Here is a 288,358-nt window from a genome sequence, read left to right on the forward strand (position 1 = left end):
GAACTGAGGCAAAGAGAAGAACAAAGACAACACCCATCTTTTAACCTGAACCACCAGGTTGCTGACTGAGCACCAGCTCTTCTCTCTTGGAAGCAATAAACATTTACTGGAGGATCTGTGGTTCCAATAGGCTTAATATCAGGCTATGATTGTAATTTGGCATCAGTGACTCTTGATGAAAACCAACAGAATGTCTTGGCTTAAGGAAGTGTAATGGGGACAGAGGGGAGAGCTGAGCAAAGAAAACCATGAAAGCCTTAAAACATATTGATATTTTTTCTCTCCTTTATAAAAATGGAGACTCTGGGGCAGAGTGAGGCTAAGAAACTTGTTCTAGGTCACACAGCCGGTAAGTAGTAAAGCTAAGATTTGAAGATTTGAACCCAGAGCCCATGCTCTTAACCACTGCACTATTTAACCAGTGTCCTGGTAGAGGATACTGAGTTGTTCCAATTTGAAAGGCTGTTTTTCACTGTTACCAATAATATTGCTAGGAATGTCTCTATGCTAGTTTCTTTGCACCCTTGAGCAAGCATTTCTGAAGATGAGTTCCAGAGAGCAGATGAGGTGGTCTTAGGGTCCCTCACATTCTGTGGCATCTCTTGACCCCCATCCTGGTGACTCTCCATGCTTAGATCAGTGCCTGAAAGTCTTTCCTTCTACAAAGGAGCCGGGACTTCTCCCCAGTGGTTGAACTGGCCCCGGAAGGTGGCTGAGTACCTTACAGAAGGTGGGGGATGGGCGGGATGAGTCTTCTGAACCCCCAAATACAGCCAGATCAATGCTGCCCACCCCCAAAGCCCAGCACACTATCTCATCGTCAGCTACAGCCAAGGCGCAAAGGGGCTCCTGAAAAATGTATCATTTCTTTTCTGTTCATCCATGTGGTGCCTCTGACATTTCTCTGGGCTGGAGATTTGTTGGCTGAGATAATCCCGGGCTCCCTTCCAGTCCCAGGGTGGACAACAGCCGTCCATCCTAATTAGGGTCTGGTTGAGAGGACTGCTTCCAAGACACAGCAGCAAGAAGAAGGACTTGTCCTGTTTCCTTTTTGCGAGGTGGCGGTCTGGGGATTGTAAACCATGAACGTCTTTGCCCTTCCCTCCATGGAGTGGTCATGCCTCCCTGAATCGTCACTTGGAAGTATCGAAAGCTCAGAGGATCCAGTCTATGAGTGTATTGGCCAATCAGAGGCCTAATTGTTACCACATTTTCAAATCGATTACAAAAATCCTTATGTTTGGGTGACACTTGGAGACATTAGGCTTCTGTCACCAGGAGGTTAAGAAAGGGAGGAAAGCGTGGATGCTGAGACCTTTGGTCAAGGAGGCGTGGCAGCCATGGACACTGTCCAAGTGTTACTGGCTTAATTCAATCCAGACAAACTGTGGTGAGCCTCTCTGGGTACAGGGCTTTCCCAGGCCCTGGGGGACACCCAGGTAAGTATGACCTTTACCTTGAGGACCGAATTATCCAGCTCAGGGTCCTACCAGCACCAGCCATCCATCTACGGCCTCTTGATTCTGCAGCATTCCAGTGACATCTGAGAACAAAAGGATGCTTGCTGACATGCAGTGCGCTGTGCCCCTTTTCCTGGGGTGCCCACGAGCCTGGCCTGCAAGGGCAGGGGAGCTTCTGTGACTCAGCGAAGCAGGAGTCTCTCGGGAGAGCAGGACAGCACTGCTCGGTTCTCATCTGGACTTTGCCCTGGGCAATTTTACAACCTCGGCCAAGACATTTTCCCACTTGGGCCTCAGCCTCTCTGACCCTAGAAGTGTGGATCACAGCATCACCAAGGCCCGTCTCCCTCTCTATAACAGCCTGGGGTTCAGTATCTGAGAGATGACAGTGTGAAACATCAGTCTCGTCATGAAAAACCTTGCCCAGGTCAGAAAAGCAGAGCGAATGTATCCTGAGGACGTACCGCTTTTCGCAGCACAGGTGAGGGAGGTCCACCTGTGCAGGCAGGTAAGTCCTGGACTCTGAGAACACACTCCAAAGTCTGAGCCCACAGTTAACAAAGGTCATTTCCAGAGTGAGGAATCCAGGTGCATTCCTGGATCTGGGTGTGCTTTTCCCAGGACTGCCTCCACTCCAGGGAAGGTGAACCACAAGAGCCATCGTTTACTCCCTGGGGACAGGAGTAAGGACAGAGAGAGAACATAACTTCCTGTGTGCATACCCACATGACTTTATCAAGGATCACTACCCCTGGCATCTCACAGGTTCACATGTCCTCAAGCAGGTGGTGAGGATGTAGAGGGATGCCTCATACATAGTTGGGGCACTTCAGCCACTTAGAGAGAAGAGGCTTTGTGGGCCTGGCTTACTCTACTTGAAGAGCCTCTTCTGGAGAATCCGACACATCACCATTTGAATTCTTCTCCCTTTGCCTCCCCATCACTCTGAATTTTCTCAGTTAGAAGGGACAGAAATTCAACTCAAGCAAGACTGAGCAAACAAAAAAAAAAGTTTGTCTCATGAAAATTAAAAGTTCAAATACAGCTTGCTTCAGGTATGGCTGGATCCAGGAGCTCCAGCTGTATCTCCTGAGTCCTCATCTCTCTGATCTCAGCTTCCCCCTTCATGGCTTCACGCTCAGGCCAACTCTCCATGTGGTGGCACCTGTACAGCAAGCCATCCCATAGGGATGATGGTTACTCATCCCCATTATGGCAGGAAAAGCCCCCAAACTGAGTCTGATTTGGCCTGGCTTGGTCCCCTGGTGAACTCTGAATGAATCAGGGAGATGGAACCCAGATCTGGCCTGTGGACTGTGTGGTTTAATATTCACCTACAGAGAGAGGTGGGTTCTTGCTCCAGGGTCTCCACTAGGCATTCCAGACTATGACATTTATAGTGTCCTTTCCTCAGGTGTGAGAGGATGGTGGGGTGGAGGGAGGGAATGGAGAATTCCCAGACATCTTGGTTCTTATCCAGACTTGGTTGTTTCTAGACAGTTCTCTTCTTTCTTTACTTTGCCAAGTGATCTTAATTACATGAATAATATCCTTGTAATTTTTAAAATTCAAAAGTAGCACCTCCCTCCCCACCCACTTCTCAACTTGTCACCCCAGGCCACTATCATTTTCAGTGTCACATGTATCCTCTAAAAGTATACAGAAATACACACACACAAAGAAAAATAAAGAGAGGGAGGCAGAGAGTAACAGGGTGATCTCTTAGATAATGGGACCATTAGATAATGGGATAGCCTCTCTGAGGAGGTTACATCTGCAGAGAATGAAATAAGAGAACGAGCTATACAAATATCTGAGGGAAGAGAAGTCCTGGCAGAGAGATGAACATGTGCAAAGGCCCTGAGGCAGGAGCATTTTCAATGTGTTTGAAGAACAGCAAGTAGGCCAGTGGGGCTGGAGCTGAGTGAGTGAGGCAGGGGAGTGATAGGAGTTGGAGTTGAAGAGAGAATGGGTGGTCAGATCACATAGAGCCTTGTAGGCCTTGGTGAAGACTCTGGCCTCTATTCTAAGCAAGAGTGGAAGTCAATGCAGGATTTTTTCACGATAAAATATGATTATCTGACTTAATGTATTAAAAGGACCACTGGCTGTCAAGTGGAACACACAGGGTGAAGGTCTAGGGTGGATGCCAGAAGACCAATTAGAAGACTCGTAACAGTCCAGGCAAGAGATGACAGCTGTTCGCACAGATTTAAGTCAAGACCCTGGGTCTACTGACTCCAGCTTCATTATTCTCACTCCCAACCTCCCTCCCTTGACTTACCCAAAAAGTTCCTGCCATCACATAAACTATTTATCTATATATTAAAGACATCATCACATTAGTTCTCTATCACTCACAGTCCTCCTGGATCCCCCAAGTCCAGAATTGGTCTGGAGGTAGCCTTGTGTGTATCAGCTACCTGGGCGAAGCAGGTCTCTTGGACAGAAGTCTCTGGACTGGCAAATTAGGTCTTAATCATCATAATGTCTAGCAAATGCCAAATCTCAGTAAACAGTGGTTGTTTGGACCCAGTCCTTGGGAATACTGAGTTAATTCAGCATTTCCAAAAGTAGGTGCCCTGTGGTGACACTGGAGTACACAAGGTAATTTTACATGCCATGTCCATAAGCATTATGTATTTTTAAGGAATGCACTTATTTCAATGTATATTAGGAAAAAACAGAAAACATGGACATGAGCTCCATGATTTCACAGCCATAACTGCATGGGCTGAGGTTTAATTTAAAAGAAGTCAATTTAAAGAAGAATATTAAATAGTAGTACAGGCAGTGCACTGAGATGGCCCAGAACAACAATCTTGCCGTGGAGTGGGAATGGGTGCTGCTCGGGAGCCACTGAGCTGCTGGCAGCCTGGTGTCTGGGCACTGGAGTTCAAGTCCCATCTCCACCCCATTAAAGTCCCAGAGAGAGGTGTCAGGGTGACCTCACCCCAGCCCAGTGAAGTAAGAAGATTAGGTCATGGAAAGAAATTGGGTCTGTTTTTCTCCACACATCCCCAAGCTAACACTGGAGAAAACAATTTAGTTGGATGGCCTGGCTTCACTTAAAATATTTCAAACTGGCTTCTTTTGCCCTTCATGGCGATGTCTTCCAGGTGCTTACCTCCCTTCTGGGCTGTCTGTCTGCGGCAGGGAGGGGCTGCAGAAAGGGTTTAGATCATATGTTTTTGTGTAAAAGAGGCTGGTTTATAAAGCCTCTTCATTAACAGCTGTTTTAATGAAGCAGGTCCCCAAGGGGAGGCTTAACACAGTGTTACTTATGCATAGATGCTGCTGTCGTTTAAAAGGACTGCTAAAATTGTACTTTAACACCGCGTTGACATCAATCTTCCACTGGCCTATTTGGACAGGGATGAGTGCATCTAACAAGTCAGTGTGCAGAGAAGCTTACAGGCAAAAGTACCCAACAGCTAATTGCCTCTGAAATGAGTAGGATGGAAACATAAGCACCCAAGACCCTGGTTGTACGTCTGGTAAAAATAAGAAACGGTTCTGCAGGCTGCTTGCTTTTTGCCAACACGGCATTTGGAGCTGCTGACTGGAGCAGGTGAATTATTCACCAGGTGGCGGCTTCCCCTGCACTCGGGAGATGGGTCTAACAGGTGGATGGGCAGCCAGCTTTTGCTCTTTTTGCTTCTGCGGTAGTCTCTGGAGACCCACAGAGGACAAGTTCTCCGCACAAACTACTTCATCATTACTTGTGAACAGCAGGCAAAAGGTTGATTCTGCCTGAGGTGCCCCGGATTCTGCATTCAACAAATATTCATTGAGCACCTACTATGTGCCAGGCACTGTACTTGACCGAGTCACTAAGGGCTTTTAGTGGAGAGAGAGATAACATGGACTGAAATCCCCCCTGGCTGCAGGGTGGTCCCTGGGAGATAGAGGGGTAGAGTGGACATGATAAGGCAGGTCCGGTGGTTGCCAGGACTCCTGCCCCCTCCAATAAGTAGCTAACATTTAGCTCACTTTTACGGAGCCCTGTCCCCCACGGTAGGTGAGGCGTGGCTCTAAGTCATCTACCTATATGAATCACTTTATTTAACGCTCACAACCCAAGAGGTGCACAGCATTACTTACTTCATTTTATAGGCAAGGGAACTGAGGCACATAGATATTAAGTAATTTAATCTAGTGAGTAAATGGCACGGTCAGAATTTGAACCATAGTTCATTGAATTTCACAGTCTATTTTAATCACTCTGCCATCTTGCCTCTTCTCCAAGGAAATGCAATGGCTAAAAAACACATGCTGAGCGCTGAAATTCAATAATCAGGACCCTGGCAGGATTTCGCCAGTCCTGTATGGCGGAAAAGAGACAGGAGCTGGCTGCTAAGCAACCCACTTGTTGTCAATGAGCAACTCCTGGGAGCTGGGTCAATGTTATCATGTGATCAAGATCTGACCAACCAGAGCACCCCATTCTCCAGACTCTGGCGACTGGCTTTGGATGTGACCCAAGTTGCTCCAGATACAGATAGCCTGGGACTTTTCAGTGATGTTGGGAAAGAGGTGCTCTCCATCTTCTGGGGTAGCTAAGCTAGGAGGATATCAGCCCAGAGCTGCTGGGGATCATCCCTGATGCTTCCAGGGGAAGGCCTGCCTTAGCATAAAGCCACTATGGAGATAAAAAGAGTCCAGACGACACTGTCAGTATCGGGATTAAGCTGAGCTTTATATAACCCAATAAATTCCCATTGTGCTTAAGCCATTTTAAGTTGGTTTTTCCATCACTTGTAACCAGAAGTGTCATGACACATATTGTAGGGAAAACATTAGTGCTCCCACTGGACAGGTGATAAAACTAAGGCTGCAAGCAGAAGACAAGAAAAGGGAAGGAACTGATGGTTATTATATGCTACTTTCAATCCACTCTCTCGTTGCTTTATTTAACGTTATTAAGCTGGGCTGCAAACCCCAGTGTGACAGTAACTCACAGTGAGGTATTGCAAGTCACATCCTCCAAGCCTCAGTTCTCCATCTATGCAATAACTGAGCTGGGTTCTATCAGTTTGTTCCCAAGGACGTTCCTTGTGGTGTCAGTACCATGTAAAGCTCTGCTATAGAAAGGTTCCAAGGTCAATGGGTCAGGGCAAAACTGCGCCCTCTAGCTTCCTCTTTAGAATGTTAGCATGTTAAAGGCTCTGAAGAGACCTGCAGCCAAGACACATGTATGGTTAATGTAGCATTTCCAAAATGTATGAGTTTGGTTCTGAATTCATCATGGATGTTAAAAACATGAATAAAGAAAAAAAAGATATCCAATACGTAATATCCTGTTGTCTTGACATGTCAAAAACTGTCATAAGGATTGAAATTTTTGATTCACTTTGGAAAAGCTCATTTCAATTCTCTCAAAGGCTGAATAAGTGGGAAGTCATTAAGCTGCAGCATGTGAGCCACAGGTTAGACAAAGAGAAAAACTGTCCTATAGAGCAAGTAGTCAACCTAGACATGGAGTAGTAAGCCCTGGATGGGGAGATGTCCATCTGTGATAGTCCAAGGACTATCCCTTGAAACAGAAGGCACAAAACAAACTTAGAGGGGCTTCCCTGGTGGCGCAGTGGTTGAGAGTCCGCCTGCCGATGCAGGGGACACGGGTTCGTGCCCTGGTCCGGGAGGACCCCACATGCTGCGGAGCGGCTGGGCCCGTGAGCCATGGCCGCTGAGCCTGCACGTCCGGAGCCTGTGCTCCACAACGGGAGAGGCCACAGCAGTGAGAGGCCCGCGTACCGCAAAAACAAACAAACAAACAAACAAACAAACAAAAAAAAAACTTAGAAAATTCTTCTTCTGACAACATAGTGCAGAGCACAGAGGGGCGACCTACAGAAGCTCATATCATGGGGACACCCCCCATTTCTGTCCATTCCAGTTATCTGAGGTTTCTCAGTATTATTACCCTGAGGGATTAACCCCAGCTGGGCTGGGGGTGGAGGGGGCAATACTCCCAGGGGCAAACTTTCCTCTGACCCTTGCTCTGTCTCCACTGTGTATGAAGTTGAGCTCTCCTCTGCTGGCTTACCTGTGCCTGCATCTCCAGACAGACCTCATACCAGCGGCTGCAACAGTCTCTGTCCCAGGCTGGGTCCTAGCAGGAAACAGACGGCAAATCTCAAGAGGGAGACTGAGCAGGGTGAGGGAGGCAGTGTTGACAAGGTGACTGCAGGTTAACGGAACCAAGAAGGGATGGTGAGGGCCCCGAGGATTAGCATCAGAAGGAAACTATTACCTCCCCAGGCCTGAAGGCGGAAGCTGATCTGAAGCCTAGGGAGGGTTGTGGTTGCAGGAGAGGGGAGCCTGACATGAGCAAAGGAAGGAAGAGAAACTCAGCCTTTGCCAACCTCTGCACTGCAAGTCCTTTCCCAGATATACTGGGGGGAGGGGGCAGAAGTTTTTAATTTTTATGAAGTCCAATTTATCTTTATTTGTAATTGTTATTGCTATGTATGTCCTGTCTAAGAAATATTTGCTTTCCTCAATATCTCCAAGATTTCCACCTCTGTTTTCTTCTAGAGTTTTAGCTCTTATGTTTAAGTCTATGATCCATTTGAAGTTAATTTTTATATGGTATGAGTTAGTGGCTGAAGTTCATTTTTCCCCATATAAATATTCATTTATTTCTGAACCATTTGTCAAAAAGACTTTCTTTTCCACACTGAATTACCCGGGCACCCCTGTTGAACACCAATTGAATATATATGAGTGGTGTATTTGTGGAGTGTCTCTTCTGTTCCACTGATCTCTACATCTTTCCTTACACCAATACCACCCTATCTTGATTACTTGATTACTTTCAAGTAAGTCTTGAAATCAGGTAGTGTAAGTCCCCGAACTTATATTCAATTTTTTAATTTTTTAAATTTTTTTACTATTCCAGGTCCTTTGTGTTTTCATTTAAACCTTATAATCAGCTCATCAATTTCTCAAAATGCCTCCTGGAATTTCAGTTGGTATTCCATTAAATCTATAAATCAGTTTGGGGAGCATTGCCATCTTAATGATAATATTCAGTCTGCTAATCCAGGAACTAGGTATATCCTTCCATTTATTTCAGTGTTTAATTTGTTTGTAGTTTTTAGAATGCAGGTCTTGTGTATATTCGGTTAAATATATCCCAAGGTATTTTAACATTTTCTGATGCTATTGCAAATTGCATTTTAAAATTTCATTTTCCAACTGTTCATTGCTAGTATACAGAATTTAAATTGATTTTTTCTATTGATCTTCTACCCTGTGATCTTTCTAAATTCGCTTATTACTTCTTGTCAGTTATTTTGCTGACTCTTTAGGACAAATGTCTGTTATCCAGCCTTGGTCCCCTCCTTGGAAGTAACCTCTGTGATCTGTTAAATGCATCTTTCTAGATCATTTTTCATATATTTTTCCCATATAAATACGGGCCCACAAAAAGGACATAATATTTTATCTTATTTCATGCAAATGGTATCAAACTGTGTTATCATTCTTCAACTTGTTTCACTCTTCAACTCGCTTTCACTCAACACCATGTCTTTTTTTTTTTCAATTTTTTCAATTTTTGTTTTAACATCTTTATTGGAGTATAATTGCTTTACAATGTTGTGTTAGTTTCTGCTGTATAACAAAGTGAATCAGCTATACGGATACATATATCCCCATATCCCCTCCCTCTTGCTTCTCCCTCCCACCCTCCCTATCCCACCCCTCTAGGTGGTCACAAAGCACTGAGCTGATCTCCCTGCGCTATGCGGCTGCTTCCCACTAGCTAGCTATTTTACATCTGAACACCATGTCTTGAAGATGTTTCCATGACAGTAATAAAGATCTAAAAATTCTGTTCAATCTCTGTATTCTGTAGTTTGGAGAAAATCATATTTACTTAGCTGTTCTTCTGCTGAGGGACATTTAGGTCAACTGCAATTTTTGCTGCAATGAGCATCCTCAGACATAGCTCCATGTCCACGTGGGTGAAATTTTCCCAAGGACAAACTGTGACTGAGGGCGGACTAGCTAGGTCATGGGATACACACACCTGACGTTTTCAGAGATGAAGATCTCCCTCTGCCTGGGGCTCCTGGTGAGACTCAGGCCTGCAGGGCATCATGTTGAGTCCAAGAGGGAGGGGATGAAGAATCGGCCCCGCTGGGGAGAGGAAGGATGTGGTGTGCATGGGGAGTATGGTGCTCATGAGTACATGTGTGCATGGGGGACACAGATTACGGTATGCATGTATGCATGGAGGTGCATGTACGTATGGTGTGTATGGGTATATGTATGCATGCGAACACATACGTATGGTGCACATGGTATGTGTGCGTGTGCTGATTTGCAGGAGTCACGTGCAAGCTTGCAGCCTGGGCTTGCTATGTTTGTGCACATATGAACATGCATCTCCATGTGTATGCTGCCAAGGCTGGTATTGGTTCAGGTGTGGTAAGTGCAGGTGCATGCAGGTAGGTGCTTGCAGGCGGCGCAAGTGCGGAAGTGAATGTGTGGACCTGTACGTGGGACTGTGATTGTGACTGATGTCTGTAAAGTGCCCACTGTTTGCCAGACATTCTTCGAAGTACTTTCCATGTATTGACTCACGTGATCCTCCCAACAGCTTTATCTGAGATAGGTTCTTAGTTTTAAGAAACCGAGGCACAGAGGGGTTAAATCGCTGAGCCAAGTCACACAGTTTGGTGCTGGGATCTGGAGCCGATAGCCTGGCCCCAGAATCAGTGATTCAACTCCTTATATGTGAGGGTGTATGTACACAGTAGGGCGCTATGCATACAACTGTTACAGGCAGTGTGTCCACGTGTGTGTATGAGACGGTGGGAAAATGCTTTGTGTGTGTGCGCACACATGCATGGCTCCATGGATGTGTGCATACATGGGAGTATACATGTGTGCAAACACATGCATGTACTGTAGACAGGCTTTGTACAAGGGTGGATATGTGCTCACACGTGTGTATCCACAGCGTCCCTGTGGGCGTGTGCTCAGGCAGGCACGCTCATTTGGGAACAAGGCGTGGATTTGCACCCAGGCGTGATGGAGGGATCTCGGGGCGCTGGAGGAGCTCTGAGGGAAGCCGACATCCTCCCTTCCCTCCCCCGCTACCCCCCTCCCCACACTCCTTGCCCTGCAGCTTCTCCTCCTCTTCCCACTGTGTCCCTGCGGGTCTTCTCAGCTGGGGAGGAGAAAGGCAGCCTGACGGTGAGTCTGCATTAGATGCTGCTCATTTGTGTTCTCCAAGCTGGGGGTAGAGCACTGGTGGGGTGTCAGCAGCCCCTGGGGAGGAGGGCGGGCTTCCTGGGGGTGCTCATATGCCACAGGTTGCATTTCAGGGCGTGCACAGGAGGCTTGCCCTCATGAGACAAGGGGTGCGGTTCTGGAGAGAGGCCTCCACCCAAGACCCTGTGCCTCCTGGGAACGTCACAGGTGTCATGGATGGAAAAGAATGAGGATGCCACTCCCCCAGGCACCACTGCATGTGAAATCCTAAGCTGAAAACCCTCCTCTGGATGGTTGGAGCATCTTGACCTTGGCTGAGGCATGTCCCACCTCTCAGACTCACTCTCCTGCTCTGAGATAAGGAACCTCAGTGACACCCATGATTTCTGTGTCTATGTGTCCATCCCTGTCCACCTCTGATTCCCCTCTGTGGACCAGGCCTCCCTCACACTGAGCCACTGTGTGAACTGGGCAGGGCTGACCCCAAACCCCAACACTGGGGTAGGCGTGTGACCTAGGAGTGGCCAAGCAGACCCATCCAGCCTCTTGGACACTCGGATTGGCTGTGGGATGGACGTGTGACCCAAAATGGGCCAATGAGGGCCTACCCTGGGGCTTTTGCTGGATCTGGTGGGAAGAGACTCTCTCTGTGCGATGGGGCTGCTGGGCTGGTGGGACAGAAGATGGGAGCTGCTGACAGTCACCTTGGTCACTCCATGGAGACAACCTGCTTGAGAGTGAAGCCAACCCAGAGGAAAGCAGAGCCCAGACACGGAGAGAGACTGAGTCATGACTGAATTGTTGGAGTCCCTGAATCCAGCTGGGTCAGAAGCCCAATACACCTGACTTTACCTGAGACAGTAAATTTTCTTTTCATTTAAGCCCATTTGGATCGAGTTCTGCCACTGGCAACCAGAAGAATCCCAACTGCCAGAACCCAGAGTTTGCTCTGGGGACATCTAAGTGGTGGGTCCGAGCAGACCCTCAGAAGGGGGCACTTCAGGAAGGCTGTGTCCTGGGTGTCTGGGACCAGGCATGAGGATGGGGCAGTGCTGAGTTCTCTCCCCCACCCCAGGATGGCCCCCATTGTCCCCTGAGCACCCAGCTCACAGCCCTCTGTCCATGGACCACACAGTTGACTCCACCAGGCCCAGTCGGGTGGCTCTGGACAAAGAGAGTCAGAGGAGGCTTCCTGGAGAGCAGAATCTGAGTGGGATGAGGGAGGAGATGTACACGGGACACGTGCCCACTTGAAAAACGGATGGCTGCCCCATCTGACACTGCCACCGTCCTCTGTCCTGCTTTCTTTTCTCCACAGCTCTGCGGTCATGATTACATGTAATCAATAAATAAAGCATGTAATTAACACATGATTACATGTAACTAATAAATACATGTAACTAGTAAATTACATGACCAGCTCTGCAGTCATGATTACACGTTTTGTCTCTTCCCCCAAACTAGGCTGGAAGTTCCATGAGGGCAGGGATCTCGGTCCACGGTCTTCACTGCACAGCCCTGGCACATAGTGGGAGCTTTATAGAAATATGTTCACAGGAGGAATGAACTCTCCCTTCTGGGCACAGCATCCCAACTGTCCTTTGGGGAATCTCTGTGCTGCACTCTTGGCTCACGAGCTATGAGGGAGGGAGCCCCATACCCACTGCATGCGGGTCCATGACCCAGGCCTGGCAATTGGCATATCCAGGACCGCTGGCTACACCTGGGCAGGTGGTACCCGCACAAGGGGCTGAAATCCCGCCTCCCCCCCCCCCACCAAGCCGGTGTCCTGGCACAGGGCTGCTTCTCCCAGGAGAAAAGAGCACATTTCCTGACACCAAGGCACCTCAAGGGGTAGCCCTGGCCATGAGGTAATCCTACCACCTTGACCCCAGTGTTTGGGTCAGAGATGGGCATGTGACCTGGTTTCTCCAATCAGATGAATCCTGAGAACTCCGCAGGTGCCACTGTTACTGGCAGAGTCCAGTAAAGATTCCTGAGAAATAAAAATCTGTAGCAACAAAATAAAATCTAACCTTTTTCTTTTCCTGTGTGCTTCGTCTGGTTTTGCTTGTTTACAGGGTGCTGCATGCAGAGGGCTCGCGCCCGGCCCTTCAGACCAGAGCTGCTGGTGGGAAACGGCTGTGCAGGAACCTCAGCCCCGGACGGTGCACAGAAGCGCTGCCCGTGACACGCAGTCCAAGATGGCGGCGGGAGGCCGTGTGCAGACGCGCTCTGCAGAGCCCTGCGATCTGGAGCGTGAACAACACAGCTGCGCCTGCGCCCGCCCTGGGCAAACTCTGCCCCTCCCCGCTCCACTGAGGAAACCCTATAAGGCAGGCCCGCCCACGGCCTATGGGAGGTTGCGGGAGAGCGTGTGCTCTGCAGCGGGAGCTAGCACCTCTCCATTCTTGGATCAAAGAATAGAGCTTTCGGGCTTCCCTGGTGGCGCAGTGGTTGAGAGTCCGCCTGCCGATGCAGAGCACACGGGTTCGTGCCCTGGTCCGGGAGGATCCCACGTGCCGCGGAGCGGCTGGGCCCGTGAGCCATGGCCGCTGAGCCTGCGCGTCCGGAGCCTGTGCTCCGCAACGGGAGAGGCCACAACAGTGAGAGGCCCGCGTACCGCACACACACACAAAAAAAAGAATAAAGCTCTCCTTTGCTTGTGAACTGAACTCTGTCTCCTTCTGTCGGCGCAAACAACACGGGGCAGGAGGACCCTTGTTCGGAATGGACCCAGGAGGGTGGAAGGAAGAGAACATCTTCCTTCTAGGGTTGCTGCACTGGTGGGGGCTTCTTCACCCAGCGAGGGAAGAGGAAGGGCGAAACTGACTAGAGCCCTTGGATCCAGCGCTACCTGAGGCCAGAACTCTCCTCGGGCCTTTTCAGTTCTATGAGCCCAATCATCCATTCCCTTTTTGCTCACATCTGTTGGCACTGGATTTTATATCACTGACATCTGCTGGAAACCTTTCTATCTGACCCAGGAGGTGGGGCAATGATACCCTGCAGGGCAGGTGTGTGGTTAAATGAGACCCTGTCCTTGAAAAGCACTTTGTCTGTTTTAAGCACTTCATATGTAAGAAGGGCAGCTGGAGGCGCCAGCAGACATTGACCTCATCCCCACCATCCCTCCTCTCCCCCCAGGTTGCTCTCTTCAGGAGTCCAGACCCTTCCCCAGGGCAGCCACTACTTCCTCCTCCAAAGAGAATTTCAGGTACTCACAGCTCGTCTCTTTTGGCCGAGTAATTTTCTTTTTTCCCATTTTGTCATCTGGAAAGATGGCAAACTGAAGCACTTAATTTTCCTCCTCCAAACCCATTAATATGAAAGTGCACAGAACTGAAGTACGACAGCAAAGACAAGTCATTTATATCAATTAGCAAAAATAAACATGAGCTTTGTGCAAACTCGGAATAAAGAACAACCTTAGAAGCATGAAGCCCAGCAGGGAAGCCCAGGAATTAAGATCCCTGGAAACTCTTGGAGGAAGTGGGGATTTGAGGGTGCTATTAAAATTACATCTCATCCCCTTTCCATCCCACGAGGTCCCGAGGTGAATATTTCCAGGAATCAAGAGAATTTCCAGGCAAAGCCACGCCTCACTGTTCCCAAATTTCAGCTCAGCCAAGCTGGAATGCTGAATCTATCTCCAAAGCATGTCCTCTGTCCACCCACGTTTCTTCATGGCCACTGCCTCCCTGGGTTGAGCCCCATCATCCATCATGGCCTTCCTGTATATATTTTTTTCTTCCTGGATAATTATAACAGCCTCCTCCCTGGTTTCCTGGCTTCCACCCAGCTCCCTTTAATCCAAACCCCCAGTCAATCAACACATATTGCAGTCAGGGTGAGGTTTAGAAATCTAAATTAAATCATGTCACCCTCTGCTCTGAAACCTTCAATGGCTCCCCATTGCTCTTAGAATAAAATCTAAACTCCAGATCCTGGCCTCCAAGGCCCTGCATGGTCTGACCATCTCTCAGACTCATCTCCCTCCAGTCTCCCCTGGCTCAGTCCACTGCAGCCACACCGACCTCTTTATTGTTCTTTCAACTCACTAAGCTCAATCCTACCCCAGGCCCTTTGCACCTGCTGTTTACCCACATCTTTTCCTGTTGGCCCTTTCTTATTGTGCATATCTCAGCTCAAATGTGACTCCCCCACCCCACCCCCTGAAGGCTAATGTCACTGGATTTTTTTCACATTCATTCAGTCCACAAAAATCTGTTGAACAGCTTTTGTGCGCCAGCCACATTCTAGGCCCTGGGGATACAGCAATAAACAAGACAGATAAAAACCCTGCCTGGTGGAGCTACATTCTGGTCTGGGGAATGGGGTGGATAAGAAAACCAGCAAGTGCTCCAAAATAATTTATCGAAGGGTGAATCCTCTGAGTCCTGAGCAGATGGAAAGCCCCTTGGGTTGACTGGAGAGGAGCCTGGGATAAACGCCAAATTCCAGAAACGCAGATCAAAGACAGGGGCGACAGACTGCCTACAGGGAACTGAATCGCCCAGCAGAAAGTGACAGGTGTCACCAGACCTTCCTCTGAATTCTAAGAGGGCAAACAAGTGTTAATGAAACGTTTGATGTCTGCTCCAGCTCATGTGCAAGCTGTAGGTCAAATTTATGGGCCAGAGAGAGCTGTATTTTAAAGTGTTGTGTGTATGTGTTTTATTACATAAAATAACTTTGTGTAATCAATATGTTTTATTAAATCCCAGTTCATATGTTCATTGTTTTAACTATTGATGGAGATGGAGGTACAGCATGGGGTCTCTGCACCCGGAGAATTCAGCAGAGCCCGGGGCACAGGGGGTGCTCCGTGGGGGGCAGAGGGATGGTCTGCTGGGTAGCCAAATAGCAACGAAGTCTTCTGATTTAATGAGCACATACTACATGCCAGGTACCATGTCAGCGTTCACATGTGCGATTTCATTGACTTCTCAGGACGACCCCATTCTGCCGAGTCTCATTATTATTTCCATTTTACAAATAAGGGAACAGAAGAACAGAGAAGTCTAGCACTTTTCACAAGGTGACACAGTTCTTAAGCAGCAGAGTTCGGACTTAAACCCAGGTCCACATGACTTATCTAAAGCTAGGGTGATCAACTTGTCCCAGTTTGCCCAGAACTGTCCCATCTTGAAAACTGAAAGTCCCACATCCTGGAAACCCCTTGAGCCCCAGAAAACCTAGGACTGTTGTCACCCAAAACAATGCCCATACTTTGAACCACAAAGTTAAACTGCCTTTTTTGGGAAAGCATACAAGGGGGGTAGAAAGGGTTTCCCAGGAGGTATAAACACATGAATAGGGACAAGGATCTCAGAAAGGGATGGGAATACTTGAGGAATGGGAAGTAGCCATATTTCGTTGGAATTTTTTCATTTTTCATTTTGAAATAATTATAGATTCACAGGAAGCTGCAAATAATATTACATTGAGCCCTGTGTACCCTTCCCCCATCTTCCCCCGTGGTGACATTTTATATAGTTGTAATTCTATAGCAGAGCCAGGAAATTGACCTTGAAACACAACTGTTAACTAGACTACAAACCTTATGCAGTTTCATCACTATTTATGTTCACTCATGTGTGTGTGTGTGTGCATGCATGTGCATATAGTCCTATGCAATTTTATTGCACATATAGGTTCATGTAAGCACGAGAGCCATCAAGGTATAGGACGGTCACTTCATGACAAAGGAAATCCCTTCTGCTGCCCCTTTATATTCACACCCTCTCCACTCAAAACCCCACTCCTATCTCTATCATCTGGCAACCACTAATCTATTCTGTCTCTATAGTTTTGTCATTTCAAGAGTGCCGTGCAATGGAATCTCACAGTTTGTAACCTTTAACAATTGTCTTTTTCATTCAGTACAATGCCCCTGAGATCCATCGGGGCAGTGGCACACATCAATAATTCACTCCGTTTTACGGTTCAGTTGTATTCCATGTTCCATGACATGGATCTGCTAGAGTTTGTTTAAACATTCACCTATGGAGGACATCTGGGTGGTTTCTTTCTCGTTTGATTTTTTTAAGCTCTGTCAGAGGTAAAGGAAGATGGGCCTGGCTGTGAGGAGCTGGGGTGCCAAGATGGAAAGTTGGGGCTTGATCCTGTCAACCTGTGCAGTCAGAGCAGAGTCTAAATGAAGGGGCAGCTGGGGTGTGAGGAGCTATTTGTCAGGAAGTATGTTGTTACTCAGTTACAAGTCACAGAAACCCAAAGCAAAAGGGGTAGATTTTTGGCTCATGGAACTGAAGAGTCCAAGAATTGTACTGCTTCAGGCATGGCTGGATCCAGGGGTTCCAACGATACCATCAGACCTGGTCTTCCTCCTCTTCTCTCTCTTCTTCCTCTTCCTTCTCCTATTCCTTCTTGTTTTTCTTCTTCTTCTCTTCCTCCCTCTCCCTCTTTTTCACTCTCTCTCTCACTCCTTTTGGCTCTACCTTCCTTTCTATTAACTTTATTCCCCACAAGCCCTCTGTGAGTAGCGCCACAGGAAGCCCCCAGCCTCCCTCATACCCTCTCAGTACCCTCAAGGAAACGGAGTGCCTCTTTCCAACTGGTTCCAGGAGCTCCACCTCCTGAGCTAATCACTGAGGCTGCGGGAATGCAGTACTCTGACTGGCTAGACCACCTTGGTCACATGCCCTCCCCTGGAGCCAGTGTAGAATCAGCCTGAGAGTGTGGAGGGGAGATTCTCCAAAGGAAACCCGGGTCACTGTCTCCAGAACACAAAGGAGGGATGGATGCTTGACGGGCACCTACATCAGGTGACCACTGCTGAAGGATTGCTCTGCCAGCATGTTTGGGATGGGCCGCAAATGAAGAGTCAGCTATGCCATAGGCCAGTGGAGAGATGAACAAGGCAGAGTGGGAACAGTGCCTAGAGCTCATGATGCTCCTGAAAGCCCATAAAAATATTCTGATTTCTTTGAAAACCATGAAGAAAAAAATGAATATAATCCATCCTGGAAGATATTCATCTTTATACTAACATAGTCATAAAACATCATTTTTATTCATTTATTTTAGGAAGAAGGGGCCCATGAAGAGTAACAGAGTAGGACTAAGTGTTTGCTTGGACATGGTGGACAAAGGGAGGCAATTAGGAAATATGACCAAATTTTGACCCTGGTATCTAAAGGAATGGTTGGTCATCTTAAAGAAGTTGAGTGAAGAGCTAAGTCTCAGTTGACTTAGTTGGAAGTACTAATGCAGGGCTAAAGTTATAGACTTTGGGGTTTGGATCCTGAATCTGTGACCAATTGGCAGAGCAGCCTTGGGCAAGACCCCTTACCTCTCTGAGCCTCCTGTCACCCATCTGTAAAATGGGCCCAAGAATTTTCTTCTCTGGGTTGTCATGGAGGTTAAATGAGATACTTATATGCTTAGCAAAGGATTCAGCATATAGTAGGTGCCTAGTAAATGGAGTTGGAATCTGAGTTTGTGGAAACCTAGGATTAGAATTTGAGAGACCAGAAATGAGGTGACACTTGAAGCTGTGAGCAAAGAGGAGCTGCCCAAGAGAGCAGGTGGAGGGAGGAGAGGGGGAGGCAGAATCCTGGGACACGCTGATGTTAGGGGCGGGAGGAGGGAGAAAGCGAGAGAGGAAGGAGGAAAATCCTGACATCAGGATCTTGGAAGCTAGGAGAGTAATGGGCATTAGGAAGTTGGAGGTCATTACCAGGGTTGGATCCTGCAAAACAGTCCAAAATAAGTGATGGGGAAAGAATTTGGGAAGAAATGGATATCTGTGGTATTGTCTGAACAGTTTCTAAGCCCCCTCCTTTTAATTAATTAGTCATTCATTCAACCAACAAATACTCACTGGGCTCATTCCATTGTGTATTGGTCTCAAGGTCACCCACTTAGGGAATTCCTGCTGCAGGGTGGTTCTGGAACATGCCTGATTTTCACCTGTTCTAAGTCTATTTCTCAGCCATCTCTGATCATCTGAACAACTTTTTTGCATCCAGTAAATTCCCATTTTTGCCTCAGTTAGCTGAATTCAGTTTCTGTTACTGGAAAACAAGGAAAACAACTGGATAGCTCATCTCCCACAGCTGGTCCATGTATTTTGGAGGAGATGACTCCCACACCCTATGTAAGGATGGGCATGTGACCTAAGCCTGGCCAAGCAGAGCAGACAATCCTTTAGCCAGAGTGAGTGATTCTCACTATAGTCTAGTGAGAGTCAGTCTGGGATATCGCTGGAACTCTCACAAAGGAGGAAGTATCTTTCCACTGGGGCTGCTGAGCTGGTGGGCTAGCACGCTACAGTTAATGGGGACCATCTCTATCACTGGGAGGGAAGAGCCTTCCAGGGAATGAAGGATGAGAGATGGAGACAAATACTTTATAGTCACATTCAAGCTCCTGGATCCAGCCCCTCCTGAAACCCCTGGACTTGCCCATGGCTGGGCCAGTAATTTGCCATTTTAGCTTAAGTCAGTTTGAATTGGCTTATATCCTTTCAATCAAAAACCCTTCTGTCTACTACAGAGACTACAACACTCTTCACAGACAAATGGCTTCACAGACAAATGTTATAACTAAATGTGAGAACAGAGCACACAGTAGGTCCTCCAGATTTCTTGCTCACCTCCCACATGAGACTCACATATGAGTTTGCCAGTAAGAAGAAAATGGGTGGGAGGGGCTGCAGGCTATTTTTTCAAATCAACAACATTCCAAGGTCAACAACAGGAATTTGATACCTCCCTGCTTGCTAAACTCACACACCTTCCCATATCAGCTTTTTATCACAGTCTTGTGCCACCCAGTTATTCCAAAATAGACATCCTAATTTCTAAAAAGACAAGCAAAGCTAGTGTTAATGAAATGTGTAATGCCTGTTATAGCTCATATGTTAGTTTTACATCAAATTTATGGACCTAGAGAGGTACATTTATAATGTATGATGTGTACATTTTTATTACGTTGGAGGACCCACATATAATCAACATGAACTCCTGATTTATGACTATCTTTATAAAACTTGAAAGATAATTTCATTACTTTTCAATATTTACAGAGCTTCAAAGTTGTAGTTTTGCCTTTAAGGCTCATACCTGTGGGACAGGAATGTCACTAGGGTGGGGACAGAGTCCCTTTCTTCCTTGTGTCCCCAGCACCCAGCCCAGCCCCAGCCCCGGGGTGCACACACACTGTCTCCACGTGGCACATCCAGTGAGGGGTCTGGAGGCCACATCCCCCCAACCCCAAGACTGAGAGGTGGCGCCACCCCACCCCCGGCCGCTGTCTGGGGCCCAACAGCTGCCAGGTATTTCCTCAGCCCCAGGCATGTGTCTGCCCAGACTCCACAATCCCTGACCCTTGGGGGCTCAAGTGTCAGTTGTGCCTGATCAGAGAGGGAGGTGGGGGATGGCAGAGTGAGAAAGAGAAGACGGGCAGAAAATCCTCGGAGGCCCTGGACAAGGCCCCCCTTCGGTAGGTGTTGGGGCCCGTGGTGCCCCGTGACAGGCCCCACCACCAACTCAATTACATTTACCGAATGCCCGATGTGCAGGGGTCACAACTGGGCATCCCAGGGGCAAATCCAGCCTGCAGGTGTGCGAGGGGTAGAGGGTGTTCAACACTCAGACAACAGGTAAATCAAGATGGACAGCAGTCCTAAATAAGTGGCACTGCCCAGCGGGTGCCCACCGTGTTAGGTACCTGCTCTGCCTTATGCCCTGTGGTCCTGCCCTCATTTGCCTGCAGATTCTGGGACATTCTAGCTGTAACTGATGAGGCCCTTGTCAGAGCCACTATCAGAGACCTGTGTCCACCCACCTGCCAGGGCATCCAGGAAGCCAGGTCCCCAGTGTCCCTGCCTGTCACAGCCCTTGCCCTAAGTGCCCAGTTCTGGGCAGCAGTCCCCTGCCGGGAAGCTTCAGCTGACAGAGTATTGATCAGAGGTCGATGAGAGCCTTGAACTGCCCGGGCTTCCTGCTAGACCTCTGTGACACTCTGCTCCAGGAGACCATCCTCTCAGGGCCAGGGGAGCATTCTGGAGGCTTCTGTAGGAGGCAGGTGGGCACAGGAAGAGGACCCCAGGGGAGTCAAGACCTGGGATTCTGCCCTGCCACCATCTGGGCCCCAAAGGTTGGCATTCTTACTTTTCAATCTTTATTATAAGTAATTAATAGGAGCAGCAATTTACTCTCTGTGCTTTACGAATGCTTGGAGTCCAGGGACAGGAACTCGCAGGGCCTGGATCTCCTGCTGCTGGAGCAGGAATTTAAGGCTTTTTTCCCCACTGCTGTATTCACACAGGGCTTAGAAACAGCACCTGGCACTTAGTAGGAGGTCAGCAGACAATAATGGAATAAATGAAGGGAGGAAAATGAATACAGAGGGACCAGGATATGGATGGCACTTTGGGTAACACTCCTATGGAGCCTATTACGTGCAGGCACCTCTCTGAGGGCTCTACATCTTATTCATTCATTCACTATCCATTCATTCATTCATTATTTCACCCAAACAAGTCTCTACTGAGCACCTATTACATCCCAGCAATTATTATTGGTTCTAGAGCTAAAACAATGAGCAAAATAGACAAAAATCCCTTTACATTGGTGGCGGACGCCAGACAAAGAGCAAGAGAGAGAGAAGCACAACACACGGTGTGTCCGATGGGGGTCAGGGCCGTGGAGAGAACTGAGGGGGGGAGGGTCAAAGAAGTATCAAGGGGCAGGTTTGGGACTTTAAATGGGGTGGCCAGGAACAGTCTCACTCAGAAGTGGTTTTTGAATCAAGACCTCAAGGAGGCTGTTGGCTCCTTCCCACAACCCTAGGAGGGAGAGACCACAGTCATCCTTATTTTCCACGTGAGGAAAGTGAGGCTCAGAGGGGGTCAGTGACTACCCCACAGCCACACAGCCGCTGAGGGACAGAGCCGGTTCCGGCCCCTGCAGACTGGCTGTGCTCTGCTCCTCCGCTGTCTCCCTCAGACCCTCGGGGTGCTCCAGGCCTGGGGGTGTCCTGGGCTGCATCTCCCCCCTCCCCCAGCTCTGGGGCACTGCAGCAGCTGCCAGGAAGGAGCGGAGGACCCCGCACGCTTCCCCCCAGGGCTCTTCTCCCTCCATCCCCCCAGTTTTCTAACAAGCAGGGAGGAAAGATGTTGGAGAACACAGCTAGAATTCATTTCAATACGAATTCTGGAACCTCATTTTCAGCAGATAATGAAATTACTTTTCAATTACAAACAGAATATGTGTGCATTCCCCTGAGTGGGCTCAGGCGGGTGTGGAGGGGAGAGAAATGAAGACAGCTAAGCAGGAAGGGGCCAGGCTGGCATTTCTCGCCCACTTTCCCGCACGTCAGAATCAACACGGGCCGCCCTGCTGGGGCCCAGCGAGAATGGTCCCTTCCTCCGTCATGTCTGAAGGTCGTGAGCGTGTCCAGGTGCCCCTCCTGCCCGGTCACCAGTCAGACCCCTCAGATCTTCCCTCGGGCTCTGCTCCACGTGGGCAGCACATCCGCCCCGCAGCCCGCCCCCTCCTAAGGCCTGCAGCAGCTCCAGAGGGAGCACCGCCGAGTTTCAGCCAAAACGGAAAAGCAATCACTCTGAGGTCAGCGCTGTCAGATGGGCTCAGGCTCCGGCCCAGAGGGGCGTCCGCAGTGAGGGAGCGGGTCCCCCTGGCCCAGGGGCGTCTGAAGCCAGTGGAGAGCCCGCCCCAGTGTGCAGATCCTGGCTCCGTGGCTGCCCGCTGGGAAGGGTTGAGCAGCCCCTGCATCAGAGCAGCCTGGCCCTGGGCGGGGAGGGGACATCTGAGAGGAGCTAGCCCAGAACCACCTGGGAGGGACGGGCACAGATGGTGACAGCGACCCCAAGTGGCCCTGCCCCTCAGAGCCACCCTCGGCCCTGAAAGCGCCTTCTGTCGGCTTCCTGCTCATCCTCGACCCTCCGCCCTTGTGGCGGGACCCGGGGTCCCAGCACAATGTGCTCCACGAGCAGATGGCGGCCCCCAGTCCCCGTGTCATATCCCGCTTGCCTTTCACATGAAAATGGGGGGAGATGCCAGACAGATGTCCACCAAGCTGGCCTGGCCGGGCAGTGGGGACCCGAGGCCGCGTCCACACCAGGTGTCTGGAGTGGCCCCTGGACAGACGGCCTCTGGTCGGTGCTTCTCCCGCCCGTGGCCTCGCTCCCTCCCAGCCCTGTCCATCCTCTACCCAGAAAAATCACACCTGTTTCCTCCCCTCCCCCAACCCCAGCCCCGCCTCTGAGGCCACAGGATGGGATCACCCAGTGGGCTGGACTGGCTGGGGCCCGGTGAGTGTGGGCAGGGCCTCCCATTTTGAGGGGATACCCAGTGCCCACGACATAGTGAAGAGCAGAGCGGGCATCTCTGCTGGAGCAGAAGCAGCCCCCAAGGAGGGACTCCCACCTGAGCCCATCACAAGCCCCTCCTCTGCTCCCTCACAAGACCCCGGGGCAGTGGAGAAGGGGGTCACCCTACTGTTCATTCGTTCATTCCATCATTCATTCATTCAACAAGTGCTATGGGGGTTCCCCAACCAGAAGGTGAGGATGGCAACAGCCCCCACTGAAGGGCAGTTGGAGGATTAACCCGAAGGTGCTGGGAGCCCCTGGCGGGGCCTGGCTCAGAGGGCGCCGTCGCTAGTGTGTCCTCTCAGGCCCAAGCTCTCCTGGAAGCCGATGGTGATTGGATTCCCCTATCTATCTTCTCTAGCTTGTCACTCCCTGAAATTACCTCATTTATTTGCTTGTTCTCTACTTTCCCACCAGAATGAGCCCCCTGAGAGCAGGGGCCTTGTCTGTTGTGTCTAGTGTTGGATTTCCAGGCTCTAGAACAGCAAGTCCTGGCACACAGTGAGGCTACAAGGGTATTTGTTGAAGGAATGATTAAGTAAATGAATGAATGAAGGGCTTTATACAAGCTTGGCCTTGCTCCTGACCTGGACTCAGCACACACCCTTCTCCCTCCCCCTCACTTACCCCTGCCTCAGGACCACCCAGGAACACCTGCTTTTCCTGCTCCTGGAACACTCTTCCCCAGATATATTCATGCCCCACTCCTTACCTCCTTCAGGTGTCTGTTTAACTGCCATCATCTCAGGCCCTCTCTGACCACCTTGCCTAAAATTGCAAAGGACCCCCAACTTCTGGCATTTCCTACCCTCCCACCCCCACCTCGGCTTTCTTTTCTCCACAGCACTTAGCACCTTCTAATGTAATAATAACTTCTCTACTTTGTTTATTGCTTCTCACTCTCCATGAGCACATCAGCTCCAAGAAGGAGGGGATTTTTGTCTGTTTTATTGGCTGTTCTATCCCATGCTCTCTGAACACAGTTCACGGTCAGTAAAAACTTGCCACATGAATGAGTGAACTGGAGGCCAAAGGAGCTGGGGTAAGTAGGCTGGGGTAAACAGAGAGGACTTCCTGGAAGAGGGGACTTTAGTTGGGACTGATGGGATTAGGAAAGGCATAAAGTTGGTGGGAGAAAATTCCAGGCTGCATAAAGGATTCAAAACCAAACGAAGTTTCCCCAGGGTCTGGAGCTGGGATATCACAGGTACAGACTTCCTTTTTGTCCCCCCTCAGATGCTTAGATCTTATGCTGTCTGACAACAGTTCTTTGAAAATTTATTCAGTGTTTTATTCATCCTTGAATTCTTTAAAGCCGCAAATCAAACAGTCACTGGGTGCTTTGCTCACCAAGTTCCAGGCTCCTGTGTTGCAAATAACTGTGCTCTTTTGCATACCAAGCAGACCTTTCTCTGTCCCCGGAAAATGAACTTCTCCTGTTCTAATTGCATCCACAGTGAGGCAGAGCAATCATCTTCTCTCCCCAATTTGCATTATGCAAAACCTTAATCTCAAGTTTCTAAAAGTACTGTGAATGATTCACGGCCTTCTGACTCCAGGAAATGCATGGCTTAATCTGCCAGTCCATATAAATTAGATTTATTGGGGGAAAATAAAGGAGCCTTGACACTGTAAACTATTGGGGAATAATCATCCCTGAGTGTGGATGCCCTATAAATCTGCTTCTTAGGGGAAAAAATGGGGCAGCTGACCACAGACATATCGCTGGACTTACGGCCTTCGTTCAGTTATAAAATTGAAAAGGGCAGTGGACTTCTGTCTCAGGCAAACTCCTGTGCTGTCTGGGGCGGGCCTGGTCCTCTGTGAACTGGGGGCAATCTGGCCTAAGAAAGGCCCCTGGAAGGTAAGACAGGAAAGGGGGATGCTCAGGGTTGTAGCAAGAGCACAGTATGAGAGATACGGCTTTGTAGACCAGCTGTGCACGTTCATTGCTTTGTGACATCAGGCAGGTGACTTAACCCCTCTGGGCTTGAGTTTCCTCACCTGCCACTGGGGACAACAAAACCTACCAAAACAGGTGGTGGAAGGTTAAATGCAGTTCTGAATGGAATCGTTGTTGGGCACTTTCTCTGTGTCAGGCCCTGGTCTATCCTCTGGGGAAGCAGGAGACACAAGGATGGACAAGGTCCCTGACCTCAGGGTGCTTGGAGAGAAGAGACAAGGGAAGAAGACTGCTGCCTGGGGAAGCACAGACAGTGATAAGGTCTGGGAAGTGAGTGCAACAGGGCCTGTGACAGTGAGCGTGGGTGAGAACAGCCCTCTGTTCTGGCCCAGGTCGTCAGAGCCTACTAGAGCCGCAAATCCATGCAGATCTGGTCTCCAGCATCTGCCAGCTATGAGTGTGCTGGGTTCTGTTCCTGGGTGTCAGGACTGAATGCTACCAAATATGTTCATTAACAGATAGATTATTATCGTTACTATTTTCATTTTACATTTTACAGATGAGGAAACTGAGACCTACTGTGGAATCTATAACCATCAAGACATTCCTATTTGATACATACCTATCTTCCATCTCTAAATTCATTTGCCTGGACGACTGAGGAAAGGAATGCCTTGCTCCTTTCACCAGTTCTTTACTGTCTCAGCTGAGAACCCTCCCTTCTATGTGTTACTCTGGGATACTGGGGTTGTCTCTGCAAACCATGTTTCGGCTTTGTTAGGGCTCCAGCAGGGAGGGCTAGAGGAAGACCTGGAGACTGGACAGGAAGAAAGGATGTGCTCTTTCCTGTCTGCTTCCTGTCCCTGTTTTGTTGCTTCTTCCTGTTTGTTTTATTGTCCTTGTTAATATCACCTTAGCGCCCTCAGGCATACCAGCACCAACCAGCCAGAGCTAGATGATTCTGAGCCCCACAGTTCTAGTTCTACAAGGTCCCTCTTCCAAGCTCTGTTTTACTCATTACAGCTCTTCCTTTGGTTCCCCAGCCCTAAAGCAGTAGCCGATTCCTGCAGTTGCCACCTCTGTGACACCTTAGTGTAAGGGTGGCAAGTTTTTTTAAGAGCCATATAGTAAATACTTTACATACCACAGACAATATGTGGGTGTGGCCGTGTGCCAATAAAACTTTATTTACAAAGGCAGACTGCTCACCCGTGACCAGTGGTTTGCTGATCCCTGCCTCTCTTTGCATTGTAACCCTTCAACACCTGGTTAACAATTATACAAATATACTATTTTTATTGTTCTTAAAGTAACTGGCATGGTTTCTGTCTTCTGACTGGACTCTTCCTCCTACAGATACTGGAACCAAGATTAGGGTTCATAATTGGCTTACTAAATAAGGCATTCAATGTGCTTGCTACTTTCTGCCCATTGAGTCCAAACAGCAGAATGCCAACAATGTAGTGGAGCAGTGTGATGTTTGGTACAATGAAAAGAATCTCTGGGGCTTCCCTGGTGGCGCAGTGGTTGAGAGTCCACCTGCCGATGCAGGGGACAGGGGTTCGTGCCCCGGTCCGGGAAGATCCCACATGCCGCAGAGCGGCTGGGCCCGTGAGCCATGGCCGCTGAGCCTGCGCGTCCGGAGCCTGTGCTCCGCAACGGGAGAGGCCACAACGGTGAGAGGCCCGCATATCTCAAAAAATAAATAAATAAATAATCTCTGAAGACAATACTGTGGCAAAAAGCAGGAGAGCTGCCATAGATGAGGGACAAGATTTTGAATGTGTACTGCTGGCTCTGAGCAATAAAAGCAAACTGCTTCTTAGGTCCTGGCAAACTGGTCTAGAAAAAGTAGAGCATCTGCCAGGTCAATAGCTGCATAGGAGGTGTCAGGGGGGTTGTTGATCTACTCAGACAAAGATAATATGTCTGCAACAGCAGCGGCAACTGAAGTCACCACCTGACTAGGTTTATGGTAATCCACAGTCATTCTCCAAGGACCATCTGCCCCTGCGCAGGCCAAACAGGCAAGTGAAATGGAGACGTGATTGGATTCCCCGCCCCTGCATCTTTCAAGTCTTTGAGGGTGGCATTAATCTCTGCAATTTACCCCCAAATGCTGGTTAGGAAGCAAGTTACCAAAGGGTTTCACTTGGGTCTTATTACTGTCATGGGCTTTACTCCATGAGTCCTTCTAGTTGCCAAGAAGCTCGGGAAATGGCATAGGGTGGATCTGCAGACCTACTGGGGTCACTGGGATTTGAACGTGGGTCAAAATTCAATTTATTACCTGATCTCTCAAAAGAAATTAGACAAGAGGTCATGACTCTCCACTGTAGTAGTTTCTGGCCACCAGATCTTTTTCTATTATATAGTTCAAGTTATATTTTGATTCACTGCCCATCTATTTCATTTCTAAGGACACCACGATGAGTAAGCCGTGAAAAGATTTCCTGAGACATTCTGATTACCACTTCTTTTCTTCTGGAAAATATGGTAAGTGTGCCCATCTTGTGTCTGGGGGACAAATGCTATCACTTGTCCTCATCCTTACATCTCCCATCTGGCATCTCCCTCTGGCATCTCCACCATTACATCCGGCCTACTGAGAACAGACACAGGGAGACTCTCAAGGATACAGGCACCCCCCTGCTGCTGTACTCCTTAATGCCTTAGTGAACGGAGTGTCCGCCAGACCCTTGGGGGCGTACAGTGGGCTGGGGGAACGGTTGTGCATGTCATTCACGATGAAGTCCCTCCAGCATCCTTGTATCCCCAAGCCTTTGCATTTCTTCCTTTACGTCATGCAAGGAACATTGTCATCCCAACCCCGTTAAATGACAGCCACCATTGAAACCAAGGTTCGTCGCCACCAAAATAAACAGAGGCAATTTTCAGCTTCATGAGCTAACCATTAAATTTAGAATCCCTAAGTGTATCCATATCAAAAATTTCCCTTGACCCAATGTTATTAGCTGTCCTCCGTAGTCTAACAGTCTTATAATTCGTAGACATACTCCCCAGGTTTCTGCCAGTGCGAATCAGCCAATCTTGTAATCACTTTGGTGTGTATGCTGTTTCCTCCCAGGCAGGACTTTGTACTTGTCCCTCTGGAACATGCTGACCTCTGACCCTAGTTTAGGAGCAACAAGGGTAGTTGCGGGTGGGGCTTGATGGGAGTAGGTAGTTGCTTGCAAGAAAACCTTGTAACAACCTTGTAGGGAGACCTGCGAAGGAGGCTGCTTCTACTTAGTTCTACCTGCTTCTATTTGGTCCCTGTTCCTTCTTTTCAATGTTTGTGTGATTTCCAGTGCTCGCTACAAGGGCAGGCACTTGGTAGGTACACAATAAATATTGTTTGGATGGATTAATAACATTTTGTGTGTGTGTGTGTGGTACGCGGGCCTCTCACTGTTGTGGCCGCTCCCGTTGCGGAGCACAGGCTCCGGATGCGCAGGCTCAGCGGCCATGGCTCACGGGCCCAGCCGCTCCGCGGCATGTGGGATCTTCCTGGACCAGGGCACGAACCCGCGTACCCTGCATCGGCAGGCGGACTCTTAACCACTGCGCCACCAGGGAAGCCCGGATTAATAACATTTTAAGGTAAGAGTCAAGCATTTGAAATTCTATTTTATTTTTAATTTGTAACAAAGCAACTACCAAAACTTAGCCTTTTCCTCTAGTTAAACCTCCTTTAAACAGAACCCCCAACTGTCCAGCTCCTCAGAAGTCCTCTCTCTGACTAATGAGAAGCCCCTATAGGGCAGGCTCAGACCTGGTGCCTCCCAAACTTTCACAACTGGGAACATCATTCTTGGCACCTAATAGATCCTCAGTAATGGCTGAGTGAATGAATGTGGGGGATTGCTTCCAGAGGCCTCTTCCAGAACCATCCATGTCTGCTGGGTATTGGTCACACCTTTGCTGCCCTGTCTTCTTTGGGTCATACTCAAAGAGATGCACTAATCTTTCATTTCAACCAGCAAGTTCTCTCCTAGGTGTAAACTGTTGCAGTTCTATGATCAACAGCTGGCAGGCCATGAGCGTGATGGGTTTCCACTGTCGGGTCTCAGGGCTTAACACAAACCCAGACCTGCCTCAGTGGCCCTTTTGGCGTCCTGAAGCCTCTCCATGGCACTCCCTCCCAGACATGTACTGTGACTCGGGCAGCTAAGGGGCTGCACATGGGTGCTAAGGTCTGACATCATGGGTGCCAAGCCAACAGCTACTCCCAGCCTCCAATCTCAACCCAACTCTGACGTGGTTCAGGTACCAGGAAGCCACGAGTTTCAGAACGCAGACTCCCCTCCCAGCCCCAGGATGTGAATCTTGATGGATTCAAGCCAGTGGTTCTCAATCCCATCAGACCCAATGACCTCGCCAAAGAAGAAATGTACTTAATGACCTTTCTACCTCCTTGAAATGAAGGTCATAAATAATTAACCTACAACATCACAAGTACTTAAAAACCAATTATAATGCTCTAAGTGGATTATAAAAAAGAAATAAAAGGAAAATAATTTGTAATAAAATAAATCATACTTCAGTATGCAAATGAACAGACACACAAAAACACATGATGAAGAGTTAGATCCTTGCCGACATCTGGAGAATAAGTTTGGATGTAAGAGAAGTTAAGATCAGAAGTCACCCCACAACAGAAGGGCGGGAAAATGAAAGAGATACGAGAATATAAGTAGCATATTCTGTATATATTAAAATCTTGCAAAAATATTTTGTTTGGATATAAAGTTGACACAGGTTCTAGGCTGATTGAAGTGGCTCCTCACACAGGTGAACGACCAGTCTGTCCTGTGTAGACTGTCCTACACATTGTAGGACATCCAGCATTCCTAGCCCCACCCTCCTAAATGCCAGCAATGTCACCAATCATTGAGACCAGCCAAAACACCCCCCTATTTCTAACCCGTCTTCGGGGGGTTACCTTTCTGGTAGAAAACCACTGGCCAATCGTGCTCAGTCCGTTTCTTTTGCCAGCAGCTGGTCTAGGAATAAACACAGGATGCAAGTTTGGCTGAATTTACCTGAGAAGAAACCTTCTGAGGGTTTCTGGGACAGGTGTGCTGAGTCTTATAAAGAAGTAGTAAGAGGAAACACATTCTTCTTCTCTTTCTGCCTCTGGACACTGTCGCATGAGGTTGTGATATGTGGAGCTGTGGAACCTTTCTGCAATGATCAGCGGGAAAGCCTGAGAATCTAGCCAACATAAGGAAGACAGCACAGCCGGAAGATGGAAAGAACCTGGGTACTTGAGACATGGCCTCTGAGCCAGCCAAACCCAGAGCTACCTGGAATGCCCCCTGGATTCCTTGGTTTATGATGTAATAAATTGTCCTTATTATTTAGCTACTTGTTTGGGAGTTCTCTGTTCCTTGAAGCCAAAAATATCCCATCTGTGATAGGTAGGGCCACTTCTGCTCATTACCATAATCCCTTCTGTTTGGTGAGCAAAGATTGTAATTTACAAAGCACCAGAATTACATTCCTATCACTCTGTGAGGTGTGGCTTATGATCCCCATTTACAGGTAGGAATGTTGAGGCCAAGGAAGTCAGACACACAGGCAGAGGCTGAGCTGGGATTTGCTCTGGTCCTGTGCTGAGTCCCACTACAGAGCTCCTCCCACCCCACACTGCATCCAGGGGGCTTCCTCAGTCCTGTGATTTGATGTGTCTTCCAGGCCTCCATGCCCTAAATATCCACAGCCCCTCATCGTCATCACTTTACATTCTCATTAGTGGGGAAGCTTCCCTGGATTAAAAGCCCGAGTCTCTAGACAGTCCTCATTAAAATGTGCACATTTCATCTTGAAAGAACTAATACATATTTATTAGCACAAATGAGTTCTTCATTAGTTCTCAGATGTGGCAATCTTTGAAAGAAACAGGACATGGGACAGGTAAGTTTTGAGCTGAATCTACTTATGGTATCAGGGTGAGTTTTCATTCATTCATTCATTCCTACACTCACTCAGTGAAAATTTATTAAGTGCATCCTATGTCCCGGAGTCCCAGCCTTGGGCCAGCCACCGTCCCGCCCTCACAGAGCGGGCCTTCAAGTGGGAGATGGTCAATAGTCATGTGAGTAGGGTCACAGATTTAATCAACCCCGCGTACAGTGTGACAGAACAGGAAGAGACTCCACAGGAGACGGGCTTCCTTAGACAAGGTGGTCAGGGAGACCCCAGCTGGAGGAGCTAAGACCCACCTAATGGGAAGGCCCCTCTCCCATGTCAAGGTGGGCCTCTGAGAATGGCCCCTGTGCCCAGGGAGCCTGGCCTGAGGAATGAACAGGTGATGCCAGGCAGAGGGGGAAGCCGGATATAAAGGGTGACACAGGAGGCCAGAGCTGAGCCCCCATCTACACTTCCACGAGGGGCTTGACATTTGGGAGCACCGAGGGGTCAGGAAGGAGCACCAGAGCAACCCAGAGCCAGGCTGAACTGTCTTTGCTCTGGAATTTTCTGCACCCAAGCTGGCATCTCCAGTGTGCAGAGTGGAGCTGGAGATTCACTGTCCAAAGTGAGGAGGAATAAGAAACATCGACACGGGGCTCCTTTACCATGTCTGCTCTCGGGACTCTTGTGTTTGTTTAATCGGGCCTCTGAAAGCCAGGGGCACTGATGAGAGGCAGGGCCTGTGCAAGCTCGGAAGGCTTGTGAAAGTCTCAACACACACCGCCATATGCACACACACACACACACCCATATGTACATGTACACACACACACACACACACACAGCCGTGAGTGAGGCTGTTTATTAACTGCCGTCATGAAGACAGAAGCTCTTGCTGCAGCAAACACTTCTCTTGGGGACTGACGTGTAGACAGAGCATGATTCCTGCAGAATCAAACAAATCCTGTTTTTACCTCCTCACAAGGTTAGTTTTTCGACATTAAAGGGATTATCCAGGAGGGCAGACCTGAGGGAGAATTAGCTACAGGCCATGCTGTTCTCCACTGAGGCGTCTGTTGTAGAACCTGCGTCACGAATGAGGAGAAGGATGCGGAGCCCCTGATGCGCTCCTCTGCTCACCCCGATGGACCAGGACTGCACCATCTGCCCCGATGGAGCTGGACCGCACCACCTGCCGCTGGTCGTGCTCTTGGAGGAAGTTACCGAGTTCTCGTTCCCAGGGAATCTGGAAGACAGTGGTGCTGTCCCCGCTCCGGGCACACACAGGGCTGCACTTCCTGGTTCTGGCCAGTAAGCTGTGAGCAGTGATCACGTCACTCACAGGCGGGGGCGCTTAACTGGCAGGGTGAGACTCCTCCCCCAAACTTGTCTTCCTCCCACCAAGGCAGTGGTGATGCTGGAGAGGGCAGCTGCCCCTTCACCCTGGGTCACGAGGTGGAGATTGTGCACGGTCCCAGCCGCCCCTCTGGGGACCTGCAGTTTGAGCAAGAAATCAGCCTTGATGGTTCAGGCCTTCTAGCTCGGGAGGCTGTTTGTTATGCGGCATAACCCAGCCCACCTGACTGGGCATCGGGTGTCCAGACGGATCCACCCCCCAAGAGGAGAACTGTCACCATTTGCTGAGCCCTCCACATGGTGCAGACACTGTGCTCGGTCATATAATGGATATAATATGTATGACAAATATTGGCGGGGTAATTAGTCTTCTCCATTTTACAAAGGAGGAAATAACAGTAACAGCCCACATCCACTGAACAGTGACGACGTGGTAGGGACTTGCTACGCACTTTAACAGAACTTCTTCAAGCCTCACAATAGGCCTGGGAGGGAAGTGCTTTTATTTATTCCCATTTTACAGAGGAGGAAACTGAGGCTCAGAATGGTCATGCATGTACCCAGGACCACAGAGCCAGTAAGTAGCAGAGCTGGAATCCGAACCAAGGCCCATCTGACTCCTCATTTCTGGTTCCTGCTGAAGTCACCCTGGGGCACTGGAGGTGACCTGACGTCTAGGACAGGCTGTAGGGTGCAGATGCCCAGGGGCTGTGTGTTCTACACCCTCTGCCACATCCAACCCTGAGGGTGCCCACCAGGAGCAGCACAGGCTTGAATCTTGCAGCTCCTGGCGACTGGACGGAGGTGACACCCGTGGGCAGGGGGCAGTGTGGTCAGCACAACCCTTCACCCACTCTGCGTTCAGCCAAGCAGTGTTCCTCCACTAATCTCCACGCCTCTTGGTCTGGAATGGACCCCTCCTTGGAGCTAACCTCATTGATTCCTCTTAATTAGCTCCTCAAAGGGAATCATGGGTTATTTTGGGAGCAGTAACCTCACAAATCTTTCCCTGGAGCATTCAGCTGGAAAATGCAGATAGACACACCTCTTTGTCAAATAAATGAATGCAGGTCGTCCCCAGGGCCCAAGCCTATCCCAGGCTCTGGGCTTCACTTTCACAAAAGGCGTGAATCTTAGACTTTTGGAGTTGCCTCCAAATGAGGCTGCGTCTTGAGTCAAAGAGAAACAAACTGTGGGCTGTGTGGCCGAATAACCATCGCAGCAACCTGAGCAGTTCCTGTGACCCAGCGCTGCTGAGGCTTTACCTGTGCTCACTCAGCCAAGCCCCAAACCAGCCCCGTGAGGAACATGCTGCTGTGAGCCCATGCTACAGATGGGGAGACTGAGGCACAGAAAGTCAAGTCACTTACCCAGGAATTTGTACCCAGGAATTTGAACCCAGGAAGTCCAGCCGCAGAGCTCAAGCGCTAAATCACCTACATCTTCACCTGTCTCGCCGTCTTCACCTGTCCCTCCATCCCCGTCCTCATGCCTGAGCGCACCTGGAATTGGTGTGGTTGTTTTTAATCAATGTAGTTCTTACTCTGTGAGCAGCACCACGAAATGTGTTCATTTGTCCATCTCAACATTTCAGACGGCCCATGGTTTTCACAGCCCTGTTTTGCCATTTCTTCATTTTTTATATACCAGGAGGCCCCCAGGAGAGACCCACCCTGAGGCTCCCCTCTCTGATGGACCCTGCGCTCAGCAGCAGCATCTCTCACTCCACGAGCGGCGGGCAGGCCTGGGGATTGGGAGCAAGATTCTGGGACCAGACACCATGCTCTCAAACTTCGGCTCTGATGCTCCGGAATGTTGTGAGGCTGAGCGAACCCTCCGGCCCCCCACCTCCTCCATCACCTCCGCCTGCACAACAGGAAGCTGGTGACCACAGTGCCCCTTCCTTGGGAGGAATCAAGGAAGTGACATGCACATGTGAGCACCAAGCCCAGCACACAGTAGGTGTTCAAATAACACCGCATATCACATCGACTCTCCGGTCCCAGACAGGCACGGGGATCCCACTCCTTTATTAATCGGGAGGAGAGAGGCTAGATTTCCTCTGATGCCCAGCAGGCAGGGTCAGACATTCTGGGCCGCTGCCACTGAGTCAGACCCAGTTGGAACAGAGAAGCGGTTTGTGGATGAGGGAGGCACCGTGGCCTGGGCCCCTTTTTACAGCTGAGGCTCTGCACACAGGACCCTGGTCTGGCTTGGGCCCTGCCAGGACACAGACTTGGCAGCCCTTCCCACAGCCCCCCAGGTGACAGAAGCCAGGACCCCTGCCAGCTCCCTGACAGCGGGTGGCATGATGGATGGATGGATGGAGGGGCAGCCCTGCCACCCGCACCTGAGCTCCCCCACCCCCGGCTCCAGGCGGGCTGGTCCCCAGGAGCCTGTAGCTCCATCGTCCTCCGGTGTCAGCCACACACCATGGAAACAAATCCCACCTGCCACGGTCACCCCGCGTTCTTTTCCTAAGGGCTGTTTGGGCCAAAAGCCAAGAAAGAGAGCGGCAAGTCTGTGCAGGCCCCCAGGGCTGGCCCTCCTCCAGCCTGTTGGCCTGCAGTGCTCCTGTCCCTGGAACAGCCCATCCCCCGCCCTGTCATGGTGTCTGAAAGACCCCCACTTGTCACTCCCACAGTCCAGGGGGGCTCTGGTGAAGCACAGATAGGGAACTGGGGGCAGTTCCCCGTTACCCATGGGCCCCCGTGCACTGTGATGTCCATGTCCCTCAGCAGGGCCAGAGAGAGGGGGACAGAGGATGGATAGGCTTTGATTGGAGAGAGGGTGACATGGCCAAAAGGATCTGGAAAGATCTGGAGGCCAAACCCAGGTCAGCAGGGATGGACCCCATGGTGGGGATTCTGGGGCAGCTCTGTCCTGGGAACCTGGGCCTGGAAACTGCTGGACGGCAAACAGCAGGGAGGACAGGGCGCGGCCCTCCCCACACGCTGGGCAGAGGCTGAGGCCTGCCCAGGAGGGGACTGACTTGTGGGACCAGGCCCCTCACTGGGGCCCCTCGGGACTTCTGGGCAGGAAGAGAGAAGGGCCGACCACTGCCGCAGGGATTCAGGGAGCGGAGCCTCCGACCTCCCCAACCCTTTCGCCCCAGGACCTGCCCCTAGGCCACACCCCAACTGGAACCCTGGGCTCAAATCCTAGCCGCTGTCCCTGTGAGAGGATTTTAGCGGCAATAACAGGAGATGAAACTGGTGAAGGTGCTGACACTTCCTCACCTCCGTCAAGGAGAATCTGGAACAGGAGGGCCACGGCTGGCAGGAGCTCTGCTGAGTCATCGGGGTCCCCGCCCAGGCTCCCCATTCAGCTCGGGGGAGGGAGCTGAGGGGATTCCTGGGGAAGAGCATTCCCAGCACAGGGAGCAGCTTATGCAAAGGCCCTGAGACAGCTGCCTGGTGATTTCAGTGAGGCCAGAGTGGCTGGAACAGAGCGAGTGAGGGGGAGAGAAGCAGGGCAGGAGGACAGGGAGGGGGTGGGACAGGGGTGGAGTGGGGTCTTGTAGGGGATGGGGGGTTGGGCTCTCACTCAGAGTGAGATGGGAAGTCCCTGGAGGGTCTGAGTGAGGAGGGACATGGCCTGACTTAGATTTGACAGGATCCCTCTGGCTGCAGCGGGGGTGATGGGTGAGCGTGGCAGCAGGGATACCAGTGAGGAGACTGGAGTATTCTAGGCAAAAATGATAGTTTAGATCAGAGTGGTAGCAGTAGATGTGCACAGAAGTATCCAAGTGTCCAAAATCCAAAGCAGAAAGGCACAGGGCACAGAGATAAAAGGAATGTTCCTCACGAGCCATCTCTTTCCAGGGAGAAAAGACCTTCCCAGACTCCCCCAGAGCACAATGCTTACATCTCATTGGTCAGACGTGGGTTAACATCCACCAATCCCAGCAAAGGGGCGGGATCCTATAATTGGCTTGTATCCTCATGCAAGACCACCTTCATAATTTGTGGGGTCCAATGCAAAATAAAAATGTAGAGCCCCTGGGACTTCCCTGGTGGTGCAGTGGTTAAGAATCCGCCTGCCAACGCAGGGGACACAGGTTCAATCCCTGGTCCAGGAAGATCCCAACATGCCATGGAGCAACTAAGCCCATGCACCACAACTACTGAGCCTGCGCTCTAGAGCCTGCAAGCCACAACTACTGAGCCCGAATGCCACAACTACTGAAGCCTACATGCCTAGAGCCCGTGCTCCGCAACGAGAAGCCACTGCGATGAGAAGCCCGCGCACCGCAACGAAGAGTAGCCCCCGCTCGCCACAACTAGAGAAAGCCCGCACACAGCAACAAAGACCCAACGCAGCCAAAAAATTAATTAATTTTAAAAATGTAGAGCCGCTTGTTCAAAAATTATTACGAATTTGAAGACTGTGACAGCAGAGCCTTAGGTCAATCACAGGCTCTTCTAAGCACAGATCCCTGTGGAACTGCCTAGGTCACACACCAGTGAAGGCAGCCCTGACCCCATGATTCACCCCCTGGGCTGAGCATGGGCGCCCCCCCGCCCCGAGACAGACTGCAGGAGGGAGGGCAGTGGGGAGGTGGCGCCCGTGTTGGCTGCAACCTCAGCAGCATGAGATCGGGTACATGAGTTACTGTGCCCGGCTTTGCGGGTCCCTAGAATGGGGTAATGGCCCAGGGGGCTGCTGGGAAGACGTGAGCGACACATATCAAGTGTTTAGAACAGTGTCACTTATTATTTTCGTTACTTCTAGGGACGAGGTCTGCCTCGTTCCCAGCCTATTGGTGTCACTCAGTTGTAACCCCAGGACTCCAGGAGAATTTCTCTTCCCCACCCCACCACCAGCCTGAGTGCCTGCAACTTCCCAATCAGTCACGTACGTCATCTCCAGAAGAGCCTTGAAGTCCCTGTTTTGAAGTTCATCAGAGAGGTGGCCGCAGAGAATAGACAGATATATAATTATATGTCACCATAATGATACATATTTCATAAAACACAATAGGAGAAGCATAACATTTAATAGAAATGAAATGTTATAATACCACTTTCACCCTGGAGAGTATTCTCGGCTTACTTTGTTTTTTTCCGGTATGCAGGCCTCTCACTGCTGTGGCCTCGCCCGTTGCGGAGCACAGGCTCCGGAAGCGCAGGCTCAGCGGCCATGGCTCATGGGCCCAGCCGCTCCGCGGCATGTGGGATCTTCCCGGACCGGGGCACGAACCCGCATCCCCTGCATCGGCAGGCGGACTCTCAACCACTGCACCACCAGGGAAGCCCTTGGCTTACTTTTGAAAGCACTCAAATGGACAGGCCTGGTAGGCGGGGAGCTATGACTGCTCTGTTTTCATATGAGAAAACTGCTTATCCTTTGCTCAAAACCCCCCATGCCTTCCCAATTCTAGACGTGAACTCCAAAACCACCAGCCACCTATGTGCTCTGGTCCCTGCCTGCTCTGTCATATCCTCCTCACCAGCCTCCCTGCTCCAGTGGCCTTCTCACTCCTCCTCCAACTCACCAGGAGAATTCCCACCTCCGGGCCTTTACACCTGCTGTTTCTTCTGCCTGGAACAAGCTATCTGCTCCTTAACGTCTCCATTCATGGGTCTGCCCCCAGAGAGGCCTTCCCTGACCATCTATTAAAATAGCTCCCACATCTGCCCCCGTCCTTCCTCTTGCCTGATTTACCTTATTGGCATTTATGCCATCTGACGTATTACACACCCATGTGTCCATGGGCTTTTTTGTCTGTCTCCTTCCAGCAGAAAATAAACTCCACAAACTCTTCACTGATGTGACTGTGGGCCTAGAACAGTGCCTGGCACTCAGTAGGCCCTCAATAAATATTTTTTAATGATGCCGATGAGGGTAAGAGGTGAGCCCAAATGAGCTGCTGTACCAGACCTAGAATGACATCCAGGCAAACCTCGGAGATACTGTGGGTTGGGTTCCAGACCGTCGCAATAATGTGAGTCACGTGAATTTTTGGTTTCCCAGTGCATATAACAGTTGTATTTACCCTATATTGCAGTCTCTTAAGTGCAATAGCATTATGTCTAAAAAAAAACAATGCATGGGCCTTAATTTAAAAATACTCTATTGATAAAAAGTGCTAACCATCATCTGACAATGCAGGGTTGCCACAAACCTTCCATTTGTAAAAAACGCAGTTATCTGCGAAGCGCAATAAAGCAAAGCTCGATAAAATGAAGCAAGCCTGTATAGGTTTCTGCAAACACATTCCGGACACAGTGGGTGTCCTCAGCCCACAGTGGGTGTCCTCAGCCCAAGCGGCTCTATATAATCAGCTGTGCCCTCCTGCCAAATTAGACCCAGCACTCTGACTCAGACCCAGCTTGATGGAGGAATATTCTCGTGGGGACACTCAGATCCATCTTGCTCTCCTGCAAGGGCCTTGAGGCCCCGGTCAGGGTGGCAGCTCAGCTGTCAATCACCAGTGAGGGAAACAGAGCAGAAAGACTTCAAGGAAGGTGGGTGAGGGCCCGAACTGTTGCAGCCAGTAGAGACATAATCATGGACTTTCCAAAACCTGAAGATAAAACTAGCACCAACACCTCTCGTGGGTGGGGCGGGGGGGGGGGGTGGCGGTATATTGGTCGGAATCCTCCCTCGTGCGCTGATTCACTCCACCAAGGTCAGCAGGGATTGACTGAGCCCCTACTATGCGCCAGCTGCTGTGCTAGGAGCTGCGATACGGCTGGGAGCAAGGCAGGCTGGGCCCCTGCCCTGACGGAACCTGCAGTCTGGTTGGAATAGACGGACAAGACATGGGGTTAAAAATACAAAAGTAAACTAAAGACTGGGATCTGTGCCATGGCAGAAGGCAACAGCGTGCTGTGTTAGGGAGTCAATAAGTGATGCTATTTTTACTCAGTAAGGAAGGCTCCTCAGAGGAGGTGGTTCCAACTGAGACCTGAATTGCAGGAAGGAGGCAGTCATGGGAGAGTCAGGTGGGAAGAGGGTTCCAGGCAGAAAATACAGCAAGGGCAAAACTCCTGCGGTGGAACAAGTAACGAGACCAGAGAGCTTGAGGAACAGAAACAAGGCCCTGGCAGATAACAGCCAGACCAGTGAGGCAGCAAGGCAGAGGGGTAAGGCTGGGAAGTCAGCGCTGTCTGCTGGCTGTTTGGCGGGCCCAGGAGGCCTTGGTGGTGTTGAAACAGCTGGGGCATTGGAGTCAGTCACTCTCGGTTCAAACCCCAAGGCTACATGACTTCAAGCAGGTCACTTACACTCTTGGTCTCTGTTTTCTCATCTGTAAAATGGGACTAATAATTGTCTTCTTCTCACAGTCACCATGAGAACTGGTGAGGTTTAGTGATCAGAATCCTTGTCCGTGGGGCTGAGCTGTTCTCCCAGCCACGGCCACTCATTCACTGATTCATTCCCCTAAGGCCAACATGTACTGCTTGAGCACCTACAAGAAGTACTGACCGGGCACTGTGCTAACACGCCCGGCACAGCAGCAGGTTCACAATAGGTGCTCACGGCACAGCTGCTGTCAGTGTCTGTGCCCCTTCCCACTCTGCCAGGCCTCAAGTGGGTTTCCTCTCCCTCCGCCTTGGTGACAGGCACATCATTTGGGACACCTGGTGGGGGCAGCCCAGAGCCCGCATGGCTCTCTTAATATGATTGAAATCATAACAAGCATCTTTTCCGACCACAACTCTATGAGATTAGAAATCAATTACAGGGGAAAAAACATATAAAACAGAAACACATGGAGGCTAAACGATATGTTACTAAATAACCAAGAGATCACTGAAGAAATCTAAGAGGAAATCAAAAAATACCTAGAGACAAATGACAATGAAAGCACGACGATCCAAAACCTATGGGGTGCAGCAAAAGTAGTTCTAAGAGGGAAGTTTATAGCAATACAATCCTACCTCAATAAACAACAAACATCTCAAATGAACAATCTAACCTTACACCTAAAGGAACTAGAGAAAGGAGAACAAACATAACCCAAAGTTAGTAGAAGGAAAGAAATCATAAAGATCAGAGCAGAAATAAATAGAAACAAAGAAAACAGTAGCAAAGATCAATAAAACTAAAGGCTGGTTCTTTGAGAAGATAAACAAAATTGATAAACCTTTAGCCAGACTCATCAGGAAAAAGAAGGAGAGGACTCAAACCAATAAAATTAGAAATGAAAAAGGAGAAGCTACAATGGACACCGCAGAACAAAGCATCCTAAGAGACTACTACAAGCAACTCTGTGTCATTAAATGGACAACCTGAAGGAAATGGACAAATTCTTAGATAGGTACAACCTTGCAAGACTGAACCAAGAAGAAATAGAAAACATGAACAGACCAATCACAAGTAATGAAATTGAAACTGTGATTAAAAATCTTCCAACAAACAAAAGTCCAGGACCAGATGGCTTCACAGGTGAATTCTATCAAACATTTAGAGAAGAGCTAACACCTATCCTTCTCAAACTCTTCCAAAAAATTGCGGAGGAGGGAACACTCCAAAAGTCATTCTACGAGGCCACCAGCACCCTGATACCAAAACCAGACAAAGATACTATAAAAAAAGAAAATTACAGACCAATATCACTGATGAATATAGATGCAAAAATCCTCAACAGAATACTAGCAAACAGAATCCAACAACACATTAAAAGGATCATACACCATAATCAAGTGGGATTTATCCCAGGGATGCAAGGATTCTTCAATATACGCAAATCAATCAATGTGATACACCATATTAACAAACTGAAGAAGAAAAACCATATGATCATCTCAATAGATGCAGAAAAAGCTTTTGACAAAATTCAACATCCATTTATGATAAAAACTCTCCAGAAAGTGGGCATAGAGGGAAACTACCTCAACATAATAAAGGCCATATACGACAAACCCACAGCAAACATCATTCTCAATGGTGAAAAACTGAAAGCATTTCCTCCAAGATCAGGAACAAGACAAGGATGTCCACTCTCACCACTATTACTCAACATAGTTTTGGAAGTCCTAGCCACAGCAATCAGAGAAGAAAAAGAAATAAAAGGAATACAAATTGGAAAAGAAGTAAAACTGTCACTGTTTGCAGATGACATGATACTATACATAGAGAAACCTAAAGATGCCACCAGAAAACTACTAGAGCTAATCAATGAATGTGGTAAAGTTGCAGGATACAAAATTAATGCACAGAAATCTTTTGCATTCCTATACACTAACAACAAAAGATCAGAAAGAGAAATTAAGGAAACACTCCCATATACCACTACAACAAAAGGAATAAAATACCTAGGAATAAACCTACCTAAGGAGGTAAAAGACCTGTACTCAGAAAACTATAAGACAATGCTGAAAGAAATCAAAGATGACACAAACAGATGGAGAGATATACCATGCTCTTGGACTGGAAGAATCAATATTGTGAAAATGACTATACTACCCAAAGCAACCTATAGATTCAATGCAATCCCTATCAAACTACCAACGGCATTTTTTACAGAACTAGAACAAAAAATCTTAAAATTTGTATGGAGACACAAAAGACTCCGAATAGCCAAAGCAATCTTGAGGGAAAAAAAGGGAGCTAGACTAATCAGACTCTCTGACTTCAGACTATACTACAAAGCTACAGTAATCAAGACAATATGGTACTGGCACAAAAACAGAAATATAGATCAAAGGAACAGGATAGAAAGCCCAGAGACAAACCCACGCACCTATGGTCAACTAATCTATGACAATGGAGGCAAGGATATACAATGGAGAAAAGACAGTCTCTTCAATAAGTGGTGCTGGGAAAACTGGACAGCTACATGTAAAAGAATGAAATTAGAACACCCCCTAACATCACACACAAAAATAATAAAACTCTTAGAGGAAAACATAGGAAGAACACTCTTTGACATAAATCACAGCAAAATCTTTTTTGGAAATAAAAGGAAAAATAAATAAATTGGATCTAATGAAACTTAAATGCTTTTGCACAGCAAAGGAAACTATAAACAAGACGAAAAGACAACCCTCAGAATGGGAGAAAATATTTGCAAATGAATCAACGGACAAAGAATCTCCAAAATATATAAACAGCTCATGCAGTTCAATATTAAAAAAAAAACAACCCAATCCAAAAATGGGCAGAAGACCTAAATAGACATTTCTCCAAAGAAGACATACAGATGGCCAAGAAGCACATGAAAAGCTGCTCAACATCACTAATTATTAGAGAAATGCAAATCAAAACTACAATGAGGTATCACCTCCCACCAGTTAGAATGGGCATCATCAGAAAATCTATAAACAATAAATGCTGGAGAGGGTGTGGAGAAAAGGGAACCCTCTTGCACTGTTTGTGGGAATGTAAATTGATACAGCCACTATGGAGAACAGTATGGAGGTTCCTTAAAAAACTAAAAATAGAATCACCATATGACCCAGCAATCCCATTACTGGGCATATACCCAGAGAAAACCATAATTCAAAAAGACACATGCACCCCAGTGTTCATGGCAGCACTATTTACAATAGCCGGGACATGGAAGCAACCTCAATGCCCATCGACAGACGAATGGATAAAGAAGATGTGGTACATATATACAATGGAATATTACTCAGCCATAAAAAGGAAAGGAATTGAGTCATTTGTAGAGACATGGATGGAGCTAGAGACTGTCATACAGAGTGAAGTCAGTCAGAAAGAGAAAAACAAATATCGCGTATTAACGCATATATGTGGAAACTAGAAAAATGGTACAGATGAACCGGTTTGCAGGGCAGAAATAGAGACACAGATGTAGAGAACAAACGTAGGGACACCAAGGGGGGAAAGTGGGGGGGGGGGTGAGGTGGGATGAAGTGGGAGATTGGGATTGACATATTTACACTAATATGTATAAAATAGGTAACTAATAAGAACCTGCTGTATTAAAAAATACAATAAAATAAAATTCAAAAGAAAACACGTGAGATTCTGAACATTGCTATTGGTCCTTCAGAGAAGTCTAGGACAGGCTGGCTAGAAGACCAGAAGTCCTTTTTGAGGAACTGTATGTCCTCTCATCATAGGTGGGAGAACTGAGGCACAGAGAAGGACAGGGCCCTGCTCAAGGTCACATAGCTGATCAGGGGACTCTAACTTGGGCCCTGCTGTCCTCTCCTCCTCCCAACCCTCCAGGGATGTTACTAGTGCCCAGAGAGGGGCAGCTTTTTGCTAGGCTTTCTGATTCACCTCCCCTCAAAGCCCCGAAACCCTGGGGACTTAAAACCGAAGCCCCTGCAGTTGCCCTCAGAGGTTGGTCCAAAGCGCCACCTGGTGGTCAGCGATTCCAGGCCGGTCAGGGCTCACGGCAGTGGAGGGGTGGACATTAGTAACTGCAGGTTCCTGGTCACAGCCCTCATGAGCACTTTACTTTACAGTTTACAAGGGTCTTTCACATCCTTCTCATACGTCCAGTTGCAAGGGAAGAAAGAAGGGAGAGAAGGAAAAGCACACAAGGGAAGAGAATATAAAAACAGAGAGCAGCTCACAGACATATGTTACAGGACAAAGAAAAAAAAAACTAAAAAGTTAGGAAGGAAAGAAAATGGAGAGGAAAGAGATAAAAATAAGAAAGAGAAATTTTAAAAAATGTTTAATAGACAAAAATAAAATACCCATACCAAGTTAGGCCAAGCCCAGCCCATAAGGGCAGGGGCCGGTACCCATCATCTAAACAGTCCCAGCCCCTGCCTCCAGGCTGCCTCTATCCCAAATGTGGGCACCCAGGAACAAGTGCTTGGGTTGGAAGTCAGGTAGGCAGGACTCGGCTGGACTCAAACCCAGGTAACCGCAAGCTCTGGGCACTACACGGTCCCTAGCGCCATCTGCTGGAAAGATAGGGCATGGCATATATCCCCTGAAAGTTAAATTTGGGTGTGAACGTCTCCATTTCTCAGAGAAGGAAACTGAGGCTCTAAGAGAGATGGTGACTTCCCGCAAGTACAGCAGCCTGCCAGGTCAGGGGGCAGGCGAGGGTATCTGACTTCAAAGGTCTCAGCCCAGGCCTTCCCAGTTGTCAACAATCCAGCCCGGTCCCGGAACAAAGCCAGGTGCAGAGCATGTGGTTGGAGGCATGTGCCTTGGCCGCACACAGCTGGGGTGTGGGTTCCTGGCTCTAACAGTTATGAGCCTTCTTTCTTTTATTTAGCCATGGTTCACGGATGCCTGGTACTGGGCCAGACACTGGGACACAGCAGACAGGACTGATGTGACTCCTTCTCTCAGGGTGCTTCACTGATGGAAGAGGAAGATGGTAAATATATAAACAGTTAAATTTAGATAAAATCACAAAGTGGCCAGAACACTCCATCCCACCTTTGGTTTCCTGAGTGGCCCCTAACACAACCTACACCAAAGGACATTATCCGAGTCAGCTCTGAGGCTCAAAGGGAGCAGAGAACCAGGGTTCGATCTCATTAGCTGCGGGGACTCACCCACCTCTCGATGCTCCATTGGTCAGCACTGCAGCTCCTGGTCACCAGCTCCTCTCTTAGCCAACATCGCCATGGCAACTCCAGAGGTGAAGATCTGAATGGTCAAGAGGCCAGCGCTGGCAGGGCCATCCTGTAGCCGAGCAGGTGAGGTAAAGGAGTGTGTTGGGCCAGGTGGGGGATGGAAAGCTGGCACATTGCCCAAAGGCAGTGGCCACTCCTCAGCTCCAGTGGATATGTGACCAGGCAGGACACATGGTACCCCAAGGGCCGCTGGGACCAGAGCTTCTGAATTTTCAAGACAAACCCCAAATCAGAATCTGGAAGTAAAAGCTGCTGGTTCTTAAGTATGAGTGTCTAGTTCAAAATTATAAAAAACACCGTATCAGGAAAACAAAAACAAAACCCACGTCAATTTCCAAGTTTCAGTCCACTGGCTGCCAGTTTGAGACCTCTTGTCTCTTACAAAACACCCCCCCTGCTGTAAGCAGCCCTTCATACTCCACTTTGTACTGAGAGAAAGGCCTTCCAGAGAAAGAAACAGCCCTGGGCTTCCACTCTGTTTGCTGATGCAGCTCTGTTGTCTAAGAAGGAATGTGACTCGCTCAAGGTCTCAGAGACCCCACTTCTCAGCTCCTAAACCAAAGCTGCCCCTGTCCATCACCGCAGGAGAACTCACTTTTCTCATTGCAGGCCCTCAGGGTGCAGAACAGGCAGACATTCCTGCTTCCTGTAAAAGTATCTGCCTGGAGGAAGGCATCAAATCCTCCCTGTATTTGACCCCCAAATACAGATCGAGCTGATGGCTGTCCCCTTAGAGTGATTTTCCCTGTATCCAAACACTGGCTTCAGACAATTCAAAAAATCAGTCCATCACTGTGCCTGAAATCCCACCAGGATTCACTCTCATCGATTATAGTATTGAGTCTTTTGAAACCTGTAATTGAAAGACACAAGGCTCTCTCTCTCTGGGAGGATCCCAGTCTGGGCCTGGAGAGAATGAGCTCTGGGACAGGTAGTTTAGAAGGAAAAGAGATTAAAAGAGAAGGGGCTCTCTTCCAAAATGGCAGGACTTAGGGGAGCCCCAAGTGTGGCCATGATAGTGGGGGGCCTTCAAGAGGAAGGCACCCGAAAGAAGCCTTTCATAGAGGTCAGTGTTTTCCAAAGCATGGGAAAGGAGGGAAAGAAACGAAGGAGGGAAGAGGTCAGGATGAAGGGGTGGGGAGGAAAGGAGGGAGGGAGACGGAGAAAGGCATGGGGCAGGCCTGGCAAAACAGGTCTGCAGGCCAATTCGGCCCGGGAATGAGGCAGATGGACTCAGGCAGCTTCATAAACATGGCTCGGGCTTGGGCCGGTGATAAGGCGCTCTCAGCATGGGACCGAGATCGCAGGTCCCGGTGTGCAGGAACAGCATCTGTGCTGGTGTCTGTTCTGATTGGTCCGTTTGCGGCCAGCGTGGATTCTGATTGGCCAGGAACCAACCCAACCACGTGTTGAGTACTTGGAACTCCACTCCGGCGGATTCCAGACCAAACGACCAAACGGGCCTTGCAAATTGGGGCGGAGGATGGCGCGTCCCTCAGACCCACCCTAATCCGCAGGCACACGTGAGACAGAGAGTCCTAGCATGGGTGAGGGAATGCCTGGAAGAACAGTCACATTTTTCCACCATCACAGTGAAATAGGAACTGAGAATCCAAAATAAAGGTGAAATACATAAAAAGACGGTAATTTTCCTGGCACACCTGAATGGCAGAGCCGCGGTACAATCTCGGGTATTCCTCGCCAGTCCCCTGCGAGGGAATATATATACTCTGCCATTTTAGAGAAGGAAACTGAGGTTCAGAGTGGTAACTCACTGAGCAGGGATCGCTGCCTCAAGGGCCCTGACGGTATTGAAGCGATCGTCCTCCGTGCCATCTTCAAAGCTGTTGCTCACTCCGCCTGTGATGCTGGCCGGCCTAGCCACGTCCACGCCACCAGGGTTGGCCCCAAAGGAACTCGCCACAGATCAGGATCTTTGTATTATAAACCGACTTTTAATAATAATAATAAAAAATCTATCATGAATTGAATGAGAAGATCTGTACATTTCAAAGTAAACCAGTGCACGATGCCCTTGCCCTCGGGGGCCCCTCTCCGTTTCTGCCATGGGGTCCTCGTTTGTATCTGTGCCGTCTCTGTCCTGCAACAAGCCCATCTCTTGCAATCTGGTGCAGGGTGGCAAGAGAGGGAAGGCGGCCCCTGGGGGTGCACGGGGCCAAGATGCTGATGGGTCTTCAAGCCTCCAGGGCAGCGGGAAACCCACACCTGATTTCACCCATCAGCCAAGGCTGTAAAGACGCCTCCCTTCTGTCCCAGCTGTGACATTTCCCTGCTGGCAACAGAACCTAGAGGGGACAAACTGCTGGGGGGACAGAGGGGGGATCCTGTGTGGGTCCTTGTGCCCAGGTGGGCAGGGTAGCTTCCTGTCTCTCTAGCTGGCTGAGAAGTCCCAAATGCCCTGCTCTGAGTTAACATCAAAAAATAAATTACAGAAGGTACCACTCAGTGTTTCCTGGCAGCCCTTCTACCTGCAGAGGACAGACACCAGTGTGGGACTGCCTCTCCAATGGATGGTTCAACCCCCTCCAGCCCCCAGGCCTGGCCCAGCCACCTCTCAAACCCTTGTAGCCAGTTGTTCAAAGAACAAAGTAATTCACCCTGATACAGACCAACTGCTGGAGAACCGAGGGTGGGTGGGAAAAGGAACCCTAGTCGATACCTGTAAGCCATATCTTAAGACCCTAATATTAAAAAGATGAAATACTGACATCTTTTGAATTTTCAATAATTTAGTTTTTCTTTTTTTTTTAGTAGAACTGGGAAAAGTTGTCAATACTACCTTATGCTGGTCCCCTGTTAGACAATATAGCTTTCTTTGAAATTTAAAATGTCAAATATATAATCACGCAACCTGGGGGAAAAAAAATCTCAGCGATACCAACGACAACATAAAAACCTCAAAATAAACCATAGAGAGTTCACGCCATATAAATAAAGTCAGAGCAAATCTCGTGCCCAGGGCTGATGGCTCCAGTTCCAATGGCACTGATGGCGGAAGCCGGTGTGGCTTTCGACCGTCCTCTTGGTAACAGGCGCTGTGCCCTGTCCCTCTGTCTTTACGGCAGAGGCCCGGCTTCTCCGAGTCCATCGGGCAGATTAGTACAGGGTTAGGGGGGAATCTGGAAGCTAAGGTGAGGAAGAAGAGCAGACACATGTGGTCGCCTGGAATGTGGACGTAGAAGGAAACCAGAGGTTTCCAAAGTGCAGGTTGAGCCATCCCGAGGGAGCTGGGGCCGCGGGCCTCCAGCTGCAGTGCCCGTGACTTCTCCCCTGTGTTCTGGGGACCTGCAGGCCGGAGCCCAGGCCCTGGCTGCACCCATCAGTTCTGTGGGTCCCCAGCACCCCTCGGGCTTCTGGCAGAAGTGTGAAGAACATGCCAGCCCAGGGCCGATCCACCATCTCATCCAGGAGTGGGGGCACTGCTTATCCTCCCAGGAGGTGATGGAGGAGGCCGGACAGATCTTCAAGCAGGCAGGAGAGGAGGTCTCGGGCCAGCTCTGGAGAAGGCCACACGGCCCCCTGTGTCCTCCCAAATCCCAGCTCCAGAGGACGCAGCCAAGCACCAGGCACCTCAGTGTCTAGAGGTCTCCGTCCACCGGCGGCTGGCAGAGGCGGTAGAGCCTGGTGGATGGAGGTGAAGAGGATGAGGACAAGCCAGGCAGGTCAAGGCCTATTATTATTATTGCAACATGTGATCTATGTGAGCGTGTAATCCATGCCCAGAAAACAAAACTCAACAGGTGTAAAAAAGGTGCAGAGTGAAAAATTGATGCCACCCACTTTCCCCTAGTGGTACAGTCCCCGCCCCACAGGAGCCTTGCTCCCTCCAGACTGGCAAGGGGTTTACAAAAACAGACACATATATGTGCGCATGTTTATGTTAAGATCCTTGTGTGGGTGGGTGTGCATTTTTCCACGCTAATGGTGGCAAAGTAGACCCAGTACTCTGCCACTGGAGTCTTATACTCAATATATCTTGGGGGCCTCTCCCTGCAGCACGTGGGGAGCTACCTTGGTTTTCTTTCTGCATTGGGAGGATTCTGAGCTCTACCCTCAAGTAAGAAGGAGCCACTAATGGGTTTCAAGCAGGGGAGACGGTAGATCTGCTGTGGGGAGAATGATGGCAGGGGGACCAGACAGGAGGCTGCTGTGGTGACCCAGACAAGACAGGGAAGCAAGGTGGCACAGTGGTCAGGAGTGTGGCCTCTGGGCCTAGAATGCCTGGGTTCAGAAGCGCAACTCTGTGGTTCTGTGTGCTAGCTGTGTGACCTTGGACAAGATACTTAACCTCTCTGGGCCTCAGTGTCCCCACCTATCAATGGGGGATAGTAATAGTACCTTGCTCACAGAGTTGTTGTTTGGAGCAAATAAGTTAATATAGGTAAAGATACTAGAGTGGTGCCTGGAGCGGGGGAAGCGACATATAAAAGTATTTAAAAGTAATGAGGGGAGGGACCTCCCTGACAGTCCAGTGGTTAAGAGTCCATGCTTCCACTGCAAGGGGCACGGGTTTGGTCAGGGAACTAAAATCCCGCATGCCAAACGGTGAGGCCAAAAAATAAAAATTACAAATAAAAAAGTAAAAGTAATGAGGGGAATTCCCTCGCAGTCCAGTGGTTAGGACTCCGCACTTCCACTGCTGAGGGCCCGGGTTCAATCCATGGCCGGGGAACTAAGATCCCACAAGCCATGCCACGTGGCCTAAAAATAAAAATAATAATAATAATAATGAGGGCTAAGAGAGTGCATACAAAAACTAGTGAAACATATATAAGATCTGTATGAGTTCTTGTATTGCTCCAACACCGTTTCCTGGTCTTGACAATGCCCTGTGGTTACATGAGACATTATTCTTGGCGGGGGGAGCTGAGTGAAGGACCACATGGAAACTCCCTGTACAATTTTTGCAACTTCCTGTGAGTCAAACTATTTCAAAATTAAAAAGTTATTTAAAAATTGTGGGCCTGGGGCTTCCCTGGTGGCACAGTGGTTGGGAGTCTGCCTGCCGATGCAGGGGACGTGGGTTCGTGCCCCGGTCCGGGAGGATCCCACGTGCCGCGGAGCGGCTGGGCCCGTGAGCCATGGCCACTGAGCCTGCGCATCCAGAGCCTGTGCTCCGCAACGGGAGAGGCCACAGCAGTGAGAGGCCCGTGTACCGCAAAAAAAAAACAAACAAAAATTGTGGGCCTATGTCAACAGCAAAGCAGGGCAGTGTGGATGGAGAGGGAGGACGCACAGTAACGAGTTATTCCTGGGAAAGGGGCTGCACACAGTACCACGAGAAGGTCTGACATCAATGTGGAGATGATGGGCCGTGAGGACAGGATGAGGTAGGTGGGCTGAGGGCTCTGAGGGCAGCAGGGCGGCAGAGAAGGGCGGTGGGTGAGCCGGTGGGGGGCACACAAATTACTGCCCCATGGCTCACTGTGGGGGCCCTGCCTCACTTTCCCAGCCAAAGTGGGAGCTCTGGGAGGTAACAGACTGAGTCGTATTTGTTGTTTCCCAAATGGGGTCCCGTAAATGAGAGGGGAAGCCCCATCTGAACACCAGCGGGTCTGTCTGGGGTGAAGCCCAGCCCAAGTCCTGGCCTTCACAGAAGGGAGGAGAGGAAAGGAGACGGGGAGGGACAGCCACTCACCGCGGTGCACCCTGGGGCATCTGGTCCTTGACTCGGAGGTTTTTGGCCAGAATCTCCACCCTGGGGCCCTGGGAAGAAAGAACGGTGAGGCCCTGGGCTGCCTCCGCACGGAGTCCAGGGCGCTTGAGGAAGCATGTGGGTGTGGGTGGGCGTAATGGGAGCTGAAATCCTCAGCCCTCTAGATGGGGAGACGGGCAACAGCCCAGTCCCCAGATGGCCCCTCATCCCACCCGGGCTGTGAGTCCACCTCTCCCTGTGTCCACCGGGCTCGGATCTGGGTGCCCTGCACGCAGCCTGGTGGGGCCCCGGGGGATGGGTCCCCTCACCTGCTTCCGCATGATGTCCGTGGCCTGCATGATGCACTTGGGCAGCAGCCCGTGGCTCCGCGCCAGGATGGCTGCCTGCTCCAGGGAGAGGCTCAGGGTGCTCCTGCAGGGGGGCGGCAACAGGGGCGGCAGGTGAGACGGGGGCGACTGCCTTCCCCCCCATGGCCCCCAAGGCCCCAATCAGAGCAGCAGGGACAGAGGACAGAAGTGGGAAAGTGTCCAGATCTGCCCCAACCAAGAGGCACGATCATTCCTGCTTATGTTGAATGGATGCTCCAGCAGAACCAGGCTGCAGAGACACTCAGTCACACCAACCAGGGTGAGAGAACCGGGAAGCTCAGCAGCCCTCCAAGGACCACCTCCTCCCGAGGTCCCATTTCACAGCAGACAAACTGAGGCTCGGTGGGGGGCGGGGGCAGCCACGGCCTCGTCTGGGCTCAACAGGCAGCGGCAGAATCGGGATTCAAACCTGGCCTTCGTCCTCCCATCCCGGGCCCCCAAACCGCCCAGAGGCCCGCCCCCGCTCAGGGCTCGCACACCTCTGCATGCCCGTGCCGCACATGGTCATCTGGCAGGCCCCCAGGCGGTAGCAGAGCTCGGAGGAGATGGGGATGAGGCCGGCGCCCAAGCTCCCAGCGGCACCGGGCTTGGGGTAGACGAAGGACTTCATGAGGCGGCAGAGCTCGTCCAGGGCATTGATGGGGCGGATCAGCTGCGAGGCACACACACCCGGACGGTCGGAGGAGGCCCCAACCTGTCCTTCCTCCCCGTCATCACCTCCAATCCAGCTCCGTTAGAGCAGCTGTCCTCTCGGCTCACCTCCTATGCTCACGATATATTTCAGGCCTAACCCTCCCATCTAATTCTCTTCACCTGCCCAGGTGCGCCCACGACCAAGCCTCAGCGAACACCCACTCCTGTCCTCTCCAAATAGCAGCACCTCCCCAGGACCAGTCTTCCCTTCTGCTCTGCCCCACCTCCCCTTTCCTGCGTCGCCTGTGCAGACACAGAACACCGGCCAGTGCTTCCTGTGTCGGCTCAGGACTCTGCCGGCCAGACTATCATACAAACTCCCAAAGGGCTGTGCCCAGCCCTTCTCTTGGAGCCCAGCCTCGCGGTCCGAGGCCAGGAGCCCCCAAACCACTGTCAAAATCAAGACCTGACAGGGACTTCCCTGGTGGCCCAGGGGTAAAGAATCTGCCTTCCATTGCAGGGGACGCGGGTTCGATCCCTGGTTGGGGAACTAAGATCCCACACACCGCAGGGCAACTCAGCCTGCGCGCCACGACTACTGAGCTCGCACGCCTCAACTGGAGCCTGCGTGCCGCAAACTACAGAGCCCACGCGCTCTGGAGCCCGCACCACAACAAGAGAAGAGAAAACCCGCGTGCCACAACTAGAGAGAAGCCCGCGCGCCGCAACAAGCGCTGCAACGAAGATCCCGTGTGCCGCAGCGAAGAGCCAGTGCAGCCAAATAAATAAATTAATTAATTAAAAAAAAAAAAAGAAATCGAGGCCTGATAGAGCCTGGGCAGAGGGGGAAAGGCCTGCAGCATGCGGCGGGGGGCGCACAGCCCCCCGCAAGGCCGAGTGCAACACGCAGGAATGTGGCCCAGACAGCCAGGTATTCCCACTGCTAAAGATAAACTAGAAGCCTCCGTTTTGCGAGAAATCTTTTGACTTTTAAATGCTGGCAACAAATTGGAAACACACAAAAAGAGCACTGCATGGCCGCATCTGGTGTGAGGCTCCAGCCTCAGAGAGATGCTGCGATGAACAAGGGAGATGCAAGAGGCACAGGTGAGTGGGTGCCAGTGAGAACTCATCATCTAAGGAGCTCTGAAGCAGGTGGGGAAGATGTCAGGACTTCTCGAATGGGGAAGGAGTTATCACAGAAGACTTCCTGGAGGAGGGACGGCAGAGGCCTCTGGGGCATCTCGGCCAGGATTCTGGCTGGGGTGTGACCCTGGGCCCTGTCTGACCGCACGAACCCCCAGCCCTGCCCAAGCTCCACGGCAGGTGAGGGGAAGGAGGGCACACCTGGTCTATCTTCACCGCTGTGGTGCTGGCGTCCGTGGGCAGGTTAGACCGTTCCAGGTAAAATGCCCTGAGAGAGAAAGACGGGGGTGAGGGTAGGGCCGCCACGCCCACCGTCCTCCCAGCCCCTGCCCCACTGCAGCTGCAGCCTCTTTGCCCTCCAACAACTGGAGGAAACAAATCATTAAGAGCGGCTGGCACAGCTCTCCACACCCACAGTCACCTGTTCCTCCAACAGCCCTGGGGGAAGCAGGAAGGGGCCTCCCGGGCACTCCTCAAATGCCACCTCCCCCCGACTGGCCGTCAGAATCAGCACCGACACACCACTCTCTCTCCCATCCTGCTGTCTCTCTCCTCTGAGCACCCTCATCACTTGACACGTCACACTGCTCTGTTTACTGGGTTATTGCTTATCTCCCCTTCTAGAACAGCGCTCGGCCAGCTTTTTTTGTAAAGGGCCAAAGGGTAAATATTTTAGGCTGTGTAGACCAGCCTCTATGAAGATGCTACTCAGCTCTGCTGTTGCAACACAAAAGCAGCCAGAGACGATACACACTTGGATGAACGTGGCTGTGTGCTAATAAAACTTTACTGACAAAACAGGGGGTGGGCCGGACCACAGCAGCTCTAGAATCTACCCTCCATGAAGAACAGGCTTTGTTTGGTCGCTGTTGACTCCTAAGCGAGCACCCAGAACAGAACCTGGCCTATGGAAGGCCTTGAGTGACAGGTGCGGAATGAAAGAGAGATGAGCGAACGATTACAGCGGCAATTTTTAAAATATTCAGCGAGCGGCACAGAACAGATTGATGGCATCGAATGATCCAGAGAGATGCCGGTTATAATAATACAGGTAGATGTTTTCCCTGAACAGACATATGAAAGCATCGTTCTCCCATTTCCAAATACTAAAGCCCTTACCACACCCTGAAACCCCGGTCTGCGAATTCTCAGCCCCCCTTCTTCGCGGAGGGAGAAGGTGAGGCAGAAGTAGGAACGGGCTGGGATGGGGGCAGCAGTAGTGGGAGCTGCCTCCTTGGGCCCCAGGCTTCCTCCTGGCGGATGTGACCCCTACTCTTTCTTCTCTCTGGGGGTCTCCCCTGAGCAGGGCCGAGGCTCTGGAGTCACGTCCCTCACTCACAGGCTCAAGAATCCCAGGGCCCCTGTCCCAGCTCCCCCCCCATGCAGAATGAAACAGGCATCTCCCCCCAGATGGAAGGACCTGCTTTGAAGCCAAGCCGACCCAGTCTAGCTGCGTGACTTGGGCAAGCTGGGTGTGCTCTCTGGACATCAGTTTCCTCAGAATGGCTGAGTTAGAATGGCTGCCAGTGACTGCTGTGAGAATCTGATGAGCTCGTGTAGGCAGAGAGCCTGGCGCACAGTAGATGCTCAAGAAAGGGCACTGCCCGCCCCCGCACTGGGGGCCCGTCTGGTGCCTTACACGCTGATGCTCACTCCCCGTGACAGTGTTCAGAATCCTGCCCCCATCATGTAGCCCATGCAGATACCTGAGTTTGCGGTAATACTGCTGAACCTTCTCCAGGGACCGGGCATTGATCTCCTGCTGCAAATCGTCCACCGTCTGGCTGCCTGGAGGAGGCGGTGCCTCCATGTTCTCCAGAGCTGTGAAGGAAGAAGAGCAAGGGCAGGTGCTTGGCTCCCGGTGTGCACGGCCATCCCCAGTGGGCCCCACTCAGCCCGTCCCCGCGGCTCACCTTTCGTGAAGAGCACGGTGTGCAGCCTTAGACTGGCCCCGCTCTCCAGGCGGGAGGGCAGCTTGGAGAAGTGATAGCTATCCAGGTAGAAGATAACCTTCAGTGCCTGCCGGCTGCCCTCGATGTGGTAGAAGACGTTGGTGTCTGGTGGGGGACGTGGTGGGGCAGAGGGCTCACCATCAAGGCCAGAGGGGCCCCACCCCACCTCCGCGAGGGCAGCTACAGACCTCCTTCAGATCGCCACTGTGATGTCCCAGGACCTCCCTGTCTGCCCACCCCAGAGCCGCGGCTTCAGACCTTCCTGCCCTCCCACAGTCTCGGGGCACCTCAGATAGCCCCGTCCCCCTACCACTCAGAGGAGCAGCCTCTGACCTCCCTTTTCACCTCCCTTGACAGGTCCCAGTTTCTACTGCTTAACTCTTACACCTGACATTGATTCTGCCCAGCTGCGGAGTTGTCCCTGTTTATCTTCAGAGCCTCACCAATGCTCCTTCTACCCCTCACCTGGTAGCCCAGGGCCTCTAACTGGCAAAAGCTACCCTCAAACAGCACCTGCATCTTATTTATACCCATAGCAAAGAGCTTGTGGCAGGGGTGGCACTAACACCCCATCCTGCACCCATAGCAGACATCACTAATTGATGGATAATTCTCCCTGAGCCCAAGCTGGCCTACAGACAGGCAGCCACTGCCAACCAATTCCAATTGGTACCTGAAATGAAACCCATTGTGCTTCTAGACTCTAGTTTACACATTCTCAACAGGGTGATATCACCTCCAAGGAGGTAAAAATTGGTTTTGGGGGCAAAGGCAAAAAAAAAAACCACTTACTCTTTTTATATGTAAATCACATATATACATATAGTACATAAACAGATATATAGTATATCCATGATATAAAAGTTTCATGGGGGTGTGGGCGATTAGGAAAAAATTGTCTAAACAAGCTCCTTAGGGAGGTGATAATAAAAAACAACAACAAAAAAAGCAGCGGTTCTCAAACTAGCATGCTTCAAAATCACCGGGAGGGCTTGCTGACACACATTTCTGGGCTCTGCTTCCAGTTTGGGATTCAGCAGGTCTGGGATGGGGCCTGAGAATTAGGCTAACAAGCTTCCAGGTGCCGCTGGTCCAGGGATCACACTCAGAGAACCATGGCTCTAGAACCGAGCGCAGTGATTCTCAGTCCTGGCTATACATCAAAGTCACCTGGAAAGTTTATCTTGAATCCCAATGCCCAGGATCCACCCCACAGGCTGAATCCAAATCACCAGGGCTGGGACTGGGACTGAGGCATCAGTGTCTGAAAAGCTCCCTGGGCGATCCCAGTGCAGCCAGGGCTGAGACCCACTGGACCACAATGTGAGCTCCAGGAGGGCAGAAACCATGGCTGTATATCTCTCCACTGTGGCCCAGAACCTAAAACTGAGCCTGACACGTATCATGTGCTCGAAATTATGGGTATGTGGATAGAAGGATGAGTGTGTGGGTGGATGGGTGATGGATGGATGGATGGATGGATAAATGGATGGGTGGATGGATGAGTAGATGAATGAGTGGATGAGTGGGTAGGCGAGTGGAAAGATGGGTGGGAGGGAGGGAGAAAGAAAGGAAAGAAGAAAATTATGGTGTAAGTTCTTAGAAAATCTTAACACGTCTTCATCCCACCGAAGGTTATCTCTAGGAGTTTTAATAAGAACTGGGTACTGGCTGTTTTTCCCTCTTAAGCGCTCTTGGAGACGGCTGGGTTTATAAAAAAAAGAGACCCTCTCCTTCCCTGTATGTTGGGAGCATGAGGTTTGAAAGCACTGGGTCCTGGGTCAACTTTAGGCAGCTGGCCTGGTGGCAGGGGGAGGGACAGGGTGACCCCAGAGCGGTCCCTTCCACCCCAGAACCCTGACTCTCACGGTGGGGGTGGGAGGAATCACTCACTGGCCACGTAGTTCTCGTCCAGCTGCTTGAAGGAGAAGGTGACATTGTCCAGCTCCGACAGGGTCACCCAGATGTCCTCCAACATGGTCCGTTCCTCTTTCTGCAAGAGCAAGACAGAGTGGAGGAGTCACAGGTGCCACCCCTGCCCCAGGTTTCACTTCAAGATGCTGTGATTCAACTCTAGTCGACACACCAGGCTGTGGCGCTACCAGGCATGAGGTCTTGCGCAGGTCTCTCTGGGGCTGGACGTGAGATCATGTTTGCTCCAGGCCTGTCCTCCACCTCCCAGGTCAGAGCCCATCTCTGCTCTAACATGCGGGGTGGTCCTCTTACCCGGGTCAACCCACCAATCCCACTGAACCATTCCAACGCAGCACCCAGCTCAGAGCCTGCATATCCTGGCAACTGCTAAATTAACACACTGGGTCCCGGTGACCTCATCAGAGAAGAACGTGAGGGCTGGGTGCTCAGTTCCAGAAACCAATGACAGGGTGTCTCCCACCAGGCAGGCACCCGTCTGCAACATCGGCCAGCAGAGGGCGCACCACGCCACTCTTTCCCAAACCGCCGCAGCTGTGGCTTCCTGTCCGGCCTAGGAAAATGTCTAGGAGGCTCAGGGCTGCAAGGTGTGGGGAGCTCAGGCCTGGGCACACGGGTGGAGGGGCAAACAGCACAGAGCAAGTGCTGCTGCCGGCTGGATTTCTGGGGGGGCATCGGCTCTGGGTACCAGTACCCTGAAATGCTGAGTCATTGGCTCTGCCTCCTCCCGGAGCTGGTAGCGGGACCCACCCTGATTCTGAGCCCTGCGAGTGGATGGACAGGGCACTCAGAGATAAAAGAGATGTGGAGAAGGCAGGGCAGTCTGGGGGAACCAGGTCTAGAGTCAGACTCCCAGGTTCACACAGGTTCCCTGGGCCTCAGTGTCCTCATCCTTAAAAAGTGGGTGGTAAAGGACCTGCCTGGGGGCTACTGCAAGAACTAAACAAGGTGTTATTTGCATCAACAAAGTTCACCTGAATTACCACAAAAGCCTGCTCACTGGTCTCCCAGTTTCTGCCCTTGCCCCTCTACACTCTTCCCCACCCCGCAGCCTGGGTGATCCTTTAAGTATCAAAGTCAGATCCGGTCCCTCCTCTTCTCAAAACCCTCCCCTGACTGCCACCCACTCAGAGTAACAGCCAAAGTCCTACAACAGCATGCAAGACCCCGAACAGTCAGACCCCAGTTAATTCTCAGGACTCACCTCCCCCACCTTCCCCGGGCTCACGCACTCTATTCCAGCCGCACTGGGTACCTCGTTATATCTCAAACACTGCGTGCATCCTCCTGACTCAGGACCTTTGCACCTGCTGTTCTCTCTGCCTGGAGGGCTCCTCCCCAGTGTCCTCATGGCTCACCCTCTCCCCTCCTTCGGTTCTTAGGTCAGATGTCACCTCTCACTGAGGCCCTCAGTGGCTGCCTTATCAAAACTTTCAACTGCCACCACCCCAGACATTCCCCTTAGCCCTTAACATTATAAATGAGGGTTTCTCAACTGCAGCACTACTGACACTTGGGGCCAGATAATTCTCTGCTGGGGGGTGGGGACGGGGTGAGCATTCTGTGTGTTGTAGGTTTAGCAGCCTCCCTGGCCTCTACACACCACATGCCAGTAGTACTTCCTCTTCCCTCAGCTGTGACAACCAAAAATGTCTCCAGAGATTGCCAAGTGTACCCTGGGGGCAAAACTGCCCTGGTGAGAACCACTGGTCTGTACCATCCCTGGTCCTTAGTTGTTTATGTCTATCTCCCCAAAATCAGGGTATAAGGTCCCTGAGTAAACGAACTCTCTGTTTTGTCCACTGCTGGGTCCCCAGTGCCTGTAACAGTGACACATAGTAGGTGCTCGATAAACAGCCGCTGAATGAATGAACGGGGTGGGCGACAGCCTGAGCAAGACCTCCCCCGCCCCCCACTCACCGCGGCCGGCGAGAGCAGGGACTGGCAGTGCAGGAGGACGCCAGTGGCCGCCACCTGCTCCAGCCACTTGCGGCTGGCGTCCCGGCTGCTCTCCTCGTACTCGCCGTTGTTGTTGTAGCGGTAGCTCAGGGCCGCCAGCAGCTGCTCGGAGAAGGTGCACACGGCGGCCACCAGTGCCTGGCAGAAGATGCTGTCCCTCCGCAGCTGCAGCTCCGTATCTGTGGGCAGAGGGGATGGGGAGGGGGCTCCTGTGCCATCAGCAGGCCTGTACCCCACAACCTGGGGGCCGGGACTAGCCTCCACTCCCCGACACGACCACCCATCCGGGGCCAACTGACAGACAGAATTCATTCATCCCAGGCACCAAAGGCAACTCCACAAAACTCAACTCTCCAAAAGCCAAGCCAATCCGTGGAAAAACTCAGCCCTCTCAATGACCCATCTCCCTACGTAAAACAACAGAACAACTTGTGATTTTCCAAAGGCTTTCCCCAAACCCTTACCCTCTGCTGTTCATTTATTAGGAAATTTCCCAGCATTCATTGAGAGTGATGATGCCAGCTCCATGTTTTAAGAAATGCAGTTTACCATTTTCTCTATTTTTGAGAAGTATGCCTTCTTCTTATCATCCCCCACCACCACTTCCTTGTCCCCTGCTTGTGATGTGATTTACAGAACTGGCCAATTTTGGGAAATCAGTCATTCAGGGTCCTAATATCCTGGAAGGGATTTTTTCCTTTTCTTTTGGCTGTGCCACGCAGCTTTCGGGATCTTAGTTCCCTGACCAGGGATCGAACCCGGGCCCCAGCAGTGAAAGCACCGAGTCCTAACCACCGGACCACCAGGGAATTCCCTGGAAGGGATTATTTTTGTTTGTTTGTTTTTGTTTTTGTTTTTGTTTTTTGCTGTACGCGGGCCTCTCACTGCTACAGCCTCTCCCGTTGCGGAGCACAGGCTCCGGACGCGCAGGCTCAGCGGCCATGGCTCACGGGCCCAGCCACTCCGCGGCATGTGGGATCTTCCTGGACCAGGGCACGAACCCGTGTCCCCTGCATCAGCAGGTGGACTCTCAACCACTTGCGCCACCAGGGAAGCCCTGGAAGGGATTATTTTTGATGACTGGCTCTAGCTAACGGGTTTTCAGTGACCAATTTTGACCCAGATCCTATTCTAGCTGCCCCTTGGCTGAGAATTTCTGGAAGGAAGGGAGGGACAGAGAACACCTCCAAGATTCCCCTAGGCCCCCGTCAGCCCCTCCTCCACCCCACTGTCTTCGGGGTAGGAAGCCCCAGGCTGGGGCTGAGGGCTCTACCGGCAAAGAGCCTCCCTAATTGTCGGTGCTCTATCCTGTGTCCTCGTCAAGATCAGCCCAGGCCTGGGAAGTGGCAAGAGACAGTGCTCCTGGCTCCAGGGCCCTGAGACTTGTCCCCCGGACACAAGAGGAAGAAGTGAGGTCTGAGTAGTTCTTGGAGGGGCTAGAGGCCATGGTGTTACCTCCCCTTGTGCAGACCCCGATGACCAAGGGAAAGTCAACCTTGGCCGGCAGAAGAGGCCTTCCCCGGGGTGCGGTCATGGGCACTGGCTGCCAGGGGGGGCCTCTCCCGGATGCACCTGGGTGTGTGCAAATCACAGACAGCTGCCCCTTCGAAGCCCTCACCTGTGCATTTCAGCAAGGCCAGGAGCAGCTGGTTCTTTCCATCTGGAAGGAGAAGGAGATGGGCTGAGAGGGGTTAGCAGAAGCAGCAAGCCGAGCCAGGCCTCCCCACAGCCCACGTGCCTGCCCCTTCTCGCAGTGAAGCTCTGGGCACACAGAGCTGCGCTCAACAAGCTTCGACTGAATGTTGAGCAGATTCCAGAAACGCTTGGACGTGCAGGGGATGAAACCCCAACTTTTAGCTGCACCCCAACTGTCTATACAGAGACTCAAACCAGCCCCTCCAACTAATGGGCCAGAGCCCCCAGCCCACACCTTGTACCTGTGCGTGGGCACACCCTGACACACGCGTGTATGTACATGTGGGAGCACACTCAGACCACGTACACTCACACGTGTACTCAGGTACTTATTCACATCGTCCTACACAGCCAAGCCCTGCCCACGTGTAGACAAAGCCCAGACCTTCCAGACACAGGCCTAACACCCTGGTCTCTTTCCGTCAAATAAAGGCTCTTGGGCCCAGAAGGGGCTTAAAAGAAAAATCTGAAAGGACCCTGGATTTGCCCTCTTGTGATACATTCTGTCCTGGGGAGGCACTAAGATGCAGGGCAGGGTGTGGTAATAACACCAGCAAATGCTTACTGAGGGCTTACTGTGTGCCAGGCCCTGCACTAAGTGCCTTGTTTGTACTGACGCGTTTATCCTTCACAACAATACTATGAACCCATTTTACACATGAAGAGACTGGAGCACAGAGAAGTCAAGGAATTTGCTAAGGTCGCACAGCCAATAAGTGGGAGAGCTGGGGTTCGAGCACTGGCCATCTGGCTCCGGAGTCCATGCTCTTCACCAGTCACAGTTTTGGAAGACAGGACAGCTCAGGGCCAACACAGACTTCCAAGTCAGAGGGTGCTGTTCCTGGGGTCATGACCCTAGGGACAAGCACCTCCTGCTGTCCTGGTCAGATGTCTCCCTGGCCTGGGATCCTTCTAACCCAGGAGTCCCAGGCTCAAATGCTGCCAAGGGCCAGGCAGGTAATATAAGGTGCATGAAGCAGACCCCAGGCCACAGGGCATGGTGGGATCCATGTGGACTGGAAGGCACCCCTCCCCCACCTAAAGAGGGTGGCCACCACTCATCTCCAGCCAAGTGGGGTCTCGGATTATAAATGCTGGCAGCAGATTCACATTTTTTAATGCTGTAGCATCAAAAATTACCTGGCGGCCCAAGTCTGATCAGGACCCACCCACCCCCCAACTTGTAACCTGGTTAATAAACAAAAGGAACTGAACTACATCCACAATTTTGGAAGCTGAGAAGGAACAAGTTCAGCCTTCTTAGCCTCCTGACTCTGCAAGGAAGCCCCAGGCACCCGAAATCAGCGGTTCCTTGATCAAGTGTGTACTGTCCCAGGGCCTTGCCCAGGGCAGGACACAGCTGAGAAAGGGACACTCTCTCTTCCTGTCCTCTCCCTGGGCCTGGAGAGACATGGGGCACGGAGATGGACCCATTCCTGATCCTTCCACGTTGCACATCAAGAACCAAAGGCCACAAAACCTCCACATCACAGCCTTCCCTGCCCAACTGACCTTCCACGTATCTCTGAATGTTGTCCACCAGGGTCTTGATGGAATTGGGGAGGTTCCAGGGGTCCTCCTGGATGCTGATCTGGATCAAGCTGCGGCCACGAATTGTACACTCCTCTTTCTGTTTGAACTCTGGGGCAGAAAGTGACATGAGGGCAGGAAAGGGACAATTAGATAGCTTTGGAAAATGGGGGCACAAAGGCCTCTGTACCATCACTAGATTCCAAAGCTCAGAATCTTAGGTCAAGGATGCTGGCAGGACTCTAGGGCACTATCTGGTCCATGGAAGGCAAACACATGGTAAGTGTGCTACGAATTCATAGTATCACACTCATGGCAGACGCTGCTGATCAATCTCAGCACTCCTTTCCGCTCGTCTGAGGCTGCGACTCCTCACAGGTGCAACAAATCCAATGCAGACATCACAAATCAATCAGGGCATGCTTGTCTCCTAAGCCTGGATGTAGTCACGGAAGGATTCTCGGGGACTACCTCCTCACAGCCACAACCAATCGAGCTGGCACGTGAGTTGTAACCTAGCGTAACCTTTTCCCTACACAGAGGAGGAAGTCCAGGCACAGAGTGGAAAAGTGACTTGCCTCAAGTCACACAGCAGGGTAGTGAGAGAAAAGGGACTTGAACCTGGCCCCAGACAAGCAAACACAGGTCCCCGCTCCTTTGGCCTCTTCCCTGCTACAAAGTCCCAGGTTTCTGAGATGTGTGGTTTTGTTTCCTCTGAGTTTGACATTTCTTCTTTCTAAGGTCCATCCCAGGGAGAGATGATCCTGAGACAGCAGGAGGGAGAGCTGAGCTAGGGCACCCCAACTTCTCACCACTTCTGACCCTCACTTAGGAGCAACTGCCTGTTTCTTTTCCCGTCTCCTGAACTCTACTGGAAGCTCCTTGAGGTCAGAGGCAGTGTCACCTTCATCTAATGGGCCCCAGGGCCCAGCACAAGGCCTGACACAAGCTGGTTCTTGGAAAGTATTTACTGGATGTATGAATGCATGGATGCATGAAGTAGACAGACGGGTGGATGAGTGGGTAGGTGGATGGGTGGATGGATGGATGGATAGATGAATGGATGGATGGATGATGGATGGACGGATGGATGGACAGATAAATAGGTGGGTGGATGGGTAAATGGGAGGAGAAGTAAATAGAGGGACATAAAAGTCAATCTTTTTCTCTCAATCGTTTCAAGAAGAAGGTCTCAGTTTGGTGCTGGTAAGTCCTTAACACTTCTTTAACTCACTAATCCCCCTCAGGAATAAAGAACAAAGAGCTCTGGGCAGGCAACAGTGCCTAACTACAGTACAATGACATTTTTTGTTGCTGTTTCCATTGGATTTATCATTATTTTATGACATTTTATACTGGTTTTCCATTTACAGGGAGTTAAATAAGGTCCTTTCAAAATTGAATTTTTTAAAGGGAGACAGTTTGATCTATCAATAATATGGGCAGCAAATGAATATGGTTTAAAAAATGTAAAGATGTTGGCAGATTCTGTGAATATGTCTAAAACGATGAAGGGGCTGTGGGGGTGTCTGAGGTTTGGCAAATCGTGCTCCAGTCCTTCCCCTCATGTTATAAACAGGCAGACGGAGGCCCAGAAAGGCTCAGGGACCAGCCCAGCGGTCCACACACTTTTTCTGTAAAGAGTCAGATAGGAACTGATTTAGGCTTTGCAGGGTATACAGTCTCTGTCACATGTTCTTTCTTTCATTCCGTTTTAACAATCCATTATAAATGAAGTCATTCTGAGCTCACAGTCTGTACAAAAACAGGCCATGGGCTGGATCTGCTGACTGCCCCTGGACTGACCCACGGCCATTCAACAGGTGAGGGGCAAAGCTGAGAACGTGGCCCAGGTGGCCTGACGCCTGTCCAGCACACGTCACCCATTGCAGCCCGTCTCCCCGACGGATGCTGGATGTCATCCCTCACCCTGCCTGGGGACTCTTCTCTGCTCACCTTGTAAGCTGTGGTCCATGGGGAAATGCCTGGTCTCTTCAAAAGCTCTGCTCATGACTGGCCCCTTGAGGAGTGCATGGATGGAGTCCACCTGGGTGGCGGGAAGCTCTGGGTTAGTTTGGCCCACAGGGCCCTCCAAGTTGCAGGGACTCATTACTCATAGCCCCTGCCCCAGCTCCTGGCTTATGGGTTCTTACCAGGGGTGATGGGAAGAACTCAAGGTCAGGCCGGAGTTGGGACAAAGGTCCTACCTGGTTAAAGAGGTGCTCCAGGCAGCCATGAAGCTTGTCCTGCTTGTCTGACGGGATCCTCATGTCACAGGGCAGCTCGTCCCCTTGCAGAAGGAAGAAACCACAGCCATCAACTATTACTGCCCCATCTCACACCTTCCCAGCCTCTTTCTCAAGAAAGCAATGTAGCTACAGAGCTCCAAAACCCACAGTGGACTTGGAGTCTGATAGACCCAGGTCCTGGCTGTGTGACACTGCACAAATCACTTGACCTCTCTGCACCTCGGTTTCTTCATCTGCAAAATGGGCAACAGGAACTAAAACATTACACAATTGTAAGTCAATGTTGTTAGTTTTCACTCTGCAGACGAGGAGACAGAAAGTCAGATATAAGGAACCGGATCCCAGTCTCCTGATTCATCCCCCAGCCATTTCATTTAAATCCGCTGCCACATGTAAGTGCCTTCCTAAAACCTCCCCAGGGATAGTTTTTGCAGCTGAATATCTTATGTGATGAAATATTTACCTAAAGTTCAGAAATATCTCTGATTTTACGTGAGCTTCTTTTTCTTCTGTTAAACTGAAGTATAATTAAAATTAAAATTTTTATGCACAGATACTACCTCTGGAAGGACACATAGGGCAGTAGTGACAGCGGGAGCTTGGGAACCGGGAGGCCGGGTAACAAGGGTGGGAGGGAGGTTTGTCACTACCCACCCTCTCATGCCTTTTGAATTATGAACCATGTGGATGTCTGTCTTATTCACAAAATAAAATTTTTAAAGGCTGAAATCAATAAAACTAAAATAAAAACAAATTTCAGTCTTTCAGTAAAAATTCCAAGTAACATAGAATCTAATTTATAAAATCTTATTTATGTCTGTCTGTCCCTCCAGCCGTCCACCCACATTTCTCCACATCTGTGCAGAAATACATGTTCACCAGCAATCCCCAAATATAATCAATAGTCATTTCTGGGGGAGAAGTTGAGATACTGACTTATTTCCATGTACTTCTTTTGAACTTCCCTGTGTCATCTGAATTTTTGGTTTGAGCATGTGTCATTCACGGAAACCATCAGGTCGCCCTATTTTAGTAACGTTGGAGCCCTCACCACAACATGTAACTGCATCGTGTATGTTTTTATTTGTCCCGTGTCCGTGGCGTTCACGGAGAACGTGAGGGCCGGGATCTTTGTCTTTTCATTCACTGCCGTGGTCCCAGCACATTAACTGGTGCGCAATAAATGTTTGCTAAAGGACTGAAGGAAAACCACTACCACACCATGCAAAGTAATAGAAGACAATATAACACGGAGCAAAGCATAACAAAATAAAAATAAACAAAACAGAATCGCGCTGGGGGACCGCTCTCCTGGAGCACGAGCCTCTGCACTCACCAGACCCCATCTCGTCGCTGCCCAGGTAGGAGCTGTTACTTCTCACGCTGGTGTAAGACAGGACAGAGTCCCGATTACTGTCACATTCACTGCAAAGCAGCACAGACGAAGGCATGAGTCACCCTCCCACTCACAGCCTCTGGTCCCAGCACCCGGAACCCACTTTCTGGAGTGTAGACAAAACCCTTGGGTGGACGACTGGCCCAGAGGAGGCACCGTGGGCCAACCGCCAGAGCCATAGACGGGCAGGGCTGTCCTGGTGCGTTTTCTAGGTCTGATGCTGGGGAAACATTTCCAGGCCTCAGTACAGAAGTGGTAGGTGGATAATGAATCATTTTCGTTTGGGTGTAACTCCTGTCACTGTCTTCGGGGGACAGCCTTGTCCCTGGACACACCTGCATTCGCCACACTTGGCCACATGGTTCCATATTTTGTCTCCCCAGCCTGGCTAGAAACCTCCTAAGAACAAAGACTGTGTTTGCTTGGCTTGTATCCCAGGAACTCAGAAGGCATGGGGAATTAAAAACCACAACCCTGAAATTCTTTCCTTCACCTTTCTGACAATTAAAGGAAAAATCGGAGGACCCAAAAATGTCAGAATGGAAACCCAGAGAGATGGAGAGATCTTGGTCTGTGGACAAGAGGCTCCAAGAACACACGGTACCCAGTCAGCCAGACCATTTCGTAATACAGACACCAAGAAACACCGACCAATCTGGTCCCTTGAAGACTGAAAGGATATAAAAGCTGGAAGGATGGGGACCAAAGCCTTTCTTGCCAAATTCTATCAGTTCTGTATTTTGCCCACGAACAACTGAAGTGCCCCTCCAAGATTCTACTTTAACCACAATGGTCAGATGTTATGTAACCTTTCACTGGAGGCTAAGGTGCTTGTTTATCTGTGGTAAGGGATTCCATTCACTCGCTCTACGGTTTATTACAGGAAAGTGGGGTTTCAGTCTATTTAACCCCTAATTCAAACTTCACTGATCTTGTTAATAATTAACTTAACCAGGAGAAAACAATTCAGATCCTCTGAGTCAGCAGGGGAAAAAATGGTCTTACTCCCTGGATCAAGTAAAAATAGTGTTTGTTGCAGAAACCAGAGAGGTCTTAACGTTGATTTTAAAACACACTGCAGATCTTGACCTTTCCTTGGACCACATTCCATCAACGTGCGCAGACTGTAACCAAGGCAGAAAGGATGGGTGGTGTCCACCGGGGCAGGGGAGCCGAAGGGGGCATCTGGGGCGTGCTGTGGGGCGCAGCCTAACCCCCCAGGACCACATAGCTAGGCGACAGTGCCCCATCCCACTGCTTCCTGGGAAATGTCCTCTGATTCTGACTTTCCCACGGCGGGGGCCTCAACTGTGCCACTGGCCGTTCACAGCAAACCCCACGAGAGCACCGCTTGCCCTCACCTGTAGGAGTCCCGGTAGCTCATGGTGTCATGACCCGAGTCCTCCTGATCGTCCTCTGACACCTTGAAGCACACTTTCTTGCTGCCCCCGTGATCGGCCCTGTCCATCTCGCTCTCTTCGCTGACCAGTTGGGGGGATGAGGTCTCCTCGGCCGAGGGTGGATCGCAGGACCCACCCGAGGTGGGCTCCGTGATGGTGGACAGCAGCCTGCAGGAGCAAAGACTTTGAACTTAAAGGCAGAGGCCCGTGGCTCCACTTGCCTCCATGGAGGCCCCAGGCAAGGCTCTGACCTCAGGCCTCACTTTTTTTTTTTTTTTTTTTTTTGGTACGCGGGCCTCTCACTGTCGTGGCCTCTCCCATGGCGGAGCACAGGCTCCTGACGTGCAGGCTCAGTGGCCATGGTTCACGGGCCGCTCCGTGGCATGTGGTATCTTCCCGGACTGGGGCATGAACCCGTGTCCCCTGCATCAGCAGGCGGATTCTCAACCACTGCGCCACCAGGGAAGCTCAGGCCTCACCTTTGATCCTAAGTAGAGGGAACCATCAAATGCTCTGTGTCCCTTCCCTGAAAATCCCACCAGCAGGACTTCCCTGGTGGTGCAGTGGTTAAGAATCCGCCTGCCAATGCAGGGGACATGGGTTCGATCCCTGGTCCGGGAAAATCCCACATGCCGCGGAGCAACTAAGCCTGTGCGCCACAACTACGGAGCCTGCGTTCTAGAGCCTGCGAGCCACAACCACTGAGCCCTTATGACACGACTACTGAAGCCCGCGCGCCTAGAGCCCGTGCTCTGTAACAAGAGAAGCCACCGCAATGAGAAGCCTGCACATTGCAACGAAGAGTAGCCCCCGCTGCCCACAACTAGAGAAAGCCCGCGCAGCAACGAAGACCCAACGCAGCCATAAATAAATAAATAAATAAATAAAAAGAAAATCCCACCAGCAACTCTGCAGATGTGAATACGTTGTCCCTCCTGTAGGGGGCGTGACATATGGATACTCCTTATTTCACAGCCAAGCTACACACAGGCTCCAGAGAAAAGAAGGCAACTGGGAAACGTGGTCTATAAGGGCCGTATGGTCTCAGTTACAGCCATACACTCATCTCTGCTGCTGTACTGTGACAGCACCATAGACAACATGCAAAGGAATGGGCACGGCTGTGCTCCAGTAAGCCTTTATTTTTTAAAAAAAGCAGTGGGCTGGATTTGGCCCACAGGCCGTAGTGTGTCAATCCCTGGCATAGAGTATAATTGTTAAGACTATAGGTTTTTAAGACAGACAGACCCCAGGTTCAAATCCCAGTGCTATCATTTCCTAGTCCAGAGGCCTAAAGCTAATTATTAAACCTTTCTGAGACTCAGCTTCCTCATCTGGGGTAATATCACTATCTATGCCCTCATCTGCTGTAAAGATTAAGGGGGTTAAAATAGGTAAAGTGCTCAGAAGAGTGTCTGGTGCCTTGTAAGTGACCAGTAAACCCTGGCTGATATAATCCTACTACACCTCAATGAGGTCAGTATTATGATTAGCCCCATTTTAACAGGTGAGACCATCGAGGCTCAGAGAGGTTAAGTGACTTGCCTAAGGTCACACAGCTAATAAGTGGCAGGGCCAGGATCAAACCCAGGCCTCCTGCCTCCAGACCCTACATTATTTTTCCTATTCTGATTGACAATTTCTATCATACACAAAAGGAGAGGGACCAGTATGATAGACCCCAGGTAACCAGCTGCCAGCTTCAACGGTGGCAACTCAGGATCCACTTTTCTTTCCTCCATCTTTCCTGTTGCTTTTTCTTTTTCTGGAGTGGTTAAAACAAACCTAAGATATCATATAATTTCCCCTATAAACACTTCCATATGTGTCTCTAGCACATAAGGATTTATTTTTAAAGCAACGGTTCTCAACTGAGGGTGCTTTCTGTCCCCCACTCCCCCACTCCAGGAAACAGTTAGCAATTTAGCAAGTTCCCTCAGGCGCAAACATTTAGCAACGTCCAGAGACATTTTTAGTTGTCACAACTGAAGCAGGGCAGGGAGGGGTGGGCTAGCTACTGGCATCCAAGGAGTAGAGGCCAGGAATGCCACTAAGTATCCCACAACAAAGAATTATCGGGCCCAAAATGTCAACCGTACTGAGGCTGAGAAACACTGCTGTAAACATAACCAGTCACTATTACCACACCTAACAAAATCAATCATTCCATAATACCATCTAGTTCCCAGACCACGGAATCCCTGATGCTCCCCAAAGTGTCTTCTCACAGATGGTATGTTAGAAACAGAACCCGAACCAGGTCCAGACACTGTATTCGGTTGATGTGTCTCTCAAGTCTCTTCCCTAACAGTTCCTCCTCCCCCGCCTCCCTGTACCTGCTTCCCCTCCAATCATTTATTTGTTAAAGAAACTGGGTCATTTGTCATCTAGAATCACCCACCCTCTGAATTTAGCCAACTGCGTCCCTGAGGTGGCATTTCATCCTCCCTTAAAACCCAGTCCTGTAGCTGAGTAGTGAGACCTAGAACTTTGATCAGAGAACGGTGCGACTTGTGCTGGCAAGAACGCTTTGTAGGTGATGCGGTGCATGTGTCCTGCTGCTTCGCACCAAAAGGGACATCACGTCTAGCCGTCTCTCTTTCTGCAACATTAAAATGATAAAGTTCCCCCCAAACCTCTCAACAAATAGTTTTAGCCTCTACTGATGATGCTGCCTACATCCATCCTTTCATTGGATCAGTGGTTCTCAATCAGGGGTGACTTTGCCCCCCAGAGGGCATTTGACAATGTCTGAAGACATTTGTGATTGTCACAACTGGGGAAGGGGGTGCTACTGGTATCTAGTGGGTAGAAGGCAGGGATACCACTAATAGCCTATAATGTACAGGACAGCTCCCAACTCCGAAGAATGATCCTACCCGAAATGTTGATGCCGCTGATGTTGAGAAATCCTGACCCTGACACTCGGGCCATTCTCTCCTGGGCCCAGGGCTCACCTGTTGATCTGGGTAACATATTGCTTCATCTCCTTCAGGGCCACATCCAGTCTGGTAAAGAGCTGCAGGTAGGCATCCTGGATCTCACGGTCCTCCTGCTTGAGTAGGAAGCTCAAACCCCGGTGCTCCTGGCCAAGGGTTCCACTGGCTGACCCAAAGCTGCTGTCATTGGGACCCTGGCTTTGGGGGTCCCCATCCGCAGCAGGTAGGCACTTCCAGGATGGGGCAGCCATGGTGGTGATGCAGTGTTGGGTGTAGGACATGGGGTTCAGGTGACCTAGAGTGGAGGGAGGGAGAGTTCACTTGGAAACAGCCCCCAGACACCCACAAGCCCCTTAGACAGAGGTATACAAATTCATTTTAAGGATCCCAATGAATGAGAAATATTTCTCTTTTAAATATTCTTTTAATACATTGAATTACTTCAATAAGCAAGTTTCGGTTTGGTGCTAATATACTTTTAACTACTGTGATCTTTTTCCTGCCTGGAATGTAGACATGATGGCTGGTCCTCCAGCAGCCGTTCTATATACCATGAGGCATCCTTCAGGATAAAAGCAACATCTAGAGATGGTGGCACAGAAAGATAGAAGGAGCCTGGATCCCTGATGACCGTGGAGCTATCAATCCAGCTCTGGACTGCTGGCCTTCAGACATGCTTCTGTTTAAGTATCTGTAGTGTGAGGTCGGGACACAGTTTTTGACAGACACACACAGTTACCTTGCTCTGGGTCAAGGCCGATGAGGGAGGGTTTGCGACCAAAGCGGATGCTGAAGGACCTGCCAACCGAGGGAGTAGTCTTGGGGTAGGACACTTCCATGAGGTTGACGTGGCAATTGGTGGGGCAAAAGTCCAGGCCACACAGCGGATGGGGTTCCAGGGGTGCTTGTTTGAAGGGCGGGCTGACCCTGCTCTTTAGCTGAGCTGCAAACTGAGAAAGGTGGGGGACGTGGAGTCGTGATACAGGGGTCTGGAAATTCTGACCCACCACCAGTACCCACTTTATCCTGGCCTAGGTCAGACAATCCAAAATTGGACAATATGTCAATAGTTCCAAATGGCAAAGTAAATTCCCCTGCAGTGCCTTTTACTGGACCCAGATTTCAGGGAAGGCCTGGAGAAACGTGAGGCCTCCAAGTACCTACCCACGTTCATTTCTCCATTTTACCTGCACCTGAGCTGTCCTTGAGGAACATCTCTCCCTGACCCACAGTCCGTGAGGTTCAGGTAAGGCTACCTCTCCATCCTTGCAGAGACTGGTACAGGCCTAGGCAAGGGACCCAAGCAAGGTCAACAAAAGCCCTCTTCGAGTTCCTTTTCTACTGGGGTTGCTAAGGCTAGAGCCATTGGGGGCCATGTTGTCACCACATGAAAAGGAACTGCCTGAGAGCAAAGCCAAGACAGAAAAATAAAGTCAAGAGAAAGAGAGAGGTCCTGTTCTTGTCACAGTGTGATGTTTGAGTGCCTGGATACAACCATGCCTGAAGCTCACCTCTGGATGCTTCAGTAATATAAACCAATAAATTCTCCTGTTTATTTAAGCTAAATTGGGTTGGGTTTTGACTTTTACAACCAAAATACCCCAAGTTGAGACCCTGTAGGGTGCAGGCACCTCCTGGTACAAGGCGATCCTCTGGCCGATGCTCTCCAGCTTGGTGTCACAGATGTTGCGGAACTCATAGTGGGACATGGTCCTTATGTTGTTGCTCAGGGCCATAAGCCGCCCACAGTTCTGCACAAAGACACTGTCATCGGTGGCAAAGGCCTCAAGGATCTGCAGAAATATTAACAGCTACTGAGCACTCGCTGTGCACCTGGGAGGGTCTTAATGGGTTTATCTGGGGTGACTACTATATGCCTCATAATACGTGTGTGAGGTCAGCTCTATTACTGGCCCATTTAGCAGATGAGTAAACTGAGGCTAAGAGATAACAAGTCAGTCTCCTAAGCCCCACAGCTACCGAGTGGAGGGGGAGGAACTAGGATGCAGATCTCCAGGCTAACTCTGAGGACATGGGAATCACGCTGCCCCACCTCCCAGGGCAGGGCAGCACCCAGCAAGACCTTGGCAGTGAGGCCGAAGCAGCCACGGGGCTCCACGATCTTCTCCAGCACGTGACACTTGATGCCCGCTGTGCTCACGTACTCGTACACCACGCCATGCTCCAGGTGCACGTTGTCCACCGTCAGGCTGACCACGGGGCTGTCCTCGTGCAGGCTCAGCTGGGGACCCAGGGACAGCAGGGGGAAGGCTGGAAGCCAGAGGGACAGGCAACCCTGAGGAGGGGGCACCACCCCACACCAAGCCAGCCTCCTGACCCAGCACCGCAGATAGCTTGTGTTGGACGGATGGGGGGACTAAAGTGCTGCAGCTCTGTTCATTTTTGCCAGCCCGCTATCGTTCACCTCTTGTTCTAGAAGATTGTCCTTCTAGGAATCTACCCTTGAGCCCCTTTCTCAGTCTATGTGGCTCAGCAAAGGGCTCCCCCCCAACCACACCCTCCCCCAGAGGCAAAGGCCTGGCCAATCAGCATGTTTGATTTCCTCTATTCATAGTGATTGGTTCAGGAGTGAGCACGTGACCCAAGCTGAGTCAACGAGAGTAAAGTCTGGCACTTCTGTTGGATCTGCAAAGAGAAGGAGACATTCTCTTTTTCAACTGGATCCCAAGTTACTAGAGCCACCAGGTGGGAAAAACAGCATGTAAGAGGGAAACCAACACAGAGGGAGCAGAGCTGAGGACTGGAGAAAAAGCAAGAGCCTCCTCACTATATAAAGTGCTGGATTGAGCCAGACCTGAAGCTTGCTGACCCTACTCAGACATTTTAGTTTGCTGAGCCAATGTTTTTATGTAGCTCAGTTTCAGTCCTGATTAATATGGGCCCAGAGAGGCTGTGACTCCTCAGAGCCACACAGCTAGGCAGTGATGTATCTAAGGAGAAAGTAGACACTTTATTGGCGTGAACTGCTTTCCTCCCCACCTGCTCCAAAGAGGACCTCTCAACACACAGCCCATCACTCTTTCTCCCCTCACCCTCATACTGTGTCACCACTTGTCAGGTTTTTTGTTCTTTTGTTCACTGTCTGGCTCCCCTCACATCTGTGTCCTGAGGGCAGGGACCCTGTCTGCCTTGCTCACTCGTGTCTCCCAGCTCCTAGAACAGAACCTGGCACATAGTAGGTGCTTCTACTTGTTGAACAGAAGAGTAGAAACCACCAACTCCTCTCAGCGTGGTTTACGGTCATCATCAGGGGTCGCCCACATGTTGGGGAAGGAGGCCCACAGCCCATTCCTCTCAGAGGGGCACAAACTGAGCTCACACCTGCCAGCTGGCCTCTCCCCCCTCCCCATCAGCCTGTCCCCTTTAGGACCCCTCTGCCAGGCTGTGGGTGTTTCAGCAGTGCGGGACAGCTCCCCAGCCAACCCCATAAACCCTGGTTCTTTTCTGACCCCAAAGTCCCCAGCCAGGAGCCCAGAGCTGTTGGACACAGAGGCACCCAAGCCCCTGGTCTACCCATGGCATCTGCCCCCACCCCCAGCCCAGCAGAAGTACGGGGCAGAGTCCAGAGAAGCAACCGGAGAGGAGGGGCTATTATTCAAACTACAAGTATTCACTCAGCGCCTACTATGCGCCAGGCACAGTTCAAGGCTCGGAGCATACAGCAAGGAATAAAACAAACAAAATCCCTGCCCTCGGGGAGCTTACGCTAGTGGGGAAAACAGAGAAAAGCAATAAATAATTGTATGATATATGTCAACTAATACACATGGTGAAGAAAAATAAAACAGGATAAGGAGACACTGAGGGACAGAAAGGGCTTATTTAATTACAGCACTCAAGGTGGCCTCTCTGAGGAGGTGACATTTGAGCAGAGAGTTGAGTGAGGCGAGGAGCATGGGTAAGAAGTACTCAGGGGGAGAGCATTCCAGGCGGAGGGAACTGCAAGTGCAAAGGCCCTGGGGCAGGAGTCCATTTGGTATTTAAGAACAAGAGGCTGGAGTGGATGGAGCAGCGAGGGCAAGTGGGAAAGTGATGAGAGGTGAGGCTGGGAAGCAAGGCTGGGCCTGGAAGACCATGACAAGGACTTGGTCTTTGCCCTGCATAGGGTGGAAGCCACTGGAAGGTTCTGTTCTATTTTTTGAGACTAGCCTACAGGAGGAGAGGTAAGGCAGGGCAGGGAGGAGAGTGAGCAGGCCATTACAATAGTCCTGGTGAGAAATGATGGTGGCTCGGACCAGGCAGCGATGGAGGTGGTGATTCTGGTTGCAAGGGGAAGGTACAGGCAATGAGCCTGGATGCTGGAAGCAAGGTGGCAGGATACAGGAGAAAGAACAGTCAGGGAGAACTCTGAGTTTGGGGCCTGAGAATCTGGAAGGATGGAGAGGGGACCCTGAGGGGAGGAACAAGCTTCAGAGGAAGGTCAGGAGTTCAATTTTGGCCATGATGCCTGTTAGACATCCGGGGATGTCAGGTAGAATGACAGGTGTGGGGGTCCAGGGCTGAGGCTGGGCAGAGAGAAAAACATGGGAGCCCGTGGTGGACAGAATAACAGCCCCTGGGGCTTCCCTGGTGGCGCAGTGGTTAAGAATCTGCCTGCCAATGCAGGGGACATGGGTTCGAGCCCTGGCCCAGGAAGATCCCACATGCTGTGGAGCAACTAAGTCCGTGTACCACAACTACTGAGCCTGCACTCTAGAGTCCACGAGCCACAACTACTGAAGCCCGCGTGCCTAGAGCCCACGCTCCGCAACAAGAGAAGCCACCGCAATGAGAAGCCCGCTCACTGCGACAAAGAGTAGCCCCCACTCGCCGCAACTAGAGAAAGCCCGCGCGCAGCAATGAAGACCCAACGCAGCCAAAAATAAAATAAATAAATTTATAAAACAAAACAAAATACTAGAAGAAAAAGAATAACAACCCCTAAAAAAATACCCACATCCCATCCCTGGGCCCTGTGCGTACGCTACGTTACCCGGCGAGGAGGAATTGGGGCTGCAGCTGGAAGTAGGGCTGCTAGTCAGCTGACTTTACAGTAAGATTATTCCAGATGATCCAGGTGAAGCCAGTGTGATCACAGGGTTCTTAAATGGGGAAGATGGAGCCAGGAGGGTTAGAATTAGGGAGATGGCAGTGTGAGAAGGACGCAGGCCAACACTGCTGGCTCTGAAGATGAAGGAAGGGGGCCACGAGCCAAGCTTCTAGAACCTGAAACAGGCAAGTGAATGGATTCTCCCATAGAGCCACAGAAAGGAAGCAGCCCTGCTGACACCCTGATTATAGCCTGGTGAGTCTCACTTCGGACTCCTGACCTCCAGAACTGTAACATAATAAATGTGTGCTGTTTGGTTTTTTGGTTTTTTTTTTTGCAGTACGTGGGCCTCTCACTGTTGTGGCCTCTCCCGCTGCGGAGCACAGGCTCCGGACGCGCCGGCTCCGCGGCATGTGGGATCTTCCCGGACCGGGGCACGAACCCGTGTCCCCTGCATCGGCAGGCGGACTCGCAACCACTGCACCACCAGGGAAGCCCCCAGTGTGTGCTGTTTTATACCACCAGGTTTGCGGTACTTTGTTACAGTAGCAGTCAGAGACTAACACAGAACCCATGGCGTTGAGATGGACTGGATGGGATCGGGAAGACTGTGCACACAGAGGACCCAGTCCCTGCTGGCACCTCCGTCACACGGCCCACCTGTCCTGTTACCTGAGTTGGACTGGTCTTCCTCTCGGGCCCCCTCGCCACTAGGGTCCTCGCTGGGGGCCTCCCGGGCCTCCTGGGCATCCTCGTGGGTGTGGTAGACCCACTGGTACAGGCCCTGTGCAGGGAGCAGAGTAAGAGGGGCGGCCACGACGCCAGGAGCCCAGGGAGGAAGGGAAGGGGCCAAGGTGCACACCGTTCCCTAATTCCAAAGCTCAGGCTTTTAGCCTGTCGGCAACACCACCTTTCAGAGAGCCCTCCCAGACTTCACTCTGGAACCTTCCTGAGGGACCTGCAGTCACACTCAGCCATCACTGTCTATAGTCTGTGCTCCACACAGAAGCCAGGGAAGGAGGAGCCATAGGAAATGTAAGTCAGCTCCACGGGAGCAGGAACCTTGTCTCTCCCGTGGCCCCAGGGCCTCGAAACATGCCAGGCACACAGCAGGTGCTCAATAAACACTTATTAAATGAACCAATGAATTAGGATCACCCTCCACAGAACTCTGGTCCCCAACCCAAGTAGAACATCAATTTTTTACCACTGACGTGATTATTTGCCCAAAGTGCCCACGTGGTAAGAAAAGAGGGTCTTATCACACCCGTTTCACAGCTGTGAAAACCAAGGCCATGAGGTTTAGGAAGCAGAGAGGTCCTAGAGCCCAAGCCCAGCTCAGCCCTGCCAGGTAGGCAGCCCCACCCCACCTCACCCCACCCAAAACGCTGTGGTGCCTTCAGGCTTTTCCCCAGAGAAGGGAACGTGGTCCTCACCCCCACGCCAATGAGCAGGGCTTCCCCGATCCCCTTAGCTGCCGGGTGGCTCACCAGGGCCTCTTCTCGGTGGCTCCGGAAAGCCTGAAAGTGCTCCAGGACCTCTGGGGCTCCATCGTTCATCACGTTGTTGCCATTAACCTTCAGGATGCACTGGCCGGCACAGAGGCCTGCGGCCACGGCCTCAGAGCCTAAGGGGGACAAGAGTGCTCGAGGCTGGATGCCAGGCGAAGAGAGCCCGGGGCAGTGCCAGGCAAGGGCAAGTAGCCAGATGAACCTGTCCCCCGCCCCACCCACCACCCCAACTCCCCCAAACGCCATCTCCATCCCCCGCACCCTGCAGCCACTCTCCACCCCATGCCAGTGGGCAGGACAGGGACTGGCATTCCCATTTTGCAGAAGAAGAGACTGAGGTTCAGAGAAGTAGCAGCTAGCCCAAGGTCACGCAGCAAGGGAGGATGGACTTGAATCCAGAAACGTTTCACTCTAGAGCTTCATCTCCTTTAAAGTCCCACTACAACCCCTGATACTGGGGCCGGGATCAGCCCCGTTTTGCAGACAGGGAGACAGAGCCTCGGAGAGGCAAAGTGACTCTCTCAAGGTCACGTGCCTAGGATAAGGCAGGTTTCGAACCCAGGTCTACCAGACTCTAAGGGCATGTTTTCTCAGCTACACCACAATTCCCAAATGGCAGGGCTTGGACCCCAGGGTTTTGTGTGGTTAATATGAAGGGTCTAGAAATGCAAGTGAATGTCAAGCTTTGTAAACGGGAAAAAATCAGGCCCGCGTGGTGTGATGGGGACAAGTACAGGCCTGGACCCCAGGAGCCCGGGTTCAAATTCTGGCTCTGTCATTGACCAACTGCGGGACCTCAGGCAAGTTCCATAACCTCTCTGTGCCTTGGCTGCCTCATCTGTAAAATGAAGACACTAATAATATCTACTCATAGGGTTCTTGAGAGATTCGGTGAGTTGAAACATGTTAAACATTTAGCCCCGTACCTGGCTCTTAGTAAGGACTCAAGAAATGTCAGCTGTCTTACTATTTTTGCCTAGTTTGCCTATAAACACCTATTCTGCTCTAAGGCAGGGTTTCTCACCTCAACACTACTGACATTCTGGGCTGCATACTTCTCTGCTGTGGGGAGCTGTCCTGGGCACTGTAGGATGTTCAGCACCATCCCTGGTCTCTACCCATGAGATGCCAGTAGCACCCACACCCCAAGGTATAACAACCAAAGATGTCTCCAGACATTGTCAGATGCCTCTGGAGAGTGAAACTGCCCCCAGGTGAGAACCACTGCTTTAGGGATAAATAAAATTAAAACCTACTTGAAGATATTAACAAATTCTCTGTAGCTTTCTATCGTGACATGCATTTTCGATCAATACATATTAAAAGTACAACTATGACCACAAGAGTGGGCAATGAATGTTTAAACTTTAAAAACGGGGCCCTCAGATGCAAAGAGGGCTGGGAATCCCGTATCTCAGGTCAATCTGGTTTCATCTCCTGGACAGAGTAACCTCTTAAACAGCACACAAGGAGAAGGCAATAAGAAATCAGAGGTCTCAAACTGCTGGCCTATGGCCTGGATCTATCTGGCCACAGAAGTGTGGCCAAATTCCTATTTCTGGTTTCTTTAAAAAAAACCAAATATGGCAGGAGGAGGTCCACATTCCTGCCTGGCAATAATGAGCTTCAGCTGAAGAAAAACTGCCCCTTTTCGAGTGAACATGTATTTTTCTCACTTTGCCATAGTCCTCGCCACTCCCTAGTGCCTTCATTTTAGTTGCCCATTTGTAACTGCCTGACCCCCCTCCACAAGCGTTTGCAAGCCTTGGCTTCAGGCAAAGAAGGTAAGTGCTAATGGTACACTAAGAAGCACAGGCCTGGAGGTAACGGTTTGGGGGCCTCTGAACTCCTTCCACACACACACGAACCCATCTCCCAAAGCTCCCCTCTCCACCTCTTAGGCTCCCGCTCACCTCTCCCCACAGCATAGACGTACGGTGGGGCAGCTCCACGGATCTGGAAGCACAGAACCTCTGGACGATCGGGGACTTTGATGATCCTGCACCAAGCAAAAGCAGCCATAAGGTAAAGCAGTACCGCTCCCGACAGCCCAGGGGGTCACCCCGGGAGCCCCTGCCCCCCAGGCTTTTGGGAAATCAAACCCCAAATAGCAGTAGCACCACGCTGTCCAAATGTATAGAGAAACCTCGTCTACCAAAGCCCACGGCAGCAGGATCTTTGATTGATCAGAACCAGCTGGCCCATCCTTGGAGACTCAGTCCATGCACAGAAATTCCCACTCACCCTCCTACCCCTTCTCCACCATTCTCTTGGTGAGAGGAGGCCTCGTGGCAGCCAGACCAGCACCTTGGCCAGTGAACATTTTATTCGATAATCACAGATTTGGGAGAGTGACAAGTGACCCAGCACATCTTGGCGCTGACTCTAGAAAAATGCCCACGTGTCCCCCAGAGAGCATGATTTGAAAGCCCAGGTGTTGGCCATTCTGCGGTGGGTCACCAGGGCAGAGTGGGCAACACCTTCCCAGGGTCATACAGCAGGTGTCATTAATCCAGGGGCTCCCCTACCAAGGGCGTGCCCCCTACATTGGGCCTTGGATCGTCCCCACCTGCCAGATAAGGCCGTCTTGAGAGCCTGTTCTCAAACACCAGGTATTTCTGGAACTTGCACCAGGAACGTTCCACCTTGGTGATTTCTGCCACTTCTACATACCAACCAAACTATCAATCATTTTCCCTAAACTGACAGGTCTTTTTACTGAAATAATCCTATTTAAAACTTTCCATCACTCTCATCAATAGAAAACCGGGAGCATCTGCCTTAAATAGAAGGGAGAAGTGAAAACCAAATCCACAGGTTATAAAACAGAAAATGCTTGTCCCTGTACCTATATCTGGTACCCGACCACTTCTCTCCACCCCACCATTGCCACGCGGGGCTGGGCCACCAGCCTCCTTACCACTCCCCCTGCTTCTACCCCTGCCCCTGACAATCTCTTCTCCACCTGCAGCCAGAGAGATTCGGCCAGAACCTACATCAGATCATGCCGCCCCTCTGCTCAGAACCTTCCAGTAGCTCCATGGTCCTTACCGTGGGCACAGGCCCTATAGGGCCTGGCTGACCTCATTATCCACCCCTCTTTCTCATTCACTCTCTTCCAGCCCCATCAGCTTCCTCATTGTTCTTCAAACACACCAGCCACAGTTCCACCCCAGGGCCTTTGCACTCGCTGTTTCCTCTGCCTGGAACCCTCCTCCTCCAGAAGTCCCCTTGACTCGCTCCCTTACCTCCTTCAGGTCTTCACCTCAGTTCTCAGGGGCATCTCCCTGACCACCACCCCTCCACACAGCCCATCTCCTGTCCCAGCTTTATATATTGGTCCACGCTCACTACTACCTGAGCTACCTGGCTCAGTATGTCTCTTACTTTTCTGCTTTGTTTTTTGTCTGTCTCCTGCTCTACCCTCCAAACAGACTGAGATCTACGAGGGTAGAAATGAATCCATCCAGACGGGGCTGCATCCTCAGAGCCTGACACACCAGTGGGCACACAGCAGGCACTCAAACATCTGTCGACTGAACAAAGGCAGCAGCACTGTGTCACGTGCCCACAGAAGGAGCCCGAAGCACGGGGAATCGGGACGGCTCGGGCCCCCAGCAACACCTCTAGGACTCGGGCAACTCCTCAACCTGAGAGGAAGGTCACCAGACACCCCACCCGGGGGGGACACTCACTCTTTGGCCTTGGTGGCTACCAGGAGACGCAGCGGGTGGCGGGAACAGAAGGACTGGCTGAGGATGGACTCCACCTCTGCGAAGGGCCGCAGGAACACCAGGTCCTCGTTGACGGAGAAGATCTTCCTCCCCACCTGCAGGCCGGCCATCTGGGCGGGGGTGGGGCGGGAGACAAGCACACCAGGTAACTGGTCCCTCCCCTCCCTTCTCCTCCTCACTAAGGAGCCTTGAATGCATTCAGGCAGCACAGAGCCGGCACCAGGCACCAAGCACAACCAGCGGGAGCCCCCCCAGGGCAGCCCCGCTCCCCTCTGTGGTAAGCAGTTAGGGCGCTGGGGAGACCCTTTCTGGCCAACGAGCTATGGAGGGAGGCCTACAGGGGGCGCTAACGGGAAAGACGCTTTTCCCCTGAGGAGGAGCTGTCAGTGCTTCCCGCCCAGCCGTGTGAGGACACAAGGCATGGACCTGGGGCAGCCACCTTGTGACCACGAGGGCTTGGCCAGGAAAGTCAAAGAGACATCGACCCCGAACCAAGACACAACCACCTCCTTCTCACTGCTTATGTTATTAGAAAAATGAAGCCCCGCGGTTCCTGCCACTGAGGCCAGCATGTGGCTACTTGCAGCCGTACACATTGCTAATCGCTACGAGGAAGCAACCAGAGCACCTGGACAAAGCGGCAGGTGCCTCTCTCCCACCCACCTGCACACCCCCTGGGAACAGCTGAGAGGACCCGGGGCTGAATCCTTGGCTGTCCTGCTCCAGACCTTGTATCCATGTCACAGCAACCCCGGATATTTGTTCCATAATCGGAGCGGATTCAGACCCTCGGGTCGTTTTCATGCACCACCCCGTACGGCCAGCAGGGGGAGCTGGTGGCACATGCTGGGAGGGCAGCCCCAAGCCGTGGGTTCTGCAGACAAGACTGCCCCACCCTCGGTTTCCCCACCAGGGCAATGAACAAGGAGGGACCACTGACATCCCAGGGCTTTCTGAGCCGGCCTGCCTCAAGAAACGAGGAGAGATGCCCCACTTTCCCATCCGCACCCAGCCCGAGCCAGGGCGGCCCCTCTGAGCGGCCTCACCTCTGCCAGCGAGCCCCTCTGGACTGACTTCACCACCACGGCCTTGTTCTTCTCCTCGATGTCGAAGCCATAGTCGTCCTCCTGGGGCAGGATCTGAGGGTCCGAGGCAGGAGAGATGGTGAGGCAGGGAGGGGGTCCTGGAGCCAACCCCACCTTGGCACCCATGGTGAGAACCGTGATCCTGCCAGCTCTTCGTGCCCCAGATCTACTCAGGGTACAGACTGGGGGGTGGGGTGCGGCAGGATGGTGCCAGGACGCAGAAGATGCTCAATACGTATCTGTCATGTGAAGACCCGCCACTGGGCTCATGCTTCAGCCTGCTGCTGACCACACGTATTAGTTTACTTTTCATTGCCTGTCTCCCCTTCCTCTCCCCAACCTGAGGACAGAGCCTCCTTATTTATGCACCACTGTCTCCCCATCTGCTGGCATACAGTAGGTGCTCAATAACAACTTACTGACTTAATGAATAAAATGGATCCAAAGGTATCCGGCCACCAAGAACGTGGGGACAGGAAGGGGGTTTAGGGAGGAGCCGTCCCTCCCCATCACAGGATGACAGGCAGGTTGGTGGGTTCGGGGGGGGGGGTCAGTGGTGGTGGGGATACAGGGAAATGCATTTATTCGTTCAATAAATATGTGCTGAGCTGCTGCCTGTTATATGGGCCAGGTACTTTACTGTTCCAGAAACAGCACTGAACAAGACAGACGGTTCCTGCCCTCGTGCAGCTGACTATCTACTGGGGGAGACAGACTACAAACAAAGAACTATAGAATGTGGTGCAGGGAGTGCATGTAGTTTGAATTAACAAATGACTTAAAGGGACAGGAAGTGGTGTGGCAGCGCGGCCAGAGAAGGTGATATCTGAGCTGAGACCTGAATAAAGTGAGGAACAGAAGTTTATAAAGGGTGGAGAAAAGTGCTTCAGGCGGAGGGCACAGCATGTGCAAAGGCCCTGAGTCAGGCTCCAAGGTACTGGAGGATAAGAAAGAAGATCAGGGTGGCTGGAGTGGCTGGGGTGGGTGGGATGAAGAAGGGGAGAGCACAGGAGATGAAGCTGGAGAGGCATGACGAGTCTTGAAGGCCATGGTGAGAGACTGGATTTATCCTAAGTGTGATTGGGAGTACTGGAGGGCTTTGTTGTGCAATAAATGGGAATTGGAACAGCAGCCCCCATAAGTACTATAGGAAGGAAGTTAATGGAGCTGCCTTCCCATCAGGTGGACTTCGGCCTCAACTCTGGCAATGACAAGAGACCTAACCTCTCCAAGCCTCTCTCCCAGTTGCCTGCTGTGGGCCAGGCCTTAAGATGGAGGCCGCTGCTCACCAGTGGGAGAGAAACAGGATTTGGTGGGCTAGGCTAGTAAAACATCTGAACAGGCTGGTAAATATTCTACCTTAACTGCAAGGCTATTTACAGCAACTGAACAAGGACAGGGTGACAGCCCAGAAGACACAAGATTTTCGTGTGCAGGAGGAGTCCTGCAGGACTCAGGAGGCCATCCTCCCTGCACAAGGCTAGGCTGGGGTGTGGGGCAGACAAGGGGAGATGGGAAGCAAAAGAAAAGGAGCCCAGCGAGCCCAATCTCATCTGTCAAGAGGGTAGTCTGTCCAGTAAAGCAACCTGGCCTCTGGGCAGCGTTGCCAGCCACCACCTAGAATCCCCCATACTCTTGGGTACTCCAAGTTGACCTCAACTTCTCCAGCCATAACCTGAAGTTTGCCCAGTTCCCGGGCCTGCAGGCGGGTCTGGGAAGGAAGATGCAGCGGCACAGCTCTGCTCCTACCAGCAGGCGCTTGGCCAGAATGTTCTCCACCAGCTTGAAGTCGCTGCGAAGCTGTTTGTTCTTGCTGCTGGTTCCCTCCATCTCCTCGTCTGCGTGGAAACGGAAGTACTGGGACTCATCCTTGAACTCACTCTTCTCCAGCACTGTGAACCCACAGACATGCAAGTGCAAGGTCAGGCTCACATGGGAAGCTTTCAGGAGCATCTGCCAACTGGCAGCCACGGGCCGGAATCAGCCCCTGGACAAGTTTGGTTTGGCTCTATTAAGTAAAATCCTGTGCCAATGCCAACACATTAGGGTATTCAACATAGAAGCCTGGCTCTCTGACTTCCCTTGAAAAAGCTGAACTCGCCCCACTGCTATAAAGGCATAGTACAAAGCCATGGTAACAAAACCTGTGTGGAACCACAGCAGAAGCAGATTAAAAGCCAGTGGAAGAGAACAGCAATCACATGAGAGGACGCTGTGCTTATGGGAACTCAGCATGTGATGGACGCTGAACGATCACTGGAGTATCCCACAGATGGTACAGGGAAAACTGACTCACGGGGAAAAAAAAATAAAACCGGAGCCCTGCCTCATACCATATATAACAATAAACTCCTTTTGGATTAAAGACCTACACAGGCACAGAACAGCTAAAGCTCACCAAACAAGATGCAGGAGAGCATCTCTGTCCTAGAGCAGAAAAGGAGTTCATATACGAGACCCCCCAAAAAGCACTATGATAAAATTAAGGACTTCTTCCATTCAGTAGGAAGGCCATAGGCAGGCCGCAGATTCAAAACTAATTGTACTGTCTAAAACCAACAAAGAATAAATACCTAGAATATATAGGAAACTCCAACAAATCAACCAGAGAAAGCTGGGAAACTCATCGATAAAAGGGCAAAGGATATGAATGGGCAACTAACATATGGGAAAATCTAAATGGGCGGCAATTGTATGAAAAGGAACTCACCCTCACTGACAATCAGAAAGAGACCACAGTGAAACCCTTTAGACCAGGGACTAACACACTCAGTCCCTGTGGGCCAAATGTGGCCCACTCCTGCTTTTTAGAAACAGTTTTATTGGGACACAGCCACACCCATTTATTGACATATCGTCTGGGGGATGCTTTGGGGCCACAATGACAGAATTAAATAATTGCAAGAGACTGGATGGTCCACAAAACCTAAAATATTTACTATCTGGGCCTTTACAGAAAAAGTCTCCTGACCTCTGTTCTAAGACAAGTCGCAGGAAAATGAATAAAAAGAACCAGTAACAATCAGCATGTGATGTGGTCCCTGTGGATTACAATTTAACTAAATACCTTCTCGTGCAGGGCACGCCGGGGATACAGGCTTAAGTTCACTTACTCCGCAGACAAAGAAGGACCTGCTGCACCCTTTTTAAAGACAGGAAGACTGAAGCCCAGAGGAGCTAAATAAACTGCCCAAGGTCACAGAGCCCAGGCTCCTCCTCTTCACCATACTGCCCAGCCTGGCCTGATAGATGGGGGCGAGGACAAATTAAATAAAGGGGAGAAATCGAGGCAGTCGTCTGAAGTCAGCAAGCCCCTGAAAGAAGAACAAGCAGCTGCCTTAGCTTCGCGACGTCCCCGCCATCCCCGAAGACCTTTGGTGACATGGAAAGCATCAGGAGCCCTTCCTTCCTGTCTCCTTCCTTTCCCAGGACAGCTCGCTGTTTGTGAGCACCGTTCTCAGGCCACCTCTATCACCTCCTTGGAGACAACAGACACACAAATTGCTGCTCTCCCCAGAGCTGGGAGCCAGGCCCCAGGAGGCCGGCTGGCTTCCCCTCCACTGTAAACACGAGGCTAAAAGACTCAGGGAGTGGGAAGAGGAAGCACCGTGTTGTGTCTCGTGTCTCGGCTGAAATATGTGGGGAAACATCTGGAATCCCGGAGTCCGGGAGCTCAGCCAGGTGAGAGCCAACCACTCCCAACTTCCAGTCGAGGCCACTGGCCAGGCTTCATGAGACGGGCACAGATCCACGTTCAAATCCCTGCCCGGCCCCTCCCAACTTCACGGCCGTTTAGCCTCTCTGAGCCTCAGGTTCCTCATCTGTGGGGATAATAACAGCACCAACTTCCCGGGGTGGCTGCGAGGATTAAATGGGGAGCCTCAGTTTCCCTGTATGTGCCCAAGGCACTGGACCGCTGGCCTCTGGGTCCCTCCCCGGGGACACCTCAGAGCCCTGGGAGCTTGGGTCGGACACCACGGGAGGCGCCACACGGGCCCTGCCCCACGCCCCACCCTGCACCCTAGCCTGCGTTCTGCAGCGGCCACAACCCTCGGATCTGGCCCTTTCCTCTTTCAGCCTATTTTTGAGTTCGTGGCAGGAACAAGGGAGCAAGGACCGCGCCCTGCAATTTCTCTCCCTGAGCGACCCTGAGGGTGTTGCTGTTGCCTGGGATCACCCCCTCCACAACGTCCTCAGCTAGCCGCCTTCCCAAAATAGCAGCTGGGGTGGACCCCTAATTACTCTCACCCACAAATGAGAGGCTCTGCCCAGCTGACGGGAGTGGGGGGGAAATGGAGCTGCGAGGGCCCCCGCAGGGAACAGAGCGGCTTTCGGGAATGACCGAGGCTGCCGGGCTCCCGACCTGCCCCAGAGTGAGTCCCAACCCCACAGAGCCGTGGCCACGCTGAGCTCAGATGGGAAGGGAAAGATGGGGAAACTGAGGCCGGGGAGGAGCAGGGCTTTGCCGGCAGTCCGCCGAGTCAGGCCCAAAACCGGGCCTGCCAGCTACGAGGCAGGGGGCAAATCCGATGACCTGTCACCCCAGGGGCGCCTCTCTCTCCCTGCTGAAGGGAGAGTAAATCCAGCAGCTAGACCAGGGGTAGAAAACTTGTTTTGCTAAATGAAGTTTTACTGGCTCAGAGCCACACCCACTTGTTTACACATCCCCCTGCAGCTGCTTTTAGGCTACAGGGGCAGAGCTGGGCTGTGACAGAGACCGTGTGGCCTCCAAGGACGAAGATATTTACTGTCTGACCCTCTGCAGACAGAGTCTGCCAACCCCTGAGCTGGAGCACAGAGCAGACGCTGGGAGGAGGAATGGCCAGAAGCCCTTCCCGAGTCTCAGGCCCCCGCTGCCACCACGTGCATCCAAGCAGCGTGGTCCCTCCTCTGGACTATGACAGCCGCCTCCTCCCTGGCCTCCCTGCTTCCGCCCCACCCTCACAGACACTCTCCGCGGGCAGCCAGAGGGGACCTGCAGAAGCCCAGCCAGGCACGTCCTTCCCCCGCTCAGAAGCCTCCGGGACGCCTAGCTCACTAGAGTAAGAGCCCAAGTCCTCCTCACACACTCACAAGAGTCCAGAAAATGTACTTATTTACTGTCGTGTGATTCGCACACGCGCACACACGCGTACGGGCACACGAGGGCGAGACTTGCATCCATCGTGCTCACCCCGGTCCCCAGAGCCTAGCACAGTGCCTGCACGCAGGAGGCGGCCTCTGGAAGACAGCAGGATGAGCAAAGACGGAGGGGAGGTGTGGAATCAGCCTCGCAGGGACAGAGCAGCTCCAGGGAGAAAAGCGAATCTGAGCTGGTCCAGGGGGTGAGGAAAGAGAGGAGCCATCCTAGCAGGTGGCCAGGTGACCTCGCTGGGGAGGCACGAATTGAGCAGAAACACTGAAGAAGTGAGGGGGTGAGGCAGGGAGGGAGGGACACCCGGGCGAGAGAAACTGCAAGTGACAAGGCCCTGGGGAGTGTTCTGGAAACAGGAGAAAGGCTCCTCAGTGGAGGTTCAAAGTCCACTCGTCCCAAAAGGGTGGGAGCCTCAGGGCTCCCCAAGGGCCACAAGGACAGGCCACAGAGCTCAGTGGTTGACATGTGTCCTGCGACGCCAGCCTGCCTGGGTTCAAATCCCAGCCCCTCCTTGTCAGGTGACCTTGAGCAAGTGTCCCAGCTGCCTGAGCTTCCATTCCTCGTTTACAGACGGGGATGACATTCATACCAACATCAAAGGATCGATCGCCCCAAGGACGAAACTTATTACTACATGGAGAATTCTTAGGAGGAGGCTGGGCATGCAGAGTATCACTTCTGTGTTAACTGAAAATGGTGTCAATGGAACCATTTTCTCCCTCCCTCTCCCCAGCTTCCTGGCCCAGGACCATCTCAGACCGTCCGCCTCTCTCCCTCTTAGGTGCTTCTCCCTGTGTGGGGAGGAGTGAGGCATCTGAGGGGCAAGGCCCCGCCTGGCCTCCTTTCTCTCATGCTCACAACCTGCCCGTCCTCTGTCCCCACGGACCCTTCTCCTCTCCTCTCCTCTCCTCTCCGGATGCCCGTGGGCCAGGTCCACGTCGTCCACCCTCACTGCCTACCCTGGGAGGCCACATCCCATGAGGGAGGAAGGGCTTAGGAAGCCCATGGATTTGACCTCACATCCGGTCTGTGTTTTGCAGACAATCTTTACCAGCCGCCTTGGTCCCCACTGGCCACCTGAAGTGATGTCCCCATCAGTGAAGAACGGGGCGGGTGGGGTGGGGAAGGGCAGCACAGACCCACTCGGCATCCAGCCCGGGCTCACCCACGGGCACGCTGGGCAGCCGCCAGCCCACCACTTGCTCTCTCTGGGCCTCAGTTTCCCCCCGCCATAAAATGCACCAGGGACCAGGGTCCCTGCCAGCTCTTCTGTTCCAGGACAGGACCCCCACCCCACCCCAGGGAGGCTGGGCTGAAGGGGAAGGGGCAGATTACCGTGGTGCATGAAGCCATTGTTACACAGGCCCACACCAAGCGCCACCGCCTCCTCGCGTGTCTGGCAATCGCCCTGGAACAGAACAAGAAGCAGAGGGTGTTAGGTGGACCCGCTGAGCCAAGGGGCTGAGCCAGGCTGGGAAAAAGCCCACCACCACCGGGAACGGAGACTCCACAAGGGCAGGGATGTGTGTCTGTCTTGTTTACTGTGGTATCCCCCAACCATGTCTGTGACTGTTATTAATAAACACCAAACAAGAGAAGTATTTAATTGCATGTTAATTATTTACATGTGAGAAATGCATGGTGTGCCATAAACACCACAAACGAGAAATGGCGATTTTATGTGGCAGACACTGCTGGCTGCCCAGCAACAACCCTCCCCGGCCCTATCCCGCCCTAGTACTGAAACCCTCACTCTTACAGACAGCAATTCATCTACCTAGACAACCACAGATCCCAGCCTCCATTACAGCTAGAGGTGGCCAATGAGATATGAGCAGAAACCACTGATAGGGAGCTCTGGCAAAACACTCTTTGTCCCCAGTCCTTCCTTTCTCTTCCTCCTGCCTGGAACAAAGGTGCGATGGCTGGAGCTCCTGCAGTCACCCTAGAGCACAATGTGACCTCAAAAATAGAAACATACTAAGGATGGCAGAGCAAAAAGAAAGAGCAGGCGTGGTCTTCAAAGATATCATGAGATTGTACTAGCAGCTCTGGACCACCAACCTCCGGGCTTCTCTCATACCGAAGAAAAATAAACCCCTAATTTGTTTCAGCCTCTGTAGTTGGCTCTCTGATACTAGAAATCAAGTTCAACTCCTAACTGACCTGGCTCCTCCCTGAGCAGAGGAACCCAAGGTCAGGGAACAGCTGGTGCCGATTCTCCCCGAGAGTGTGCCCTGGAGACGGTGCCCCTCCGCGCCTGCTCCCGAGAAGCTGGGAGTCTCCTGGTGCCAGTTCCTCCTAGGACCTGGCTCCTGGGTCTCCCTCTGACTCTGTGGGTGCTCTGTGGACTTCTCAATAAGTCACCTTCCCTTTTTTACTTTCCTTAAGTTAGCCAGATACTGTTTCTGTTTCTTGCAACCCAAATCATCTCAGTATATCCAGGCAAAGTATGTGAGCTGTGTGTGTACGTAGGGGAAGTGACAGGCCAAGGAAACAGCACGGACAGAGGTCCAGAGGTGGACAAAGCTTAGAGTACAGAAAATAACATGGCCGGCGAAAGCAGGGTGAGTGAGAAGGTCAGCTCTAAGGAAAAGGCCTTTGATCTACTGTGTTCCCTGCTGAATCCTAAGTGCTTAGAACAGAGCCTGGCATGCAGTAGGTGCTCAGTACATACTTGCTGATTGAATAAAGACATTGTCAGCAGGGACTAACTCATGCATTAGTCTGTAGCCAGGTCAATGAGCTTCGCTCCGCTCAGCCGGCCTCTCGTTTAAAATACTGCCCAAGTGAGAAGTTATTCCAAGAGGCACTGGCCCGACAGAGCCAGGCCAGAGGCCTCCACTGTTGGTGTATCCCCCCCAGGCCCCTGCCAGCAGTGGAGGGGCCAGGGAGGGAATTCCTCAGCTACAGGAGAAATGAATTCAGAGCTGCAGGCCTTAGCCTGCCAAGGCCCCAGAGCAGAGCCTGGGGGAGCCACTGGCCTCAGCTGCTCTAGCTGCCCCAGGCTGACTCAGAGATGACAAATCTGTCCTGTGGGACCGCGGGCCAGCGGCTGGAGAGCCAGCAGGCTCACAGCCCTGCCAGCAGGGCGGCCATCCATGCAAGAGGCCACATCCGGAGCAGCCGCCCCCAGCCGTGAGGGGCCCAGGAGGCGGGCAGGCCCAGCCCTGCAGCCCAGGGGGCCCGGGCAGGCGTCTGGAGCCCACCTAGCTTTCCGAAGCTCTCACAACCTGGGCTCCCAGCCCATCCCAGCCCGTCCCGGCCTCTCTTCTCTCCAAAGGGCCCTGGGGTGACCCATGGGGTGGCTTCCAAAGTGAGAACAGCACAGGGATTCTCTGGTCAAGAGTGAAATATGCCAACGCTGGGTGCGTCCACCGCCTGAAAAGCAAGCCCCCACCCCACATCCTGCCAGCCATGGGGAAACCGAAAGTCATCCAGTCCCCATCTTCTCCCCTCCCAGAGGAAGGCACAGGCACACACGGCCCTGTGCAATCAACCTCAGCAGCACACTTCCCCTTCATCCCCCACTCACCCACCAGCCCCCCTCACTGGGGGCTCCATCCGCGACGGCCTCCTTGCTGCTGCTTCCACACACGACATGTGACCCCACCTCAGGGCCTTTGCACCTATCCTTCCTCCCCCTGGAATGCCCTGCCCTGGCTTTTCAGGTCTCAGTGCCCATGTCAGCTCCTCCTAACTACCTAGATGGTCAACCCAGAGGCAATCGCTCTTATTAACCCCATTTGACAGATGAAGAAATTGAGGCACAGACAGGCTTGGCACTTGCCCAAGTTTACAGCATGAGAATGGAATCCTTTTACAGCTGGACCTTCCCTCCAAGTTACAAATAGGGAAACTGAGGCTCCAAGAGGGGAGGAGAGTTACCCAGCGTTACGGCCAGGGCTCCTGTCCTGTCCTTGTTTATCCTTTGTTGCCTCTGCTGGTGCCTTGAGCTGCCGGCCTGGCCCTTTGCCTGCTCGCCCACCCCAGCCTTGCCACCCCACCCCAGAGGCTAGAAACCCCGCCGCCGTCAGCACTGCCATCTGCCCGAGCATGGAGGTCAGCGTAGCGGGCGCTCAGGGCACATTTCTGCAGAGCCGGAACAGGAGCCAGCAGATATGAGCCCTCCCGCACCTGGCTCCTGGCCTGTCCCTGCTCTCTCCTGCCCCAGCCCACCGACCCCCGCCCTCCTTTTGACGGCCACAGCCTAGGGCATCCTGGAGCCCAGGCAGGACAGACCAAAAAAACATGAGCAAAGAGGTGAGGAGAGCAAACCCTGGAGCTGGATCCCCCGGGTTCAAACCCCTGTTTGGCCAACCGTGACCGTGGGAAATTCCTTAACCTCTCTGACTTTCATTTCCTCACTTGTACTTTTTATCCCCAGATTTGCCCTTGACTTTCCAAGCCCTCTGCCACCTCTCAGTGGTATTCCCCACTCAGACTCCACAGTACAAGCTATAATCAATACAGAGGATTATTATTACAATTTCTATTATTATTGACTACCAAGGCGTCATGAAGGCCCCCGACCACACACAATCTTATAGGAGTACCTCGTTTCTGTGTATCCTGAGGCAAGTTACATAATCTGAGCCTCAGTTTCCTCATCAGTACGATGGGGACAACAACTGTTTTCTGAAGATTAAATGAGATAATACACACAGAAGATCAGAAGTGATACAGTACATAGCTTGTCAATCAAATGACTAATACCCTCCTTATCCTCTGAGCTAAAAGAACTCTCGTTCATCTGAGTAGTTGGTAGGGAGCCCTTCCCCCAGCCTCAAGGGATGAATTCTGAGGAATTCTAAGGCACTCTCAGTAATCCTTATTGTTTTCCCCAGGGAGTGGTTTAGGGGTACATGAGGGACCCACCTGGCCATGAGACCTAAGGGGAAGACCACTGGGCAAGGGAGGGGACTGGGGGAAGTTTCCTCTCCTAATAAACATAGTGAGAAAGCTCTTTCCAACTGCCCCTGCTGCCTGCCTTTGGCCATAGGTCTACATAGATGTGTTACCTGGAGCTGTGGCGGCTGTCTTATGACAATGAGGCAGCTGGCAAGATGGCAGAACAAAATGATGGAAAGAGCATGGGTATAAATGGCATTGTTGAGCTCTAGGACCATGAACTCTGGACGCCTAGTTATATGAGCAAAAAATGTCTTTACTGTATAATTTAGATTTCCTATTATGTGAGAGAAAAATGTCTTGACTGTGTAAGTCAGGTTTCCTACTATGTGCAGCCAAAAGTATTTCTAGCTGATCTAAGGGGTTTCAATCAACATTTTGTTTCAAGGAGCAGAATGACCTAGAGTTAGAAATGAACATGTGTTCAAAGCAAAATAACCCTGCTGAACTACACAATTATATGTTTTCTTCTTGACTTGCCTGCTAAAGTGCAGGTGGGGATGACTCTTGAAATCAAGACCTGCTGTAAGCAGTCTTCAAGGCCACATCCTCGTCACCAACCTCTCCCCCACAGAGAGACCCACACGCACACCGTCCCCCCCTTTCCCTGACCCGGAGCCAGATGCCAGCTGTCGTTCGGTCAATCGCATGGAAGCCATCCTATGTCAACTCCAATTAGCTTCCCTGTGTCCCCAGACCAGGCCAAGCCATGCGAGGCCTGCTGAAGTGGACAGAGGGTCAGCTGCAACCTTCACTCCACCGTCCGCCCCCTGCCTCCACTGCGACTGTATGCTGGGGGATGGCGGCAGGGGGCGGGGAGGGGGGTCCTCTGGACCAACTGACAATGACTCAGGCTACTCCACGGGGCCTTCGGCCAGGATCACAGCTAATCTGACAGCACGGGCCACAAGCAGGCCCCTGCCGTGCCCAACACCGATCATAAAGAGAAACGAACAGAGGCCGCTGCTCTGGCCGGTTCTCCTCCTTGCCGGGGTGCTCCAGGGCGCATTCTTGAGCCTCCCAGCTCAGCCAAGGGCCTTGCAGTCATTCAAGACTCCTGTGTCTCTCACCACTGCCGCCCACTCCGTCCATTCAACAGCAGACTCTGTTAGGGTTCCCTTCAAAGAATCCCAAACCTGACCACTCTTGTCCCCTCCCCCGCGGCCACCCGGTTCTCAGCCACCACGCTCCCCACCTGCAGTTCTGAAGCCGCCTCCTCACTGGTCTCCCGATTGCCAACCTCGTCCCCCGACAGCCCGAGCATCTTATCCCACCGAAGTCAGATGCTGTCCCATCTGTGCTCAGAGCCCTGCAGTGGCCCAAATCCTCCCAAGAGCTCACAAGGTCCCTTGGGGCTGGCTGCCCACCAGCTTCCCCATCACCCTCCCTCTCGCTCACGCCATTCCAGCCACACTGGCCTCTCCCCACCCCCAGACCCTCCAAGCTCATCCCACTCAGAGCCTCCGAGCTGCTGTCCGCTCAGAGAAAGCTCCGGCCCCAGATGGCCCCTGGCTCGTTCCCCACCTCCCTCCGGTCTCTATTCAAAGGTCCCTGCTCAAAGCACCACCTTCTCTGCCGCCTGTGAACAACCACATCCCCACCCACCCACGTGAAAGGTCGACTCCCGCCAGTAGCTCCCACCGAGCTGGCACCTAGCACCAGCTAACAAAGTATTTTACTACTTTTCCTTGTTTATTAAACACCTCTCCTACCCCTCACCAGAATTTAACATCCACGAGGGCGGGAGCGTTGTCTGTCTTGTCCACTGCTGTCCCCCCAGAACCTAAAACAGTGCCTTATACACAGCAGGTGTTAGGAGGAAAAAAGGGATGAGCCCATGAGCCCTCTTGTCGGATTTTTCTACACTCTTTTCTGCCCCCTCATTGTAAATACCACCCAGGAGCTGACAACGAACAGAGTATCTGCGGTAGAGATGCCTCCTGAGCAGCAGGTGTGCAAAGCCTGCCCCTCCCCCGCCCACCTCCTCCACTCCACTAGGGAGGACAGTGGGCACCCCAAAGGCAGCGCCTTTCCACGGCCAAGGAGAATGCTCAACTTCTCCCCCCCCCCACCGGCTTCCCATCACTGTGAATGACGGGAAAACCCACCGTGCCAAAACCCCAGGACCCATCCGTGACCCCTTCCCAGCCCCAGAGCGGTGCATCCTGTGGTTCCATCTCCAGATATTTCCCAGGTTCACTGACTTCTCATCAGCTCGGTAACCCACCCCACTCCCAGCTCAGGCCTGGGATTCGCCACTTAAGGCAAAGTCCACATCGTGCTTTGAAACCAACAGTCAGCCGTGGAGCTCAGGAAACATGAGGCCACAAAGGTCCAAGGTGGGGAGAAGCAGCGTTTCAGAGAGCCCTACACCCCGGCATGTCTGGGGTCTGAACGAAGAACCTAAACCACAAGATAAATCACCCCCACCCCCGTCACAGCCCACTCAGAAGATGGGACCCCAAACAGATTGCCCCTCGGCTCTCCCCAGCCGTCTGTTCCTGCACCCCCAAGTCCCTCTGTAATCTCTTCAGCCTTCCTTCCACGCTGCGTGGAATTTTGAGGCACCCTGAATCCTTTGGGAAGGAGATGAGGAATTATTATAGTAACAGTTCCATTTACTAAGCAACTACTCTGTACCAGGCACTGTTCTAATAAGCACTTTAGGTGATTAACTCACTGAAGCCTCAAAATAATCTAAACGGGAAGGTATTGTTTTGAGCTTCATTTTACTGGTGTGGGAAGTGAGGCACAGAGAGGTTAAGCGGCTTGTCCAAGATCGCTCAGCTGAGAAGTGGCAGTGCTGAGATTTGAACCCAGGCCTGCCTGGCTATAAATAAAGCACATGCTCTGAGCTGGCTTCAGGGGATCCTAAGGAGGGGGCGGTGTGCGGTGTAGTGCAATGGTTAGCACCTGTGTGCTTCCCAGCTGTGCAAATCTGAATTCAAATCCAAGGTCATTTTAAGACTTCCCGTGTCTTAGGGCCCCACATCATAGCAAACATATTAAAATGCACCCACATCCTACATTAAATACGTTTTGGGGGCTTGAAAATTTTTTTTCAAGAATTTTTCTAAACTTGATTTTGAAGTTATTTGACGCCAAGAAGCATTTACTTTACATAGATTGGCTATGATCTCTAGGCAATCATCAGGAATTTGTTCGACATGAGAAAATCCAGGCAACAAATTGTTTTTGAATGGAATGAAGTTTCTATGAATGCTAAACTTAACAGTTAATAAGGCTGCCATAAAGCTGCACTCCATGAAAGTTTAAACATTCAGATTTCACAGTTGTCTTCTTGTCTTTGGAGACATTACGTTCTTCTTATAGACTATGAATGAACATTCTTGCAGGCTCCCTGAAAAGTTTGCAGAAATGAGGCCTAAGTACGTACGATGCACCCATCCGATTCCCAGCTTTACTGCTGCCAGGCTGTGTGCCCTTGAACCAGGCACTTGGCCTCTCTGGGCCCCAGTTCCCTGTCTGGAAATGGGTTGGAGGACTCAGTGAGATACTGCACAAAGTCCAGACAGGGCCTGGCCCAGAGTAAGTGCCCTGCAAACAGAAGCCATAAGGTATAAGAGGCAGGTAGGTAAGAGTGTCCATGGCACCTCGACGGAACAATCACCTTTGGGAAGTTTTAGCGAAGTCAGCACAGAGATTTTTCCAAGACTCTGCCCGGCCCCCACTCACTGGGAGCCTAGGATAAGGGAATAACTTGGCAAGCCCTATATGGAGGCTCCGGTTTGATGGCAGGATGAGACCAACTTGTCCCTGTTTGCCCGGGACCGTCCCACTTTTAAAAAGGAAAGCCTCAAGGTGGCAGCCACCCAAGTGTCCCTTAACTGATAGATAAATAAAATGTGCTCTATCCTCAAAAGAGAATATTATTCAGCCTTTAAAAGGAAGGAAATTCTGATATAGACTACAACATGGATGAACCCTGAAGACATTATACTGAGTGAAACAAGCCAGACACAGAAGTACAAACACTGCATGATTCCACCTACACAGGGCACCTACAGCCGGCCAACTCAGAGAGAAAAAGTGGAAGGACGGCTGCCAGGGGCCGGGGGGAGGGAGGAATGGGAAGTTACTATTTAATGGGGACAGAGTTTCAGTTCTGCAAGATGGAAAGAGCTCTGGAAGTGCATGGGGGTGATGGCTGCGTAATAATGGAAATGGACTTAGGGCCACTGGACTGTACACTTAAAAATGGTTAAGATGATCAATGTTCTATTATGTGTATTTTACCGCAATTAAAAAAGTAATTAAAAAACAATTTTTTTAAACCTCAAAGGCCAACATCCTGGTTAGCCCCTCAGGCCTGGGCAGAGGGGGACGACGGGTCACATTTGCTCAGAGGAGCTCTCACCTGGGCCAGCAGCCAGTCCACCAGCTTGCTCCCGGGCAGCACCGACTTGTACGTCTTCAGGTGGTAATCGCGGTCCCTGTGGAGAGGAAGCAGGCCGTGAGCAGATCAGGGAGGAGGGAGGGGAAATAGTCCCAATGTCCCTAGTCAAAGAGCTCGGGGTCCGAGGATTTCCAGGCTCTCCAGCCACGGGTCAGAGGCAGGGGGGCCGGGGAGAGCAGCAGGCAGGGAGTCCAGCCCTGACTCCACACCTCACTCTAAGTGTCACCGAGGGCAGGTCTGTCCCAACCCAGGACCCCATCCTCACCAACAGCATCAAGGGGCAGGAGTAGGTGGCTCTAAGGCTCTGGAAGCTTTCCCCAGCCTGGGGCTCTCAAGCAGGGATGGCTATGCCCCCCAAAGAACACTTGGCTGTGTCTAGTGACATTTTTGGCTGCCATGACCTGGCTGGGGGGTGGAGTGCGGAGGTACTACCAGCAACCAGCAGATAGACACCAGGATGCTGTTAAACATTCAAAACTGCCCAGAACAGCCCCCAAACAATTATCCAGACCAAAACGTCAAAAACGCTGAGCCTACAGAACCCTGATTTACTCTGAGTAATGAGAACAACTTGCAATTCTTTCCTTTTGTTTTGCTGTTAACATTCGTGTGTCTAAGGGTAACAAAACAATACCGACATGGAAATGCTTCTCCGTGGGCTGGTGTGGGCAGTCAGGACAGAGCAGAAGGCAGGGGGCTGTCACGGTCCTGGTTCTTTGCTTTGACCTGTTGTAGCATCTAATTCCTGCCAAGTCTTGGTACAAAGGGTTGTGCGGACCTTGCCGCCAAACTGCAACAATTTCTCAGCCTTTGAAGCTGACGAGAGTGAGTTTCTGCGGCCGGCCCCTGTCGGGGCTGAGAAAGGCCGGTTGGGGAGCCCCTGTCGGGGCTGAGAAAGGCCGGTTGGGGAGTTCTTCTCAGGCTTTCAGGAACTGAGGAGCCCAGCAGGTCACGTGCGCGGTAACTGGGGACCCGCTGCCAGCCCAGCCACTTCCTCCTCTGGGGGCCGATAGAGAGGCCTCTCCGGCAAGGGCCAAGGCTGGACCGGGGCGGCCCCGCCTGCCTCCTGGGCCTGCACAAAGGCAGCAGGGGAGGAGCCAGTGGGGCAGGTCTGGAGGTGAAAGGGGCTCCCTGGGCCTGGCCTCCAGCGAATGCTGGGAAAAGACCCTTCTTCTCCGCTCCTGAGAGGTGGCAAGAGCTGTCAAGACAGAGCACAGAGGCCTCTGCAGCTGGTAAGGACCAGGTCACCCTCCCTGTGCCTTTGTCCACAGCCACAAGCTTCACGGTAAAGACAACCACCAATCACTGGCACTGACAGAGCCTTCACTGTGTGGCAGGCGCCAGTCAAATTTAATCTTCATGATCAGCCAAGGGGTGTGAGCTATTCTTATGCCCATTTCACAGATGCAGAAACAGAGGCAAAAGAAGTTAATTACCTTTCAACAATCACTCAACAAGCATTTACTGAGGGCTCCTTTGCCCTGGACTGCGTTCTCCAGTACATGGCGGTTTTTCAACCAATTAATGTTAAATCAGAGTTAAGATTACACTCTTCAGTCTCAAGAGTGTGAAACCCACGTGTGACTAGTGGCTACTGCATTGGACAGCACAGGCACAGAGCATCTCTATCAGTGCGGGAAGTTCTACTGGCCAGCACCGCTCTAGGTGTTGTCAAGGGTCTGGGGACAGAGCAGTGAGCAAATTCCCTGCCCTTGGTGAGTGTACAATTCCCTGGGGTACAGACAGTATACAGACTAAGAAATAAATATATAGTATGTCAGCTACTGACAAGCTTCAAGAAGAAAACCAAAGTGAAGTAAGGAGGGTAGCGTGTTCCAGATGGTGATGTTTTAGGCACATGGTCAGGGAGGGCCCCTCTGACTTGGAGACATTTGAAGTAAGTAAGGAAGCAGATATGCAGATATGTAGGGGAAAAACACCCCAGGCAGAGGAAACAGCAAGTGCAAAGGCCCTGAGGTGTATCCTATTATTATCCCCATTCCACAGAGGGAAAAGTTGAGGCCCCAGCAGGTTAAATAACTGCCCAAGAGCACACAGCTGCCGACTAGCAGGCTGAGATCCAGAACTAACACCCTTCACCACCACACTGCAGTGTTTCCCACAAATTTACTCACTTGACCCTCATGACAAACCTACAGGGTAGGTACAGTTATTAGCCCCATTTGATGGAGAAGGAGACTGAGGCTCAGACAGGTTAAGTTATTGGCCTAAAGCCACACAGCTGAGAAGAGACAGAGGTGAAACTGAAGCTTGGAGAGAGTAACTTACTTGATCACAGGGGTGTAGAGGCTGTGAAGACGGCAGTAAAGCCTCACACCCTGAAAGAGAAAAAACGGGAGTCTGTGATCAGGCCACATCCTTCAGGGGCCTCCAAATCCAGGCTGCTGGGAGAGAGGATGGGGGGAGAGGGGAGACTGGTGAGGGCAGTGGAGAACAGGCCACTGGGGCAGAGGCCTGCTCTGTGGTGACTGTGGGGTCAAGGTCATGGGGTCAGGATGGAGGGGTTCCCACCTTGGACATGATGTCCTCCAGTTCACTCCTGGCCTTGTAGGTACCGTCGTCGTAGCGGAAGCGGTACATCACCTGCTCGTTCTTGAACTGGTGCTTGTCAGAGACTGGAGGGACCCCAGGGCTGGTGAGGCTGGGCGCCCCCTCGGCCCCTCCTGACCCACGCCCACCATCCTCACCCTCCACTCGGCCAGGCTCCATGCCAAGCACAATTTCTCCAAAGCCCCTGCCCACACTCCAGGTCCTCCGGCTACGTGCAGGGCCCGCTGAGACCCACAGCTGGGGGCTGGGGCATTTGCCGGTCTCATGAGAGGCCCAGAAATGCCCGCTCCAGTCTGCCCTGAGGCCCACCTGCCCAGCATCTCCCTAGAGCTAGATCACGAAGCAGGCTGGGGTGTGAGACCCCACCGTCAAGATTTATGAACCCATCTCTACACAACAGCCCCGAGTCGCCCCTAGCGCTTCCCTGTCTCACTCCCCACTTTGGATCCATTAGCTGATCCTGTAGGCTCTTCCTTCAAACCATGAAGGAACAGCTGGCCACACAGAAGTGTAGAAATGGCCTCTGAGTTAGTGGAAGCACAGCACTGTTGAGCTCTGACCTGGTCCTACTGTTCGGCCCCCCAGACCTAGCCTGCACTCACCATGGTGGATGATACCATTCTCCAGCAAGGCTTGGCCCAGGTTCACGCCTTCTTCCGTCTTGCTGATTTCGCCAATTTCCAGGAGCCAGGCAACAAACTCACTGCCAGGAACATAACATGCGGTTGAAAGGATCTCCCCAGTCCTGAGGCCACAGGGGCCAGCACTGAACTGGCCTGGCCCCCCCGACACCCAGGAGTGACAGCCAGAACTGCCCACAGGAAAGCAGACCTTAGGGCACCACAGGCCTGGGGGTCGTGCTGAGGCCAGTGCTTTTCCCCAAGACCGATGGCAGAGAGGTGGGTGTGAGCAGACCCAGGCCCCGCCTCAGGCTCACTGGATGGATGGATGGATGGATGGATGGATGGATGGATGGATGGATGGGTGGATGGGAGGATGGATGAGAGAGACAAAGAGAGGGGATGGACACATGAGTGGATACATGAATGAAAAGTGAGCAGATGACTGGATGATCTGACAGACAGATAAATGACTAGGTGGCTGGGAAAATTAGTGGGTAGGTGGGTGGGGAGGGGAACAGATGGGTGGGTGATAAGTGGAGAGAATACTGGGTAGATGAGTGGGGAGATGGATGATGGCTGGCTGGCTGGATGAACAGACAGAAGGAATGAAGAAACCAATAAGCAGGAAGAAATAAGGACCCAGAAAGATGATTGTGGAGAGTCAGAAGAGCTAAGGGTGATCAAGTCATCTCATTCTCCCACTTAAAACCCTCCGGCGGGCTTCCTGGTTACTCTCAGAAAAACATCCAAACTCTGCCCACATGATGGCAAGGCCCTGACATGATGAACTGCCTCTTCCTCATCTCCTATACCTTTCACTTATTCTGCTTTAGTCTCACCCACCATCTTCCCCTGCTTAAAAAAAACTGCCAGACTCCTGCCTGCCTCAGGGCCTTTGCACTTGCTGTTCCCACTGCCTAGAAACACCCTTCCCCAGCTCTTCACAAAGCCCTTCTCTTTCATCTTTAGGTCTCAGCTCAAATATCACCTCCTCGGAGAAGTCTTCCCTGACCACCTCATCAAGACACCCCACACCCACACAAACCATCCCCATCTTTCCGTTTTACTTCCTTTTTAGCACTTATCACTGGATTTGTATTATACTATTTACAGATTTATTTATGTGTTTATCAACCATCTCCCTGAACCAGAATGCCACCTCCATGCTGATGGGGAGCTTTGTCTGATTCACAGCTCTACACCCCCCGCACCTGGAAGATGGTCCAAAGCACAGCAAGGCTCAATAATCTTTTGAACAAATAAAGGAATGAACCATCAAACAAGAAGGAATGTTCTGGGGTAAGCAGGAAGGTCTCAGTAAGAAAGAAGTGCTCAAAAGCCCAGAGGAAATGAGGCAAATCCAACGTGACTACCCAGAGGGGCAGAGGCTCAGCCAGAGCCCACGTCCTGGTTCTCGGAGTAGAGTTTGGGCTCCGTGCAGAGCTCAACTCACTGGAAGTCAGCGGGCCAGGGGAGAGCTGGGGATGTGGTCATTCTGTTCTCAATGAAAGCGGGTGGCAGCTGGCCAGAGTGGGGAGCTTATCAAAACCAGCTGTCCTGCCTCCAATTACAGGGCCAGAGGCGGGCAGGGCTATTTTTAGCTTTGCAGTGTTTGGCTGAGCAAAGACCTGCCCTGTGTGTAGGTAGCAGTGTGTGCCGAGGCATTCAGGGAACCCCAGTGAGAGCCGGGGGTGGGGGGCGTAGAAGAAATGGATCTATTCTGTGGAGCGGGAGCCCCGAGTGGGGAAGAGATGGTGCTGTCCTCCCCCAGGTCTATTCTTGAAGTCCCAAAAATCAGAGGCAGAAGGAAAGCTGCCGGCAGCTGGGGGAGGTGAACAGATGCCCACTCTCGGAAGCTGGAGACTCGGCCTCTGGCTGCCCACCAGCTGTCCCATCGGGGGCCACCTCTGGCACGGACCGGCAGCCCTGTGGGGGGGTCCCAACAGGGACCACAGCAGGTCCAAACAGGGGGACAGGAAGTTGCCCACAGCAGCTGCAAGGGCAGAAAAATGCAGCCCAGAGGACAGCAACTGTGACCCAGGTTTCTGCCCTGAGCTGAGTCTTGAGCCTTTTTGAGGATCAATTTACTGGGCAAATTTGGGCAAACTGCTGTCCCTCTCTGGGCCTCAGCCGGGTCCATCTGGCAAGGGGTTCATTCAGGGGTCTTCTGGATTTAGTCGGTAACTTTCAAATCATGTTGAGTCCTAAGCTGGGATCCAGCCTACAAAACCAGACAAGATTCACCTCTGATGCAGGGACCTTAAACTCTCCTAAATGAGTAAAATGGGCCAGGTGGAAACTCTGCTGAACCAGCCAGCGTTTCTGAAGATGGCAGCCACTCAACTGCGGCCAACTGTGGCCGCATGGGAAGACTAAAGCATCTTACGACTTTTCAAGAGAAGCTGGAAACCCAGCATTTCCTGTGAAATCTCCCAACTGTTAAATGTTGATATTGAATCCAAAATTTTCTGAAAGCACCGTGTGGCCCAGGGAAAACACATCTGCGAACCACACTGTGTCAGTGGGGCGCCATGTGCTACCGCTGGGTGCAAGGAAATGTGTTACAGGCAGGAGGGTCAGCATATACGAAGGCCCTGAGTAAGAAGGTGAGGGAACCAGCAATCTGCCAGTTGGTGGGGGTGGGGGCAAAGAGAAGCGAGATCCAGTCTTCCAGAAAGACCTAACCGGGAGCAGGGTGACAGGGAGCAGGTCAGCCTGCTTTGGCGGGGAGCCTGAGATTCAGGGAATGGGGGACTAGTTGAGAGTTAGCGTGTGTCAGCTAACGGCAGCATCCCTCTTCCTTCCTGCCCCCCAGTATCGTGCACCCAGTAAACATGAATTTTAAGTGTCAAGTCCAAGGCTAGGCACAGGGGACACACAGGTACACCCTGGCAGTCTTCCCGGGAGAGCCCCCAAGCTGAGATCCAATGTCTACTCATCCCCAATACAAGAATCCCATTTCTCTTGCCCGTCTCCTCCACGGCCTTGAGCTCCACAAGGGTAGGAACTGGGGGTTTTATGTTCATCCCTGTGACTCCACTGCCTGAGATGCTGCCGGGTGGTATCTGCAGCAATGCCTGACGCATCATTATTGATCAGCTATTACGCGCTAATACCGTGCACCTGTGCCCACAGGTGGGTGAGACAGTGTGGCCTCTTGCACCTGGGTGCTCCCATTCTGGCAGACTTCAATTAATGAATGACATCTAACTCTGTCTAGAGTAAAACCAAAGGCCTTCTTCTTCCAGGAAGCCCTCCCTGACTGCCCTGCCAGACAGACCACCACACCTTGTGCCCTGAGTTCTTAAAGCTCTGACAGCGCCCTCATCCCAGGCCTGTATAATGAGTTCATCCTCGCTCGCCTCACTCTCCCACGTAAACCCTTTCAATGGATTCCCAGAGCACCTGGGATAGAATCTGAACCCCTCACCCCTTACCTGCCTGATTTGGCCCCTGCTACCCCCTGTGGCCTCATCTCGACACCCCCCAGCCACTCACTCCCTCCAGCCACGCTGGCCTCCTCGCTGTTCCTCAATTTACTCAAGGCTCATTGCAGCCTTGGGGCTTTCGCACCTGCTATTCCCTCTGCCAGGAATGCTGTTCCCCCAGATCTTCTCATGGTTGGCTCTTGCTTGTCATCCAGATCTTGTTTAAAATGTCACCTCCCCCAAGAGGCCCTTCCTGACCACCCTGGCTGAAACCACACCCCCTTTCCTCACCTCCTCACATCAACCTACTTATTTCCTTAAAGCACTCATCAAGTCACTGAAATTCCCTTCCTTATTTGTATTTATCTAGTTTCTGATTCCCCTACTGGCCTGTTGTCTCCGCGAGGGCAGGGGTTTCCTCTGTCCTGTTCACTGCTTGCACACAGTAAGGGCTCAATAAACAATGACTGGGATAGATGAAGGAATCAATTTTGTCTCCCTAGAATCCGAGGATCCTAGAGGGCAAACGCCATGTTCCTCCCATGAAGCCTCCACAAAAATACACAGATTTCATTCCTTGGTTTTTCTTCACGTGGCATCCATGAGCTTTGTCTCTGATGAGGGCAGAAACAGGCCACTCCTTAAGCTCCATCACATTTCCATCACTCTTGCCCACAATGTGCTGAGCATGTCACATGTGTTTTCTCTCTGTATCCTCCGACAATCCGGCAAGGCAAACATTTCATTCTCTCTCATTAATTGGTCATTTACTGAGGCTCAGAGAGGTTAAGAAACTTACCCAAAGTCACACAGCTAGAAGGCAGGGGAAGCAGGACTTGAGTCCAAGTCTGATTCAAAGCCTAACCCTTGAAGGTTATAAAGATAAATCAGACACTTTTTGTATTCCTGGAGTCCCCCATCTAGTAGAGACAGGTAACGATCAAGGAAAAACGAAATGTGCTGAATAGACATAAAAATGGATAAACGCAGCAGAGTGTGGTGAGAGAAAGTACTGGGTTCAAATCCCAGCCCCCAATTTGTGCCCATGTGACCTTGTGCAGGACCTTTTTCCTCTCTGTGCCTCAGTGTCCTCACCCTTAAAATGGGAACAATGGCAGTAAACTGCCTCACAGTGTCACACAAAGATTAAAAGGCACGGCCACATGGCAGCACCTGGAGCAGAGAAAGGCTCCGGGATTGTGTCTCTGTGGCTGCTGGTTCCTTCCACTGGAGGGGGCCCGGGTGCTCCTGGAGGAGGAGCTGGGCCCTGACCAGGAAGGAGGAGGACCACGAGCCCGGCGCTGTGTGCAGAGCAAAGCCACACAAGGAGAGTTTTTATCAGCACGATCTCCTGCAGGAAGTCTGGTCCTTGAGGGCCCAATGATTGCCAAACAAGCTTCAATCCTGGCCCTGTTTCAAATGGGCAGTAAAAGAAATCTCCCCTAATCCTTCTTGAGGAGACAGAACACCCTGCTGAAGCCCTAATCACAGACAGGTTGGCCCATCCAGCTGGACTAAGCTCTCCAAAGCGTTTGGCAAGAGGGGGGGGGTGGGGGTGGGGGGAGGTCCTCTGACCCTGGGGGGGCCGGAAGCAAACCCCTCCTCCAGAGAAACCTCCTTTCTGCCCAGGGATTAGGAATTAGCTGATGGAGACCAGCCCGGCTGCCCCCTCCCTGCTTCCCACAGGTCTGGGGCCCACAGCCAACCCTCCCAGGGAACATGGAGCTGGGGTCAACTAACCCTGAGGGCAAAAGGGCAGCCTGACTCCAAGGCATCCAGGCCAACTCCAGGGGCCCAAACACCCCCAAAATCCCCTGCCTGCTGCCCCAAGCCATGACCAATCAGCTCCCCCTGCCCCCTGCCCCCGGCTTCACACTGGTCTCCAGCTGCCCATCCAACATCTGTTCAATATGCGAACGTCTCCTGGGCATCTCGACCTTAACACGTGCAAACGGGCTCTTCGTCTTCCCTCAGCTGGCTTCCAGATCACTGCACTCGCCAGCATGCCTCCCACCCCTCTGCCCGCTCCCTCTCAGTCTCCTTTGCTGCTTCCTCCTCCTCCCCAGAGCCCAGTCTCTGCCTCATCCCTCTCTCTACCCATCCCCCTGCAGATTTCATTCAGTCTCATGGCTCTGAAAACCATCTAAATGCCCACATCCCCTGCACTTAGGTCTCCAAGCCAGAACTTTTCTCCCCGGGTCAAGATTTCATATCCAACTAACAAGTCGACATCTCTGTCCGGGATCCTGTCTCAGTGTAGGCATCCAAGTGGAGCCTCTGGGCTCTACTCCCACCCTCTGAAACCTGCCTCTGTCTCCCCTTTCACAGCAATCAGCACTCCAGCCCTTCCAGGTGCTCTGGATCCTTAATTCCCTTTTTCTCCACCCCATCAGCCAATGCTGTCACCTTCCACATGATCCAGGATGCAACTACTTGCCCCCCATCTCAACGGTGACTACCCTAGTCCATGGCACCTCTCACCTGGTCTACGGCAATATAATAATTACAGCCGCTTTTACCCCAGGACTCTTCAAAATCTTTTGGGAAGTGCGTGGGGTGTAAGTTAATAAATTCTCAACAAAATCCCAGCCTCACAGGCAAGCTTCTCTCCCCGCAAGCTTTGTGCGGTCAGGAGCCCTGGGCATTCTTCTACCCTCTCCAGAGCACCGACCACTAGGTCTAACACACAGTAGGGCCTGGAAACAGCCTGATGGTTTTACAAGGAATGCATTTCTCCTGCTTCTCCCAATCCCCAGCCCCCTCCCCCCAGGTGAATGAGATTTAAACCTGGGTCTAGGATCCAATCCCATCTCACCTGTGCTCTGATCCTTTGATCCTTGGTTATAAAATAGGGGTGGGGGGTAATAATGTTTTATTATTAGGAAATAATGTAATTCCCAGACAGAGAAATTGGAAGCCCTAAGTACTGAAACCATATGGACCTCCCCCTCCCCTTCTGTATCTCAGGAAGGGAGGCCTCACCAGACACCAACCCAGCCAACATCTTGATCTCAGACTTCTAGCCTCTAGAACTATGAGAAAATAAATTTCTATTGTTTAAGCTGCCAAGACGGTGATACTTTGTTATGACAGTCCAAAAAGGCTAATTCAAAGGTCTACAGTTGCTCTTCTAAAACCTTTGAAATCAACTCCCTGCCTTAAATACCTTTCTGGTTGACATATCTCTAGGGGCTTCTCTTTGCTTGAATGCTAGAGCAGCGTTTTTCAATCCATGGTGGAAAACCCGCTCACAGTTTGTGAAATCAATTTCATGGGTTTCACTCAGCACTATTTTTGAAATGAATGAAGAAATGAGTAGAATAGAATAGAATAGAACAGAATCGACAGGTATTTTCAGAGTGTAACAAGCACAGTAAATTTTGTGAAACTTTGGCTTCAGTCATATATTACGTGAACGTGTGCACCAGGTCACAATATAAAACTTACATTTGGCAGTGAGTTGTGGTCAAAACATTTGAAAGCCCTGATATGGGCACCCCACTATCCTTGATCTCCAAGGACTCTTCTACAAGGATTCGAGGTGCTTTAGTGGCTCTGCCCATGGCGGAAGGGGCAGGGCTGGGAAAAGCCACGTGGGTGCAGATGGTCTGCCCACCTCCAGCCTCCAGCCGAGACCCAGGGACACAGCGGAGGCCAGGATGGGGTCACTCACTTGCCAAGGAAGCACTTGGGGATGGTGCTCAGCTTTCTCCGACGGTCCTTGATCAGGTTCACCTTCTTGTTCATCATCATGTGGTAAAGCTTCTCCCCCTTCTCCGCGATCATGACGTACGCATCCCGTTCCATGCCCAGCTTCAGGCCTGCGGAGGGGACACGGTCAGCACCAGCGCTGGGGAGCAGAGCAGGCGGGCATGTGGTTCCTGAAAGCCTTTCCCCCAGCTGCCCCCAACTACCGCCACAGCCAGTGGTCACCCATAGAGCACTCCCTGCATGTCGGACACTGTTCTAGGCACCTGCCAGTGACCCCACACAAGACCTTGTAGAGGAGGGGGGGTAAGTCCCCCATTTCACAGATTGCAAAGCTGAGGTCCAGAGAGGCTAAGTCCCAGGGTAATAAGCAGTCGACCCTTCAACCTGAGAATGGGTTTCCAAATTCTGACGTTATGAGAAAACCTATTGAGACCTTCCTTCCAGGCCAGGGATGGAAATTTCCCCGTTTCTCTAGACAATACACACAGAACTATGATCCCAATCACTGCCCCATATTTTCTACCTGGACCCCATCCAATCCTGACAATAAGAGTAGTGACAAATAATGATAGCAAATGCTTTTATAGTGCCTACTCTATGCCACTTGATCCTCACAGGAAACCTACAAGGCAAGTTCCATTATCCCCATTTTACAGCTGAAGAAACTGAGGTCCTTAGAAATTAAGTTCCTGTCCAAGGTTGCCCGTCTAGAAGTAGTGGAACCAGGATTTAGACCCTCAAGCTTGGCTCCAGATCTGTGCTCTTGACCACAGCATGTACCACGCCTGGAAACTCAGCCCTGAGCTCAGGGTTTGGGTGATACCCCGATTCTAACAACCAAGGCCTACTCAGGCCACACTCCACTCATGAGCACATATGTCCAGCACTGACCACAGCCATCCATTCCGACCACAAAGATACTGATCAGCCCCACCCAGGCCAGGCCACACCCCTGACCCCCACCCCCAGTCCTGACCACACACCCAGCCCTGATCCATGTCAGAAGTCATAAACCTGCCGCAGCAGGGGCTAAGTTCAGTTGTTTACCTGGCCTAATGGCATTTTAATAAATTTTGATGCAACATTTAAAATCAAGACATGTCACCTAAAAATCCTGATGTCTAACTTCTCAAAAAAAAAAAAAAAATTCAATGGACCTGGCCATGCTGGGCCCATACTCATTCCTGAGAGATGATGGTGACTTGTACTTGGGTGGAAGCAGAGAGAGGACAGAAGTGGATGGACTTGGCATGTAAGTGGAAGGCAGAATTAAAGGGACTTGATCTACTGAGTCTGGGGAGTCGGCAGACATCAGTGTGACACCAACAGTTTCAATCTGAGCTCCTGGATGACTGAAGGAGTCACTTACTGAGATGGGGAAGTCCAGGGAATGAGTGGGTTTGGGGCAGAAGACAGGGTGGAAATTAAGAATTCTGACTAGACATGGTAAGTGTGAGATGTCCACGACACATCCAAGTAGGGATTTCAAGAGAACAGAATATAGATATGGAGGAAACCGGGCCTCTGTTTTCTCCTCTGTAAAGCTGGGCGGCAGGTACCATTTTTAGGATCATGAGTCAAATCTGCAAGTATTTATCATCAAATCCCAACCTCATTTAGCAGCATTACAACCCTCTGCGGCAGGAGCTTTATCCCCATTTACCAGGCCACATCACTGAGGTATGGAAAGCGGAAGCAACTCACCCCCAAACACACCATGGCCTCCCCTTCCAAGCACTGTGGTCTCTGTACAGCAGTTCAGTTTCCCACCCCCAAAGTGCACCCAACTATCACCCAGCTCTGCACTCCCTAAGTGCCTGGGCCCAAGCATTCATGATGACAGTTAGGGGCAGCCCCCAGGACCCTCCTCCCAAAGACTTGGTGAATGTCAAACAAAAAGAACCCCAGGTGAAGGGAACAGAACCGTGGAGGGGACAGAGGCACGTAGGGAGCATCTTGACTACTAACCCTCAAGGGTGAAGGAAGCAAAGAATCTCAGGATGATCAACTACACTGGCATGGCCTTGGGCAATTCCCTTCCATGGGGCCTCAGTTTCCCCATCTGTCTGGTGGGCTAAACCAGATGAGCTGAAATCCCACCAAGTTCTAACAGTCCCAGAGCTCTCTGCCCTTCAAAGACCTGTTTTCTGTAGCTCTGACCTTTCTGGAAAGGATCCTACACCCCTCCCCTAGACACAGCTCACTCTACAGAAGGCACGAGGCTGCAGGAAGCCGTATACGCCCCAGGGATCTGGGGAAGCCCCCAGCCACTCACTCTCGCGTTGCTCCCGCTCACGGATGATGGCATCCAGCCACTTCTGCTTCTCCTCCGCTGTCTTGGCCATGCAGACAAACCACTTGTTCTTGGCCGTGTTGTGGATCTTCCAGCCGTTGGTGACGGTGTAGCCATTGCTGTGATAATCAGCTGGCAAGGGAAAGAGGCAAAGCGGGGTCAGCAAGAGCTCAGCCATACAACCCAACATTCATCATTATATGCTTACGAGTGAGGTCACAGGACCAGTCCTTCCTCCTCCAGAAAGACAGGGCAGCAGAGGCATCAATGGCATCAGGATTTGGGAGTTGAACTTACTATCCTCCAGATGCTCCCTCTCCTATCTATTCTCTGGTGGGCAACAAAGACCTCAAAGCAAAGAGCCTCCCAACCCCTCGATTGCAAAGAGAGACACCTTATGCCTCCTTGCCCATCTCATTCTGGCACTTGGGCTACATAAAACCCTAGTGTAAGCCTGATGATGCCAAGTCACGGGCCCTTACAGAGTGTTGGCTGGGATGGGAATTGGCAAACCTCTCTGAAAACAGGCTGACGTTATCCAGGAATGTTGCAGCCAGCTGTACCCTGAATCTGAGGAGGGGTCCACAGGTTTCGTGAGACTGCCAAAGGGGTCTGTGGCTCAAAACCAATTCAGAACCCCTGTCCTGGACAAGCTCAAGGACAAATACACCAAGAGGCGTACACACAAGAATACTCATAGGATCACTGTTTATAACGGTAAACAACAGAAACAACCCACATGTCCCTCACAAAAGGAATGGGTAAACGGGGGACTATCTGTGCAAGAGAAAACTACACAGCAACGGAAACCGACAAGCTACAGAGAGCGACATGCAGAAACACGGATGACTCTCACCACCATGGGGTTGAGTGAAAGAAGCAAGATGCGAAAGAATATGCAGTATACTTTATGACCATTTATATCATATAGAGAACAAACTAGTGGTTACCAGTGGGGAGAGGGAAGGGGGAAGGGACAAGACAGGGGTATGGGATTAAGAGATACAGACTACTACGTATAAAATAGATAAGCAACACGGATATATTGTACAGTACAGGGGAACACAGCCACTATCTTGTAGTAACTAAATGGACTACAATCTATACAAATATTGAATCACTATGTTGTACACCTGAAACTAATCGAATGTTGTAAATCAACTAAACCTCAATTTAAAAAAGAAAAAAAAAGAGAATCCACATTCTGGGCCAGTGCTACCCAGAGAAACACAGTGAGAAGCAATAATAATAAGAAATACATATATATAATTTTATATGTATTTGTAATCATATAACCATTTAAATAAGGTTCGAAAACAGAAATTTTAATTAAAATGTTTAGCAATGCATATTTAGGAGGTAAAAATATGTTTAAAAAGCAAGAAAATCATCGTCACAAAATTCAGAGCGTGGTTACTTCCGGGGGGAAGGAGGCACTGTGGCCAGGGAGGGGCGTGTGAGGGGCTTCCGGGGTGCAGGTAGCAGTTTATTTCTTAACCTGAATGGTGACCACCCAGGGGTTAGCTTTATGTGCATATGTTTTAGGCACTTTTCTGTGGACAGGTTATCTTTCCCGATCAAAGGAAAACACTGGTGAACCGCAGCAGAGACTGTGCTGTAGAGCAGGGGGGCTGGGCTCGGGCAGGGCATGGGTGGGGACCTACCTGTCCCATCCTCCACGTTCTCCACCTCCATGACTTCAGTGTTGATTCGACCCCGGAAGATATACAGGGAGCCGTTGATGGATTTGGTCCTCTTGGTGGATTTCTTGCTCCCAGTGACCCTGAAAGACAGTGGGAAGTCAATGTCCCCTATGCCTCCTCTCCTTGGGGCTCAACCGTCTTCAACAGAGCAAAGGGAAGCAAGGCAGTAACACAGAAGGGCGCCCGGGGACAGGAGAAGTGCGGGAACCAGGTCAGAAGTATGGCATTTTGGCTGGTGGTTGGGTGACTTGAGCAAGTCACTTTTCCACTCTCAGCCACGGCTTCCTCATCTGGAAAATGGGTTAATAGCCTTGCTGACCTCCCAGAGCTACTTCTGAGCCAACAGGAGATGTGGATGTGAAACCAACAAGAAGCAACAGAAACCCACTCTTCTAGCCTAGAAAATGGGTAGAGACTCTCAGGGTGCCTAACAAACAGGAACTTCCTGAAATAAAACCAGAATGGAGAGGAACTTGGAGTAGGAAGTCCATCCACCCAACCACTTACATCTACCTACCCACCATTCATTCATTCATTCAGGTGAATTCTCTTGCTCACCCATTTAGTCACTCAACAAACAATCTGACCAGTGCTTCGTATGGGAAGGATACCAAGTTGGGACCAGGGGAGTCACTCACCCATGCATTCAACAGGCACTCAAGAAAATACCTGCTGGGCACCAAGCACTATTCTAGGTGCTAGGGCTGCAGCAGGGAACAAAACAAAGTCTCTGAGAATATACCTTCCAATACAGGAGGGCAGAAGGTACCCCAAAAGCCCTCCATCACGCCCCCTTCTGGTCACTACCCCCTGCAAGGGTAACCACTACCCTGACGTCTAAACTCATGGATTCACTCTGCCTGTTTTAGAACTTCACATACGTGGAATCACACAGGGTGATGGTGATGGACATTTGGGTTGCTTCCAGTTTGGTGCTGCTGTCAATGTTCTGGCACATGTCTTATGAAGAACATACGTGAGCATTTCTTCGGGTTGAAGAAATGCTCAGTTATAAGGAATGCATACGATCGGCTTTGGTAGATACTGCCAAGCCGTATCAATTCTCCCACCCCTAGCAGCATAGGGACATTCCAGTTGCTCCACATCCTCCATAACTGGTATTTAATTTCTCATTTGGGCCATTCTGGCAGCAGAAAGGAGTGTCTCTAATAAAGATTTCATCTGTATTTCCCTGATGAATCATGAGGCCGAGCACTTTTTCATGTTTATTGGCCATGTGGTGTCTTCCACTTGTGAAATGACTGTCCCTTGACCATTTTTCTGTTGGGTTGTCTGTCTTTTTCTTAATGATTTATAGCAGGGCTCGGCAAATTTCGTCTGAAAAAGGGCCAGAGAGTAAACATTTTCAATTGTGTGGGCCATATGGTCTCTGTTACAACTGCTTAACTCAGCCCTTGAGGTATGAGAGCATCCACAGACAACACAAAAATGAATGGGCGTGGCTGTGTGCCAATAAAACTTTATTTATAAAAATAGGCAGAGGGCCAAATTTGGCCTATATATTTTGGATGAGTCCTCTGCAAAGTGGATTGCAAAGATCTTCTCCTCCTCTGTGGCTTGCCTTTTCACTCTCATCTTGGTGTCTTTTGATGAACGGAAGTTCTTAATCTTAAGGTAGTCTGATAAATCTATTTTTCCTTTATAATTATACTTTCTGTCCAATTTAAGAAATCTTTGCTTACCCCCAGATCATGAAGATAGCCTCCTATGCCTTCTTCTAGAAGCTTTATTGTTTTATCTTTCACAGCTAAATCAATAATCCATCTGAGGATGACTTCTGTACGCTGTGTGAAGTAAGGGTTCAAGACTCATTTTTCCCACTGTATATCAAACTGACCAAGCACCATTTATTGCACCTCATTGGTGCTTCTGTTGAAACTCAAATGACTGCTTACGCGTGCGTCTGCTTCTGGACTCAGTACTCCATTCCATTCGTCTTTCTGCCTGTTTTTACGCCAGTACTACGTTGTCCTAATTGCTATAGCTTTATAGTGAGCTGTGGTATCAGTAATAAAAGTCCTCCAGCTTTGTTCTTCTTCAAAACTGTCTTTAGCTATTTTTGTCTCTTTCTGTTTCCATGTCAATTTTAAAATCATTTACGTACATATACACACAACCTCCCTCCTGGAGTTTTTATCATAATTACATTGAGGTTCTGACCAACGTTTGATGAGAGAATGCAAAGCGCTTGCTGGTGATGGGGGGTGAGGCAGGTCAGAATCAAGGACAACTAAAACTCTGGCCCGAGATCCTAGGTAAATGATGGTGCCATTTACTGGGAACGACGACGACTCAAGGAGGAAAAGCTTTGGAGCAGGAGTTACAATGAAAATGAAGAGTCTTGTTTTAGACCCAAGTTAAGTGTAAGCCGTCTGTGACACACCCAAGGGAAGATACGGATTTAGATTTCTTCTACCTTACATACCATGTGCCAGGCATCATTCTAACCACGTTACATGTTTTATCTTAATCTATAAAAAACACCTCATGAGCTTTGACAGGGCGAGAGAGAGTCATGGACATATACACACTAACAAACGTAGTAAGGTAGATAGCTAGGGGGAAGCAGCCGCAAGGCACAGGGATATTAGCTCGGTGCTTTGTGACAGCCTGGAGGGGTGGGATAGGGAGAGTGGGAGGGAGGGAGACGCAAGAGGGAAGACATATGGGAACATATGTATATGTATAACTGATTCACTTTATTATAAAGCAGAAACTAACACACAATTGTAAAGCAATTATACCCCAATAAAGATGTTTAAAAAAAAAAAAAAAAAAAAAAAAAAACACCTCATGAGATGGAGACTGCTTTCATCCCCATTAAACAGACAGGAAAACAGAGGCACAAAGAGCTGACATAACTTGCCCAAGGTCACACAGCTTGCAAGCAGCAGCGTCTCTGAGTCTTTAACCACCACACGCTGCTGACGCCTCTAAGATGTTAAACAAGCAGTCGAGATACAAGAGACTTAGCTCTTCTGTGTCTCAGTTTCGCCTTCTGAAGAATGGGGAGGTGCGTTTTTAAAAACTCTCCCTTCCACTCCTGACATCCAAGGAGCCTCTGCTTTTGAATCAAACCAGAAGCACTCTGAGTCAGAGACCTCCCCCGACCCACAACCCGGAGGGGCAGTGCCTGGCATGGCCCAGGCAAACACGCGACCGTAGACAGACACCTACCAGCATCAGGCGTTTCCTGTGACTACATCAGAGCCACGCTGCGAGTTCCATCCACCAATGCCCAATCCCTCTGAGACCTCTCGGAGCCCAGCCCTCTGGCTCCTGACCCAGAGCAGGGGCGGAGGCCGCCTGCCAGGTTCTCCCAGGCGACAGATGTGCCCTCTCCTTCTAGCCAGCCCAGCTCATTTGCAGGCCTGAGACAGGAAACGGCCTTACAAGAGTGCGTGCGCCCTAGACGACCCACTGGGTGTCCAGTACAATCAGCGTCAGCTGCTACTGCTCCAGTGGAGGAAGGGCCCACGACAGGGTGACTGAAGGCTGAGCAAACGTGGCCCAGGCTGGGAGGTCACAGAGGCCTGAAGGGACATTCTGCTTTCTAAACCCCAGTGTTCTGGGAGAAGTGCCTGCTTCAGACAGCCCACGGCGGGTGGTGGGGAAGGGCTAGGGGTGGACGCTGGCAGTGGCCTTGGCATTGTCGAAGAAGGACTCTCAGGATGGCTCCAGTGAGAACAGGCAGGAAGCAAGGAGGAAGGAGAAGGGGGCATTGATGGGGGGATAGGAGGACATGAGACAGATGCAGACAGACTAACGGGAATAAAATATCAAATGAGAAAGAGACACACTGACCCAGCCACTCAGAGATGGTGAAAGAGGGAGATGGAGGCCTCTGACCAGAAGGACCAAGTCCCAGAACAGGGAGGAAAGGGGGGAAGGGGAGGGGCCTGTGGCTAAAGCACCTACTATGTGCCAGGTGCTGCACCCGTGGGATCGCACTGAATAGGAACACATCACATGTGGAGGTAAGTTAACAGTAATGGCAGCCACTCCTTATTCTGGGCACTTACTATGTGCCAGGCACACTTAACATGTTTGCCCTTGTACACGGTACAAGATACATGATAATTCATCCTAGTTTACAGATGAGAAAACTGAAGCAAAGAGAGGCAAAGTCGCAGAGCTAGAGAAATGGCTGAGCAGGGATTCAACAGTTGCTCTTAAGCAAACACTACTGTAAGAAGGGGTTTATCAACCTCATTTTACAGAAGAGAAAACTGAGGCTCAGAGAGGTCAGGCTGGAGGAGGAAGACAATGAGAAGCTTCCCCACACTCACACGGAAAGCCCTCATTCATCCTGTGGAAAGGTTCCTCACCACCACCTTAGGAGGCCAGCAGAATCAGACAAGGAAAACGAGGCTCAGACAGACAGTAAGTGACAAGCCCAGAGCCACAATGGAAGTTGGAGGTGATGCTGACAGTAGGACCCAGGATCTGGACCTCCCCTCAGCCCTAACTTTTGCTAGATAAAAGAGTAAAGAAGCCTCTGGAAAGTCACCATTTCATCCCTAAAACAAAATAACAGGAAGCTTAATTCAAAAAGGGCTGCACTGGTCAGTTGTCCTCTACCTCCTCAGCGAGAAAACTGAAAGGCAAGAATTCTCTTGGTCCACCAATCTACCCACCCACTCATGCATCCAACCATCCACTCGTGCCCCTACCCCTCCGTCTCCTAACTTTCTGTCTCTCCAATCATTCATCCACCTATCCATCAACTCAACCATCCTATCAACCAACCTCCCGTACCACAGTCCAAGCACCCTGGCAACCATCAACCAATCATCCTTCAACACACCCATCCAACCGATCATCCATCCACTAATCTCCAAACCTCCACCACCCACTCAGCCTCCCAAGTTTATGACCATCCAACCGTCCACCCATCTACCCATTCACTCAACAAACCACACATAAAGACCCCAACACACCTCTCATTTAAATACACCTCTCCTAGGGACTTCCACGGTAGTGCAGTGGTTAAGACTCTGCGCTCCCAATGCAGGGGGCCTGGGTTCAATCCCCGGTCAGGGAACTAGATCCCACAACTAAGGAGCCCACGAGCCATAACTAAGACCTGGCACAAACAAGTAAAAGTAAATAAATAAATATTTAAATACATAAATAAATACAACCTCTGCTGCCTCATCATGTCTTCATTTCCATTTCTCCAACTACCCAAACATTCACAGATTCCCCCAACTTTCTATCTACCCCTCCATCCAGCCATCTCCTAAACCTCCAACCACCTGACTGCTCACTGATTCATCTACTCGTTCGTCCATCCACGAATCAATTCATACACACACAATCACTCCCATTCATCTCCCAAACCTGCAACTACCCATCTATCCCTCCTCCCATTTGCCCACACGTCCAACCATGCATACATCCGCAGCAGTCTACCACTCACCCACCCAGCCATTCACTCTACAAGTTTAAGACGCTCCAGTGAAAGACACAAAGATGACAAAGATACTATCTTTCCCTCAAAAAACTTAACAGGAGAGGACTTCCCTCCCCTCAAACCATCTACCTTTGGATCTTAGAATCACAGGATTCTGGTGGCACAAAGACTCTCCAAACTTCCATGATTGTCTCGACCTACACTGTCCACTGTGGCAGCCACAAGCCACAGGTGGCTGCTGAACACTTAAAGGGTGCCTAGTACAAACTGAGATGTGCTATAAGTGTAACATACAGACTAGATTTTGAAGCTTTAGCGTAAATTTTTAAAAAGAATGCAAAATACCTATTTAATAAATTTTTAAGGTAAGTTGAAATAATAATATTTGGGCACATATGGGGGTAAATGCAATGCTATTTAAATTCATTCCACCTATTTCTTTTGCTCTTTTTAACGTGATTACCAGAAAATTTTAAATAACCTATGTTCTTGAATAGTGCTGATCTAGAACAAATCCCTGAACTCAGAAGAGAAAAGGGAGGCCTAGAGAGGGAAGTGACAAGCCTATGTCAAGAGTTCAACCCAATCCCAGCCTCCCAGCCCACCCGGGCAGCCCTGTCCCAGTCTCCCCAGCAACTCACCTGGATTTCCGCTTGCAATAGACTAGGAGGTTGTCAAAGAGGAAGAAGGCTCTCTCCTGGATATTGCCCGCGGAGATTTTTAACAAAGTCCCTTGCAGGAGGAGCTGGGTGCAGATGTCCGTGAGGTTGGAGCCCTGGGAGAGCGATGGGGGGTTGCGGTGCATGAGCTGGCAAATGCAGGAGCTCCCTTGGGAAAGCCCTCCTTCCTTCCCACAGACAGAGCCTGTACCTGCCTCCCTCGCACCCCCAAAATCTCAATGCACCACTGGAGGCACATCTGTGAGCAGACAGAAACCCAACACAGCCTGATCGATGGCTTCCCTCTGGTGAGTGTGCCAGAACAATGCTGGCAGGAGCATACACAGATGACCGTTTCACAGAACAGGGGCTTGGGGCTCAGCGAGGTGAAAGGACTCACTCAGCTCACACGGCCCTAGTTGACATCTGGTTTTGTTATGGGTTTTGTTTGGTTGGGTTTTTGCCTCTCTCCTCCTCCCCTTATTTATTCGTGTCTTGACTTGTTACTTTATCTCCTCCACAAGAATGCCACTTCCATAAGGACAGGAAGCGTTATCAAGCATCTATCAAGCATTTGCCACGGTATTCGCAGCACCTACTGCACTCTCTGGCACACAGTAGGTGCTCAATAAATGCTTGCAGAACAGGTGACCAATGCAATGTGAGTTCCACCAGGGGCAGAGGATTCTGAGAGCCCCCTCTCTAGCTCAGGACGTGAGAATAGACGGGATCAGTTCCCAAATTCTACCTGGTCATCTATGCTAAACGACCAAGATGTTAGGTGTGCATGACGTTCACTGAACCTCCATGGGGTTCAGGGCAATGTGGTCAGGAAAGGCACCGGGGAGGAGCAAGATGGGCCTGGGAGGATGGCGAAGATAAAGAGGCTGAGGATAGGGATAGGCAAGGTCCCTGCTGGGAGGAGTCCTCAGAGCCAGGGACCACACAGGTCCATCTGGAACTCTGGGGGGACCAAGGCAGGGGCAGAGAGATCCCAAAGTGCTAACAGAGAGGAAGCTGGAAAGAGACCTTGGAGGGCACAGAATGCCGGCTAAGGAAGCCCCCGGAGGGTCCCCAAATCCGTGCTCCTCTTCCGTCATAGGCATGGAGTTTCAGCTGGCACATGGCTGCCCAACCACAGACTCCACTTCCCAGCATCCCTTGTGCCAGGCGTGGTCACGTGACCACATTATGGCCAGTATGCCTCACTTCTATATCATTTCCTTGAGAAAACTGCCTCCCTCCCTTTCCTCTCTTCCCTCCTCTTGCCATAGGCTGGAAGATGGCCACGGTAGTGGAATACAACGTAGCAAAGGACGGAGGAAGGCGTTGGAAGGGACCAGAGTCCGAATGGAGCAGAGGTGCCCCACCCCAAGCCTGCATCACTGCTGAGAAATACACTTTTATCTCATTTAAGCCACTGAAGTCTCTCTTTCTTACAGCCGCCAACTGTAAATACTTGATGTACTTTTAAATACATCATGATAAGGTTGGAGGCCCCATCCACAGGCGGGCAAGGGGGTGCCTCTGACATTTAGGCCCAGGGGGTATTATGCAAAAGTGGTATTTTAGGGGAAATTCATTTCACCAACCTGCAGATCACAACAAAGAGACATGATGCTACCTCTGCCTGGAAAGGAACCTGGGGAGGAAAGAAGGAGAATTCTTCATAGAATCTCCTTCCCCAGACACTCAACGCCCAGAAGTGACAAGGCGTTCATACCCCAGAAAGATCTGCTGACTCAATTATTTCTGATACCCAGTATGGGAAACTGGTTTTGGCAACTCAGAAATCAGGCTGTTTTCTAACTGCCCACTGCAGTCTCCCCAACTGCTGTCAGAGTCGGTTTGCTCTGTGCCCACGGGCCGGCTAGAAGCAGCAAATCCATTTGCCCAATGGTGCCAGAGACCCTCTCTGGGGCCCACTCGGGGTCCTGGGAAACCAGCTTCTTTGCAATCAAGAGCTGTGCAGCCCAGGACAGAAGCACACACCCGTTAACAGAAATCACAGCCTGGACGCTTGCGTGCCACACAGGCAGATATGTGATGCCCACAGCACAGCGACCCAGCGAGGTAGCACCCCTGCTGCCCTGGGGCTAGGGGATGAAGAGCCCCTTGGAGCCCCAGTATCCTTGCAAACAGGGAGAGTGCGATTCCCTGGTAGATAAGACTCCATCAGTGGCCCATGGGCCAGCTCAGAGCACAGAGCAACTCGACAGTTCCTTCGAGACCATGTGCTTCCTGTCTCCTCCACCTCACTCATGTCCACCCACCAGCCCTTCCAGGCTCCAAAGGGAGATTTTGGCTGCTTGTACAGTAAGTCTCCTACATACGAATCTTCAAGTTGCGAACTTTCAAAGATGCGAACATGTGTTTGCATGTCCAATCACATAACTTAGTTTTCGTGTCTGGCGTTATCTGTAAAAGTTGGGTACCGGGCTTCCCTGGTGGCACAGTGGTTAGGAATCCGCCTGCCAATGCAGGGGACACGGGTTCAAGCCCTGGTCTGGGAAGATCCCACATGCCGCGGAGCAACTAAGCCCGTGCGCCACAACTACTGAGCCTGTGCTCCAGAGCCCGTGAGCCACAACTGCTGAGCCTGCGTGCCACAACTACTGAGCCTGCGCTCTAGAGCCCGTGCTCCGCAACAAGAGAAGCCACCGCAATGAGAAGCCCGCACACCGCAAGGAAGAGTAGCCCCCATTCTCTGCAACTAGAGAAAGCCCGCGCGCAGCAACGAAGACCCAACGCAGCCAAAAATAAATAAATTAAAAAAAAAAAAAAAAGTTGGGTACCTAGGCTAACTTTGTTGGACTCGTGAACAAACTGGACTTACAAACACACTCTTGGAATGGAACTCGTTCGTATGTACTGTATATGAACCTAGTACCTGGCCCAGCTGTAGGGCCCAAGAGCCTGGAGGTCACACAGACCTAGACCAATGTCAGGGGACGGCAGAGAAGAAGCACACCCAGCCTGGGAAGCTGCCTCCCTGGCCTTGGCCAAGGACCACCCAGCCAACTGCATCTGAAATGCCAAGGACAGTACAGGGGAAGGCCCCTTCCACCCCAGGCCTGCTAAGAAGCCCAGCTGACACTCGGTTTCCCCAGAATCCTTGATCCCAGGTCAGGGGTGGTGCTAAGGATCAGATACACAGGGAAGAGGCTGAGCACCAAGGTGTCCGCCAGTCAGGGCTGGAGTCCTCTTTCAGACGGTGCAGAACTGAAGTGGTGACATTCAGAGAAGATGACAAAAGCTAACACAGGCATAGGGCTCACCACCCACCAACTCCAGTTCTAAGGATCTTACAAAACTCCGTTAATCCTCACAACCCTCATCTTACAGAGGAGGAAGCTGAGGCACAGGGCAGTGAAGTGACTTGTTCACGGTCACAGAGATGGTCAGTGAGTGAGCTGGGGCCTGAACCCAGACAGGCGGTCCCACCATCCTATCCACTCACCTCTACTATACCCTGTGCCGCCTCCTAGAAGGTAACCTGAAGGTGTTTTTATGCAGCTGTTGGTCTAGAGCAGGGGTCTTCGACGGGGCAAGAGCACAAGGCATCCCAGGGAGGGTGGGAAGAACATACAAGAACTTCTGTTTATGGTCCTTGTTTTTAATGGTCTTATGTTTCCTCACCCCTATTTCCTTCTGTCCCTCGTGGGTGAGTGCAGTTGATGGTCTCTTAAAGCAGGGCTTCCAGAGCCAGCAAGAGTGGTGTGTTCTATTTCTTTCTTATTAAGAACATGCACTTCTTTTTATGACAGTGAGCTTCTCACGAAAGTCTGCGGGGCCCAACGTCCGGAGTGTCCCTCTGCAGGAGGGTCAGCCCACACTGGTATGAGCCCTAGGCAAAAAGTTGCATGATGTTTTCTCATCTAAAAAAAAATGAAGAAAGAAGTCCTGCTTTGCTGCCACGGCTCCTCCTGACGTTTATTGAGCGTTTACTCTGATCCAATAAAGAAAGCACCGTTCTGAGCGCTTTGCATGTATCCACTCCCTGAATCCTCAAGTGACCCGTGGGGCATCCTGCCATTAGCCAGGCTGTACAGATGAGGAAACTGAGGCAAAGGTACCCCACCAAGCAGAGGGGGTGGGCTCATATACTCACATCCACAGTATGGCAACATACTCCCATTTACTTGTGCTCAGTAAAATGGATTTATGGATTAACTTATCCGGTTTTAACTAAACCAGTCCCACAACTAAAAAGGACAATTGGCTTACAGAGGATCAGGCCAAAAAAAAAAACAACCCAGAGATTGGAGATCAAACTAATGATGCAAGCCCAAGCGCACAGCAAGAAAGTGGCCAAGAAAAGACTCCCCCTCCTCCAGAAATAAGTCCCTTGTCAGCCATATTCCAAGAGAGATGACAGCCCTCTAATCAGATTGGCAAGAGGTCAAACAAAAAGATTAGAAAGCGGGCTTCCCTGGTGGCGCAGTGGTTGGGAGTCCGCCTGCCGATGCAGGGGACGCGGGTTCGTGCCCTGGCCTGGCCTGAGGTTCTAACTACTGAGGGCATGAAGCTATTACAAGCAGCTTCACTGTTAAACGTTATTTTTTCTAGCTAGAATGTATTATTTTCCCAAGTCATCTTGAGGATTAAACTTAAAAACCTTTCTACTATACAGAAAACCATTTCACATTTTCCAAAGAACATTCATGTTCTACCCTTCGCTTGACCCTCACAATGACGCCAGGAGATAACTTCAGAGGTTTCTGAAATTAGACAAGTAGGGGAAAATGAGGCCAGGAGAGTAGGACAAACTTGCATAAGGCAGGATAATCTGTAAGTTAAAAGGCTGGGGGCTTCCCTGGTGGCACAGTGGTTAAGAATCCGCCTACCAATGCAGGGGACACAGGTTCGAGCCCTGGTCCGGGAAGATCTCACATGCCACGGAGCAACTAAGCCTGTGCGCCACAACTACTGAGCCTGTGCTCTAGAGCCTGCAAGCTACAACTACTGAGCCCGTGTGCCACAACTACTGAAGCCCGCGTGCCTCGAATCTGTGCTCCACAACAACAGAAGCCACTGAAATGAGAAGCCCGTGCACCGCAACAAAGAGTAGCCCCTGCTCGCCGCAACTAGAGAAAGCCCACGTGCAGCAACGAAGACCCAATGCAGACAAAAATAAATTAATTAATTAAATAAATTTAAAAAAAAAAAAAGGCTGGGCACCAAAGCCAGGACCCTGCACGTCAGTTTTCTCATCTGTAAAATAGGGATAACAACTGCCCTCTCTTCCAGCGTTGAAAATGTGTAATAGGTGCTCAGTAAATTGTCAGCAATTCTTACTCTACGTCACTTTATTTCCTACTTTACCCAGCGACAGAGATCAAAACAAGGGCCACTCTCAAACTGCAGATAGTTCAGGGTCAACAAGGACCCCAAAGACCCTTGGTTCCTATTTCCCTAGGCCCTTACCAGGAGGCATCTGGAAATCACTTCTGCTCTGGCTGCCAAATCGCTTGCTTAATACTCTCTCCACAGGGGCTCACGTGAGAAATTTCCCTTCTAGCTGGATGCCAGGAAACTCTCTGTCACCCAGAAGAACTGCTCAGCTTGTTCCTTTTTTGACAATGAATGCTGAGTAACTTCGGTGTCCTGCTCTTTTTACCTTGGCTGCCAGGAAGCTCAAAGCCCAAACAGGCAGATGTTTAACCGTGTCCACTCTATGTGCTCTTTAGGTCAGCATATTTGCTGAAAGTGACCAAGTTGACGCACTTCTGGCCAATGAGTTGGAAAGGTCTTCTGGGAAAGGTTTTCCTCCACTAGGGAGGAGAGCTCCCCCTCACTGCCCTGGCCGAGCCCCTGTCTCCTCCTGCTTTGGAACACATGATGCTTGGAGCTGCTGCCATCATGGAACCATAGAGGGGAAGGCTGAGAGGATCACAAGAAACCTAATCAGAGCTCTGACATCATGAAGGTGAAATGTGATTCCTTAGAGGACACATCCTGACACAATTTTCAGGTGCAGGAACAGAAACCAAGCTATGCAGTTTAAGCAGAAAGAAATGAGGGCCTTATCCAATCCTTGGAGGGGTTAGAAGAGCCTAGACTCACAGCTGCCAGAAAAACCAAGAACACTGTCGAACTGGCCCTCCAGGGAAGCCAGTTCTCCTCCAGGAGAGGCAGACCACCACCTGCCCGAGCTGATATTCTAGGGAAATGCTGCCCAAGCTGCTTCCAGGCCCTCAGAAGCCGTTGCCTCAACTCTCAGCTACAAAGCCACCCCATCCTGCTAGATACACGCCACCAGCAACACAATGGATGCCCTTCCTCTTGACACTCAGAAGCTGGAAACCGGGCCCTCTGCAAATGCTATCACAGAAAGTCAAACAGAACCACGGCCGTGCTTTGCTGCACCAACAGCACAAGGGTGGCCTCCGTCCCACTCCCGCTTTCCAAATCTCGAGCAGCTGGATCTGATCTAGGCCAATCATATGCCAAACCTGAGCTACAAAGGAGTCTGAGAAATGCAACTATTTGTTCTCCAGCCGGGCGGGAAGGCCAGGTAGAGGAGAGTGGGTACATGCCAAACACTAATCCACAACACCCACCTCCTCCAGAGCACAGGTCCCTCCCCTCTGCAGCCATACCCTCAACCTCGCACCTATACGGTCGCATTTAGGACTCCCCAACACAGGGAGATGAAGTGGAAATCCCAAATGCAGCCAGTGCCAGCCCACCCAAAGGGTCTAAGACAGATGATTCAGAAAATTATCTGCGTCCAAGAGTCGCTCCTCTTTAGTCTTCATCTCCCATTCCAGCTGTACTTACTCGGATATTGACTTTTTTATTGATTCAGATTTTCCCATTTCATCCTACAGGTCTTTTAGGACAGCTCTAATAATTTAAGGAAGACACAGCAGAAGATCTCAGGAATCCCATCCCTTAATAATCATCACCATAGTAATATCCATACCTATCACTTACTGAGCACCGACTCTACGCAGGTATAGATAAGGAAACCGAAGTTCAGAGAAGTTAAGACATTGGCCTACAGTCACCCAGTACGGGAGTGTCAAAGCCAGAATTCTATCCTGGAGTGAACCCTTAAAAGTTACCCTTGACCTTGGCATCAAAAGCTCAAGGGACACCAGGCAGACAGGCAACATGCGAAGGAGAGTGACTGGGGAGTGGTGGGGATGGAGGAAAACTAGAGGCTCCAGAGGCTGTTGCCATGGAAAATGGGGGCTCAGTGTTACCGATTTTTTAAGAGAAACTTTAAATCTAGACTTTTATGTGGACCTAATTGAAAAATAATTAAACTTTTTTTTTTTTTTTGCAAACACCATGGAGGCCAAACAAAATATGCTACAGGCCAAATCTGGTGCCCAGACCACAGTCTGAACCCAAGTTGTGCACCCCCCGGGCCCGTCCCCAGCCCAGAAGGTTCCTCCTGCCCCAGACACACCTCCCAGCCTTCGATGTGCGACTGCAGCTGCTCCAGGGCCTCCAGCTTCTCCATCTGCCTCTTGGTCTCGTTGATGTTGGAACAGACAGTCTTCATGGCCTGCAGGGCGCTCTGGACCGCGGGGTGGTCGGGGTGCTTGCCGGGGGTCCTCTTGGCGAGTTCCTAGGGTAGAGGAGAGGGCAGGAATGAGGAACATCGGCCCAGAGGGCACCAAACAGCCTCCAGGACACCCAGGCCTGAACCAAGTCCCAGCTCTACTCTGGACACAAGTTGTGATCTGGAGCTGGAGAACACCACTCATTCATTCATTCATTCATTCATTCATTTAATAAATGTCCCCTGAGCAGCTCCTCCCCAACAGGCAGTGTTCTGGAGTCTGTGGACAAATTTGTTAATAAAACAGAAAAATTCCTCATCTGGTGGCTATTACATTCTAATAAAGGAGGTGGGCCAAAATTAAGAAAAATCAGTGACAAATATTGCAAAGACACATCAGAATGAGGGGCTAGAAGGTCTTGGGAAAGGGGGTGTTCTTTCAAATTGGGAGGTCAAGGAAGCCCCTCTGAGGGGGTGACATGTGAACAGAGCGTCTGGATAAAGCAAGGGAGAGAGTCCTGCAAAAATCTGGGGGAAGGGCATGCCTGGTAACAGGAACAGCAAACGCAAAGGGGCATGGTGGGAGTGTATGGGGTCTGTAAGGGAAACAGCCAGGAGGCAGTGTGGCTGGAGGAGAGTAAATGCGAGAGAGAAGGAGAAAGAAAGAGACAGAGACAGAGACCAGTTTTCCAGAGAGGTGGCCATAGACACTGCCTCTCCCTAGCCCCCAGTTTTTCTCATCTGTAAAATGGGTATAAAGAACCCCTTGCCTTCACAGGGACGTGGAGGAAACATGTAAAGAGGACAAAGACGCCAGTCGGGGGCTTAATCTGCAAGCCCCTCCCCCACTGTTTCTCACTCTCATCTCGCACCTCACCACCGGCACAGGCTGGGACGCTCTAAAGGTCAGGCTGGTCTTCATCAAAGGGTTTCAGCCCCATAGTAAGTGTGATGAGAAAGGAACTGAGACGGCAGAGACCAGCTGGGTCTCAAGATATCAGGGAAGGTTTTCAGGCCGCGTCACTCAACCGACGCGCCGGCAGAGATAAGTTTCTCTAATCATCTGGCCCTGACATGCTCAGATGTTCCAGTATCTCTCCATCTCTCTGCTCCCTCAAAAATCACAGATATGACACTCCAGTGGGCTGGTTCCCAGTACCGTCCCACATGGGTTCCAGGGCTAGCTCCGCCCCTGGGCGGCTGGGTGACCTCGGGCCAGATGCCCTGCATGCCAAGCCTCAGGTTCATCGACTGAAAACCAGTGATGTGGGGGAGGATGGTGACGATGAGCCTTTACTCTGTGCCTGGGAGGTAGGTTCTGTTATTATCCATTTAACAGAGGAGGAGATGCAGGCTCAGCAGGATGGTCCAAAGGCTCCAAGAAGTAGGAGGAGGAGTGTGGATTTGAACCCGGCCATCTGGTTCCGCTCATGGTCATGGTGAGGGGTAAATCAGACACTTCAGGAAAAGCAGCTCTGGGGGAAAGTACAGCCTCAGTGCGCACTCAGTCTATGCTGACCATTATCAGTCCTGCTTCCGTAGGATGATACACGTTAGCAGGGCCCGCAGGCCGCAATGGGCCAGGCAGGTGTTGTTCTGAGAACGCCCTGCGGAGCACCAGCTCCAAAAATAGGTCTTCTCTAGTCACTTCACTTCTTCTCTGCCTGAACGTGAACAGCCTCTTTTCTGCAGAGAGGATCCTAATGGCCCAAGGACCAGATGTTCTGTAACATCAGGACCCTGTGGGTTTGCTGAGCACCTGCCTTGGGCCCAGGGACAGACCAGAAAGGAAGCAAGGGGTGGGGAAGGATGGAGCCCTCTCTCTGGAGGCAACTGAGCTGGGAAAGGTGCTCCCAGGGAAGGGGGAGGGAGGGACGGAGGGAGGAAGGAAGGGAGGAAGTGGGGGGTGGGCACAAACAACAGCCCCAAGTGGTGAAAGCGCTCGTGATCAATCAGAGAAGGGGAAGGACAGTGTGGCCGGAAAGGCTTCAAGGAGGAAGTAAGACAGAGGCAGGCCGGTCACTGAGGGTTGAGCTTTTTGTACAAAGGGGACGTATTTCCATTCACTCCTCACTCAACCAACACAGACTGAGCAACAGGTACGTGCCAGAGCACCGGGGTCTGGACAGAGGCTGAGACGGCCCTCAGGGAGCTCACAGTCAAGAGAACAGTCCAGAAGTTGAGTATTACCACTAACAGTAATAATGTTAGCATTTCGTGAGTGCTTACTCTTTTTGAGCTCACTCAATCCTCACATCAACCCTATGAGGTAGTTATTATTATCCTCACTTGACAGATTTGAGAACTGAGGCACAGAGAGGTCAGGTCATCTGCCTGAGGTCACGGATCAGACTTGAGCCTGGCTCTGAGGTTAGTGCTCTGAACGTCTATACTATTTATAACCTTTCAGATAGTTAAATAGGAATACTTTCCTCTCTGGTAAATATAATTTATATTATTGATTAAGTGCTAGGTGAAACATCAGGCAAGTGAAGGGACAGAGGGTGAGGGAGGTGCACTGGTCCGAGAAGGTCTCTCTGAGGAGAAGGGCCTCAGGGTGGAGACCTGAATGAAGTAAGGGCACAGGCTATACAAACATCTGTGGGAACAGCACTCCAGGCAAGAGAAGAGCACAAGCAAAGGCCCTGAGGCAGTGAGAAACAGCAAGGAGGCCAGGGAAGCCGCAGCAGAGTGAGCAAGGAGAAGGATGGGTGCTGAGGTCGGATGCACACACCAAACACAGATCAGGTAAGGCCTGGGTGTGGTCTCTGGGTTTCATCCCACGAGCCATGGGGAGGTGATGGGGGGTTATAAGCTGAGGCCTAACACCATCCAATTTATTTAGCCTTTAAAAAACCCCTCTAGGGGCTTCCCTGGTGGCACAGTGGTTGGGAGTCCGCCTGCCGATGCAGGGGACACGGGTTCGTGCCCCGGTCCAGGAGGATCCCACATGCCGCGGAGCGGCTGGGCCCATGAGCCATGGCCGCTGGGCCTGCGCATCCGGAGCCTGTGCTCTGAGGCGGGAGAGGCCACAGCGGTGAGAGGCCCGCGTACCGGAAAAAGAAAAAAAAACACCTCTGACTGCCAAGTGGAAGATGCACTGGAGGGAACATAAAGTGAACGTAAAAGCAGGAAGACTGGCTAGTGGCTACTACAATGGTCCAGGCAAGAGATACTCAAGGCTGGAACCAGGAAGCTCTGTGCCCCATTCATCCATCCAGTGAGGCCTCCTGTGTACCTGGCCTCAGGCTGGGCCCTCTGTTGAGGACACAGATGACACTGACACTGCCCCAACTCTCCTGGAGCTGACGGCCTGCTTGTAGACATGTCCACAGATAAAACTACGATAGAAGCCTGTGACCTATGATGCGGAATTCAGTTGAACTCCCCAAAGCACCCCCAGCCCCATGCTCCAATGTAAGTAATTTTGAGCACCTGAACTTCTGTCAAGCCAGCCAAGGCACAAAAGGGGAGTGCAGCCAGCCAGCTCCCTGTTTCCTCCGAGTGAGCAGTGACAGAGGCTCAACCCGCCAAAGCAGATCCAGCAACCTCTCCTTCTAAAAGCAGGGGGTCAAATGAAAGCCTGCAGACCAAGTCCAACCCACCACCTGTTGCAATAAACGAAGCTTTATGCTCAGTCATTTCCCCGCTGTCCTCACTTCTTTGTAGCCACAACATCAGAGTGGAATCGTCGCGACAGAGACCATACGGCCTGTGAAGCCTGTAATATTTACTACCTGGTCCTTTAAAGGAAAAGCTTGCTGATCCCTGGTCAAAAGCAACAGAACAGATTCTTAGCTGACACAAGGCCACCCAGAATAAAGGCAACATTCCCGTCCACCAGGACACAGGTTCTGATCACTGGGGTATGTGCAGCTTCCGTTTTCCTTGCCTGTCTCCCCTTTCCCTGGGCTGGAACGTGGACACGGTGTGAACATCTGAGAACCCAGGGGTGGAAGAACATAAACCCTGGACTGCCTTGTACAGAAATAAAATTACACGTTAAGTCACTGTTATTTCGGGTCTCCGTCACTGTAGCTAAAATATATCCTGATACATGTGACAGATGAGGAAGTTGAGGTGGACCCAGAGGCGAGGTCACTTGTCCAAGGTCGAAGATTGCTAAGGGGTGGAGCCAACATTCCAACTCATGCAATTGAAGTCCAGAGCCCACGTTTTTAACCACTACTCCATGCTTCTCCAGCCTGTGTCCCTGGGATCCTACCTCCTCCCACCTCCCTCCACAAGTGCAAAGCCCTCAGCTCTCTTATTCTTGAGACTAAGAGCTTTAGGGCCTGTCACACCCTGGGAGGCACTGCCACCACATCCCAAACCCCTGGAAGTTGGAATTTCAGCAATCCTCTACTGATGGTTCCCTGAGGGGCTGCCAACACCCAGTAGCTAGTAAAAATGAGAAAAAGGTTATTTCCCTCTTCCGTCTGGCTGCTCCCACCTCTCCCCCTGCCTGAGGTCGCTGCTGGGCATGGAGAATTGAAACTGAGCAGGACCTTCTGGCTAGGTTCCTGGCTGGGCCAAAACTGAGGGGAAGGTATTGGCTTTGGTGTCTTGGTTCACAAGGGAGTGTTGACTCCGCTCTGCCCAGCCACAAACTCAGGGCCCATTCCTGCCTCTGGGCCTTTGCACTTGCTGTGCCCTTTACTGGCACACCCTTTCTCCAAATCGTAAGAGGTGGTACAGTACTGGCATAAGGATAGGCATATAGGTCAATGGAAAAGAAGTCAGAGTCCAGAAAGAAATCCTTACATTTATAGTCAATAAATTTTTAACAAGGTACTAAGACAATTAAATGGGGAAAGGACAGTCTTTTCAACAAATGCTGCTGGGAAAACTGGGTATCCACATGCAAAAAAATAAAATTGGACCCCTTCCTCACACGACACACAAAAATTAACTCGAAGTGGATCATAGGGACTTCCCTGGTGGCGTAGTGGTTAAGAATCCACCTGCCAATGCAGGGGACACAGGTTCGATCCCTGGTCCGGGAAGATCCCACATGCCATGGAGCAACTAAGCCCGTGTGCCACAACTACTGAGCCCGCGTGCCACAACTACTGAGCCCGCGTGCCACAACTCCTGATGCCCACACGCCTAGAGTCCGTGTTCCGCAACAAGAGAAGTCACCACAATGAGAAGCCCGTGCACCACGATGAAAAGTAGCCCCCGCTCGCCACAGCTAGAGAAAGCCCGTGCGCAGCAATGGAGACCCAACACAGACAAAAATAAATATTAAATGTAAGAGCTGAAACTATAAAACTGTTAGAAGAAAACAAAGGTGTAAATCTTTTTGACCTTGAGTTAGGCAAAGCATACTAGATATGACACCAAATATATAGGCAACTAAAAATAAATTAGATAAACTGGACTTCAGCAAAATTTAAAACATTGTGCTTCAAAGACTATAAAGAAAGTGAAAAGACAATCTACAGAATATGTAAATTATATATATGACAAGGGACTTGCACCCAGTATATACAAAGAACTCTCACAACTTAACAAAAAGACAACTCAGGGCTTCCCTGGTGGTAGAGTGGTTAAGAATCCACCTGCCAATGCAGGGGACACAGGTTTGATCCCTGGTCCGGGAAGATCCCACATGCCATGGAGCAACTAAGCCTGTGCACCGCAACTACTGAGCCTGCACTCTAGAGCCCGCGAGCCACAACTACTGAGCCCACGTGCTGCAACTACTGAGCCCACGCACCTAGAGCCCGTGCTCCACAACAAGAGAAGCCACCGCAATGAGAAGCCCGCGTACCATAACAAAGGGTAGCCCTCTCTCACCGCAACTAAAAGAAAGTCCACACACAGCAACGAGGACCCAACGCAGCCAAAAATTTAATTAATTAATTGATTGATTGATTAAAAAAAAAAGACAACTCAATTAAAAAATAAGCAAAGGATTTAAACAGACATTTCTCCAAAGACGATACACAAATGGCCAATAAGCTCATGAAAAGATGCTCAATATCACTAGTCATTACAGAAATGCAAAACAAAACCACAATGAGACACCACTTCACACCCCCCAAAATGGCTATAATCAAAAAGACAAACAATAACAAGTGTTCTTGAGGATGTAGGGAAACTGGAATCCTCATACAGTGCAGGATAAAACATAAAATGGTGCGGCAGCTTTGGAAAAGAGTTTGGCAATTCCCTAATGACAGCCGGATTTAGCCACACCCGAAACCATCTAGCCACATACTTTTCAGTTACATGGGCTCTTTTTTTTTTTTTTTTTAAGCCTGTTTGAGCTAGTTTTTCCATTCCTTGTATTTGAGAGTCTCTACTGCTTCACAATCCCAGAGAGACTGCAAGGATCTCGGAATCCCAAAGGTGTCCCCAGTCAGCCCCAGACAAGCATAAAATATGGGTATCTTCAAAATTAATGGAAGCTTGAGCTGCACTACAAAAGCCTCACATGCAAAAGGAGGGAGGTGAGGAGGCTCCTGCCCAGTTCAGAACTTAACACAATGTCTTAATAAGTTACAACAGAGTCAAGTTCAAAAGAGACAGACTACGGTGTTGAAAACCCTGGAATCCACATCCAAGGTGGAACAGCTACATGAACTTACAGGGCTTGACCCTGAGAACAGTATTTCTGGAAGGAACCCAAAAGCTGCTTGTTAAGAATCTTGGGAGAACCACAAAACTAAGAAGAAACCCTCTGGATCTGCAAGACCTCAGAGGGTCCAAGTGGACCAAGTGTGCACATCTGTGAAATGGGATCACAGTCAGATCCTAAGGCTGTCGTGTGGATCGAATGGAATGATGAATGTAAAAGTGTCGGTCATCAGTAAGGACACAATATTTATCATCATCATAATTATTTCCATACTAATCATAGCTGTTACATTTACTATTATTTCTAGTAATAATAACAGTAAAAGTTGTAGTCATAGTAGTAATCATGATAGCTAGCACTTGAGCACTTACTAAGTATACCAAGCACTGTTCCAAACTTCAGTTTCTTAAGTCATTTCATCCTCAAATCATCCCAAAGAGATAGGTACTGTTTTTATCTTCACTCTGCAGGTGAGGAGACTGAGGCACAAAGAAGCAAGGCCTCTTGCCCAAGGCCACAGAGCCAGAAAGCAGGACCTGGTAGACACCTCACCACATCCACAGGCCCCTCCAGAAACAGTACCAGTAGGGCGTGAACACCCCCACAAGTAGGCTTTAGAACAAACACGAAATGTCTGAGCAGGGGCAGGCCCTGGGTATTCCTTAAAAACACTGAGGGCAGAGAAGGGAGGGGGAGTGCGGGGGTCACCCAGCGAATCAGCAGCAGAAGCCCCTCTAGAGCCAGGCTGGGTAACCTTTCCCCAGCATCAGTCCTGCCAGCCCCGTGTGGTTTTGCAAGCAGGGCTCGAGGTGAGGGCTTCCTGGAAGAGAGGATGTCAGAGCACAGGAACCCACCACTTCCGCTCCCCTCCCATCACATTTACCAAAAGGGTGCCCGCTGGTGTCCGCTCTGTGCGGCCCCATCGTGTCCCCGGAGGTGTGGGCACTGGGCCTCAAACTCCAGGCCAAACCGGGCATCAAGGAAACGTAGCTGCAGCCAACTCCCCCTTTCTTGCTCTGCTTTGCTTGAGATTCAGAAAAGGACCAGGAGAAAAACACAGGGCCCAGAGGCAGAGGAAGACAGGTGTGCAGAGGACACGAGACAGGGAGGCGATGGGACCCCAGTTTTCCCCTGTCCTCTCTCCCGTCCTGGAGTCCAAGAGAGGCCACTCCCGGCCAGCTCCCAGGGCGTGTTCGAGAGCCTTCCATCTCCCAGCCGTAGCTACCGGCTCAAGGAGAGCATAGTGGGGAACTCCGTGGCAGTCCAGTGGTTAGGACTCCATGCTTTCACTGCTACGGTTGCGGGTTTGATCCCTGTGGGATCCGAGCTGACCCAACGAGCCCTGGGACATTCGGGAAAAACACACTCTCTTCCCCCTTGGCAGCCGTGCTCATCAGACACAGGCCTGAGGTTGCTGGAGGCCCATGTTGCCACCATGAGAAGGGAGCCTCCCAGGAATAAAGCTGACACAGAGGAAATCTGAGCCAGGAGATGGGAAGAGGCTGATTCTCGCTGGCATCATTTGAGCTCCTGGATGCAGCCACAAGGAGACGGATCCATAAAACCACAGAGTGAAAATACAGCTGGATTTGTCACTGGAAGATGTGACAATACCCATTACTTGCTGTGACTTGGGGCTCCTGGAGGCTCAAAAGGAGACATGTGGTTAGAAAGTCATGTTGTCTCCTCTACAAAGAGAAAAAGGCAGCCTTGAGGATGGGAACGTCACCAATGGGGGCTGGATCCCATGGAGCACACCCACTTTCTGGGGACACCTCATCCAGCTCCAGGAGGGGCTGATCCTGCACCAGCTGTGGGTCTGTCCACAGACCTCTGCCCAAGGCACCACCATCAAAGCTCAGGAAGCCACGCTCTGATCTCATTATCAAGACTTCCCAGTATTTCAGTTCTGGGTCCCTGCATGCCCTGTCTAGGGTGACAGCAAGATGCAAATGAAGAGGCACTAGCAAGACCCACCACCACTTGAAAGTAGAAGAAAAAGAAAAAAGAAAAGAAAAAAAAAAACAAGAAATGAAAAACATCTGTAAGTCCATGAAAACCCAGAACTGAAAAGCTGCCTGGCACGGTAAAGAAAACCTCCGTGCATGCCAATTATATGAAATATATTTCATGACAATATATTTCCGATTTTAACAATTCCAGCCCCTGCTGCAGGTTGAAAACTGTACCCCTTGGATTAGGAATTAATGGGGGAAAGGAAATAATGCTCATGGGTCTTAAAAACTCCTTCCTTCCACTTGGAGAGATGGTGGGAGACAGCAGGAAGAGGGCTCAGTTCTGGGAGTTCACGTTCTGGCTTTGATGAGGACATGCCATGTGACCTTGGGCAAGTCTCATCCCCTTTCCGAGCCTTGGTCTCCTGGCTACGCAGTGCACGACTGGATCAGAGCCTGGGTCACAATCCAGACGCTGCAGGCCAAATGCTATTGCCAGGCTCTCTCAGCAAAGCAGAAGTTCTAGCCACCTTTGGTCTGTGTTTCCACTGGACAACAGCAATTGGCTGACCTGACTGGTGGCCAACCCCATAGACGGGACCTGTGTGCTATACAGTCTGTCACAATCCCCATCCCAACCCACTGGGTTACATCCAATCTACTCACTCACTTCTTTCACCTGCCCTGCAGGCACCTGTGTTTGACACCCTGGGTTGGTATCTACTGACATTCAGTGGTGGGGCTCCAACATGCAGTGACTCTATATCCAACTTCCAAAGGAGGTCCTAGCACACCTTACTGCAAAAGTCTACATCCTGCACTCCCAATTCCAGGTTCTAGAGAGGAGAGGGTAAAATTGGGAGAGATAATGATGGTGGTACTCGTAGTTTTAAATTCCAATTTAGTAGAAGAAAAAAAAGAAAGGAAGGAAGGAAGGGGGTGAGGGAAGGAGAAAGGAAGGAAGAAAACAAGAGTAACTAAACCAAAAAAACTAAAACTGTCCAAAATAAAGCAAGAAAGGTGGAAAAAAAGAAGCATTAAAAAAGAGGACAAATTTAAAAATTTTATAAAGGTGGTAGAAACAAGATCAAATATATCAATAAATATAAGTAGACTAAATAAACTCTCCTGTTCAAAGATAGAGACTGACAGGGCAGATTTTAAAACTTTAACTTCATACTGCTTACTAAAGAAGTATCTAAAATCTAAGGATACAATACAGATGGCCAACAAACACATGAAAAGATGCTCAACGTCACTAATTATTAGAGAAATGCAAATAAAATTATAATGAGGTATCACCTCACACCGGTCAGAATGGCCATCATCAAAAAATCTACAAACAATAAATGCCGGAGACGGTGTGGAGAAAAGGGAACCCTCTTACGCTGTTGGTGGGAATGTAAATTGATACAGCCACTATGGAGAACAGTATGGAGGTTCGTTAAAAAACTAAAGACAGAACTACCAGAACTACTGTATGACCCAGCAATCCCACTCCTCGGCACGCACCTGGAGAAAAACAAATTCAAAACGATACATGCGGGCTTCCCTGGTGGCGCAGTGGTTTAGAGTCCGCCTGCCGATGCAGGGGGCATGGGTTCGTGCCCCAGTCCGGGAAGATCCCACATGCTGCGGAGCGGCTGGGCCTGTGAGCCATGGCCGCTGAGCCTGTGAGTCTGGAGCCTGTGCTCCGCAGCGGGAGAGGCCACAACTGTGAGAGGCCCGCGTACCGCAAAAAAAAAAAAAAAAAAAAAAGATACATGCACCCCAACGTTCACTGCAGCACTATTTACAATAGCCAGGACATGGAAGCAACCTAAGTGTGCATCAACAGAATGAATAAAGAAGATGTGGTACATATATACAATGGAATATTACTCAGCCATAACAAGGAACGAAATTGCAATTTGCAGAGACGTGGATGGACCTCAAGACTGTCGTACAGAGTGAAGTAAGTGAGAAAGAGAAAAACAAATATCGTACAATATCGCTTATATGTGGAATCTAGAAAAATGACAGAGATGAACTTATCTGCAAAGCAGAAATAGAGACACAGACGTAGAGAACAGATATACGGGGATGGGGATGGGGGTGGCAGTGGGGAAGGAGGGGTGGGATGAATTGGGAGATTGGGATTGACATATATACACTACTATGTATAAAATAAATAACTAATGAGAACCTACTGTATAGCACAGGGAACTCTACTCAGTGCTCTGTGGCAACCTAAATGGGAAGGAAATCCAAAAAAGAGGGGATATATGTGTGCATATAGCTGATTCACTTTGCTGCACAGCACAAACTAACACAACATTGTAAAGCAGCTATACTCCAATAAAAATTAATTTAAAAAAATCTAAGGGTACAGAATTGTTAATAGTAAGAGGATGAAATAAGATATATCATGAAAAGACTAATCAAAAGAAACCTATGGTAGCTTATTAATATTGAACAAAACAGACTTTGAGACAATAAAAATAGCTCATACTTACTAGGCACTTATAAGCCCTTTATAGGTATTATTTCATTTAAGCTTCACAATAACCAATGATAAGGCACTATTTGACAGAAGAGCAAACTGAGGCACAGAGAGTTTGTCATTTCTCAAAGAGGTAATACTAATAAGAGGAGGAGTTGGGATCAATAAAAATAAAAATCATTACATTATTAGAGTAGTTAACATTTACCAAGCATGACTGACTATACCTAATAAAATGCAAAGTGCTCTCATGGGTTTTCTCAGGCATTGTCTCATTGATCTTTGCAGCAAGCCTGGGAGGTAGTGACTTTACAGATAGGGTAATGGGGGCACAGAGAGGTTCAGCAACTTGCCCTCAGTCACACAGCTAAGAAGAGGTGGAGCTGGATTTTCAAACTTAGACTCTTAACCATCACGCAGAGCATGGCAGAAAGCAGAATGCAGGCAGGACTCCGAGGAAGAGTGGTCTGGGAGGCTTTGGAGCTTGGCTTTGAAAGGGAGAGGAGAGAGCAGGTCCCCCACCCTGAGGGAGTCGAGCAGCCCGAGGCTATTGCTGCTCACCACACGGAAAGAGCCTGAATTGGGGCTGGTGCAGTCAGAGGTGCTGAAGCAGCTGTGGGCAAGGTGTCAGCGCTCAGCCCAAGAGGCAAGATGCAGGGCGGGCACTGTGGTTGTGGGGGAAGACGAGAGCGGGGGCAAAGGGGGCCACAGAAAAGAGACCTGTGACTTCCTGCGCCTTCTCGGCAAGACAGCAACAATGCCAGATCCCCAGCAGATTCAGAACTCACCTCGTAACATCAGGGTCAGAGAAGAATTCCAAAGAGATGACCCGAGGTAGCCAGAATGAAGAGAAAGAACTCCGGCAAATCAACACAAAAGACACCTATCCAACAGAACATGAGCAAATGACATGAAGAGGCGGTTCTCATAAAATGCCTCTGTCTCCACTGCCACCACCCTGGTCCAGTCACCTCCTGCCTGGACCACTCGTTCGTATCAATGCCTCCCTGGTCTCCCCGCCCCTCGCCTCCACCCTCATCACCCCACAGCCCCTTCTCCACAAACAGCCTGAGGGATCCCGTGAGAACTAAGATCCTGTCCCTCCTCTGCTCAAAACCTTCCCACGGTGCCCACCTCACTCAGAGCAGACAAAGACCCTACAAGGCCCCACATAATCCGGGCCCACCACCTCTCTAACCTCACTCCCCGACTCTCTCCCTCAGGTCCTCCCCTCTGGTCACACAGGCCTCCTCACTGTTCCTCAGATGCACTCCTGCCTCAGGGCCTTTGCACTGGCTCTCCCCTCTGTCTGGAAGACTCTTCCCCCCGGCACCTGTATGGCCCCCTTCCTCACCTCCTTGAGGTCTTGGCACAGATGTCACTTTCTCCATCCATCACTCCTGGACCTTACTAACCCTGATTTTCTTTTTCCATAGTATTCATGCCATCTAAACAAGTATACACATTTCCTATTCATTCATTTGTTGTCTGTTTCTACCCCCCCAGTAGAATGTCAGACCACAGAAGAAGGGGTCTGGGCAGTTTTTGTTCACTTTGTATCTCCAGCACCTACTATAATGCCTGACATATAATAGCTGCTCAATGGTTGGTGAATGAATGAACGGCTCCAAAAACCCTAGACAGTGCAGCACCCACTGTGGCTCCCCTCCTGGAGATAATCAGGAAGACTGAAAGAGATTTGTTACGAAAGTACCAGTCTCACGGTGTGATTCACTGTGCTTGGTGTTATCTTCTCCCCTCTCCCACCACCCACCCCACGTAAAGTTTCGTCCTGTGCCACCTAAAACCCTTTGGTGAGCTGTGAGCGGTACCCGTCCCACACCCTGGGAAACACACCACTCCCCCGTCATCCCCCTGCACCAAGAACCGATGCCGACACCTCCTTAGCGATGGACCACGGGCCATCCCCAGGGGCACCACACTCCTGACGGCCAAGGAGACAGAGGTAACAACCAAATGGCAAGGTCCTCACACTGTGTGTAGGTGACAGCTGCATCACCCACAGATAGACGTGGGAGGCACAGAAGACACTGGAGCCTATGCAGGGTCCCGAGGCTATACCCTGAGCAGAGATCCTGCAAAAGCATCCCTGACACAACCCCTCTGCAGCTGCTGTCCCAGAAGATGGCTCCCAGGACGTGCCCAGTTTGGGCCCAGAATGTTTGATCTGGCCACCTACGGAGATGAGGGCGAGGCGGTAGGTGGGAGGGGAGACAGGTCTGGGGGAAGGGGAGAGCCAAGCATTTGCTTTGGGATATGGTGGGTAGAAGGTGCCTGTGAGACTTTCAAGTGGAGAAGTCAAGTGGGCAGGAGAACAAGACCAGGTTTAGGTGAGAGGTCCAGGCTGGAAGTCATCGGACAGAGACGGGGTCTGAAGCCATGGGAATGTCCACCTAGAAACTTCTACGTGGATGTTCACAGCAGCAGTATTCATAATCTCCAGAAAGTGGAAACAACCCAAGCGCCCATCAACTGATGAATGGGTAAGCAAAACATGGTATACCCACACAATGGAAGATATTCCGCCACAAAAAGGAATAAAGTGGTGATGTATACTACAACATGGATGAACCTTGAAAACACTGTGCTAAGTGAAAGAAGCCAGACACAAAAAGCTACGTATTATATGATTCCACTCATATGAAATGCCCAGAGTAGGCAAATTCACAGAGATAGAAAGTAGATGAGTGCTTGCCGGGGGCTGCAGGAAGGAGGGAAAAGGGAAGTGGCTGTTCGTGGATCCAGAGTTTCTCTCGGGGGTGATGCAAATGTTCTAAAATCATTGTGGTGATGGTTGCACAACTTTGGAATATACGATAAAAGGGGGGTGGGGCATGGAATGGATGAGGCCACCGCAGGTGTAAATCTGGATAGAAAAATGGCCCATGGACTGAGCCCACCTACACTTGGAGGCCTGGAAGGTGAGGAATCAGCAAAGGAGACTGAAAGCAAGGGGTCAGAGAGGCAGGAGACAAAGGGAACAGGGGACTGGAGGGGAAGCTGCCCCTTTAGACAGTTGTGCCCCTCCTGTTTGCCCCCTGCCGGCCTCAACCTGCTTCCATTACATACCAGGCCCTTGTGGGTCCAGTCCGAGACTGAAGTTCCAAGGGACAGGCACTGGGTCTGTCTTGCTCACGACCGTGGCCCTGAGCCGTGCCAGCAGCTGGTGCGCGTGCCAGTAAGATCTGCACGTCACCAGGCAATGACTAAAAGGGTCCGTGACAGTGGGTCTCCCCTCGGGCACTTGCCATTTGAGCATCAGGGGCATCACCCCAAACCCGAATCATTTTCTGGGAAACGGTGATGGAAAACTCAGCAAAGCCTGCAAATGCCAACTGGCTACCCCAGACCTGGGCTGAAGGCTGGAATAGAACGTTACGGCTATTCTTAGGCAATGTTTCAAGGTCAGCTTTTGGGGGCTATTCCCAAAGAGACTTTCATTTTCGCCTCGTCCCCCTTCCCACCCAGGCTCCTCGACCCTGTTCGCCTACTCAGTTCAAAGTTCAGCTCAGACAATGGGGCTCAGAGGGTCACAGGGACATCTGCGAGGGCGTCAGAATCGGAGGGGGTGTGGGCAGGACTGAGGGTTCGGGCTCAGCTGCCCCAGGTTCATAGGATCATCTTTGAAAATCCACTGGAAAATGTGACAGAAAAATGGAACTCAGGAGGGGTACGTAGAGTTCCCCTCAATCCCAGCTGTTTCCTGATGCAAACATTCCAGCTGGGGGTGCCAAAGGCCAGGACACTCTGAGCAATTCTGTCGGGCGGGGAGCGTGGCATGTCCCCACAGGAATCTCAGGCCCTGCTGGCAGGTGCCCCAGTGCTCTCTGAGCCCCGGATAAACACAGCTGGAGATGGAGGAAACAGGACACGTAAACAGCCCTTTGGTTTGGAGGAAAACCCACAGCTCTGCTTCCTCATTGTTTCCTGTGGGCAGTTATTCCTCCATCAATTGCACGCGGGTTCTCTCTCTCTCTTTCTCTCTCTCTCTCCTCTCCTGGGAAGCCAGAGTCCAGGAATCTCACCAGGCCAGACTGTGGCCCCTGGGGCTGAGCAGGCCTCAGAAACACCTGGACTTTACATCGAGAGCTTAGAGTCCACCAGGACATACGGGTCCAGCCCCACTGGTTGTTACAATACATTACGGAAACTGCCACTCCAAGCGGCCACTGGGATGCCAGACTTTCCCAAGATCCAGAAACCAAAGTGTTTGTACCTAGGGAACCTTGGCTGGGGTCTGGGGCTGTAGCTGGTGATTCTTCCAATGGGTCAGATATTCAAGGTTTTGAAGCCCAGGAAAGAAGGAGCAAACTGGCCACCAAGCCACAAAACACAAGGCCACCAACCTTCCCAGACCCCCACCTAGGGAACTGAGAAGGTCAGCATCCCCGACACCCCAGCACTTCGGCGGCTTAACTCTCCAAAGTGCTTCTCAACAGGCAGTGTAGCCTGATGGTTAGGGCGCAGAACTCTAGAATCAGACTCTGCCCAGGTTCCAATCATGGTTCCTCCCGCTTACCTAACGTGAGACCTTAAACGGGCCACTTCCCTTGTCTGTGCCTCTGTGCCTCATCTCTAATGTGGGGCTGATCACAGTGCCTACTTCATTGAGTTGCTGTAAGAGTTAAGCAAATAAATCTTTAATCATCATATCAACCCTATCAGTACTATTAATACAAACGCCGTATTACAGACAGGGAAACTGAGGCCCAGGGAAGTGACTTTCCCAAGGTTAAGCAGCCAGTAAATGGCAGAGCTAGAATTCAGACCCAGACAGCCTGTGACTGCAAAGCCTGGCTCCAATCCAGGGGTCAGCAAATTCTTTCTGTAAATGGCCGGACTGTAAATATTTTAGGCTTTGCTGGCCACAGCCGGTCTCTGCCACATATTCTTCTTTGCTTGTTTGGGGGGCTTTTTTAACAACCCTTAAAAAAATGTAAACACCATTCTTAGCTCACGGATTGTACAAAAACAGCCCATGGGCTGGATTTGGCTCACAGGCCACAGTTTTGCCAACCCCTGCCCTAAACCACTGCAGAATACTACCTCTTAAATGCCGGCAACTGATTCAAGTTTGGAAAACACACCAAACGAATCAAGTGAAGCACATCTGCGGGTCCACTGCAGTCCACAGGTTACCAATTTACAAGTTCCACCTGGAGCTTCTTCAGCACCAAGATGAAGAGCTGAGCTACTTATGGCATTTCCAACACCTGTCTGGGGATCAAAGCAGCTGCAAGAACAACTACAGATGGTTCTTTCAGCTCCCTGGGAGGCATCAACAGCAGCAGGCCAGAGGAGGTGCAGGGAGAGCTGGGTCCCACCACCCACGGGTACCCATGTTAAAGGCCTGTGTTCACAGGCAGAGCTGATGGCCCCCACGAGGGTCTTGCCAAACACCGTCTCCAGCAGAAAGGCAAGTTCAAGAATCCCCAGTACCTTTCCCCTCCCCTCTCCCTTTCAGCTCATGGAGCAAAGATGCATGTGGCCCCAGTGCGCAGGTGCATGAATGAGGCACCACCAGCCAAATTAATCCACCAGCAGGGATCCCAGGAAACAGCTGTCAGACAGAAGGCCTTCAGGATGGAGCCAGGGCAGGCTCAGGCCAACGGCCACCATCTCCAAGGGCGGAAAAGCCTGCGCTGAAAGCAGTGGATGGCGGCAGAGCCATGCACCCAGCTGGAGATCTGCCTGGAAGCTGACTCGGAAGTTGAGGATCGAGACTTCTTGGGCCCTCCCACAGGCAGCACATCTTCCCCTGGTCCGCCTGACCAAGACCAAGTCAAATGTGGCTGGGCGGGGAGGGAGACATCAGGTGTGGCGATGGCCCTGGTTTGTCCCCCCGCATCTGCACCCGCACCCCTCTTCCACCAAGAGCCCAGATTTGGGCGAGGGGGTCCCTCTCTCTCCATCACTGGACTTTTGGCCTGTGGGATCCAGTGACTGGTGGGAGCGCATGACACAAGTCTGTGCCAATCAGAGCTGGCTTGCTCAGGGTTGATTGGTTCAGGGGTGGAGCACCCGACTGTGGTCTCAGCCAATCAGAATACGACACTGCCCTGCTCACTGTCATTGGACCATATCTCAGCCAATCAAAGCACAACACTACCCAGTTCACAGTGATTGGGTCGGGGTAGAGCGCAAGTCCAAGCATATGAGAGGAGGGCAAACAGCACAAGCAAAGGCTTCCTGTAATTGGTTCAAATTGAAGCACATGACTCAGGCCCAAAGCATTCCTAATATTGCACTCTCCTGGCCACAGATGACCAAAGCCTGAGTGACTCTCAGGACTTTTGTCAGAGCTACTGGAAGAGAGGCTCACTCTTTCCCATTGTCTTTGAACTTGAGAGGGTGCAAAGCCACAGTAACTACAGCCATCTGCTACCATGCTGAAAATAAGAGCTGAAAGGTGGGAAGCAGAATTGAACCAGGGAGAAAGAGGCAGGGTCCTGGCCTGGATGCAGCCTGGCCCAAAACCGATGCTGCCCCTAAACTTCTCAGCTACCTGAACTAACAAGTTTTATTTTTTTTTGATTAAGCCAGGCAAAGCTGAATCTTCTGTCGCTTCAAAATAGGGGAAAGGAACAGGGGGAACGTCTCACCTTGAGGAGGAGGGGGTACTTGCAGATCCTCTGAATAGGAGATAACAGGTAGCCCTCCAGAGGGATGTCCGTGGTCTTCCGGCCTCCCAGGAGCATGCAGCTCTGAAAAGGGACAGGAGACCTTCGTTAGAACTCACCAAGGACAGCAAAGGAATTTGGCCACCCTCAAATAATCATGGGAAGCACTCTCAAAATGCAGCTACAGACAATCACTTTGGAAGCAACTTAACAATACCTAGGTGAGGAAGAAATGTGTATATTCTACAACCCAGCCCAAAGCCTATATCAGAGGCTGGCAAACTATTGCCCGTGGGCCAAATCCTGCCTACTCCCTGTTTTGGCAATTAAATTTTTACTGGAACACAGCCATATCCATTTGTTTACATAACGTCCATGGCTGCGTCTGAGGGCTGAGTAGTTGTAACAAAGACCTTATAGTTGCAAAACCTAAAATATTTACTATCTGGCCTTTTACAGAAAAGTCTGCCAACCCTCATTCTACAGAAACTCACACACATGCACAGGACACAGGAACATGGACACTCAAAACTGCCTTGCTTGAAACAGCAAAAAGTGGAAAGCAACCTAAATATCCATCAACTGGAGAATGAAAAACGTTTGCAGCACATTTCCACACCACGCAGTGGTGAAAACGAGAGAACTAAAGCTATGTATAGCAATGTGGGTGAACCTCGAAAACACGCTCTTGAGCACAAAAGGAAAACAAAAGGATACATATGGTATGAACCCATTTACATAAAGCTTTTAATGACACACAAAACAAAACTAGGCATTGTTTATGGAGAACCTATCCGTAGTGAAGTAGAAAGTCATGCACGGGAAGGAAGGGTACCGAGTTACATGTCTGTGGTCTCCCACCACGCCCCTCACAGTCCTGGGTCCCTAGGGCTCACTGTGTGCCCAATGTATGAATGAATGGATGAATGGACTAATGAATGGATGAACAAGCTGCCAGCAATGAAGGGGTCTCAGCCTTCCGCCTCAACACCGTGCTAGCAGAATGGAAATGGAACGGGACCCTTGGGAAAGTGGATTCCCATCCAATCATTTATTCATTCATTCATCCTCCAAATACATACTGTATGCTTACTATGTGCCGGGCACAGTTCCAAGCACTGGGGAACTGCCCGAAAAAGCAGACGATTTCCCTGCTTATAGTCAAGGTAAAATAAGACCGTGTGCTTACCGGGCCTAAGGCTCTGTGCCTTGCGTTTCACCCATAGGTAAAGTTCATCCTCACAGCCCTAGAATAAGCAAGATCCCTATTCCAGATGGGCAAACTGGCGCTCAGAGGCCAGAAGCACTGGCCCAAGTCTCAGAGCTAAGTCCTCTGCCTCTCGCGGATCTTTGGGGACCCTCTCCTTAGAGAAATAGTCCCAGGGACCCTGGGTCCCTGCTCTAGCAGGAGCTGCATGGCTCCCAGCCCCACATCCAGCCCTGGCACAGACGGGGGATCAGGGCTGCAGCAGCTGGGATGTGCCAGGTCCCACACTGCTCACACTCAGGCCTTTGTCCTCCAAGCCAGCGCTCCCCACAAGCTGCCCTGATGATGTCAGCTCCAGGCAGAGAGAGGGAGCCTGGGAGTGGGGTGTGCTTTCCAGACGCCCCCAGGGCTTGGCTGGAGAAAGGCCTGTCTCTTTGTCCAGGATCAAGAAGTTTTCACAGGACTGTCACAGCCACCAATTCCTCTTCACCCCAAACACCCTAGATTTTCATTTAAAAAGACAAAAAAAAAAAAAAAGCAAGCACACACAGAGCTATTCACTATTCTAATATTATGCCCCAGGCACTATGGGAAGAACGTTGGAGAATCCTCTCTTTAAACCATCCTAATTTCACAGAATTGATTCAGGTGAGGTGTCATCCTCACCCCCTTCCCAACCTCCTAATGGCAGCCATGCCCCTGGGTCGTCCTTTCCATCCACACTCTTTCCCCGCTGACCTCATCCAGACCCATCACTTTCACCACTTTAACCATCCTTTACGCAGAAACTACTCAGCTTTCTATCTCCAGCCTGGCCCCTCCCTTCCCAAAACCCGAGACTCATATCTCTGATTCTAGGTCCAAATCCCCACCTGGACATCTAACAGGCATCCTTAAACCTCACACATCCCAAAGGGAATTTTTTTTTTTTTGGCCGCCCCCCGCAGCTTGCGAAATCTTAGTTCCCCAACCAGGGATCGAACCCGGCCTCGGCAGTGAAAGCGCTGACTCCTAACCACAGGACCGCCAGGGAATTCCACAAAAGGGAATTTTTTAATTTACCTCTCCTACCTGCTCCTACCCAACCTTCACCATTTCAGGAAATTGTACCTCCATTCTTCCAGTTGTTTGGGCCCTAAGCCCTGGAGACACCTTTGATTCTTCCCGTTCGTTAATACCCCAAAGCCAACCACATGGCACATCGTGTCAGCTGGACAATCGGACTCTGTGTAAATCCAACCACCTCTCCAGGCGCTACCGCCCCACCCTCACCACCGTCATCTCCCGCCTGGACCATTGCAGCAGCCCCAGAGCGGGTTGAATAGTGTCCCCACAAATGCCATGTCCACCCGGAAACTCAGAATGTGACCTTATTTGAAAATAAGGTCTTTACAGATATAATTAGTCCAATTAAGATGAGGTCATTTTCATTCTGGATTAGGGTGGGCCTGAAATCAACAGGCTCCGTGTCCTTATAAGAGGAGGACAGGACACAGAGAAGGCAGCTGTGTGAAGAGGGAGGCGGAGACTGGAGTTCTGGTTCCACAAGGCAAGAAACACGTGAGGCCACCCGAAGCTGGAAGAGGAAAGGCAGGACCCTTCCCCGGAGCCTTCGGAGGAAGCAGAACCCTGCTGACGCCTTGATCTCAGACTTCGGGCCTCAGAACTGTGAGAGAATAAATTTTGTTTTAAGCCACCCAGTTTGTGGTCATTGTCACAGCAGCCCTGGGAAACTCACACAAGCCTCCACCCTGGTCTCCTTGCTCTTACCCTCACACGGCCAAGGGGAGCCGCTCAAAATGCAAATTGGTTCACATCATTCCTCTGCTCGAAACCATCCCACAGTTTGCCATCCCACTCAGACTAAAATTGAATATTCTATTGAAAGTACTGCCACATGCTCCAACCTGGACGAACCTCACAGACATTATGTTGAGCGAAAGAAGGCAGACACAAAAGCCTCCTGTGTGATTCCATTCGTGAAACATTCTAGAACAGGCAAACCTAACCTTTAGTGAGAGAAATCGGCATAGAGGTTACCTCTGGCTGCACAGAGGGGCATGCCTGGGAAAGGGCACAGGGAACCTTCTGGAGTGAACCTTCTGGAGTGGACTGTTCTAAATCTTGATCTCGGGGGTGGTTCCATGGGTGCACAAATATGCGAATATGCATTATGCTGTGAGTACACGCATCACAAGTGTGCTACGGGGCAATAACAAAGCTTTCTAAAACTCTCAGATTCGTCCCATTGTCTAAATGCTCCTTCATTATATGGCCTCTTTCAATCTTCCTGACCCCATGTCCTTCTACTTTTCCTCTCACACTCTCCAATCCAGCCACCCTGGCCTTCTTGCTATTCCTCAAACACAGTAGGACCTCAGGACCTTTGCACTCGCAGGTCCTCTACCTAGAATGCTTTCCCTCCAGATACTCCTTGCCTCTCTCACTTAACTTTATCCAGGTCTCTGCTTGAATGTCACCTAAGACACTGTGTTCCCAAAGAGCCATCTAAAATAGCAGCCACCACCCAAACTTGCTCAAATCTCCTGCCATCCTTAACTCACTTTATTTCCTGCAGAGAACGAAATGCCATGAGACATACCATGGAAGTCCCCCCTACGAGAATGGCCACCGCATGAGAGCAGGGACTTTTCTTGCCTTGGTCACTGTTATATCGCCAGTACTTAGAACGATCCCTACCACTTGGTAGGTGCTCAAAACAAAGCTGTTGAATGAATAAATGAATCAATTATCCCCATTTTATAGACAAGAAATTGAGGCACAGAAAGACAAAGTCCCCGCCCCATCTCTCTGTAGTGTACAGTACCTCATGAATGGAAAGCCAGATTGTGTCTGTTCCCAATGCCTTAACATCCCATAATACACCCGAGACGGCTCTTCTGCAGGTGGCCAGAAGCTGGGAGATGCCAGCAAGGAGGGAGACAGATGGCGTGTGTGCTGGCACCCCACACCTCCTCCCCCTGCCCAATCTGGCCCAGCCCAGCTGCTGCCAGGAAAAGGGCAGCCTGGCCTACCAGGAAGACTGCAGGAGAGAGAGGAAGGAAAAAAGAAGAAGTGAAGCGCTTCCTTCCCGCACCCCTGCAAACACCTCCTGGGCATCTTCCTGCCTCCCAAGACACAGCCGAGTCCAGACAGTGGGACTCAGGGAGCCCAAGCCTGGGCAGAAGGACCACTGCAGAGCGGTGCTGCCTCAAAGTCCCGGGCCAACCACAGAAACGTGGCCACGTGTGTGACCTTACACTACCTGACTTATCTTTGCTTTGTGCCCAGACTCTTACGACTATAAGTGAAAAGCCAGAAGTGTAAAGATGCAGATACCAACAACAAAATGCGCCAGTCCTGAACACCTAAGACGCTTGAGACAAAGGTGGCGATCAGCTGGCCAAGCTCCCCTGCCTCAGATGCTCACTGGAAGTGGGCCAAGCAACACGAACTCACTGGTGAAGGAAACACACATTCTGAATCAAGATCCTGGAAGTATTTTCTTGGAGACTGTGCATTAGGGAGAAGTGCAATTAAGAATTGTACTATATAGTTTGGCTCTCTGGGCACACGGTTAAGACTCCTCATGCCATGGCAGTTAACTCTTCTACTTTTGTGTGCTGAATTCTGTGTGTGCCACTGGGAAATAAAACAGCATGGGGGCTCAGGGGGTGGGTGGTCTGTGACTGAATGAGCAGGGAATTTGGAGGCGAAAGAGGAAGACTGGAACCCATGAGAAGCTCGATCACTTTTCAAGTATGTACTCTCAGGAAGTCACTTAATATTTTGGAGTCGTCAAAACCACCTGTGGCAAAGGCTATGCGGTGTCCCTGAATGTATTCTTCTTCCAAAGCGACAGAATTTTCAGCTGGGCACAGGGCTGCCCAGAATAAAGCCTACATTTCCCAGCCTCCCTTGCAGCTAGGTGTGGCCACGTGACTAAGTTCTGGCCAATGGGATGTGAGCAGATGTGTGCAGCTTCCTACTGTGCCCTTAAAAGGGGAGGGGCAGGCCCTCCTTCCCACCCTTCCTGCATCCCACCACCTGGAGTGTGGAAGTGGTGAGAAGTCGTCTTAGACCATATCGATGAGGGCACATACTAGGGCACTGGCCCCTGACACTGGGACCCCCATACCACCCCCAGACTGCCTACTTCCACGTTCTTAACATGGGAGAGAAATAAATGTCTACCTTGTTTAGACCACTGTTACTTGGGATGTCTGTAAGGCAGACAAATGAATACCTCAACTCATACACAACAGACAGCGGCTGGTAAAGCTCCAAGGAGATCACAAATGAGAACCCGTTTTATACACAAGTGAATGGTGCGATTGTAGGAAAGACCATCATGGGTGTCTGTGGTTTTGCCTGACCAACATCCATTCCCAACTTACTTCCACAAGTGCAAACCAACATCCTTTAGGAATCCATCCACAGCCTTAGGGCCTGTAGTATGAATGGAGTTGACCCCACCCTCCAGCTCGAGAAGTGACCAATCCGAGCACCAGCCAATCCCTCTGTCTACAGCAACTGGTTCACGGATATGGTCTTGAGCCCAGCTGAGCCAATGAGCATCAGACCCAGAATTTTTGTTGTTACCATTAGAAAAGAGGAGCCCTCTTTATCCTGGAGTTGCTCGGCTATGAGAGGTATAAGCGTGGAGCCACTGGAGGCTACGTTGCCACCACATGCGGAGAGCCTGCCTGGGAATGGAGCCAAGGTGAGAAAAGCAGAACCAAGAGACACACTCCTGATGATGTCACTGGAACACCCAGATTCTGCTGTACCTGAAGCTCTCTCAGGTCTTTCCAAAGAAAGTGAACCAGTAAATCTTTTTTTTTTCCTTAAGCCAATTTTAACCTGATTTTCTTTCACTTATAATTAAATAATACTAATAATATTGAATACAATTATTAATTGTTATCAGGATCATTACTTTAAACAGGAATTGGCAAATTTGGCCCTAGAGCCAATCCAGCCCTCTATGCCTATTTTTATAAATAAAGTTTTATTGGAATACAGCCATGCTCATTTCTTACATATTACTTATGGCTGTTTTCATGCTACAGCAGCAGAGTAGAGTCGTGATGACAGGGCTGTATGATGCAAAAAGGCAAAAATTATTCACTATCTAGCCCTTTACAGAAAACGTTTGCGATACCTGCTGTACACAGACTGCCCTAGCTGAGGAAGGGATCAGGTACCATGGGTCTGTGTGGATTCGCAAGGCTGAGGCAGAGAGGAAGGGAGAAGCAGGGGCAATGGTTAACTCACCAAAAGGAAGGCCCGCACGGTGGGGATCTTGTTCAGCTCCACAAGCAGACGCAGGGCCTTCTCGTGGTTGCTGCAATATTCTTCATATACGCAGAACTTGTCCTTCTGCAAGACAAGGACAGAGCCTGTGGGAGACAGGTCATGGCAGGAAGGCAGACGCTCTGAGATGTATGGACAGCTGGGCCAGCAGGCCTGGGAGGAAAGGCCTACCCCACACCCTGACCCTGAGACATACCCAGCAGGCGGGATTTCACATGAAGTCGCTCCCACTCACTACAGGCCTCTCAGCCTCCACTCTTGCCCCAGTTCTGCACCCAGTAACCTCTCAGGAAGCAGCAGGGCCCAGGGTCAAGTACACAGACTCAAGCCAGGCAGCCTGGGCTTGAACCCTGGCTGTGCATTTCCAGCTGTGAACTTGGGCAAGTTACCTGACCTTGGTTTCCTCATCTGTTAAGGTGGAGTTAATTATAGTCCCTAACTCATGGGATTGTTACTGAAATTAAATGATTTAATAGGTGAGGTTTCAGCATACAAGAAGTGCTCAATAAATGTCTTTAGAATCAACACACAAGTCAGATTGTGTCACCCCACTGCTTAAAACCCTCCAGTGGTGTTCTATTACACTAGGAATGAAATCCAACACTTTATTATACCTTTCAAGGGCCAGGCAATGTGACCCTGAGTTTCTCTGATCTCATCTCACTGGCCTTCTATCTGCTCCTTGAACTTGCCAAGCCTGTTCCTACCTCAGGGCCTTTGCTCTTGCTGTTCTTTCTACCTGGAACACTTTTGCCCAAAGCCTGGCTACTCCCCAGCATTCGGGTCTCAACTCAAATGCCACCTCCTCAAATGACCCCTAGCCAAAGTGGCCACTCAGGTGTACTCTATCATCCCCCCACCCCGTCTTCATTTTCTTTATAGCATTCTCACAGTCTGGAATTATCCAGATTATCTGTTCATCACCTGTCTTTTCCCACTTGGCAGTCGGCTCCCTGAAGGCAGCGACCACATCCTCTTGTTCACTGAGGTGTCCCCAGGTCCTAGCACAATGCCTGGCACACAGTAGGCCCTCAATAAATACTTACTAAATGAATGAACTCTACACACCTACTAGGTGCAATGCCCTGTATATATGAACCAGAAGAGTCTAAATAAGACTCGGGAATTGGGGGGAACAAGTAGATCTCTGGTCACTGCCACACAGCAGTGGCACTGCTGAGGCAGGGGGATAGTTCTCTTGACCACCAGATACCCCTGAGCCCAAAGCTGGACTCTTTCCAGCCTAGAGGTCACCTGTGAGTCACCAGGTCTGTAACCGTCAGTCAGGGTTTCCGGGACTGAAAGGGACAGGAGCCGTCTTAGTTAGCAGGAAGCTCTCCACTGAGCATACTCAGTTCCCAAAGGCTCACAGAACACCTCCTTCCAACCCACCAAACCCCAAACAAGGATGTCCTGGGGAAGGCTGCAGGACAGGAAGGGCTGAAGGTGGCTGAAGGGCCTTGACCTTGGGCTGGGGGGTGGCCAGGAGACCCCAAGAAGCTAAGGAAGGAAAAGGTGGGTCTGCAAAGTAAGCAGCTCATCTTGCTTCTGCACAAGCCCCCAGTCATCCTGCCGGTGGGTGGCTGCAGGAAAGAGGAAACCAACGAGGAGAGAGAATGGGTTTCAGAATCAGTAAGCCACCCCAACCCGGCCCAGCTCCCCCTGGGGCTCCGTGTACACCATCTGAGCAGATGCCCTGAGCAGCGAAGTGTCCACAGCCAGAGCCGACGGCCAACACGTAGTATGTACTGAGCAGTTAGGACACGCCACCCTCTGCTCTCCTGGAATGCGTGCGGGTAGACTCACTCCACCTCACAGTAACCTGACCCGGTCATCACGGTATCCAACCCATTCACACGTGGGAAACCAGTGAAAGGTCATGAGCCCAGGGTCTCACACCTAGCGAAGTGGCAGAAGGAGGATCCGACCTCTCTTAACCCGCACGCTGATGTCCGGCTCTGCAGCCAAGAGCCTAGAGGCCCTGCTATTAGCACAGCTCCCAGATAAGACACCGACGCCCCCATGGCTATGGTCAGCATCAGCCTCATAAGTGCAAGTCCAGGTTCACAGCCCGACCCCCGCCCGCCGGCTCTGCACCTCGGGCAAGGCATGCGATGCTTCAGAGCCTCTGCATTCGTGCCTACAAATTACAGACAGCCATGGTCTCCCCGTCATAAGGTCGCTGTGAGGGTTATCAGGTGAATTCACAGTAAACGTGTAAAACAGTGCATAGTAAGGGCTCCTGAACTTTTAGCCGCTATTGTTATTGCTGTTGTCGATGTTGCTGTTACTACCATGGTTACTATTTCAGCAAATTCATCATCCCCTTGGTGAATCCATCTAGGACAGGTGGGACAGTGGATGGGTAGGTTTTGTTTGGTTTTGTTTGCGGTACGCGGGCCTCTCACTGTTGTGGCCTCTCCCGTTGCGGAGCACAGGCTCCGGACGCGCAGGCTCATGGGCCATGGCTCACGGGCCCAGCCGCTCCGCGGCACGTGGGATCTTCCCAGACTGGGGCACGAACCCGTGTCCCCTGCATTGGCAGGCGGATTCTCAACCACTGCGCCACCAGGGAAGCCCGGATGGGTAGGATTTGATGGTAAAAAAGAGACAGGCAGAGTCAGGAGGAAGGGAGCTGAGTGGACTCTTAGGTCTGGGGAAGGCCACCAGGGAAGGCACCAGGCAGATTTTGAGGACTGGGGTGGCTCTCGCTTCCCGGTATATCTGATTTCTCATCCTTGCACTGTCCACCTCCCCACAACCACACCCTGGACCATGAGCTCCACGGAGGCAGGCTTTGCAAACTGATGAGGTCACGGCTATGGCCAGGGGGGACTGAAGTCCCAGACAGAGTGCAGGCCTCGTGACTATTTGATGAATGAAGCAAGAGAGCAGAGGGAGGAATTGAGTGGTGCCCGAGACCCTCACACCAGCCCCACGTTTCTTCCGGACAACCCTGGTGCACTGCAATGCAGCCTCAGCTTTTCGCTGGCCCGTGTGTTGTTTCACCCACCCAGCATCCATTCCCCCTTGTTCTGGTCACAGCCCCCAGTTTTTCCCCTGGGGAATCTGCCTCCTACACTCTGACCCCACTGACTCCACTCCACTCCCAGGCACCATGCGTGAGCGTGTGACCCAGGCCAAACCAATCAAAGAGCTCCCGGTCCTGGCAGCAATGGCCATGCGACCCAAACTGGGCCAGTGAGAGCCCTTAAGGACTCAGGTTGGAACTGCTGTGAAGAGAAGCTCTCTTTGAACTTTTGTTACTAAGCTAGCTGACTGTCACCCTGAAACTGCTGAGGGTCACCTCTGCCACCACGCTAAGAATTAAGCCGAAACAGAGGAAAGCAGAGCCTAGAGATAAAGAAAAACCAAGTTTTGAAAACATCATATGGGGTCCTGGATTCAGCTATACCTGATGTCAACACACCCTGAATAGTTCATTTGTAGGAGCCAATAAAGTCCTTTTTTTTTTAAGCCTACTTGAGTTGTTTTTGTCACTCGCAGTGAAGACAGTACTAATATATGCACACTCTAAAAGGGGAAGAAAATGAAAAACATGGACCCAAGTCTGGTGTGATGACCGTCTCCCTGTTCATCTCCATCTGTACCATGAAGGGCTTGGACCAAGAAGGACAGCCAAATCTGTTCATTCTCACATGCCAACCCCAATCAATAAGTACTGCTGTCTGGAACACTAGTGAGAAGAATTCTGGAACCCCATGGAGAATGCTGTGATTGACTAGCAATGTCTGCCACGGATGCAGGAGAGGGGAATAAGTCATAAGATCGCCACAGGTTTGTCATTCCTCATTCCCTGAGCCCCTTCTCTGACACACTGTGCAATGTCATCCTCTCCTTCAGCCTGTGAAAAGGGCAGGGGAGAAGGCTTGAGACTTGGAGAAGTTAAGTTTAGTAAATGACAACACCCCTCTTCAAAACCATGCCGAGTTTCATCACTCCCATCTCCTTTCATTGAGCTCAACCCCAGCTGCATCGCAGGCCGAAGATGCAGCAAATGTGGAAATACTACCCTTGACAGCTAAGAGGCCAAGCGTTCAATTTCCTCCTAGGGACGCCCCGTGGGGCTTTGCTTGTTTGGCTTGGAGGAAATGGACAAACCATTGTGCACACACAGACATGGGGATGGGGGGCGTGTGGCCATGGATTTGGGCTGTGAGGGAAGAGAAGAGGACAGCTGCCAGCTGGGGACAGCTGGGGGAGAGGCTCTAGCCCCCAGAGAGAGCTCGAGGATTGTCAGAAGTGGTGGCTGCCGTCCACAGTACCCAGGGGGTGACACTAGCTCCACGGAGACCATCTGCTCCCAACCACTCATTTCACACCCACAACGACTGAGACTTGGAGAAGGGAAGGAGCTGGCCACGTAGACCTCTCTGGTGGGGAGGGGAGTATGAGATTCAGGTCACTTTCCGCAAGCTATCTTCCGCCTGTCCACACAGCTGTGGGGTGAAGAGGCTAAAACCTAACACAGACCACACCAATTCTTGCTAAACCCTCCAACTCTCATAATGCAGTCCCTGCAGGACAGGGCCCCCCATGACATCCCTGGATTCGCTCCATCACTGACTCCGCTCCAACCACTCTGGCCTCCCTGCCTTCCTCCAGTGGACCAAGCCTGCTCCATCCAGGGCCCCTGCCCTGGCTTCCTCTCCATGTGGAATATCCTTCTCCAAGATCCCCTACGTCACCACCTCACAGAAGCCTTCCCTGACCAGGATCGCCAGATAAAACACAAGACACTCAGCTGAGTGCTCATGTCAGATAAACAACAAATCGTGTTTCAGTAGAAGTATGTCCCAAACATTGTATGAGACATACTTATGCTAAAATATTATTTGTCGCTTACCTGAAATCCAAATTCATCCAAACACCCACCATTCTGGGTGTTGTTATTTGCTCAATCTAGCAACCCTGTCCCTGACTTCCCAACTTCAGACAACCTCAAGGAGAGTCACTCCTCACATCTGCATTTTATATTCTTCACAAACCCACGTCCACATCTGAAACGACCTCCTCTGTCAACTGACTAACCCTCCTCATGGAGCCTCATGGCAGCAAAAAGCAAATCTGTCTTATTTAGGGCACCATCCTCAGGGCCAAGTACAGTGCCTGGTGCACAGTAGGTGCTTAATAATGATATAAAGGGACTTTATCATGTAAGACGGTGAGAAACACAAGTCCAGGAGTCAGACGACATTGGCTCAAATCCTGGCTCCAACACTCACTGCCTGGGTAAGCTTGCGCACTGACTTACCCTCTCTGGGCCTCAGTTTCCTCATCTGTAGAGTGGGTATAATAACAGCACCCATTGTTAAAGGTTGTTGTGACGTTGTAATGAATTAATATACGTAAAGCACTCAGACCAGCACCCAGCACAAAGAAAAGGTTCACTGAGTGCTAGTTTGCAATCACCTCAGTAGTTAGTGGTTGGGTTTGGGGGTGAGGGTGTGAGGGAGTCCCCCACTGTCCACTGACTGGGCAGCAGCGGTGGGCTGGTCTGTAAGCCAGGGCCCCTCACAGGGTCTGATGTGCCCCCTCCTCTCCTGGAGAGCCTGTCCACAGAGCTCTGTTCCCAGTCACCACCTTACAACCCCGATGCTGTCTGGCTGGCCCTGGTGCCCCCTCCCTTTGGGGCTGTCGGGGGATGCTGTGGTGAGTGTGTCCTATCCGTGAGTCCCTCCCCAGGGACCGTCCTCAGCCTGAGACAGCTGCCTGGCTGGCCCGAGGCTGTCCACCCACTCCCCGGGACAGCCCATGTCCAATGGGGGTGGCAAAGGCCCCGCCGCCTCATGGCAATTCAGGACGACCTGAAGGAAGAGGCACGCCAGCTCCAGAGCTCCCCCAACCCCAGGTGGGGTCAGGCCAGGTGGAGACTGTGCAACCTTCTTCAGCTGCTTCCAACAGGCCACCTGTACGCAGGCCTCCAGCTCCTGGAAACCAGCCTACAGCAGTGGCCGCTTTTAAAAAGAACTCAGCACCGTCTGCCATGAGCCTGGGGGGAGCGGGGTGATGATTGCAAATGTTAAATGAAAAAGATGACTTTAAATTAAAAACACTGAATCATACGTGGAGAAAGCTGACTCCTTTTTCAGCTGTTCCAATTACCTCAAGGAAGGGTCTCAGCAAGGTGTGCTGTGACACCAAAGCCAGTCTGACACCGTTCATCTTCCTTTTGATCAAACCCAGCGCAGGTCTCAGGCTCAGAGACTCAGGTGGGCAAGAGTTTCTAGACGGAATGCTGTAACACAGCTTGGTTTCTATTGCATTTATTTTTAATAGCAAGAGACACTCATTTTCCACGTCCAATAATGATGCAAATTACCCTTTTAAATAAGTTTTTTTGACTCCCCACAAAGGCCTGAACATCCACCGTAGGCACATCAGGATTCTGAGGGTAGGCACTGCCCTCACAGATGTCCAGTTTGATGAGGCTACATGAGGAGGGTTCCGGGCAGCGCAGCAGAGGGTATGGAAAAGAGGCTGTCTCCTGGGCTCTAAAATCCCCACCTTCCTTCCTCCAGCCGTCCCCTGCATCTCTGAGCAAATTAGCCCAAGTAGGGACTCAGGAGCTGGAGACCCTCACTGGCCAGTGCGCTAAACCTGCTTACCACACCTCTGCGGCTCAGGCAGAGAAGTCGGGGGACACATGGGGCCTGGAGTTATTGGCAAGCTGGAAAATGCACCCTGAGGACCCCTCCCCCACTTCGTCTAAAGTATGGACTATTCCACTTTCAGCTCAGATGTCATCACGTCACGGGCATCCCCAACTATGCCACCACCTCCCAAAAGCCTTCCTTGGTGCCCCAGCTGGAATAACACCCATTGCTGACACTCATGCAGCACCAGCTCGGAGCCAGGCCAGATCTCACTGCTTTACTCGAATTAACTCATTTCATCCTCATGACAGCACCATACAGCAGGTACTATCATTACTCCCATTTTACAGAGTTGGAGACTGAGGCCTGGAGAGGTGAAGTCACTTGCCCAAGGTCACTCAGCTTTTCAGTGATGGAACAGGGAATGGAACCTAAGCAGCCTGGCTCCAGAGAAATAGGGGCTCACTCCTTCCTCTGAACCCAAAGGGAAGACTGTCCCTCCCATCTTTTCTATTTTCCTATTCAAGATACTTGTCCTGGGGAATTCCCTGGCGGTCCAGTGGTTAGGACTCGGTGCTTTCACTGCTAGGGCCTGGGTTCAATCCTTGGTTGGGAAACTAAGATCCTGCCAGCCTCGCGGCTCGGGAAGAGAAAAAAAAACAAGATGTGTCCTTAACCAGTACTGCCACTAGCCCCTCTCACCACATGCACGGCTACCACCCTGGCCGATGGGCACCATCATCTCAGACGTGCAGTGACCTCTTCCTGGTCTCCCCACTTCCCCAGCAGCAGCCCTTTAAATGCAAAGCAGATCACATCCCTGCCCTGCACCACGCCCTCCATTAGTGCCCATCTCACCCGTCTGCTCTCACATTCATCCTATTTCAAACGCTGAGGAATGGTGGCCACGTGAAGAGCTAATAGCCAACGTTTAGTGAGCACTTACTGTGCGCCAGGAGCTGTTCGGAGCCCTCTCCTTCCTTGTATTAGCTCACTCGATCCTCAAGGACATCAAGGGTCAGGTCTAGTTTTTTACCCATTTTACAGGTGAGGACACCGCGGCACAGACAAGTTAAAACAACTTGCCAAGGATGACACAGCCCACGAGCAGCCCAGCTCTGCCATGCTAATCTCAGACCACACAGATGTGATTCCCTGGAGAAGGGAGTTAGTAACGATGACAATGACAACGAAAGTAAGCACCGACATGGACCGAGTGCTTGCTCCAGGCCCAGGTCTCTCATCTCAGCACCGCTGACACTTGAGGTCGGATAATCCTCTGCTGTGGGGACCGTCCTGCACATTATGGGCTATTTGGTAGCATCGCTGGCCTCCACGCACTAGAAGCCAGTAGCATGGCCCCCTCCCCAAGCTGTGGCAACCAAAAATGTCTCCAGATGTGGCCAAATGTCCCCTGGGGGCAAAATAACCCCCTGGTTGAGAACTGCTGCTCTTGGCTACACACTTTGTTGCTTTACCTCTTTGAGTCCTTCCATCAACCCAAGGAGGCACCATTATCCCTACTGCTCCATCTGAGGAGGAAACTGAGGCTCAGAGAGAACTGGAATCTGGCCCAGGCCTCATGCCCGTGAGGCCAGTGCGGGTTTCCTCCCAGTGGGGAGGGTCCCACGCAGCACAGGTAGAGAAAAGCAGTTGCCTCCTGTGGGCTAGGCTGCCCCCCTTCCTCCAGCTGTCCCCTCACAATTCTAAGTGACTTGGGAAGAGAGTGGCTATTACAACAAGGATCAGTCTCCCTGTCCAGCAGTCCAAGGGGGCACCCAAGGGTCAGACACCCTCGGTGGCCAGTGGGTGGCCAGACCGGGACTCAAATGCAGGTGTGTCTGACCCGAGTCCACCCTCTTGGTCATGCTGCAGCAGAGGGGCCCCGCCAGGCCAGGCCAGGAGGAGCCCCAGGACGCAGTCATTCAGCAAAGAGCTCTGAGGAAAAGGGGACCACACTCTACATAACATTAAAGGGAGGGAGAGCCAACTAAAAAGAGCCCCAGTCTGCTGGGTCCAACCCTCTGCCCAGTGTTCCCGGGGTGGAGGCTGGACCCACCTGCCCACCTGCCTCTCCCCCTCCCAGATAGACCTGCAGACGAAGCTAGCCAAGGGTGGATGGAATGGGGACCCGGGGGAGAAGCCCACTCCCCAAAAGCTGCAGGCTCTGGTAGGGGCTGGGGCATCGTACTCACGAATTTTAAGAAAACATTCCCAAGTTCATGCTGAGACTGAGGCTCCGGATGTAAACAAAACTCCAAGGCAGCCAGGAAATCCTTATGAACTTCCAGGATGTCTTCAATGTTTGAGAACAGGATCTGCGAGGGAAAAATGAGGCCCAAGGAGAACATTAATCGAGGCGTAGAGGAGGCCAAAATGAAGCATAAAAAAAAAAAAAATACATAGGGACTTCCCTCGTGGTCCAGTGGTGAAGAATCCACCTTGCAATGCAGGGGACGTGGGTTTGATCCCTGGTCAGGGAACTAAGATCCCACATGCCGCAGGGCAACTAAGCCCATGTGCCACAGCTACTGAGCTCTCACACCTCTACTAGAGAGTCTGTGTGCCGCAAACTACAGAGCCCACGCGCTCTGGAACTCGCGTGCCACGGCTACAGAGCCCACCCGCCCAGCCTGCACGCCACAACTAGAGAGAAGCCCACGCACCACAACAAAAGATCCTGTATGCCTCAACGAAGATCCCACGTGCCGCAACCAGGACTGGACACAGCCAAAAATACATTAAATAAATAAATAAATAAATCTTTTTAAAAAAATACATAATCCCCCGGTGCAGGCGAGGAGGGTGTAGGAAAACGGGCAGTCTCATACGCTGGAGCTAACAGAAATCATGATACTAACAAAAATACTGCCAACGTTTACTAAACAGGATTAATGCCTAATCCTGTACCAGTAACTTTATATGCACTTATGGCATCTAATCCTCACTATAACTCCACGAGGCAGGAGCTATTATCATCCCCAATTCACAGAGGAAGAACTGACGCTCAGAGAAGAGGATTAACATTCCCAAGGTCACGTGGGCCAGTGAAGCAGCGGAACTGAACTTCACACTCAGCCTGCAGAGGAATATATACCAAGACATCCATCACAATCTTCATCACGGCCAGACACACCTGGTATGTCCAACCATAAGACTGATTTTTTTTATTATTGGAGTATAATTGCTTTCCAAGGTTGTGTTACTTTCTGCCGTACAGCGAAGTGAATCAGCCATATGCATACACGTAGGACTGATTTTTAAAAACAACGAGGGTACTTCCAGGCACCTATTAAAATGACCTGATAGCAGAAAATACAATAGGGAAGGATGTTCCAAATGTGCCATTTAAACTCTCACAAACAATATATCAGTGCCTGTTTCCCCACAGGAACCTATAAAGTTTGAAATGCACAATCTGATCCACAATTGTACATTTCAGAATTTAACCTCTTGACCAGTCATTTCCAACCAGGGCTAGTTTTGCCTCCCAGGGGACATCTGCCAATGTTTGGGGACATTTTCAGTTGTCACAAACTGGGGAGAAGGATCCTACCGGTGTCTCATAGGTAGAGGCCAGCGATGCCACTACACATCCTATAATACACAGGACAGCCCCCATGGCAAAGAATCGTCCAGCCCAACTTGTTCATTGCACCCAGGTTGAGCACTGGGTGGATGGCCAAGACCATATACTGCAGCCTTATGTGCACTAGTAAAAGATTAGACAAAAGCCAAATATCCATTAATGGGGACTCGTCAAACAGTTAAATAAAGGGGATTGGCTATATTTAAATACATGCCATATCCTGAAATACTTTGAGCCTGTGAAAAGAATCTGCAGGTCTGTAGAAATGGATCTGGAGCCCTGGAATGATCCTTGATATATACTGCGGGGGGGAGGAGGGGAATCATGGTGCCACATGCGATTCCAATATGGCTCCATTTGTGTAAAATAACACACGCAAAGGCCACTCCTATGTTGGCAGAAGCAGAGACCCCCCTGGACAATAACACAAGCTGCTAACCGTCAGGGCCTCTAAGGAGAAGAACTAGGGGAGATTTTCACTGACTTAAGGCCCTTTGAACTGCATGAATTACTTTTTCTGTTTTGTTTTTTTTTTAAATAGGTGCATTTTTTCTTTTTAATTTGGCCACACGCTGTGGCTTGCAGAATCTCAGTTCCCCAACCAGGGATCAAACCCAGGCCCTGGCAGTGAAAGCGCCGATTCCTAACTACTGGACCACCAGGGAATTCCCTAAACAGGTGCATTTTAAATTTAATTTTGAAGAAGGCATTCACAGGGTTCAAAAATCAAAACAGTAAAATAAATATGGTACAGAGTCCCTCTCCCACCCAACCCCCCACTCACCACCCACAGCAGCTGGCAGCCAGGGGTCACCAGTGTCGCTAGGGCTACGGTTCCCTCTAGGGTTTCTCACCATTCATTCATTCAGCAAGTACTAGCTGAGCCCCTACTGTGTGCCAGGCCCTGGGGACACAACAGGGAACAACGACGTGCCTGCCTCCATGGAGGTGACATTCTACTGGAAGAGGACAGACAACCAACAAATAACTATAGTTTTCTAGGTGAAAAGAAGCACTAAAGACAAACATAAAACAGGAAGGGAGTCCCAGGGTGGAGCAGGAGGAAGAATTTGGACATTTAAACACGGAGGCCAAAAATGTAAGGCCAGACGCTACCTAACTCTTAGAGGAAAACATAGGCAGAACGCTCTATGACATAAATCACAGCAAGATCCTTTTTGACCCACCTCCTAGAGAAATGGAAATAAAAACAAAAATAAACAAATGGGACCTAATGAAACTTAAAAGCTTTTGCACAGCAAAGGAAACCATAAACAAGACAAAAAGACAACCCTCAGAATGGGAGAAAATATTTGCAAACGAAGCAACTGACAAAGGATTAATCTCCAAAATATACAAGCAGCTCATGCAGCTCAATATCAAAAAAACAAACAACCCAATCCAAAAATGGGCAGAAGACCTAAAGAGACATTTCTCCAAAGAAGATATACAGGTTGCCAACAAACACATGAAAGGATGCTCAACATCACTAATCATTAGAGAAATGCATATCAAAACCACAATGAGATATCACCTCACACTGGTCAGATTGGCCATCATCAAAAAATCTACAAACAATAAATGCTGGAGAGGGTGTGGAGAAAAGGGAACCCTCTTGCACTGTTGGTGAGAATGCAAACTGATACAGCCACTATGGAGAACAGTATGGAGGTTCCTTAAAAAACTACAAATAGAACTACCATACGACCCAGCAATCCCACTACTGGGCATATACCCTGAGAAAACCATAATTCAAAAAAAGTCATGTACCACAATGTTCATTGCAGCTCTATTTACAATAGCCAGGACATGGAAGCAACCTAAGTGTCCATCGACAGATGAATGGATAAAGAAGATGTGACACATACATACAATGGAATATTACTCAGACATAAAAAGAAATGAAACTGAGTTATTTGTAGTGAGGTGGATGGACCTAGAGTCTGTCATACAGAGTGAAGTAGGTCAGAAAGAGAAAAACAAATACTGTATGCTAACACATATATGTGGAAAAAATGGTTCTGATGAACCTAGGGGTAGGACAGGAATAATGACGCAGACATAGAGAATGGACTTGAGGACACGGGGAGGGGAAGGGTAAGCTGGGACAAAGTGAGAGAGTAGCACTGCCATATCTACACTACCAAATGTAAAATAGATACCTAGTGGGAAGCAGCTACATAGCACAGGGAGATCAGCTCGGTGCTTTGTGACCACCTAGAGGGGTGGGATAGGGAGGGTGGGAGGGAGATGCAAGAGGGAGGGGATATGGGGTTATATGTACATGTATAGCTGATTCACTTTTTTATAAAGCAGAAACTAACACACCATTGTAAAGCAATTATACTCCAATAAAGATGTTATTAAAAATCAATCAATCAATCAATCAATCAATTAACATGGAGGCCAGGGACAACCGCTCTGAGAAGGTGACATTTGAGTCAAGGTCCCAAGGAATGAAGACCAACTCCATGGACCCTATGGAGGCACCAGACAGTCTGCAGGGGGAGAGCCCTGAAAGTGAGCAGGGAAGGCCAAGGGGCAGGAGGCCACTCGTCAAAGCTGCAGTCCCAGAAGGCCAGGGTACCTCTTCGTCCTCCTCAAACTCACCCTGAGGGACACTTGTCCCATGAAGTGGCTGGAAGAATCACCCACACTGTTGGGTTATTTTTCTCTCTCTTCTTCTGTCCAGCTCACATGGTTAAATCTGCTTATGTTAAAGACACATAGGATAGATCCTACTGTTATGCTTACTTCAAGGAATGGCTACAGAATTTCAAAATAAATACCTGTCACCTGAGTGTATACCCCAAAGAAATTAGAGCCTGTGTCCCCCCAAAAGACATAGACAAGAACGGTCATCACAGCCAAAAACTGGAAATTGCACACATATCCATCCACGGGAGAATGAATGAGTCAATTGTGGCACAGTCATACTACAGAATACTACACAGCAATGAAAAAGAATGACTTCCGGCTACATACAACAACATGGGCAAATCTCAGAGACATAACAGCGAGCAAAAGATGCCGGGCATGACGAAAGAGCTCATTTTTATACATAGTTCAAGAACAGGCAAAGCTAATTAATGCCACTAGAAGTCAGTGGTTATCTTTGGGGTGGGGGCATGTACTGGGGGCGCACAGAGGAGCCTGCACTTAAGATTGTACCCTTTACTGTGTGTGAATTATACCTCATAAAAAAGGTAATTTTTTCAAACTGTAATAAATTATAAATTTTAACTATAATAGTTTTTAAGTTGTAATAAATAGTTTGTAATAAACAGACCTAATAAACAGTAGGTAGTCAGTAACTATTTGCCCAAAGAATGAATGAAAAGCTTTGATCCCAGCCCTACCAGGGACCTGCCATGCACTGGCCCTGTGTAGGTCTCTTTACGTCTCTAAGCCTCAGCTTTCTTATCCAAAATACTGGACTCAGAATTGTCAATGTACACGGTATCCTTATTAACCAGGACACACGCAAGGGGATGTCCTGCTTGATCAAGCCCTTTATATGCTGTACATGCTGGCACCTCTGACCCCGGCCCTGCCCCGTCTCCCCTCTCTCTGAGGACCAGGGCCCTGGAGCCCCAAGGACTGGAGGTGGCTTCCCAGAGAGTGAGGCCACATTAGAAAGCCAGGCCTAGGGACCGCTGGGGCCTCCACCATGCACACAGAAGGTCTACTGACTTCCTTTCAAAATTCCCCAGAGCCACAGCCAAGACTTAGCCTGGACCCAATTACTTATCCGCCCAGCCTCGACACTCAACACCCAGTGCAGGGCAGGGGCCAGGGCTGCCAGGAGGGCAGATGGAGGTGCCAGGCTCCCAGGGGCACTTGGGAAGGGATTTTCCACTGGCTCTAAGCCAGGGTCCCTGGCATAAGGAGGCTGGAAGACAGGCTGGTTGCATTGAGCAAGGGGAAAGCCTCGAGGTGGGGAGTGGGGCCCTGAGGCTGAGTCCTCCTCACATCCCCCAAGCACTGTCTGCTTGCGGGACCCAGAGCCCTCCAGGGGCTGCAGGGAGCAAGCCACTGGGAGGCCAAAGGCAGCTGCCCTCGGGGTGGACCCGGGCACGCTCTGAGCATCACCCGGGAGGAACGGGCAGCTCCACACACAGCGGCAGGGACAGTCGGGAGAGGGGCCAGCCCCGGGTCCACACCTTGACGTTCTCCTCCGTCAGGCCCTTCTCCACCGAGTCCGCCGTGTTCTGCCGGATGCGATGCAGGAATGCCTGGAGGAGAGAAGTAGGGAGAGGTGAGCGTCCACGCCTCCAGTCCCCCGGAGGTAGCCCGAAAAAAGGGTTACCAGTTCAAATGGCAACTAGGCCCTGGGAGGCACCACAATCCAGGGACGTGGGCAGGAAATAAGCAACAACCGACTCTGCCCTTCAGCCAACATGTGCTTATGGAGCATCTGCTCCACCAGGCTCTGCAGAGGCCAACACAAACCCTGCCCTCATGAGCAGCACTCACCTGCTTCATCACCTGCAGGACCCTCTCAGACCACAATTCATTTTCCTTTTTTTCCTCTTGCTTAAAAACTTAACTTCTAAATAATAACCATCCACATGGCTCAAAAATCAAAAATATAAAAAGTCAAAACTATGAAAAGTCTCCCATACCACAGGCCCCATCCATCCAGTCCTTCCCATACCCCATGGGAACCACAGCTCCTAGTGGCTTATGTATCATTCCAAATAAACATACACAGGTTGATCAAAGAGTACAAAGTTCCAGTTATTGGATGAATAAGTTCTAGGGATCTAATGTACAGCATAGTGATTATGGTTAATTATACTCTATTATATACTTAAAGTTGCACTATGGTGGTAATCATTTAGCAATATATAAATGTACTAAAGCAAGCTGTACACCTTAAACTTACACAGCGTTACATGTCAATTGTATCTCGATAAAGCTGGGGAAAAAAACACAAATATATTTATGTATATACATATACATACACACACACACACACACACATATATATTCTTATTTTCCCCTTTTCACACAACAAGAGATAGCAGCATACACAAGATGCACTGCACCTGCTTTTTCCACTTAGAGATCTCTCCATATCATTACATGGGGAGCACCCTCATTCTCTTTTCATGGCTGCCCAGGATCCTACTGTATGGACAGACCAGAGTCGTTCTGCCACTTTTTTCAAGGTCTTGGAACGGAGAAATCATTTCCCTCCTCTGTGATGTGACAGACGATAAAGGCGGGGCCTGGCAGGGACTGTGGGGAACAGGCAAGCTCACATGCATCGAAGCGGGGTGGCTACTTGTCCCCGCCGAGTGCGGCCAGGTGGGAGGGCAGCAGGCCCAGTATCACCAGATGTTCCGGGTTTGGGTTTTTTTTTTTATTTCCCAAGAGAAACCAGAAATTAGGATTTTTTTTTAAAGCAAAGTCTCCCAGCTTTTAAATGGTGGCAAAAGAGCCATCTGCTTTTGTGAGGAACTAGGTTTTAGGGGTCAGGCATGAAAGTGGAGGGACCAGAGTGGAGGGGTGCAGCCCCTCCACTGATGAGCAACGACAGCGGCCTGGCACTGGTATGGGTGGGACAGAGCAGGCAGAGGACAAGCCACTGAGAGATCCCATGGACAGGCCGGGGAAACAGAACAGACATGGGGGTGGGGAGGAGGACATGGGAGCATCGGAGGGAGACTGAGGCCAGCCCCGCTGACAGCGGACTCTGCTGTGGGTGCCCCGACTCGAGGGCTTGTCCCCAGGTTGACCACATGGAGTCCCCTGCGAAAATGACTTCACGGTCCACTGGCCACGATGAGGCATGGTGGCCTGTCAGTCACCTTCCCTGCCATGGGTGTTTAGAGCAAAGGGGAGATCTCTGAGTTGGGGGAGGTGGAAGGGACAGCCCAGGAGGGAGGGAAGCAGGGGCAGGCCAACAGAGAGGAGGTTGCTGGATTCTTCCCCATCATGAGAAGGGACATCCATGGATGTTATGGGGAGCCGGCCACCTGCAGACTCTGCTTTCCTAGGAAGAGGTGCGCTGACGCTCCACATGGCAGGTCACAGAGAGGAAAGTCAGGGACACACAGCAAAGTGGCCCTGCCTCTCTGTCCACACTCACCACAGCGTGTTCTCGACCAGTCCCTGCAGCCCAAGTGTATATCCCCAGCCTGGACTTAGGTGGATTTCTGACAACTCGACAACTCCACCTGGATGTCCAAGAGGCATCTCAAATTAACACATCCAAAACCTAGTTCCTGAACTTCCCTCCAAACCCACACACCACCAAGCCCTTCCCAGCCTGAGGAATGGCACCTCTGCCTTCCAAGTGCTCCAGCCAAACCCCCACCCCATGTCATCCTCGAACCCCCTCTTTCTCTGACACTCCATTTCCATCCATCAGCAAATGCTATCAGCTTTACCTTCAACATGTATTAAACATTGGACCACTTCTCCCCACCTCCTCAGCCACCCACCTGGTCCGAGTCACCAACACCTCCTGCCTGGACTAATGCAATCACCTCATCCCTATTCCTTTCTCCACACACACAGCCAGAGGGATCCTTTTAAATATGTAAATCAGATCCTATCAATCCATGGCTTGAAACTCTCCATGGCTACTCAATACACTTAAAAAAAAAATCCACATCTTTCCACGGCCACAGGTCCCCATGACCTGTACTAGTTAATCTCTTTGAACTCATCTTCCAGCATTCCACCCTCACCCCACACCTCAATAATCTTCAGCCACATCTTCAACCCCTCTATTCCTTCCACCTGCCAGGCACATCCCTACCTCAGGACCTTTGCACATGCTGTTCTTACCTGCAAGGATATTCTCTCCCAGCTCTGTCCTGAGACAGCTTTTTCTCATTCATCAGACCTTAGCTCAAATGTCACCTCCTCCAGGGTGTCCTCCTTGTCTTCATGCACTTATCACCTTCTCATCTTGCATTAAGAGCCCATTTGTCAGATAAAAAGACTAAGATTAAGCAGTCTACACCAGTGCCTAAGGGAAAGACCAAAATAAGAAGGGAGCATGGCTGGAATGAAGCATTTATCCCAATCCAACAACAGAGGCCAGGTTTGGAGACTAATGATTTGGGTTTAAACTGCATTCCTCCTCTTTCGTGTGGTGTGACCTCAGGAAAGTGCATTAGCCTCTCTGAGTCTCAGTTTACTCTTCGCAAATACGTAGATCATAGTAATACTGTCGTCCTACCTTTCAGAATGTACTAGGATAAAGTGAATGGGAGCTCCATGAGGGCAGGGTCTGCTTCCCAGCTGTACCCCCAGGGCCTAGACTAGTGCCTGGAACACAGTAAACCCTCACATATCAAAGGAAGGATAAAATTTGCCTGACACAGTGCCCGACACATGGCAGGAACCTCAGCTCGGGCTTCTTGGAAACCTGATGATCTTTCTCTTTAAAGGACAACGGGTAGAGGGGTCAGGGGACAGGAGTTCCTAGAGGATGTTTTAACAGGGCCTGTGATACTGCCGGGAAGTCCAGCCTCCAGCCTCCTCAGACAGGAGAGCGACAAAGGCAGCCTCACCCAGCACCGCCAGGGAGAGCAGGAAGCTGGGAGCGCAGCTCGGCTGGCCTAGATCACAGCTTCCTGTCCCACTTTCTCCACAAGAGCACGGCCACCACTATTGTGCTGGGACAATGCGAGGCTCGGGCCACCCACAGAGGAGCCGCAAACAGGCTGGTGTGATGGGCATAATGGGCAGCTCGTGACCCGGAAAGAATGGGCAGGCAGGGGCTCTGGGCCCAGCCCCCGTGCTGCCCACGGCACGACTGGCTTTTCCAGGCGGCGCCAATGCCCTCTGTGCAGGCAGGATGGTGAAAGGGACCCTCCAGGGTGACTCCGTGTCCAAACCTTGACAGCTTTGAAACACTCGGCCAAAAGCAGCTCTCATCTTGGAAACCTCCCTTAGAGACAAGCCCGTTCTCAGGGTTTCCAGGGCTGCCTGAAACTCTCCTCCGGCCTTGGAATCTTTGCCCATGCCGTGTCCATGCCGCAACCCCTGCCTGGGCCGCTTCCCTGCATCTGGCCAAGTCCGCCTCTTCTCTTTATGATGATGACGAAATACGTCAAGGAGCCAGAAAAGGACAGAGGAAAATTTAACAAACACCCACAAACGCATCGCTACCCAGTTTCAGCAAATCTTATTAGCATTATGTCAAATTTGCTTTAAACTATTTTCAAAAAGAAATTCATCAAGCCTTGAGGAGGTGCAGACAGGGAAGGGCCACGAGGAAGCCCTCAGGGCGGGGGCTGGAAATATTCTACTTCTTGATCTGAGTGGCGGTTACACGGGCAAATGCATATGCAAAGCCTAATCAGTGTGCACCTGAGATCCGTGCACTTTACCCAGGTACCTTGTAAATATTAAACCTCAGTGGAGACACAGGAAGAAAGGCAGCACTACAGAGAGAGGTGAGCTACCTGTGCACCTGCCCACCCTGCAAGGCACCCACTGCCCTGGATATGTGGTCCTCACACCCACACATGCCTTCGCCCGCTTACCAGGCATGTGTGAACTGACGAGCAATGAAGAACACCGTTCTGCGTGCTTACGACATTTTTATAAATGACGTCCTTTCAGCAACTTCTTTTTCTCACTCAACATCACATTTTCCACCTTTACCCACATCAATACGTGCACTCGGCAACGCCTGCCGCCCAAACCCCACCCACCTCCCTTGGTTCTTAGCCCTGGGGTGCGCCCCAGCACCACTTCAGCCACGAGCACCCGCGTCTCTTGGCGTGAGGACCCTCTCTCACATGCAGAGCAGGCTGCAAAGACAGACGAGGACTGAGGCACGTGAGGGCCTGCTTCCCCGAGGGCCCCAGGGGCCCGCACTGGTCACCTGCTTGATGATACACCTTTCTCAGCTGCCCTCCCTTCCCTGCCTCACTCCCCGACTCTGCTATTGGTGCTTCCTGGGGCGAACTCCCAAGGAAACTGCTCGCCCTTGAATCAGTCTCAGGGTCTGTTTCCGGGGAGCCCCACACTAAGTTGCTGAGCAGATGTAAGGAACCACTACCAGGCCACAGATGTTTAAGTTGTTTCAAATGTTCTCTCTATAAACGATGCTATGATGAAGAGGCCCACTGGGGCTCAGGTGCTCAAGATCCTCTAGGCGCACCTAAATCTCCTGAGCACAGGTGTGCAAGTTCCTCCAAGTGTACACCTAGGTATGGAATGGTTGGCCGTAGATTAGAGACATGTTCAACTTGACTAGTTAATGACAAATGGGTCTCCAACGTGAATGTACCAACCTACACTCCAACCAGCTGCGGACGAGAATTCCCACCATTCCATACCCAGAACAAGACCCACATGCTCTCATTCGTTCATGCAACAAACATTTGCTGAGACCAGCAAAGTCCCGACATGACTTCATTGCAACCCCCATGATCAGCTTTCAGGGTAGCTATTTTGGTCCCATTCTATAGATGAGAAAAACTGAGGCTCATAAGTGAAGTAACCTAACAGAAGTCACGCAGCCAGAAACCAAGAGAGCCGAACCTGAGCCCAGGACTGTCTGGTTCCTGCTTGCTGCTTGGGAGGAGGGGACCAGAGAGGCTGCTCATAGAGCTCCTAACCCAAGTGCCTTCACGGTCCCCAGACCTCTGAGCTGAACAGGAAGACACAGCATAATTGATTAGTGATGTCTGCCACGGCCACGGGAAGGAGAAGAGTAGCAGAGTTGTGTGTTTGCCATGTCCAGCGAGCTCCAACTTGACTGAGAAACCCAGAGGGTGAGAGACACAGGTCTGAGTTCAAACAAAAAGTTGGTGATAAGCCACAGTTCAGAACCAGGTCTCCTGATACCAGGCCAGCCTTGTCCCTGCCCCCCCCTTTGCCTTAGAGCAGTGGTCCTTGACCAGGGGGGCTGATTTTATCCCCCAGAAGAGATGTGACAATGTCTGAAGACATTTTTAGTTGTCACAATTGGGGATGTGGGTGCTGCTGGCGTCTCAAGGGTAGAGGACAAGGATACTGCTAAATATCCTACAATGCCCAGGACGGCCTCCACGAAGATGTATCTGGCCCCAAACGTCAATAGTGCCAATGCAGAGAAACCCTTGCCTTAGAAGTGGCTCTTACTAAAACCTAGGAAACAATCCACTCCCTTCTATAGCCGACAAGATCCTGTAAGATAATGGCCCTTCCCACCCCACTTGGGCTTACTCTTTCAGGTGCAGCCGTGCTGGCTCCTTTTTGTTTCCTGAACACACTGACCCTGTCCTCCCGCCCAGGCCTTTGCCGTTGCAGCTCTCTGCCTATAAAGCCACCGCTGCAAGATGTTCAACTGGCAGGGGAGCCCCCTCGTCAAGGATGTCTCCCTCTCGGACTCCGTATAAAGGAGGGTCTCGCCTCACTCCTCACAGCCGTCTGAACCCTGTTACCCTTCACAGAATTCATCACTATTGGCAGTGCTCCTATCAGCTAAGTTTTGTATATATCTGATTGTTTGGTAACATCTTCCCCAGAGAGTGTCCACCCTCTCACAGTGGAAGATGGTTTCGTTCACTGCTGTCCCCTTGCATCCAGAACACTGTCTGACGCATAGTAGGTGCTCAAGAAACATGTGGAGGAAAGGTGGGAGAGAGGGAGAAAAACTGAGGAAGGAGCCCCAGAATAGGCTCCAGAAGTAACAGGTACAGAATTGAAAAGTATATTAATAATAATAACAGATTTTTTAGCAATTATTATCATACCTTACACCTTTGGACCTTATTATGTGACAGGTGCTACTCTAAGTGTTTTACTCCTCAAACAATCCTAGGAGGTAGGTACTATTATTACTGTGCCCATTTTACAGAGGAGGGAACTGAAGCCCAGTGTAATGAAGAGATTACCCAAAGCCACACAGCTAGTAGGTAGCAGAGCTGGGCCTCAAACCCAGGCAGTCTGGCCTGAGGATGAGTCTCCAATCCATTTCCAACATGCATCCGCAGTGAGTAACTGTACCCAACAAACCACATAAGCATAAGACAGGTAGCAGCTGCCCTTTGGGGTGCCCCTGGGGAGGCTCCATCTGTCTGGAACCTGTAGCCACAGCCTTGGGAGGATAATTCTCTCCCTGGAGATAAAAAGGAGGGAAAGAGGCCTCGAAGGTACTCTCTGAGACGGATGCCAGCAACCTGATCACTGAGAGGAGAGGGCCGCCTGCCCCCAAGGACACCCCCGCCTCGGCTGGGGTGACCTCATCAGACATATGGCGAAACCTGAGAGGGCCAGGGGAATGGCTAGAAGTAGGGGAGGTGGGGCAGGGCAGCCCCCAGACCATAACAAGGACAGAGGAAAGGGGGTGCCCTGAAGACCCCAAACCCCCATGTGATCTGGGTGGCCCAGGGTCCAGGGAAGCAGAGTGTCATAGAACAGCCTTGAATCGAAGTAATAATAATAAAGTAACAATAACAACAGCAGAAGGGGCTTTTTGAGAGCCTGCACTAAGTAGCCACACACAGGCCAGAGTTTGGGAAGACGCCCAGATGCGCAGCGACTCCTACAAAGCCCAAGTGCTACGCTCCGTCCACTTAAGTTCTGAGCATTTATCCTACAGGAAAAACTAAATCTCACGTGTGGCATCAAGATTTAACTTTAGGGCTTCCCTGGTGGCGCAGTGGTTGGGGGTCCGCCTGCCGATGCAGGGGACGCGGGTTCGTGCCCCGGTCCGGGAAGATCCCACATGCCGCGGAGCGGCTGGGCCCGTGAGCCATGGCCGCTGAGCCTGCGCGTCCGGAGCCTGTGCTCCGCGACGGGAGAGGCCACAACAGTGAGGGGCCCGCGTACCGCAAAAAAAAACAAAAAAAGATTTAACTTTAGTATCTGATTTAAAATTCTAATACTTGGGGTTGAGTTATGGTCCATCTTGACAAAAGGACATCGTGCTAAAAATGGTTTGCAGAAATCCATATAATGATACAGAAAAAGACTGTTAATGTATCTCTAGGGGGGAAAAAGCCAAGTTACAGAAGAGCACATGAAATATAGTCTCATTTTTGGTTAAATAAATTATTTCTACGTAAGCATAGAAAAAAGAAGTATGGAATGAAATACCCTAAACTGTGTGAGAGTATGGCCAAGATTACTAGCTGTTGCCCAATATCTGGTCTCTCCTTTTCCAGATTTTAGAATAAAGACTGTATTTCCCAGCTTCCCTTGCAACTAGGTGTGGTCCCATTACTTAGTTTGGGCTAGGGAGGTATAAGTGGATGTATTACATACGACATCATGGAAGTATCCTTGGAGATGATGGGAGGCACGGGCAGGGATTCTCTCTTGCTATTCCTCCTTCCTGCTGCTTGGATAGCAAATGTGATGCCTGGAGGTCAGGCAGCTATCTTATACCATGAAGTAAAAGCCAGGGGTTGAAGAAGATGGAGCAGCAATACAGAAGGAGCTTATGTCCCTAATGACAGTGGAGCCAACATATCTATCCTGGGCAGCCTATAATTCAGTAAGAAAGAAAATTCCACATCATTTAAGGCACTGTTGTTTGGGTTTTATCACTAGCCACGGAACCTAACTCTGAGGGTGGAATTAGAAGTAATTTCAATTTTCTCCTTTCTTCATTTCTGTTTTTTTTCCAAATTTCTACTTTCAAATCAAAAGTCATTTTGTAACATAAATGTATGGTTTCCTTTTTTAATTTTGGACGGGAGAGGTTACTACACGCACCAGGCTCTCGCCCCAATCATCGCTCCTTCAGCACCAGGAAGACTGGTCTGCATTTTCCTCCTGGAGGGCATGTGTCCCCGGGTGGAAAGGGGAGTGCCCACCGGCAGAGACGAAACCAGACACACGTGAGATGAGAAGGCTGTCCTTCCGCAGTGGGGCCTCTGAGCTGCCCACCCCTCGTTCTCCGTGTTGACTCTGGAAACCACCAGGCTCCCCAGGAAGGGGCCCATACTGGCCGAGCCCCCCAGGAGCTGGCCTTGGGCAGAACATAAGAGCTTCCCCCACCCGCAGCCACTACCACCACCCAGGCAGAGATTAAAAACCTCTCCACTCCATTCTCCGCAAGCACCCCCTTTCGTCAGGCCTATGCCAGGCGCACAGAGCCACTGGCCCAAAACTAGCTTTCCCAAGAGACCCAAATTTCAGATTTGAGACGTCATCCCCAAGGAAGGTTACCTGCTCACTCACAGTCCTACCTAAGAGGATTGAGAGAAAATAACGTCTGTTGCAACTTCAGACTTCCTCCTGTACCTCGCATCTCACATAGCACGTTATGTATCAAGAGATCATGATATTTTATAGTAATAGCAAAAATACGCTGCCTTGTATTGTGTCTTCAACAGACTTCCATTTCAGCACTAAAAATGAGCTACAATTGAGGCCTCCCGACCGTTCTGTGAACATCCCAGGCACCGTCCTTACCGTCCCACCTCAGGGCTTTTGCATGTGCTGTTCCCTTTTCCTGGAAGACTCTCTTCAGAAATCTGCAGGGCCCCTTGCTCACTTCCGAGAGGCCTTCTCCCACCACCCGCTTTAAAGCAGAAGCCCACCCTCCCCCCTCCCCCTCTTATCCTTCTCTATCCCCGCTACAGCACTGGCCTCCACCTACACAGATCTACATCTCTGCTTGTTGCTACGTGTCCCCTGCAACATCAGCTCCAGCAGAGCAGTGGCTTGTTCACACGGCATCCACCTCGCGGGCCTGACCAATGCCTGGCACAGAGTAGGTGCTCAGTAAAAAGGGCTTCAGCGGGCGACTGGTGACCAGCCTGCCTATCCGTGGTAACAATCCCATGAGGTATGTTGTGAGTAGCCCCTTTTTTAGGAAAAAGGAAACCAGGACATGAATCACCAATGGGGCTCTGAAGCCCAACGGTCAAGGTTTGTGCCTGGAGCCCCACCCTGCCAGGTGTTGAAGTAAGGATTAAATGCCACACTGCAGGTCAACAATCCATTGCCTAGGGTCTCTCCCCACCCCACGCAGGGACCCCCAATCAGGCTCGGTGCCAGGGTCACAGGAGGTGCCCGGTGAGCAGATGAGCACGGAAGGGGTGGGCACTTTTAATTCCATGTCGCCCCTGAACAAGAAGAGGCCCCTTCCCGCCAGCCTCTGGCCACAGGCGGTACCATTCCTTGGACCTACAAAAACACTGGAGCCCTTTAAAAATACGGGTGTTGGCCCCAAATACAGAAAGAAAACTCTGCTGTCAAAATTATTAAATCTTCATTTAAATGTCTGCAAAGCATAACCTGCGTCCGCGCATCAAGTACCAATCAGTTCCCCTCATAGCTGCACATACGGGGAGCACGGGCATGTCTTAGTAGCTTTACCACGACGGGAGCCCTGGGCTGGCTCGCCAGGAGCAGACCCTGAGACAAAGGTCTGAGACAAGTAGTTGATCTGGGAGGTGACGTTGGCAAACGCAGGCAGGGGAGGGGAGAAGTGGGCCCAGGAAGAGAGGGCAGCCAATTTAGGGTATGAGATCAAGCAAGTGGCCAGGGTGGACCATGGGGGCTCAATCCCTTTGAGGCCCCCTGACAGCCAGAGTGGTCACCTCTGAGTGATCCCCGGGGTGGGGCGAGAGGGGGCCGAGGGAGCTGGGGCATTTATACACCCAACCTGTTGGTCACTGGATGGAGGGCAGGAGGCAGGGCACTTCCAGTCTGCCCTGTAAGTGTGGAAGCAGCTCGGTTGGCCAGATAAAGCCGCCAGGCGGAGGACTGCAGGTACTGGCAGGGGGAAGTCCAGCTGGAGTGCCCTGAGTGGCTGGGGAGCCAAAAGGAGCCTCCAGAAGAAAGAGGGTTTAGGGTCGCCGAGAGTCGGGGAGCGGCTGTGTCTGCTCCAAGGCACAAGGCCAGCCTCTGAAAAATGAAGGCTGCACCAGCTGGTTATTGTGACAGAGGGCCTCCCAGGTCAAAGTGATGTTCTCCTGGTCTGCACTAGGATGACCCTCCTGGTTGTGAAATACTTTGGCGACTGGCAACATCTCTCAGTGTGTGGGGACTGAGGTCAGAGGAGGTAGCTGAGAAGCCGTAGGCAAGCCCAGTCAGACCTGGAGGGGACTTCGCACAGCGGCTGTGTCACAGGGCATCTGCACATACCCGCCATGAGGCCACAGCATCCCAAGGTCTCCTCCAGCTCTGAGAAACTCTCCCTTCTCAAATGACAGAAGGGTCCTGCATCTCTTAAGGAAGCAGTATATATGAGAAGGGCTGAGCTTCAGAGGTTGGAACCGGCCACCTGGTTCAGACCCCGCCTTTGTCACCTACCGCTGTGTGACTTAGACTAGACCACCTCTCTGTGCCCCATCTATGAAATGGATGGGGATACTAAAGTTACTGACACCACAGGCTACCATGAGGCTAAAATGAAATACTACAGGCCAAGTGCCCAAACACCAGCTCTGCCAGGGACAGGCTGTGTGACCTTGAACACCTCACTTAACCTCTCTCCGCCTCAGTTTCCACCTCTGTAAAATGAGTACACAGGACTCCAATGAGGGTTACAGACCCTAACACACACAGCAGGCACTTTGAAAGGTGTCTGATACACAGTAAGTGCTCAATCAAGTATCAGCTGTTATAACCTCCATAGCCCCATCTCGAGCTGATAGGGAGACAGGCATGAACACACTGTGCTTCTTAAGGAAGCTTCTGGAATTGGAGCAACCCCATTTACAGACCTCCCACTACGCGCCAGAGACTTTTCCATTTATCCTACGTTAACGTTGACTTGTTATTTGTCTTTTTCACCCTAAAAACAGTCCTATTATCAATGGCTTCCCCGGCTCCGGGGTGAGATGAGGGGGAGGCTTTGCAGACTGTATTGTACCACCACATCTGCCTGGCACCACGCAAAGCTGACCGCTGCTGCCACGGCACCTCGCCACCCTGCTCCATCCGCCTGCCAACCGCGTGACCTCAGAGTCACTGAACTTCTTCCTCGGAGCCTATTTCTTCATCCAAGGAAAAGAGGCAGTTGCTGAGGCGTAAGCAAGATGATGCAGGTAAAAACTAACTACGAAGACTTCCTGGAAGAAGTGGCACAGAAGCGGGGCAGAGAGAGGTGAGCTAGACTATGCAAGGAAACAGGAACTTGCTTATAATTGTATTCTCGGGGGAGAAGGCTGTCACCAAGGACCACCCACGCCAACAAGCATGACCTGGGGCGTACTGTGTGCCAAACATGGAGCTGGGCGCTGGAGACACAGACATGACCTTGCCACGGGGGGATCGATTACTCCTGCGCTCACCTGTTTACTCAACGCTCACTGCACACCTACTGTGTGCCAGGCACTGTTAGGAGCCAACGACACATCGGTAAATGAACAAATCAGACCAAATCTGCCCTCATGGAGCAGTGGCAAGACTGACCATAAATAGGTTTTAAAATTAAATGGCAGGTGGGGGTGAGCGCTATGAAGAAAAATAAAGCAAGATGAGGCAACAGAGAGGGATCAGGTGAGGGAGGAGGTATTTCACAGAGATGTTCAAGGAAAGCCTCTCTGAGGAGCTAGCATTTGAGCAGATACTCGGGGACTGAGGTGAAGAAGCAGCTCTGCAGGCATCCGAGGGGAGGGCATTCCAGGTAGAGGGAACAGTCAGAGCAAAGTCCCTCAGGCACATTCAATCCATCTAAGAGCAGCCTAACTAAAATATCTGTCCCTCCTCCTGGCCTGTTTTCTTCACAACACCAGTCACTGTGGGCATTATGTGTGTCCACTTATCTGTCTATTGTCCCTCTAGCCCACCAGAATATGGGTTCCAGAAAGGCAATGATGTTTTTGTCTATGTCACTATTGTAACCCCAGAGTCTGGGATCGGGCCCAGCACACAGAATACCCTTGACAAATACGTGTTTAATTGACTAATCAACTAATCATCTGGAAAAGACTCCCGCTACACACCACACAGCTTCTAGGCCCTGAAAAAAGGTGCCCACGAGCTCTGGAGCCCCACCCCATTCCCCACCACGGAGGAAGTTAAAGCAAAAACTGAGTTGCTACAACCTGTTGTGAACAGGTCTGATGCAATAGAAGGGGGAGGGGGGCCATAGAAGGGAAGCCAACACTCTTCCCCACACAGATCCCACCCCAGGGGCTGGGGCTTGGCCTGCAATCTCCCTGAATTCCCCCATGACCCGTCATTCCTTCAGCAACGATACACCCAGTGCCTCCAACATGCTACCAAGCTATAATTTACTCTCATGGGTCTCAAACTGGTGGCCCACAGGCATGTTTAGTTTGACCAGCAATGTGCTTTGAGGAAATTCAGGCCTAAGTCTGAATATCAGATTTCCCATTAAAATCTCAGCTTCTCTTGAAAAAGCTGACCACAGGTCTCAAAAGCCCACAGAGCCACAGCTGGCTGTAGGAGAGTGGCAGCTACCAAATTTACCCAGGGCAGGTGCTGCTGCTTTTCCACTACCCAACCTCTTGCTACAGTCATCTTCCTACCTGGCCCTGTGGGCATTTGAATGTGAGACCCCGATCCTAGACCTGGCAAATGTGACGCCTACCAATTCTCCCCATACCGGTACCCAGAGCAGACATCACTGATGGAGCACAGATCTCTTTCCTGCTGAGGCTTCTCTACACTGTTGAGAATCTCTCTCCCCTTGCTGTTATCACCCACACCCATAACATGATCTGAGATCCTGCCTATTCTAACCTCAACTCCTCCCCCTTCTCCTTTGGGCCCCTCAGCTTTTTTTCCTGAAGAATGGGCTCAGCATTGTGGGATTAGAGCAGGGTATCTCAACCCTGGAACCACTGATATCTGAGCAGATAATTCTTTGCTGTGTGGGCTGTCCTGTGTATTATAGGATATTTAGCAGCATCCCTGGCCTCTACCCTCTAGAAACTAGTAGCAAACCCCACCCTCAGTTGTGACAACCAGAAATGTCTCCAAACATTGCCCAATATCTCCTGTGGGGACAAAGGGGGAATCTCCCCCAGTCAAGAACCACTGTATTACATCATAGTTAAGAAAATGTCTCTAGAGCCAAGCCAATCCTGGCTCTGTCATTTACTGGCTGTGTGACCCTGGGCAGCCTCTCTGTCTCAGTTTCTTTCTCTGCAAAATGCAGATACAAAAACGGTACCTGACTGCTAATGAGTATGGAGTTTCTTTTGCGGGTGATGAAAATGTCCTTAAATTAGATGGGCAGTTGATGGTCGCACAAGTCCGTGAATATACTAAGAACCACTGAATTACACACTTTAAGTGGGTAAATTATATGGTGCGTGAATTCTATCTCAGTAAGCTGTCACACACACACACACACACGGTGTTTACCTCACAGGGGTATTGTGAGAATTTGATGATTTAGGATGAAGCACCTTAGTAAGCGCAAAATGAGTCTTAGCCCATAGTATCAACATCAGCCCACACCGATCAGGGGATGCAGATGGGCGGGCAGCTTCGAGGAAAAGCCCGCAATGACTGAGACAGTGGTGTCTGGGAACGGGCTCCACTTTGGGTGGTATTTCCCGCCGGAATGTCCCAGACAAAGCAAACCAAGTCACTCGGGGGGCCCCAGGATGCAGGGTGGGGCGGCTGGGCGCCCTGGGGTCCCTGTGCCTGTCTGTGGCAGGACAATGGGTGGAATGTGGTCTCCTCTCCACGGAGCTGACACTTGACATCTGAAGACAATGACTTTCAAGAGGTTTTGTTTTTTCCTCGGCCCGGCTTTTTTTTCCGTTTCCCTAAACAATTGTTCCTGGGGCTGGTGGGGGAGCGGTCCCCTCCCCCCCGGGGCTTGTGAAGAATTGTCTTTGGAGAGTCAGGAAACAATGCACAAAAGTGAGAGAATGTAAAAATAGTGGCACTCAGCGACCGTCCGGGGAGGGGTCTCAGCGTGGAGGTTTCCTCCGGTTTATTTTTCCCAGCGCCTGCTCAGGCCCCAGGGAAGGAATTCAGGCGCTCGAAGAGGCTGCTGACAGCCGTGCCAGTCTCAAGAGCACTGACATTTGCTGCTCAGATGGAGTTTGGGGTCTTAAATTTAGGGAGTGTCAGCTCTGCTCCCACTGCTTCCCACACACTGCCTTATCCCAGACAAGCTCACCCCCGTTTTTCAGAAAAGGAGACCGAGGTTCTCAGTGGATGAAGCACCAGCCCCAGAGCACACAGCTAAGTGGACAGAGCTGGGATCTGACCTCTGGGCCACCAGAGTCCGAACACTGGCCTTCTGCTGCATCTGCTGACCTAGTCTTGTGCTCTTAGCTTCCCTGACTGACTACCCACCCACATCCCACTTGTGATGGGGCCACTTTGTTGAAGTCCTCTCCCTTCTAGCTCCACAAGGGCCGTCACCTTTGTCCCCATGGTCCAGCACAGCCTCTGGCCTTCCACGTCCAGGAGATAAAGAGAGGGAGATGTTGCAAGGGGAGCCGGAGGACACCAGGGGGCAGAGAGGCCCCTGCTGCCCTTGACCACCAAGGTCGGCTGAATAAGGATCCCCCCGAAGATGTTCACATCGTAATCCCCAAACCTATGAATATGTGACCTTACATGGCAAAAGGGACCTTGCAGATGTGATCTGGGTAATGATCTTGAGATGGGGAAATTATGGCAGATTACCCAACTGGGCGCTTTGAGGACACAGGGTCCTTAAAAGAGAAAGAAGGAAGCCAGAGAGTGAGTGTCAGGTGATACAGCGTGAGGAAGACCTGCTATCCCTGGCTGTGAAGATGGATGGGGGCCTGGAGCCCAGGAATGCGGGCAGCCTCTAGCAACTGAAAAGGCAAGTAAATAAATGCTCCCCTAGAGCCTCCAGAGGGAACACGGCCCTGTCAGCGACTTAATTTTAGCCCTGTAAGTCCCATTGCAGACATGTGACCTCCAGAAATCTAAGATAATAAATCTGTGTTGCTTTAAGTCACCAATTTGGTAGCAATTTGCTACAGCAGCAAAGGGAAACTGATACAGCCGCCCAGCTGGAGACACATACAGGAAAGAAAACAAAACCTCCACCAATAGCCTGACACAATCCTAATACTCCACTGTTAACTATATAACAGATACTATTACGTAGCACAGCTACACAGTTCATACATTTCTATTTAGTCTTATAATTAGCAAGCTGTGAAATATCTTCTTTCCCTACCACTGATGGTCTCTATTAACAAATATTCATTAAGGACCGGTGGTCTGAAAACAATAATTATCATAATAATTATAATAATATCAACTCTCCTTAACTACCCAGCTGTATTCAGCTCCTGAATTTAGAACGCAAGAAGCCATTTAGTAAGATCAGACGTGGGAAGCCTCAGGATGCCGAGTTAGCTGAACTACAGGATGCTCACGTTTCCAGTGGAGTAGGACACAAGAACCAGCAGCACCACGAACTAAGTGCTTACTGTATGCCAACGCCAAGAGTCTATGAGGAGGTGACTGCTGTAGCCCTGTTCACAGACAAGGAAATGGGATCTCAGGTCATTTGCTCAAGGTCATGCAGGGAGGAAAGGACGGAGCCAGTACTGAGCCCAGGCCCGTGGAGCTCCAGAGTCAAGAGTCTTTCCCGTGGGACTAGATGGCCTCTTGGGTTCAAAAGGGAGCAGAATTTAGTTGGGGGTGGGGGAGTGGTGTGGCCTGGTGGGATGACCAGGAGTCGGGAGGCCTAGGTCGGTTAGGCATCCCTGGCTGGAGTGACCCTAGGCAAGTGACAAGGGGGATCTTTACAAAATGCAAATGTGGTCCCCCATTGCCCTGCCACACTTACCAATGGCTCCCCACTGCTCTGAGGATAACAACCAAAAAGGCCATGCAGGACCCCACCTCGCCACCACCGCCAAGCCTTTAGGCTCTTCAGGCTGTTCCAAAAAGACACCAAGCTTGCTCCTGCCCCTGGGCCTTTGCACATGCGGTTCCCTCCAACCACAACGCTCATTGCCCTCCCTTTACCCAGTTAACATCGATTCACCTTCCCTGCCCTCCCAACCAGGTCAAAGCCCACGTACAGGCTCCAGCAGCTCCGTGAACCCTTCTTAGAGCCCTCGTAGCTCTAATAACCTACGAGATTATTCAATTCATGCCTGTCTTCCTCACCAGAACTCCTAGAGGTCTTGCTTAGTCACAGTTTTATTCCTGTTTCATTCACTCTGTTTTATTCATAGCTACAGCCCCAGCACTTAGTGCCTGGCACTCAGTACATTTCTGATGAATGAATAGGTGATAATGAATGAATGAATGAATGAATGAATGAAACATCTCTTTCTCTGGGGCTCAGTTTCCTCATCTATAAAACATGAAGAGTAATAGTGCCAACCACCATGGTCACCATGAGGATTATAAGAAATGATGCACACTAGCTAGGTGACCTGGGGAGACTGACTCCTCTCTGGGCCTCAGCTTCCCCTTCCGCACAATGGGGACCACACAGTGCCCACTGCTCAGGGCCCTCTGACTTGGTTTCCAAATGCGACCCTGCCATGGACTCACTGTGTGACCCTGGGGAAGCCGTTCCCATATTCCATCCTCTATTCCCTCTTCTGTGAAATGGGGATAGCAGGGGTTGGATGAGAAGCTCCCTAAGGATCCCCCAGATCTGGAACTGGGGGTCAGACCCACACACTTTAATCACCCCACACCCTGCCAGTAAAACAAGCCCCACCGCAGACCGACAGGTCCGACAGGTCACCAGAGATTTTTCCAAGTGAGTCTTTCGACAGCTCCTTTCCTGGGGGACTCAACCACCACCCAGCGACCCCGAGAGGGAGGGGAGAGGAGGGGAGGGGGAGGCTCTGGTTCAAGACCCCCACCTACCAGCGGGAGAAGGTGCATAAGTGCTAACTTCGGCTTCCTCGTCTGTAAACAGAGATTCAAACACCTACCTCAGGAGATGAAAGAGTAATGGACCTGAACTTCAGCATCGTGCCAGAGTGAGGCCTCGTGAAATGCCAGCACTTACATCCCCATCACTGATGTTATTTTTATCTGTCAGTGCATGATGACAGAAGAAACCCCACCCCCAACACACAGACCACAGTGTATTTTCCTCAGATCTCCCCGAAACTGGGTGTCTCACTCCACTCCAAACATACTGGCCAATCTGCCTTTTCCTATGACACGCCAGGCTTATTCCCACCTCAGGGCCTTTGCACGTGCTGTTCTCTCAGTCTGGAAGGCTCCTCCTCCAGGTTATTACAGCACAGGACACTCTCTGCCACCACACCTTGCTTTAATTCTCTATAAGGCAGTTATCACAATCTACATGTTATTTTATACACTGACGAGTGGTCCTTCTCTCCATGGAACGCCAGCTCCACGAGGGCTGGGATTTCTGTGTGTCTGGTTCACTACTGTCTCCACGGCACTTAGACTGGTACAAGGCAGATATAAGAGGCTGAAAAAATATTTAAGAGAAGAAAGGAAGGGAAGTTACATAAGCCCCTGAGCCTTCGTTTCTACAGGATAAATAAGAGCCTCTTTCTCTTAGGTTTCTTTGGAGGATTAAAGGAAACATTACGTATAACATAAAGTGCTTAGCACGGGGAAGAGAACACAATAAAAACTCAGGTTTTAAAAAATCACAGATGTCCATCAACAGGCGAATGGATCACAAATTGTAGTGCATTCACACAGTGGAATACAACTCCGCAATCAAAAGAAAAACTGCTGACACACATGATGACATGGGTGTGTCCTAAAAACGCTGCCCAAGTCAAAGAAGCCAGACACAGAAGGGTGTATCCTGTGGGACTGCACTTCTACAAAAGCCAACAAACTGGCAAAATGCATCTTTGATGACAGACGTTGCCAAAATGGTTATTTTTCTCATCAAAAAACCAAAGACATAACTTTTTCTCTCCAGGTGCTGACTGGCAAGGGGCATGAAGTGCCCTCTGGGGTGAGTACACGTTCTAGAACTTCACTTGGTGATGCACAAGTAGAAAGTCATGGAGATGTGCACTTAAGACTGTGTACTTAAATGGATGTAATTATACTGCTCTAAAAATTATTCCAAACACTTTTTTTTCAGCAAACGGATGGAAAGGAGACTGTTCCCATCCACCCTGGTTCATCCACCTGCCCACACGTGGGTCTCCCAGGCTCTGGCAGCCAACACGTCCCTCTGGCTTCAGGCAGACCGGGCCCTCACGCACGCGGCCCTGGCTTCGGTGGGGGCTGTTGCCAAAGAGACAAGCCGCCCTCCACACACACCCCTTCACTGCCCCCCGCGGCCCAGCTTCTGAGAAGATGCAAGAACAGGAAGACGGTCTGCTCTGAGGTTCTGAAGCAAAAAGATCAGGGTGGTCGTGCAGGGGAGGGGGGAGCTGGGAGCAGGGAGGGGTCCCCACTGAATGAGAAGTGCCTTGAATACTGTAGGAGGATCCTATCCAGGTATTTGACAGGTGTCCCCCACCCACCATGGGCAGAGAGACATCCACAAACGTTTGCTGTACAGTTGCTAAGGGGGCACCTCCAGGAGCCCCAGCTGTGGGCACACCCCGTGCATCACCGTCTATCACAAGCCACTGCATGGTGCTTCCCTGTTTAAAACCCTCCCACAGCGCCTACCACTCTCAGAATAAAACCACATTCCCAACGGCAGCCTGCAAGGCCTGACACAACTTCGCTTCCTAACCCCTCTGACTTCCTTCTCCCTCCTCTCCTCCCGCACGGGCCCCCATGACGTTCCAGGAACATACCCAGCAGGCTCCCGCCACAGCGCCTTTGCACTGGCTGTCCCCTCTGCCTGGAACACCTGTCCCCAGGTAGCCACACACTCGTTTCCTCTCCTCCTTCAGGTCTCTGCTCAAACATCTCCACATCTCCTCCTCAGGGAGGCCCACCCTGACCACTCCTTCCCAGTACCCCACTGCCCTTACCTTGCTTCATTTTTTTCCACAGCACTTCCTACTAACCCTACAGACTTTTCTTCCTTAATATCTTCGTGGTCTAGCTTCACTGTAAACTCAATGGGGATGAGGGCTTTTGTCTGTCTTGTGCACTGCAGCATCCCCAGCACCTGGTACATAGTACATGACCAATAAATTGCTTATAGGCACAAGGAGGTAAACCAGAGGCTTATCACAGGATTGACTTTCCTATAATTTTCTGCCTCGTTTCAATCCTTTTCAATGTTATGAGCATGTGCTATCTCAACAACTTAAAATTAAGGCACAACTAGAAGTCTGGTTTTAAAAGCCAAGTGGGGGCAATCCCTAGGTCAGGGGGTCTGATGTCCAAAGGGTGGTGTAAAAATGACCCAGGGAGCTTTTCAAAAGACAGGAAGTGCTCATCTGATTCAAGAGATATGGGAAAGCCAGGGAACTTGTACCTTTGTAGAAGCTCCCAGATACCCTGCAGGGATCAAGGGAGCATGGGGAACTCAGGAGCAGGCAGGCAGTCAAGGAGGGCTGCTCAGAGGAGGAGGACACAGAGGATCCTGACAAACAGCCAAAATCAGACTAAGCCGATTCCTGGGCACTTCTACTCACAGGCTCCAATGCAGTGGGATGGGTGGAGCCCGGGCATCTGCATTTGTAATACACTTTCCCAGGTGCCTGGGGCAGGCACTGAAGTTTAGGAAGCGCTGGTTGAGTCTAATCTTCTGGTTTGAATGTGTACAGTTGCCTTTCAAGGCGAAACTTAATAAAATCACAATAAGAAAACTGGAAATCATGCATTCCAACCACACCCACCGCTAACACTTTGGTGTGTCACTTTCAATGGTTCTTCCTGTGCACTTTTGAAAGCACAGATGCCATCACAGGCTGTACATAATCAGGCGTGTCACCTTCTCCTCGGTCTGCGGCAGCTAGAGAAGGGGGCGTGCCTGGTCACCTTACCATTTCCCCATTTGGGGACATTTAGGTGCTTCCAACGCTGAGTTCTCACACACGGTGCTCTGATGAACACTGCGGCACATAAATGTCTGGGAGTTGCCCCCATGCTTAGGACTTTTTCTCGGGCTCCATTTTCAGCGTGCGATCCAGGGATCCCAGGGCATCATATTTGGGAGGTTCCTGCAAACTCTGCTAAATGTTTCACCAAAGAGTTTGCACCAATTTACTGCCCCCAAATGATGCCCAAGGCCACAAGGTAGAGCCTTATCAGAGGTGCAGCCCCACCACCTTACAGAGGAGGAACCGAGGCCCAGAGAGCAAAGTGTCCGTGGCTAACGCTCTCTGGAAACTGACTTTATGCTGGATGCAGTTCTGAGTGATTCACCAAGGTGAATTCCTGTGACCCTCACCACAACCCTGTGGGCTGGGGCTGACGACCACGTACTGGCCTGCAGTGAGCACTCGGTAAGCATGTTTCATCACCACCATCACCACCTGTACTCAATTTTCCTATAAAGATGATTTGTCCACTTTTTTGGATTTCCTTCCCATTGAGGTCACGACAGAGTATTGAGTAGAGCTCCCTGTGCTATACAGCAGGTTCTCATTAGTTATCTATTTTATACATAGTGTCAATAGTGTATATATGTCAATCCCAATCTCCCGATTCATCCCACCACCACCCCCCGCTTTCCCCTTGGTGTCCATACGTTTGTTCTCTACATCTGTGCCTCTGTTTCTGCTTTGCCAATAAGTACAGCTGATTCACTTTGCTGTACGGTAGAAACTAACACAACACTGTAAAGCAACTATACTCCAATAAAAATTAAATAAGTGGAAAAAAAAAATGATTTGTCCAACCACATTGTTGAGCAAAATCAGGGTTCCAGGAAGCTGGCTGGGTCTCTCAGGTGGCACAGGAGATGGCCTGGCAGGGCACCCACACCCCCGAGAAGGGACAAGAGATCATCAGTCTACAACCTGTGGCAGAGCCATTCCTGGCAACAAGCCAGCCCTGGTCCCTGCGACACGGGGTGACGTGTATCCGTGGGTATGGCTGGACTCTGCCTGCTGAAGAGATGCCCAAGCCCGTGGCCCAGGGCCTGGGGCCAAGTCCTCAGGACGGCGGAGAACAAATGACTGAAGGAAGGCACGAGTCTGCAGAGACGGCAGCGGGCGAGGCGGTGCCCCTGGAGAAGAGCGCCCCAGTGCCCCGAATCTCACCCCGACCACCAGCCGCAAGCCAGGCGACACAGACCCAGAATCCTGTACTCAGCTCCGCACAGACATCCCAGTTCCCTTTTTCTCTTTGCGGAACTTCCCGCCGCATCAAGCTAAAAAGGAAGTCAGCCTCCCACAGGGAGGAATGGTGACAGCAACACAAATCATTTCACACCTACTGAGGAAAGAGGAAGAGGCTGCTCGGACTGGCCGAGGGCTCATCTGGCCACCATCGTCCAGCCAGGGCTGACCACGTGGCAGCACGCCAGGGCAGATGGAGAAGCTGTCTGGAGAAATCAAACAAGTCTACTCAGAGACTGTGTCCATAGGCAGGTCACTCACTACCTTCAGTGGCCTCAGTTTTACTCATCTATAAAACGAGTCAAATGGTGCCTACGCGCCAGGGCTACGACGACGATCTAAATAAGAGAATACCTGTAAAGCACTTACTGGCCCAGGGCCCAACACACAGCATGTGCTCCACAAATGTCCCTCACAATGATTAAGTTCAAGCTTCTCATCCTGGTGGACTGCAGTTGTCAGGGGGTGGGGCGGACAAAGGGAGCCCAGGGAGGGGGGCGCTGGCATGAGTCCAGGTGCAAGATGATGGTGGACTCGACCAGGGTGGTGATGTGGGGGTGGGAGAAACGGTCAGATTCTAGATGTACTTTGAAGGCAGATCCCATAGGATTGTGCTAATGGATGGGATGTGAGAGGTGAGAGGAGGCTGACTCCCTGGTGTCTGGCCTGAGACACGGGCAGGATGGAGGTCACTCTTACTGAGACAGGAAATACTGTGGTTTGGGCGTGGGGGGAGCATGCAGAACAAGAGTTGAATTGGGGACATTTTAAGTGTCTGCCATGCAAGCCAGTCTGGCAAGAGAGACAGATGGTCAGCAAAACATTGCACAGCGTGGACTCAACGGCAATCGTGCTGAGTGCCAGGAAGCAGGACTGGGAGAGGTGACCCAGGCAGGGGCATTCAGGGAAGGCTGCCTGGAGGAGGCACAATCAGAGCTAAGGCAAGAGGGTTGAGGAGCCGGGGACGCGAGGGAGGCGGTGAAAGCCGATACCTCCGTGTGTTCTCCACTTTCCCCATTGCTTCACCTCCCACTTCTCACCCGGTGGGGAAAGAGTCCAAGAATGAAGGCAACATGGCTTCTGTGGCTGAGCTGTGGGGTCAGACAGAGTGAGGTCAAATCCCAGACTCACCTCTTTCTTGTTGTGTGGCCTTGAACTGGCAACTTCACCCCTCTAGGCTTCAGTTTCCTCATTTCTGAAAGGGGGTGATTGTCCCTGCTTGCGGAGGGGGGGCGGTGTGAAGCTCTGGAAACCCAGAGAGGGTTGCCATCCCCCTGCCCTGCCACACGGCGTGCCTCTCCCTAGCCTCAGTGAAAGCTCCTTTGTCAGGGAGGCTGCGGGACCTGCAGGACTAAAACCACAGCCGGGACCACTGGCTCCAGGGGAGCCTCCCGCCCGCCGCGGCCCTGGCAGGTCCTGCTGGGATTTTCCGTCAGTGCAAAATGGGACTCTCTGAAAATGCACAGCTTCCTTGGGGCTGGGGAGTTTTTTCCAGTGAGGCTGAATTTAGTCTTAAACTGCTGTGCAGGGCAGCAGGGGCCACTGCCCTTTGGGGAAGAGGAGGGGGACCGGTCAGCGGGCAACCAGAACCCAATGTCTTCTCAGCTTTGGGGACACGGGATGCCCATGGGCCAGCTCCTCTGCAAGCCAGCTGCCACACTCTCTCACACCCACTCTGCAGCCCAGAACACACTGCTTCTGCATCCTGGATAACCCTACGGAGTCATGCATGCACTCACTCAGCAAACAGCACATTTAGCACCTACTAAGGGCCAGGCACTGTTCTGGGCCCTGGGGATAGAACAAGAAACAAAAGAGGATGCTCCCACTGTCAGAGAGCTGATGGATGAAACACAGGCAATAAACAACAATATACTAAGCATTACAAAGAAAACTCAGCAGCAAAGGGAGATATAAAGCAGGGGGATGGGTGCTATTTTAAATGCAGTGGCCAGGGAGGGCCTCCCTGATCAGGGGACATCCAGTCGAGACCCTGAGGAAATGAGGGAGTGAGCCATGGGATACCAGGGGAGAGCATGGCCCAGGCAGTAGGGACAGCAAGTGCAAAGGCCCTGAGGCAGGGGCCTGCCTGGTGTGTCTGAGGAACAGCAAGGAAACCACTGTGGCTGGAGCAGAGCAAACAGGTAAGTAGAAGGACTAGGCAAGGTGATCTAGGCGGGGATGGGTCATGGACTCAGGCAGAAAGGTAAGCAGGAGCCGGACCACGCAGGCTCAGGAGACGGACTGTGTTCTAAGCATGATGGGCGAGGCCCTGAGGAAGAAGGTCACCCAGCACCTTGGACAAGCAGGAGGAAGACCCTACTCCTCAGTGATGGGGGGTGAGTAATGCCCCGTTTCCCCTAGGACAGTGCAGAGGACTCGGCGGCCCCCTTGGGGCCCTCCCCTCCCTGCCACAAGCCTCATTTGTCCCCATCTGTAAAACAGAGATGCAAGCCCTGCCCAGCCTCCTGTAGGGGCCCAATGAGGAACATGCTGAGACACTGGCACTGGAGGCTGGGGCATCCCAGACCCCAGCCTCACAGCTGCTCTGACCCCTTTGCCCCCTAGAACAAACCTCCCAGGTTCCAGTGTGTAACAGAAATGCTGGATCCCCAGGGACCCAACCCCCCTCAGACAGCCTGAAATAGGCTCTCTGAGAGCTAAGGTGTCCTAGGAGGTGGTGCCTGGCAACCAGACGCCTGCCTAGCAACGGTGCACTGGAATGGCAGCCGGACTCCATGGCAACCGGCAGCTGGGGCCTGAGGCTGGGCACTGCTTCAGAGGGGGAGTCAATGGGGAAGGGAGGGTTCCCAGGCTCCTCTCTAAAGCAGCGTGACTCATGGGCCCTCAGAAAAGCCAGCAGGCACGGCTTGCAGGACTGGAGGCCCAGGCTTCACTCAGTGAAGGATCCTGCCTAGCACTGGATCCCAGAGTGGTTCACTTCGCTTCTCTCCAGAAGGAAGACCAACACCTACCCCATGGGGACATGTGAGAATTCAGCATTAATAAATACAAATAAGAACAGCAAGCATTTATAGGGAGCACTGCCTGTGTGCCAGGCTCCGGGCTATGTATTTTACGTGCCGCTATCTCATTTAATTCTCCTGAGGTAGGTGGTATTCTGATTAATCCTATTTCACAGATGAGAACACTGAGGCACAGAGAGGGACAGCATCACACGCAAATAGGAAGGGGCAGCGTCAGCGAGGCTGATCTCCACGCCAGGCCTCTCACCCATGCTACCATCCTGTCTCTGGTGTGTAAAGGGCCTGGGGTGCTTCTCTCACCCACTAGTCCAGTCAGCAAGTATTTCTACAGCATTAATAATGATGGTAATAATAGTTGCTAATGTTTATTGAGCATGTTGTATGGTCCAAGCACTCGACTGCACTGACTCACTTTATCCTCACAAGCTTGCGAGGTGGCCGTTATGAACAGCCCTTTTTACAGAGGAGCAAACTGAGGCCCAGGGAGGTAAAGAACCTGCCTAAGAAGGTTCACTAAGAAGTGGTGAAACTGCAGCAAAAATGCCGGCATTCGGACACCGAAACCTGCCAGACGACACTAGGCACTTACCCACAATCTGGGTCTGAATTTGGAAAAGCCTCCAAGTCCCCAGTTCTCTGACTCTCCTGATTCCAGCCTGAGGCCCAGGGACCCTGGCCACACCCCACCATTATACTTTCAGTGGACCCCAACCTCAAGAAACTACGCAGAAGGCTGCTAACCCAAGTGTCCCTCGGGGCTGGCCACTAGGCTGGATATTCATCCCACTCCTGCCACCCAGAATTATCTACAGATAGCTACTATGAGGAAATGAATGGTCTCTTAATGTCACGTTACAAATATCTGAGAACAAACCTTGACAGTGTAGAGCCAGCCGGGTGGGGAAGTGAGAACCGAGATGCTGACGAGGTCTCCGCCCTCAGCTTCCAGGCAGCCAGAACCACAAAAAATGAACTCTGATGTAACATAGGCTTGAGATCACAGCAAACCCAAGCTGTTATGGCCTGGGGCCAGCAGCCTCACCTACCTCTCTGAGACTCAGCTTCCACATCTGTAAAATGGGCATAATGAGAGTCGTACCCTATAGTGGCAAAGATCTGAGGAGAGATCATGGACCAGGGGCTCAGAATAGCACCAGAAACAAAGCTCTGAGAGGAACTTCTGTTGCTCCATCAGCAGCAGCAGGATTACCAGTAGGTCAGATCCCACAGCCAGAAGTGCCCAAGAAGTCTACACCAGACACCGCAAATACCAGAAGCCATGAAAGAAGAGTGCACGAGTGAAGCTGGCCAGGTGAAGGACAAAAGGGAGAGGGTAGGGACTGTGGCAAACTGGACAGCAGATGCTCATCTAAAAGGGCGGCTGCTACTCCGCCCCAATCAGCTGTCACCAGGCAGAAATAGAGGCAGATCTCTCTGGTTTCCAAGAGAAATTGGAAATCTACATATTTGTAACAATGTTTCCAACTTTTAAAACCCTGTGCTAGCTAAATCTAAAACGGGGCTTCCCTGGTGGCGCAGTGGTTAAGAATCCGCCTGCCAATGCAGGGGACACGGGTTCGAGCCCTTGTCCGGGAAGATCCTGCATGCCTCGGAGCAACTAAGACCATGCACCACAACTACTGAGCCCGCGAGCCTAGAGTCCGTGCTCGGCAACAAGAGAAGCCACCGCAAGGAGAAGCCCACGCACTGCAATGAAGAGAAGCGCCCCCCCTCGCAGCAACTAGAGAAAGCCCGCATGTAGCAACAAAGACACAATGCAGCCAAAAATAATTAAAATAAATAAATTTTCAAAAAAATAAATTAAAAAATAAAATGTACATGGAAAGGCAAAGAAACTAGAATAGCCGAAACAATTTTGAAAAAGAAGAACAATGTTGGAGGGTTCACACTACCTAAATTTTGAGAATTACTAAAAAGTTACAGTTGTCAAGACAGTACGGTACTGGTGAAGTTCAGACACATAGATCAAAGGACTGGAATACAGTCCAAAAACAGACCCACACAAATATGACCGTTTGATTTCTGATGAAGGTGCAAAGACAATTCAATGCAGAAGGGATAGTCTTTTCGACAGATGATGCTGGAACAACTGACATTATATGCAAATTAATGAATCTCAACCTAAGCTACACACTTTATATGAAAGTTAACTCAAAATGGATCAGGGGGATCAAAATGTAAAACTACAGAACTTTTATAAGGGGACATAAGAGAAAATCTTTGTGCCCCGAGGTCAAGCAAAAAGTTCTTAGATATGACATTAAAAGCAAGATCTATAAAAGAAAATAAATGATACATTAAAATTTAAAACGTTTGCTATGCCAAAGATACTGTTAAGAGAATGAAGAAACAAGCTACAGACTGGGAGAAAACATTTGCAAATGACCTTGTCTGACAAAAGATCTGTATCCAGAATATAACTCTAAATTCTACAGTAAGAAAACAAACAACCCCCCCAAAAAAACATGGGTATACGTCCCCAAAGAGGATATATGGATGGTATATTTGCACATGAAAAGATATTCAACAGCATTAGCCAATAGGGAAATGCAGATTAAAACCACAATAAGATACCACTATCTTCTATGGGAATGGCTTAAAGAAAAAGAAACCAAAAACCTGACAATACCAAGTGCTGGCGAGGATGTAAAACCACAGGACCTCCCAGATGCTGCCGTTGGGAATGTGAAACGGCACAGCAACTCCGGAAAACAGTTCGGCAGTTTCTCATAAAGTTAAACACCCACTTAGCATATAGCCCCACTCCTGGGCATTCACCCTTGAGAAGTGAAGACTTCCGTTCACATCAAAACCTGTACACAAATGTTTATAGCAGCTCTATTTATAAGTGTCAAAAACTGGAAACAAATAATATGTCCTTCGACAGATGAATGGATAAACACACTGTGGACTATCCAAACAATGGAACACGACGCAGCAATGAAAAGGAACAAACTCTGGAAACACACAGCACCGTGGATGAATCTCAGAGGCCTTATGTTAAGTGAAAGAAGCCAGTCTCAAAATGCTACGTGCTGTGTGCTTCCGTTTATATGGAAGATATACGTTCTGGAAAAGGCAAAACTATAGGGATAGAAACCAGATGAGTGTTTTTCAAGGGTTGTAGGTGTGTGGAGGGCGTGACCTCTGGGTGGCAGCACGAGAGAGCTTTTTGGTGGTGACGGAACTGTTCTATATCCAGTAGTAACATGACTCTCTAAGTGTGTTAAAACTCATAAAACTCTATACCCCCACAAAGTCATTTTTATTGTATATAAATTTTTTAAATTAAATCTTCAAAAGTCTTGCATTGGGTATCAATACGAACTTGGGGGGGGGGTTTAATGTACAGTCGCTCCTCCATTGCCACAGGTTCTGCATCTGGGGATTCAACCAACTATGGATCAAAAATATTCTCCCAAAATTCCAGAAAATTCTAAAAAGCAAAACTTGAATTTGCCACGCACTGGCAACTATTTACATAGCATTTACATTGTATTAGGTATTATAAGTAACCTAGGGATGATTTAAAGTATATGGGAGGATGTGCATAGGTGACACACAAATACTATGACGTTTCATATAAGGGACTTCAGCATCCTCGGATTTTGCTATCTGCGGGGGTCCTGGAGTCAATGCCTCCCGGATACCAAGGGATGACTATATACAGAGAGAATGCTATAGAAATATAGATGTGTGCACATGTGTGAATAGCACATATATGTACATTTCCTAGCTCTATCCACCAACAGGGCCCAGAAGCAGTGACATGCAGTCAGAGTAGCAACAAGCATACCTGGCCCCCAGACCTCGGTTTCTAAATACCATCTTCCAATAAAAGGAACCAGAGCTCCTTGGATAGCAGTTGATTCCAGGGCCTTAGCCTTAGTCCTATCTTAATAGGGGAAATACAAGATGAACCTGGAATATCACACGGTACCAAGTAAAGAAATGCTCAAAAGAAAGAGAAAGAAAAAAGAAAAGGATGGAGGCATATTAAGAGAGCACAGGGGCCAACCAGAGAGAACTCCCAATGGCCAAAGTCGAAACAATTTGAACAGAATAAATAATGACAGCACTGGTGTATAAGCCCATACTGATATAAATAACTGAATAAATAAATAAGTAAACAGGGGAGAATTCTTCCTTCCAGAAGAGCTCCAGTTAATAAAAGCAGAAGGAAGGAAGGAAATAAAAAGTCACCATTAGAACACTCCAGTAAGAATTGACACAGGCAAGATACACTGATGGATGCTAAACTTCCCCCAAAATACCCAGCCATTACAAAGAAAAAGATAGTAACTGCCCTGGAGAATCCTGACTTTCAGTATCTTAGCCAAGTGATCAGGTTAACATCAGCAGCAGTAAATACTGACACGATGTGCCTCTGATAGGATGTACTGAGAAGGACACATCACCCTGAGGTATTCCTCCCAATAATGCACAACCTCAAACCCAAATGAGGGACAATCTACAGAACACCTGGCCAGTACTCTTCAAGAGTGTCAAGATCATGAAGATAAGGAAAGACTGGGGAACTGTCACAGATTAGGAGGAGACTAAGGAGACCTGATATGTAACTACAACATGGTGACCTGGCTTGGATCCTGGAAAGAAAAAAGACATCAGTAGGAAAACGAGTGCAATCCAAATAAATTCTGTAGTTTAGTTAACAGTATTATATCAAGACTGATTTCTTAGTTTTGCTTATTGCACTACATTTATATAAAATGTTAACATAAGAGGATGTTGGGTGAAGGATATACAGGAACTCTACTATATTTGCAACTCTGCTAGACATCTAAAATTATCTCAAAATCAAAAGTTTAAAAAACCCTGTGCTCAAATATGGAATCTAAAAAAAAAAAAAAAAATGGTTCTGAAGAACCTAGGGGCAGGACAGGAATAAAGACACAGACATAGAGAATGGACTTGAGGACACAGGGAGGGGGATGGGTAAGCTGGGACAAAGTGAGAGAGTGGTATGGACATATATACACTACCAAATGTAAAACAGATAGCTAGTGGGAAGCAGCCACATAACACCGGGAGATCCGCTCGGTGCTCTGTGACCACCTAGAGGGGTGGGATAGGGAGGGTGGGAGGGAGATGCAAGAGGGAGGGGATATGGGTATATATGTATATGTATAGCTGATTCACTTTGTTATACAGCAGAAACTAACACACCATTGTAAAGCAATTATACTCCAATACAGATATTAAAAAAAAAATTTAAGATATAAAAAACAAACAAAAACCCTGTGCTGACCAAGCTAAATCATCTACTGGCCGAATAATGCACATCTACACAACAAATGCAGCCCAAGAAACCACAGGTTTGCAATCCTGGTTGTTAGGGACTGAATGTTTCTGTCTTGCCCCCCAATTCATTTGCTGAAGTCCTACTCCCCAGTGTGATGGTATCTAGAGGTGGGGCACTCGGAGGTAATTAGGTTTAGATAGGGCCGTGAGGGTGGGGTTCTCAACATAGGTTTAGTGTCCTTATAAGAGGAAGGGACAACGGAGCTCTCTCTTTGCCAGCTGAGGACACAGCCTAAAGGCAGCCATCTACAAACCAGGAAAAGAGCCCTCACCAAGAACCAACCTGCGCACCCTTTGATCTTGGACTTCCCAGACTCCAGACTGTGAGAAAACAGACGTCTTGTTTAAGCCACCAGCCTGTGTGTTTTGTCATAGCAGCCTGAGCAGACTAATACATTGGTCTATGACACCACCATTCCTCCTTGGCAGGCCCAAGACAGAACTCTCTGAACTTGCGCAGAGAAGAATCCCCAAGTCAGGTTCCCCAGCCCCATCCTCTCAACTGGCTCTTTATGGCCAGACTTAGAGGATGGAGCAAAAAGGGCAGTGGCCTACAAATAAGATCTGGGTTCAAACCCAGGCCTTGCTACAAACTCACTGGGGGATCCTGGATAAGGGACTCCCCTTCTTCTTCTGAAAATGGGGCAGGGGTCAACCTTCAGGGGTTATCAGGAAGCTCAGATGAAAGTGTCTGGCTATGAAGTTGCTATGAAAGCTACAGTCCACTAATGCTGGGTGTTGTTAATTTTCTCATTACATCAACACATACAGGGGCTAAAGGACAGGTACATTTCATCTATGATTTAGGAGAGGAAACGGAAATTCAAATTGAACACAGGCACAGTCACATCCCACTTCGCCTACCGCACTTTCCATGAGCATCAGAACTCTGCAAGGCAAGGATGCAGGGCAGAGCAATGATCTCCTGTTGACAGCTGAAGGCGACCCAGCCCAGTTCCTAGTGGGGACATCCTCATACACAGGCACAGAAATGCTGTTAAAAAGGATATTAACTACAGGACAATTTAAACAGTTCTAAACAGATGATGGTCCATTTAAGACACAGAAAACTGTGCAGCTGTGAAAAAGAATGAGGAAGCTCTTTAGGTACTGATAGAGAACAAGCTCCAAGATACATTAATAAGAGAAAAACAAGCAAAGGGGGCCTCACAACCCAGCACCTCCACTCCTCCGGCACATAGGCACCAGGAGATGTTTCAACAAGGTTCACAGCAACGTTGCTCAAGAGAGCCATGAGGTTAGCAGCTTCTGAGATGGACCCCAGTGAAACCCCTCTCCTGGTATTCACAACCCCTGGGAGTGTTGTGGCCTCAGCACCCAGAAGGATGGAGCTGACATTAACTGGGATAGAAAGACAGAGGGGAGCTGGTTTCACCGGCAAGATGAGGAACTCGGTTTGGTACAGGTTTAGCATAAGATGTTATAAGATATCCACGTGCGTGGCAACGGTAAGGAGGCAGTAGCCACACGACTGTGAAATCCACAGGAGAGATGAGAGCACTGGGATGGAAAGAGGTCCACGGGCTGAGCCTGGCAAACCCCGACAATCAGAGGCCAGGAGGAAGAGAAGGATTCAGCAAACAGACTGAGCAGCAGCACAGAAGGAAAAGCAGGAACCCACGGCATCCTGGCACTGCCCCTTAATCGTCCCCGCTCGTTTCAGGAATGAGACTGGTCCCCTGGACCACTCTGCAACTTCTCCGCAACAAAGATACATCCTAAAATGCTCCAAGGTCCACTCCAATTCGCCCATCATCCAAGTCCTCCCAGGGGGAAAGGTCACCCTGTCTTCAACATATTCCAAACAAGCTGACCACTTCTAAAATTATCCCCCAAACAGCAAACTCTACTTAGCATCCCTTCCGTATCTTTGCAGCTCCCGCTGTCCCGAATACGCCACAGTCAAAATACGAGGCAAAATGAAAGCAAATCAGTTGCAAAGTGAAACTGCAAGTTTTGCAAGAGATGCTAGATTTCATGACATCGATGAAAGTGATGTTGGCAAACAGCACGTGGTGCTGGCAAAGCTGTAAACACATGAGGACCTAGCAGGTGGACCACTTCACACGGAAAGGAAGGACACAAGATAGCAGAGTTCCAGGAGGTGATCAGACCATCAAAGGGAGGCAGGCGTGAGCACCGAAAACCAGCTCTAATGCTTTTGCAGAATGACTCTTTACCGTCATAGTCTTTACCATCACACTGAAAACGGCAACTTTACGTGAAATGACATCACATCAGACCATTTAATTTCATCAGAAAAATTACGCATCCCCCAATGGAGAAAAAAAAACCAACACCAGAGCTTCCCTGGTGGCGCAGTGGTTGAGAGTCCGCCTGCCGATGCAGGGGACGCGGGTTCGTGCCCCGGTCCGGGAAGATCCCACATGCCACGGAGCGGCTGGGCCCGTGAGCCATGGCCGCTGAGCCTGCGCGTCCGGAGCCTGTGCTCCGCAACGGGAGAGGCCGCAACAGTGAGAGGCCCGCGTACCGCAAAAAAAAAAAAAACCAACACTTGAGTCCCTCTTTACTGATCTAAGAATTCATGCAAAGTTGCTACTGTATCCTAAATCCTATATCCTAATTAACGAAAGGATAAAATTCAACTTATTTTTAGGATACCTCCACAAGGTAAAGTCCTCATCTAGCCCTTCACCCCCCAACTCCCAATATTGCTATGTTAGGGTCTATTTCCAGCGGATTCTTGGTCACAGTCCTCTTCCTGGTACAAATCATTCTGGGACAGTGAGGTTGTCCTAGATATGCAGATTGCTGGGCCCTCCTGGACCCAAAGGCCTCCCCGCCTTCCCTGGAGAAACCTCGTCACCAGGGGCAAGAAGCTGACTTGCCCACGGGAACCACAAACCCACCAGAAGAGAAAGGCTAGTGGACCTTTGGGTGTGAAACCTTGAGTGACAAGTGCCCAGCGTGTCTCCTGAACCCATCTGACCCCTCAGCAGCCCCTCCCTGCCCTGCTGTCTGGGCAGAAAGCAGCTGTCAGCTCCCCTGTCTGTAGCCAGTGGGCCCAGCCTGGTGAAATCTGATAGAGGCATGCCTTTAAATGGGTACATTTTATTTTACGTAAATTACATCTCAATAAAGTTTATATATTTAAGAAGTGTTGAACTGCCTGTGAGTACCCTGCCTGGGGTCTCCTGTAACAGCCCCCCACCAGTAATCAGTGAGGGCTAACAGCACCAGGGAGCACCATTAAGATTCATTCACAAAAATGCAAAGGACGCTAAGAGCCACTGGTCCTCCACTGCTGTCCACTCTGCCCCAAGAAACTGGCTTCAGGCTTAGCTCCAGCCACTGTGCCACCCAGGGCTCCCAAAACCCCTTCCAGGGGGCCTGGCACCAGGGCAGGAGAGCTGTCCCAGCCAGTTTCAAGCTCAGGAATCACTGCTGAGATACAAACTCGGGGGCTCCTCCTCTCACCCCATGGTCACAGCCCCTCGGTCACAAGGACTCATCCCAACTGGCCAGCCTCTCTGGGTTTTTACAGCCAACTTTCAAGATTTCACCTCCTCCGATAAGCCCTGGCCAGTGGCCCCTCTTCTTTCCCCCTTTACGCCTGTGTACCTCTGAGGTTTTTGATCCCCCCATGTCCCAGCCGGAGAAAAAAGTTTGAGTACATTCCCCCAAATTATTTCCACAAATATTTATCAGCCTCCTACCATGGGCCAGGCAATGGAGTCGCAGGAACAAGAGAACCGCAGAGCTGACTTCTAGTAAAAGGAGACACATGTCCAACCAGCCAACAAACATCCTGATGGACCCAGAGGAGAGGTGCTACGCGGAAGGGTAAAGCTGGGGAAGGCGGGTTTTCTCAGACAGGGCGGCCAGGGAGGGCCTCTCTGCAGAGGGTATTTGAGGGGAGAGAGGCCTAAAGGAGGAGGGTTCGGTGGATCCTGGGGGAGGGTGTTAGCAGCAGGAAGAGGGTGAGGCAGGACTGTGCCTGGGGTGCCCCCAGACAGAGGGGAGGATGGGGGGAGGGCAGCGCCACTCGGCAGACCCAGGAATCTAGGTTTGCACAAAGTTCCCTGGGAAAGGGACCTTGGTGCTACGTTGGAAGGGGGAGGGCAAGTGGTGAGACCCCTTTGCAGGACAAATGAGCAACAACTACGAAAATCTAAAATCCATGTGTCCTCAGAAGAAGCAAACCAACCCCTTCTGGAATCAATCCTACAGAGACCCCAGCACCTGTGACCCAAGACATTACATGCAAAGAGGCAGAGAGCCAAGGGGTGAAGAGCAAGGATTCTGAAGGCTGAGCGCAGGGAGAGAGGCGGGGAGAGGAGGAGGGAGGTGGGAGGGGGAGGGGAAAGAAAGCGAGGAAAGGGAGTGGGGGAGGGGAGGGAGAGGAGGGGTGGGAAGGGCAAGAGGTCACTGGGCTGGGTCAGAGCATCTCTGGCCTATGACCCATGACCCTCCCAGCCCCCCTCCCCACCCCATACTCCGGGCACCTCTCAGAAACCCCCTTGAGCACAGCATGCTGATGACTCTCTGGGGATTCACTCCTTGGGCCTCACTGGTGGCCAGCAAGTCTCGCAAAGCTGGGTGGGCCATTCAGGACGCCCTCCTCCCCCACCATGGTGGTGGGCAGTGCACCAGCGTCCTGAAGAAGGACAGAGAGAATTCTTTTAACCCTGGAAACACTGACAGCTGCGTCTGCTTGCCTAGCCCACGGGACTACACGTCACCTCTGAACATACCAATCTTCTAACCAGGTGAAACGGTTCCAATGAGTTCTATTAAAAGGCATCATAAAGATCCTTTTTAAAAAAAAAAAAAAAAAAAAAAAGGCTGATTCCAAAACATCACACGTAACAAGTGTTTGAAGGGGCAACGGATGCCCAAATACCCGCTGGCCGTAGAGCCTCTGGCCAACCAGGGTCCACGAGAGACTGCTTCAAAGACCTGAGCACTTTTCTAGTTCATTTCCTCTTTCTGCTGCTTACAACATTACAGATTATACAAAGGTTAAAAAAAAAAAAAAAAAACCTCTTGCAAAAAAGAAAAACCCATTTTTGCAAGGAATTTTATAAGCAGATCTGCAGAGTAGGGGAAGGACTAAGAAAATCCCTAAAGAAGCCTGGTTGCAAAATGTTTTTAAAAGGAAAAAAAGAAACTTTTAATATAGAAATACCCAATGATACATTTTTAAAGTCTAATTTTGAAGAATGATCAAAACACTTTTTTCTCCCAAACATCCCAAATTATAAGTGGCCACCAGATGCTGGGGTCTGGAAATACGACTGTGGTTTGTTTTATTTTCTTTGCTTTTAAGAAACCTAAAAATTAGGGAAGTCACAAATACCCAGGGAAAGAAAAACTCAGAAAATTCCCAACGTGGTGACTAAACTTAACTTGCGGACTGCCAGAGGCTTCACGGTGAACGCACCCAGACCCAAACCTCTACAGCTGGAGAGGGGACCACGAGAGGTCGTGTGCAAACCCAAATGGAACTTGCAATTCACCTGATGTGTTTAAAGGACCCATGGGAAGTGTTCTGTAAGCCAAGAACATTTTACTGTTAAGACTGCATCTACCATGAAACCCTGTTCTCCACCACCCAAGGACCAAGCAGGCAGTGTCCTAGAGCCTTTTGCAGGATGGAGGGCAGATGTTTGAGGATATGATGTAACCTGGGTGAAGTGAATTCATCCAAGAATGAGTCATGAAAGCAGTCCTCAAATATCCTTTAGAAATCTCAGTTGCAGAACACTGGGCTTAGACCCAAAGACCCACCCACACCCACCTCACACAGGGCTCTCCCCTCTTTCAAGCATCTCACCTTTTGCCATCAGTTTCTGTTTCCCCTTTTTGTAGTAAAGCACCCCAATGCAGCTTAAGGGGGTGTTACCTGACCTCCACCTGAGCCACACAGGGCATAAGAATGAAGGCAATGGGAAGGGCAGTGGAACAGAGACAAATAGTGAGCACCTAGATGAAACTCTACCTGAAGCTGACATCCCAGCTGCATGAGCTATTACATTCCTCTCTTGTTTAAATCAGTTTGGTTTCCTTTTTCAGTCACTCACACAGAGAGTCCACCATCCACTGACTAAATAAAACCCTGACCTTAGCTAGGAACTCAGAAGTCCAGCTATGCCCACTCCTTCCAAATAACCACCAATTCATAATGAAACAAGTCCTTTATGTGTCATGGGTGAAGTGTCCAGCTTCACGATGAAATCTGGCAATGGCTTCCTCAATGTCTCCATCCACCTTCACTGCCAGGACAACCTACTGAGCCTCAGTCCCTGACTCTAGCCCTCACCACAGTGCTTTTCTGGAAAAGGAGGGGGAAGGGGAAGGAAAAGAGACGAAGAAGAAGAGGGGGAGAAGGGAGAGGGAAGGTGAAGGAGGGGAGGAGGGGGAGGGGAGGGGGTGAATATCAACAGGAAGCTCTTCCTGAGAGCTCAGGATGGGCTGAGCAGCCACAAGCATAAGGTATAAGCACTTTTTTTTTTTTTTTTTTTTTTGCGGTACGCGGGCCTCTCACTGTTGTGGCCTCTCCCGTTGCGGAGCACAGGCTCCGGACGCGCAGGATCAGTGGCCATGGCTCACGGGCCCAGCCACTCCGCGGCATGTGGGATCTTTCCGGACCAGGGCACGAATCCGTGTCCCCTGCATCGGCAGGCAGACTCTCAACCACTGCGCTACCAGGGAAGCCCGGCATAAGCACTTTGATGTAGTATCTCATTTAATCCTCACAAAACCCTCAGAGGTAGGTATTGTTATCATCCTCATGCTCCAGATAAGGAAACTGAGCTGCAGAAAGATAAGACACTTGCCAGGGTCACACAGCCTGTCCGTGGCAGGGCCAGGCTATCAGCCAGCCCACACCCAGCCACCCCAAACGCTGACCTGTCCACTGCCAGGAACTGCCCACCCCTCCCCTTTCCCAGACCCACGCCTGCATGGAGCACTCCAGCCCTCAACAACTGAGAGCTCCTCTGCTCTTTCACTCTGTTCTTATCAGTTACTTCTCTGCTGTCCAGTCAAGCAGCCTCAGACTCTCTGAGTCTTAGATCATGTCCCTCCTCTGCTCCAAGGGCTCTAGTGGCTTCCACCCCGCTGAGAATCAAGTCCAACATTCTCACCAGCCCTCACCTCCTGCCACTCTCCGTGCAAGCTGCTCCAGCCACGTGAGCCTTCACCACACCAGCATGACCCCCCTGCCCCAGGGCCTTTGCACTTACTGTTCCCTCAGCCTGGAATGCTTTCCCTGGATGCTCCCATGGCTAACTTCTTAAAGCCCCCTGTTCAAACATCACTACCTCTGTGAAGCCATCCCCACTCAGCCTACCTAAGAAGAGCAACTCACTCCCACCCCTGCACCCTTTATCCCAGTCTCTGCCTTGTTTTTCTCACTAGCATTTATCACTAGCTGGCACTCTGTGTATTTACTTGTTTATTTGTTCACTGTCTGTCCTTCCACCCATATGCAAGCTCCAGGAGGGGGAGGAACTCCTGGCCTTGTTCACTATCATAGCACCTAGGATGGTAGGCAGGTCTGTGAATGAATGAGCATCTCTGCGGCCTCACAATCCATTTGGGGCTGTCTCAAACTCAGCCTCTCTCATGCACGGATCAGTCATAGGAAGACAACCCTTGTCCATGAGAGAAAAAAGAGCCACAGATGAATGGAAGGAGGACGCCCCACAAAGACCCTCCTGTACAGAGCTCAGAGAAGGGGGTCCCCGGGCCGCCGTGGGAACCACAAATGCTCTGTGACTCCTCCCTCACAGAGCTCTGGCTGGAAGATCTCTCTCCCTCCTGAAGCCTCCAACTTAGACGCTCAGACAAATCCTGGAGTCATCTTCAGGGCAGCTATGGGGGAGAGGGAGGTGGGTGAGGAGGGGCTCACCCTCAGGGCCCTGCAAGGTGGGGTCAGCCCCTAAAAGCACATCCCCCGTGCCTCACCCTAGTCTCCTGGGTCTCCCTGCACATCCAACCACCAGCAAATCCTGTCGGCGCCACCTTCTAAACGCCTGTCCCCTCTCTGCCACCTCCCTGGTCAGGGCCACCACCATCTCCCACCTGGACTATGGCACTGCCTCTTCCCCGGTCAGCCTGCTGCCTCTCCTGCTCCAGCCCACACAGCAACTGAGGGATTCTGTAAAAACACAACCCACTCATGTTCCTCCCCTGCTCTCACCCCGCCAAAGGCCGGCTTCCCAAGCACCTGGAAACAAATCCCAATTCGTTACCTTGCCAAGAAAGATCTGGCCCCAGACACCTCCCCACTCACACTGCTCCTCACCCCCACCTCGCGTCCCAGGGCCTTTGCACTTGCTATTCCTTCTGCCCAAACAACTCTAGGTACTCTACGCAGCTGCTCCCTCCCAAGGCTCAGTGACAACGCCACCTCCCTGCCGGACCTCCCCGCCTGCCCTCCTAACACAGACCATCCAGACCCACCCCTGACGCTATCAACCCCACCCCCTGCATTACAGTTTTCACAGCCCTGACACAGTCTGAAGTGATCTGTGACTCATTCTTTCAGTTTCTGTCTCCCACCCACCCCAAGCACCCCAGCTGTGAGACCAACAAGGTCAGGAATAACGCTCCCGTTAACCCCGTATGCCCAGCACACACCCATACCAGGAACTAGAAAAATATTTAAAGAATCAAAATCTAAACTCTTATGTTGGGTTCCAGCTCAAATGTCACCTCTCCCTAACACTCCAGCCAGAGGCGATCTCTGGTGGCCTCCCAGAGTTCTTTACCACAGCATGGCACCCTCCCCACTGTCCTAAGTTCTGGTCAGAAAGACACCCAGCCACCCTGGGCCTGGCGTGGAGCTGCGATCTCTGTCTCACCTTGTGACAGGATTCTCCGGGTGGGCCCAGCAAGGCTGGGGAGAGGCGACCTAGGGGCAGCACTCAAGAATACTTTTATCTTGATCTTAATAACTATGGCTCTCCTATCAAATCCATGAGTCATGAACACTCTTGCTTAAGAGCAGACTGAAGTTTTAGGGGCTTCCCTGGTGGTCCAGTGGCAGGGGCTCCACGCTCCCAATGTGGGGGGCCCGAGTTTGATCCCTGGTCAGGGAACTAGATCCCACATGCCGCAACTAAGAGTTCGCATGCCACAACGAAGAAGCCGCATGACACAACTAAAAGATCCTGCGTGCCACAACTGGGGATCCCACATGCCGCAACAAAGATCAAAGATCCCGCATGCTGCAACTAAGACCTGGCACAGCCAAATAAATAAATATATTTAAAAACTATTTAAAAAAAAAGAGGAGACTGAAGTTTTAAAAAAGGAAGGAGGGTCAGATTAAGTAAAAATATTATATAAATCATGTTGTAGCCGGTATATGAATATGACAAAAATCATAAGACTGATATTGCAGTAAGTCTTAGGAAACACTAATGGATGGATGGATGGATGGATACGGATGGATGGGTGGATGGATGAGTAGATGGATGGGTGGGTGGATGGATGGATAGGGGGATGGATAGGGGGATGGATAGGGGGATGGATGGATGGACATGGATGGATGGATGAATGGATGGGTGGATGGACGGATAGGAGGGAGGATGGATATGGATATATGGATATATGGATGGATGGATGGGTGGATGGGTGGATGGGTGGATGGATGGATGGATGGATATGGATATATGGATGGATGGATGGGTGGATGGACGGATAGGAGGGAGGACGGATATGGATATATGGATGGATGGATGGGTGGATGGATGGATGGATATGGACAGATGGATGGAGATGGATGGATGGGTGGATAGATATATATGGATGGATGGATGGATGGGTGGGTGGAGTGATGGATGGGTGGATGGATGGATGGGAGGGAGGACAGATATGGATGGATGGGTGGATGGATGGATAGGTGGATGGATGGATGAACAGGAGGGAGGGAAGAAGGAGAAAAAGAATGAAGTGAAAGGGAGGAAAGAAGGAGAAAAATGGGCCACACACATAGTAGGGGCTCAAAAAATATACTGAATTAACCCATCAACAAAGGAAGCACAGTGCTGTGTTGAGGAGCCAGAGCCCTAGAACCGCACTGCTGGGTCACATCCTGGTTCAGCCTCTCCTCCCTGTGGGGCCCTGGGCAAGTGACATAACCTCTCTGTGCCTCAGTTCCCTCATCTGTAAAATGAAACAATAACAATTACCTCCATTAAGGCGTCAGAAGGACTAAGCGAGCTCACGGGTGTCGAATGCCCAGGGCGCAGCTTGACACACCCTTAGTGCTTGATATGTATCAGCTAATAGTAAGAAAAAGTAATTGAATCCATCCTCAGACCAGGACAGGAAAATGACCCAAAATCTCACCCCTTCACCTCTTCAAAAGCAGCCTGAAGTCCCACTGGCCTCCCCAGAAAGTTTTCCAGGAATGAAAGAGAAAAGAGGTGAACAAAGGCCTCCACAGCCCCCAGGCTCAATGGGAATAGGAGGGCAGTGGGCAGCAAGGTAATCTGAGAAGTTTAACAGGGAAAAAAGAACATGGGGTGGGGGAGAAAAAGAGGCTAAATTCAGTAGCCCAGGCTGCCTCTCCAGATAGCTAAATTCTGCTCTGTTACTTCTGCGTGCTTCAGCTTTTCTTAGCCTCCAAGGGGCTTTTGCCTAAATTAGTGCCTGCAATATGCCGCAGAGAAGAAAGGGAAGGTGAGGAGAAGCAGAGAAAGACTCAGAGTCCGCTGGGCCTGCCAAACCTGCGCTGACTGCCCAAAGGGTCAAAGTCAAATCGTAGAGCCTACCCCCAAGGCCACGGCCAGCAGGGTCACACCCACGGCCCACAGCCCAGCCCTCAGCGCCCCCAACACTTTCCCTGCCACATCCCAACCTCAGGAGCAGCAAACAACTCCTCCATCCACCGACCACCTGTGGCCACCTGCCCTCCCCAATCAGCTCAAACATCACTGGCTGCTCAGGTGGCTGGGTTCACTGCCCAAGAACCCCAGCATGTGTTTATTTCTGGAGAGAAAAGGAAATAGAGAGAGCGAGCACATGCACGCATAATGTACACACTCTACTAATGCGTGGCAATGCCTATGCAGAATATAGCACCCCCGCTAACTAGCTCAGGCCCATATGCAGATTCACACTCGCGCATCACACGCTCACATCACTCCCTGCAGTAAACACACAGAGAAACGCACGCGGAAATAGTCACCTTCGCGCTGTTTCTGCCAGATGGCAGAGCCTTGGTGGTTACTGCATCTGTCTGCACGTCTGTCTGCGCTTGTGTGTGTCTGTAATATTAACGATGGCTGATGTTACTGGGTTCCTGCCATGCGCCAGGCACTGTCCTACGTGCTACATCAACCCCATAACGTAGGTATTATTATTACCCCTATTTGACAGATGAGGAAACTGAAACACGGAGGCAGAGTCACTTGCCCCGAGATTATGCTGCTGGTGAGTGGCAGAGCTGGAATTTGAATCCAGGGAGTCCGGCTCCCAAGCCTGCACCCACGTCACTAATTTATACTGCCGCAATCAGCCAGGCTCCACATGCACCCTGATCACCAGCTACGTGTTAATTCCTGAAATAATGGATTAGCCCCATTTTGTGGATGTACAGATTAGAGAACAGAGGCACCAAGAGGTTAAACAACTTGCCCAAGGTCACAGCTGGGAAGGGGCAGGGCTGGGGTTGGAACCAGAAATTGACTCTAGATCCCAGGCCCTGATGCGCCAGGAGGCTTCCAGCTGTAGAAAGGTAGTTAACGCCTGAAGTCAAAGGCAGGGGCTGTACAGCGAGCACCCGTTATGAGCGAGCCATGGTTTCATGACCCTGGTGGGGAGAGGCAGGGATCCCAAATGACCAGATGCCACTGGGGCCCTCACCAAGCCCACCATGCCAGTGAGGGGCCAGATTGAAACACGACTGGCACAGACATGAGCCCGAAACCCCCAGGGAAGGTCCAGAAATGCCCGCAGTCAAGGTCTGGGGCCCAGCGACGCCCCTCCCCACACAACAAGTCGCCCCAAGGGCAGAGTGTGCAAACTGGCAACCCACGGGCTTGGCCCACAGACGTGTTTTGTTTGGCCAACACAGTGTCTGTTAAAAATATGACTGAGTTGCCAACTTTTAAAAATTGAGTGATTTCATACACAAGACTCCACGTTTCCGGCTGTTGGAAAACATCTTTAAAAACTCAGGAGATCTGGCAACACTGGGTTTGTGTTCCCACACGGGAACTGCTGCTCAGCTGCCGCTTTACACGGGACATGGGACACGGGACCTCTGGTCCTCCAGAAGGCATGGGGTCAGGGCTCTGGAGCTCGCCCGCCAGGCTCACTGCTATCCGAGCCCTGCCATGTCCTCACTGTGTGATCGTGGGCCAATTACTGCTTCTGTGCCTCAGTTTCCTCACCTGTAAAAGGGCAGCCACCCAATAGGACAGGTGCCTGGAACGCAGTAAGCACTCGATAAGTGTTAAATGGCATCGCTGTCTCTCCAACATCAAGGCCAAAGGCTTGAGGTACTGTTTTGTAATAGTAAGAGCTAGCACACATATAGTACTTGCTATCGCCTGGACCTGTCCTAAGAGTTGTACTTTTTTTTTTCTTTTTTTATAAATTTATTTATTTATTTTGGGCTGCGTTGGGTCTTCATTGCTGCACGCGGGCTTTCTCTAGTTGCGGCGAGCGGGGGCTACTCTTCGTTGCAGTGCACGGGCTTCTCATTGCGGTGGCTTCTCTTGCTGCAGAGCACGGGCTCTTGGCGCGCGGGCTTCAGTAGTTGTGGCACATGGGCTCAGTAGTTGTAGCTCGCGGGCTCTAGAGCACAGGCTCAGTAATTGTGGCACAGGGGTTAGCTGCTCCGTGGCATGTGGGATCTTCCTGCACCAGGGCTTGAACCCATGTCCCCTGCATTGGCAGGCGGATTCCTATCCACTGCACCACCAGGGAAGTCCCAAGAGTTGTACTTTTAAGGGCTCATTTAATCTTCCCAAGAAACCCATGAGGCCACTCCTAGGTATATATACTCAAGAAAAGTGAAAACCTATGTCTATACAAAAACTTGTACACGAATGTTCATAGCAGCATTATTCATAACAGCCAGACAGTGGAAACAACCCAAATGTCCATCCACTAATGAATGGATTAAAAAAAGGTGATATATCCAGATAATGGACTAATAGTCAGCCATAAAAAGGAATGAAATTCTGACACATCTACAACATGGATGAACCTTGAAAAAGTCATGCTAAGCGAAAGAAGCCACATACAAAGGGCCACACATTGTATAATTCCAAATCTGTAGAGACAGAAAATAGATTGGTGGTTGCCAGGGATGGGGGAGGGAAAGAATGGGGGGGTCTACTAATGGGTTTGGGGTTTCGTCTTGGGGTGATGGAATGTTCTGGAATTAGAAAGCAGTGATGGTGCATAACCTTGTGACTATATAAAAGCCAGTGGTATGGACATTGTTAACGGTAAATTTTGCAGTGTATGAATTGTATCTCAATTTAAAAAATAAATTAAAGAAACATCTATGAGACAAATATTCTTATCTCTGTTTTATACATGAAAAAACCAAGGCACACGGAGATTAAAGATATCCAGGCTGATGCTGAAACAAGAGAAACAAAAAGACAGATGGTGAGGTGACGTAATTTTTCCTACACCTGGCTACTCTACCTGTCAACCCATGGGCATCTGGGTTTGCAACTTCACACAGGCAAATCATGTCCTCTCTCTGGGCTCCAGTCAGAGGCCAGACTGAGACGACTCTTATCTAGATCCCTCTAAGGTCTTCAAGACTAGGGCATTGTAGTGGAACATTATTTATTCATATCTACAGGGACAGCTGTGGCCATTAATAAATGATGACTTTAACGACCCACAGTGGGAAATGGCCCTCTCCCAGGTGCATGGGAAGAAAACATTCTGGGTTTTCTGAGTCCAAGCCCTTCACACGGCCGGCTCAAATGTCAGAGCAAGGGGGCTCAGCAGCCCACCTCCTCCTAAGAGGCTCTGACCAGGAGGACCGTCCCATTAGGGGAGGATGCCTTACTCACCAGGCAGGAAGACTACCTCACCGGGTTAGAGGGCCACCTCCCTCAGCAGGAGGAAACCCCACGAAACAAGAGGAGCCTCTTGTTCACAGGGTGGGAGGACCACCCCTCCCTCACCTGGAAGACCCCTCCATGGGACAACAGAAACTCCTCCCTTGCAAGATGGGAAGACCATCCTTACCCCATTTGGGGCAGCAGGATCTCACTGGGCTGGTGGCGGCTGGAGCTGCAGCTTTTCTGCAAACAAGCACCTAGAAAGTGCAGTCCTTTCTCTGAGCATGGAAGGGTCCCCAAGGGTGCCCTGCATTGGGGGTCTCTGAGGCAGCCCCAGTCTCAGATGCAGGGACCAACCTGCAAATTATGATGCATTAGAAGCCAGACAGAGAGAGGGAGAGACACAGAGAAGAAACAGAGAATATGACCGAGGAGGAAAAGCAGAGGGAAGGGAAGGGAAGGGACAGACCCAGGTTGACAGAGAGCTCAGTAGGAAGCTGGAGGCAGGGCTGGGGACAGAAAGCAAATGGGGAGAATGAACACAAGTGTGCTCAAAGCCAGCAGCAAAGAGGCCCGGATGCAGAGGGAGGACCCCCCAGAGGCCTGAGTTTGGGGGTCCTTCCCACATGAAATGGCAGCACCAGCGCCACGGCCGCCCAGGGTTTCTCTGGCCCGTGCTGCTCCCACGGGTCTACAGCGTGGGGCATATCTCTGCAAACCTCTTCAAGGGCCTTTTTGGCAAAAGAGAAATGCACATTCTCATGGTGGACCTAGATGCTGCGGGAAAGACCGCCATCCTGTACAAACTGAAGCTGGGTGAAATCGTGACCACCATTCCCACTATAGGCTTCAACATGGAAACCGTGGAATACAAGACCATCAGCTTCACTGTGTGGGACGTGAGCGGCCAGGACAAGATCCGGCCCCTGTGGCGCCACTACTTCCAGAACACACAAGGTCTCATATGACTTCGTGGTTGACAGCAATGACAGAGAGCATGTGAATGAGGCCTGAGAGGAGCTCATGAGGATGCTGGCAGAAGACGAGCTCAGGGACGCCGTTCCGCTCGTGTTTGCTAACAAACAGGACCTCCCCAATGCCATGAATGCAGCTGAGATCGCGGACAAGCTGGGTCTGCACTCTCTGTGCCACAGGAACTGGTACATTCAGGCCACCTGTGCCACCAGCGGGGACTGGACTGGCTGTCCAATCAGCTCCGGAACCAGAAGTGAGCTGTACTCCTCTCTCCTCCCCTCTCACTCCCTCCTTCTACCCTCGCTTTACTCTCATGTGGCAAACGTGCCTCTGGGGTGTGAGGGCCAGAAGCTGTCTCCATGGTCGGTCACAGTGTGCTTCACTGCGCTGTAAGTGTGCAGACGCGGCCTGCACCTGGGTCTTTATTTAACGTAAATGGTTTTTGTTTCCAATGAGGCAGTTTCTGGTACTCCTATGCAATAGTACTCAGCTTTTTTTAATTATAAAAAGAAAACCAACCCATTGTTTAGTACTGAGAAGGGATTTTAGGCACACGGGTCATCCAGGAGTCGCTGTGTCAGAAAAGCCCGATGTTCCTCTTCTGGGCTTTACATCTGTGTTGAGATCCATTTTGGTGGTTGGTTTTTAACCCAAACTCAGTGCATTTTTTAAAACAGTTACAAATACAAGATAAGGAGAGCACTTGAACACACAGAAGGAAGAAATGTGCCTAGTGTAGGTTCTGCAGTAACGGCTTGAGTCCAGTCCACCAGTGGTCTGTTTCCCGTTGGGAACATGAAACGGGGCAGAACCAGCTATGATCCATTCTGCATGGTCACAATAGGGGGTCCCTGTGATTTGCTCTGTCTTGGGTCATCCCACACCCCATAGCGTTTGTGCTTGTATCTGTGCTTACGTGGCTGCCCAGGAGATAGGCTGGAGGCTGCAGCCACCGCTCTCAGACCCCTTGGAGGAACCCCAGCCTTTTCTTGGGTCAGCACGGGCACTTTGGTTGAAATGCTCTTGTTTGAGCGGGAGCCCTGCAGTCCCCTTGCTTGCCTGCTCCGGGCTCTCTGGGGTCTCACCAGCAGGAGCGCGGGTGGTCATCCTTGGGCCCCAGCCCCTCGGAGGCCCTGTCTACATGTGCTTTCACTCCCTCAGCCTGCAAGGGTCAGATGTGCCATCGAAAAATTATAACCTCTACTTTTTTCTTTTGTATTTTGATAAACACTGAAGAAGCTGGAGCTGTTAAACGTTATCTTGGGGAAAACCTCAGAACTGGTTTATTTGGTGTCGTGGAACCTCTTACTGCTTTCAATACACAAGTAGTAATCAAAACAAAAAACAAAACAAACAAAAAAGAAATGGCAGCACCAGGCCTGCCCAGGAGCCCCCATCAGTGGGAGAGAGGGGAATGGGGGTTGGGGGGCAGCTTCCCCAGCCAGGCAGCAGCCTGCCAGGGCGGCCTCAGCCAAGGAGGAAGCCGGCTGGTCAGGCTGGGGGCTGGGCTTGGATGTGCCAAGCGTCCAGCCAGGTTGTCATGGCCACGGAGACAAAGAGAGGGGCTGATGAGGGGCCCCAGCCGCCTACAGTCCCCAGGGAAGCCCAGTCTCTCTCTAGGACCTGCTTAACCAGGGCTTCAGGCTGTTGGCCAACCGCACATCCACGGGGAAGCCTGCAGGTCAGGGCCTATCCAGCTGCCTGGGTTGGAGAGGGGCATGAAAATCATGGCCCAGGCAGGGCCAGCAAAGAAAAGATCCCCAAGCATCTAGACTTTGCCAGCCAATCCTAAACACCTAACCTGCCTGGGCCTCAATTTTTTCATCCATTAAATAGGAAGAAGATCCCTCAGCTCATTCTAGCTCCCAGGGGTTAGGAGCTTATATGGAGAGAACCAAATGTCAGAACAACAGATTAATAATAAAGCTCACATTTATGGAGGTCATACCATGGGCCAGGGCCTGCTCTTGGCACTTTCCCCATCCTAACGCAGCATTCCTCCAACTACCTGTTGGGAAGGACTATTTTTGTCTTTAATTTCTAATCCGTTTGAGACTAATACTTTCGAAAATTGCAATAAAAGTGAATTACTAGAAAAACAAAGTAAAAAGGCAGACTACGTGCCTAATTTTTCTAGTCCTGGACTAAACTGGCATAAAATTACTCTGTGAAATTGCTATAAAACTTTAAACGTTTACTCTCAGTTTCTGTCCTTATCTCCATGCAAACCACACTGAGGCACGCTCTTAGAGCAGGTGACCCTCACGACCACCCAGGAAGTAGGTCCTAGAGTAGGCATGAGGGCGGCCTGCACAATGGTTAAGAGTTCTAGCAACCCAGGTCCTTGTACCGGCCCTGCCACTTCCTGGCAAAGGACTTCAATACCTCTGTGCCTCCGTTTCCCTATCTGCAATATGAGAATAAGACTAATGGTATGTCATAGGGGTTTTTGGTGGGGATTCAATGAGTCAATCCTGCGAAACTCTTTAGAACGGTAACTGACGTATTTAAACCCTCACTAAACATCATTTATTACTGTAAAATATCATTAAATGTCAGGTGGCATTGTTACTGTGACTCTCTATCTCCTCACCCTCACCCATCAACCACCACCAGACGAGTCAGGTGTCTATTAAGATGACTAGCTTACTGTCTGCCGTTCCCGCAAGAATGCTAGCTCTGTGAGGGCAGGGGCTTGGGTCGGTGCTGGCACCCATTAAACACCCACCTCAGCCTAGAACCATGCCTGGCACTTGGTGGGTACCCTCAAAATGGGAAGAAGCATGAACTCAAATCCTGGTTCTGCCATGTATTTGCTGTGTGACCTTAAGCAAATGACTCGACCTCTCTGGGCCTCCATTTCCTTATCTGTGAGATAGCAATACAATAATGCCATTGCCCATGCGTACAGGGAGGCTTGAAGAATGATGCTCCCTGTAGCACTTCTCAGCACTACACTTGGCAATGTCTGTAGACATTTTCAGTTGTCACAACTGGGGGGGAGGGGGTTGCTACTGGCATCTAGTGGGTAGAGGCCGGGGACGCTGCTAAACACCCTACAGTGCACGGGAGAGCCCCCCACACCAAACAATTACGCAGCCCAAACTATCAATTATGTGAAGGTTGAGAATTCCTAATATAAAAGAAAAAGAATCACCTAGATACCTATTAAGAGGGGAACGGATGTATAAACTCCAGTATAATCGTCCTGTGAAAGAGTAGGCAGAAGTTAGAAGGAATGAGCTGGAAGTGTGCAAAACAACATAAAAAGATCCCCTAGACAGTGAACAAGGCTGCGGAATACTGGGTGATCACAAGACATTACCCTCAGGGAGCAGGTAAAGGGACGGAGCTAGAATTTAAACCAGGAGCCTGGCTCCGGAGCCTACAGCTTTAAACATGGCCTCGGTTTGAGGCCTTTTACTTAAACAAATGCACACACTTAAAAACACACCCTGTCTTTTCCACAGGTTCATGTTTATGTATGTCAATGACACAAACACACAGGGAAAGATCTGGAACACTGCACGGTAGACTAGTAACAAGAGACACTGGAGGTGGGGGCAACCAGGGATAGGAAGGAAAAGGCTCCCTTGTCTGTAATTTTCTACAGGGAGATTTTGCATTCATATCTGTCACGTAATTAAAGATGAGCGATAAATTACACATGGACAGACCCTTTGGGGTGATCACTTGGTAATGTATAGAAATACTAAATCACTACGATATGCACCAGGAGCTAACATAGTGTTGCAGGTCAATTATACTTCAGAAAACAAACTCACAGAAAAAGAGATCAGATTCGTAGTTACCAGAAGCAGGGCGTAAGAAAATTTGCTCAAAAGGTACTAACTTCCACTTATAAGATGTACAAATACTAGGGATGTGACGCACGACATGATGAATACAATTAGCACCACTGTATGTTATTCATAAAAGGTGTTAAGACAGTAAATCCTGAGCTCTCACCACAAGGAAAAACACTTTTTTCTGTTTCTTTTGTTTTGTATCTGCCGGAGATGATGGGCGTTCACTAATCTTACTGTGGTGATCATTTCATGATGGATGTAAGTCAGATCATTATGCTGCACACCTGACACACAGTGCTGTAGCTCAATTACATCTCAATAAAACTGGAAGGGAAAACTAAATAAATAACTACTAAAACAGATGTATATACCCTTTAACCCAAAAGTTCCCTTCCCAGAAATGAATGAACTTACAGGTGTGAAGCAGTCTGCATCTGTCATACCATCGTTTGTAATGGCGAAAGATGGGAACAACCCCAGTGTCTATCAAGAGGAGACCAGCTTAAAAAAAGCCACCATGGGGCTTCCCTGGTGGCGCAGTGGTTGAGAGTCCGCCTGCCAATGCAGGGGACACGGGTTCGTGCCCTGGTCCGGGAAGATCCCACATACCGCGGAGCGGCTGGGCCCGTGAGCCATGGCCGCTGAGCCTGCGCGTCCAGAGCCTGTGCTCCGCAACGGGAGAGGCCACAACAGTGAGAGGTCCACGTACCGCAAAAAAAAAAAAAAAAGCCACCATGCATCCATCCAGTGGAATTCTATGCGCTATTATAGAACAACCTCCAGGATACAGGGTTAAAAGGCGGACAAAGCCAAGTGCAGAAATGTGAGTACAACAAGCCATCACTTTCATGTAACAAAAGCGGTGTGTCCAGACTATCTGAAGGGCCCAAGGTCAGCGGCTAGCTTTGGGGCGGGACCTGGGAGGCTGACTTTTTTTTTTGACTTATTTTTTTAGAGTAGTTTTGGGTTCACAGCAAAATGGAGCAGAAGGTACAGAAATGTCCCCTCTACCCCCTGCCCCACACACGCACAGCCTCCCCCATTATCGGCATCCCCCACCAGAGTGGTGCATTTGTTACAATCAATGAACGTGCGCTGATACATTACCGAGAATCACCCAGAATCCATAGCTTACATTATGTTGTGTACATTCTACAGGTTTGGACAAATGCATAATGACATGTAACCATCACTATGCCCCTACACAGAGCAGTTCCACTGCCCTAAAACTCCTCTGTGCTCCACCTTTTCACCCCTCCACACACCCCAACCCCTCGCAACTACTGATCTTTTCACTGTTTCCATAGTTCTGGGAGGCTGACTTTTTAATCTGCATTACTTATGCCTTTTTAATTTGAACCATGGAAATGATTACATACAATACATATAAAAATAATATATAGATTACGTATATATAATTTTTAGGTACACACATATATACATATATAGTTATGTATACGTGTATATTTATAATGTTTTAAAAATTAAAAGGCACAAAAGAGCATATACTGTATGATTCTACTTTACATAAAGTTCAAAAGCAGGCAAAACTAATCTGTGATGACTGAAATCAGAACAGTAGTTACTTTGAGGGATACCGACTTGGGAGGGAACACCCTCTGGGGTGCTGGCAATATTTACCAGCTGATGTGGGTGAAGGTTACACAGATAAATTCCAAGTAAAAATTCATCAAGCTGTACACTTAATATTGTAGGTAAGACATGCCTGAAAAAATTTGCATGTAAGACATGCCTAAAAGAATTAAAATTAAAAATTTTTCAGGAAAAAACAAAGTTCAATCACAGTGAGGGGGATTTCTAGAGAGCCCCTCATGGCCAGAGGGAACACTTTGCTTGGGGCCCTGGGAGGGGGCCAAGCTGGGGTCGAGGCACCCCCCCACCTCGGCCCCCCAAAAGAAACCAAACGGGAATCAAGCTGGCCTTTGTGGCCGGGTCCAGCAGAACAGGACAAAGGGCCAAATGACGGCCCCCTGCCCCCTCCAGCCCCCCTAGGACACTGAAGCCCATTCACGTTGGAGGCTGGCCATTTCCCCAGGGCTCCAGCCGCCCTTCTCTCCGGAGCCGGAACAATATCCCCTTTGACCACCCCCTTGTCTCCCACTTCCGCATTTAATTGCAAGTTCATGGGTATTAAGTGGCCCATACAGCTGACCTAGCTCCCTCTCCCCTCCCCGCCCCCCAAAAAAGAGGCCCACAGCGCTGTCTCTGTTCACTGCCCCTCTGTGAGCCCGCTCCTCCACAATGATCTGTCCAGAGAGAAAAAAGAAAGAACCCCCCTTCCTCCCCCCTCCACGCCCCCCTCAAAAACTCTGTTCTCACCCAGAAAGTGCCGCCTTGCAAACCAAGCTGCTCTGGGCCCTGGCACGGGGGCGGCAGGCAACCTCTGTTCCAACCTGCCAGGCTGCCGCAGGCTCGCTTTGCACCTCCCTGGTACCCCACTTGATGCTTGAGGAAACCGAGGTCCAGGAACGGTGGGTGACAGGCCTGCCTTCCAGCCAGGGCCAGGGCTAAGAGCCTCAAAACTCCTCCACCTGGGTGTCCTGATTTTCCCTTAGCTGTCTTCTTGCCCGCACTCAAGGGGGCGACCTAAACCTTTGACCCTTAATCCCTTCTCTAGCTTCGAAACCCCAGGGACAACTCTGAGCCGGTGACCTTTAAGGGTGGGAAGGAGGTTACATAAGCCATATGAGCCCACTGCCCTTCACATGAACCCACTTTGGCCCTGGTTCATGGATTTCTACTGCCAGTATGTCCCCTAGCCTGTAACACCCATCCTGACTGCCTACACCTCCTCCAGGAAGCCTTCCAGGTTACACCAGTCAAGGTCTAACTTCCCCTCTGCTGAAAAGCCTCACCTCCCACATTCCTCCACCACCAATTCAAGTCTGAGCCAGCTCTATCACCATCCTGAATTTGTCACCCTCTCTTTGTACCACCTCCTGGTGCAAGCTGCCACCATCCTTTGCCAGTTACTGCCACCAATCAGTCTTGCTGGTCCTACAGCCCAGCCTCCACACTCTGACCCAAGCGGCCCCTTTTAAAACATAAATCAGACCATACTCCCGCCGGCTTACAGCCCTCCAGGTCTGCCCACCGCGCCAGGAGGAAGGGCCTCCCCCACCCCCGCTCACCTTTACCTGCCAGGCTCTGCCCAAGTGCCCATTACCTTCCTCACCTGATCTCCTCCCCTCCCTCCCTCCACTCCAGCACCTGCTGCACTTCAAACTCACCAAGTTCTCGCTCACCTCCCAGTCTCTGCACTTGCCATTTCCTCCTGGAACTCTCTTCCCCCAAAAGTGTCACATACCTGGCTCCCATGCATCATTCATGGCTTTGCTCCCAGGTCAGGCCTTTTCTGAGCACCCAGTGGAAGGCAGAACCTCCTCCAGGTCGCTCTTCATCACACCCACCATCCTCCCTGCCCTGATTCCATCCCAGCATGCAGGTGTTAAAATTTGGAATGGTCCAGCTCCTTTGCACTTGTTATTTCTCTGTCGCCCCCCTGTTAGAACATCAGCTCCACCAGGGCAGGGACTTTGTCTGTTTTGTTCACTCCTGTGTCCCCAGCACCTAGTACAGCACCTGGCACACAGGAGGTGCTCAACAGGGCTTCCCTGGTGACGCAGTGGTTAAGAGTCCACCTGCCAATGCAGGGGACACGGGTTCGAGCCCTGGTCCGGGAGGATCCCACATGCCGCGGGGCAACTAGGCCCGTGCATCACAGCTGCTGAGCCTGCGCTCTGGAGTCCGCGAGCCACACCTGCTGAGGCCCGCACACCTAGAGCCCGTGCTCCGTAACAGGAGAGGCCACCACGATAAGAAGCCCGCGCACCGCGGCAAGCAGTGGCCCCAGCTCACCGCAACTGGAGAGGGCCGCGTCCAGCGATGGGGAACCAGGGAGGCCAAGGATAAGTAAATAAAATAAATAAATTTATTTTTTTAAAAAAGGAGGTGCTCAATAAAGATGGGGGATTTGATTAATTAGCGAAAGATTGCTCCTATTCTTCTTTAACTGCATTTAATTCAAGAGTGCCTCATGCTCTGTTACAGTAAGCAGGCACTCCTAACCAACTGCTGCTGACCAGCTCTTGGGCTACTAACTGGACCAGCCAAGATCTCCCTGCAGTATGAGGAGGGTCTGCATTTCAGGGTTTCCATACAGCTCCTGAAGCTGGAGCAGAGAGAAGGGACGGGGGCCTCCTACCAGGTGCCGGGCGGGGACGGGCAAATGAAGGCTCGCTCTGGGGACTGATCACCCCACCCCTCTGCTGGCCGAGACCTCCTCCTCTCTGCAGGTCCAACTCAATCAGGGTGCCCCAGAGGCCAAGCCTTCCCCCGTCAGAATCACCCACTCCTTTCCCACATTCTCAGCTGCTGCTGAGTGGAAACATGACGGTCAAGAGCAGGGTTCTGGTGCAGGGAGGCCTGAGTTCGAATCCTGCCTCCACCTCTCGTCATAGACTCTTAGAAACTCTGCTGGCTGCGTGAGCCTGGGCAGGTTACTGAGCCTCTCTGTGCCTCAGTTTCCCCTTTTTTAAGGAGCTCTACCTCACAGGGTAGTTGGAGGGACTGAAGGAGGGGAAAACAGCTAAACCAACACTTCTCAAACTGCAGCGTGCTTGGAAATCATCGGAGGGCCTGTTAGGAGCAGATTCTGATACAGTGGAGCTGAAGTAGGTCCAAACTCCCTTGTGGATGCTGTCAGTCCCTGGAGCAAACCCAGAAAAGAGCAAGGACTTTGGGGCTTTTGCATACAGTACGTGCTCAGTAAAATGTATATCCTGAAGTCACTGTCATCTGACTAAATGAGTCTGCAGAGGGCTGTGTATCTGTCCTCCTACTGGGATTACATTGGAATCTTTTCAGATCTCTGTGAGACCCTGACTTAAATCTGTAAACATAAATAAATAAAAGTTTAATTTTAAAAACTTAGCAGCTACCATTTATTGAGAAGCCACTTATCTTCCTCCATTTAATTCTCAACACTCCCCTGCACACTGGGCTGGGGGTGGCAGGGGCTCACTGCATGGAGACCCTTGCAACCACCGAGTTTAAGATGCTCCCCAACACACTGTCTGTAGCCTCCTAAGAATAAAGAGCAACTTCTATAAATCCTGTAACCCTTCTTTGAGCAGCACAGTCCCACCACTGCCCTGGAGCTGGTGTGCTTTCAAAGCATCAGTTGGTTCACAGTAAAGTATTTCAAACGCCACCATCTGGGACCCCGTTCGGTCCAAGATGCATTCTGTTAACATAGCCCAAGACTGGAGGGGCCCTCCCATGCACCCCACGGGAAGACTCTAGCATCGCCATTTAGACAGGAGGAAAATGAGGAGCAGAGAGGTTGACCAGCTTGTCTGGGGTCCTGCTGGCGTGCAGGCTTCTGTCCACCCCAAGAGGACCAGCGAGGGCCTGTGTGGGAGGGGCGGGGGCTGCCTCCCCGCTGTCGGGCACCTCCACCCATGCAGATAGGATCTTGCTCTCAGCAGCCACTGCACCAGGGGCCCAGCAGCCCCTGCCATAAAGGGGCCCTGGGAGAACTTTGATGTGGTGGAGGATGGAGCCGGCCTGACTCAGAAGCCGGGGCCAGCCGTGGGGGAGGGGAAGACCCACACCCAGCCTTCAACATGGTCTCAGCCTCTCTCCAGTCCACTTGGGCCCCCCAGGTAGTTTCAGTGTAACTCTTCCACCAAACCCTTTTACTCCTGACCGCATTTAAACCTCATAAAAATCCTTCGAGTTACGTACAACAATCACTCCCCATTTTACAGGTGGGGAAACTAAGGCACAGAGAGGCTAAGTGACCTGCTCAAGTGGCAGAGCTGGATTCAAATCTAGGCTCAGCTGATGCCAGGGCAGGCCTAAACTTATTTATAAGTACTTTAACCAGAGGGTGACCAACCATCCTGGTTTATCTAAGACTGAGGGGCTTCCTGGGATGAGGGACTTTTAGGTTTTTTTCTTGGTTTTGTTTTGGTTTTTATGTTTTAATTTATTTGTTTGTTTGTTTTATTTTTGACTGTGTTGGGTCTTTGCTGCTGCACATGGACTTTCTCTAGTTGAGGCGAGCAGGGGCTACTCTTCACTGCGTTGCGTGGGCTTCTCACTGTCGTGGCTTCTCTTGTTGCAGAGCACGGGCTCTAGGTGCACAGGCTTCAGTAGTTGTGGCACGTGGCCTCAGCAGTTGTGGTGCACGGGCCTAGTTGCTCTGCGGCATGTGGGATCCTCCCGGGCCAGGGATCGAAACTGTGTTCCCTGCATTGGCAGGCGGACTCTCAACCACTGCACCACAGGGAAGCCCGGGACTTTTAGTTTTAAAACCAGGACAGTCTCAAGCAAACCAAGGCAGCTGGTCGCTCTATTTACCACTCTACCCATCAATAAAAATAAAGATAATAATAACAGTGAAAGTAACAGCAGCTGAAAACCACTGAGCACTTACACGTGCCAGGCTCTGTCCAAACCCCCGAAGCAGGATTTTCCTTGACTCCTCACCACACAGGCCTGGAGGCGGGGCTTTTGTTCACCTCCCCTCCTCCCCCATTTCACAGATGAGGAAACTGAGGATGGGGAGGCCGCACAACTTGCCCACGGTCAGCACCAAGTAGAGGGCACACAGCCTCTCGGATGGCAGGAGGATGACTCGCCACGTCCTGAGGCTCTTGGAGGGCGCGAAAACAACCCCAGGAGCCATGGTCCGCTTTCAGCACTGACCTTTATGAGAGCAGTGTCTTTAACATACATGACACGGGACCAAACTATTGTGGCTGCAAATCGTCACAGGATTTCTAAAAATATGAACTTACAATGTGCCACTTAAAAACTGGGTGGCCAGGGCTTCCCTGGTGGCACAGTGGTTGAAAGTCCGCCTGCCGATGCAGGGGACACGGGTTCATGCCCCGGTCTGGGAAGATCCCACATGCCGCGGAGCGGCAGGGCCCGTGAGCCATGGCCGCTGAGCCTGCGCGTCCAGAGCCTCTCCACAACGGGAGAGGCCACAACAGTGAGAGGCCCGCGTACCGCAAAAAAAAAAAACTGGGTGGCCTTTGGGCGAGTTCCTGTACTTCTCTGGGCCTCAGTTCCCTTGTCTGTAAAATGGGGATAATAAGAGTCCTCTCCTCACAGATGACAGTGAGCATCCTGTGAGATCACACTGCAGGGCTTAGAACATGATCTACAAAGGAAACAATAAGTATCAGCTATTATTATTAATGGCTGTAGTAGTACTGGTATCACTATGTATTGACATCACATGCAGTGTAGTTTTATGGAAACCATGTAAGATAAGGCACACTCCCTCTTTCAGCAACTCTCCATGTCTGTGTGGATAAATGATGTCAAACTGTGAGAGGCCAGGCCAAGCCGGGCCCTCCCCCTCGCTGACAAGCATGGAGATGAGACCCTCCCAGCCGCCCACCCAGCAACAGCCATCTCCACAGAAGCAAGTCCAGACCGGCCCACCACTCAGCAGCACCCAGAAGGCTCCTAAAACCGCCCTTAATGGGATCCGTTCTGGCCAAAGCACGATCCTTTAGTAGGTGAGAGCCAAGGCAACAGTTCCCGCCACATGGAAACTGGCTTTCTGCTCAGAAACCAGCCTAAATCCTGAACTTGGCCGCTCCTCTCCCCTTCTCCCCACCCATCTACTTTCTTCACAGCAGCCAGAGGGATTCTTCTAAGATAACTCATTCACCGTGACCCCCTGGCCAAAAACCCTCTGCTGCTCTTAGAATAAAAGCCCAGCTCCTCCCCTGGGCTCCGTGTGATGCAGACCCCACAACGCTGTTCAGACCTCCTCCCCCACCCACTGTCCCCTCACTCACTCCACCCCAGCCCCACACCGGCCTCCCTGCTGATCCTAAAACTGGCCAAGCTCATCCCTGCCCCAGGGCCTTTGCACAGGCTGCTCCCTCTGCCTGGAACACAATTCTTCCTGCCCTTCTTCCCATGGCTGGCTTCTTGGCAACCAGGTTCCAGTTCAAAAGTCATCTCACCAGACAGGCCTTCTCTGATCATCAGATCCAAAACAGCCCCCAACACTAACTAATTTATAATCCCTGTATTACGGTATTCATAGCACTTGTCACTTGCAGAATTTTTCTTGTTTATTGTCCGTCTCCTCCTATTTAGATGCCAGGTCTTTGATGGCAAGGATTTTGTCTGCTTTGCTCCCTGTTGCTTCTCCAATGCCTGGCACCTAGTAGGACCTTAATCAGTATTTCCTGACAGTATGAAGACATTAGAAAATAAGATTTCTGGAGCTTAAAATGTATCTAACACAGTAGATCACCTATTCCCTGTGTGACAAGGGCTCTGAGAGAAGACAGGCAGTGCAGAGAGCAATGGGGAATCTGACCCAGCCTGGGGAGGGGGAGGGGCGAGCCAAGGAGTAGAAAGTACTTTAGACCCTCGCCCCTCAGAGTGTGGTCCCTGGACCAGCAGCACGGGCATCTCATCTCCTGGGAGCCTGTTACAAATGCAGCATCTCAGGCCCCACCCCAGACCTGCTGATCCAGAATCTGCATTTTAATTAGACCTACCCCAGGCAGTTCTATGTATAGTAAAACTTGAGACATCCTGAGTTAGACCCCAGGAAGAGTAGGTAATAGCAGGCATGTCTGGTTCAGGGTGTCCCTGGGAACCAAAAGACCCAGGGCAGGCCTATGAAGCCACCCTCATATAAAAAGTGGCCTCCCAGCACCACAGGCCAGAAAGAGTGGTGAAGCCCATCGGGGTCCCTGAGCATCCTTCCTCCCTCAGGCCCGAAATAGGATCCGAGAAGCCCAGAGCCTTGCATATGTGGGTGGGGAGGGAGAAGGGGGATTAGAACCAAACAGATTTATGTGGCAGACTCCCTGAGAGCCACACCATCTGGAGCCCCTTTGTGATACAGGGAAGGGAGGACAGCGGAGAGGCAGCGAGCCGGAAATATTTACAAAGCATGGGGCAAGGGGGCAAAGGAGGTAAGTGCAGGGAGAGGCAGGGGGCCACCTGTCACCAGGAAACCTGCAGCACCCCCTCCTCCACCTCCCAGCCACCTGCAACAGACAGGGCCACACACCCCAAAAACTGCTTAGAATCTATGTGAATCCACCCTTTCTGCAGCTCCCGGAGATGTGACCTCCTGAAAGTCAACCTGAGCCCTGCTCTTGGTACATGTACCTGTGGAGAAGCTGATCCCTCACCTCCATCGATAAGGATGAACACGTGCCCCAAGCCAGGCAATCCGAGTTCTGGGCTCCTAGATAAGCAATACTTGGTTCATGGATGGGTACATGTCCTAAGGGTCAGGCCGGAGAGCACCTGGATCCAGCTATGCCTGAAGCCATTTTTCCCGAGTCAACTGAGCCCATAATAGCCTTTTTTTTTCCTTAAGACTATGACTTGGAGTTTCTGTCATTCACAACCCAAAGAGTTCTGACTAATATATCTGTTAAAGCACTTACCACACTGTAATGTCATTACTTGTGTCCATTCTCTCCCCTGGATTAGAACTCCTTGAGGACACAAACCATTGTTTGATTTAGTGCTGTCCCTGATGCCTAGAAGAAAGCCTGACATACAAAATAATCTCAAGAGATATGGGATAATGAATGGGTGGCTCTTCCTTCCTTCACTCTACAAATATTCACTGAGCACCCTCTGTATGCCGGACATTGCTCTAGGTCTGGGAGCAGCAGGGAACAGGAGGGACAAAAATCCCTGCCCTCCAGGAGTTTAAATTCTAGTGAGGGGAGAGCAGAAAATTATCAAACAAGTAAGTAAAATCTAAGTGCAATGGAGAAGGGGGAGAGGGAGCATGGGGAAGAGGTATGCTTTTAGATGGGAAGGTCAGGGAAGGTTGCACTGAGAAAGTGGGATATCAGAGCAGAGACCCAAAGAGGTAACAAACCACAAGAACACCTGGAGAGTGTTCTAGAGCAAGCAGACAGTAAGTGCCAAGGCCCTGAGGCAGGAATGTGTCAGGTATGTTTGGAGATGAAGTCAGACAGACAGACACGTGGAGCAGGAAAAACAGATACTGAAGGGCCTCCTAGGTCATCATCAAGGCCTTGACATTTACAGCAAGTGAGGTGGGAGTTATAGGAGGGTTTTGAGCAGAGGAGGAACGTAACCTGACTTACAGACAGTGTGTGTGGAGAACCACCTGTCCGGGGCAAGGGCAGAAGCAAGAGACCAGGGAGGAGGTGACCACAACAGTGCCGGCAGGAAACAATGGTGGCCAAGACCATGGTGGCAGCGCAGAGGGGTGAGGAGTGACCATATTCTGGACGCTCGTTGAAAGTGGAGCCAGCTGGACCTTCTGAGCTTTCGGATGCAGGATGTAAGAGGAAGAACAAAATCGAGATGACCCCAGGGATGAGTCTGAGCAGGTGGAAGGATGGAGGGACCATTACCTAGACAGAAGGGGCTGTGAGCAGGGCGAGCTGGTGAAGGTGGGGTGTTGGCAATGCCTGCTAGACACCCAAGGAGAGATGTCATCACCATCCGGATACACATGCTTGGAGGTCAGGGCAGAGGTCAGAGCAGGAAATATACATCTGGGAAATGTCAGCAAAGGGATGGCAGTTAAAGTGACTGAACAAGACGAACTCAATCACAGAATTAGGATAAAATGACAGAGGGAGAGAAGGAAGGAGCCATCCCCAGCCCCCTGACACTGGGCTCCCACCCCCACAGGTGATAAAGAGTAATAATGACGTCAGCTCCTCCTTCTAGAATGACCTGCTGTGGACAAAGGAGCTGCACATCCAGCATCTCACCTGTGTCCAAGAAAGAGGCAGGGGAGGATACAGCACTGCCCGCCCCACTGCATCACCCAGCTGAGGAGTCTGAGGCTCGGGGAGGGACAAGGCTGTCGCAAGGTAGTCCAAAGGCTGTCAGCTGGCAGAGCTGCCCGAATTGGGCCCCTGGCTGTCGACACCATGTGCTGCTACCAAACACAGCTTTTCCTGAGCGGAAATAAAAAGGACCCCCCCCCGCCCACCCCACCTTCCGGGGCTGCCAGCACAGAGGATGTGACAAAGACTGACACATGGGGAGGGGGCTGAGAACATACCTTGGCCCGAGACATCGAGATATCGTGGTGACTGGCAGACGACAGTGCTGGCACCAAGCTGCGGAGCCAGGAGGCGTGGCCAGCACCCAGCTCAGGCCTGGGTCTCCAGAGTCTCCCCAGCATCGAGGTCTCCCACTTCTTGGACTTACAGGCCAGCCCCGAGCCCCGAACGCCACCTCCCTCCCCCAGGGATGGGGCACCTCTCTCCAAGCCTCGATTTCCTCGTCTGTAAGATGGGCGGCAAACAAAGACATGTTTATGTCATCTTTTCATCACAGCAGCTAATATTTGTTGAGCTTTTAATGTGTGCCAGACACTGATCTAGCCCATGGTTCTCAGTCTCAGCACTACCGATGTTCGGGACCAGATAATTCATGCCACGGAGGTGGTCCTAAGGCACTGTAGGTTATTTAGCAACATCCTTGGCTTCTACCCACCAGATGCCAGTAGCATCCTTCCTCTGCAATTATGACAACTAAAAACATCTGCACACTTTGCCAAACGTCCCCTGGGGGGCAAAACGTGCCCTCGTTTGGACACCCCTGTTCTAGGCGCAGTCCTACACTGACCAGGATGTCAGCTCCACAAGGGCAAAGATCCATTGGCCAAATCTGGGGCCCAGATTTAACATAAGGGGTCTGGATTCAGAATCTTGTTCAACCACCCCGTTATCCTGATTCTCAAAGGACTATGGGAGGGTTTATATGACCCAATATTATGTACGGGTCCGCCACACATGAGTGAGAAGCCAGCAACTGTCTTTTTTTAATTGTCAGTTTATCTTAATTTGAAAAATAATGCGTTCATTATAACTAGTGAACAATGAAAAAAAAAATACAAAGATAAACAAAATATCTTTCTCTAAAACCCTCCCCATTCTCAGCCCAAGGCCACCAATGTTAATATCCTGGGATGCATCCTCCAGTGCCTCTCTCGACATTCACAGATACTCATCCAGAGGGTCTTTGGGCTGTTGGGTTTTCTCCTTCAGAGCTGGGATCACCCTCTACGCTTGACTCGCAACTTAACCTTTCTTGCTCAACACTACAGCACGTACAGCCCTTCACATCAAGAGAAGAGATCTAGTTCGTTCTTTTAAACAGCTGCCCAACATCCCAACCACGGGTGAGCAAAAACCTTAGCCTTTTCTCTGCGAATGAGTACCCAAGTGGTTGCCTTTTGTGGGGGGCAGGGCCATGATAAACAAAACCGGAACAAACAACTTTCTGACATCTTTACATACTTTTTCTTCTTGGTTCTACAGGAGAGATTCCCAAAGGAACTGATTCAAAGGGTATCCTGGGTTTTCACTTTTGAAAACATTGCCAGACGACAACACGATAAATATCCTTAACACGGCTGTACGTTAGATATGAAAGTTGTCAAGAGAGTAAATCCGAAGAGTTCTCATCACAAGGACAATGTTTTCTACTTCTCTTATTTTGTAGCTCTATGAGCTGACGGATGTTCACTGAACTTATTGGGATCATCATTTCATGACGTAAGTCACATCATTACACTGTACACCTTAAACTTACACAGTGCTGTATGTGAATTATATCTCAATGAAACGAGAAGGAAAATAAATAAATAAGAAAACATGGCCAGACTATTTTTCCCAAAAGACAGCAGCATTAAGACTCCTGACAGCAACCCTATGGAACTGTGCACTTCCCAGCAGGCACACCAGCACTAGGTATTATCACTTTTTTCTGTGTGTCAGAGAGAGATAATGGTAATGCTACAGAAGGTAATGCTGACCGATGTGGTTACTCAGCAGAAATGTGGCCCCGCATAGTTCTCGTTCCACAAAGCACTACCAGTGCAAGAGCATTCTGACCCACAAGAGGCTACATGACTGTGCGGGGGCAGGCTGTCCCTCTACAGGGCCCTGAGATGCCTTCCTCCCAAGCTCCTCCCCTTCCTTGCCAGCTGCCTCCTGAGCCTGCACCATCCTCATTTCTGAGATGGATTTCACACCCAGGCATAACAAAGATGTCTTTGTCACTAGGAAAGAGGGAGCGACTGTTGCCAGAACATTCTGGGTTCTGTTCATTCAAATCTCCGTGTGTGTGGGAAGGAGGGTAGTGTTGGGCAGGGAGATGGGATGCTTCCCGCTCTGGGGCTACCTCATGGGTAGATGCCTTGGGCAGAGCTGGAGCAGCCCCAAACTCCCTGTCGTTCTCTCACTGGTTTATTCCACAAATATCTGCTGAGAGCTTACAACGTGCCAGACACTCCCGGAAACACTTTACATTTATCATGGCATGTAACTCACGCCCACAGCCTGATAAGAGAAGTAACACCATTAACCCCATTTTACAGATGTGAAAACTGAGGCTCAATGAGATAAAGCCAGGACCCAAGGCCATACAGCTAACGAACAACACAGGAACACAAAGGAGGGGCAATTAACTAACTTCAAGCCACCTGTGGAACACCCCAGACCCCAGCTGCCATGTTGTTCCACCTGGGCTACCATGCAGCCTCCTCCCTCTGCCTCCACCCTGCCCCGCTACAGTCCATTCTCCACTGGTAGCCAGAGGGATCCTGTGACAACTAAGTGAGATTCTGTCCCTCCTCTGCTCAAAAGCTCCAAGGGCTCCCACCTCACTCAAAGTAAAATGCAAAGTCCTTACAATGACCCATAAGACCCTGTACAATCTGCGCACCAGTCTCCCCCATCCTTCTGTTACCTCCCTGACTTCACCTCCGATTCACGCTTCACCTGGCTCACTCTACTCCAGCCACTCTGGCCTCCTTGCTGTTCCTGAAACATGCTCCTGCCTCAGTGCCTTTGCACTTGCTGTTCCCTGTGCCTGGAATGCTCTTCCCCCAGATACAGAGGTTAAGCCATTTTCCTAAGGTGACAACACCTAGAAGGGGCAGAACCTGGATTCAAATCCAGGTTGTATGGCCCTAGAGAAGACAAAACACACACGATGGAGCCTCCAATGAGAGAAAAGGATACTGTGTGACCCTCAAGCCTTTCTGCTTGCTGAACCTCTCTGAGCCTCTGTTTCCTCATCCATAAAATAGGCAACGTTGGAACATCTTCCCCGCCAGATTCCTGGGAGGTTATGCTGCTTGAGACATGTCCACTGAAGACATCTCACACATGTGGATGCTGATGCTCTTATTAGATCCATGGAAAGAGCCAGAACAGTCAGGGAGGACCTCTTGAGGAAGCAGGAGATGAGCAAGGTTTTGAGGTAGGATGTGGAAAAGCCACGGGGCACTGCAGGCAGCCCAAGTGACAACAGGGTTCCCTGCGACCCAAGACTCTGGAGAAGGTAAAGGCTTCCAATCTGGGATGGTGGTACCAGCACAGAGGAGGAGAGATGCTCCCAGCTGGCATCCCTCCCCTTCTTCTGGTCCCAGCAGCCTGAAGTCTTCCTTCCAGGAACCATGGCTCCCCCACTGCCATGTGGTACAGGTGGGCCCCTCACCCAGACCTGGCCAGTCAGTTTCAGTGATGGGCACATGACTCAAGGCAGCCAATCAGAGGCCACCCCAGGACAACAGACAGACCCTTCCTTAACACAAGCCAAGCAATTCCCATCTCTGCTGAAGGCAGTTTAAGCTGGGTTTTCTGTCACTTGCAACCAAAGAATCTTGACAACCAGCATTTGCTGATCTTGTGAGCAAGAGCAGTGCTATTGCTGTTGTTGTTATTACTGTTGTTGTTTTAAAACCTTCTAGATTTGGGAGAAACAAAGCAGGGGAGAGGTTTCCACGGGGCTGCACAAGCGCAGGAAGACACCAAGCCTGACTGGGATGGTACCAGCGCCTGAAGTCCAAGAGGAGGCCCCAGACGGTAGCTGAGGGAACCCCTAACACCCTTGTAGGATGCTCACTGCTTCCTCTCTGGGATGTGCACCCCAGGATCTCCCAAAGGAGCATAAGTACAGAACAAGCTGCAGGAAGTAGGACAGATGAATGTGGCAACCTCCAGTTCAACAGCTGATGTTGCAAAAAAGAAAAGAGAATGATTGCTCACAGGCCACAGGAAATGGAAGTCAGGACAAGAGAGTCGCCCTCTCTAAGAGACAACAACCTTCTCCCCCTCTACTCACCTCAGAGAATAGACCTGTCCCTCCTTTGTTTCTTAAAATATGTAACCCTCTTGGTCTGGCTTTCAGTTTTCCATTTGATAGAAACAAGGGTTAGAAAAAATATTCCAATGTCCTCTTAACTGTATTAAAAAAAAAAAAAAAAGGGCTTCCCTGGTGGCGCAGTGATTGAGAGTCCGCCCGCCGATGCAGGGGATGTGGGTTCGTGCCCCGGTCCGGGAAGATCCCACATGCCGCGGAGCGGCTGGGCCCGTGAGCCATGGCCGCTGAGCCTGCACGTCCGGAGCCTGTGCTCCTCAACGGGAGAGGCCACAACAGTGAGAGGCCCACGTACCACAAAAGAAAAAAACAAACAGCACAGCGAGCACAATGATAAATGGCAACCAATATTTGGTTTCAATGTCAGGGACATTATGGAAGGGTGGAGACTGTGGCAAACTGAAGACTGCAAGCCCTGTCTAAAGAAGGCAGCTACTGTTCAGCTCCAGCCAAGTGCTGGCCTGTAGGCATGCAAGCTTGATGTGGGCAGATCTTCTGATTATTTAAGAAATCAGAAATATAAATTTTTGTACGAAATTTCTTGATTTTTCAATGCTGGCAACCAATTTAAAAATTTTTAAACACTGTACAGGCCTGACAAAACCTATTTACGGGCCTGCGCTGGCTTGAGGACCCCCAATTTGGAACTCATAGTGCTATGGACCCATGGAGGATGAATGATAGTAAGACAGACAGACAGACACACACATACCATTTATGGTCACTAAAGTTACAGAATCTGAAAATAAAGTTTCCCAAAGGCATCCTCTAGGCACACAGGATTCCTCCAACTCATCTGGACACAACTTAAAGCTCCCTCTCTGCCCTCCAAGCATCTGAGCTGTTGGACAAAAGCAGAACAATCATGGGATAGGAGTCAGGAAAACTGCTTTCAATTTCAAGTTCCATCACATACTCCATTGGTAAGCCTGGACCAAGTCACTGAACAGTTCTGGGCCTCAGTTTCCCCTTCTGGAAAAATGAAATGAATGGGTGAGATGATGTCATGGTCTCTCTCAGCTCTGACAACCCGATTCTAGGATTCTAGGTGCCAATCATTTCTTTGGGTTAGTAAAGACCAAAAGGCCCGGGGCTCCCCTGGTGGCACAGTGGTTAAGAATCCACCTGCCAATGCAGGGGACATGGGTTCGAGCCCTGGTCCAGGAATATCCCATGTGCCATGGAGCAACTAAGCCTGTGCACCACAACTACTGAGCCCATGTGCCACAACTACTGAAGCCTGCATGCCTAGAGCCCGCGAGCCACAACTACTGAGCCCATGTTCCACAACTACTGAAGCCTCGTGCCTAGAGCCCGTGCTCCGCAACAAGAGAAACCACTGCGGTGAGAAGCCCACGCACCACAATGAGTAGCCCCCACTCACTGCAACTAGAGGAAGCCCGCGTGCAGCAACAAAGACCCAACGCAGCCAAAAATTAAAAAATTTTTTTTAAAAACCAAAAGGCCCTAAACCAAAGTTTCTTCAGCCCCCAGTTACTGAATCAATAAAAGAACTGGCAACTTGAACAAAGACGCATGTACTCTGTAATTGTGAAAAGCTGAAATCTATGTAAATGCCCAATATAAATGGAATGGTTAACTGATAATAATTTTATTAGTATGTTATTATAATAATTATTATAATTATAGCTAATAAATACGGAGTGCTTACCATGTGCCAGGCACTGTTTTGAGAGCTTACAGATCTTATGGATCTTAATTCATCTAATTCCCCATCAATCTAAGAGGTGGGCACTATTTCCGGAAGTGAGGCATGCCCAGGTAAAGCAGCTTGACCACCATTACACAGCCGGTAAGTAGCCAGGATTTTGTTGCAGGATGGGGGACCCCTTCCAGGGCCCGAGAGTGGGCTCTTGTCTACATCTGGAAATGAATTGTCCAAGGAGAAACACGTGCTGACAAAGCAAGAGACTTTACTAGAAAGGGGCGCCTGGGCAGAGAGCAGGAGGGTCAGGGACCCCACGAGAACTGCTCTGCCACATGGTTTGCAGCCTCAGGTTTTATGGTAATGGCGTTAGTTTCCGTGTTGTCTCTGGCCAATCACCTTGCGTGACCCATAGTCTTGAGTCAGGGTCCTTCCTCGTGGCGCACGCATCTCTCAGCCAAGATGGATTCCAGCGCGAAGGACTCTGGGAGGTTGGTTGTCTCCTCCCTCTTTAGGCCCCTCCCGAATTCTTTCGGTTAGTTTTCCACAGCGGCACCATGTTCCTTATCGGGACCTCCGGTTGTGAGACAACTCAGCGAGCAGGCCTGGTCAAGGTGGGCGATTTCAGTCAACAGTTCCCTAACAACTCAACCTGGACAGAGCAGATCCAGAGCCCCACGTATCACTACGAAGCCATTAAAGGCTTAGTGACGAAGAGTGCTTGGCAGGGACACGAGGAGCTGCACAGAAGGGGCAAGAAAAGACGAAACATAGTGTGTGCGGCGTGATCACACCTCAGCTCAAACAGAACGCAGAGAGCAAGGAGGAAATGTACCAAAAGGTGAAGTGACTGTTTGGAAGGGTGAGATCTTTTTGCTTGTCTTGATTTTCCAAATGTTCTACAAAGAGCAGAGACAGCAAAAACGGCCAATGCGTGGAGGGCGTCCCTGGAAGCCAGCTCTGTGCCCAACACCTACTATTTTACTCCACCATACCTTCTCCTCTCAGCCACCGCCCCGGGGGCCCAGATGTTTGCCTGCCCTGTGACTGCTGACTCACCAGCATCTACAACACAGCCAGGCACTCAGTAGACGCTCAATAAAATGTGTGGAAGAAAAGAAGCCTATGGGGGAGAAACAGAGATTTCCCCTTTTTATAGCCAAAGAAACTGAGGCCCAAGAGGCATTTGCCCAGCGTTACAGAGCTGGTAAGTAGTGGCCTGGGAGAAGCACTGTCAGAGCCACATCTTAGGGGAGAGTTCCTACTACCCGCACAAGGCTAAAAGTCACACACAGTCAAAATCGCCAAAGAAGGCAACGAAATATGCATGATCCAGGATTGGACCCTGGACTGGGGATGGGGAAGGAGGGGAGGAGAGGTATAAAGAACATTTTTGGGAAAATAGGTGAAATTTGAATATAGATTGCAGATTGTATAATTTTTTTTTTTTTTCGGCTGTACCACATGGCTGGTGGGATCTTAGTTCCCCAACCAGGAGCTGAACCTGGGCCCTCGGTAGTGAAAGCGTGGAGTCCCAACCACTGGAGACCCAGGGAATTCCCATGGATTGTATAATTTACTATCAGTGTTACATTTCCTGATTTTGTTCAGTGTCTTGTGGTTATATTAGAGAATGTCTGTGTTCTTAGGAGATACATGCTGAATTATTTAGGGGCATCATGTCTGCAATTACTCTCAAATGGATCAAAGTAATAATAATAATGTGTGTGTGTGTGTCTGTGTGTGTGTGTGTGTGTATGCACGCATATGTTTGTATGTAGAGGGCAGGGGAAGTGGGGAGGAAGGGAAAGACAAGGGGAGAATTTTAAAACAAATGTAGCCCAAGGCCAACAATTGGTGAATTCAGGTGAAAGGTATACGGGGTGCTCTATATTCTTGAAATGTCAAAATAAAAAGTTACCAAAAAATTAACTTTGAAAAAATGCATTAAAATGTCCACAAATACAGCACACTGGAGTTCTACGTCTAGACCCCTGAACATATATAGAAAGGTATAACATATACAGCCAGGTACATACATAAAACATCATTTTACCACACTTGGTTCCATAAGAGAGAGCCTGTAATTGAACGGACATAAGGGAATGGGCTTTTGACACACACGTCCCCACTGTATTTGTTACCTTTGTGATTGAGGGGAAATAAACCTTAAAAGACCACCCAATCGACAGCCTGGCCAGCCATCAGCTAGTGGCTGGGACCACACAGAGCTCCCTCTGCCCTCCCAGTGTGGTAAGGGCAGGAGGTCAAGGATGCCAGCCTGCAGCCACTCCCCATGCTGTGGTCCATGCTCCCCAAAGTCAAGGAACCAGGGAGGCCTGGTGGCAGGAACCAGGAGGGCCCCTGCCACAGAGTGCACCCCATTTGATCCCTTTCACTCACACATTCGCTCCCTCGACCCATACTAACAGCACCCATTATGTGCTAGGTGCTGGAGGGGTGTCAGTGAACACAGCAGACCATATGACTTATATCCTAGGGGAGTAGACAGACACTAATCAAGTAAACAGACAAGATTATTTCAGGGAGTGACAGGAACCAAGAAGAAAACAGGTGTGGTGACACAGAGACCATGACTTGAAGGCTCTCTGAGGAAGTGACACTGGAGTTACAGCTGAACAAGAGGGAAGGACCCCTGATGTGGCACAGTTAAAGGTGATGCAGGCAAGAGGAACAGCAAATGAAAAGGTTCACCAGCCTAGCAAGTTCAAGAACAGAAAGAAAGCTGATGGGACCAGGACATAGTGAATGTAGGGAGAGATGAGGTTGGCATGGTGAGCAGAGTCCAGATCACAGAGGCCTTGTAAGCCACAGCAAGGAGTCTGGATTCAATCAACCTCAATTTCCTGCTCCCCTTACCGTTAGTGCAATGGGGATGGGGAAGAAGGAGATCCTTTTTGATTGCCATTGCCTCATCAAACAAACCAGAATGAAATGGCAGGATATTAGACCTAAACCCAGCCCTGTCAATAATTACATTAAATGTATGTGAGCTAAATAGTCCAATTAAAAGGCAGAGACTGTCAGTATGGATAAAAAAGCAAGATTCAGCTCTGTGATGCCTATAAGAGATGGACTTGAAATATAAAGACACAAAGAGGCTAACAGGAAAGAGACAGAAAGCAGAAAACATAAGTGAGCTGGCGTGGCTATATTAATATCAGACTAAAGAGACTTCAAGACAATGAGCATTATCGGGGTGAAGAGCAGTATTTCATGATGATAAAAGACTCAATTCATCAGGAAGACATAATCATAAACGTGTATGCTCCAACAAAATGACTTTAAAGTAAAACTGAAAGAATTCAAGGAAGAGATGCACAGACCTACAACCATAGTTGGAGACTTCTACCAGTAACTGGTAGAACAAGGGGACCAAAAGTCGGTAAGGGGGCTTCCCTGGTGGCACGGTGGTTGAGAGTCCGCCTGCCAATGCAAGGGACGCGGGTTCGTGCCCCGGTCCAGGAAGATCCCACGTATTGCGGAGTGGCTGGGCCCGTGAGCCATGGCCGCTGAGCCTGCACGTCCGGAGTCTGTGCTCCGCCAACGGGAGAGGCCACAGCAGGGAGAGGCCCACGTAACACACACACACACAAAAAAAAATTTAGCAGTTATATAAATCAAGATAATCACATTATTTAAAAAACATATAAACATGTATACAGAAGAGAGGCTTTTTTTCCTTCATTCAACAAATATTTAATGAGGACCTACTATGTGCTAGGCATTGTTCTTGGTGCTAGAGAGAATAAATTAAAAACCAGAGAGAGAATAAAATTAAAAATTTATTTAATTTAAATAAATTAAAATTGAAAAGGAGACAGGAAGTGGTGAGTGAGGGTGGAGTACAATTTCAAATTAGAAGTGGGGGTTGGTCAGAAAAGACCTCATGGAGACCATGACGTTTGAGCAGAGGCCTGAAGGAGTGAGCCACAGGGATACTGGAGGAAGAGCATTCCAGAAAGAACAAGTGAGAAGACCTTGAAGCAGGAGCATGCCAGGTGCATCTGAGAAAGGGCCAATGTGGCTAGAGGGAAGTGAGGGAGGGAATGAGAGCAACACAAGATTCTGGAATTAGATGGCGGTGATGATTGCACAACTTGTGAATACATCCCAAACCACAGAATTGTACGCTTTAGGGGGTAAAATTTACCATGTGTGAATCACATCTCAATTAAAGAAAAAAAACTCTATGAGAAAAAAAGATGACTAGGAGAGGGATGGGAGAAGTGACAGGGGCAGAACATGCAGGACCTTCCAGGCCACTCTAAGGACGTGGCTTTTACTCTGAGGGCGGTGGCAGCCATAGGAGGGCTTTGAGTGGTGCAGCGGCATGACATAACTTAAGTGCTAACTAGACTCCTCAGGCTGTGTATGGTGAACAGACCGTGGGAGGCAAGGGTGAGAGCAGAGGAGGCGATGGCCAGTTCCAGATGGTGTGTCCCTGGGCAAGTTACCCTCTGTGCCTCAGTTTTCCTCATCTGTGAAGTGGGTCTGAAAAAGACTTTTTTTTCCCCCCCCAAGGGCAGGGGTGAGAGCTGACACCAGATAAAGTGCTGTTATGACAGCTGTGAGTGGAGGGTGGAGTCCAAGGTGCCACCTAACAGTTTTTAATCATACAAATCAGTTTCTTGAACAGAAAACAAGGGGTGCCCCCTCCCTCCCGGGAAGCAGGAAGCCATCTCACCCGCCAGGGGCTCCTCAGCCCACTAAGACTCAAACCCAAACTGCTCACCATATATGTGAGGCCCATGCCACCAGGCCCCCGCTGCCCATGCCAACCTCACCTCCCCTCCAGTCACCCTGGCCTCTTGCTATTCCTCAAACAAGCCAAACACGGTCCTGCCTCAGGGCCTTGGCACATGCCATTCCCTCTACCTGGAACACACTTCTCTCGACTCTTTCCACAGCTGGTTCCTTCTCTGCCACAGGACTCAGCTCAGATGCCACCTCTTCAGAGAGGCCTCCCTTGACCACCCCATCTCAGTAGATGCCACCATCCCTGTCACCAACATATCCCCATTTTATTTCCTCCTTGGTGCACCCACTCTCAAACTGTGTGGACTTGAGCAAGTCAGTCAACCTCTCTGGGCCTTAGTTTCCCCACCTGCAAAATAGGTATAATGATGGTCTCTACTTCAGAGGGTTGTTGCAAGGGTTCAAGGAGATAATTCACATAGTACCTGGCACACAGAAGGGCCTCAGTGGATTAGTTTATCATTATTACACCTCTTGTCACTCTCCCAAGTGACCTCTTTTTGTACGGTCCGAAGATTCTACGAGGGCAAGAACCTTGTCCATCTTGTACTGGCCACATGCCAACACCTAGCCCAGTGTCTGGCACTTAGTAGGTGCTTAACGTCCGTTTATTGAATGAACAAGTGAATCTGTGAATGAAAGCACTGACTGCCCACGCCCCGCTCTGACCCTGGCCTCACCCCTCCTGGGAGTAGCCCCTTGCAGAAGCCACCCACCCTCTCCAGCGAGGGGAGGAAAGACCTCAGATCTCCGTGGCAACTGGCCACCTGCCTCTACCAACCTTCAGTGGCCCTAGTCCCGCCAGCCTGAAATAGCCTCACCTCTCCTGGCCCAGAAACAAGGGATCGGCTGTCAGCTCCACCCTGGGGAAGGAACCAGGCGGGTAAACACAGATTGTGTGTCTGACCACAAGACAAAAGAGGGGCGGACAGGCAGATCCTCTTCTGGTCCTCCAGGAGCCGAGAAAATAAAAATAAACCTAAAACTCCACACTCGGCTGGGAGGCTGGAGGGCTTCCCTCCTTCCTCAGGGCTTCCTTCTGTGGCAAGTACTTCAGGGAGGCTGACCCTGCCTCAGCACTCAGCTGTGCCAGGTGCATGAAAAACTACACTCAATCCTTGCAGCCACCCTAGGAGGGCTACGACCATCTTACAGATGGGGAAACCAGGGCTCATAGAGGCAAAAGGACTTGTCCAAGGTCACAGGGCTGGGTTTCAAACCCAGGCCATTTGTCTGTAGAGTCTGTGCTCTTAACCATGAACCCAAGACACACTGCGGAGTGAAAAGAACAAACCGTACCATGCCATTTATGTAAACACATACACATTTACACATACACATCAATGCTATACATGGCTATGTAGGCCTGTAAATGCCCTAAAATGGTCTGAAAGCAGAGCTGGTGGTCAAAGGAGGTTTTAGCCAGTGATTCCCAGCCCGGGGCTATTTTGTCCCCAGGGGACATGTGGCAATGTTTAGAGACATTTCTGATTGTCCCAACTGGGGGAAGGGGATGCTACTGGCATCTAGTGGGTAGAAGCCAAGGCTGCTATTAAACATCCTGCAATGCACAGGACAACCCCACAACAAAGAATAATCCCGCCCAATATGTCAATAGTGCCGAAGGTTGGAAGATGGAGGGATTCACCCCAGACCAGGTACTAGGGCTGGAAATGCCCCCTGTAGATGAACCTGTTTAAGGAGGATGTTGAATCCAGGCTAAAACACAAATCCCCAGAGAAGGCCCCCTAGCCCTGTCTCCCCAGAACTCTCAGGTTGGAACCCTGACCAGCTGCACAGTCACCACCCTTCACCAGGGCTCACCTCCCCCTTGGGGCCGCAACTGCCGCAGGGGGTCCCTCCAGGGGGGTCTCAGACCCTCCACCCCCTGGCTTGCTCGCAGGTTCTATGTCTCCTAAATTCTGGGGCAAGAACCAGCTCTGACCTCACCTGGTGCCTGAGAAAGAAAGCCAGTGGGACACGATACTCTGGTTGCCCACCTCTCACTAGGGTTCCAGCCAGAGAACCTGTGTCTATTGGAAAAAAGAAGAGAAATCACAAAAATCTGGGAGGTAAAGTTCTGCAGCAAGGCATGGCTTACTTCAAAGACTCAACTCTTGCAAAAGCATTAAGAGAGGAGCGGCTGTAAAGCAGAAAGGATGTGGGTTTCTTAATCTGAGGGTGTGGCCCCAAGCCCAACAGCTCTTCTACTCACTGGCCTGATAAAGGGGGGATACTCTCTAAGAAAGAGATGCCCCTTGAAGCCTCCAGAAGCCAGGGACACCAACCCCATCCATCTCTTCTTAAAGTGACAGAGAAATGGTCACAAGAGCAAACACCAAAATAATAGTGAATGGATGTCCGGGATGCTTATCTGAAGAGCACTCTCATTCAAATGCACGAGTTCTAGCATCCCTGAGTCATCTTTCTCATAAGGACAAGGACCACGTTTGCCCTGTTGACGGCTGCATCTTTGTGGCCTAAAACACTGCCCGGAATATACAGCAGGTGCTCCCTATACACGTACACGCTGAGAAAAACTGTCTAATTTCTTTATGGCTTTACCTATACGTAGCTCTGTTTGCAATACACAAAAGATGGGCCTCATCTAACTCTTACTGATGCTTAGGTTTTTATCAGCACAAAATTTTCACTTGCTTCCTGAAAATGTTCAGGCCAATACAAAGTGGCCTGGTCCTGGCCCTCTAGCATCCTGAAGCTCAGATAATTTGGACCTTTTGGCTTAATTCTTGCCCACCTGGGCAGCCCAGAGGCCTCACAAAGACAGTAATTTGGGTCATGAACACAGCACCATGTTGGGGCAGTTAAGGGTAGTGGTAAAGAATGGGGGCTATGCAGCCAGACTACCTGGGTTTGAATCCCAGCTGGGTCAGGCTGTGTGACCTTGGGAAACTGACTTGGCCTCTCTGTGCCTTTGTTTCATTTGTAAAATGGTAAGCACAATAATACCTGGAACTTTTGAGCTGATACACAGAGAATGCTTTATACGGGGCTTACAAACATCTAGCGCTACATAAATGTTAGCAAAATTATTATTACTATTGTTGTGCATTCATCTAATAATCATGCTGGAAATGCAATTACTTCCATCAGCGATTTGTAAAAAATATATTCTCATACATAAGCATAATTTTACGTGGAAAGGGCATTACAAACAGCCTTTCTTGGAACATTTTTTCCTTTTTCATCTTTCTGCTTGCCTTTCTTCACAAGATACAGGTCTTTTCATCTTTCTCTCCAAGCTCCTGTAATGTTATACATACAACGTACATCATATTATGGTTAGTGTTTTTCCCAAGGCAGAACTTCTTAGCATCCTACTTTGCACAACACAAGCTTGTGAAAAAACCCCCACATCACTGGTTAGGTCATTCTGTTTCAGTGACCGCGGAATTTAAAATGTACCCCCCCATCCCCACTCCCCAGCACTGCTCCCTAGTGTCAGACTAGGACTACAAAAATCTTAAAAAAAAAAAAAAAAAAAATAGTGACAACACAAAACCACACAGTTTCTTGTTTTGGCAAGCAGAGCTCCAATGAAAAGAAAAGCTTTCGTCTCCTAACCCCAAAAAGCAGAACCACAGAAGATATTCTGGGAGCTTTCTGCCCACACCCCCTGATCCTCAGGGACCCTGGCCCAGCCAGCTCAGGCAGACCCTCTGGGTGCCTGAGAGTGACAGGTCTCTGTCCTCAGCCAAGAGGAGCCCTTCGGGGGGCCTGCTGACCACTCACTCCCCACGCAGGAGTCTCTCAGCTCATCCGCCCAGGCTGGATGGCACACCCATCAGGGGACCCACTGGCACCTACCCCTGACGACAGACCCCCCACCCCGCTTGCAGGCAGAGACCCCAAACCAATCCAACCAAGAGGCAAGTGGGTTCAAGGCTCACCCGGCCTCTCTTTAAGGGGGAAGACTTTGAGCCCCAAAGAGATAACCTCAACTGCCCCCTGTTGCTGCCCCCCCAAAAGCAACCAGCGCATTCTGGGCACCTACTTGTGCCTGGTACAGTGCTAACTAAGAGCGTTAACCTCAGGTTCACTGAGGATTCAACAACACCCCTATGATACAGCAGGTGCTGTACTATGCCCATTGTACAGATGGGGAAACTGAGGCACAGAGTAGGCTGGTGACCTGCCCAGGGCCACCTACAGGCGGTGTGGAGTAAAGCCAGGATTTGAACACCAGCAGCCTGGCTCCAGAGCCCCACATTCAACCCTCACGCCATGAACAGACACAGAGTGCAAAGGAGGAACCCAGCAGCCTGACGTTTCCATTCTTCTAAGTTCTGCCCATTGTGCGGAAGAGAGAACAGGAGTCACAGAGGGGAAGTAACCAGAGGAAGCATAGGCAGAGGGTAATTGTCACAGAGACCTGGATTCGAATCCCAGTTTTGCCACCCCAATAAGGCAGGTGTCAAGCCCTTTATAAGCCAGAGGTAGTCTGCGAAGTGGCTAGGAACATGAGTTCTGGGGTGGGCAGCTGTCTACATGACCCAGGGCAGCTCACTTAAACTACCTGTGCCTCAGGTTCCTCATCTGCCAATGGGGATAAGGACAGCACTTCCTTCATAGGGGTGTTGGAAAGACCAAATGAATTGATAGAACGGTAAATGATGAATCAGTGTCAGCTCCTACACAGTAATGACTGTCATTGTTACTATCATTATTAACACTGCCCAAGAGGACACACGGTGCACCCAACACAGCCGGGGCTTCTAGATGTTGAGATCCAAGTTTCAGCCAAAACCCGGGGCATTTTCTCCCACAATCTCTATGGGGTCCCCCAAGAGAGATCCAGCATCCATACAAGAGGGCTGTCTTTGCCTTTCCATGACTCTTCAATAAACACACAAAATACGGCACCAAAGTCATCAGTCCCCATCGGAGACAGGGGAGGAGGTGCAACCCAGTTCCTGAAGGAGGTGGGCAATGATGGGGAGATTCTAGAGGAACCAGAGAGCCCCAGGCCCGGAACCAAACAAAACCACTGGTTCCGGAGTGTAGATGGTCAAAAGGAAATTCACTCAGAGTTCCTGTCCTCCTTTCAGTGCTGACTCACATCTCACTTCCTCCAAGCAGCCCTCCCTGACTACTCCTGCTTGCTAGATGCTAGAATCCTATCATCTTAATCATCTTTAATGTTTAATAATAATCACCTGTAATATTTAATTATCATATAACAATTAATGATAATAACTAATATTTAGAAGTGCCTTACTACCTGCTAGGCACTGTTCTAAGTGCTTTATATATATTTATATAACTCACTTATCCTCTTAAAAACCCTATAAGATCTATTATCATTCTCCATTTCACAGATGAGGAAAGTGAGGTTCAGAAAGGTCAAGCCACTTGCCTAAGGTCACACAGCCCAAGGACCCGACCCCAAGCAGTCTGGCTCGAGCCCAGCCTCATACTTGGATTTCTGTAAACACCCATTTCGCCACCCTTGACTAGAACCTGGCCCTCCTCGAGGGCAGGAACTTAGAACTGGCTTTTCTGCATTTCGCACAATGCTCAGTCTACCCCCAAAGACTTCATTTCTACTGGCGACAGGACCTTAAAACAAGGGACACAAGGAGGCCAAGGCAACCCTTCGAGACCTGCCTCTGCCACATGGAATTAAAAGCAGGGAGGGATTACCCAGCATTCTTCCGAGCGGGAACAAGCCCTCAGTAAGTATAAAGGCTGGGAGGAGAGAGTGGGAAGACAGGAGAGAATCACAACCTGCAAGTTGCCAGCCTCGCTGCCATGGAAAACCTTGGTAATTAGCAGTTCGTGAAGCTCTAAGCCCTGGGTTTTCAAAATTGAAAGATCTTGGGTCGTTTAGGGACCGTTTCTGATGGAGCCAAACAAGAGAGGTCTCCTACAGCTCACAAACGAGGTACCGCTAGTCGGGTTACACAACCAGTCTCTTTCTGGCACCAGCTTGGGGACACCCAAAAGGACATGGCAGAAAGAAAGCCTGGATTCCCCTTCCCTCATTTGACAAGTGGGGAAACTGAGGCCAGGACATGTGCACGACTGATCCAAGACGTCCAAGTCGGAACCAGCTCATCTCAAAACTGACAGGTCAATACAAAAAAAAAACAAACAAAAAACTGATGACCTCCGCAAATTCAAAGTGTCAAGGAGATACTATGGAAGTAGACAAATCTTTTTTTTTCTGTTTCTTTAATAAGGATGGTTGATTCCAATCAATTTCCATCATTCCAGCTTCCTCAGACTCTACACATGGACAATTTAAAACCACAGTGAACCCAAATGCCATCTCTATCTGTTCTGAAAGGCACCACACCATCCAGAGCAAGGACGTGGGAGGAAGACGTATATTTTCTTTCCTATTAATATAAAAATCGGCTTGTCTTTCCTCTTTCCCTTCCAGACTGAGAAGCAGGGAGTGGCTAGAAGGAGAAATGAGGAGTTCCCTAGAATCTGACGTTGCTCAGAGATACCAGGGCTGTCTACATCTTTAATTCAAACTGAGCAGATTCTTTTCTTTTCTTTTCTTTTCTTTTTAACTGTGAGAGAGGGAGGGATGGGAAAGAAAGGCCAACCCTGCCTCATTCTCACAGCCCTTTCTAGAAGGGTCCTTCAGCCAAATGGTTTTCAATGCCTCTGCACAACTCTCCTCCCCGCCCATCCACCCCTCAACACACACACCTCTTTTCACAGAGAGAAGAGCTCTGTCCTCCTTGAGTTAAAACTCGGACCTCACACAGCCTCAGCTGCACCCCCAAGCCACGGGGGACCCCAGAGGATGCCAGAGTCTCCCTCTTTCCCCGGAGACTGGGAGCTGTAGAGCCTGGCTCTGGGGTTTCTGAAGGAAACACCAACCGCCCCCGCCCCACCCCACCCCCAACCAGCCCTTCCTGAACCAGGATTAAAAGACTTCCTAGAGCAGAGAAGGGAGTAAATGAGGTCCCAGTAGGAGGTTTGGAGATTAAAGCCCTCGGAGACTCCTAATTTCCAGCAAGGCTCACCCCACTCCCACCCCCTAGCCACTTTTCTCACTTCCTAGGAGAGTAGGGAAGTGGCCCCTTCCTCCCTCTCACAGAGAAAAAAAAAAAGAAGAAGAAGAAGAAGAAGAAGAAGAAAAAAAAAATGCAGCCGAGAATAGGGGTTTGGAGCACTAGCTCAGGCTGCCCTGGTTCAAAATCCGGTATCCCCAAGTAACCAGTTGTTTGATTCTGGGCAAGTTACTCAACCTCTCTGGAGCTAAACTCTCCCATCTAAAAAGTGAGGGAAATATTCGTCCCTACTTCATGGGCCACTTGTGAAGGTTCAACCTTCTCATGACAAATGTAAGCGCCTGGCACATAATAAGTGCTCAGTTATTTTACAGCATCTGACGCTGTGGTTTTGCAACTTGGAGTAGGGGATGGGGAGGATGGGACTGAACCTCGGAGTCGTGAGTTCGAAACCCACTGTCCCCAAGCTCCAGCAAAAGCGTGTGCGTGGGAAAGAGGGGTCCTACCCCGGGGTTTTGTCGACTTCTGTCCCTACTCCGGGCTTTGGGTTTTATCCTACTCTACTGGGCGCTTAGGGACTCTGGGCTCTAGGATTTCTAGGGTCCGTCCTAGATGAGTAGTCTGTGATGCACTAGGTGGCGAAGAAATCCCCGGGGAAAAAAAACGAAAGCCCAAGCTCCCGGCGCCTGGCTCCCAGAGACCCTGCCTCACGGATGTAACTAATTTTAAAACTATTTGAAAGGCGGAGAAGGGGAAAGAAAAAGACAAAAGGGCAGCGTGCCGTGGGGAGAAACAGAGTGAGGGAGACCCCGGGTCGGGGCCGGCCAGGGAGGCGACAGCCCAGCTCTGGAGGAGGCCGCCCTCCCCACGTCTGAGGAGATTCTCGCGCCGCCCGGGGGCCGTGGCCACAGGTTGTGGGGACCACCCCGCGCCGGAGGCCCCTGCGCTCCGCAGCGGGGCTGGCGGCTGGAGCGGAGGCTGTCCCCGCGCTACACTCACCGACTGCAAGAAGCGCAAGGTGCCCACGTAGTCCCTCTCGGTGCCCAAGATCTCGTTGAGGACGCAGAGGCGGAGGCGCAGCTGGCGCTCCGACTCCCGGGCGGCCGCGCACTGGCCGGAGATGGGCGCAGCGGCGCCGGGTGCCCGGGGGTCCGGGTGGGCACCGTCCCCAGCCCCGTCGCCACTGGGATCGCTGCCGCCGGGCACCTCCATCCTAGCGCGGCCGCGCGGCACCGGCTCCTTCCCCCGCGCGGAGGTCGCGCAGAGCGGCGACTCAGGCGTCCAGGCACTCCATCCCGGACGGGGCGCGCCGGCGGGCCGGGCTCAGCGGCGGGCCCGGCGCATGGCGCGGCGGGCGAGCAGGCGGGACTGGGGGCGGGCGGCCCGGGCCGGGGGCGGAGGCAGCGCGCGGAGGCAGGACGAGGGGCGGGAGGAGGCCGGCCCTCGGGGCTCCCAGACGGCTGGCCAGGCCGCCGCCTCCCCCGCCGCCAAGGGAGCGTCTGCCAAGTGCCACGCCGTGCTCGGGCCGCAGAGGCGCTCCGCGCGCGCACTGGGCCCCTTGGAGACGCGCCGCGGCGCTGGGCTCGTACGTCGGAAGCTCGGCTCGGCCTGAGCTGGGCGCCCGGGGCTCTTGGGCGAAAATCTTCCGCGAGGGGCCCCGCAGAGCCCCGAGAGTCCGAAGCAGCGCGCCCGCCGCGGCCAACGCACCAACTCCGCGCCCGGACGCGTGGCGCCCCCCAGTCCGCCGCGGGCTACGCCACTCCCACCCCGACACACGCGACACCCACCGCGCGCAGCACAAACACGCAGGTCCGGTCGCCGGCCGCCGCCGCTCGGGCTGAGTCAACACCCTGTTGGAAAAGCTGGCAGCGGAGCCGCGCAGAAGAAAGCCCTCCCCACCACGCGCGCCCCCGCCGGCCCCGGGAAGAAAGCGGTGACCCCAGCCCCTGCCTTTGGGACACTCAGGCCTTTGGGTGCCCTCGGGCGGTGCCACGAGCTTGGGAAGGAAGACGCACGGCTCTCTCGTTCTCTCTCTTACCCCCTCTTTTCTCTTTCCCCTTCCTTTTTCTTTCCTTCCTTCTTATCTTTTTCTCTTTCTTTATAACTTCTATGCCTCCCATGAGATGAGCCTGCCCTTTCCAACCTTTCTCAGAGGAAATTATTTGCTCTCCAGTCACTAATCAAGCGGCAGCTGCTCTGCCCGTGCCTCCTTCCATACACCCCCAGCCCCCATAAGGCCTTTGGAAACCCGGCTTCTAGTCTAGGCTGCTCTGTGTGACCTTGATAATCAGCAAACTGCTAGACAAGTGTCTTCACCTGCCGCACTAGAAGATGTGAAGGGAAGATCCCTCTGGGACCTGTTCAGGTTAAAACCCCAGCTCCCGCACTTGCTAGTTTCCTTGGGTGACCTTGCCCTGGTATCCTTACCTCAAGAGCCTCAGTGTTATCATTACAGTGGGAATAATCATGGTACCTAGCTAATGGGGCCCTACAGGGTTATGTGTTAATCCATAGGGGTACTTGGAACAGTGCCCAGCACCTAGAAATTTCTCTATACATGTTTATTATTAATTAATATTGCATGTATGAACAGCCCTCTTAGCCCAGCCCCACTCTCCATACTGTCCACACAGTTCCTAACCTGCCCCTGTTCAAGGGCCAGAGATTGTGTCTCTGCAGTGGATTGGCTGACTCATGTAATATCCCCCTGTAGACGGTAATCACCCTTTAGGCTGTTCCGAACACCCAGGATTATTCTCCCCATGGCCTCTGGGTAAATACTGCAAGTGCATAAGGACACAAGGAGAGAGTGGGGTGTCTTCTGCCCTCTCAGAGCTCTGTTGCTTTGTGATCTTGCACAAGATGACATTTGATCTGGGCCTTGGGTGACTGAAGTTCCCCTGGACAGGTAGTCAAGGGTGTGAGGTAGATGAGCCTGCCAGGTTTGGGTAGTGGAATCAATTGTGTCTGAAAGGTGATTGGCTCCCAAGGTTCTCGGGAAGAGGGCTCTGGAGCAACTCTGCTCTGTGACCTTCAACTGGTCACAGCAACTCTCTGACCCTCAGTTGCCTTGTCCTTAAATTAATCCTATCTACCACAAGGGGAGAGCATAGTGGGAGCATCCTGGCTGTGGAATGAAACTGGCTTACATTTGTTTCCCAGTTCCAAATCTAACTGGCTGGGGTGACCTTGGTCAAAACACTTCACCTCTCTGAGCCTGTTGCCTGTTCTGTAAAATGGGTATCTTTGTAAGAGAAAAATGTATGTAAAGCAGTGTTTCTCAACCTCAGAATATTGACATTTGGGGCCAGATAATTCTTAGTTGTGAGGGACCATCCTATGCATTGTAGGACATTTAGAGTCATACTGTACCCACTAGATACCAGTAGCGCTCTCTCCCCAGATGTGACAACCAAAAGTGTCTCGACATTGCCAAACATCCCCAGAGGGACAGAATCACCCCCAGTTGAGAACCACTGATACAAAGTACCTGACACAGATAGCCAGCACATATTAGGCTTTCAACAACTGTTAGTCCCCTTCCCAGCCGTGACCAAGAAAGATTAGCTTCAACTTCAGAGATATTAGTTACACACACACACACACACACACACACACACACACACACAGATCCCATGCTTCACCCAAGAATTGACCCGCCCTGCCAAAAAGACCAGCCTAATGTTTCCACATTTCCATGCATGGAGCCCACCTCTGGCCCACCCCATCTCTTCTACATTCTTTTACTCCCTCAGATTCCTCTGGGATATTTCTCCCCCACCATCCCATCCCTAGTGAAAGATAATACAACGTATTTTTTTTCCTTTTTTTTTTTTTTTGTGGTACGCGGGCTTCTCACTGTTGTGGCCTCTCCTGTTGCGGAGCACAGGCCCCGGACGCGCAGGCTCAGCGGCCATGGCTCACGGGCCCAGCCGCTCCGCGGCATGTGGGATCTTCCCGGACCGGGGCACGAACCCGTGTCCCCTGCATCGGCAGGCGGACTCCCAACCGCTGCGCCACCAGGGAAGCCCAGATAATACAACTTTTAATAAATTACTTAAGCTCTCGTTTTCATCATTTGTGAACTGAGAATCGTAACGGTACCAACGTCGTGAGGTTGTTGCGAAGATGCCTGAGTTAGTACGTGGGAAGTGCTTAGAGCAGATAGCGCTCTGGAAGTGAAGGCGTTTATTTAGTCAACGTGTGGACTGAGTGCTGAATCCATTGGGATGCATTTGGCTGCAAGGAGGAGAAAAACGGGCTACTGATGGGTTAAACCATAGGACGTCATCTATTTAACAAGAGGTCCAGAGGAGGCTGGCTCCTCAGGCTGGTTGAACACTTGGTGACATCATCAAGGATCAAGGCACCTGCGACCCTGCTCTCCTCATCATGGTGGCTTTTCTCCCAAAGTTTGGGGCCTCAGAGACACAAGGTGGCTGCTGCACTGGCCACATCACCTGCTAACATAGCTCCAAAGCAGGAAAGAAGAGGGTAAAGGGGGCGCTCTCCTGTGCCTGTCTCTTATCAGAGGGAGAAAACTTTCCCCAAAGCCCGCAGCAAGCAGATTCTCCCTTACACTTCACAGGCAGACTGGGTCACATGGCCAGCTTTAAATACTCCCTGACCAAGAGCAGCGTTGTCACCAGCAGCTTAGAATAGTCCTGCTCCATCTCCTGGGACATGGCTGCCTGAACAACTTGGGCTTCTGTTGTTAAGAGAGAAGCGTCTACCACAAGCACCTACTATGTGCCAGGCATGGGGTGAGGTTCTGGGACTGCAGACATGAACAAGATTAACACCATTCAGGCCCTCCTGGAGCTGACATCATTCCAGCAGGGGGAGCAGACAGTGATGAATTAAAGACACCAAGTTCCTTCTGTCATTCATTCAATGGATGTTTACTGAAGGCCTACTATGCGCCAGGCTGGGATACAGCGGTGACCACAGCAGGTAAGGTTCCTGCCCTCCTGGTGCTTCCCATCCAGAGCAGGAGGAGAAAAACAATAACCAAATCAGCATTCAAAAACAAAAAAATCAATTAACAAGCAAACAGGGACTTCCCTGGTGGCGCAGTTGTTAAGAATCTGCCTGCCAATGCAGGGGACATGGGTTCGAGCCCTGGTCCAGGAAGATCCCACATGCCACGGAGCAACTAAGCCCGTGCACCACAACTAATGAGCCTGCACTCTAGAGCCCGCATGCCACAACTGCTGAAGCCCGTGCGCCTAGAGTCCATGCTCCACAACAAGAGAAACCACCGCAATGAGAAGCCCGCGCACCGCAATGAAGAGTAGCCCCCACTCACTGCAACTAGAGAAAGCCTGCGCGCAGCAACAAGAGCCAACGCAGCCAAAAATAAATTAATTAATTAATTAAAAAATAAAATAAACAAGCAAACAAGTAAACGAGATCCTTTCAGCTTCTCCAGAGTTGTTCGTTGGCACCTCCAAGCCTCTGCCTCAGGTCACTGCCTACCCAGGTCTCATTACTCAGATAGAGACCTCAGCGCTGGTGTGATCAATGGGGACTCCCTTGGTCCAGGGCTGGCTGCCTCCCAGCTAATCCTGGCACAGAGCAACTCACTGAACCAAACATGACTAAGGAACCAAAAGCTCAGGGAGATTTCCTTTATCTATCCCGGTGTCAGCCTGACCTCTCCTCCCTTCTTCCTCAACACTTCCATCCCTACCCTCCAGGATCTTCAGTGGGGAGCCCTCAGATCCCTGTCTATCTCCAGGGCAGGGCCTAAAATAGGCTATAGCTGGGAAACATTCACCAAAAGAACAGAGAAAAAAGAGGGGAAAAAAAAGGCTCTCAGTTCAGCAAGAAAAAAAAAAGCAATGGTAATGATGGGGAAATTCTCTTCTATAGGGACAATTTTAGAGTTTCTGTTACCACGTACTTTGCAAATAGCGGGAAATACCATTTCGTTTCTGTTGCATAAGTTTCACAGTTGTGAGGCAGAAGTTAATGCTGCTTGGAATCATTAGACAGATAGTTCCTTATTCTCTGATGAGACTCTCTCAGATTCTGCAGGCTCAGGATTTGAAGGCGCCCCCTTCCCAAGCTCTGCTTTTTAAAATGATAATAATAATTAAGATAAAACAAGGGGTGGTTTTTTTCCCTCCCAAGTTGAACGAGCCAGGTGAGAACTGAGTTATCGGACTGCCCAGGACAGCCAATCATTTCTCAAATGCAAATAAGTTCTCAGTAAGCCAGGCCAGCTGCCCAGAGAGTCTTTTCCCCGTTCCAAGCACGAAGAGCAGCTTTCTGAGAAGAGGAGAGAGGCGTCTCCACCCTTGGTATTGGACAGAACAGCTGGACAACCCGACGCAAGGCTGGACATGCAGGCCGGGGTTCATTTCTTCAGACCAAAATACAATTCTCTTCCTGCTACTCTTGGTGGAGCCACCCACAACTCCCCAAGTCAAAACTTCTCCAAAGAAAGCCTTGCTCTTAGAAGCAGATATCTCCAGAAGGCTCTGGTTCAAGGTCTGATTCGAACATAATAGATATCAGATTAAGTCAGGGTTCCAGAGCTTTGCCAAATCATATTCCCACCAGAAAGCACTGGAAATATAGCCCGGAGGAAAGAGAGAAGGAAATGCTTAGGACCCTTGGTTCCAATCCTGGCTTGGCCGCTGACATGGTACCTTCTTTTTTTCCCAGCCTTTGGACATTGTTGTAGCTCTAGAGACCAGCTGCCTGGATTCAAATCCCAGCCCCACCATTTCCCATTGTGTTACTTTGTGCAAGTGACTTAATCTCTTCCAGCTTTGATGTATCTATCTTTAAAATGGAGCCAATAAGAGTTCCTACCTCACAGGGTTATTGTGCGGATTAAAATACTTAATAGCTCCAAAGTGCTTCAGATGCTGCCTGATATTCAGTTGAGTGTTAGCTATTATAATTGGGTGAGGCCGTGATGTTTGGAGGTGTGGCAGCCATCTTGACACAATGAGGGAGGACATGCTGACCAGCTGAAGATGGCAAAAATGACAGATGGAACCTGGATCTTTGATGTCAGTGAGCTCCTAAATTAACCAACTGTAGAGCCATCCTACCTCTGCATTTCTTGTATTATAAGATAATAAAATTTCCTTATGGTTTAAGCCAGTTAAGTTTCCTTTATTTGAAAACAAAAGCATCCTAATTGACATGCTTCCCTTCCCCTAGATTTCTCCCCACTAGAATGACCTGAATCTTCTGTTCATAGGATGACCAAACACCCCAGTTTGCATGGGACAGTCCCAGTTTGTACCTGTTGTCCCAGGATAAATATTATTAATAACATCTCTGTTTGGATGATTATGGTCACCCAATCCTTTGAAATAAGCATTGCCCACTTCCTACTTCTCTCTTAAAATGCACATGCCCCAGAGAGGACTGCTCTCCACCATATTGCTTTCCCAATGAAGCAAAGGTCTAAGATTTGTAACATGGAGCCTGGACTGGGGGTAAAAGTTAAGAAAAAGGTTCAGGAAGAGATTGGTGCATAAAGGGTAAATTCTACAACTTAGTCAAGCCTGGAAATTGACCTGGATGGTGTATCTTGAAATTCTGCAGCGAGGGATGCCAGATGGTTTTAACAGACATACTGGACACACATTTATATGTCTGGGTTATTTTTTTTTCAGGTTCTTTCCTGGACTGAAAACTCAAGAATAGGGCTGCCCAGTCCAATTCCAGACACCTGGCAATCCCAGTAGTAACTTTTACTGAAAACTTATGGTTTCCTCTTTAGCCAGCAGAAACACAAACAGCCACACCCTCTCCAATGCCATTTTATACTGCAGCCTGCCTTCCAAATTTCCTGGGCAAATTCCATTCTTGGAACCTTCGTTGAAAGGGAGAAAGTTCTAATACCAACTGTTACCATTTTTTGAGCACTCACTATGTACCAGACACTATTAAGAAGTGACATCAAATTTTCACAACTGCCCTTTGTGGTAGTTATTATTGTACCATTTTTACAGATGAGAAAACTGAGGCTCAGAAAGGAAACTGATCAAGGTGGCTATATTAGTTAGGATAAAGATAGACATTGTGACAAGACCCAAATAGTAATGAGTTTTTAAAAACATACCTTGTTTCTCTCTCATGTTATAGTCCAGGTATAAACAACCCAAGGCAGGTATGGAGGCCTCAAGGTTTCAGGGCCCAGGTTCTTTCCAACTTCCTTAACATGTGGTATCCACTGTATGCTCCAAGATGGCTGCTCTGGCGCCACATTCCAACCAGCAGAAAGAGAAAGGGAGAAGAGAAGGGAATGCCTGGTTCTTTAAACACCCCCAAGCCGGAAGTTTCACACATCACTCTCACCCGATTGGCCAGAGCTTTGTCACCCAGGTGTGTCTGATCCTAAATCCATGCCAAGCCACCACTCTGGTGTTGCCAGAGGACTGTGAGAATCTTGTTTCCCTCATTATAGAAGAATGCCAGGCACACCTAAATATTAATTGAACAAATGAATGAATGAGTATCTCAGTACTCGTGTTTGGACTCCAGGTTGGGAGAAAGCTCACTGTGAGTGCCTGACACTGCTCTAGGCACTGAGAATAGCAAACAAAACAGGTCGGAGTCCTCGCCCTCCTGGAGCTGACACTCTAGTGGCAAAAGAGATGGCCAGTTAAGACCCTATTACGTCGAACACAAAGTCTGCCAGATCGTGGTGAGGACTATGGAGAAAAACAAAGCAGGAAAAATGACAGGGAGTGCTGGGCAAGAGCATCCCAAGGGGAGGGGGGAGGGGGAGAGAAGTTCTCACTAAGAAGGTGACATTTTAGCAAAGAACTGGAAGAAAGAGGTGAGGGAGTAGGCGCTGCATGTGTTCCAGGCAGAGGGAACAGCAAGTGCAAGGGCTTGGAGGCCGTGGGCCACAACGGCTGAGCCCTCGTGCCACAACTACTGAAGCCTGTGCGCCTACAGCCCGTGCTCCACAACGGGAGAGGCCACCGCAGTGAGAGGCCCGTGCACCACAGTGAAGGGTAGTCCCTGCTCACTGCAACTAGAGAAAGCCCGCACGCAGCAACAAAGACCCAATGCAGTCAAAAAAAATTTTTTAATTAAAAAAAAAAAAAAAGCTAGAACCTATAGGTTTGCTGAAGTGCTGGGGGTAAGAGAGACAGAGTTCAACTTAACTCCTAGGTTTTTGACCTGGGCAACTGAAAGGATGGGCTTGGAATTAACCAGGATGAGGAAGGTGGTGGGAGGGGTGGGTTTGCGGGAGAAGATGGAGAATTTAGTTTTGATCATGGGAGATTGCAAATTCCATAGCCTGGTGGAGATGTCGGGTGGGCAGTCAGAGACGCAATCCTGGGGTTCAGGAGGGAGGGCAGCCTGGAAATAAGAATGTAGGCATGGTCAGAACATAAGTACTAGTTAAAAGCCACGGGATCGCGGGAGATCACCCAGGGAGGGCATGTGGATGGAGACGAGGACAAGGACAGAGGCCTGGCCCCCACCAGCATTCAGAGCTGGGGCAGCCAGAACAGATGTTACAGAGAGTCCATTTCCAATGTGTTGAGATTCCCTGGCTTTCCTAGGAAGACTGGACATAGTGATGGAGTCTCCCATGACCTTGAGAAATGGAGCAACAGTCAGGTTCCCAGTCTCAGCTCAGTCAATTCCTTCATGGTCCTGAGCCTAGTTTCCTCATCTGTTAAATGGGGACATTAAGAACCCTGCTCTGCCAGCTCTGCAAGGGAACGTGAGGACACAATGAAATCTTACAGACCCCAAAATGCTTGAAAAAAGATGAAGAGTCCTATACAAATGAAAGGAATTTCTTTCCCTACCACCCGAATTTAGGTCCTCAGAAATGTGAAACTGAAGCAGAGAAAAAAACATACACAGCTTCAGAGAAAAGAAAAGTTGTGGCAGAGAAAGACTTACGTATAGCTCCATGCAACAGCATGTGGATGAATTTTTAAAACTTAACATGCCATATGCAGAGACATGGATGGACCTAGAGACTGTCATACAGAGTGAAATAACTCAGAAAGAGGAAAACAAATATCATATAATATCACGTATGTGTGGAATCTAGAAAAATGGTACAGATAAACTTATTTGCAAAGCAGAAATAGAGACGCAGATGTAGAGAACAAACGTATTGGATACCAAGGCGGGGAAGGGGGGTGGTGAATCGGGAGATTGCGATTGATATATATATATATATATACACTACTATGTGTAAAATAGATAACTAATGAGAACCTTTAAAAAAATGTAATATGGAGCCAGTGAAGCCAGATATAAAAAAGCACATTATGTATGATTCCATTTATATAGTGCTCAAAAGCAGAAAATATTAAACTACAGTACTTAGAGGTGCACACTTGGATGGTAAAGCTATAAAGAAAAGAGTGTAGGTAGCATTTACTGCACAAGTCAGGGCAGTGCTTTTCTCCCAGACTAGGGAGTAGGGGTCTGGGATTTGGAGAAGCTGTACAGAGGCATTAAGGGCCTGGCAGTGTTGTATTTCTTACCCTAGGTTGTGATTTCACAAAGGTTCACTTTATAATAATTTATTATGATTTACATGTGTGTCTTCTACACTTTCCTCTCTGTGTTCTCCATTCCTCAACCTAAAAAATGCATCAAAAGCCTTAAAAATAAGCATACACATCTATATTCATACCCTTTGACCAAGTTATTCTCATTCAGGGAATCTGAACCACGGAAATAATCACACACTCACACAAACTTTAATTCACAAAGATGTTCACTGCAGTGTTACTTATAATAGCTCATATTTGAAAGGACCTAAATTCCCACTAATAGGTAAATAGTTACATACATTACGGTATATCCACAATGTGGGAAATTATTTAGCCCTTTAAAAGTCCGCTATCAGAGTATATTTAATGGAATAGAAAAATGGTCATGATACATGGATAAATGGGGAGGAAAAGAGTGGAATAAATTACATATAGACTGTGATCCTAATATTGTCAATATATATTACATATTAATACAAAAAAAGACAAGAAGGAAATTACAAAAATAACAAGAGTAGTTACATCTGGGCAGTGGAATTACGGGTATCTGTTTTCTTCTTTTTTTTTTTTTTTTTTTTTGGCCACTCCCCGCAGCATGCAAGATCTTAGCTCCCCAGCCAGGGGTCGAACCCAAGTCCTCTGCAGTGGAAGCACGGAGACCCAACCACTGGACCACCAGGGAATTCCCTATTTTCTTCTTTACACTTATATTTCCCAAATTTTCTACAATGAATATATATTACTTTTATTCTTTAATACATTGCTTCCTCCGCTTTTTTTTTTTAATTTGGAACTCAAATGCACACAATTAGTTAATAACACTCCTCAGGCCATGGCACACCACCGGTGACATCAGAGTATGGCCTCTACTTTGTTTTATTTTCACTTATTTTTGCCTTCGTCACCCATCTCTACTCCTCCTCCCCGCCCCCCACCCATGGACACCCACCAGGGTATATTTAAAGTGTGTTCTTTCTAACCACCTGCCAAATATTTGTTTGGATATATGTGTATCCAAATAGACATAGTAAAAAATAGTAAAAAATATATAAAGAGATGAAGTGTTGTTTTATGATTGTTTTTAAATTTTTACATAAATGGTACAGTTATGCATTCATGCTATGTTACTTTTTTCACCTGGCATCATGTTTTTTTGAGATCATTCCTTGTTGCTCTTTGTAAATATAACTCATTACTTGTGACTATTGCTCAGTATTCCTTTATGTGCTTGTATCACAGTGGTAGACTGCTGGCTGTTCCCCAAGTGTGGTTTCCTCCTCTTCCAGGACACACTGAAGGACTACATTTCCCAATATCCCTTGCAGGTAGGTGGAGCTTCATAATGGAGCTTTAGATGCCAGCAGATGCCATGCATGGCCTCCAGTCCTGGCCCATGGAACCTCTCCCATGTCCTTTCCTCCATGCTCTTTTCCCTTCTAAACTGATTGGGATGATGACCCCAGAGTGACCTTGGAAACCATGGGTTGAAGATGGCAGAGCCACCCTCAGCCCGGGTCTGAATGTTTGCACCGAGGGAAGACAGACCAGCGATCAGTAACGTTCACCTTAGAGCACCTTATGTGAGCAAATAATGAAATGTCCATGGGGTCTGGGACTTCACATACTTCATGGTCTATTTATTATAACTAATATTAACCCTAACCAATAAAACTATATTCTACTTTTTCATTTCCTAGTATTGAAACTACTGCAAACTCTTTGAAGCAATGCTATAACAAACATTCTCATATATATTTCCATTTGTATCTGTGAGCAAGTATTTTTTAGGTTGTCAACCAGAAATGGAATTGCTGAGCCATAGGGTTTGTATGTATTTTGCTTACTCCTGACCTAAGCAATGGCAGAGGCATCCATCTTTGGGGGACAGTGACTGCAGAAGTTTTGGTCTTCAGTCACCCAGAGTCAGAACTGCCAGTTGGGGTGTCAGTGTCATCACTGGAGCCGTCTCACAGAGTGGTTTGGGCATCGTTTTGGGGGGCCTGGCTGCCAAGACTGACTTCCTGGGCACCCTTGAGATTCTGTGAGCTCTCTATAACCATTCATAAAGTTCTACAGTGGGTTCTGTTGTTTAAAACTGCAAATCACTGACCCAAGATCAGGAGCTGGCAAACTTGTTCTGTAAAGGGCCAGACAGTAAATATTTTAGGCTTTCAGGGTCATAAAGTCTGTGTCACAACTACTCAATTCTGCCATAGCGCTAACAGTAGCCAGAGACAATATGTAAATGAATGGGTGTGGCTGTGTTCCAATAAAACTTTATTTATACAAACAATAGCCGGCAGGCTGCAGTTTGCCAATCCTTGAGCTAGACAAAAAAGAGATCTCTCCTTTCTCTAAATCTCTATGTAGACATTTATGGCATGTTTCCTGGTCTTAGCTCTTTGGTAAGTTCCTTTCTTCAGTCCATTTTGGACTAACACACTACCTTGCTTGCAAAGGACTGATGGAATGAATAAAGGAGTAAATGAATGAAAGAACGAATGGCATTGATTTAGAGGTGGTCCTAAGGAACAACCCAGGCAAAGGCCAGTCAGAACAGGAGCCAACTGGAAACCATCTATAGGGCCGAACCGTTGCACCAGCGGCCTCCAGTCCTGCTCCATTGAGCCCACCCTCTGACCCCCAAACCCCACACCCACCCAACCAGGCTTCATCACACATGTCTGGAAGGCACCAGTTTAGGGGTTCCGTTTCCAAATTTCAGAAGCTAATAAGGAACAAGGGTAACTGTGGGAGACTCAGTTCTCAAAAGCAAACCGTGTTCCAGTGACTAATCCATCTTTCACTCCCGATATTTTTATTCATCCCAGCAGAAATGTGTATGAGTCACAGCTCCTGTTGGAGAATGTTTTAAAATGCATTATTGTGTATGTATCTCCAGCCTGCAGACCAGCAGAATCTGGGTGCTGTTGGCAGGGGGCTAATGATGTCAGTACTAACAATAAAACCTGTCAAGTCACACTAACCAGGACTCCTTTTCCCCAGTCTCTTCAGCATCCAACAAATAAAAAAACAGAAAGAAAAAAATAATAATTGATTTGGCATCTGATTGAGGATGTGGCCCATGGAGTACTGAGGTGGCCACAGACTTATACATTCTCCTACCAATACATTTTCCTTCTTTTAAGATCCTGCCGCAAAAGCAATTATACTCCAATAAAGATGTTAAAAAAAAAAAAAAAAAAAAAAGATCCTGCCACAACACCCCCGTCTCTTCAGGAAGCCTTTTGAATTAATCTGATCTCAGCATTGGGAAAGCAGAGTTTTAACTGCTGGACCACCAGGGAAGTCCCTTCCTCTCTCTTAGAACAGGACTCAGGAAAAGAAAAGGATCTCTTCTGTTCTTCTGACCTGTGGATGTTGCACGAAGACTCCCTGTCTGGAGCCATGGCAGCCATCTTGGACCCATGAGGAGAGACTGTGCCATCGTGATGGGTAGAAAGGACCTGGACCCTTGATGCTGCTGTTGAGTCACTGAATTAACCAATCCTGGGACTGCCCTACCTCTGGACACATTGTTTAAACCACCTGGAGTTGGCTCTTCACTAAGTTGTAGAAAAAAATTATCCTGATGGATATGCCCCATATATGGTGAAACTTCAAAAAACGTAGCTCTAGGGTCACTCCAGACCCGTGTGTGAGGTGCAGAGGGAACATCTTGCCAAGCAATCCTACAGGCACCTCAAAAACATGTCCCAACTTGAACCAATGATCTGACGCGGTTGCCAAAAGACCTTATCCACTCTCCATTAGATAGATGGCACCTCCATCTATAGTCTCTCTCATGAAACTCTAAATCCTTTTCTCGTTTCTGCATTCATTCATTTAAACAAATCATATTTACTGAGCACCTACTATATACTAGGCATTATGCTAGATGTAGGGGAAAAAACAGTGAATAAGACAAGTTTCACCACTTGTGAAGTTTATATTCTAGTTGGGGGAGAGAGATATTAAACAAACAAACAAACACATAGTCAATGATAGCTAAGAAATAAACGAGGTATTTTCACAGAAAAATACAGGAAAGTACATACCTAGATAGGGTGATTCAGGAAGACTCTCTTAAGGAAGTAATAGTTGAGATCTGAATGCTGAGCCAGAACCAGCTCTGCAAAGCATGAGAAGAGCTTCCTAGGCGGAAGAAAATGGCAAGTGCAAAGGCCCTGAGGCTGGACCACACTTGGAACATTCCAGGGGTAGTAAGGAGGCTGGTGAGGTGGGAACGATGAGTAATGAGAACAGTAGTAGGAGTTGAAGTCAGATTAGTAATGCAGAGACAGTCCATGCATGCATGGACTTTATGCTAAGCACAGTGGGCAGCCAGGACAGGGGTTTAAACAAGGCTGTGATATGACCTGACTCAGGTTTTTAAATGGTCACACTGTTGGGCGGAGAATAGCCTGTAATAATAAAAAATGATCATAACCAACCCTTTTGGGGTTTTGTTTTTTGTTTTTTTAATATTTATTTATTTGGTTTTGTTGGGTCTTAGTTGCAGCATGCATGTGGGATCTAGTTCCCTGACCATGAATGGAACCTGGGTCCCCTGCATTGGGAGCGGGGAGTCTTAACCACTGCACCACCAGGGAAGTCCCATAACCAACCCTTTTGTAATACCTACTGTGTGCCGGGAACTGTTCTAAGCTATTTCCATATATTAACTCACTGTGTCCTCATAACAATGGGAATGATTATGATGCCATTTTACAGATGAAGAAACCGAGGCACAGAGAGGTAAAGTGACTTGCCGAGGATCACACAGTGAGTAAATCAGAGCCTGGACTATAGGAAACAGGGAGCCTAGCTAGAGGCTATGGTGTATATGGTGAGAGGGGGTTGCCTGGCTTGGTCTTGGTGGGCAGTACTGGAGACAAGAGAAGAGGATGGATCAAGAATATAACGTCAAGATATGGGAATTCCCTGGCAGTCCAGTGGTCAGTACTCCACGCTTCCACTACAGGGGACATGGGTTGGATCCCTGGTCAGGGAAATAAGCTCCCGCGTTGCTGCTCGGTGCTGGCCAAAATAAAAAATAAAATAAAAATAAAGAAAAAAATTAAAAATATATAATGTCGGACTTCCCTGGTGGCACAGTGGTTGAGAATCCGCCTGCCAATGCCGGGGACACTGGTTCGATCCCTGGTCCGGGAAGACCCCACATGCCGCGGAGCAACTAAGCCCATGTGCCACCGCTACTGAGCCCATGCGCCGCAACTACTGAAGCCTGCGCGCCTAGAGCCCGTGCTCCGCAAGAAGAAGCCACCACAATGAGAAGCCCACGCCCCACAATGAAGAGTAGCTCCCACTCGCCACAACTAGAGAAAGCCCGCGCGCAGCAATGAAGACCCAAATGCAGCCAAAAATTAAAAATAAATAAATAAATAAAATATATATAGTATATATGTGATGTCAAGACAAAAAGGAAAGAACTTTCCGAGGGAGTGCACAGTATCCTGTCTGTACCTTCTGATTCCCTTCTCCAGCAGGACTTTCAACAGGACTCTGGCTGGAAGACAGGTCACTAGCCCCTGGTGTCCTCCCTGCCCACTTTATGGATGGAGGTCTCCACCCCACCCCAAACCCCGTTATCCTGCAGCACCTCAACTTGTTCATCTCACATGATCACCTCCCCTTTTGAGAACAGCCCAACGCTGCTACTACTAACTCCGACCTTGGTCTTGCCCTGCCCCTCCACGGCTTCGCCTGGATCCAAAGATAAAAAGCCGCCAAAAAGCCAGCCGGGCCGCTCGCGGCGCCTCGCTCTCGGAGGAGAGCACTTTGTAGACACTCCCTGGGCCTCAGCAAAACTTCTATTGTTACGGGAGGCAGAAAACCACCCGAGTGGCCCGGTTGCTTGCGGGCCAAAGATTGCGAGCACACCCTGTCCCAGCCCGGCCGTGGGCCTGAGCTCCCTGGGGGAGGCCAGGGGGCCGCAGGAGAGCAAGACGCGCGCTTGACACTGCTGTCTGCCGCAGGTTACAGCCTCCACCCACCCAGGCATCTCAAGGAAGCCAGAAAGGGGGGGAAAGCAGGGCGGAGGTGACCAGTTTGGCCTTTCAAGGCGAGACAGTTGTTTCTACGAAGCGTCTGGGAGTCCCCTAAGTATCTGTCCCCAACCCCGAGGGGATAGAAGGTCAACCTCTCGGTTCCTCCTCAGCCCGGGATTGGTTCAGTGTGGGGTGAAAGTGTGAAAAGCTAGGGACCTACCCACGCCTGGCTCCTGCTCTGGGGCTTTCTAAAAAAATGAAGTGCACAGAGCCTGAGCAGAGAACCCACCTCGTGCAGAGCACAGCGCAAGGCTTTGAGGATTCAGAGAAAAGGAAAGCACCCTGTCCTCCAGGGTCAAGGTGGAGGTAAGATGAATCGTGCAGAGGCGGAGGTTTGAGGGAGAAAGCAAGGAAGGCTTCGGGGAGGAGCTGGCCTTTTTCAACTGCTCTTTTAGAGGCAGAGAGGACTCAGCACAACTGTAAGCTTCTTGATTGCAGAATCTATTGCCCTGAATTATTTTCGTTTTCCACAGTAATCTGCACTGAATATTGCTGCTTTCCAGTTAATTTTTTTAAATAAATTTATTTATTTATTTATTTATTTTTGGCTGTATTGGTTCTTCGTTGCTGTGCATGGGCTTCTCATTGCGGTGGCTTCTCTTGTTGTGGAGCCCAGGCTCTAGGTACACGGGGTTCAGTAGTTGTGGCGCACGGGCTTAGTTACTCCGTGGCATGTGGGGTCTTCCCGAATCAGGGCTCGAACCCGTGTCCCCTGCATTGGCAGGCGGATTCTTAACCACTTCGTCACCAGGGAAGTCCGCCAGTTAAATTTTGTTGAAAATAAAAGAATAGGACTGAAAGGATTCCTATTCTTGCCCTCCTCCCTCTTTCTTTCCTTCTTTAAAAAAAGAAAAATCCTCAAAATGACTGAACAAATAAAATATGCACAAAAGAGACATGTTCTTTTTTTATGTAAATGTATGGGCCATGTCCTTTACTTTTTTTTTCAGATCACTAAAGGATTTTATGTGCTTTGCTGGAACTTTGGAAAACCCCAGATGAGCAAATGAATAAAATGAAAATCACCTACATTTTCACCATTTAGAAATAAACATTCTTAACACGTCAGAGTATTCCTCACCAGGCTTTGGTGGTTTTTCTATTAATATTAAGGTGAAATTCGTTACAGTGAAATGCACAGGTCTGAAGTGAATAATTCAATGAATCTTGACAAATCCCTACACCGTGTACACCCCACTCCCCAATCAAGATCTAGAACATTCCTATCATCCCAGAAAGTCCCCTCAGGTCCCCTTCCAGTCAGCTCACAACCTCCACAGGCAACCATCCTTCTGATTTCTATCACCATAGATTAGTTTTGCCTGTTGTATAATTGGAATCATTATACAACAGGCAAAATGCCTGGCTTCTTTCACTCAGTATAATGCTTTTAGATCCGTTCATGTATCAATAGCTTGTTCCTTTTTATTGCTGAGTAATGTTTTAATGTGTGGACGTACAACATGTTGGTCTAGCCACCCTGTGATGGTCTTTTGTGCTGTCTCCACTTTGGGGCTATTATGAATAAAATAAAGCCACTCTAAACATGGGTGGACACATATCTGTATGGACATAGGTTTTAGTTTTTCTTAAGCAAATGCTTAGTGAATTGCTGAGTCACATGCTTAACTTTTATCAGAAATTGCCACCAGGGGCTTCCCTGGTGGTGCAGTGGTTGAGAATCCACCTGCCAGTGCAGGGAACACGGGTTCAAGCCCTGGTCCGGGAAGATGCCATATGCCACGGAGCAACTAAGCCCGTGCGCCACAACCAATGAGCCTGTGCTCTAGAGCCCGTAAGCCACAACTACTGAGCCTGCACACCACAACTACTGAAGCCTGTGCGCCTACAGCCCATGCTCCGCAACAAGAGAAGCCACCACAATGAGAAGCCCGCGCACCGCAACAAAGAGTAGCCCCTGCTCGCCGCAACTAGAGAAAGCCTGCACACAGCAACAAAGATCCAACACAGCCAAAAATAAAATAAATAAAATAAATAAAATAAATAAATTTTTTAAAAAATTGCCAACAGCTTTCCAAAGTGGTTGTACCATTTTATATTTCCACCAGCACGGTATGAGCCTTCCAGTTGCTTACTATTATGAATTTTTCATCACACAGAGAATACATGGGTATATTCTCCGGTAAAGCTAAAGCACCTTTGGGCAATCACCAGGCACCCGCCACTCCCCCCAGAATAACACTGTTAGCAGTTTGGGGTGCTTCCTTGCAGACCTTTTCCTGTGCATTTATATACATAAATAAATACCATAGAAAACACATCGTATTATTTTGTGGTGATCCTTTTTACAAAAATGGAAAACATCTTCCGTTATATATTTCTTCCTTGTGTTTACCACCCCCAGCATACAATTTATTCCCTGCCTCTACTCTCCCCCTAGATAGGATGTTACCTCAGCTAAGGTAAGGAGCTTGTTTTGTTCACTGCTGTATTCCAAGTGCCTTGAACAGTGTCAGGCAGAAAGCAGATGCTCCAAATATCTATGGAAAGCAAGGAGAGTGTAAGTATTGTTCTGGAACTTGTTTTTTTCCCCTCTATAAGTCATAGATCTTTCTAGGTCAGCATTTACCAATCTATTTCCTTCCTTAACCTGCTGCATGTATTCTGTGACAGGAATATGCAAATTTTCTTTTCCATTCCCCTATGGATGGGCACTTAGGTTGCTTCTGATTTTTCATTGTTAGGAGCACTGCTGCCATGAACATCTGCGCTTGCCCCCTTGGGCACAATATTTCTCTAGAACAGTATCCCAGAAGGAAACAGGGGGTTCGGAGTGTCTACGCAGTGTAAATTTTAGTAAAATTGGCCAAAGAGGCAGGATCAACACATTGTCAACTTGAGGAATGGGGGGAAATTAATGGTAAATGGATAGAATTTCTTTTATTTGGCAAATTGGGGGTGTTGGGGAGAAGGTAGCATCAGAGTCGTGCTGGAGGGTGATTATGTTCCCACACCCCGGAGTCAGATGCCCTGAGTTCAAATTATGCCTCTGCCACCATCAAGCTGTATGACCTCAGACAAGTTAAGTTATTCAACCTCTCTGTGCCTCAGTTTCCAATCTGAAAAATGGGAATAATAAACATAGCCACCTCCAAGGGTTGTTATGAGAATCAACACACATATAAAGCACTTGGAGCTGGGATGGGCACTTGTTATATATTCAGTAAGTGTCCTCCACTGTTACTATTTAACAACCAACAAGTGTTTGTGTTTAAAAGAACACCTGTGGCTCACTTCAGTCATTTCCTTCACCTTCCTGGCCTGTAGACATTGGCTTTTCCATCCACTGATTCAGGGTATGTATTCCAGAGGAGAGAGGAGAGGCCTGGGAGTGGAGGTCCAAGGGGGAGGGGATCCAGGGAGTTACAGGAACCAGTGGAGTTTCCAGAAGCAAGGGCTGTTTGTTCAGTGGCAACAAAAGCCCCAGAGGTGGGTTCAGGGAAAACCTATAAGCAGCTGTCGCAGCCAGGCAGCGGGGAAAGCCAGCAGTGACCTCTGGGAGGGATGTTGGGGCAGAAGCCAGCTTCAGAGGGCCAGGGCCAGGGCCTGTGCTGGTGGGGAAGGAGTTGGTCGGGAGCACCATTGTTCTTCAGAGAAATCTGGTCAGCCTGGACTGTATCTGGGAGAAGAAACGCATGTCTTGATTTTTAAGTGTAGAAGATCTGAGCAGGTTTAAGGGGAAAAAATTATTTCAAGAGCCGTGACTACAGGGTCTGAGAGGAACAGCGCCAGTGTATTCAGGGCCTGACCCTCTCAGAAAGTTCCTGCTGTGGTTAGATGTTCCACCAATTTCTATGTAACAGATAACCATGGGGAGGGAAAAGGTGCCTCACCGCCCCCACACACACATCCACTAATTTCATCATGAGACACCAAGAAATAAAGAGCACAGTCCCCGCCCTTAATTAAGGGTGGATTCCAATCTAGTTTGGAAAAGGACATAGGAACGCGAAAAAGCTAAAATCATAATGAAAGATTTAAAACATGACAGGCAGGCCTGGTTTAGAAGAAAGACTGCAAACTAGCAGCCTATGCAAGGCTTTAGTGACCCAGAACAAGATATTTTCCATTTTGACTTGGTTGCCATCACTTACATCTAGGAAGTTTTCACAGTAAGATCTAAATGTCTCACACCCCACATCCTAAACGTCAGCCAATTCTATAGCTCCACCTTCAAAATGCAAATACCCAGAGTCTGATGACTTCTCCCCACCTCCTTTCTCACCCACCTACCGGTCCATTCTCCAGAGGCAGCCAGAGGGATACGTCGAGGACCTAAGTCTGGTCCTCTATCTCTCTCTCCTCTGCTTAGAACCCTCCATGGCTCCCACCTACACAGAGCGAAAGCTAAAGTCCTCACAGTGGCCACAAAGTCCTGCATGTTCTGCTCCCATTACCTCTCTGCTCTCAACTCCTTTGACTCTTCTCACTTCCTCTGCTCCAGCCACACAGGTCCCTCACTGTTTCTAGAACATTCCAGGCAGGCTCCCTCCTTAGGACCTTTGTATTTGCTTCTCTCTCTACCTGGACTGCTCTTCTCCTGGGGGAAGGGTACCGCACAGCCCATTCTGGGAATCTTTCCAGCCTTTAAGCAAACCTCAGAGGTTTCCCCAATACCCCACGTAAAAGTTCGCAATACACCTGACACTTCTGCCCCCTGCCCTGCGTTATGTTTCTCCACAGCACTTACTACTGTCTAAAATGCTACGTAGTCTGTTTTGTTCACACCTGTCCCCCATTAGTTTGTAAGCAGTGTCTTCAGGCTGTTTTGCTCTCCATGGACTCTCCAGTACCTGGAACCACCCTGGCCCAGAGCAAGCACTCCAAAAACATTTGTGCAATACGAGCACTTCCAACTTCTCTTAACAAGCAGAGGAGGGACTTCCCTGGCGGTCCAGTGGTTAAGACTCCTTGCTTCCAATGCAGGGGGTGCGGGTTTGATCCCTGGTCGGAGAACAAAGATCCCACTTGCCGCGCGGACAAAAAAAATCAGAAGAATTTGGCATCAGTGGGCTAGAAAGAGAGGAGCCATCGCTCTTTTGTTCACTGCAGTCCCCACCCAGCCTGCTTCGCTCTGCACTTTTGTCCCCTGGGCAGATAACAGAGCACCGCATGGGGAGCCAAGAGCCGGCATTTTGATCCCCACTTTTCTGTTAAATCTTTTCCTCCCTGTCCCTGAGCCTGCCAACCTCACTGTCTAGAACACCCGGTGGTCGACAGAATCCGGCCACCAGCGGAATCCAGCCCACCGCCTGTTTTTGTGCAGCTAAGAATGGTTTTTACATTTTTAAATGTTTGGGGAAAAAATGAAAAAGGAAGACTTTCGTGAACCATGAAAATTACATGACATTCACATTTCAGAGTCCATAAATAAACTTGTATGGGCCCCAGCCATGCACAGCCCGTTTACCTGTAGTCTGTGGCTGCTTTTGCGCTTTAACAAACAACAACAGAACGGCAGAGACCATGTGGCCTGCAAAGCCTAAAATATTTTATCTGGTCCTTTCCAGGAAACGGTTGCCAACACTGGTCTAAATCCCTTCGTGAGATGAACCAAAACCAAAAACCACCAATGTCTTTCTCAGCCTGAGCTCCTCTCTGAAAACTTCTCTTGTTCCTGGGACCCACTTTGGCCCCGGGAAGCAAGTCATATCACTGCACAGCCCACACTCGCTGGCCATGACTTGTTTGCTCTGTATTTGTTCCTTCCCTCCTCGAGGACCGGGACCTGCAGGCTAAAATCCCCCAGTGTTGAGCACGTTGCCCAGTAGTCAGTAAATATTGGTTAAACTTTTCTGTAGGCCTCAGGGCCACCCCTTCTCTACTCTGGGCTCCATTTTGTCATCTGTAAAGTGGGAGCCTTGATCCCTAATATCTCCAACACTGCGGAGAAGGCACCCATGAGTCCTCGCCAAGCTGAATGAGACTATTTGCCAAAACAGTTTTGTTTTTTTTTTTAAAGGGCATTGTGAGAGCATCAAAGGTAACAAACTCATGGACTGTGGGCCCGATTTCAGCCCAAATATGTTTTGCTTGGTTTGCACTTTTTCTAAATGTTTTTTTACTTCGGTGTCAGTAGAAACCAAACCTACTGTAAACCAGCACACTTCAGTTGCGAGTAGTATCTATCCAGCCCTTGTGGGCACGTGAGTTGGCCATCCCTGGATGGAGAGTTAAAGGATCATTACAGCCAGGATGCCTGGAGCCCTAAAGAAGCCTCTGGAGTCAAAGGTGAGGAATGTAATTAGGCCAGTTTTTCTCAAACCTGGATGGATATCAGAATCACCCAGACAGTATATACGGTGCAGATTCCAGGCTCACCCCACACCCGCTGAATCCTACGCTCCATAGTTTGCAATGCTGGATATGGATTTTTTTTTTTATTCTCCCCAAATGCTTATGCATTGCAGGTGAGACTATGTATCAAATCAAACTGCAGATGTCAATTTGTCTGTTATGGTCAAAATTATAAATGTACCTATCTCTTGACCCAGCAATTCTGGTTGGGAATCTATCTTCCCAACCAGGGCTTCTTAAACTTTAATATGCATACAAATGCCCTAGGCATCTTTTTAAGATGCAGAATCTGATCCAGCAGGTCTGGGGTGAGGCCTGCGACGCTGCAGTTCTAACGAAGCTCCTAGTTGATGCCCAGCTGCTAGTCCTGGAACATTTTGAGCAGCAAGGCTGTGCATCTCCCCGCACACATAACCAGTGATTGCAGGTACAAGGGGACTCATTGTACTATAGTCTGTCATTGCAACTATTGGGAATAACCTGTATGTCCATCAACAGGACACCAATCAAATTGGTGCATCCCTATAATAGAGTATTACATGGCCTTCAAAACTATCAAGGCAGCTCCTTATGAACTGCTATGGAATGATCTCCAGGGCATATTATTAAACATACAAAAAAATCAAGAAGCAGAACACTAAGTGGAATGTGCAACATTTTGTATGTAAGTGTTGGGTTGGAATATTTACGTTCATATTGACTTGTAGAAGCACAGGACAGCCTGGCAGAAGAAACTGCTAACTGAGTACCTCTGGAGAGGGCAACGGAGTGGATGGATGACAGGGGAGAGAGGGTGACATCTTCCTATACCCATTTGAATTTTGAACTATGTGAATATAATACCTTTTGAAAAAAATGAATAAAAATTTAAATTATAATGACACCTAAATACAAAGACTCACTATTTGCTTCTAAGGCTCACACATGAATTTAGACCACCAGAAAAGCAGTTCCAGCGTGGGTCACCTCCTCCCTCGGCACACCATGTACATATGCGTGTGCACACACACACTTGCATCCAGCTCTGAGGACAGTCTGTGCAGGGTGTTGGCAAGCACGCTGGGCTTAAACGCGGCAAACCTCCATTGGATCTCAGTTCCACCACCTGAGTGGCATAGAGCAAGACATGCCGCCTCAATAAGCCCCATTTCATGGGGATGGTCAAAATAACACTGGCTACCCTGCAGACCTCAGATGGTGGGAAAACGCTTCAAAAACTGTCAAGCATACACATGAAAAGACTAATTATAACATGAACCCTGATGGTGAGCAGGGCATCGGGCAGCCCCAGCCTGGTCTCCACGGGGTCTCGTGCTTACCTCCCAGGGCGCCATGCAAGGTGGAAACCCAATATCTTGACCTTTGCCGTCAGGCAGCTGCTCAGAGCAACCCCTGGCAGTGCTAATCTCCAACTCTCCTCCCACCATCTGGTCCAGCTGCCAGGCTGAGTCACACGGGGCTAGGGACAGCACATGACCTGTGTGTGGGACTGGTGTGAGAGTGGTGGCTGGGGGAGGATGGGAAAAGCCACAAGAGGCTGCCACTCCCCTCTCAGTGGGAAACTTCCTGCCAGGGAAGGAGATCTAAGCTTGACCTTAGGTCCTGAACTCAACTGGTTGCCTGGCTGTCTGGCAGAACTCCTCCTCCAGGAAGCCCACCGTGTGTGTGTATGTGTGTGTGTGTGTGTGTGTGTGTGTGTGTGTGTGTGAGAGAGAGAGAGAGAGAGAGTGTTTATAGCAGAGAAAGAAGAAGTGTACAAGGAGATGATAATAAAACTAACAAATATTGAGCACTTAACTGTGTGCCAATCTCTGTCCTAAGTATCTCACAGATTGGGACTTCCCTCGTGGCGCAGTGGTTAAGAATCCACCTGCCAATGCAGGTGACACAGGTTCGAGCCCTGGTCCAGGAACATCCCACATGCCGTGGAGGAACTAAGCCCGTGCACCACAACTGCTGAGCCTGTGTGCCACAACTACTGAAGCCCACGTGCCTAGAGCCCATGCACCGCAACAAGGAGTAGCCCCCGCTCGCTGCAACTAGAGAAAGCCCGCACGCAGCAACAAAGACCCAACACAGCTAAAAATAATTAATTAATTAATTATTTTAAAAAAGTATTTCACAGATTAAACTCAGTGAATCTTTGTTGATACTGGCAACATTGTCATCACCCCCACTTTCCAGACGAAGAGACTGAGGCCCAGTACAGCTAATTATCTCGTCCCAGGTCATATAGCCCAGAGTCAGAGACAGGCAGTCTGACTCCAGAGCCCCGACTCTGAGCCTCTCAGCCACAGGGAATTTCATTTCTGGAAGGGATTTCTCAGGTGTCCCTTATGTTGGCATCTGGCAGTGTAACCGTGGGAAAATTAACCCCGTGCTTTGTGTTACAGAGTCTCAGTTTCCTCACCTGTAAAATGAGCATCATCATAGCAATACCCACCTTTCAGGGCTGTTTGGAAGCTCAGTGATGAGGTATTGAAAGTCCTGCGTGCAGGACCTTTAACCTGATATCAACTCTTGTGAAAATCATCATTGTTAATACGATTATCATACCCATTACTATCCAGTACTATTGAATGAGGTATAGAAAACACCCAGTCCTGTGCAAAAAGGAATCAAATCTCTTTTTAGCAGTTTGTCTATATCATTCGTCTACAACATGTAACCTAAATATCTTGCCTCTTTTCCTGTTTCTGTCAACCCTTGTAAGAAAGCAAGATAGAGTTAGCAAAAGAAAGTTTGCAGATCTTGGTCATGATCAAAACCACTTTTTTTTTTAAGGCATCAAGAATCTTGATTTCTGCTGAGAGATTGTCACAGAAGAGAAAACTACACAGGGCAGAAAGTCCAGCCTGGTGGCAGGGGGACAGATGAAATTTATTTTTCAAGGTCACTTCGACTTCTTTGTCCCCATGGAGACTAATTCAATTCAACAATTATTTAGCAAGTGTTTAGGCTGTTCCAGGCCCCTGCTGGGGACTGGGGAGATGGCACAAAATAAGACAGATAAAAATCCCCATCTCATGGAGCTGACTTTCTGGGGGAGGAGACAGACAATAAACAAGTAAAGAGATCATCTAATGTCAAGTGTCAAGAAATGCGGGGAAGAAAAGTAAAACAGAGTAAGGGCATGGAGGGTGGTGAGAGTGAGAGGGCGGGGCTGTTATTTTAAGCAAGGTGATCAGGGAAGGCCTCTTGGAGACATTTAAGTAGAGAGCTAATGAAGTGAGGGTAGCCAGGGAAAGAATATTCCAGGTTGAGGGAGTGAGTAGCATGTGCAAAGGCCCTGAGGCAGAGCCAGGGGAGAGGATGGTAGGAAATGAGTTTGGGTAGGCAGGCAAGGCCTTGCTTCTCTCCTACTTTCTTCTCTGCCAAACTGGGATGAAGACAGCAGCCTCCTACCCCACCTCCACCCAGGAGCTGCCAGGAGATATTGGAGGGAAAGTGCTTTGAGAGGGAGACCAGGGAACTAATCAGAATGTTATGAATGGACATGCTTTACAAGGCCTATGCCAGGGGCACTTTGTGACAGCATCGTTTCTCCTCCCTCCTGGTGATTCTGTTATCCTAAAGACCATACTGCGAGAGCCCAAGTTTCAAACATTTGCATTCTCTCACTCAAAGGATAGAAAAGGTAGGGCCCAGGGAATGGGGAGACCTGCCTGAGTTCACATAGCATATTCCAGCTAGAGCCCCAGTTTTAAGGACTTGGCTCCAAAATGTAACAAATATTGACTCATCCCACTCTCAGGTGAAGATGAGAGCAAATAAAATCAATAGCCTTATCTCCTTAAGAAGTTGTTACTTCCCCCAAGGCAAGAAGGAGGTGAGACTATTTGTTGAGGGGTTGGACTGGCTGAGTAACACCTTGCAAAGGAAATTAAATGTGTTAAATGAGCAATTTCTCCTGTAGACTGGTTTCTTTGCTCTTCTCCACTTCTTGTTTGTGCTTTTCAGAACGTTCCCCTGATCTTCTTAGGTCTTCACAGCCCATGCTGAGCAAGGGTTAGAGAAAACTCTGGGCTCTTCGTCACCTTTCCACAGATGAGGACACTACGGCCTGGAGTAGAAAAATAGCTCATCTGAGGCTGTACAGCAAGTTTATTTGTTCAGCCAGCAGATATGCATCATGGTGAACGGGGAAAATGGCAGGCAGCAGACCACCTAGAAAATAACATAATGAACAAGATAATTTCAGAGAATACCAAGAGTGTGGATGAAATAAAAGAAAGGGACTGGCAGGACTAATTGAGTGTGGTCAGAGAAGTTCCCCAGGGGAGGTGACGTATGAGTGGTGCCTGTAGCTTAAGAAACAACCAGCCATTTTCAAAGCCAGGAAGTAGTTCCAGGCCGAGGGACGGCACGTGCAAAGGCCCTGTGGTTGGAACAAGCATGGTGCTGGAGGAACTGAAAGGAAAGGCCAGTGTGGCTGGAGCAGAGCAGACCAGGAGGAGGGAAGTGAGAGATGAGATCAGAGACGTGGGGGCAGGGCCTTGCAGGCCATTGTGGATTCAGTCCTAAGGGCGGTGGCTGCCCGGTGGAGGGCTCTATGGTTGGTGTCAGATCTCCTTCAGAACGAAGGCTCGTTCTTCCATGACTCCCTTTGGCCTTCTACACATCCCGGTACTTCCTCAGCTGACCCTGGAAGTTCCTGCTTGTGCTCCTGGCACGTAACTCTAACTACCACCCCCACCCCACCCACCCCCATCCCCAGCTCTGATTTCCCACAAACTCAGCAGCAGCCGCCTTCCTCACACACAGGCAGATCCTCACCTCGGTTTCTCAAGTTCACGCCCCCCGGGAGCCTTGCAGCAGATGAATTTACATCTCCCTCCTCCCTGGCGGCGGCAGGAATTGGGGGTAGGGAAAAAGAGAGCAAGAGAGCAGAGAAGTCGTTCAGGAGTGAATCTGCCTGCAAACTAGGTAGAAAAACAGAGAGAGCACGAGCCAGACCTGATGTGAGGGGCTTATCAGCTCTGCCCTGCAGACAGGCTTCCACGGGCCAGATCTGTCTCCTCTGGCCTCACTCCTGGTGTTAGACGGTGGCAGATGGAATCCCAGAGTGAGGCTGGCCAAAAATAACCAAGCACAGGGACAGCTTCTAGGGGAACCTGGTGGGGGAGATGGGGGTCCTAACCCCCCCACCAAATCACCATCAGACCTCCAAAACTCTTCCTTGGTGATATCTCTCTTTGATGTAGGTAGTTGAGGTCTTTTTTTTTTTAATTGAACTATAATTGACATATAACATTAGTTTCAGGTGTACAACATAATGATTCTATATTTATAAATATTGCAAAATGATCGCAACAATAAATCTAGTTAACATCCATCACCACACACAGCTACAATTTTTTTTCTTGTGATGAGAACTTTTAAGATCTACCCTCTTAGCATCTTTCAAATATGCTCTACGGTATTGTAAACTATAGTCACCATGCTGTATGTTACATCTCCAGGACTTATTTATTTTATATCTGGAAATTTGTACATTTTGACCCCCTTCACTCATTCCGCCCACCCTCAGCCCCTGCCTCTGGCAACCATAAGTCTTCCTAATAATAATAGCTCAGAGTTATAGAGCACTTACTGTATGCTATGCACTGTATTGAATACTTTGAAGTTTTAATTCACGAAAGCACCTATGTCCAATGGAAATAAAAAGATTCTTAGAAAACTTGGTGATTTTTATGTATTTTTCAAAAGCCAGCTAAGTCGGGCTTCCCTGGTGGCGCAGTGGTTGAGAGTCCGCCTGCCGATGCAGGGGACGTGGGTTCGTGCCCCGGTCCGGGAAGATCCCACGTGCCATGGAGCGGCTGGGCCCATGAGCCATGGCCGCTGAGCCTGCGCGTCCGGAGCCTGTGCTCTGCAATGGAAGAGGCTGCAACAGTGAGAGGCCCGCATACCGCAAAAAAAAAAAAAAAAAAGTCTTGTGATTCTTCCCTGACCAAAAAGAGAAACAGGAGCTGACATTTTCATCCTCTTCCTTCTTCTCCTCCGCACCACGAATTAATATGAATAATGGCTAACTTTATTTGAGCATTTGCTATGTACCAGGCTTTCTTCTAAGCATTTTGTGTATTGTTTCATTTAATCCTCACAACAATCGGAGGAGGTAGGTGCTATTTTAGCCCCCTTTACAGAGGAGGCAACTGAGGCAGAGCCCACACAGGGGTGGTGAGTAGACATTAGCTCTCTCACCTCTCATGCTATGACCTTGGACAAGTCACTTCCTCTCTCCAGGCCTCAGTTTTCTCATCTGTGAAATCTCTAAGCTGTACAAGGTCATCATGACAGTCTAAACTTTTTGTTATGCCTTAAACACATTTCCTAACAATCAAAGTATACCTAAAAAGAATGACTTTGAAACCACCTACATGCCAGTGTAGGACATGTGTGTGTGTGTGTGTTTTAAAAGCCAATTAATCAGTAATCCATTGCAGTTTTTTCTTTTCAGCCTGGGCCAGCAGAATGGCTCCCACAAAGAAGGATGGTGAAAAGGACCATTCTGCCAGCAACAAGGCGGTGAGCAGAGAATATACCATTGACATTCACAAGCACACCCGTGGAGCAGGCTTCAAAAAGCGTGCTCCTTGTACACTCAAGGAGATCCAGAAGTTTGCCATGAAGGAAATGGGCACTCCAGCTCTGAGCATCGACCCAAGCCAAAGGAACAAGGACTGTCCCTACTGTACCTGTGGGTGGTGTCCAGAAAACAAAATAAGGATGAAGATTCACCAGACAAGCTTGGTTCCCTGTGTCCCTGTCACCACTTTCAAAAATCTGCAGTCAGTGTGGATGAGAACTACCCACTGATTGTCAACTAGTTATGAAACAAACAAAAAAGAGCCAATTAACCAAGCTTTTAAAAATGAGTCTATACTTAAAAAAAAAATTAATAGACTTCTTTAGAGCCATTTTAGGCTTACAGAAGAATTGAGGAGAAGGTAGGAAAGTACAGAGTTCCCCTATATGCTCTCAACCCCACCCCAGTTTCCCGTTATTAGCATTGGCGTGGTACTTTCATTAGGATTGATGAGCCAATATCGACACATCATTATTAGCTAAACCCATAGTTTACATTAGGGTTCACTCTGTGTTGTGTATGCTATGTGTTTTGATGAGTGTATAATGACATGTGTTTACCATTGCAGTATCATATGGCACAGTTTCGCTGCCCTCAAAATCTTCTGTACTCTGCCCGTTCATCCGTCCCTTTCAGTTACCCTAAACTCCTGACAGCCACCGAATTTTTTCTACTGTCACCATAATTTTGCCTTTTCCAGAATGTCATGTATGTAGCCTTTTCAGATTGGATTATTTCATTTACTAATATGCATTTAAGGTTCTTCCTTGTCTTTTCGTGGCTTGATAGCTCATTTCTTTTTAACACTGAATAATATTCCATAGTCTAGATGTACCACAGTTTGTTTATCCATTTACCTATTGAAGAACATTTTGGTTGCTTCCAAGTCTTGGCAGTTATGAACAAGGGCTTATACATTTTTAAATAATTATTTCTTCCAATGGTAAAAAGCAAAGATATAGGATCACCATGGCTTAGGACAATATGGACAAACACTGAGAATGAAATAAAAATTTCCCCATTTCCAGATCAAGAAACCGAGGCTCAAGGAGGGGAAGTGACATGTTCATTCATTCGTTCTTCCAGTGATTATTTATGGAGGACCTACTATGTGCAGGTACTGTGCTGCGTCAGGGGGCACTGCTGGGAACAGAATGATTAGGTCTCTGCCCTCCTGGAGTAGACATTCTAGACAGACAATAACCAATTAAATAAATAAATAATATGAATAACGAAAGAACAGCCAATATTTATTGTGTACTTTCTTTGCACCAGGCATTGTTCCAAACTCTTTGTGTGCATTAAGGCAGTTGACCCCTATAAGCACCCTGGGAAGTAAAACTATCATTATCCCATTTGCAGATGGAAAACTGGAGTCCAGAGAGGTTAAATCACTAACCTAAGATCACACAGCTTGAAAGTGGAGGAAGCAGAATTTGAATCCAGGTCATAGGGCTCCCAAGTCTGTGGGCTGACCACTGCTCTAAAATAATGGGAGGTCATTTTAGCCCGAGGGTTGGTGGCAGAGCCCAGGCTAAACCCTGATCTTCAGCTTCTCGTGTTTTTTTTGCTGAGGCCCCCCTGCCTTTCAGAGTTCTGAGAAGCCAAACCTCACTGTTCTTCTGGCTTCTTCCAGTCTCTTAGCTGTGGTCCCTGGGGGTTGGGGGGAAGGGCTCGTAGCTGGCCAGGGCTCCTGAGTGCAATCAGATCCCCTTTCTTTTTAAGCTATTAAATCCCTGATGACAAATTCTGCTCTTCGGAGCAGCAGGCTGACCTGACCAAGAGAACAGAGTTGCTGGGTATGGAAAAAAGCTACACACCTCAGCTGGTGTTTTGGACGATCTGGCAAGGAGGGGCAGTCGCGCCCAACTCTGCTTCCTGCCGGTGTGGTTCAAAATCAGCAGCAGAAAAAGCCAAAAGTTTCTGGAATGGTGTTGGTGAGGCTCTAGGGAAACAGGTACTCAGACACCGCTGATGAGAGAAAGTGGCTATAGCTGCTTTGAAAAACAATTCATCACAACTACTCAGCTTTAAAAGAACACAGCCTTTGACCCAGCAGTCCCAGGGCTGGAAGTTCATCCTACAGACATCCTAGTTATCCACACGCATGTGTCTAAGATGATATATGCACAAACCTAGACATTACAGCAGTTTGTAGCAAAAGAACTGGAATAACCCCATAGTTCTCCCATCCCCCTAAACAGGTCCCTGGTGAAACAAATAAGGTTCATACTCGCAAACAAATTCTATGATTTTGTTCAAAAGAAAAAGTCAGCTTTCCACCTACTGCGACTGAGATTTCAAGATAACTTGTTAAGGGGGAAAAAGCAAGCCTCAGAACATTATATGCGATCTCAACTACAAGAAGAAGAGAGGAGGGAGGGCTTTGTCTATAGAGGTGTTGAATCGTGAAAGAGTGCTAGGACCTGGGGCCAGGCATCCTATTTCTGGCCCTCCCTTGCTGTGTAACGAAGAATTAAATAAAGTAAGCTACATAAGAGGCTCTGCTCAGGGTCTAGGACATAGGAAGTCGTCAGTAAAGAGTAGGTATACTAAAAAAAAAAAAAAAAAGAGTAGGTATACTAATAAGTATCAGCATTACACACAAACTTTCTCTGGAGGAAGACACAAGAAACAGGGTACAGGGGCTACTTCTGGGAACAGAAGGATGTGGGTGGGAGAGAGGGCTGCTGACTTTTCAGTGTATGCCCTTGTTGAAGAGTTTGAGTTTTTCTTCTTACCTGTGCCTGTACCATATGTTTCAAGAATATTATTTAAATAGGGGAGCAGGGCAAATTCCAAAGGAGGAGCAGCTGAGTGATTTCAGGTGGTTTTCCAGCTGGATTTTTCTGAGCTACCAGCAACCTGGGCCCGGTGGTTCACAGTCTGGCCCCTCATTCACCTGGGGGACTGTTAGAAGGGCAGGACCTCAGCTCCACCCCAGACCTGCGGAAAGAGAATCTGCATTTTGACAGGATGCCCAGGTGAGTCGCATGCGTGTGCAAGGTTGAGAGGCACTGGTTTTCAGGCTGCAGCCCCGGAGGCCTCCAAGGGCCAGAAGACAAGTGGGGTTTTTTTGGTTGTTTTTTGTGGGGTTTTTAAAACATCTTTATTGGAGTATAATTGTTTTACAATAGTATGTTAGTTTCTGCTTTATAACAAAGTGAATCCGTTATACATATATCCCCATATCTCCTCCCTCTTGCGTCTCCCTCCCACCCTCCCTATCCCACCCCTCGAGGTGGTCACAAAGCACCGAGCTGATCTCCCTGTGCTATGCGGCTGCTTCCCGCTAGCTATCTATTTTACATTTGGTAGTGTATATATGTCCATGCCACTCTCTCACTTTGTCACAGCTTACCCTTCCCCCTTCCCATATCCTCAAGTCCATGCTCTAGTAGGTCTGTGTCTTTATTCCCGTCTTACAAGTGTTTCTCAGTTTTGTGACTCAGCCGAGCAAAGGATGAATGGAATGAGTGGCCCCTCCCTTGGGGTGGGGTTTGGGGAAGGGGAGAGAACAGGAAGAATTCAGAACTCTGCTTGCTGTCTCCCCACAGCAGGTTGTAGCACGTGAGAGCTGAGGCATGTGGCTTTCAGCAGCTCCCCACTTAGGGTTTAAAATAACTTTCTGGTTAAAAAAAGAAAGAAAGGAAGGAAGAAAGAAAAGGGAACCTCCCACTGTAGCCCACATAGCCCCGACATGAAAGGAGGCCTCTGCTCTCCCCACCCCAGCCCCAAGCCCACTTTCTGTCTCTTTGGAGACAGTGACAGAAGTATTGCTCAAGGAGAAATCAAGTGGGAGATCCTTAGAGCTGAAGGGCCTCTAAGATAATTCACTTTAAGCTTCTCAGTTAACAGGTGGAGCAGTCAAGCCTCAGAGAGCGCAAGTGGTTCGTCCAAGGTCACACAGCACGTTAGGGGCAGAAACAGCTCAGGAATCATAGAGGTAGGAGAGACCTTGAAACCATCTACTTAAGAGTTACAAACTTGAGAGGCCACACAGGTGATGCCTGAAAGAGAAGCCGATCAGCCGTTCTAGCCCACAGGCTGCAGAGCAGGGACGTGAGCCCAGATGGGCTCATGAGAATTGGTTCTGGAACTTTTGTTGGTACCAGCTATTCACAGGCATAGAGCCTGCCAACAGTTTTTTTAATTGTGGTAAAATGTACTAACATTTACCATCTTAACCATTTTTAAGTATTCATTTTGGGAACATTAAATGCATTCACATTGTTGTGTAATGAGCCTGTCACTCTTGGTAGAGACATGGGGGTAAGAAGTATATCACTCTTTTAGTTCTAGTCTAAGAAAAACTGCAGGGAGCAAAATGATAAATGGCCACAGACACTGGGGTCAGGGAGAAAACAGGGAGTAGTGGGCACCATGGCAAACTGGAAAGCATGCAACCCCATCTGAGAGACAGCCTACTTAGCTCCAGTTGACTTGTGCCTGCAGGGATGCTAGATCATCTATATTTGAAAACACCTGATTTTTTTTTTAATGCATTTTTTTGAAGTATAGTTGATTTACTATGTTGTGTTAGTTTCTGGTATACAGCAAAGTGATTCAGGTATATATATATATACACACATATACACATACATTCTTTTTCATATTTTTTTCTTTATGGTTTATCACAGAGTATTGAATATAGTTTCCTGTGCTATACAGTAGGACCTTGTTTTTTATCCATCCTATTTATAATAGTTTACATTTGCTAATCCCAAATTCCCAATCCAACCCTCCTCCAACCCCCTCCCTCTTGGCAACCACAAGTCTGTTCTCTATGTCTGTGAGTCTCTTTCTGTTTCATAGATAAGCTCATTTGTGTCATATTTTAGATTCCGCATATAAGTGATATCACATAGTATTTGTCTTTCTCTTTCTGACTTACTTCACTTAGTATGATAATCTCTAGGTCCACCAATGTTGCTGCAAGTGGCATTATTTCATTCTTTTTATGGCTGAGTAGTATTCCTTTTTTTTGTTTGTGTGTGTGTGTGTGTGTGTGTGTGCATGTGTGTGTGTGTATACACCACATCTTCCTTATCCATTCATCTGTCAATGGAATTTAGCTTGTTTCCATGTCTTGGCTATTGAAAATACTGAATGTTTTAAGCTTTACTTCAAAATTGAAAACATTTTGAAAAGGTAAACAGAAAAATTCTCCCTCCCACTTGGGTCCTCCTCTCCCATAGGTAACAGTTATTGATTTCTTATGAATACTTAAAGTTTCTTTATAATTATACAAGCAAATAGTAACACATACATATGTTTTGTCTTGTTTCTCCATTTTTACACAAAAGAGAGCATAATAAACACTTTGTTTTACACCTGGCTTTTTTACTTAACAATTTGTCCTAGAGAACTTACCTGATCAGTACTGGGCAGTGTCCTCACTTCTTCCAGCTGCATGGTATTCCATTCTATGGATGATCCATATTTGATCCAACCCATCCCCTGTTGATAGGCACTGGCTATTTTTTGAAACTGTTGCATTACAAATAATGCTGCCTGGATAACCTCCAACATAATCATTTTTCACATGTGCACATGTATCTGTGGGCTAGTTTCCAAACAGTAGAATTTTTATATTTGCATTTTTAATATTTAACAAACTTGCCAAATTTTCCCCTCATAGTGGTGGTACCAAGATCCACTCCTGCCAGTCATGTATGAGCGAATATTTCCTCACAAACACTTTATTGTTTTAATGTTGACAAATAAACTAAAATGAAACAAAATAAAAACCATGTGCATCCAAAAAAACAAAGCTGTGGTCTGCATCGGTTCCAACTTTACCAACTCCAACCCTTCAAAGCCCAGAAATGTTGATTGACTTGCTTCAAGTTGCACAGTGAAGGAACCACAGAGTCAGGATTCATATTGTATTTATATTGTGTTTATGCAACTAGATTGACAGCAGGGACTGTCTTCTAGTGGGTAAGACAGGCATGGGAATGGCTAAATATTTGGCAAAATAGAATGAAATAAATGGCAGCTTCAAAGTGCCACAGGGAAGGGCAACCCATTCAAATTGGAGCCCGGAAGGGCTTCTGGAGTCTTCTGAATCATCCCTTGAAGGAGGGTTAGGGGATGGAAGAGGACCCAGCGTTTATTAAACAGCTATTTGCTTGGCACTCTGTTTCCTGATTTAATTTTTTCTATTGAGTTTTTTTTTCTTTAAAAAATAACACAGGTATGATATCACTTGTGGAATCTAAATAATACAACAAACTAGTGAGTATAACCAAAAAAGAAGCAGACTTAGAGAACAAGCTTGTGGTTACCAGTGGGGAGAGGGAAGGGGAGAGGGGCATTGTAGGGGTAAGAGATTAAGAGGTCACAAACTATTAAGTATAAAATAAGCTACAAGGATATATTGTACAACATGGGGAATATAGCAAATATTTTACAATAATAACTGGAGCACAACCTTTAAAAATTGTGATTCACTATGTACAGCTATAATTTGTATAGTATTATACATCAACTATACTTGAAAAAGGAATTTAAAAAGGAACATGAAAAATAAAAGGATTTGTTTAAAAAAATAACACAAATGTATAAGTCAGCTTTTGCTACAGAACAAACTCTCATTTATTTCTGGCTCACACATCTGTGGATTTGGGGGAAAGCTACTTTTTTTTTAAGCTTTTTTTGGCTGAGCCACGCATGCCATGCAGGATCTTAGTTCCCCGACCAGGGATCGAACCCATGCCCCCTGCAGTGGAAGCTCAGAGTCTTAACCACTGGACCACCAGGAAAGTCCCAGTGGGGAGCTACTATTGATCTCATGATTTCAGCTGGACCTCTGGGAAAGGGGGTTGGTTTAGAGTTCCCCAATATGTCACTCGTTTTGGGGGGACTAGTGGGCAATGCAGAACATGTTCTTCTCATTGTGAAATGCAGGAACCCAGGGGACCAGCCCAACTCCACCAGCACATTTCAAGTCTTTGTTTATATCATGTCCACTAATACCCCATTGGCCAAAGCCAGTCACATAGCCAAGGCCAAAGACAAGAGATGGAGAAGTATGTTCCATCCACTGAAGTGGAGGAGGAGAGGGTACATATTTGCTCAAAAATCACCTAGCTGGCTGCAATCAATAATACGTGAATGCAGTCACGTTAAAAATTTAAACAAGAAAATATAAAAACATAACAAGGGAGGAAAATACTTTACCACCCTCCCCATCCCACCTCTCCCCAGCTGGACATAATCACCCCATCAGTTTGGGTTGAGCCCCTTCAGACTTCTTCCCACACTTTCACACACACACACAGAAGATTTTTATTTTGCACAATGAGCTCATACACTATGTATTTTCACATGACAATTACAAGTATCTAACCATTTAACAATTATATTGACCCTATGATTAGACTTCTTTTTTAACATCTTTATTGGAGTATAATTGCTTTACAGTGGTGTGTTAGTTTCTGCTTTATAACAAAGTGAATCCGTTATACATATACATATGTTCCCATATCTCTTCCCTCCTGCATCTCCCTCCCTCCCACCCTCCCAATCCCACCCCTCTAGGTGGTCACAAAGCACCGAGCTGATCTCCCTGTGCTATGCGGCTGCTTCCCACTAGCTATCTATTTTACGTTTGGTAGTGTACATATGTCCATGTCACTCTCTCACTTTGTCCCAGCTTACCCTTACCCCTCCCCATATCCTCAAGTCCATTCTCTAGGTCTGCATCCTTATTACCATCTTGCCCCTAGGTTCTTCATGAACATTTTTTTTTTTTTTTAGATTCCATATATATGTGTTAACATATGGTATTTGTTTTTCTCTTTCTGACTTACTTCACTCTGTATGACAGACTCTAGGTCCATCCACCTCACTACAAATAACTCAATTTCATTTCTTTTTATGGCTGAGTAATACTCCATTGTATATATGTGCCACATCTTCTTTATCCATTCATCTGTCAGTGGACACTCAGGTTGCTTCCACGTCCTGGCTATTGTAAATAGAGCTGCAGTGAACAATGTGGTACATGACTCTTTGAATTATGGTTTTCTCAGGGTATACGCCCAGTAGTGGGATTGCTGGGTCGTATGGTAGTCCTATTTTTAGTTTTTTAAGGAACCTCCATACTGTTCTCCATAGTGACTGTATCAATTTACATTCCCACAAACACTACAAGAGGGTTCCCTTTTCTCTACACCCTCTCCAGCATTTATTGTTTGTAGATTTTTTGATGATGGCCATTCTGACCGGTGTGAGATGATATCTCATTGTAGTTTTGATTTGCATTTCTGTAATGATTAATGATGTTGAGCATTCTTTCATGTGTTTGTTGGCAATCTGTATATCTTCTTTGGAGAAATGTCTATTTAGGTCTTCTGCCCATTTTTGGATTGGGTTGTTTGTTTTTTTGATATTGAGCTGCATGAGCTGCTTGTAAATTTTGGAGATTTGATTAGACTTTTTGAGTTGCTATTTTATAAGCAAGGAATCTGGGGTTAAGATGCGTACCCAAGATCACCCACCTCTTCAATAGCTGGACCAGGATTCAAACCCAGGACTTTTCAAAAATTATTTTCATTGCGATGAGGCTGTCTCTATAAAAGAGGGATCCAGGGCTTCCCTGGTGGCGCAGTGGTTGAGAGTCCGCCTGCCGATGCAGGGGACACGGGTTCGTGCCCCGGTCCGGGAAGATCCCACATGCCACGGAGCGGCTGGGCCCGTGAGCCATGGCCGCTGAGCCTGCACGTCCGGAGCCTGTGCCCCGCAACGGGAGAGGCCACAACAGCTAGAGGCCCGCGTACCGCAAAAAAAAAAAAAAAAAAAGAGGGATCCAATTATACCCCCAAACTTGTTACCAGCCCACTATGCCTTTTGTATGGGACCACAAAGAAGGTGATGGGTGTGTCTGTGTTTGTGTCTGTGCATGTGTGCGTGTGTGTGTGTGTTGAGAGTGAGTTTTAGGAAAAGGAAAAAGGAGTTATCACTATGACCAGACTTGTGTTAGGAGCTTTGGGAAACATGATGTACAGAAAAGACCCTCACCCTCTGGTCACTTATAATTAAGCCGAAGAAACAAGGAGTCTCTCTTGAGGCAGTTGAACAACTCGGCAGGATGTGCTAGCTGGCAGATTGGGCACCGACGGGACGTTTGCTCTGTCCGTCTAAGAGCTGAATGCTAGAGGACACGAGCCTTGACCACGTTCCTAGAAAATGGGAAAAATTTAGAGAAAGAACGAATCTTGGCCTGAATTGGGAACAGTGGTGATTGCTACACTCATTGGACTCAGTAGGTGTGATGTGAGTGTGTCACCGGGGGCTTAGTTTAGACCAGGGTCAGGGAAGGTTTCTTGAGGAGCTGACCTTCAAGCAGAACACTGAAGGCTGAGTGGGAATTAGGCAAAGAATAAGGGAAGAGAGAGAATGGCATGTGGGAAAACCTTGAGTGACGCCGGAGAGGGCTTGGGCATCAGAGGAAGAGAAGGATTCCTGGGTGGTGAAGTAGAGGGTGGGGATGGAGGTAGGGAAGTCATGTGAGATAAGGCCGGGCGGTTGGCAGGGGCCAGGTTTGCAGGGACTTGAGCTGATCTGCATTGCGAAGGCAGATAAGAGGGGAAACGTGTGCGTGACCACAAGCTGGTGCCAGAGGAAGATGGCACACGTATGTGACCGTGCAAGAATGGCTTCATGAGCATGTAAGAGGACAAGGGCAGGGCAGCACGTGGCCCTGAATCAGGACCAGGGGAGGTACTGTGAGAGTCGTGTGATGATTCTGGATATGGTTTCCTCTGGTCAGGTCTGCAGCTAAAAGTTCAAGGTTTCAAAAGGGTGTCTTGGATAGCATAACTTGAGAAGCCCTCTGCATGGAGTTTGAACAAAGCACAGAAGAGACGAATTCTGATGTGTTTGTGGTGTGGAATAGAGGAACAGGTCGGGGAGGGATTGGCATTTGGAAAGTGTCACAAGGTGACATCTGAGCTAGGTCTTGAGGAATGAATGGGAGCTCACTAAGCCAGGATGGGGGGGAACGACACAGCAGGCAGAAGGCACAGCAGAGGTAAAGGCAGGGTGTCCTGAAAGTGCCCGATGGGTGAAGGAAACAGGTTGGAGGGTGTGAACTTAGATTGCTCGTGGAGAGGGGCACAGGGAATGCTGGGGCTCAGCTGGGGGCAGGCTGTGCAGGGCGTTCCACACCAGGCACGGGAACTGGGAAGCAGCACGATCAGATGATTCGTAATAATATATCGGGCTCACTTCTGTGCTCTCTCACCACAAGGGACTAGAACGAGACATCTGGGGCCCTTCCCCCTCTTCCTCTGCACAAAGACACACCTTTCGGAGAGGTCAAGGTGGGAGATGGGGTAACAGATCCTGTAATCCTATCCCCAATCCCTGAGTCAGGAAGCCCTTTCCCCAGCGGGCTCTAGCCCAAGTCTGCTGTTAAGACGGAGGTTGGAAAACTGTTTTTCTCATCCACCTGGACTCAGGTGGGTGGAATGGAAGCCAACCCGAGTCCTCTGGAGACAGTTCTCGCTGCAGGATTGGCCCTTGGAGGAAACAGATGAAACCCAATGCAACATGAAAGATGGCAGAGGTGGCCAAGTGCTGATCTTATCAAGCTAACTCCTCCTTGGAATCAAAGAAAGGGAATAGAGCTTTCCTTGTTTTCTCTCCTTTTACCTCTTGGTTAATTGCTGGCCAGGGGTCTGTGGGATAGGAGTTGTGGGTGACTCTCAGACTGTAATCTGGCCTGGGAGGTGGGCAGGTTTCCCAGCCATCCTGGATTTTTAACATTTTCCTGTTGGAAGTCACATCCTCAAGCAAACTATTGAACACCATTTAGGGGGAGGGACAGAAAAGGTAAAAGACTGTCTTTGCCATAAGAGGGGTCTGTAATCTAGATAAAGGCAGGAAAACAGGCACAGATTCTTCATCTATCTCACTCAACTGTGAGCTCATTAGGAGCAAGGACCTAGTCAAAACCATACTGGTATTTGTCTCTGGAAACAAGCACATAATGGGGCTCAATATATATGTCAGCTCATCCAGAATTCTTTCAGTTGTGAGTATTAGAAACCCAGCTCAGGATGGTTTAAATGAAAAGTGGGATGTGTTGATTTATAGAACTGAGAAATCCAGGGCTAGAATGACGTCAGGCATGGCTGGATCTAGAGGTTAACCAAAGTCATTAGGGTCAGACTTTTTTCCGTCCCATCACTTAATTCCTGTGCTCTTTGTGTTGGCCTTATTTTCAAGTAGATTCTTACTAAGTGGTGACCCTCGGTGGCAAGACATACCTTTAGCAACCCCAGTGGAAAGAGTTTCTATTCTCCCAATAGTTACGGCAGAAGTGCCTGGACTGTATCTTGCTGGGCTGATGTGGGTCACAAGCTGATTCCTGATACAATCACTGGCCAGGGGAATGGAATATGCTGATTGGCCAAACCTAAGCCCCATGTCCATTTCATATTTGTTACATGAATAAATATGAAAGGCTAAAGATAGCAATATAATATTTTACATTTGAACAACAGAGCAGCTACAGGGTTTCTTTTTCAAAACCTACATCAGATCATTTCACTCCTCTGCTCTGAACCTTCCATCTCACTCAGAGCAAAAGCCCAAGTCCTTACAATAGCTCACAAGGCACTGCATGATCTTCACCCCTGCCCAGCTCCGATTCCTCAACTACTTCCTCTCCCACTAATCTCCCCTTGCTCACTACTTTCCAGCCAGGTTGTCCTCCTTGCTGATCCACAAACCATTAGGCATGCAGTAGCCTCGGTTTCTTTATTAATAAGATGGGGATGCTTGTAGGGGACATCTGACATTTTGTCTGCCCAGCATTCCTCGTTTTCGGGCACCTCTGTGACATCCCCTCACCCCCATGTGTTTCAGGAAGTGTTGACCCATCCCAGATCCAAAAATGGACTTATAACTGACCAATCAGAACATTCCAGCAGCATTCCAAAACCATTCACGGAGCTTGGTTCAGGGGTGGGCATGTGACCCAAGTCAATCTAATGAGATTCAATCCTGACACTTCCACTGGAATTATTAGAAATAAAAAGCGCTCTTTATGCTAATGTTGTTAGAAGGATAATACAAGAATTAAGCCACAAGAGCTACCACATGGAGAGAGAGTGTGCTTGACAAACACCAGGGAAAGCAGTGCAGTGAGGCTGAGAGAGGAAAACCGAGTTATGGTGGTCTCTTTGAGCTCCTGGATTCAGCCATGCCTGAATCCCACTAGACTTAAAGTTACATGCCTTAGAAGATTCCCTTCTTTGCTCAGGCCGATTTGACTTTGGTTTTAGTCACTTGTAACCAAAAGACCACATTGAAGGGCTGCTGTTGTAAGGGTTAAAGGACATTATGAATTATACAGCGCTTAGCACGGTAAATACTCAAAAAAACAGGAGTCATTATTAGTAGTATTTTATGATTCCATCTTCTGCACACATATTGAAATCTGTTTCCACTTTTAAAACTTTTACTTAAGAAAAAAGTATTTAAAATTCTGTGTCATCAGGGCTGATAGTCACTTGGTACAAGTGTGGCCACATGGGTTATTAGAACACTGAAATATTTTCATAATGGCTGGTAAATAGCACCACTCTGAATCTCCCAAGTACTCCCTGGATCTCTAGGACACACCCAACCCCTCTCTTGGGACTCTCCAGCCCATCCTATAATCTAGCACCTAAAGGGTTAACACCAGGGCTGGCAGGAGCCTCCTGGACCTGCTCTCTGACTAAGGCTACATATTTTTGATATCACCTCTGGGTAATCTATTGACTCTTCAATATGCATGCATTAAATGGAAACCCTAAATTATCAACAGCTCCACGAAATAAGAGCCTCACCCTCCATCCCTCAAATCACCAATTATTGTTAATTGTGTAACCTCGTCTGATCCTAAAGACACCAGAGACATAGTTTGGCACATTGGGGACCAAGCAGGCATGGACACCAGGCCAAGTCCCTTTTTTCTCCCTGCCTGTTACCTTGTAGAGCTCCTTCTTTTATTCTACGTCATGGTCATATTTGTGATTCCTAGTGGCAATCTGATATTCCTTTGTTTTAACACACGATGGCTGGCCTTACCCTTCCTTCACGGTGAGACATATGGTCCGTTTTTGTTCAGCTTTTCAAATTTTAAAAACTCACTCTGTTGGAAATTGAATTTCCATGTGGTGCCCATCTTTCTGGTAATAAGCAACGGATTTCCTTCCTGATTCAAACTTCAGTTTTGCGAATCACAAGACGCAGTTTAACTTTTCGTCTGCAAGTGATTTTTGTTGGTGCTTTTGAAATAAGAATCCTGGTGCCCAATTGTGTAAACGCTGCCATTTAATACATTATTTATTTTGATTCTAAGTCCATAAAGGATTTAAAGTGGTTTTTAAAAATATGTACAAGATGAAATCAATACATCAGGGAGAACAAAAAATAAGGAGCAGTATATCTGACAGGTATTGCACTCAGCTGCTGGTGAGAGAGACCAGAAATAACAGTGGCCCAAACACCACAGACATTAAGTTTTCTCTTACATAACTGAAATCTGGAGGGAGGAGGTCCAGAACTGCTGTGGCAGCTCCACAGTAATTGAGGATACAGGCTCCTCCTAGCATCTTGCTTCATTATCCTTAGAATGTGGCTTCCATCCTCAAGGCCACCCCGTGGTTCAGGATGGCTACAGGAACTCCAGCCATTGCAGCCACATTTAGACAGCAGGAGGCCGGGAGGGAGAAAATCCTGCAATCCCAACTTTCTTTAAGGAGTTTCTTGGAAGTTCCAGCCCAAAACTTCTATTTATCTCTCACTGGCCAGAATTTAACCCTAGCTACATAGGGACCTGAGAAGTACGGTCTCTTAACTGTGCACGTTGCCACCTCAAATAAAATCAGGGCTTGGTTACAAGGAAAGAAGGGAGAACGGATAACGGGTAGGCCACTAGAAATCTCTGCTACAGATAAGAAAATGGAAGAAAGTAAGGAAGAGGAAGAAAGTAAGCTGGTTCCCAAAACTGCCTACTGTCAAAATGTCTCAGGTGTCTGGTGGCCAGGTTGTCTCCAAGCATCCTAGTGATGATGCAGAAAGGAATCTGTGGCTAAATACAAAGTGTATTATCCAAGCAAAGAAAGCAAACCCATTGCTCAGAAAAAACAGACAAACAGACAAACAAACAAAAAACAACTGGGAATTCCCTGGATGTCCGATGGTTAGAACTCTGCGCTCTCACTGCCGAAGGCCTGGGTTCAATCCCTGGTTGGGGAACTAAAATCCCACAAGCTGTGTGGCCAAAAAAAACCGAAAAACAAACAAACAAACAAAAAAATCAAAAAACAAAAAAACTTACCTTTTCCCAATACCGAGGTTAAAAAGAAAGTCTCCCCACAGGTCTTCTTGAGGAGACATGGGACATGGTGGGTAATATCCTTAACAATATTCCTGCAGTAAAGGAACAACACGATTCTGGGATTTGCTTCAAAAATTCAGGGCAAGGGAGTGAGTGGGAGTAGAGCTAAAACCAGATGGGCCATGAGTTGAAAATTGCTGGACTGGGTGCTGGAGACATGGGAGCGTGTTATGTGTTTTCCTTTACTTTGGTATATGTTTAAAATTTTTCCATAATAAAAAAAGATTTAAACTCTGCAATAGGTCCTTTCTGACAATTGCTTTTTAAAATGTTCCTTTTAATAAACTTGCTTTAAGTTAAATTGACAGGCTGTTTCTATCATAACTATTCCCTCATTTTTTTTTTTTTGGCTTTTTTATCTACTTTATTAACTTACTTTTTAACAGCTTTATTGAGATATAATTCACCTCCTGTACTATTCACGCTTTCAAAAGGTACAATTCACTGGTTTCTCACAGAGTTGTACAACAATCACCACAATCTAATTTTAGAATATTTTCATCACCCCCGCAAAGAAGCTCCATACTTATGAGCAGTCACACCCCTTTCCCCTCCCCCACCCCACATCCACACTCAGCCCTAGACAACCACTTATCTACTTCCTGACTCTATGTATTTGCCTATCCTGTATATTTCATGTAAATGGAATCATACAATATTGTTTTTCATGTGTGACTAGCTTCTTTCACCTAGCATAACGTATTCAAGTTTCATCCATGTTGTAGCACTCCTCAGTACTTCATACCTTTTTACAGCCAAGGAATATTCCATTTTATTGATACACCATATTTTGTTTATCCAATCATCCTCAGTTGATGGACATTTTGGTTGTTTCCAATTTGGGGCTGTTACAAATAATGCAGATATGAGCTTTCACGTACAGCTTTTTGTGCAAATGTATGTTTTCATTTCTCTTGGGTATATAACTAGAAGTAGCATGGCTGGGTTAAATGGTAACTCTATGTTTAACATTTTGAGGGATTGCTGACTGTTTTCCAAAGTGGCTGCACCATTTTACATTTCCACCGGTGATGTATATCAGTTCCAACTTCTTCATAGCCTCACCATCACTGACTATGGTCTGTCTTTTTTATTTTAGTCATACCAGTGGGTATAAGGTAGTGTCTTGTGGCTTTGATTTACATTTCCCTAATGATTAGTGATACTGACCATCTTTTAATGGATTTATTTGCTATTTGTATATCTTCCTTGGAGAAATGTCTATTCAAATCATTTGCCCACTCTTCAATTTATTGTTTTATTATTGTTGGGTTGTGGGTGTTTTTTTAATATATTCTGGATACAAGTCCCTTATTACATGTATGATTTGGAAATATTTTCTACCATTCTGTCGCTTGTCTTTTCACTTTCTTGATGGTGATCTTTGAAGCAGAGAAGTTTTTAATTTTGATACAATCCAATTTATCTATTTTTCCTCTTTAGTCACTTGCGCTTTTTTGGTGTTATATCTAAGAAGGTTCTGCTTAACTCAGAGTCACAAAGATTTGCTCTGATGTTTTCTTCCAAGAATTTTATAGTTTTAATTCTTACCTTTAGGTCTGTGATCCATTTTGAATTATTCTCTGTGTATAATGTGAGGAAGGGATCCAAATTTATTCTTTGGATGTGAATATCCAGTGGTCCCAGCACCGCTTACTGAAAAGATTATCCCCATTGAATTATCTTGGCATCCTTGTCAAAAATCATCTGACTGTTAGAGTGAGGATTTATTTCTACTCTTTTGATCTGTTTCACTGATCTTTGGCCTTATGCTGAAACCACATTGTCTTGATTACTGTAGCTTTGTAGTAAGTTTTGAATTCAGAGATTGTGAGTCCTCCAACTTTGTTCTTTTCCAAGGTTATTTCAAGTTTTCTGTTTCTTCTTTTTTTGTGTACGCAGGCCTCTCACTGTTGTGGCCTCTCCCGTCGCGCAGCACAGGCTCCGGACGCGCAGGCTCAGCGGCCATGGCTCACGGGCCCAGCCGCTCCACGGCATGTGGGATCTTCCCGGACCGGGGCACGAACCCGTGTCCCCTGCATCGGCAGGCGGACTCTCAACCATTGCGCCACCAGGGAAGCCCCTCTGTTTCTTCTTGAGTCAGTTTTGTAGTTTATGTCTTTTCAGAAATTTGTCCAGTTCATCTAAATCACATCATTTTTCACCACAGTTGTTCATAGTATTCCTTTAAAACTTTTTTATTTCTTTAAAGTTGGTAATGATGCCCCCTCTTTCATTCTTGATTTTAGTAACTTGAATCTTCTCCCTTTGGTCAATCTGGCTAAAGATTTGTTGATTTTGTTGATCTTTTTAAAGAACCAAATTTTGATAACATTTATTTTCTCTATTTTTTCCTATTCTTTATATCATTAATTTCTTCTCTAATACTTATTTCTTCTGCTTGCCTTAGCTTTATCCATAATATTTAAAATGTAGTGTTTTCTAAATTATTTTCCACAAGACCAAGAATATCATTTGGTGAAGAAAAAGGATTTTTGTTATCAAATAGTTTTGGGAAGCACTGAATTTAATCATATTAAATCATTTCTATTTTTGTTTTTAACTATGGAGCTTCCCAGAAACTCTGCTATTTTTACTAATATTGTGGATTTCCAAGAGGGACTTTAGTATTCAGAATCTTCAATATATAGAGAGTTATTCAATGAGGAAACTTTTTTTGTAAGGTAGCTTTGGATTCTGGGATTTTGTGAAACTCTAAAGTTTCCTGAAGTTTTACCATGCACAAAGACTTTACATGGCTAAGATGTAGACTGACCATATAATTTATCATCCAAACCAGCACAGTTTTGAGACCAATTGGTGTGGCTACTAATAATTATGATAGAACAACAGGTGTAAAACCTAAACAATCCTGGGTTTTGAACCTGGACAGATGGCCTCACAACAGAGTCAGACAACCTGTGTTTGACCTCAGGTCCATCGTATCCAGTTGTGTGACCTCAGGCAAGTTGCTCAACCTCTGTCTGCTTTTGTTGTCTCATCTATAAAATGGGGAAAATTATAGTAGTACTTCCTTGGAGTTAATGCATATAAAGAACAGTTTAGTGAGGAGTCTAAACTTAGCCACTTCATCATCATCACCACCAACATATATCATTTGAATCTAATAGATACGGCCGAGATAGGGACACCGTCTTGTTTCACTGTTATATCTGCAGCACCTGGAACAGTGTGTGTGTGTGTGTGTGTGTGTGTGTGTGTGTGTGGCATTGTACATTGCAGGTGCTTAGTAAATATTTCTTGAATGAATTCATGCCAATGAATAAATGAATGAATGAATGGATGAATGAAACATGAGTGCAGTAGGGCTTTAGTTTAAGCATGGATGGCAATAGCAAATGCTGGGAAGGCTGTGGAGCAACAGAAACGCTCACTCACTGCTGGTGGGAATTTAATGCCGCTTTGAAAGACAATTTGGCGGTTTCTTGCAAACTAAACCTACTCTTACCGTACAATCCAGCAATCACACTCTTTGCTATTTTCTCAAATGAATTGAAAACTTATGTCTACAGAAAAATCTAACGTGGATGTTTATAGCAGCTTTATTCATAATTGTCAAAAACTTGGAAGCAACCAAGATGTCCTTCAGCAGGTGGATGGATAAATAAACTCTGGTACATCCAGACTAATGGCTCTATGGCTCTGTAAAGAGCACCAATGACATATCCGGCACAGTTCTGAGATTTTAAAAACATAAACTCATTTAACTCTCACAACAACCCCTTGAGGTCGGTACTATTATTATCCCCATTTACAGATGAGGAAACTGAGGCACAGAGAGGCAAAGTCAGTAGCCCAAAACTCAATCAACTAACAGAGATCAGAGCTAGCCAAGCAGGCTGGCTCCAAGGCCCAGGCTCTTTTTTTTTTTTTTTTTTTCCGGTATGCGGACCTCACTGTCGTGGCCTCTCCCGTTGCGGAGCACAGGTTCCAGACGCGCAGGCTCAGCGGCCATGGCTCACGGGCCCAGCTGCTCCGCGGCATGTGGGATCTTCGCGGACCGGGACACGAACCCGTGTCCCCTGCATCGGCAGGCGGACTCTCTGCCACTGTGCCACCAGGGAAGCCCAGGGCCCAGGCCCTTGATTGCTATGTATTCTGAGTCCTGTGTGCACAGTACTTTACAGTTTGCAAAATGCTGTCAGGCATGCACTATCTCATTTAAGCCTCACAACAACCATTAGAGGTAGGTAGGGCAGCTCTTATTATCCCTATTGGGAGTGGCAATGAGGGGATAGCGAATGAGGAAACTGAAGCCCTGGAAAGGCTGGTGATTTGCCCAAAGTCACATGATACACAGAATAGGACCTAGAGGCAGATGGGCTGGGTTCAAACCCCAGCACTGTTACTGACTGACCACATGACTGTGATCAAGTTAAAGCATACCTCTGTGCCTCAGTTTCCCCATCTTTCTTAGCATTCTTATGAGGATTAAGGGAATTAATACATTGAAAGCACTTAGAAGGGTGCCTAGAACCTGGGCAGGGACTAGAGTGAGGCAAGTGAGGAACTTGCTTTGGAGCAAAATTTAAGGGGGCACCAAAAAACTCGGTGATTAAGATAAATGATCTTTGTAATACCATATTTTTAAAAAATTAAAATGAATGTAAAAAATCCATGATGGATAAAAATATCCAACATGTTAAATAGACAGGAGCAGTACTACAGACTTTGCCTCTTGTCTCAGGCTCCAGTAGGGCTCCACATGGCACTGTTACTGATCCTGTCCATATAGAAAACGTTGGTATTTTGTTTATTATGGATTTTTCATATTCATTTTGATTTTTGTAAATACTGTATTATAAATATCATTTCTC

General features: G+C 49.7%; 1 protein-coding gene, 1 long non-coding RNA gene and 2 pseudogenes across 5 annotated transcripts; 3 read left to right on the top strand and 1 right to left on the bottom strand.

Moving 5' to 3' along the window:
• Positions 1-46,686: 46,686 nt before the first annotated feature.
• On the bottom strand, positions 46,687-240,949 carry PREX1 (phosphatidylinositol-3,4,5-trisphosphate dependent Rac exchange factor 1). Of its 4 annotated transcripts, XM_022597747.3 has the most exons (40): positions 240,633-240,948; positions 161,967-162,038; positions 156,410-156,532; positions 147,559-147,663; positions 141,057-141,158; positions 123,315-123,476; positions 115,877-116,010; positions 109,760-109,878; positions 108,078-108,227; positions 105,765-105,912; positions 98,643-98,743; positions 98,002-98,105; positions 97,759-97,808; positions 95,431-95,506; positions 87,477-87,549; positions 82,757-82,899; positions 80,969-81,061; positions 79,884-80,032; positions 78,102-78,187; positions 76,168-76,304; positions 75,350-75,461; positions 71,711-71,898; positions 71,259-71,420; positions 70,367-70,577; positions 69,646-69,922; positions 66,650-66,856; positions 65,229-65,317; positions 63,851-63,933; positions 63,600-63,690; positions 61,626-61,754; positions 60,037-60,078; positions 58,380-58,597; positions 56,421-56,520; positions 54,489-54,632; positions 54,282-54,396; positions 52,777-52,843; positions 51,276-51,448; positions 50,737-50,839; positions 50,411-50,478; positions 46,687-48,393 (listed from the first exon to the last, which is right to left on the bottom strand). In XM_022597747.3, exons 1-40 carry the CDS (start codon positions 240,843-240,845, stop codon positions 48,351-48,353), a joined length of 4,962 nt encoding a protein of 1,653 aa, XP_022453455.1. In that variant the 5' UTR covers positions 240,846-240,948; the 3' UTR covers positions 46,687-48,350. The 4 variants fall into 4 exon arrangements, with proteins under 4 accessions (XP_022453455.1, XP_022453458.1, XP_022453456.1 ...); XM_022597750.3 differs by lacking the exon at positions 141,057-141,158 and having other exon boundaries at positions 240,633-240,949; XM_022597748.3 differs by lacking the exon at positions 161,967-162,038.
• On the top strand, positions 125,131-127,426 carry LOC149747511 (uncharacterized). Its single transcript, XR_016387944.1, has 2 exons — positions 125,131-126,158; positions 126,256-127,426. It is a non-coding gene; the product is annotated as an uncharacterized LOC149747511 (long non-coding RNA).
• LOC115803385 (ADP-ribosylation factor 1 pseudogene) lies at positions 206,642-207,529 on the top strand (annotated as a pseudogene).
• A 28,052-nt stretch (positions 240,950-269,001) lies between the features above and the next one.
• Positions 269,002-269,346, top strand: LOC149747512 (large ribosomal subunit protein eL31 pseudogene; annotated as a pseudogene).
• The last annotated feature ends 19,012 nt before the right edge of the window (positions 269,347-288,358 follow it).

This window comes from Delphinapterus leucas, chromosome 15 (genome assembly GCF_059928025.1).
Source record: "Delphinapterus leucas isolate spDelLeu-1000000601 "Yukka" chromosome 15, BTC_Dleu_Yukka2, whole genome shotgun sequence".
Classification (NCBI taxonomy): Eukaryota; Metazoa; Chordata; class Mammalia; order Artiodactyla; family Monodontidae; genus Delphinapterus; species Delphinapterus leucas.

What these genes read in the sequence shown, in the direction of transcription:
- PREX1 (XM_022597747.3), bottom strand. Translation starts at nt 240,845, where the DNA reads ATGGAGGTGCCCGGCGGCAGCGATCCCAGTGGCGACGGGGCTGGGGAC. An exon ending in GGAAGACCAGTCCAACTCAG is followed by an intron (nt 71,899 to 75,349) that starts GTAACAGGACAG and finishes TCTGGCTTCCAG; the next exon opens with CCTTCCCCCTGCTGTCCCTG. An exon ending in GGACGAGAACTACGTGGCCA is followed by an intron (nt 54,633 to 56,420) that starts GTGAGTGATTCC and finishes GTCCCCCACCAG; the next exon opens with ACACCAACGTCTTCTACCAC.